This window comes from Hydractinia symbiolongicarpus, chromosome 9 (genome assembly GCF_029227915.1).
Source record: "Hydractinia symbiolongicarpus strain clone_291-10 chromosome 9, HSymV2.1, whole genome shotgun sequence".
Taxonomy (NCBI): domain Eukaryota; kingdom Metazoa; phylum Cnidaria; class Hydrozoa; order Anthoathecata; family Hydractiniidae; genus Hydractinia; species Hydractinia symbiolongicarpus.
Window position 1 is genome coordinate 15515325 of NC_079883.1, and position 288358 is coordinate 15803682.

Sequence of the window (288358 nt, forward strand, 5' to 3'; positions counted from 1 at the left end):
CTTTTTGCTTAGATAGATAGATGTGCATATTTTACATGGCTAGCCTCACAAATATCGCGGGATATACCCTGTCTATTATTTCCAGGAGGGGCCATGGCTTTGATGGGGAGTCCTGTAGTATTTAATGCTCTCTTTGAGCTACGCAAACTTAATTATGGTCAGCGCTCTGCCTTTTTTCAAAGCACAGTGTGGTGGAACTTGCCTCAAAATAGGGTAATTTTTCTTTTGAACGAAATTTTTCTTTTAAAAAAATTGTTTGGAGGAAAAACTGATTCTCCTGGTGGGCAAATGTCATATGTGATAGTTTTAAACCAATACAGCCTACACAGTTTAAGTTGTTCACTTATTTTCGGTATTGAAAAAAGGAAGTAAACAGGGCAATCATTTCGAAAATAGTCATTTCAAATTGTATATTTTATTTAAAACAATCTTTATATGATTTTAAACAATATTTAAAAACATTTATTCTAAAAAAACCATTTCAAAAACAAAAGTTATATATATAGTTATATATATAGTTATATATATATATATATATATTCATAGTTTTTTAACTGTCTTTAACTTTTCTAAATATATATTTTCACGTCAAATTCATTACGTTTTTAATTGCTTTGGGGAAACAATTTGTTTCAGAATTCGTTTTGTAATTCGTTTTAAATTTTGTTTCTAGATTCATTTTAAAATAGTGTTAAAATCGTTTCCCAATCGTTTCCCATTTGATTCCACTTCGTATCATTTTTGAGCTTATCTTACAATTGTTTCCAAATCGTTTCAAATTACTTCACGTTCATTTCGTGAAACGATCTGTACACAATTTTATAAAATGTTTACGATCTTGAAACGATCATGATCGTTTTAATTTTGATAAAATGTGAAACGATGGTAGAGACCGTCCTCAACAAACTGTGACCTTGCTCCCCATAACTCTATTCACTTTTGATTTTGATCCTAAACGCTGTTCTGATAAATATATCCTAATAAAGTGAAAAACAACCCTGGGGACGGGGTTGACAAGCCGTTTCTTGACATTTATTTGCATCCTTCTTTTCAATAGTTAGCAATTTTCCTTAAAAATAACATTTTTGCTGGACGCAATAATAAACAGTTTATTCAACTATTCCAACTTTAGGTCTATTGCTTTTTATACTGTTTTTATTTTAGATTTACTGCTCTATATATAATTGTAAATGGAGTAATTGTTCAGGAATATCTTTAAAATAAACACTTACTGTAAATAAAAGACCATGAGTGAAACATATGGTAAGTTTTTTTTCCTTTTTAATCTTGTGAATGTTAGTAAAACTTTGCATGGATTTTTAGTACTTCAGCATCCCTTTGTGTTACTGCGTACATTTTTCGTGAGACTTATTTCTAATTGTAGAAATGTTCTGTAGGCTGTAACTTTCCTTTACCTTACGTAACAATTCTTTGCTCATGCACAGTTAAGAGATAAATCTTTCTAACAAAATTTTTCTGGTGTTTTAGTGTACATCTCAGTCAAAAATTAAAGTCATACATTTGCATAATAATAACAGATGCAATAAAATACAGTGATTGGTGTTAATTTCTTCCTCTTTTTTTTAATTCAGATTACTTGTTCAAATTTTTAATCATTGGTAGTGCTGGTGTTGGTAAATCATGCATTCTTCATCAATTTATGGAAAACAAATGTAGGATATTTATTTTCTTTCTGCTTATATTCTTGACAAATGCATTAATTACATACTTCCTTATTTGAACTATTTGACATATGTTTCTGCAAAGATATTCTGTATTTCATTTTCTTATTTGACTGCCACAAAAACGAGTGAGTATAAGGTTCTATATTGGAACTGTTTTTTTTGAATTATACTTCATGCTAACTGACTTGTAAAATTATTATTAAATTGTCACCATAACAAAGTTAGAAAGGAATGTTACACCTGATTATACAAAAACAATTTTTTTTTTCAATTCACACAAACAATTATTTGAATTTTTAAATTAATCAACTTTTGTTTTGTTGTGACATAAGAATATTTGTTCCCACAACTCAAAACCTAAAAATTCATACAAAAAAAAATCCTCAAAGATGTTTAGGCAAAATCCTTTGGTCATTTTAATAATGGACTCAGCATCAGCTAATATAGAAATAAAATCTGATCAGTTCAATTTGTCTTCCTTGTTTATCCTTAAGGATATATTTGAGAGAAATAATAATAATCATTGTAATGTAGTTAATTTTTGTATTAGTTTTTTTTTATCTAAATTTCACAGGCAAGGTTGAATGTAACATACCCAAGGTGAAATTAACATTCTTTGGCCGTTTGCGGGTACCATTTCCTCAGAGATCAAGACCCAGTTACAAAATCTTTTTTGCAGTAATTTTATTTAGTGCAATTTTCGTATCATTTCTAAAGCTAGAGTTAGACTACGATCTTTATTTCAGTTTAAGAAGAGAATGCCTAAATTGACAACAAAAAAACTACATTATTTGCGACGTCTCTGGTGTTCACACACCCATTTTTAAGCAATCAAAAACTTACAATGTTCTCCTAATTATATATAACTTTAACAGTAACCATAGTCACAGATTAAATACTAATTGTGTAAATACAATGGAGCAGATCTAATGTTGATATTCAACTGAGGACTATCCTGCATTATGAACAAACTCTTTAAGGTGTGAGTAAGGGAAAAAATAGTTTTTTTTGCAAGTTTTTTTTTAACTTCTACTATAAAAAAGTGAACTTTTTAATGGTGAATCGCTTTTTTTAACGATTGTTTGTTTTATCCGATCAATTAAAAATCACTTTTTTCACTTTGACTTTCATTTATGCTTTTTCGGAAAAAGTTGTTTTACAAGAGAGCAACACTAACAACATCAAGCTATATAAAATATTTAAAAATGTCTATTTATCGTCATAAAGCTTCTGCTCCTTCAAAAAAGAGAAAAAAAATTAGAAGAAAGTGTTTTAACTCTCCAGCCAAGCGAAGATTAAAAATAATAAGCAAATTGAACAAAAGTGTAAGTTGAAAGAAAATAATGGATGTTTTATTCAACGATAGCAAATACGACTTAGACATTTATGTTATCATATCATTTTTTTTTAATCTCTATTCCTTCAGATGTTGTAACATTTGTTTATTTTTACTTTGCACATCTCTTTTCTTGTGAATATGTTTTAAGTGGGAATATGAGCAGACGCACGCGTTGTACAGAAGTTGTTAAAAACATACGTAGCGACTATTTTACTATACGAAAGTGATGATACTTTTAAAAAACTTTAAGGCTCTTTTTCACAATGTTCATTTTTTGTGTTAGTACTGCTAGCCTTTTCATCTTCATTTACAAAACTACAAAAGCTACAAGGTAGAGGGTGAGCGGTTTTTAAAGACAGATGTTATATCTAAAAACGATTTTAAATTTAATTCGTAAATTTGAACAGATCTCGAGTTATGACATATTTTTTAGCGAATTATGGTTTGTAATTCGATAAAAAAATTAATGGAAAATATCTTCAAAACAGAAAATAATCACATTTTCAGATCGTTGTTAGATCAATGTGTTGGGATTTCAAAACAGTGAACATCAATCATGAAAAAATAAAAGTTTTGTAAATGGAGATGCATTAGTAAAGGAGGGGTCATATTTTAGGGTCTTTTAAAGTCTTCAATTTTATTTTGTTTTCAATAATTTTCATATCATCTTTTAGGCAATTTTATACACTTTCAGAAAATATTAAACAACAATATTACAATTTTCACGCAATTTTAATAGAAGCTTTTTTAAAACATCACACTTTTTCCCTTACTCACACCTTAATCTCTAGCAAATACTGGTTGTTACCCCTAGAGAGTATACTAAAATCGTTAAGAGATGATGTGGTGTGACAGACTTTGAAATGATCTTTAATTTCCGTGCAATTAGATGAGGTTGATTTTCCATCCGAAATGTCGCAAATAATTTACTTTTTTGTTGTCAATTTACTAGCGAGAATGCCTAAAGTTTTACAATCCAGATGCAATGCTATACTTATTATGGCTAAACATAAAGTTCAAATTTGTGAATATTTGGATATCTCTTGTTCTAGCATTTAGAATGTATTTTAATTTATTACTAATTTATAATTTTATAAAAAATTTGCTATATCAAGCGATATTGTAGGTGTTTGTTTGTACATATTGTACACATGATCATATTGGATTGTTATCACTGAAAAACGTATCAAAAATTAAATATTTATTAGTCGTGTCAGCTAAAACCCTCCTAAATATTCTTAAAATATTAGTTGCAAAATAAGTGGGAACCCTGTAGAGGCATGTCAGCAATGTAGGTCTTCATGATGGTACAATCACACAAAACAATAGCTACATTATTTTAATGTCATAATTTTTGCATCCAATATTTCTTACAGATGAAATTTAATGGATTTTGCTGTATTTGTTTCCCTGAGTGAATAATCAAGATCATTAAATGTTAATGCAAAGAAAATTTTTAACCTTATGTTGAGTGCTAAAGAAGAGATGATCTGTTTTTTGTGATATTGCACAACATATGGTTGAAATTTTAGTTGTGACGCCTAAAATGTAGGAGGTAAAAAAGTTGCTGTTCCTAAAATCTTGGCTATTTGGCAAGATTGTGAAGGAATTTGTGACTTGATTAATCTACTAGGAGTCGAAGTGAATATTAAGTTGCAACAATAACAATAAACATTGAAAAAATTGAGCCAAGATATCTTATCTTCCAAACTTTTTCACATTGTAGTTAAATAAATTTTAAAGTATTTGATATTTTAATTTGTGATATTATGACTGTGCAAAGGTAAAATTGATTTTAATAAAAGCAGTTTCGGTACTCAAACTTTTTATTCCACAGCAGTCTACTCCTGATTGGCATAACTAAGAAAATCTGTTGGTGATTTTTTGAATTTTCCAGTTTAATTTTTTTTGGAAAAACAAAGTCAAGTTAATGTAAAGGGGAAAAATAAAGACAAAATTTAGCCATGCATCAAAGGTGATAAGTGGAATAAAAACAATAGTATAATTGCAGAACACTGAAGAAAAGTAAAATGCAAAAAGAGAAAAGTTAAATCAAAATCTGCTGCGTAAGGGAGCATTCAAATATTAAGTAATCAAGTAGGGGGGAGGGGGGGTCACCGAAATTGCGTAGGCTTGATTATGGGGGAGTGGGGAGGGGTCAAGTGGTTTGATGACATAAGCAAATCAAAAAAAATTAACAGTATATTTTAAAATATCAACTATCTAAAGTGTTTGTATTCGCCATATTCTATATCTTGCATGTAAAATATAAAAGTAAAATATAAAACTGTAAATATTTAAACTTTTGTAGGGTCTGGTATAATTCTTAAGGGATATTTTTTTTTTTGGGGGGGGGCGTTAAGGAGGGGGGTCAAGCAAATGTTATGACTGATTACATGGGGGAGGGGGAGTAGAAATACGCAAAAAATTGATTAAGTAATATGTGAACGCTTCCTAAGGGTGAAGAATCCTCAAAAACGGTAATCACACATGACATAGTATCTCATCCCAACTTGTAAATTTTTGTCCCATTCTTTTATTTAAAACAAAATATTTTTTCATTCTTTGGAGAGAATATTTATATTGCTAGGCAGCTTTATATATAATATGTTTTTATATTGCACCACATCATAATGTTTTTTTCAGTCAAACAAGATGCCCATCATACTATTGGTGTTGAATTTGGTTCAAAAGTTGTAAATATTGGTGGCAAATCTATAAAGTTACAGATCTGGGACACAGCTGGGCAAGAAAGATTTCGGTAAAATCTTTTATGGTGTTTTATCTTATGAAACCACATTAAGGGTAACAAAAGCATTGTAATCATAGCATGCATGGATATTGTTGTCCCCTCTCTCTTCATTTCTAAGGTTGACCACTGCTTCATTTTCCTCCTAAAAACTCTTGGAAACAGAATATGCTCTGGAAGTAAAATCTCATGAATTTTCGCCTGTTCCGTCGTTCACAAAAGTAATATCTCGCAAAATTTTATTTGCAGAAAAATTTGGGAATAATAAGTCATTGTATTTGCGTAGATTGACCAATTTTTGACCCTGCCACCACTTTGTTTATCTCTATATTAATACAGGGACTGTGTCTGTCTGTAACAGGCAAAGTGGATATGTTCATTTTCCTTTGATGTGGCCGAAAAACTTATGTCTCAAATGTTAAATTTTTTAACGTTTCGGCGCGATGTCAATAAAACTACTTTAACATCAATATCCTATAATAAATTATTGAAGCCATTACAGTGCATCTAAAATTTTGAGGCCAAATAACTTGGAAATGAGACGATGACGTCAATAATTTTTCACCGTGTGGGTAACCAGGGATCATCGTGGACCAATTTGGGTAATTTTTCTAAACCTCGGTACCCAAATCTGTTTCGGAATGGATGGGTTTATGACGTCATCAAAAAACCATTGAACCACAATATCTCTGTAACCGTTTGTCAAATATACATGATCCTATATATTTTCTTGAACAGCGTTTTAAGATCTATACGATAAAGACAACGGGGAAACAAATTTCTTAAATAATTTTTTTTTTTGGATTATGGCAGGTCCTTACTGGCTTCAGCAAAAATTTAAAACCCCTATATCTCCTTATGCCTTTGTCGAAAACATTTGATTCTATACACTATTTTGATCAGCGTTTTAATCTCCATGCATTACAGACAACAGATCAACCAAATTTCGCTAATTTTTTTTTGTATATGCCTGCTGACAGCAGAGCAAGTAAAACAACTTATAGTTTTCCATTGTTCTTCTGCCTAAGTGGATTTCTACACAGGCCTTATCGACTAGTTATCTTAATAATAGAATTTTTCTTGCTTGCATTGCACTAGCTGTAGAGTAATGAGTTGATGACTTTCTAGCCAAGAACCCTTACATTAATGACAGAGATGACAATTCCTCTGATGAATCTAATTCGACATACACTTTGATGTTGATGACACTTGTAATCTCATTATTCAGTATTTGATTCATAACCCTTCTTTTTTTAAATCACATAAGAAACTTTTGGTACTAAAATCATTATTAAGAAAGACTTTTTCTTCTTTTTTTCACTGATTTGTTCTTCTTAGCTCTGTTACTCGAAGTTATTACAGAGGTGCTGCTGGTGCTCTCCTGGTGTATGACATCACAAGGTATTTTTTCTAGGGTTTTGGCTTAAAATAAATTGAAACGTTTCTATTGTCTTTTAAACATCAGACAAGTATAAAAATCTTAAGCAGTTTTTAAGTAATTTGTTGGTATCACATTCAAGTAGATATGATTTCCACAGGTGTTCGAATTTTAATTTTATTAAAAGGAAATCAGTTTTTAACACGATTTTGTTTTTTTCAACGTTATAGTTCTTTGTTTAATTTTAGTCGTGAAACATACAATACCCTCACCACATGGTTGACTGATGCCCGAACCTTAGCGAGTCCTAACATTGTTATCATATTGCTTGGAAACAAAAAAGATTTGGATGCTGATAGGGAGGTGACGTTTTTGGAAGCCAGCAGATTTGCACAAGAAAATGGTAGGTTTATACATGTTAAAAAATTAACATAAGCGAAAACTAGTAAAGACAGTCAGTTTTTATTTGGCAATTTCTTTTTAGAACTTATATTTCTTGAAACAAGCGCAGTGACAGGTGAAAATGTTGAAGAGGCCTTCCTAAAATGTTCTCGAACGATTCTCTCCAAAATCGACGCTGGTAATGCATTCTTTTGTAGCTTTGTTTTTTTGTATCTTTTGCTTCAAATGTAAGCAAATTATTTTAACCCTCAAGGCTTGTTTTCATTTGGATGCAATTTCTGCCCTAGCGCAAAAAGCCTGTGTTTCAAGTATAATGGAAGCTGTTAGATTGAAATTGCTGTTAACATTTGCAAAAATATCTCATGCTCTTCGATCAGCAGCATGAATACTTTTAAGGTATCTAAAATTACAATGGGTTGTTTTGTAAGAATTTGTTGATAAAGCATCAAAACTTGTGATTTTAAATTCATTCATTTTCGCTATCTTGAAATATTTGAACTCCATGTTAATAATATTTTTTTCTGACGTTTGGCGAAATTGCTTAGGTCAATAGATAAAAAGACCCAAATCTCATTGGCTATTTAATGTTAGAGAGGAAGACAGCGTAGCCAAAAGTAGAATGAATTCAACCTTTTCACTCAACTGCTCAGTTGTTCTTAAGCATAAAAAATCCCTTGACCAACGGTAATGTGGTTAAATTATGCATGCGCTAACTAAAAGCTCTTGTGCCCTATAGTGGAAATTGCATCGGAATCTCCACGAACTATAAACTCATGACTAATTAACTTCCAGGTATTAAAACAAAATAAGATTTTTTTCTTTTTTTCTTTTACAGTAGTTTCCGTTTTAAAACAAGCTTTGTTGCTTTAGGGTAACAAAGTGTTCATCATTTTGTTGACATTCTTTCAACTGATTTTAGGATGCGCCATTATGAATTGTATTTTTGAGTAAAACATTTTATTTGCAGTAACTGTGAATCCTGTTTAAATGTATTTAAATATATATTTATTTTTTGACGTCCTGTCTAGGCGAACTCGACCCTGAAAGAATGGGATCTGGTATTCAATACGGAAACTCTGCACTGCGAAAAAATGCACCACAGAAACCAGAAAGCCAAAATTGTGATTGTTAAAGTACTTTTTATAGAAGAGCTTTTATATAAATATATTTGTAAGGTGGGACTGTTTTTTGTTGAATTGACAACTTTCTATTCACACATTTTCAAACGGATTTCTTACTTTCATCCATACTTCTAGAATCAGTTTAGTTTTTTTTGTGCAATATAGCTTGCTATTTGTTGAAAAACCTGAGGTGTAAATTTTCCTCTTATTTTTTTAAAGCAAAATAGATAGCTATGTTCAAAATTTGGTAAAGTTATTAAGATATTTGTTATTGAAACCATACTCGACAGAATTACCATCAATATATCCATATGCATAGAAATCTCTTTTTTTTTTAAGTTTAATCACATTATTTTAAAATATTGTTTCTGTCCGTCCTTTAACGACTTCTCTAAAATCTTTTATAGTTAGTTTTTCTGAATTCTTTTCAAATTTGTTCTTATATTAATACTGTTGTTATTTTTATTTTTTAATGTAAATTTGGAATTTTGTCTGACATAGTAATGGTCCACTTGACCTGGAATGTTTCACTGGTGTTAGAAGTATGTTTATGAATTCATTCATCCATTCGTTCAAATTTACTCATTTTGTTTCATTCTATTCATACAAATTTTTTTTTGGATTTTTTAAATGAAGCCTTAACTAGATTCGCAGATTTGAAGTTTGAACGTTTGGAATCTTGGTTTTTTTGCTTACTCTATAAAAACAAAGAAATCATTTTTCTCGTATGTGTATTTTTTTTTACCTTGTAGAAATTATTAAAGTTTTTGTTTTGTTTATAAATGATTTAGAAATTGCGTCAACTTGTTGCCATTTAAATACATTAACTATTCACATTCTACTGGTTGTCGTATTTCTATCATGGCGGTAAAAATTGAAATGTATATTTAGACATTATATGTCAATACCGTACTGTGTTTTGTGTAATCTCAAAATAAAACCATCTTGTAATTTATATCATGACTACATTTTTTTTGTTTCTGGTAACCCCTTTTTTGTAAAGGGATGTTTTTATGAAGCCTAGTTGTCTGGGCAATATTTTTATTTTGTATAAAGATTTGCGTGGAAAAACTAACGGATTTCGAAATGATTCTTTATGACTTGCTTAAAGATTTAATAGAAAACAAGATCTTACTGAGAAAAGTTTACCTGCCCAATTGAGTTTCTCATACCAACAGCCCTGTCACTGTTTACTGCCACTTTCTTTTTCTTCACGCAAACACGGTACAAAATGTTGTGTTGTTATTGCTTCGAACCAATCAACGTTTAGTGTTACAAAATGAAATTGTAGATAGAGACTGTTATTTTTAATGTCATCTCAACCAGTAATGTAATTTAAATACAATTTTAGTGTGACTTTTGCATTCTTTTTAGAAAAAAAGTAAAAAAACAGTATAAGTTATGACGTAGAAAATAAAATATTTTAGAAGTTGTAATTAATTGCAAAAGAAATAATGCATTTGTACACTAAGGAATCACTGGCTGATTTGCTAACAGACGAAAGTTTTACGTATTCAACTTACACTGACCTGAAAAAGCAGCTTCAAAGCGACTTGGTCCTACGACCGTTACAAGTAGATGATTACTCAAAAGGTTGATATTTTGTTTCTCTTTTAATTTTAATGTAGTAAATACTTTTCAAGACATCAGCAGTGTCGATGCTTTAATAAAGGTTTGAGCAGTATGCAACGTTTGTTACTTATGCAAAGGCCTTAGTAACGCGAATGGTTAGGTGAGGATCAACCCCTACTTCAGTTCTCGTTCTTGCATCCAGAGAAATACTTCGAAAAGATAGTAATTTTGTTTACAGTAATTCCATGAGCAGATAAATTCTTTTTTTGCATGTTGATTATAGGTTACTTTAAACTGATATCCGAAGAAAGCGATGTTGTGATTGGTGAAGACTCTGAAGCCAAATTTAAAGGTAACTGCCCTTCTGATGGTGTTATTAAAGTAAAGGGATTGCATTGCTGGTATCAGGGAATGAAGCACTGCAAATAAACGATGTATGCTGGTAGTAACGTTTTCGTCGTGGTTATTCTTTAACACTTTTTTGTTTAGAATACTTTTCAGTCCTTCAGTCTTGTCCTGGTATGTATTATCCTGTTGTCGTGGAAGAGGTTTCGAAAACAACCGTGGTAGGAGCTGGTACTCTTATCATCGAGCAAAAGTTTATTCACGAAACCGCACTGGTAAAACTTCTCTGTTTGTTGTTGTTTGTTGTTGTTGTTGTGGTTGTTGTTATGGTTGTTGTAATTGTTGTTGTTGTTGTTGTTTGCTGTTGTTGTGGTTGTTGTTATGGTTGTTGTTTATGTTTATGTTGTTGTTATCGTAGTCGTTTTATTAACTCTCTTTCATTCTATTTAAGCGGGGTCGCATCGAAAATTTGGTCGTGTTTCAAAGTTACAGACGGAGAGGTGTTGGATCTTTGTGAGTTGTGTTTGTTTTACTTTTTTGTTACATCAATATAATCATGGCATTTAGGCTGGTTTATCCCTTTTAAAATAACTAAAAATGTTCCTCGAGTTATAGAACTCGGATTAGTCTTCTTTGCTCTGACTTCGAGTGATCTTAACAGGCCTGCTAGTTTTTCGGTTATCTGGTTTGCGTTGTTACATAATTTGAAGAGAGGCCATTAAGTGAGACGAATTAAGGGGAAAAGTTTAAGTTTGGATGCTTAAATTTTCGGATTAGGTTTGTCCGCTTTTTTAGGCATTATCGGGTATATTAAATGTGGTGTTTGTACTTGTCAAAAAGATTTTCACCACTGATTTTACCGGTTGCAATTTTTTCATTGATACTGATGAATATTTACTGATTTCATTACTTTTTTGTGTAATATTTTTTTAGAATGTTGGAAACGCTCACCAAACTCGCACGACAACTTGGTTGCTACAAAACGACGTTAAACTGTTCTCGTGAAATCATGGCGTTTTGTGGAAACTGCGACTACGCTGCAGAAGACCATCAAAACTTTATGTTGAAAACATTCACTGATGACACAACGAATAACAACCAGGAGTCATAGAGAAGGACGTGGAAACTAAATGTCGATGTGTAATGATCCACCGCATATCTTCCTCACTATTCAAATGCATTGGTATAACCGAAATGAAAATTTCTTGCTTTCTTATGGCGCCTTACGTGTAGTCTGGGTATTGGTGCTGTTTTGGTATTTGGAAAGTTTTTACTACGTGTTCAAAATAAATTATATTTTGCGGTTTTATACTGTAGCGAGTAAACAACTTCTAGTTCGATAAATTTTATATGTACACAATCTTAGAACCTTACTTTCAGTTTTCAATCTACTGAAGTGGTTACAACAATATTGAAGATTTGTTTACTCAAGAACTTTCATAAAAGCTTTGAAGCTTACGACATAATCGTGCTTACCATATTAAGGAAGGGAGAAATCTAAAAATCTTTTAAAAATTCTTCAAAAATATTGGAAATTGGAAATTTTTAAACAAACTTTTGTAAAAATGCCAAAATATCTGTTCATTTTTTCTCCGAACGAAGTAAAATTTAACTGCTAGAACATTATTCTTGGTAATTGGCCATCTCAGCTCCATGTAAATATTTAAATGAAATGTATGCTGTATTTTTGTATGGATGGTTTAACATAACAATTAGGAATTAATTTTTAAAACTATTGATCGTGTGTTTTTTTTTGTTTGTTTCGGTTTATTTCTGCTTATTCTGGACTTATTACATGATTTGTCAAGATCTCGCTCCCTTTAAATATTTTTCTTTAAAAATAAATTACGATCACATTGGAAACAGTTAGGCGGACTGGAAAATTCTCACGTGTTTACCGTGGCTAATCAACGCTTTGGACGTCCGACCGAACGTCAAGACGCTCGTCCGAATGTTTTGACGTTCGGCCGCATTCTTGCACGTTCGCAATTCTGAACGTTTCAGGTAATCTAGTCTGCATTTTTGCTTTCCTTTTGCCTTTAAGTTTTCATTTAACAACTTAGGGGTCACAAGACCCTGGGGACAAGGTTGATCCAAAACCTCAATATGAGTGTTAACTTCGTCACCATTGGACTGGTTGGGCTTTTAATATTTAGGCCGTTCAAATATAAAAAGCCTAATAACTCTTTAAGACGATTTATCAATAAGGTGGGGAAGTAGTTAGAATTTGTACAGGTCATGAAAAAGCTTTTTTTACAATGTAAAATTTTGTTCCACTTACTACCCGCTTGTAATTTGTAAAATTCATATTATTCTGATATTATTGTATTGATGTTCTGTGTTAAAAATTTTCTTAACAGTGACCACTACTACTAGAAATTTCTAAAAAGTTATTGCAAATCTGTTACCAAATTATAGAAGCTATTGCTTTCGTTTCTTGTTGAAATTCCTGGATTTTTTTTGTCAAAACCAAGAATTGTAAAATAAGAAACTCATTCAAAAAAAAGGTTTCCAAACTTTGCACAGTGTGGAGCTTGTCTATTTGCTTGCAGAAAACGGGAGATTTATCTTTGTTGTTGTTTGTCTTTTCTATCCACTCGCTTACGATATACTCTTTTAACAGTCAATTGCTGAGAGTGGACAGTGGCACTGCGTTTAATATAAGAGTAAGGAGAAATATTAGAATTGCATTCGGTGGGTGGTTGATGGCTAGAAATCAAGCACGGCTGTCTATAGTACTTACATGTAACAGTTATACAGTATATAGTTAAAAAAGGTCTTTAAAAGTTTAAGGTTTCCTTGTGTATATCAACAATCGAACTGGAAAAGAAGCACGTACCCAAAAAATTAAACATTCGAATCTTTAAGTCCAAGTGGAAAACTGTAAAACACGGGCTTGTCGTGGATTTGTTCGTGCATGTTAAACATTTCATCAATTTCTTTTAGGTGTCTTTCTTTCAAGTCTTCAGAACTTTGCTTTGAAAGAGCTATGCGTTCTCTTTCAGCGCTTTTCATGAAATTTCCTTTGTTAACCCCGGGTGTGGTGTCTTGGGCCAAAGCTGTGCTGAATACAGGTAGCTTTGGTCGCATTTTGTAATGTTTATCGTGTTTTTCTACATGAAGATGTGTGTCTTGATCTTCTCTTAATACGATTTGCTCAACCTGTTCGTCATTTTTATCCGTATTATTTTTTTGGATACTGATTTCAGACATATTTTCAACATCATCAGAATTATCGGGTAATGTGCCCACTTTCGATGTTTTTAAAGAATTTACGTTGAGTATCTTAATTCCATTAAAATAAACCTCGCTGTCATTTAAAGGAGGTTCTTGATTATTCTTATTACCAATGCCCAGTTGAGTTTTCAGCAATCCTTCTGTTTTCCCACCCTTCTCCAGTGTTTTTTTAGCACATGTTTTTGACGAAACAATATTCGCGTCAAGGAATGTTTCTGTTTGTCCATTGTTCTCTGTTGTGACGTCATGCCGTGGGAGTCTCAATACTTGTGTGTCTATAGCTACGATATTCTGTTGATGAGGCCCATTTGTTTGTTGTTCTGTTTCTGTGATTTTATATCGCAGTGGTGTATTAGCTTGAGTACACACTTCTTCGTCTACGCTTTCTTTTTGTGTCTCCTTAGCACAATCCATCGTGACGTCAGCTTGTGATAGTTCTTTTTTATTATCCTCCTCTATACTCCGTATAAGAATACCGGAATCATCAGATGAATTAGAATTCCGGTTTTGCAAACATTCAGTACCATTTTTGGTGGAGTAAGCTTTCGCTCTTTTAAATAGAGAAGGCTTTATTTCTATGACAGGGCTTCGGGGAAAACCACTCTCGTCTGAAGAAACTGTCTTCCTGGAGAGTATAGGCGAATTCGTTATCCTTTTTAGAAATCCTCTTTTCGGATTTGCATCTGTCGGGCTTTCTTCGTCTTCGCTAACAACATAATCATACTTTCGGTACACGTGTTTAAATATGGCAGGCAAGGAACCGTGTCTTAATTTCGGTTTCTGTTGAACTGAATGTTTTTGCTTCGAGTCGTAAAAACACGTAGGGTCAAATAAACCCATGCTAGCAGTGGCACGAAAAGTTTTTGGAAGTTTTGAGCGTAATGCACCTTGTAAAGCATCAAGCATTTCTCTTTCTTGTTTTAACTTCTGTTTTTCTTCTTCTTCACTCTTTTTTATAATAATGCGACTTAACTTTCGTTTAACATTCTGAGTAATAACTTCGGGAGGGTAGTTCAATCCGCTACTGAATGATCGGCTTCTTCGTTTTTCAGTTGTAGGAATCTGAATACCGATACTACCATCCTCTTCTGGTAGATAGTTTAACTCTGGAAGACTAGACGAAATTTCATTGGACAGATTATTCAAGCTGTATTCTACACCTGTGTCTTCATGTGGAAGCGAATTATTTGCGACTGGATCAGCTGTAACAGACCTTTGTCTTGTTAGGAGATTCTTAACAGGACTATATTGAGAATGTTCTGTGCTGGTTTGGTTGGCACAAGCAATCGTTGAACGCCTTTCAAGAGGTATATGATTGTTATTATCGTATTCATCAAAACTGTGACAAGAGCGGAGGCTGGCCTTTTTAACCTGCTCGCAGTTAATATGTTTACTCGGCGCAGGAAAACCTAAGGCTACAATGCCTGCTCGCATTAAAAGCTTTTCTGATAATTTCGGGTTTTCGAACATTCTTACTTTTACTCCCTGGTAACACACCGAGCTGACTTTCTGATTGGTGGCTGGTGTCACATCATCATCTGGATGAATTGACAATCTGGGTTTTGTCAAACCAGGTATAAAGTTCTGTGGCACGTGATTTGCCGCTACATCCTGCTTTTTGCGATATTTATCATTGCGTGGCATGGTGTTTCGCCAACAATGTTAGAGAGCTCCCTAAAACAACAAGATAGATTTTTACGTAGCAACAACTCAGCTGTTGCAGCGGCCGATAAATCTTTAGTAGTGGCCATATGATATGAAGTAAAGTTTTTATACAGTCATAACAAGACAATAGCGTGAGGCAAAATATTTTTTAAGGGTGGGTATGAACGAAACATAAACAAATGGATGATGTTGAAGAATCCAGTTTTACTCAATAAAATTTTCAGTAAAAAGAGTTAAAGAAAGTAGGACCCTGTTTTTATATTTCATTCATCTATCGTTGTTATAATCAGCCTCTATTTATCACGAGTTTTAAAATCGAACGCAAGTTACTCCGAAAATAATAACTGACCATTACTTAACTCCGCGCCAACGTTAGCAACGACTTTTGTCCTTCCAACCAACCTTGTCCCCAGGGCCTTTTTGAAGACACTGCATTTGACATCAAAACAGCGAAAAAGGCCGTGGTAACGAGGTTACCATTTTAATATGACTACATGTAGCCATTACAAAAAAATACACATTTTTTTTAATGAAACATGTTTCAACATATCTTATGTCATTACGGTCGAAATATACTACATAAAAGCTAGTTGTAAAATATATAAAAAACATTACACAACTAATAATTAAAAGTTATACTTACAAATAACGTCATCCCACTAATTACATCGTTTGGTAATAAATAAATGTCACACATACGAATATCTCATATGTAGTATAATTTCACTGTAATGTCGAAATATATTTTACTTAAAAAAATGCGTATTTTTTCTTGAAATAATTTTAAATATACAATAATTCAAAGACAAAAGACTACTCTTAACATTGAGAACCTGTTTAAATAACATATCGTGCTCATGTGAGAAGATGCTTATAAGAGATATGCACGAAAAACCAAAGTATCCGATGTTTATAAAAACTACTCCTTATATAAAGCTCGGTCCCAGTAAGCGTCTTACTGCCGTTAATCAATATCTGTATGTTGGACGCCTCAATTAGACGCTGATCCAAAAATACCTGCTGACGTTTACACTAGAAGCATTTTGGCATCAAAACTTCTTTTTTGTCACTACATTGTGCAGAATATAATGCAGAAATATGTCGGCTTTCTTTGATCTCAGCATAAACGCTGCTAGCTGTCTAATTTAATATGAAACAAAATTAATTTTAAAATTGGCGTCAGTTAGACGCCAATTGGAAATTGAGCAAGAATCCAGGAAGACACAAAAGTACAATTTATATAATTTTTTTTCTTCATTTTACGTTATTTGAAAATGTGAAGGAAACTCCACGTTGCTCACTTAGTTTACGCGTCTGCCAAAGTTAAACATTCTCAAACTGCCGGCTGCAGAGCATTGGTTTGATGATTGGTTAATTCACCTTCGTTCCCAGGAATTGTCGCTTTTTAGAAGAGAGAAAACGGCTAATGACACTTACTCGTTTATTTTTGTTTGTTCGTTTGTTTGAAGGTATTTTTCGTATGCACTATGTAATTAACGGTATCTTACTTTTTGTGTGGCTAAAATAAACTGCTGCGGACAGAAAGACGGCTTTTGCAGTTTTTTAAAGAAATTTTCTTCCTGGAAAAAATGAAATTGGTGTAAGAAAAAGTTAAGCATGGTGCATTTATAAATCGAACAAATTACTTCAATGGCCGTTCACATTCCACTATGTTAGAAAGTGGATGTGAAAATTTTAAAGTTTGTAGCTTATGGGGTTTTCCCCATTATGGTCATAAACATGGTCTTTTAGGGGGTCGGTCTTAAGACCCAAATTTTCGGTAAAAATTTATCATTTTTAAAATTCTCTTAAATATTCTCTAAAACTACATGTTACCAACTTGTAGTTTTTGAGAATAATAGGAACAAATAATAGGAACAAATTTCAGATAAGGGTAATCTTAGGGGCCTGGGACCCAAACGCTCTCAGATTGTAATCTTTATTTCAAAGAAAGAAAACTCAAATTGTATGCCACCAACCTACTTTGAGGGAAAAACCTTTTGTAGAAAATGTGACATAATGTTCCGTAATTAGTTCTTAAACTAAGACCACAAATGACAATTTTTTGGCTAAATGTTATACAGCTAAGATTGACCCCTCCATTGTTTTCTTTCTTAAGTCGTCAATTAATATAAAAACAATTTTATAGAATTTCCATACAAAAAGTACTTGTGCATACACTCACCGTATCTTTGACGCAATAACAAAATTAATTCGCGGTAAATTTCAACCAACCAAAGTATAGTAGACAAAGATAGCAGATATATTCTAGAAGTACCTTTTATTTCTTTTTAAGTCTAGTATCATTAAAAAATGAAAAGTTTTCTCTATATCTTACTGTATTTGATTTTTTTCTCCGCCTACATTTTAAAAATATCAAAATATATCAAACAACAATGGTTTAGAAGAAACAAATGTCGGATTATTGAACAATCTCGACTAAGCATAAAACGTTCGTTAAATAGGTTTGCTTCTATGATTCATAGATTTGACAGGTGCCAGATTAAAAATACTTTGCTGCAAAAATTCCGATTTAGAATTGTTAAGATTTTAATGTTGTGTTGAGTGGGATGGAGATCTGAGTCATCTTGTTCTGGTGATACACACATTCCTTTGACGAAAAGGTTTTAAAAGAAAAGTAGAAATAAAGATAACCTTTAAAAAGTTCGTCAAGAAAGTATTTTTTAATTTTTGTTTGACTAGTTCTAAGGTGACCCTAATTTTTGTCACCTAAAAAACCATGAAGACAAGGTTGATTTTCGGACATATTATTTGCATATATCCCCATATCCCTTCACGTAATTGCCCGGCTTTCAGATATCATTTTAAAGTTCTCGTAGCCAACCATAATCAATTCTTGCTGGTGTCACTGCAGCGCGACTAATTTGAAACATTCAAATTTTACAACATTAAATGTGTAAAAGCAATATTGCACCGTAACCAATTTTGTATTAGATATTAGCCTTTTCCTCATTTATTCAACTGTATTGTAAAGACCATATATTTTTACCAGTTTTGATTAAAAAATTTACCGGCATTTTTAAACTCAAGTTGTACTGCAACCAGAAAAAAACATAAATTGTATTTCAACCAGAAGAAAACTCAAGTTGTATTGTTACTAGAAGAAAACTTAAGTTGTATTCTAACCAGAAGAAAACTCAAGTTGTATTGTAACCAGAAAAAAACTCAAGTTGTATTGTAACCAGAAAAAAACTCAAGTTGTATTGTAACTAGAAGAAAACTCAAGTTGTATTCCAACCAGAAAAAAACTCAAGCTGTATTGCAACTAGAAGAAAACTCAAGTTGTATTGCAACTGGAAAAAATCTCAAGTTGTATTGTAGCTAGAAGAAAACTCAAGTTGTATTGCAACCAGAAGAAAACTCAAGTTGTATTGTAACTAGAAGAAAACTCAAGTTGTATTGTAACTAGAAGAAAACTCAAGTTGTATTCTAACCAGAAGAAAACTCAAGTTGTATTGTAACCAGAAAAAAACTCAAGTTGTATTGTAACTAGAAGAAAACTCAAGTTGTATTGCAACCAGAAGAAAACTCAAGTTGTATTGTAACTAGAAGAAAACTCAAGTTGTATTGTAACCAGAAGAAAAGTGAAGTTGTATTGTAACTAGAAGAAAACTCAAGTTGTATTGTAACCAGAAAAAAACGCAAGTTGTATTGTAACTAGAAGAAAACTCAAGTTGTATTGCAACCAGAAGAAAACTCAAGTTGTATTGTAACTAGAAGAAAACTCAAGTTGTATTGCAACCAGAAGAAAATTCAAGTTGTATTGTAACTAGAAGAAAACTCAAGTTGTATTGTAACTAGAAGAAAACTCAAGTTGTATTGTAACTAGAAGAAAACTCAAGTTGTATTGCAACCAGAAAAAAACTCAAGTTGTATTGTAACTAGAAGAAAACTCAAGTTGTATTCTAACCAGAAGAAAACTCAAGTTGTATTCTAACCAGAAGAAAACTCAAGTTGTATTCTAACCAGAAAAAAACTCAAGTTGTATTGTAACCAGAAAAAAACTCAAGTTGTATTGTAACTAGAAGAAAACTCAAGTTGTATTGCAACCAGAAAAAAACTCAAGCTGTATTACAACTAGAAGAAAACTCAAGTTGTATTGCAACCGGAAAAAATCTCAAGTTGTATTGTAGCTAGAAGAAAACTCAAGTTGTATTGCAACCAGAAGAAAACTCAAGTTGTATTGTAACTAGAAGAAAACTCAAGTTGTATTGTAACTAGAAGAAAACTCAAGTTGTATTCTAACCAGAAGAAAACTCAAGTTGTATTGTAACCAGAAAAAAACTCAAGTTGTATTGTAACTAGAAGAAAACTCAAGTTGTATTGCAACCAGAAGAAAACTCAAGTTGTATTGTAACTAGAAGAAAACTGAAGTTGCATTGTAACCAGAAGAAAACTCAAGTTGTATTGTAACTAGAAGAAAACTCAAGTTGTATTGCAACCGGAAAAAATCTCAAGTTGTATTGTAGCTAGAAGAAAACTCAAGTTGTATTGCAACCAGAAGAAAACTCAAGTTGTATTGTAACTAGAAGAAAACTCAAGTTGTATTCTAACCAGAAAAAAACTCAAGTTGTATTGTAACCAGAAAAAAACTCAAGTTGTATTGTAACTAGAAGAAAACTCAAGTTGTATTGCAACCAGAAAAAAACTCAAGCTGTATTGCAACTAGAAGAAAACTCAAGTTGTATTGCAACTGGAAAAAATCTCAAGTTGTATTGTAACCAGAAGAAAACTCAAGTTGTATTGTAACTAGAAGAAAACTCAAGTTGTATTGTAACTAGAAGAAAAATCAAGTTGTATTGCAACCAGAAAAAAACTCAAGTTGTATTGTAACTAGAAGAAAACTCAAGTTGTATTCTAACCAGAAGAAAACTCAAGTTGTATTCTAACCAGAAAAAAACTCAAGTTGTATTGTAACCAGAAAAAAACTCAAGTTGTATTGTAACTAGAAGAAAACTCAAGTTGTATTGCAACCAGAAAAAAACTCAAGCTGTATTGCAACTAGAAGAAAACTCAAGTTGTATTGCAACTGGAAAAAATCTCAAGTTGTATTGTAACTAGAAGAAAACTCAAGTTGTATTGCAACCAGAAGAAAACTCAAGTTGTATTGTAACTAGAAGAAAACTCAAGTTGTATTGCAACCAGAAAAAAACTCAAGCTGTATTGCAACTAGAAGAAAACTCAAGTTGTATTGCAACTGGAAAAAATCTCAAGTTGTATTGTAACTAGAAGAAAACTCAAGTTGTATTGCAACCAGAAGAAAACTCAAGTTGTATTGCAACCAGAAGAAAACTCAAGTTGTATTGTAACTAGAAGAAAACTCAAGTTGTATTGTAACCAGAAAAAAACTCAAGTTGTATTGTAACCAGAAAAAAACTCAAGTTGTATTGTAACTAGAAGAAAACTCAAGTTGTATTCCAACCAGAAAAAAACTCAAGCTGTATTGCAACTAGAAGAAAACTCAAGTTGTATTGCAACTGGAAAAAATCTCAAGTTGTATTGTAGCTAGAAGAAAACTCAAGTTGTATTGCAACCAGAAGAAAACTCAAGTTGTATTGTAACTAGAAGAAAACTCAAGTTGTATTGTAACTAGAAGAAAACTCAAGTTGTATTCTAACCAGAAGAAAACTCAAGTTGTATTGTAACCAGAAAAAAACTCAAGTTGTATTGTAACTAGAAGAAAACTCAAGTTGTATTGCAACCAGAAGAAAACTCAAGTTGTATTGTAACTAGAAGAAAACTCAAGTTGTATTGTAACCAGAAGAAAAGTGAAGTTGTATTGTAACTAGAAGAAAACTCAAGTTGTATTGTAACCAGAAAAAAACGCAAGTTGTATTGTAACTAGAAGAAAACTCAAGTTGTATTGCAACCAGAAGAAAACTCAAGTTGTATTGTAACTAGAAGAAAACTCAAGTTGTATTGCAACCAGAAGAAAATTCAAGTTGTATTGTAACTAGAAGAAAACTCAAGTTGTATTGTAACTAGAAGAAAACTCAAGTTGTATTGTAACTAGAAGAAAACTCAAGTTGTATTGCAACCAGAAAAAAACTCAAGTTGTATTGTAACTAGAAGAAAACTCAAGTTGTATTCTAACCAGAAGAAAACTCAAGTTGTATTCTAACCAGAAGAAAACTCAAGTTGTATTCTAACCAGAAAAAAACTCAAGTTGTATTGTAACCAGAAAAAAACTCAAGTTGTATTGTAACTAGAAGAAAACTCAAGTTGTATTGCAACCAGAAAAAAACTCAAGCTGTATTACAACTAGAAGAAAACTCAAGTTGTATTGCAACCGGAAAAAATCTCAAGTTGTATTGTAGCTAGAAGAAAACTCAAGTTGTATTGCAACCAGAAGAAAACTCAAGTTGTATTGTAACTAGAAGAAAACTCAAGTTGTATTGTAACTAGAAGAAAACTCAAGTTGTATTCTAACCAGAAGAAAACTCAAGTTGTATTGTAACCAGAAAAAAACTCAAGTTGTATTGTAACTAGAAGAAAACTCAAGTTGTATTGCAACCAGAAGAAAACTCAAGTTGTATTGTAACTAGAAGAAAACTGAAGTTGCATTGTAACCAGAAGAAAACTCAAGTTGTATTGTAACTAGAAGAAAACTCAAGTTGTATTGCAACCGCAAAAAATCTCAAGTTGTATTGTAGCTAGAAGAAAACTCAAGTTGTATTGCAACCAGAAGAAAACTCAAGTTGTATTGTAACTAGAAGAAAACTCAAGTTGTATTCTAACCAGAAAAAAACTCAAGTTGTATTGTAACCAGAAAAAAACTCAAGTTGTATTGTAACTAGAAGAAAACTCAAGTTGTATTGCAACCAGAAAAAAACTCAAGCTGTATTGCAACTAGAAGAAAACTCAAGTTGTATTGCAACTGGAAAAAATCTCAAGTTGTATTGTAACCAGAAGAAAACTCAAGTTGTATTGTAACTAGAAGAAAACTCAAGTTGTATTGTAACTAGAAGAAAAATCAAGTTGTATTGCAACCAGAAAAAAACTCAAGTTGTATTGTAACTAGAAGAAAACTCAAGTTGTATTCTAACCAGAAGAAAACTCAAGTTGTATTCTAACCAGAAAAAAACTCAAGTTGTATTGTAACCAGAAAAAAACTCAAGTTGTATTGTAACTAGAAGAAAACTCAAGTTGTATTGCAACCAGAAAAAAACTCAAGCTGTATTACAACTAGAAGAAAACTCAAGTTGTATTGCAACCGGAAAAAATCTCAAGTTGTATTGTAGCTAGAAGAAAACTCAAGTTGTATTGCAACCAGAAGAAAACTCAAGTTGTATTGTAACTAGAAGAAAACTCAAGTTGTATTGTAACTAGAAGAAAACTCAAGTTGTATTCTAACCAGAAGAAAACTCAAGTTGTATTGTAACCAGAAAAAAACTCAAGTTGTATTGTAACTAGAAGAAAACTCAAGTTGTATTGCAACCAGAAGAAAACTCAAGTTGTATTGTAACTAGAAGAAAACTGAAGTTGCATTGTAACCAGAAGAAAACTCAAGTTGTATTGTAACTAGAAGAAAACTCAAGTTGTATTGCAACCGGAAAAAATCTCAAGTTGTATTGTAGCTAGAAGAAAACTCAAGTTGTATTGCAACCAGAAGAAAACTCAAGTTGTATTGTAACTAGAAGAAAACTCAAGTTGTATTCTAACCAGAAAAAAACTCAAGTTGTATTGTAACCAGAAAAAAACTCAAGTTGTATTGTAACTAGAAGAAAACTCAAGTTGTATTGCAACCAGAAAAAAACTCAAGCTGTATTGCAACTAGAAGAAAACTCAAGTTGTATTGCAACTGGAAAAAATCTCAAGTTGTATTGTAACCAGAAGAAAACTCAAGTTGTATTGTAACTAGAAGAAAACTCAAGTTGTATTGTAACTAGAAGAAAAATCAAGTTGTATTGCAACCAGAAAAAAACTCAAGTTGTATTGTAACTAGAAGAAAACTCAAGTTGTATTCTAACCAGAAGAAAACTCAAGTTGTATTCTAACCAGAAAAAAACTCAAGTTGTATTGTAACCAGAAAAAAACTCAAGTTGTATTGTAACTAGAAGAAAACTCAAGTTGTATTGCAACCAGAAAAAAACTCAAGCTGTATTGCAACTAGAAGAAAACTCAAGTTGTATTGCAACTGGAAAAAATCTCAAGTTGTATTGTAACTAGAAGAAAACTCAAGTTGTATTGCAACCAGAAGAAAACTCAAGTTGTATTGTAACTAGAAGAAAACTCAAGTTGTATTGCAACCAGAAAAAAACTCAAGCTGTATTGCAACTAGAAGAAAACTCAAGTTGTATTGCAACTGGAAAAAATCTCAAGTTGTATTGTAACTAGAAGAAAACTCAAGTTGTATTGCAACCAGAAGAAAACTCAAGTTGTATTGCAACCAGAAGAAAACTCAAGTTGTATTGTAACTAGAAGAAAACTCAAGTTGTATTGTAACCAGAAAAAAACTCAAGTTGTATTGTAACCAGAAAAAAACTCAAGTTGTATTGTAACTAGAAGAAAACTCAAGTTGTATTCCAACCAGAAAAAAACTCAAGCTGTATTGCAACTAGAAGAAAACTCAAGTTGTATTGCAACTGGAAAAAATCTCAAGTTGTATTGTAGCTAGAAGAAAACTCAAGTTGTATTGCAACCAGAAGAAAACTCAAGTTGTATTGTAACTAGAAGAAAACTCAAGTTGTATTGTAACTAGAAGAAAACTCAAGTTGTATTCTAACCAGAAGAAAACTCAAGTTGTATTGTAACCAGAAAAAAACTCAAGTTGTATTGTAACTAGAAGAAAACTCAAGTTGTATTGCAACCAGAAGAAAACTCAAGTTGTATTGTAACTAGAAGAAAACTCAAGTTGTATTGTAACCAGAAGAAAAGTGAAGTTGTATTGTAACTAGAAGAAAACTCAAGTTGTATTGTAACCAGAAAAAAACGCAAGTTGTATTGTAACTAGAAGAAAACTCAAGTTGTATTGCAACCAGAAGAAAACTCAAGTTGTATTGTAACTAGAAGAAAACTCAAGTTGTATTGCAACCAGAAGAAAATTCAAGTTGTATTGTAACTAGAAGAAAACTCAAGTTGTATTGTAACTAGAAGAAAACTCAAGTTGTATTGTAACTAGAAGAAAACTCAAGTTGTATTGCAACCAGAAAAAAACTCAAGTTGTATTGTAACTAGAAGAAAACTCAAGTTGTATTCTAACCAGAAGAAAACTCAAGTTGTATTCTAACCAGAAGAAAACTCAAGTTGTATTCTAACCAGAAAAAAACTCAAGTTGTATTGTAACCAGAAAAAAACTCAAGTTGTATTGTAACTAGAAGAAAACTCAAGTTGTATTGCAACCAGAAAAAAACTCAAGCTGTATTACAACTAGAAGAAAACTCAAGTTGTATTGCAACCGGAAAAAATCTCAAGTTGTATTGTAGCTAGAAGAAAACTCAAGTTGTATTGCAACCAGAAGAAAACTCAAGTTGTATTGTAACTAGAAGAAAACTCAAGTTGTATTGTAACTAGAAGAAAACTCAAGTTGTATTCTAACCAGAAGAAAACTCAAGTTGTATTGTAACCAGAAAAAAACTCAAGTTGTATTGTAACTAGAAGAAAACTCAAGTTGTATTGCAACCAGAAGAAAACTCAAGTTGTATTGTAACTAGAAGAAAACTGAAGTTGCATTGTAACCAGAAGAAAACTCAAGTTGTATTGTAACTAGAAGAAAACTCAAGTTGTATTGCAACCGGAAAAAATCTCAAGTTGTATTGTAGCTAGAAGAAAACTCAAGTTGTATTGCAACCAGAAGAAAACTCAAGTTGTATTGTAACTAGAAGAAAACTCAAGTTGTATTCTAACCAGAAAAAAACTCAAGTTGTATTGTAACCAGAAAAAAACTCAAGTTGTATTGTAACTAGAAGAAAACTCAAGTTGTATTGCAACCAGAAAAAAACTCAAGCTGTATTGCAACTAGAAGAAAACTCAAGTTGTATTGCAACTGGAAAAAATCTCAAGTTGTATTGTAACCAGAAGAAAACTCAAGTTGTATTGTAACTAGAAGAAAACTCAAGTTGTATTGTAACTAGAAGAAAAATCAAGTTGTATTGCAACCAGAAAAAAACTCAAGTTGTATTGTAACTAGAAGAAAACTCAAGTTGTATTCTAACCAGAAGAAAACTCAAGTTGTATTCTAACCAGAAAAAAACTCAAGTTGTATTGTAACCAGAAAAAAACTCAAGTTGTATTGTAACTAGAAGAAAACTCAAGTTGTATTGCAACCAGAAAAAAACTCAAGCTGTATTGCAACTAGAAGAAAACTCAAGTTGTATTGCAACTGGAAAAAATCTCAAGTTGTATTGTAACTAGAAGAAAACTCAAGTTGTATTGCAACCAGAAGAAAACTCAAGTTGTATTGTAACTAGAAGAAAACTCAAGTTGTATTGCAACCAGAAAAAAACTCAAGCTGTATTGCAACTAGAAGAAAACTCAAGTTGTATTGCAACTGGAAAAAATCTCAAGTTGTATTGTAACTAGAAGAAAACTCAAGTTGTATTGCAACCAGAAGAAAACTCAAGTTGTATTGCAACCAGAAGAAAACTCAAGTTGTATTGTAACTAGAAGAAAACTCAAGTTGTATTGTAACCAGAAAAAAACTCAAGTTGTATTGTAACCAGAAAAAAACTCAAGCTGTATTGCAACTAGAAGAAAACTCAAGTTGTATTGCAACTGGAAAAAATCTCAAGTTGTATTGTAGCTAGAAGAAAACTCAAGTTGTATTGTAACTAGAAGAAGTTGTATTGTAACTAGAAGAAAACGTAAGTTGTATTATAACTAGAAAAAAGAATAAAATATGTTTTTTACGAGAAAAATATTTGAAATCCAAAAACATGTAATGACATATGGCTGTGTAAAACATCTGATATATCATTTAAGATCACTTTTCTCATCTTAAAAAGTTATCGGGTAAATAAGTAAGAAGAGAAATAGATGTCACAATTAAAATCTTTGAATTTACATCGCAAAAAAATACTTTTTATCCTCTCCTTTAATTTTATTCTGGATCAAACCTAAGCCCAAACATTTTCCTTCCCGGTGGCGTTTATTTTTTATTTTTCCAGCAGCCTAAGAAGGCTAACAATAACAAAATTCTTAATTATACCGGATATAACATATAATTAAGCACACGTGATAAGTGAGTAGGAATTCGTCAACACAAACATGTTCAAATTACTTTTTAATTTGAGAAGAAAATTTTGCAATACGTACAAAACAAGTAATTATTTTTCAACAGATATTTAATCAAACCACTATAATGTGTTGAAACATGGTGTTTACGTTCTTATGACATTTTTTTTCTACGCACAAGATACTATAGTCTACCTCTAACTTTTTGTTAGTTACCAGAATTTGCTCAACAATACAAAAATTTTAGTAAACTATTTTTAACACAAAAATAGCATAAATATTAAGTGCAACTTGATTTTATGTACAATCGAAGTTAATTTTGTCCGAATTTTAAAATCTTTCAGAAAATGTTTTAGAATCCGCGACAATTAGGTAATAAGAAGACTAGGAATGAGTCACGCCCCGTTTTTTTATCTAACTGAATAAATCTTTCAAATAATAATAGACACGGCGTGCTGTTGCAGCTTTTATAGGCGCACAAAATTCATGTTTCTTAATGTAAGAATTGCAGAATACAAATTAACACAGTCCTGGAATAGAAAACAGAATACTTGTTTTACTCGATGAAACGCAATAGCGTTATTAGGGACAACATTAACAAGAGGAGAAGTTTGTAAGTATGCGGATTTTAGCATGACCCTTTGACTAACCATTAAATTTGATTATTAGCTATTATCTAATGAACTAGAAAAAAATATTTAACACCTTTACTTAATTTACACACTTTACACTCGATTTAATACCTTTAAAATTCAAGAAAAGATGGCCACGAATAAACCTAATTACTTACTTGTCAGAAGTTCAAATCACTTATCTTTCAATGGTTTTTTAAAGTAAAGTTTAAACACAGGTAGCAGAAAAATTATCCTAACTATAAACTATAACACAACTAATAACAACAAGGTTGTACAATTTTTGGTTATAAAATATTCAGTTTTCAAGCATACCTCGCATTACTTTTGAAAATTTAAAAAGACAGTCGAGCTTTGGAAAAAATGATAAAATACTGCCTAGAAGAAACCGGGGAAATTACTCAGGAAAAATGTATTACTGAGGAAAATGCATCACTGTTAAAAAAAAAGAGAAAATGAGGAAAAGTATTGGTGAAGTTGGAAAAAATAAAATCGGGGAAACATTTGATCACTTGAAAAATTAATTTGGTTCACAATTCATATTTCCCCTTTGTTTATGTAACAGATATTGAAGTGAGTTTATGAGAATTAAAACTCAATAGTTTGCTTACCTTGCTAAGTGAATTTTCATAAACATCAACCTCGTTCTTTACGCTATCTCATTGTTTGTTCATGTCCTTCAATTATATGTTCTAATTCCTTCTAACCAACCAACCATAAATTATCCTTGTTGCTAAGGACGCCAAATTAATTCCATTTTTATGTTGGAGGAATTAAATTCTTTCATGATGATTCTTTCATTTTATTTTTAACATTTTTAAAGCATGCATTCTCGAAGAAAGTTAGGAGGAATTTCGAACTTTTTTCCTTTTAAAAATAAATATGTGTGCATAGCAAAATGGTAGCCTCGCTGTGCATTTTTATCTGTCAATGAGTCTTAAGGATATTAAAAGTACTTAATCATAATCGGTAGAATAGAGCAATTTAAAAATATTTCTTTTCATAAATGCAATTACTGAAAACAGATTACGTTAACAAACTTACATATTTTAATAGCGATGAGTACCAATATTTTTCAAACAAGCAAAATATATTCTTATTTTACCCAGCAACAGTAATGGTCAGTCCAGGAAGTTTGAATGGCCAGAGAAAGAAACTATAAAATAAGTGGAAACCTATGCGCAGGTTGCTGTTTGTTTTTTTGCTGTTGTTTTAGTTTAGGGATAGAGAAATGGTTATTAAAGACATTGTTAGAAATCCTAAAGGAAGGCTCCTTTGTGTTCAGTGTTTTTATAAAATAACATTGCTTCGTCCTCCGCAGGGGATAATCAAGCAGCCTAGGCTAAGCCCAATTTAATCAAGCAATGAAATATGCTATTTTTTGTTTTGGTTGAGTGTCCCTACGAATTTTACTGCGAAAGAACAAAAAAATTGACTAAATCACGTGACTACCAGGGAAATTATAACTGGTGGGTGAATTTCTTTTAGCCACATTTGACATGATTGAAGCGACGAACAAAAATATTTGTGTGTAAAATTACGATCCTCTGTACGTGATTGAGACGTGTATACCAACCAGCGCTATAATCACTTGGATTTGTCATATACCGTATCACAACTAATTAAAATGACTGGTGCTTTTTTACTGTAGGGTTTGACGCTTATCGGAGAGCGATAACAAGTGCCAATAACAGGTCTGCGTCAATTACAATAAATTGCAGTAATTTAATAGTAGATTATATCTAAAACCACACAACGTACTAAAACGTGTTCAGATGCGTTCTAACGTGTTTTAACGTGTCAAGATGCGTTTTATCGTGTTTTAACGTGTTTAGATGCGTTGTAACGTACCGTAACAAAAGACCAGTTTGAGCCATCAAGGTCTGCTATACCAAAATTCTAACCGGGGTAATTATTCTTATTTCTCTATTGTTCTTCTATCCTCCTAAATTGTTCTAAACAACAGAAGTTATCGTGTTACTGTATTAACATTTTATAATTTTATATAAAGCTATGAAAACAATGAAAAGAAAAACTGAATTACTGAGTTTCGCATTGTGTCAACATACTTCTTATAATGTCAATAAATAAATGAACACCATATTGTGCCATATTGTCTCATGCAATCAAAAGAAAATCGCTCTGTATAATTTTTCCTAATGCAGTATTTGTTCACGCGTAGTATATATTCTTTCCTGGTTCCAAGAGTGATCAATAACACTATACAAAAGTCTGTAAACATGAACAATGGGCTTTAATAGGGTTAAAAAGCAGACTTATCTGCTGATATATATTATGCACAACCTCGTTCCCTGAAGATAAGGACGCATAACATATCGTTCGCGTACTTTGTTGCACCTCTTTTAATCTTTATTTGTGATGTGTTGGGGGTTAGAATAAACATATTTACATAAATAATCTGGGTAGGTTTTTAAAATTTCTTTAACATTTACTGCGAATTTAGTTCTAAAAGATTTTTGGTAAGAAAATTCGTATTTTGCTGTAATTTGCCTGTCTGTTGTTTGAAAATGTGTTAACCACGTATCCAATTTTAAAGATACGAACAACAAACAACAAATGCAATATAGTTTATCGACTTTGCTACGGCGGGCAAACTCCCGTGGATTTATGCACGGGCCACAAACTATTCTATATTTTAATACTCGCTGTCTTTCTGTCTGTCTGTGTCTGTGTGCCAATTTAAAAACCAAGAGTTTTGTAATCAAAAACGTAGTTAACACCTACAATTATAATAATGATCTCCGTTCAAGAAAATTGCGTTACGTAAACAGGCGGCAAGAATGCACGGATGCACAAAATAGCTTTGGAAGAATTATGTACGGTGGATAATCCATCGTAGAAATTTCCACGGCTAACGACTAGTTTTAAAATATTGTTAGCTAGTCACTACTTTTTTTATTTTCCTCACTGTCCTTCTCTTTTTTATTCACTGTGGGTTTAATAAATTGCCGAGGCTTGAAAGGGATAGAACGAGAGGTTGCTGTAGTCCTAGGAACCCAGATGAATAGAAAAGATTGAATTGGTCTTTTTCAGATGAATGGTCAATAAAAAACAGATGTGGATGTCAGATAATAACTAAGAATTCAATCAACTGTTTATTTAATTTAGGTAGGGCTAAAAGTATGATAAAGTCAACTAGGCCTCTAAGCTAACCATTGATAAGATGTTAAATCAACTTAAACTTAGGAGCTGATGCGCCTAGACTGATTTTGTAAGAAATTTGAGAAAATAAAACAAAGAAAGTAATTTGACTCTAGCTTAAAATGAAGCAGTTCTAACGAGTTTAAGAAATGCTTGGAAAGCATTTCTTAATTTTTACATTGTGCTGTGTCTCAAAACAGCGCAATGGGATCGAAGTTGCTTGTGATAGATTATCTGAGGTGATGATCTGTCTAAACGCTTTAGTATCTACGTGAATGAATTTCACATTCTTAAAGATATATATGAACTGACAGGTATGAGACTATTTTTACCGAGTTGGATCAATCAATCAGATTTAAAGATAAAAAACAAATAGTTATTCCAAAAAAGTTTAATGTTTCAGAACGCGTGCACACATTACTGAGAAAACATGGCGACTAGTACAAGAAACCAAAGAACTTTTACTGAGGAAAATTTGTTAACTTAGCAAATGGTGATTTAAGCAAAGCTCCTGATGCTCAAGTAATGCAAATTACATCTGATTCTTATCTGGTTACAATCAAGACAAAACAAACACCTTTGTGAAACAACAAACATTTGTTGTTAATCTATAAATGAAGTCAATACATGTTCAAATGAAAATTAAGAGAACAATCGGCCACTTAATTTTAACGCCAATAGTACATAAAAATATTGATTAATGAAATATCGTGGATACTACTACTTGGCAGACAAAACTTGTTTTATTTAGCTTTCTAAAATATAAAAACTAAACTATAAATCAATAAAACAAAGGATACTTTATCCGTTTTGCAATAGACGCTTCTCGAATTCCATGGTTGTTTTTAAAGAATTTTAATTTAGCTAAATCAGCATGCGTTTAAATTTAAAACGCACATGAGCTTTGGAAATCCTGTTTTAGTCGCATTATTGTTACGGACGCCCCTTCTTTAATGTTTCTTTGAAACATAATACAAATGTTAACATTCGCAGACAGAAGACCTCTCAAAAACCCGATGAAATATCAGATGTGGTCGATGCTGCGCTAGCTTTTTAATATAACTGGTGATTGTGGTATAATGATGTAGTAAATACTATGTTAAAAATATGTCTTCCATAGGCTAGAGAAAAAAAATACCCCCTTTAAATGCTGTTTTCTTAAAAATCGAAAAAATAAATAAACGCTTCGGGCGGTTAATTATCTCGCGAATGACTGGCATTTTTTTATATTACTTTACAAATTTTTCTTTCTATAAACAACATCTTGCAACACGAGGCTCGAATCCATCAAAAACAAAGCAACTTATAAGCAACTATAAAAAACAGCAACGATATTTCCCGGGACTTCTTGTTTTAACAATCCGACGTCCCATACGATGTCTCATACGACGTCTCATACCACGTCTTATACCACGCCTTATATGACGTCCCATACCACGCCTCATACGACGCCAAACTTGATTAAATAAGTTTGCTTTTGTTTCTTCCACCAGCCTAACTTAGAAAGCAAACACGTATATAAGTAAACATCTCAGTTAATATTGAGTGATTTTTAAGCTGGACGGGGTAACAATGGGTTTTTACTTACACCCGAGTTCAGATATATATGTAGTATTTTTGGAAAAGGGTATTACGCTTATGGCGGATGTGTCACACTGTATACCTGCATAACACTGCATAACACTTATTTCTGAATCTTTACCGGAAATATTTCCCTAAAAATAAAAAAGGTTGCCCGACTGTTTCCTCTATGACGGGGTAACTACGGGCTGTAAGCTGTATTTTTATTTCAGCTAAAGTTGTGGGAAAGTTATTTTTTGAAAAATATATTACACCCTAAACACTCTTTCTTTGTTTGCGCTTCACTTGATTTACAACATACTGTATACCTGAATAAAACACTCCACCTGTCTGTGATACAATTTACAGTTCCCATAATCGCTCCACCGGGCGTTTAGCGCCGGGTAACACAGTTGCTTGTGGCTTAACCCGGCGTTTCGACACCAAGTCTGGGGCTAGCTTGATAATAAACAACAAATCGTTTGATTTATCGGTCGGTGCCGGTATTTTTGATTAGTGTTAGAAATCTAACATGGCGCTACGAGTAGCGTAACAACGCGCGAACAATATGGCTGATAGAAATGATTTGTGAACGTCATCAACGTTAAATCTTTCTGTGGACAAACATATTGCTTTTAATTGGATAGCAAAGTAGGATGATTGTGTTATCGTAACTGAACTTAAACTTAAAGATCCTGCTTACCAGCGTCTTATGCTACGATATACGTTTAACGACGAGACAAAATCTTGAACACAGAGAGAGGTTTAGGAATGTTTTGAATAAACGTCGTCAGGAAACAGAAAAGAATATTTTGTTGACTTTGTTACTAAACAATATTAACCTTATTTATACGTAGACAGACCTAACGGAATAAAAACAAGTTGTTTTAAGAAGAGGAGTCGTCTTAGCTTTGTATAAAAAGTATACAATATCATTATTTTTCTCACAAAACTGTCAAAGCACACTATAAAATTATTACATACTAGTCGATAAGGCCCGTGGAATAATCCACTTAGACAGGATAACAGAGAAAAACAACCGTCATTTAAATTTAGCTGACGTCAGCAGAGACCTGTCAGAACACACAATTTTTTTTTCAGAAATTTGTATGCCTGTGGCCTTCGTGTACTTTTGACAAACGGATGCAGAGATATTAGGGTTTAAAGGTTTTTTGATGACGTCATCAAACCGTCCATTCCGAAACGGATTCGGGGACCCAGGTTTGGGAAAATTACCCAAATTGGTCCTAGGTGGTCCCTAGTTACCCACGCGGTGAAGAATCACCACCTCGTTTCCAAGTTATTTGGCCTCAAAGTTTTAAGTGCACTGTAATGGCTTCATTAATTTAAGATATTGACATTAATAAGATATTGACAAAAAAACTCAAAAAAACTCGTGCATTCGGGTGGTAAAAAATATCGTCCTTGTAAAAGTCACACACAGACAGACAGGCAGAAGCTCCGTATTATTATAAGAGATTCGTTAAAATCTCCGTAACATAATTTTTGCCTGTACAGTGGCATAATAAATTGCACCACCGGACCTTAGACTATGTAGGCCAAACTTTAATTTTCCCAAACCGATACTTACCGGCTCTTCTAGGAGTATTTCTCTCATTTTTGTGCATGATAAGCTCTTTATTTTTCCCAGAGTTTGTCACAGTGACTGCTTTAAAAATAAATTCCTCTGCACTCTTGTCCGTTAACTTTGTAAGTTCTAAGTACACTTTTAGATTTTTTACTGGACATAATTCGTTTCTAGTCTTACTAATAAAAAATCCAATACTCTTCTCTGTAAACGTCAGTTTTGCATATTTTTATATGTAAGGTTCACAAATTGTACAACGTCTAAGACCTGCTATCTCGGGAACAGTAGGTTCAAATTATTATAAAGTTCTTCTTTTACTTGCCAGTCATCGTGATCTATCATACGACTAAAGTGCAATTTCCATCAGAGAAATCTTTCCGCGAGTTCTTCGTTCAGCGACGTTTCCCTCTCGAACGGTGCTCCCGTAACAAATCTGATCAGTCAAAATGGCGGCTGTGAACAGGCTTCTGCTTTTAAGAAAAAAAAAATTGTTTTGTTAATGATTTTCAGAAAAAGAACTTTAAACGTGAACAGAAAAGAAACGGTGCTGGGTTGGGCGCAAAAGTGAAAGTAGCATATATAACAACAGTTCACTTGCGCAAGCAATAGATGAAAATCTTTTGGGATTTTCAGAGGAGGGTCTTTTTCTTGGCTACAATAGTGACATCAAGTTTCCCTATATTTTTGTTGCGGATGAAGGATTCGCAATTAAGGAGAACATGATGAGACCTTATGCAAGGGGAAATATCTTCGATAAAAGTGAATTTGTCTTCAATTATCGACTGTCACGTGCAAGACGTGTCATTGAAAAAAATTTTGGCATTCTAGCAACAAGGTTTCGGATTTTTTGAAGACCAATAATCACCCATGTGGAGACTTTTAAAAGTGTTACCAGAGCCTGTGTCGAATTACACAATTTTTTTGATGAAAGAGGAGTTCACACAATACTTTCCATGTACCAGAGCTGAAATTTAAGAGAACACAAGTGGCATGGTGCCACTTTGCGAACAAGGATCAAATAACGGAACTAAAAATGCAATAAAAATGTTCTTTAGAGCTCTCAACTGCATTGAAACTATTTCTCTCCTCCATTTGTTTTCTAAATCTTTCAACTACATCCAAGCTTGCCACATTGTTTTAAGAAATGTTTCTTCATAATATTTCTTCCTTAATTTTGTTGACCCATTAAAAATTCTCATTTATGATTGGCTGAAATTCCAAGCGTGCCTTGCGCGGAAAAAAGAGTTTAAAATTTTTAACTTTTTTTGTGTGTCTTTTTTCCGCTTCTCCTCCGCGTGGTATGAGATATTTTTAGAATCAACTGACGTCATAGCGTGTTTTTCTACGTCGCGCGTTCAAGATTCTCTGATGGAAATCGTCAGCATATCCTAAATGTTCCCTTGAAACCCAGTTTGCAGTTAGATCAATTCTCTTTTTCCTTCATAGATAAAATATATTTTCAGGAATAATTTGGAGATCTTTTTTTTTGGCTTCCCGCTTCTACAATTTTTGACACTGCAAAATTATCCGCTTTCCGTTTTCCATAGAATTTCTGTTTTATCAAAATGCCTTTTAAAGACTCCAGCGAGTATTCTATAGTTTTTAATTCCCTTCAAGCGGAGTTTTTTCTTGTTCTTCTTTCAGAAACTGTCTAAATGCAATTCTCTGTTGATTTACATGCATCGCATGCGCTGCCATCCCAGTGGAGCTAGCATCGGAATTTACAACAATCGTTTTTGTAAAATTATAGTACAGTTTGCTTTTGTTATATTTTATTTTTTCAAAAGAACCGTTCCTTAATCACATGAGGGTACTTAGCTATATTTTGCGTAGCATTCCAGGAGAATGTTTGCTTAATAACAGAATATAGCCTTTTTGTTTTTAGTTGTATAATTTCCCCCATTACAATTTTCATAGACATAACAAATAGCGCATCTTGTGTTTTGCTTTTTAAATCACACGTGTGATATGTTGGTTTACCCTTTCATCGCGGCGGCGAAGTTCAGGAGATTTTCATCACACTGGATTCGAATCATTGTTATTGCTCACTTCACTGGATTAAAAATTCTCTACTATTTCCTAGCGTAAACGAAAAGCTGATGTTGTTGTGCTTTACTGATATAAAGTTATATAAAGATTTAAAGTAAAGAAAGAAGATCTTCATCTTTTATCGAAGCACGGCCATTAGTTAAGATGAAAAAGTGGTTGTTATTGCTATGCTATCTCTGAGTTTTCGAAATGTTGCAAGCAAAAGTGAAGTAAAGTGAAAAATATTTTTAAAATCAAAAATCAACAATTTTAGGATGACTTGAAAGGACGCTATGTTTTTATGTTACAATACGTAATATTTCTTTCTCTCTGTAGAGTTCCTGTTGGAAAATTTTTAATTTTTCTTTTTAGCGAAACAAACAAACGAACAAGCAAACAAACAAACCAATTTTTATTATGTGTATATTATTATTATTACTATTATTATTATTATTAAACATAAAATTGGGTTCCATATTATACAATGGTTCTTCGCCCTAAAATCAAATAAAGATATAAAAAGAAATAAGTACATACAATGTAGATAAATTATCAATAAATATTAGTTTAAAAATGGATAAAATCAGAAGTGAAGAGTACATAGAAACTGACTTAAACATCGCGTTACGGTAAAATGAAGAGGGTTGGAAAGGCTGATATTGAAACCTGGAATAGAATGGAGCATTGAAAAAGAAATCAAACAAGATTGGCAAGATAAAATAAAAAAAGGAAGAGATTAGAATCAAATTGATAATGCACGAGCCTCTTTGTCTCTATATAATTGCTTTGCTTTTGAATAAAAACTATTTTTCTCTTTTATTTGTCTGACCGCCGAAGGAAGTTCATTAAATATCTTCGCCTGGCTTTGGAAGGTTTTCGGGTCATTAGTGTGATCGATTATTGGACATTGAGCATTAGATTGTAATATTCTCGTGTGGCTAATGATTTTCAGTTTGAGGTAACCTCAACGATACACCAGTTTAACGCCATTAAAATCAATGTTTTCTCGAATTGGCAGTCAATTGAGGGACAATACTTCGCTTGGCGTGACGACCAAGAACGTATCCAGCAGCACAGTTTTGAAGCCGCTGTAACCGTGTTTAAAGGTAGATTGGAGATTAGAATCGATAGGTTGAGAGCTTCTGCTAAGGATTTACGTACCTTATACGGCGAGAATCGTTTGAAGCTTTTAAGTGCTCGAAGGGTACCATGTGCTGACTTGAGAACAGAGTTGAATTGTTCTGTCCAAGCTAGATGCTGATTGAACTTAACACCTAGTAGCTTTGCAGATTGTTCTTGTGGAATAGACCTACCTCTGGATCGAATAAGGTAGCTCTTCTCTTTTGTTTGTTTCATTCCGGACGAGGAGAATATAATTGCTTTTAGTTTATCACTGTTGAATACAAGACTGTTTTCAACTGACCATTGCGAAAGTGATTGGATGTTGGATTCGAGACTTTGTATAGTACGAAAAATATCATCGATTATGCATGATCTGTGAATTGTTATGTTATCAGCGTACTGAATGGACTCAGACTGGATATTTGAAGGTAACTCGGCTACGTAGATATGTTAAAAAGAACAGGACCCAAAATGCTTCCCTGAGGAACGCCAAAGCATGTGGGAAGGTGAGATGATGTTTTGTTTTAACTATATAGCTGGCTATGTAGTTAAGAATCGTAGCTAAAAATCTATTTGCGGATAACTTATTGTGTTTTAACCGGATAATGTTGTATTAACATAAAGTTTTGATTTAATTCTTTCACATGCGCTCTCACAAAAGTTCAACTCATATTCGGTTTTTCTTGCTGCGTATTCTTTTGAAATGTATTTTTGAAAACAGGCACCTGTCCGGAGTGATAAGAATGGTAGGGAGATTTGACTACCCTCGCAAACACCATGTTATAATTATATTTATGAACAATTTGAATTGACTTAAATTATTTAATTTTATTTATCCGCCCCTACTACAGAATTTACATGCACATGCAACTGATGCAACTGGATACAGGTAATTATTTTTGCCATTGATATCCAGATCGGTATCCTAGCTTCACATTCTTCTATTCTTGGCTGGAACTCGTACGATGGAATGTTTTTTGATAGGTGTGATTTCAAACCGATCGCGGTTTCTTGTGTATACTTCTTATTAGTACCAAAACCATCGTCAAAAAAAAATCGCAATTTTAATCATATTTTCGGTAAGTCGTCCACGTATTACTTCCTGCTTATGAAGACGATAACATATTCAAAACCCCTTCTAACTTCAATACTAACGTAAACTTATGGAGATAACGATTTCTCATTCTCCATATGCCCTGATTTAAGCACACACTAGACTCTAAACTACAGTGTAGCATAGAGCCTATTTTCCTGATAGCACACTGTAGTTAGACGCATCAATGTCTGCTGTACAGTGTAGCAGGCCCTTTCTTTCCCTGTAGTAGAGTGTAGTAAAGCGTAATTTTTCGTAGCAATGTGTAGTTCGTTATTTTCTGTAGCAGGCCGTAGTAGAATGTATTTCTCCGTAGTAGCCTGTAGTAGAGTGTAGTAAAGGGTAGTAGCCTGTGTTAGAGTGTAGAACACTGTACTAGGCTATTGTGTGCTGAAAGCGGATCATATGAAGAATGGGAAATCTGTATCTCTACAAGGCTTGGGAAAGTGCATAGGTCTAACGCATGTTGAATATGTTATCTCTTTTATATTCAGAAATTAAGACGTGGACGACTTAAATTTTCTCTCCAATATTTTATAAGAAGTCTCATTGTTTTTGTAAAAATGTACGGGGCCGGAGAAACACTAAATAGTAAGACAAACCAATTTTTTTCCTTTTCTCCTATGACCCATGAAAGCCTATATATATATATATATATATATATATATATATATATATATATATATATATATATATATATATATATATATATATATATATATATATATATATATATATAGTAAATAAATATATATATATATATATATATATATATATATATATATATATATATATATATATGTATATATATATATATATATATAACTTACTGGCAAAAGGTGGACAAGAAGGTAAGTATGAATTTTTTTAAAAAATTCAATCTGTACAGTATGCCGCCGCTACTTAGATTCCCCGCCTACCTATTCGATATGGTCCGGTATAAGTTTTATAGGAAATATATTCCTACAAAACTACATCTGCTTGGATAATCAATCTCGCATCCTAGCACTTCACCAGGATCAGCATCGATCCGTAGGCCACCATCATGTACTATACTTCGTTTAGCGAGATCTTGCAAATATTTTTCAAGATTTCTTTATATGCAATTTTAACACAAGGTTTGCAATAAGGACCGTCTGTTTGCGTTGAAATATCCTTGTACTTAGCTTTGCGGATTGCCATACGTCCTTATTTACTATATAAAACCTTTACAACACAAACAAACAACAACATGCGGTAATTTAGTTTCTTTTCGAAGTACGTTCATTTATCTCATAAAGTTCTTGATCAAATATATAAAACCTTTTAAACACAGTAAAGATCTCGTCGTCATCATCATCCTCAGATTCACTCAAATAATTAGTGCCATACCGTTCAACCTCTTTATATTTGCATTTTTCCAAATAAGTTTGGATGTAATAGTTGCACCCTTGCCTATAAATACCTCCTATTTTTATGATGGCCGTACACTCACAAGATTCCTGCGGTATTTTTTTCTGATAAAAATTGGTTCTAATTGTACCTTCAAATTCCTTTAGTTTAGGGTTGATATAACGATCTTTCTTCACACCTAGGTTGGTGAAGCAAGCCCTACTTTGCCATTCAACCTTTGTTAAGATTTCCTCATATTTTTTTAAAAGTTTAGAATTATCACCAAGATCGAACGACATGGTGAACGTTGAATTCGGACTATATTGAGAGACACCCTGGGAGTAGATTTTTTAGGGGTTTTATCAATAGCGGGGATAGGTTGCCGTCTTAGTTATGATAACCAATCATAAACTGTTCATCTTTCCCTTTGTTTGCCGGAATAGACAATCCCTCGGAAGCAGCTGTTTCTTAATTTGAACCTTCTGCGCTTTACGCTGGCGATAGACATCGAACAATTTAGATTCAAACACGGCCCTTCTACACATATCCGGAATAACAAACCAGTCTGGGATCCACTCCGGATTGAGCAGTCTGGGATCCTCTTCAATGGCTATCGTGCACATGTCTTGACTCATGAGATGATCTGGAACACATGCGATATTAGAGGGATCCTTTTTAACGGCTCTCGTGCACATGCCCTGAGTCATGAGATGCTTTGGAACATGCTCGGCCAAGCAAGGATCCTCTTCAACGGCTCTCGTGCACATGTCCTGAGTCAAGAGACGATCTGGAAGACATGCGATATTAGAGGGATCCTCCTCAATGGCTCTGGCGCACATCTCGTTGGTCTTGAATTGATCTAGAACATAATCGAGTTTATTGGGTTCCTCTTAAACTGCTTTATTACACAGTTCCTGTGTCATGAGATGCTCCGGAACATAGTCGGGCATATAGGGCTCTCCTTCAACGGCCCGGTATAAAGCTACTCTTCAAGTATATTTGAGTATATAGAAGCTACTATTCAATTATATTTGAGTATATAGAGGTTACTATTCAAGTATATTTTAGTTTGGGCAAAATTTTAAATACGTTCAAGTATATTTTCAAGTACTAATATTTTTTATATATATTTGAGTAAAACTGCCATTGCATTAAGTTTATAATGTTGTTAAAGGTAAAATGTCCTGGAAACGGGGTTGGTGCCATCAAACTTGTTGTCATAAATGTAAGTAGTACGCGTAATTTCTTTGTAACTCTCGCAGATCATTCATGTTTACAACGAATTACTTTAACTTTTACTTTTTTACTCAATTTTAACTTTAATTTATTGCGTAACCTTTTATTATTGGCAAAATTAGCAAATAAAACGTCTACAAAGTATAATACACTTTAAACAAAGATTAACCTCTTGCGATGAAATGGTTAAATCATCAGTGGCATAGATGAGCGATTTCTTTCGTTTTTGAATGAGTTTAAAATTGTTATACTTGTCTGAAATCCAATATTGGAGAACGCGCCCGTTATTTCATACTATACAGAATAGCGAACTCTTCATCTGAAATTAAATTATCACTATACGAAATCAATAATGAATCCCTGGCTTTTCGAAATGACACCATATTTGTTTATGTTTTTTTTTGCTGCATCATTTTGCTTTTTCTTAAGGTGTTAACTTAGGACGGTCCTTTAACGACGGAACTTCGCCAACGACATTCATAATGCCGTCGTATATGAATTCCCGTCGACCTTTCTTAAGGTCCGTATTATTAGATTGTCACGTGCAAGTCACATACATACAAGTGTTTTTGCGGAGCTGAGACACCCAGCGAAGCCCATTTGCCATTTAAGCGAGCGAAAATATTTCCGCCTAAAGAACTTTTCTAAAAAGTTAGTCTTATGACCGTTAGTCCAGTTCCGCTTATAACCTCCACATTTAAAAGTATTTGACCTATTAGTGTATTTCAAAGAAGATATTTTTGCGTATTGGGTCTGCAGTAACTTTTCGGCGTGAAATGTGCGAATCAAAATTTGAAATCGATCACGACGTTCAAAATTTCTTCTCTCAAAGAAGAGAAAAAAAAAGAAACGCAAACAATAAAACCGCTGTGGGAAGTTATAAAGTTTGGTCATGTGAGCAGAGGGCAAGAAAAGATAATAAAGTTTATTATATTATTACGTGTTTTATAATGGCTCCTTGAATTAAGTTTATAGAAAAACAGTCTGTGCTTTAAAGAGGGGAAAAGAGGAAATAAATTCAGGTTTGTAAGGATATTACTTTGACTTTCTTAGGTGAAGAACTAATTCTCTTTCAATTTTTTACATAGCTAGCTAACAAATTTTCCAACAAACTTCCGAACCCTGTTTTTTATTTCTCTTTACACTACAACAAAACCATATTTTTTATATTTTATATTACTTAAGTACAAACGATAGCGATAGTATTAAATAGTTTTAGTATAGATATATTCTTTAGTAAAAATTGTGAAGAACTTAAAATATGATTGCCATAAAGAAATGTGTAAAAACTCTTTTTTCTTGTACCCTTTCTATTTTTTTGTAATTTAAGTTAAGGCGGGGGCAAATCAGCCCAACATTTCATCCAACATTTTTTTCCCATGTTGGATGAAGCAATGTTTAAAAAACATTCAAACAAGAAAGAGTTCGTTTATTCCTGAAAAGTAAAATGGCGGACGGGAGGATTTCCGCAGTGCTGCTTATGTTGCCGAACGGAAAAACAAGAGAGTGGATAAAGAGGAGGGAACAAAATGGATATTTTAGTAATATCATTTAAGAATTGCAGATCGAAGACAGATTCGGATTTAGGAAAATGTTTCGGAGGGATGTGGGGATTTCGATTTCCTCCTAAATGAAATATCCCATCTGATAGCACCTGGCCAGATGAGCAACTGTGGTGGCCACTTACTCTTCGTTTTCTTGCGACAGGAGAATCGTTTCAATCACTTCACTTTTACTTCAAAATTTTTTTGAATATCCTATATAATAAAAGGGTGTTGCAAGGCTTTGGTGAATAAATTGGTCCCAAAATTTCTTTAACTACCATCATTCGAGAAAGAGTGGCTTGAAATTTCCAAGAAGCTTACGACTACCTTATTGGTATGAAATTTGGCGCGTATAAATTCGTCATTTTCAAGATTTTCCACCTCAATTTTACGTTTATGAGTGTCTATACTTTTAGCTGATTTAACCACAGGCACTAAGAACAAATGGCGCCGATATTTAGCCAATTTCCTTCCAAATTGTGCCCTCAGGCCACTTATTTTAGTTTTTAGCGATGTTACTCCATGGATATATATCCACGCGGATAGATACTTCATCTTCCGTTCAATTATTGGCTTCTTTCTTCTCTCCTTCTTCCCTTTGGTCTTCTTGTTTTTGGCAGAAGAACTTTCTCCATCGTTATCCTTGTTCTTTTTGTTCTTAGCAGTGGAGATTTCTTCGTTTTCTTCTTTACTCTTCTCTTTCAGAGTCTTCTCTCGTGCTATTTTCTCTTGTTCCTTTGTGTGTTGTTCGAATGCTTTTCCTTTCACAGGGGATAGCTCTTCCTCACTGCTAGACATTTTTAAATCTTGTATAGTAGAGTACTGACCCATCTGCTATGCCTGCCAAAATGAGAATGTTTTTATTGCAGCGCATCAAATTAAAAACATTCCCGGGTTTTTATATGTTGGATGAAAAGTACCACCAAATCTTTAATCTTGCCGAAAATGTTGGATGAAATGTTTGACGGCGATCTAACTTCATCCAACATGATTTTTTCCTCTTTTTTAAAAATTTTGAATTTTTTGAAAATTTTGAAGTGACTCAAACCAGTTTAACATTTCATCCAACATCGCAAAAATTGCATGCTGGATGGAATTTTGGACTGGTTTGCCCTCGCCTTTAGTCTGGCGAACAAAACAATAGAATGTCATTCTTACTGTTATTGATTGATAACTGTCAACAGTCAACACACGCAGGGTAGTTTAATCTTGTTGGCCTTATCTAATGAAAACATAAAAAAGAAATCAAACTCAAAAGGATGTTTATCCGTTATGTTATAACTTTGGAATGTTTATTTTAGCAAATTCGAAGACGCTGCATTGCGGGTCAGTGTGTACTGTGCATTGTTCTTGATGTTGTTGTTGGAAATATGATAAAAAAATATTTTTCGGTGTTTATTGCAAAGAGCTCTGGGTACTAGAATGCTCATTCTGCAAACTTTTTAATAAGCGCTTAGTGGTCAAATAATCGTTCAGTCGAAATGAGTGCACAGAGTAAAGTTCAAAAATTACATACTTCAATTCTTAAACAAAAAACATTGAAAACAGAAAGAAGCAATTATGTGGGAAAAACCTAGGAATTCTCTTTGAAGTGTTTTCTATAAAAAATTTTTGCTAAATGTATTTCGTTTGCATTTTCTAAAAAACGAATACATTTATAATAGATTCACAATTTTTTAATAACTTGTACGGAGCAGAAGCGCTCTGCACCTCGACTTCCCTTTGTAAAAAGAAACCCTGGAGACCAACCATTATCAAAAAGTGAAAAAAGCTCTGTGAACGAGGTTGCCTGGGAACTTGTAGATTGTTATAAAATTTTTTTAATTGCCCCGTCCACTATAATTTTTTGCATGCGAACATGGGGAACCTGTTTCCGCTCCGCAACTTTTTATATATTGATTTATAAGAAACACGATAGCAACTACTAAATCGCCAATTATTTTGCTAAAAGCATTTTTAAGAGGAAAAACAGTAAAAAAACGTGTATTTTCTATTGTTCCTGTGTTCCGGGTAGAGATAGTAAAATGTTCTTTCTGGCACAGTCGCGCATAGCCGTCACAACAAGTCCTGAATATCCAGTACCATGCAGTGTTGAGCCATGGAATTCAAGGGGTTATCCCTATTAATCAATGCCTATCCGTGGTAAGTCCCTAGTAAGTGATGACGTCATCACTACAGCAAATAAGTTAAAATTCTAGCACAGGGGGAATTCCCTAAAAATCAACGCATGCGCAGTAAATAGGGAAATTCCCAACTTGCTCTGTAATCTTCGGACTTTGTTGAAATGTGTATATAATTCCGGATCAGTTCAAGACGCAAGACATGTGCAGTAAGGTTGTTGAAAAAATGCCGTATATGCATGTCCCGAATCAATTCAAGACGCAGGACATGTGGAATAAGGCCGTTAAGGAGGATCCCCATCTACTCAGGTATGTGCCTGATCAATTCAAGACGCAAGACATGTGCAGCAAGGCTGTTGAAAAAATACTTCACATGTTAATTTATGTACCGGATCAATTCAAGACGCAAAACATGTGCAACAAGGCTGTTGAAAAGAATCACCGGCAGCTCAAATATGTCCCGGACAGTTTCAAGACGGAGGCATGTGTAACAGGGCTGTTGAAAAGTATCGCTACCTATTCAAGTATATCCCCAACGGGCTCAGGACGCAAGACATGCACGACAAAATGTGTCCAATATGTAGGTGAAATCTTCGGACCTTGTTGGAATGATATATAAAATGCTACTCTGTTACAGGTGCTCTATAGAACTATGCGACAAAGTCAGGTGCTCCATGAGATACAACCCTCCACAGGTGAGTACAAAACATACAGAGAAATCCGGCTTTTTTCATGTCAAAGAAAATATGGCTGTCCATATGAGCGATGGTGGTGAGTACGTATACGAGGGCTACTTTTGTGGAGATACATGCTGCTTGGCTTATGTGGAAGAGCGGAAGGTGTATGACAGCGCGTATGAAATATCGCTGTGGTTGTTGAAAAGGCGTTATAAGGGAGGGCCTGCCCCAGATTGGAGACGCCTCAAAAGATTTGGGGCTGACTTGACGCAAGAGGAATTTTTGGGGTTGGCTTGAAACATTATCTTACAACCTTGTTGTTAGTTACTTTTATAATAAATGTGCATTAATTGTCATTTAAAATTCAGCATATTTGGAAATGCAGTCATCATGACCTTCATAGCTGGCATAGGGATCTCCCTCCCACTAATGGCCCTAGCATGCGTACGAAAATCAGAGAAGGAGAAGGAGAATGAATGGAGGATTCATGATGCAAGATTACGGAGGATCCAAAATCTAGAGGACCGTCTAGAGTCGTTAGAAGAATCATAATATAAAATGGAACAATGTAAGGACTGTGAATGTATGCTGGATGCGTACGACAGATGTACCTGTGGTCGGAGGTTCGTGGTAAAGGGTAAAATGTTTTGCTGGTATTGTTATCAGGACCATATCACGTACAACGGAGGTGCTTGCGTATTTACAATGGCATGCAATTCTCTGAAGTCGTTTAAACTTTCAATAAAACAAGATGCTACAATTTGGAAATGAGCTAGCCAAACCTAAATTATTCTACTCATTTGCTGCTACTTTTACAGACATCAACGATATCAATGTGGACTACCTGACGGTGTCGGATCCCATTCCTACTAACGGGGGTAAGGATCAACGGTACATTATAGGCTACCATACACGAGACCTTGTGGTAGCCCTCGGGATTAAAACGCCTAAAATCTGGTCACATGGGATCACCCGGTACAACGCCAATGCAGTGCCGGCAATGAGTCTCGATTTTGAAGAGTAGGGTATAAGTATCGTCAAATCTGGTCCAAAATCGAGGAGTTGATTTCTGAGCAATTGACGACAGAGTCTGTGAAAAAAGACCGTTACGTGAACGCTAAACTTAAATAGTACAAGGATGCAATGAAAACTAAATTCTACGGTATGCCAGTACCCTATGATGAGCCATGCCAAGCCAGTGCCATCCTGGCTATTTCATTGGTGTATGTGCAAAGTAAAAACCACTACCCTCAGGTGCATATCACGGAATGTCGGTACAAAGACTTCAAAAAAGAATGGTGGCTAAGTGAGGATTGAAAAACCCATATATTTTATAGGCCTTGTAGACCTATAAAATATACTAAATTAAGGCTTATACTCAGGTGGTGATTCTAGGTACCGCTGACATACTGCGCAGGTCGAACGTTTTTTAAAATCTCATTCTGCATCTCTTGCTTCCCTTCCTCCTTACCTTTCGCAACTAGCTGGGAACGCTCATGTTCATTAATGACATTCACAATACGATTAAAACGCTGTCGCATCTGTTCCTTTAATAGCATATATCTTTCCTTTTCACGGCTAATCAGGCTGTACTCGTGGTCACTAATCACACCGTTTTCCATTGCCTTTGATATGAGATCAACAATAGAGTTCAATTTCGATTCGGCCAATAGCCTTATACCTTCATGTTTCTTGGATTTTACGCCTAGCCTTTTCGAAGCATGCCGGAGACCTGGTTGACCTATCCCGGCCGCAATCGTGAGCCCACCCATGGAAATAGCCAAGGGGACTCCTAGACCGGAGGCTATAGCTCCAATACCGAGTCCCGACGTAATCACACTCACGCTAAGTAGGCCGTGGTCACAGAATCGTACCCACGTGCCATGCATCTTGAATTTCTTTGCAAGCTTATCCCGCTCCTTGATCTTATTTCGCAGATACTTCTCAATATCATCAATTTTCTTGAGTCTGTAGATCAGGCTCTCCTCCTGCATATCGGCGCTTTGCGCAGGTGCACTCGGCAAACTCGGATAAAGTTTGCTGATATCGCAGATCTTTATTCTATAAGAATGCACATGGGTAGGCCTGTGAACGAGACGTTCTTTTCATGGTGATATACGTCTGTTAGCATGAACTCCAGACGGTCCGTAGATCCCTTCAGTGAAAAGTAAACGGGGGTATGAAAACTCCAGGTCAGCATATCCCCAGGCGTCTAATTCTTAGGTGGGAAGCAAGGCCAGAATTTTAGACTTTTTGCCATCAAGCAGGCAGTCGTCTTCATCCAACTGCGGACAAACGAGTCTCAACCTATGGTACACATCGGTCCTGTAATATGCATCGTGGTCACCACTCGTGTAGTACTTTTTTGCGGGGTCGTAGGGTAGGCCCAAGAGCTCTTGCAACAGTCTGTTAATAACCACCGTATATCCATCGCTGACACGGAGCCTGCAAAGTCCATGTTTCAGGACAAACAGTTTAATCTTGTCCTCCGCGTGGCTGTTGACAATAGTCGCGATATCCTCTATCCTGTATAAACCGTTCATAATCTCGATCCGAGTCACCCTCTGATCAGGCCCCACTTTACGAATGGTAAAGTTGTTATTACTATACAGGTTCAACCATGCAGGCCTAATACTTATCAATTTCAAGGCAATTCTCGTATCCTGTCCCAGGTAATCCTCAAATATAGTAGGATTTTCTATATCAGTGATGTAGAGTTGTTTCATCCTTTTCTTTTAAGAAAAGGATGAACATGTATTCGTATAACCCCAAGGCAAAGTACAAAAGTAGCAGGGGAGAATGGAAACTTGGTGTTACAAATTTGGAGCATTAGGGTCTGTACGTGTCTACAGACTCACATATTGAGGTGGCATTCCCTGAATTTGCCAAATATGCTATAAAAATCCCCACCAATCTGCTGAATGATCCAGTCAGAGTTGGTTGGACAGGGCAGGCGTTGGACTACTGGAATATCCAGGCTAATTTTTCTGCCCATTGCGCAAGCACCGCATTAGGCATATCCGCTAAACACCTGACGGGTTCTGTACCCCTTGTCAATTTGATTTTTAAATTCAATGTTTATTACCACATGCGTCGTATATTGGCAAGAATGAAGGTGCCCATGCCCTATGACGATGGGTTTTCTCAGTAAAAAAACCCCTACTCAACCTCCAGGTATGCACAGGTCTGTCGCGAGTATGGTGCGGATTCCAATAGCCTCTACAAATTCAAGGCCGTCATGTCCTCCCTGACAAACGGTAGATGGTGGCCACAAGTTGACGGGGACTGGACCAAATTCATCATACCAACAAGTCAAGGCCTAAAGTCGGAAGGTCTGACCAAGCTTAGTGAAGCCATCCGCGTCTACGTGGTCTTATTGCTGGGATCGCAATCAGGGGCTAAAGCATCCTTACTTGGCTCCGGTGCTGACAACTATACGGCAAGGCAGATTTTATTGCAAAAATTTGAGGCCATGGTACAACATCAAGAAAATGTGGGCCACGACATTACGGAGTTTCAGAAGGTATTGCAGTATGCGCGGACGTCGGTGAATTTTGCCGTCATGCCAAGTGTGTACATGCTGCCTTCCGATATAAACCTGCATATAGTAAAAATTGTAGGATATAACAACAATATCCTTATAGCACCTGCAAACGTTGGCGTGGGGACCCAAGTTGATATGAATAACAGGCCTATTCATACGGAGAGGGCTATCAAAGCACCTCCAAAGCATACCCTATCTCCAAAACATACTGCACCACCTAAGCATACTACGCCTCCTATACATACTACACCTCCTATACCACCTAAGCATACCACACCTCTTATATATACTCCCGATCATACCATACAGGCTATACCATTTATACCTCCCAAACATGCTACACTTCCTATACCCGAGCAACCACCACAAAACCAGTATGAGGATACCAAGGCCGCATTAATCACGATAGGGGTAGGTATCATCATTGCCTATATATGGCTTAAAAAATAGGTCTATTTCCTGATATAGAGCACGACAAACTCGGCAGCAGCCGCGATGGCTATATACAAATGCTTGGCCGCATATTTCACGATAGTTGACGCTACCCTCAGAAAGAAGGAGACTACGATACCGATGACTCCTGGTAATACGATACCTGCTTTCCCTGCCAGGTATTTGAGAAAGTTTTCGAGCCTTTCAAGCTGTTTCTCCACAAACCCTTTTCCAGCCCCATCCGCGGCACTTCCCCCTGCAGCACCTGCCGCTGCACTTCCTCCCGTAACTGAGAGCACAATGGTGGAAACCAATAGGCCAATAGCGAAGACGATACTCGCTATGGTTATACCCTGCTCCCTGAAGAGGATTTTAAGCTTTTCAAGCAAAGGCATGTCATCTCCGGCGATCTTCATCAACTCGGCCTTGATATTTTTCAGATGCTTAAAAATCTCCTTCAGGCCATGTTTGCTAAGTACATCCTTTTCTTCCTCCTTCAATTCTTCAATATTTTCCTCAAGGCCAGCGATTTCTCTATCCCTTTGTCCCCTGGCTTTCTGCTTTTTGAGTTCTTTCACCCTACCCTCTTTTTTCTTGATTTCGCAGGTTTTCCATTTCGAGCTTTATTTTCTTCATATTGATGACTTCGAGGGCATCGTCGTCAATGCCGGCAAATGAAGTATCTACAAAACCATCTACATCGTTTGCAAAATTTTGAACACTGTCTATTGTTTCCATCTGGATCATCTTACCCGTAATCTCCTTCTTACCCTTATTCACAAGAACATCAGCCTTATTTGCGAGGTTCTGGATCGCTTCCATATTGTTGGGTGTTTGATATTCATCAAATCCAATGAACTTCATACGCGTGCTACCCAACAACTTCCGGAGCTGCTTAATAGATGGAAAGTTACCATCTTGCAATGTAAGTACTACTTCCGGTAGGGATCTTTTTCCCGTCACAACCTTTTTAACGATAAGTTGGTTATCTTCCCCCATTCCAAACCTACCGTAATGTATCGCGTCGGACCCCATATCCAGATTAACCATAAGATATGAGTAAAGACTATCAACCTTCGATTGAAGAAGCTTGGAGTAGGCCGACTTCGTATCCAACCCCAGTCGCCTACGCGCACCTCCCTGCTGCTGTCCCGGCGTTGAAGTCCCCGATGTTCCAGGAAGTTGTTGCGTCGATGGGGTATCTTCCTTATCATCCCCATTACCCCTGTCAAGATCATCTTCATGTGTAAATATCGGATTATCAGCCATTTTATTAGAACATTTTCCTCCTATAATAAAATGAATGCATTTGGAACAACCCTGGAGCCGTACGCGGAGACGAAGCAGCTGTTGGGTATCAAAGGCAGAAAACAGAGGGTTCAACTTAATCATATACGTTTGACAATTAATCAAAATCAAGACCTCTACGTGGGTATTCCCAACATGGGGCTGAACGATGTCATTTTTCCTGGTAGTCTCAAGCTCTTATTTGACACGGAATTCGCAGCTCATGCCGATGTCATCAAAGATGCAGGTACTGCAGCCTCAGGGTCTACGGCGGCCAAGGCGGCTAATGCTGCCTATAAAATTACAAATATCAAGCTATAGTTCGATAAGATTAGTCATGAAGGTCTCGCGAGCGCTATGATGTCAAGGTATGCAAGATTGGCCCTACCCTACGAACGGATACACCGTAGCAAAGTAGTCATGATGAAAAAGGCAGATGCCAGTTACAACCTCCAAATTGACACTCCTGCCAAGTCCTTGCTGCTATTCGTAAATCCCGGGAAGGTAAAGCCCCATGCCAGTGTCAATGAAGTATTCTACAACCCGAAAATTGAGAGTATTAGTATCACTGTGGAGGAGGAACCCAATGAGCTCTACTCGCATGCCATGCTTTCCAAGGACCAGCTCGAACAGATCGTCAATATTTTCGGTGCCCACGATAGTAAGCCAAGCTTGATTGGTTCAGTGAACATCGGGAGATGCAGCTAAAAGCCGGTAAAAGCCTGAGAGAATTGGACGATAGTATGTACCAATATTACATTGCTTCGGACAAAAAAGCCCCAAAATTGAGCAGCCACAAGATGGTGAACTCGCGTTCGTCCTTGGCTCCTTATCCCTACTAGGCTTTGTTGCATATAAATACTTATAAGAACGCGTTTTTAACATGTATAATAAACATGTCAGAAGCATCACATATTGTTACAGATAAGAAGGCGGAAAAATTAGGCCAGATTTACTATACCCCGGAACACCTGTGGACCGGGTGCAAGCCTATCAAATTACTCGCGAAGGAGAGCGGTCTCTCCAAGAAGCTGGTCACTCACTGGCTATCCAGGCAACTCTTGTGGTTGAGACACATTCGAGGTCCGAAACGAATAGACTATTCGCATTTTACCATTACAACACCCAACGAAATGCATCACTTTGATCTACTGTACATGCCACTTGACAAGCTATACGGTAGCACCTATAAATACATTCTCACGGAGATTGATGTAGCTTCACGTTACAAAATAGTAAGGCCCCTGCGGATGAAGAAAGCCAGTGAAGTCGCCGACATGGTGAAGGACATCTACAAAGCGGGACCTTTACACTACCCCAAAACCTTTCAGTGTGAACACGGTAGTGAGTTCAAATCTGATATAACGAAACTGCTAGAAGGCAAAGGTGTGGAGATTAAACAGGCCACCACCAAATATCACCATACGTTTACGGCCTTTGTGGAGTCGTACAACAAGGTACTTGCAGAAAGGCTCTTCCAGCCTCAAGATGCGCAGGAATTAGCTTCTGATGAGACTAGCAGCACCTGGGTCAAGCACTTATACACCATCGTCAAGTCTAAACAACAGCAAGACTGCCATGATTGGCATGAAACCTAACAAGTCGACCAAGCTTGAGGAGGTACCGCTTGCAAAAAGCCAGCAATATTCCGAAGAGAAACCTCTACCTGAGGATGGATTGTACTTATACCTCCTACAGTTCGGAGAGGAGCATGAAGATTCGAAAAGACGCGCCACCGATGCTTTCTGGAGTAGGAATATGTATAGGTTGGACCGTATAGTAGCGGGTAGCTGTGTTTTATACTATTTGAAGGATGGTCCTGAAAGGAGCTTTGTTTCGGAAGAACTCATGCTTATTCCTGAAGATGTTCAGATACCCCCGGAACATGTGAAGGAATGGCAATAGTTCCCGGGCTTTACCAAGGGGGCACCGCGGAGATGCCCCCTTGGGCCCTACTATTTCAGACTTGGAACATTGAAGGTATCATGCCAATTTTAGCTTTCATTTGGGGGTTGGTTTGAAACCAATATATGACGCGAGGATAATTTTTACTACCTGCAAGAGTAGTAAAAATTGTGTTTTGGTTGGGTGTACTCAGATCTGAGGCCACCTATTCCGCTAGCTCCAAGAGCCGTTCATGCGTGTAATGCTCACCAAGCCTAAAATGTCTGACCCTCTCCGGGTTGACTTCAATACATCCACGTTCTGGAAGCCAATTTTAATGGACGATAGCTTGGTGTCTCTGCTAGTACCACAATCTCACCCTTGGGGTAGTCAACAAGCTTATTCCGTATTTTTTGAGCTACATACCCCTGTTGACCACAAATGGCAAGGTATTGGAATGGATCGTCGTTGTTCTTCTGGATAATGACCATACTATTATCTTTTCCGGGATCCTCCAGGTGGAACCCGGCACGTTGCTGTAGCCCCTCAATTTCATCTCCCAGCGCCATGAGCTTACTATCCCTATCCTCAATTTCATCATTGAGAAAGGCCTTGGAATTCTCCTTATCCCCGAGGGCTTGACGCTGCTCCTGAGCTCATCCTGTAATTTCTCCACACCTTTTTGAGCTAGCCATTTTGTCAAAGCCACAGCCTTAGGCTTTCTTGACCTGACGGTAATTTCCAACGCCCCGTCCAACGTAACGAAGATGTCATGCCGTTTTTTTCACTCCTTCCGGCATACCTAAACAACTGTACCCGCCGGGTACAGTTCCCTGTATACCCTCTAGTTCTCCCCTTCATATTGTCATATGGCGATCAAGACCATACTTCCTAGCATTCGGAATACACAGGAATCTCTCGAGATCAGCACGTTTGAACAGGGGCTGATTTTGTTTATCGAACAAGGTCTCAATCGATCCTGCGGGTATTGCGTTAAATAAGGCGAGCTGTGAAGACATTTTCTATATACTAATGCTTGGCCGGAGGGTTTAGCTGTGGTCATTCGAGAATTTTATAACTTCGGGGATGCTCCAACCTCACATACAGGCAAGCATGCTTGGAGTTTTTCAGATCGGCCTTGATGTCATCCCAGTCGGAGATCATGTTAGTCTCTTCGTCTATCATCTTCATATTGCTTCTTTCGTAGGGATACCATAAAAACAAGGCTTTTCTCCAGGAGGTTCAGTACACGCTGTGTCTTGCCACAACTTGTGGGCCCTGTGAAAATTGCTATGTGGGGGTCCCCCACAATGTCCAACATTTTATTTCAATAGTTCGACCACTTTCTATCATGAATTTTGGGGTACAGGGCAGCACATGCAGAACAAATCCATACACCGCCATGGTTATTCACCAAAGACCCCCGGCAGGTAGGGCAGAGCCTGGTATTCGAGAGGTAGCGGAGCATATGTTAATTTTCCTTGTAGACATCGCAATACATTGCCGTACCTTTTCACGAGCAGTGCCTTCTCCGGGCCCTCCCCGACGAGTTCGGCGCACCGGGGTATGATGTTGTATGTGAATAGGGTATACAAAAGCAGGTAATTCCCATTCTGCTTAAGCCCTCTAATTTCCCTATCAATGGTAAGAGGGTCTACCTTGTATTCGATAATATGGTCCTTGCATTTGGTACAACGCCTCGCCTTCGCTTTGTCCAGGCAATCCCTACAGCTCTTTGTCGTATTATTGCCCTAATCTTGAACTTGTCTGGGGGAACCAGTTTTTTGCAACCTCTACAATGTTTGCTCTCCATTCAATATTGAGATATACGCCCTATGTAATGCTTTCGCCACCTCGGCAAGCGTCGGAGACCGGTAGGTCTCCTGGTACCTGAATGGTGTTTTGTGGTGGATAGACAATTCAAAGTTTTCCCAAGTATAGCCTTCGGAGAACTGGGCTTTAATAAGGTCCTGAAGTATAATTATGACCTCGTGCAGGAGTTGTATAGGGGTGCGGCGCTTGCCTTTGACAGTTTCTTTTTATCGAGGCATCCCTTGATTTTGAAATTGTCTAGGGTTAAAAAGCGTTTGCATTTTGAACAACTCCTGGTTCCTTCCATAATTCGTGTTTGTCTTTAAGGACAAAAACGAGTTTTACCGGACACTTAGGTATCAGTGTTTTTTTGTACCACCCTTGTTTAATAGCGTATTCGTCGAATAGAATCGCCGCCGTCATATAGCGTGCGAGCTTCAGACTGTCCTCCAGGTTCATTTTCGCCCCAGGTTTAGAAACCCCCAAAGCCTTCTTTGCATCTTAAAACTATCGATATTTGACCGGGTTTTGCCCTGTTTTCTTGCTGGGGCTCAGGTGCCGGGTTTTGAGATTCATTTTTACCCCTGCCAAATTTATACCAGACGCCGACTCCTATTGCCAGTATGGCCAGAGTCCCTACCCCGTACATGTAGACATCCGTTGACTTGCTAGGGGTTGTGGCAGGTTCTTGATCATCTTGTGAAGAACCTTTGCCCACGTTCTTCTGTAAGTCGGCCTTGTTCTTACGGTTCCATTCGGCAGGTCTCTTGCCGGCTGCAACACGACCCTCGTTCTTCGTCTTGGTTATGACTCTCTCCTTTTGTTTTCCTTCTTGTTCACTCATTTTATTATAGCAGTCCCCGCCTCCTCCACCTCCTCCTTTTTCTTTTTACCCATATGTCTCCCATATGTATATTGGGGCTAAACACCTCCCAATCGTACAGTACACGAGGATACCAAGGTCCGTCATACTGTCTCGGATAATAGGGTCCTCCTCAATATCCCTACGCAGTTCATCTACACTGTCAATATCTACAATGTTTCCAATCATGCTAGCATACAGGCTTATAACATGGGTAGACAGTGCCTTAGCTGTTTTCTCGCCCTTCTCTTGCAATTCCCGCTGGATGTAGTCGGTATGTACCTTATCGATGGCCTCATCTGGAGCCTTGTTGACAAAAGCTTCGGTGCAATTCTTTGGGTAAAAGGTGACCCTTGCCCTTACGTAGGGCCTCTTTCAGGACCTGGCGTTTATCAATAGGTTTCTCTACCTGTTCATATTCTGCAGAGGCATCGTCGAATACTCTTGCGATATCTGACATCTTTATTAGTAGTCGTTTATAACGAAAAAAAATATAAGCGATCGTGGCATGCGGTAGGATCATAGCGATTAGTAGGCATATGTCCATTTTATTCCCCTGTAGATGCTAGGCGGTAATGGCCCCTGGCAAGTGTTGTAATTTGATCGGGTTGTACGAGCCGTTTGTCGTGTTTTGCCCTGTTTAATGCTAACTTGTTCACCTCCCGGGTGTAGATTTGATGGCTTTTGTTTTGAATCACCACTTGGCTCTTGTAGACGTCAACGCCGTCTTCCAGGCATCGCCGATAGTCATCAAAGGTGATGGATTTTTTAGTCACACATTTTTTGACGCCCTTCTCTTTGCGATCACCGCCGTCTTTTGCAAGGCCCTTGTAAGCATAGAGCTTGGGCCTTAGGGTATTGAATTCGGTCATGATTTTGCCACCTAATTCATTCTTTATGAGGCCTACGACCGTCTTGTGTTTCCCTACAGGAAGAGGTCTGTTATCTTCCGGATTATACGCACTTATGTCAAAGCGTGTTTCAGCATCCTGCGCGATATTAACATAGAAATCATGTGTCCTTTTATGGTATACAAAGGAGTCTGTGTCCATGTAGCAGAGCCACAGCTTGCTCCCGTATTTGGGCTGCTTAAAATCATAGTGAAACTCTTACATGACTAGCTTCGACATGTCCAGTATTGCCTGGCTAATGTATACGGGCTTATTCATCTTCACCTCAGTTTTACCCATTTCGACGCCTAGGAGGTACTCGCTGAATCGACTTCCACCCTTTAAATTCGGCCTTATCACAAGCTTCATATACTTGTCCTCATTGGTGACCAGTTGGATGTTGCATGGTTTCTAATATTCTCCATCGTCTTGCCAAACACGCTTAAATTCATCAGCTTATAAAAGTCCTTCTCCAACTCGTTTTTGGCATCTGTTCTCAACATCGTGTTGTGATCGATGTACCCCTTCAACCATGCTTTCTGGTTAAACTGGATGACCCTGTGCACTCTCTTCAACTCAAGCCCATGTTTCGCTTGTCCTCCAAATTCGTTACCAATTTCTCGACCTTGTGGACCATAGTGCGCTCGGGTAGGAACGGCAGCTCGTTATGCCTATCGTGTAGCCTCTCCGGGTAATCTAGGATAGACCTATGCCTTTTATATTCAGAGCGTAATTTTCTCTAACTCAATTTTTACAAAAGTGTGCTCTTATTGTTCATAGTGTTGGCAATATAACAATGCCTATTGTCCCCAACGAGCTTTTCGATCCGCTTTTCGGTAAAGGCCTCTACATTCAATACCCATTTGAAGCCATCCGTGGGTAGGTCTTGACGCATCGCCCAGCCGTATAGGTTGTTTGCATCGAGGTAGGATGATTCAACCCCTGGATCGTACTGGTCTCCCTATACTTGTTATTAGCTTTGGCATAGCGATGTACAGCCTGGGTTATACTTTCTTGGATACCCTTCTCGAACATCAATAGCATGTCGGGGTCTGTGAGGAGCTCCAGCTTGATTCCGGTATATTTCAGTGCTGCCTTCCATGCCAGGCCGGGCGCGTTGTAGAAGTGTGTGGGATCAAGCTTGTAATTCGTCAAGCACACGTCTCGAAACGTTTCAAACACGTCGGCTAATAGCAGTACGTCCGTGCTGAGGTACACATCCTGGTAGTCTCCCATGGTGACGTTATCACCCTCTGGGGTAATGACATTCCATACGTTTTTAGCATATTGATAATCTTCATCGCTGATACCCTTCATGTTCAGCTTGCTGTAAAATGCCTCCTTCGGAGGTAGCTCTAACTCTTCGAATCGCTGCCATCCATCCATATACTCATAGGGGTACACGCCTTTTCTGCGCATGAGTTGAAACGTGTCATTCTCATTAAAAAACCAACGGGGATTTTTACACTGTTCATTGTTGAGGTTGCTTGCTAATTTGTCAAGGCTTGATGCCATAAATCGACAGGAATCTATGAACCTTATCTCGATCTTTTTATACGTTTCACCATCCTCATATCCTATGCCCGCAAGTGGTACCTTGATTTTCACGTTAAAACTCATATACTTTTCGGTATTCTTAGCAATACAACCAAATGTCCTGGGTGTCGTACTTTTCACCCAGTTCTCCGATAAACAGGTGCGCATCGTACCCCGAGAGATTGTGGAATATCACATGTATGTGACCCGGTATCTTGTATTTGAGGTTACAGCTGTTATGGGCCGCACCTCTATACAACCCCGTGTAGTGACAATGGTCCCTTACTTTGCGGTTATTCTCACAATCATCGAAGGGTTTTAGGCATATATGGCAGTACGTGGCCTCGTTGTGCTCCCTTTTCAGGACCTCTGTTAGAGGCAGCATGTCCTGCTGAGGGTAGGTATAATATTGTCTCTTAACTTCATCCTCTAGGTGGTTAACGAACCTCGTCACACAGTCCTCACCCCTGCAGACTGTCAGGGCGTCCGGTACATACATGATTTTTCGACAGTTCGTGTTTCTTAAAAATGTCCATCTCAGATGGTGGCAATACCCAGTTATGCCATTCCCTGATTTTACCTTCCATAGCTGGACGGGACTCCGCCATCTCCTGTTTCTCGAAGATATCCATATCCCCTGGTACTATAGGCCTAGCTGGTTGTTTAGGTGGCCTCCAAGCATACTCTGGTACATCCTCCGATGTTGGTTTAACTGGAACCCTTTTAGGTGGTCTCCGGGCGTATTGTGGTACATCCAATAAAGAAATCAATTCAGCCTTACGTAGCTTATAATACCCGGTTAAGGCACGCGTTTTCGCAATATCGCGTAACTATTTCACGGTGTATGTATTCATTTCTTTAATGTATAGAATTTTACTTTTTGAGAGGATTTCATTCTGCTCGACTAACACAGTTACTCCGCTCTTTACTGCGCATGCGTTGATTTTTAGGGAATTCCCCCTGTGCTAGAATTTTAACTCATTTGCTGTATTGATGACGTCATCACTTACTAGGGCCTTACCATGGATAGGCATTGATTAATAGGGATAACCCCTTGAATTCCATGGCTCAACACTGCATGGTCCTGGATATCCAGGACCTGTTGTGACGTCTATGCGCGACTGTGCTAGAAGGAACATTTTACTATCTCTCTCGGGTTGTTCCAGTTTACTTGTTCCAGTGTTCCGGGTTCTTCCGGTGTTCCGTGTTTCGTTCTTCAGCGTTTATAAGCAACCGCTTTCATAGGTTTTCACTTGTGGCATTAGTATAAACGTACAAATTTTCTCTTGCAAACATAAAAGTTTGTGCCGCAAAAAGTGGACGTATTTTCTATACCCATTTTTTAAAATGTTTTGTCATCCGCACCTCATATCTTTTAAAAAATTTAAATGGCACCTCATAGTAGTTATTTCTGACGCGTCCGCATACTTGAGCACGCTTTCAAGATTGTCTTCTTACGGTTAAGCTGACCAGCAATACGAAATTTTCAAACCCTTTCTCCATTCAAGAGATATCTACGCCACAGGGATACAAGGCTTTATCACAACGCCTTTCTCATAATGTTGAAGATGTTAATAACATTAGTACACTGAGACCTTAACCACTCACAATAACTGTTTATTTTTCTTAACAAAACAGCCGTGGTAGTATCTCTTCTTTATATAAGCTATGACCTTGGTTTTGTTTCCATAAACAGCGAATAAACAAATACAAATTTTGTGAAATTTGTTTATCTGTTGCCTCTAGTGTAGCTAGATCATGTGTTGTTCCCATGGTTTTCGCTTGCTCTGTGTAAATTCGAATCGGGAAAAGATATGGCAAACTGAGGAGTAAAATGAAAAAGCACAGTCTCAACAACACTGCGTAAGCTAGCTAGAAAAACACAAAGCAATTAATCTACTATGCTCTATAATGTGCGAAGATATTAATGCTATATGTGAAAGTTAAATGAATTTGATTGGTTCTGCCTGTGCCAAAAGCATGGTTTTCTCAGGTGAATAAGAAAATCATTAAAGGTTAAAAACTTTCACTTTCTTGTTTTTTCTTAAAATTTAGGGGATATAAAATAGCTAAAACATAAATACTTGCATTTCACGAACAAAACTAAACAGTGCATTAATATTAAGGGATCGTCTCCGAGATCGTTTCAAAAAAAATTGTTTCATATCGTTTCGTTTTTTTAATTAGCATAGCATGTGATACGAATTTGAAACGATTTTAAAGTAATGTTTAATTTTTTTAAATCGTTTCAAATCGCATGGAAATCGTTTCACTATTTTGTAAATCGTTTTATTAAAAACTAAAATCGTTTCAAAATCGTTTCAAGATTGTTTTATTATATTTACTTGAAATCGTTTGAGTATATTTATGTTAGATCATTTCAAAATCGTTTCAAGGTGTTTGTTTTACATTCTTTTTCTCTCAATAAAACCTATGTGCTGTAGGTAAATTCCTACATCGTAAAAAATCGCATTTATACATATAGATTTGCTTACTTTTTTTAATTCATCTATTTCATTACTAAAGTTTTTTCATTACGTAGCTCTTTTTTATTTCCTAAACTTATTCAAAACGCACTACAATGTCATCTAGAATGTTTCTTTTTATTAAGTCTAAGTTTTCTTGACATAAAAATGAACAAAATAATTATCACGGCTTGTCTGTAATGACGACGTATGGAATAATATTTCTAACGTTTATAGAATTTTGTTATCTATTTATATTTCAGCAATCACAGTGTGCATGATAAAATGAATTGCAGCAATAAGGAGAAGATGTTTTATCTGTGTCTTGTATTTTTTAATTTTTTTTACATTCTTGTGGCCACCTGTTGTTTAAAAGTAGCAACTATAAAAAAGAAAAGAATATCATTCAAACTTAATTTTAATTTTTTTTACTGATCTTAACAGCATTTATCAATTTAGTCCTGGGCACTAGATTTTGAAATACATGCCAATAACACCTAAAAATGGTACCTGTCATACTGCTCCATTACCAGAAGCAAATCATTTCAATATGCTCAATGTGATTGCAAAGATATAAATAGATTAGAATAACATTCAACACAAAAGAAGAATTGATCTCCAGAATCGTGTTTTAGAGAGAGTAAAAAAAATCGTTATTGAGAGAAAAAAATAAAGCACCTAAGTGAAGTAAGGTCATAAGTATTGAGTTCTTTTTGAATAAATTTTAAATATGTCTTATGTCATTTGTTAAAGGAATGCAGCGAATATCTATATGTTCCGTTTAGTAGCGATTTTTTGATTTTATAATTTAAGCTTTAGCTATATATTTATAATCGTCTTTCGGAGAAATAAGTTAAAAAATAACTAAAACAATATAAGTTAAAGAGAAAAAAAGGGACGTTTTCTCTTCATTTTAGAATGATATACGGCAACTTTAGACTTCGCAGCGACGTTTTTTCGTCACATTAGATCACAATACGGCAACTTTAAAGCTTTTTATACAGCAACTTCTTAACGAAAAGACAAGTTTATATTTCACAAGTGTAATTGGTTTTTAATTAGTTAATTCATTTCAAAATTTGTTTCAATAACGTCATCCACCTTTAGCATCGTATCACATTTGATAATTTGACAATCGTATCAAATTGTTTCAAACCTTTTTTTAAAAATCGTTTTAAAATAGTTTCATTTTTCATAGTAAACTATATAATCGTTTAGTAAAAAAAATATGAAACGTTTAATTCGTTTCATGATACGATTATAGAACGATGTAAAAAAAATAATGAACTGATTCCATACGATGAAAATCGTTTTCAATTCGTATCAAAAATGAAATGATCTCAGAGATGATCCCTAAGAACAAGATATAAAGTGAGAATGCTATAAGTATGTTACTACAACATGTGTGGAAGCATTAATTGCTGCGGAAAATAGTGAATTTGCTAAAAAGTTCTGTTAGTTTAAATTTTACTTTTTAGTAAAACGTGATGTGACTTACAAATCTGCCAGTGTTCTTATAAGCGTGGAAATTGCTATGGCAATTATTTGCCAATGCTTAAAATGCTAAATTGCAATGGCTGGAAAAAGTTTTACCATTCGTTTGGTTTATTGTTTTCACAAATTTATTAAGTCTCTCAATCGAATTTTGTATTTCATAGTGAATCGGTCCAGTAATGCTACCCAATTATATTTTTGAGGGTGGCCTAAAAATCTGCAAATCCACATATAAAAAATATGCTGTTTTTATATGCGCGCACATTATGAAACTTAGTGATTACCTTTCATTTGGTTACCACTACTGTAACTTTAAAATGACCCAGGTAGAAGATGTCAAGTAGTTTTGGTTTGAAAGTTGGCTAACTTACTTTTAAGAAAGATTTCTCCATATACTGTACTTTTGATACTTTTTCCCAACACATGTATAAGCCCACCCACAGATAGATAAGTCCACCTGTGTATAAGCTCACAAGTTTCTATGATTTGACATGAAAGAGCACAGGACTTATCTCTGAAGATATCTTGGTTAGGTAACAAAACTTATATATATTTATTCCAGATATTGATACAAACTTTCATTAGAGTTCTGGTTATGCGAAAAATATGTCAATATGTCAAAATATGTCGAGTTTTGTGAAATGGAAGTCTTAGAGAAATTGTTGTTTGTTTTTCTATTTTTAATCTTAATTCACAATATAATATACCATGAAATACCGGCCAAAAATTTTTTTTTATATGTGGTTGAATTGTTTATATGCTCTTTAAAACTAAATAATAATTGTTTTACCTAATTAATACCTAACTAATTAATTTAGAAAGAAGAAATCAATAAACATGCTAAGGTAAGTTGAATTTTTTTATACTTTATATATTTATATATCTATATAATAATACGCCAGTTCTGTCTGTGACTTTTGCAAAGTGGATAAATTTCTTTGATAAAGTCTATAAAACATCGCCTATAAATTTGGTCTGTAAATTACCAAACTTTAACGTTAAAATAGTATTGCCATCAAAGGAAAGTATATTAAGATTAGAGAAGCCATTGCATTGCACTTTTAAATTTAAGGCTAAATAACTTGGAAACGGATGGAAATAACTGACGTCATCTCCTGCGTGGGTAACTAGGGACTACCTGGGACCAATTTGGGTAAGTTTCCCAAACCTGGGTCCCCGAATCCGTTTCGGAATGGACAGGTTGATGACGTCATCAAAAAACCTTTAAACCTTGATATCTCTGCAACCGTTTGTCAAAAGTACATAATCCTATACATTTTCTTCATCAACGTTTCAAGATCTATACGATAAAGGCAACAGGTATACAAATTTCTAAAAAAAAATTTGGGGGTTTTGACGGGCCATTGCTGACGTCAGCAAAATTTTTAAACCCTTATATTTCATTACTCGCCTCATCAACACCACACGATCATATACATTTTCTTGATCAGCAGTGTAAGCCCTACACAATGGAGGAAACAAGAAAACAAGGTACTATTTTTTTTTTGTAGATGGGTTGCTGACGTTATCAAAATTCATATGACGCTTATTTTTCAATTTCATCCTGCCTCAGTGGATTTTTCCACGGGCTTTATCGACTAGTATATATATATACTAGTCGGCATCCCATGGATTAAATCCGCGGGTTAGCTTGTCCTTTATTAACCAGCATTTCGTGTGTCTTGCTACTGTGATTACCATTTTGCGTGACAGACAGACAGACAGGTATTAAATGGAGATATATCAATTTGCAGTAAACATTGCAATGGTAAAACTGATTGTTTAACCGCATGCAAAGTTTTCTCCAATGAAATAGTTATGTTGTGCTGTAGAATGATCAACTTAAGAATATTGGACTGTTTCTTCTCATATAATTTTCCTAAATTTTCTTTTTGTTTACATTTAAAGTTACCATAAATTTGAGATTGGAATGAATAACAATTGCTAATAACATTTATAGGTTTCAGGCTTCACCATGAAATAAAACGATGCTGTGCAGTCATTTGCACATAAAAATAACTTTTATATTGATTTTTTTTTAAATTATTTTTTTAAACACAAGTAAATTGTTTTACGTTTCAAAATACGTAAATAAAAAAGAAGTTTTGTTCACTACTTGCTGTGAAGCATTGATAAATAAATATCGGCATGAAAGCTCTGGTCTTTTTATGAAGTAAATTTAAGAACAAAAGCCATGCGCACCCAACTTCTGTTTGAATTCCATTAAAAAATAAATTCAACGTTTTGCATATATAACTTTTAAGATTTTATTTTACTACCTGAGTAAAAGATTTTATTTCATTTGAAGACGATACATTTTTAGTTTATATAAAGTTTAATAAAATCTTTTCTAGTTTTTTTTCTTCGATTTATTCTTAGACATTAACATATACCTACTTCCTATATATACTTCACTACTTCATGAGCCTATCTGGAAGTAGGTTTGTGGTATTCTATAATAACACAGTCCTAAAGATTCGTTAAAAAATCAATATGGTAGATGAGACACATGTGTTGGAAAATGTTTTTAATTAATGGATAGACCCAGATTTCTTTTATTTGTTAACAATTAATTAAATTAGTTTTTAAACTGCTAGTTAGAAACACTTATCTGAAATATTATATACTTGATTTATTGAACTCATTTGTAGTTTTTATGGCATTACAATCATTGCATGCCTGAGGTATTTTATGGATGTGTTTGGTGTACAAATTATGGCACCCAAAACAAAATATGGCATACGTTGATGTGTGACACCATTTGTGGTGAGGCCTGAGGTTGTGCAATTACCAAACACTTTGATTATTTTCACTTCTAACTCACACAGGTGTAATAATTCATGAAAAATGATCCTGTTAAAAAAAGTTAAAATGGCGAAGCATGGTGTGGACATTTTATTTTATTTTACTTATTTTATTTTTGCCATTATAAATTGGTTTTATGTTATTCTTAGTGCAGAGGAGTTAATGCATCATGGATCTAAAGAAACAAAACTACAAGAGAATGGAGGAATAAAATATTATGGTCCCGAAGAAAGTGATGAGCAGAAGTCATCCGTTAAAAAAGCGCTTGATCAATACCATCAGATTCTTCATGAAGAAAGAATTTGCAGAAAGTAACTCTATTGTCTTTTAATGTCAGTGTTATGCTATTCTTATCAATGATTTACTTTTGATTTGTATACATTTATGTACAACTGAAATGAAATATTTCCTTTTTACCTCATTTAGCCAGAAAAGCTATCCAATTTTATTTGTCTATAAGAGCATTTATGAAAATTTTTTAGGCAAAGCAACAAGATTTTTGTGACAAAATTTATCAGTGGTGCTCTTTTCTTAATTTTTGTGCGTATCTTTTACCAAAAACCTTATCCACAAACATGGTATTAGAGAAAGGTGTGCATTATTAACTTCTTGAAAAGAAAGATAGCAATACTCCAACAAAAATAGGCGTAAAATTCAATAACATTGTCTTAACAATCTTTTTTGGGGATCACTGCAATTGAGAACAATGGATTTTTTAAAAAATTATTAGAGTGTATAAAAATCATTTTTATCATATTGAAGAAGGACTACTTTGCGCATCATTAACATACTACCTGGTAGCGAGTGTGATTTATTCTGCGGCCCCCCAGAACTGGAAGCCGCAGACGAACCTGCTACACTACGGATAGTGTTTATACATATAGGTGATTATTTATCATGACACATCTGTTTGTAGTATTTCTTCTTCAATATGATTTACACCAACTATCCTTATCCGTCATGATCAGAGATCTGATCAGGATGAAACATTCTCTGTGTATCTTGGTATATGTCAAACAGCTGTCTTTTTCTGCATTTGCCAGCTCATCTTTTTGGGAAGCCTTGTTTGTTCTGTTGTTTTTTAAGCTTAACTCCCATGGAAAAAAAAGTTTACCTAAATCAACTCACAGTGTTGTTCAAGAAAAAAAATTTACCCAAAACAGGGAGTTTTCAATAAAAACAAGCACATCACAGGTTTTTAAGAAGTACAGTTGTATCACATTATTTAGAGAGGTTTTTATTGCATATATATTCCGATACGTTATATACCGAAAGTCAGCGCAATCCAGACCTTCTGCTATTTCCTAAAAAAACTATAGGTCAAAAGCTTTTGTGCATCGGAAGTTACATTTTCATGTAGCCAAAAAACACAGATTTTATAAAAACGTTAAAGTAATGAGTGTAATGTCATTATGCAGCCAATCAGAAATTAGTTTCTTAGCACCAATCAAATGGTTTGTTTTGTGGTTAGTGAGCAATTAAGAAACAGACCAACATTGGTTTAGTCGAGTATAAGGACGCATTTTATAAAACAAAAGTTATAAAAGTTATAAATTCGAACAAATATTGAGTCGATTTAGATAGTCTGTTCTTGTCATACTTGTTAAGATCTCACAAAGCATGTTCAAATAATGGTAAATTGATGCAAACGTAGTGTGGCTTGATATTGGTCATGAGAAAATTTTGATGCGAAAAATGTTTAAAAAAAAATCATTCTGCTGCAAAATGTTTGCAACCAATTTAGCCGCAAAAGTGTAGTTTGCAACATGTTCATTGTTATGGGTCACAAGCAACATGGTGATTGTGACCCTGTAGCTTAAATTCTTAGAATGCACAGAAAATTTTGTTAGTACATTATTCTAATTTATTTAGGTCTAACTTGTCTGTTGCTCATTGGGAACAATCAAACTGTCTTGCTGTTGTTACAGTAAGAAAGGTACGAATTTTGATACAAACTTTTAGTAATATATAATATAGTTTATAGTCATCTTGTAGAATCTTATTGACCTTAGGGAAGCAGTTTTCACAAATTTGGGCATGAAACTAAAGAAGGCTTGTTTTTACATCCTGAAGAAGCGCTGTTCCTGTTGGACCAGGTTTGTTTAAAAAACATTTATTAGTAAATAATGTTGTAAACAGAATTTAAACAATTCTTATTAGAATATAGCACATGTTTTTAGGCTCATTTTCTAATGTCGATAATGTACGGTTTGAATTTACTACTTAATTAAAATTATCTGAAAAACATACATAAATGCAGAGTGATTATAAACCAATCGTACATTTTTATTCTCTTTCTGCTTTTTCATAGGGCTTATTACAGTTAGAGCATGATAATTTCCCACTGTCTCTGGAAGAGGTTAGTAATGATACACAAACATATAAATGAAATTCTTGCTAGCATTTCTCCTTATTTGAGTTTCAGTATTTCTTTTTTTTTCCACAATAATGAAAGAAATTGTACTTGTGCGTTTTTTGAATCAATAAATAACACTTTGTTTAGGCATACATTTTGTTAATTCCAATCCTGTCATCTTTTGAACATTACCAGGTAAGCCAACATGTATGTTGTAATTGTTCTACACAAGAATATAAATAACCTCAAAAGTAAGAATTTTACCTAAATCATAGAAAATTGTTTTAAAATGCCTTACCGTATTTCTTTTTATATGTAGCTTTTCGATAAACACTCAGTTAGAGACAGGTTACTTGATAATAGTCATAAATACATCAGCGACTCCTAATCTTATATATTAATTCCCTTGCGTGAGTAAAACTGTGAGTCCACGACACGGAAATCACGGGTCACTTTCTTATGACGTGGCTGTACGCTAAAATTTAACTAAAAAGATTAGGGATGTACTTCATAGAAATCGCACATAAGGTGTAAATATATAACCCGCTGCTAATAACGATATAAATATATATACCCTTATGCCAAAAAACTCTATGTTAGCATATATATATAGGTATCGCTACATATGAAACGGTATTAGATATTCACAAAGCATACGGACTGTTAAATGAAGTTCCTAGCATAAAACGGAAATTGTGTTTACGAAAAAGATGGCTGTTCTTTTTGAGTATTCTCTACTCTTTCATTCAAAATAAATCTTTAAAAAAACATTTGAAGAAGAGCATGGTTTTATAAATTAATCATAGCAAGGTTCTGTAAGGTTTTTTCATGTTTTTTTTTTCAGTTTTGATTATATTATTGTTGCCAGACATGTTTTATAGCTAGCATCATAAAAAGCCAACCACCACCAACAACTAGCTCGCTAGCTAGGAATATATATATATATATGTAGCCATGTTCTTTATACCTAGCTAAGTCTCCAGTTTATATTTAAGTGACTAGCTATTAGCTGCTGTAGCTTGCTAATGCTAGCTTTAAACTAAAGATTCTAAAGTATATATATTCCCACAAAACCCATCAAACGTTATTAACCCTGAAGATTTTAAACATTTTCCTGGGTTTTTTTGGTTTGCGAAGTTCTTTTCCTCCAAATATTCTGAAAATAAAGTTCAAAAATTATTTATTTTTAAAATGTAAATTTAATTTGTTTCAAATTGTGGTTTTGACATTTTCATGTAAGAATTTGTGGGCAAAAACCTTAATCAGCATGCTAAAAGAACTGACTTTTCTTAATTTAGAATTACTAAACACAACCATTTTCTTACATTTAGTGTAAACTTTTGTGCGTATGGCTTATATTTAATACACCAAAAGAGCTACTTTGTTGATTTCAATTTTATACTCTTTTTTCTTCTTTTTGACATTTTGAATAAACTTATTGTTGTAGAAGGCATATAATATACATGCATATAAAAAAATGGAATTTTGCAAATTACTGTTTTACCACTCAATTTTTACATTTTATAAGTTATTTGGAACAGAATGGTATGAAATAGACCAAAATACCTGATCTTAGTTGTTTTTAATTTACAGGCTGTGTCTGTGAAACTTTAAGGGGAACATTTGGTGGAAGACAATGGCATGACATATACTGATAGGACTGATTTTTGTTGTGTTAGATGTTATATCTGAACCTTTTTGACATTTTATGTTAATTTTGCGAGGAAGGACCATATATATATACACAGAAGAAGAATTCAATTTTACACCTTGCAAGCTTTGTTTTTCTATATTTTGTATAAATTCTTACTGCGGAGGACTCCGTGCAATATATCGAAATGACTAATCCTTCTCGATTTAAATTTGATGTGTTCTAAATCGTATATAGTTTTAGAAATTTTTTGTAAGATTTAATGGGTAAGGGCTAGATGCAATATGTCAAAAAAACTTTTTTTGTTGAATCAGAAGCACTCCCTACAACCATTCTTTTTTTTACAGTTTGTGAAGCTTTTGTGAGGAAAGAGTGTATGCAATATTATCGAAATAACTGATTTTTGTTGCAAACTGTCTTTCTTAGGCATTTTGGATTAAAATATTGTTTTAGAGGGCATATAAGTTTATATAACTGGATAAGTTTAGGCGTCCAGCCTAGCTGCGCTGTCTCTATCTATCTCTCTATCTATCTCCTCAGGCGATATTCAGGTTGGCGTCGAAGCGAGCGGACGTGTTTTTGTTTGTGTACGTGTTTTTATACTTGATATCCATTTTTGCTATCAAGCGACCATGCTTTATTACACCAGCTGGAATGAGTAAAACTTTGCTTGTGGATGATTATGGTGATATGAAAGAAAATCATATATCCTCATGTTTATGGTGTTAAATAAAGGCAGAGCATACATTCGTAAGGTATCAAACATAACATTAATAAATTTTCTTTTGCTTGCATGCGGAGATATAGAATCATGCCCTGGTCCTACGTCATTGACCCGAAATGAATTCACAAACTATCTGAAAACAAGAGGCTTGAAAATCGTTCACCAAAATATGAGAGGTTTATTTTACAACTTTAACGAGTTATATGAATTGATAATTTCGACTAAACTTGACATCATAACACTGTCCGAAACACATCTTAGTGTGGATGAGGCAAATATTTACGAGATCCCAGGTTACATATTTCTTCGAAGGGACAGAGTTGTAGGCAAAGTTGGTGGAGTGGCAAATATATATTCGCGATACTTTAAATTGGAAACGGCGAAGTGATCTGAAAAAGCAGGAATTGGAAAGTATTTGGATTGAAGTTTTATAAAAATTCGCGCAGTGAACTTGTAAGTACTTTTTACAATCCACCAATGGGATCTAAATATCTATTACCGTCGTTTAATATAATCTTTAACGAAGTGTTATTAAAATCATCATCAGAAAATAAAAAGACAATCATCCTTGGAGACCTGAACGTTACTTATCTTTGCACAAACACTGGAAAAGAACTTAAATCTTTATTGACTACTTATGGATTCACTCAATTAGTTAAAAAGGACTCTACATCTACGTTAATCGACATTATAGCGACAAATGTACCGTCAACTATAGTTAGTATCGATGTCGTTGCTACGTCTTTGAGTGATCATGAAATGGTTGTCTGTACGAGGAAGGTTAATCACCAGAAGTTTTTTCCGAAAGTTGTTACTTGTAGAAATTACAATAACTATTGTTCTAAAGCTATGTGTAATGACATTGATAACATTGACTGGAGTCTAGTTTACAACAGCAGTGATTTAAACTCTGCATTATTTTTCTTCAACAACTTGGTGAAGGAGATTTTTGACAAACACGCTCCACAGTTTTACTAAAAAATTGAGAGGAAAACCTTGTCCTTGGATCACTCACGAAAATAAAAAAGTTATGAATCGTAGAAACCAGGTTCTCCGAAAAGCTAGAAAGCACAACAATGCCGAGGATTGGAAATTGTATAAAACTCTACGGAACAAATGCAATAACAACATTGAACGTAGCCGAGAAGAATATAATAAGAACCTAATATTGAATCCAAGCAAAATTTGGAACATCATAAAAAATTTGTTTCCAACGAAGAGTCAAATTTCGCTACAACCACGTGCAACAAGGCAGAAAATATTGCAAAGGCAAATCTTTATTAAATTACCATGTCTGGAAGACTCCGCATTACATCGCTCAACGAACTGTTAAAACGTTCAGAATGGAATATGTATCTAAGCTTTATATTGAAAAAGAGATAAAATCATTTAAACCAAAAAAGCCACTGGATTAGATGAGTTACCAACCAAGCTTCCTAAAGACTGTGCACATATCATCAGCAAACCACTATGCCACATCATCAATTTATCATTGAGAACTGGACCATATATTTGGAAATCAGCTAAAATAACACCCATCTATAAGTCAGGTGATATTACCAAACCAGACAGTTACCAGCCGATTTCTGTTTTACCAGCCCTCTCAAAAGTACTCGAAAAGGCAGTCCATACCCAGCTAAGCGGATATCTCAAAGCCAACCAACTCTTATCGGAGTTTCAATTTGGATATCGATAAAATAGGTCTACATCGACCGCGGCGACATTGTTTGTTGACAACATCAGAAAGGAAGTTGATAATGGAAAGTTAACGGGAGCTGTATTTATTGACTTAACTAAAGCGTTCGACACTATAAGTCATGCTGTTTTATTGCAAAAACTTCAAAGTTACGATGTCAGAGACAATGAACTGTCTTTCAGAGACATCAGTCTGTGTCAATAAAGAACAGCTATCATATTCAATGCCGGTGTTCTATGGTGTTCCACAAGGCTCAATTTTGGGGCCATTGTTATTCGTAATATTTTTCAACGATCTGCCTGACGTATTAGATAATTGTAGAGTGATAAAATACGCACATGACACTGTTGTCTACTTTTCACACTCGAAAAAATCAGTGATCATGTCAATCCTTACAGAAGAACTTTCAAATATATCTTCATACTTAGATTTAAATGAACCTATAATCAATCTAAAAAAGGGTAAAACTGAAGTCATGCTTATTGGAACAGCTAAACGTTTATCGCTAAATACTGACGACTTCACTGTTAATTATAGAGACACTCAAATCAACCATGTTGTCTCTTACAAATATCTGGGAATTTTAATTGACAGTACACTAAACTTCAGCCAGCAGTTTGATAGATCATACAAAAAACCCAGTTCGAGAATTAGACTGCTTGAAAAAATTAAACCTAACATCACTTCAAAATTAGATGGAATCATCTATCGGTTGATGATTCTACCTATTTTTACTTACTGTTCGATAGTTCATTCTGATCCCACCAATGGTCAAATTGACAAACTGCAATCCCTTACAAATCGAGCAAGACGCATTGTCCGTGATCACAAAGTTAAAATTCCGTATTTTTACAGCGAGATGTTGAAACAGTCGTGCATGCTTGTGAGGAAATGTTTGGATGGAAATGTTTGTGCTAACTTCGAAAACTACTTTAAAAAGGTCAATCACCAAGTAAGCACAAGAAGCTCGAATACCTCAGTAAAACTTCCTAAAGTAAAACTTTCAACAGCAAAGAAGTCGTTTTAATATTTTGGAGCAAAATTATATAATGAGCTCCCTGTGCATATAAAACGCGAAGAAAATATTCAAGGATTTAAGAGTTTGTTAAATGATCATGATTTTTGAAGTTTTTTTTGTGTCTGTTAACATTTTACTTTAGCCTACCTCTTTCTGTGCAGTCCACTTTTTTCTTAATCATCTTTGGTGCTTTTGATTCAATTTTTCCGAAATTTCCCTTTTCCTTACTTATTCAACCTTGAATTTTTGTTCTTCGCTGGCGGAAATCAACAAAGAAAAAGTTGCTTCCTGGTGCCATACTAACGTCATCAATAAGAATGGTACAACCACACGTGCACCTTTATCGAAACGTAGAACAAACGGCATAGACATTGAATAATTAAAGATAATTTTTAATTTTAATTTTGGAAATCACTGTAGTTGCATATATATATATGCAACTACAGATAAATAAAAGAGAGCGAAAATACCATTACAAATGGAATTGAATCAGATTTTAAAGCAACCAATTGTTTTTTCGATAACACAAGTTTTTTGGCGTAAGTTTTAAACATTGACGTAAATAACCCAAAACAACATGGAATGAAGTTTATCACAGAATTAACTAAAGGTGTTACCTATTTCTATTCATATGCCAGTATTGTGTATAAAGTAAAATCTTTCCAAACTGAGTCGGTCGTAATGAGAAGGCAAAATGTTTCTACACAAGTTGACCCAATGCTTCTTCCGTTTCTGGACCAGTGGCATTTACAAAAGCCCCTGAAATATATCCCGTGGAAGCGAAGATAGACGATTCCACACATGATCACCTATCGAAGTTTCTGACTACCTATGTGAAAAGGAATTGTGCTTTTTTAAAGTACTTCGGATGTTCTACTGATAAAAATTAAGTGCGAGCATGGATGTCTTCTTGCTAAGAAACTTATCTCTAAATGTTACCTGGAAACAAGTTTGCATGTCATATGAGCTTACATCAATGGTCATAAAGTACGCAAATAGGATTTAATTTAATTTATTTCACTGCCATTTTATTTTCAGGTGATCAGATTTACATTTTACAGACGTTATTAAAATCTTTCCTCCCTCCCTCCCTCCCTCCCTCCCTCCCTCCCTCCCTCCCTCCCTCCCTCCCTCCCTCCCTCCCTCCCTCCCTCCCTCCCTCCCTCCCTCCCTCCCTCCCTCCCTCCCTCCCTCCCTCCCTCCCTCCCTCCCTCCCTCCCTCCCTCCCTCCCTCCCTCCCTCCCTCCCTCCCTCCAGGTTTGCAAACCGGCAAAGTACGCTGGAATTCAAACAAATGTCAATACTTTTTACGCGAATTATTAATCCCAGCTGTCACCAAACACAATAAACTTTCAATTCATAAGGCACGGAATGAATTAAAGGATGACAATGCTGTTCTTGGGTATGGGAGATTCAATTCCCCCAGTATATGTGCCAAAGTGAGTTTACAGGAAAAATTGTCGCGCAGTCTACAATCCAGATTGGAAAAGACAAAGGATCTGCACCGCTTGAACTGAAAACGTTTTCAAAACTGCTTAGAACAGTTAAATTCTAACAACTTTATCGTTACCATTATTTTGACAGATCGCGATAAACAACTGTCAAAATGGTTGCGTGCAGAACAGCCAAAGATAAAGTATTGATATGATGGCCAGTTTTTTTATGGAATATAAAATAGAACTCCGTATAACGGCTAAAAAAAGGATCGTTAAATTTTTGGTGAGTGAACGAAGTCAATCGCCAACCATTCTTTCTGGTGCGCAGAAAATTGCGATGGGGATGGACAGAACCTTGTGCAAATATGGAAATTGATATTGCATCACGTCAGTAATCGCCATAATTTTAAAATATTCCATCCAAAATATCCGAAATGTAGCCACAAACCTTGCAAAACACAAGAATCATGCAAAAAATAAATTTTATTTGAGTCTCCTGCTTATATCGCTTTAAAAAAATAGTTGCGAAAAAAAAATATATCAATGACTGACCCTTATCACACTGGGAAACTTGCAGTGTTTCCATTGCTACTAAATCATTACATACCTAAAAGCAACGAATTTGACTTACATGTCATGGATGCGTGAGTAGAGTTAGTAGCCATTGATTGCAATGAGAATGTGAAAAGGCCGCAAACAGGCGTAAAATCACAACGAAAAGGCTCTGGCAAAGTGGGTTCAAAGTGATAGAAAGTGCAATGCCCCAAAAGTTTCAGAGGATTGGGTAATAAAGGCTGTCAAGGTCCTGAAGCGAACCCAGTTTATTAATGATCTGCTTTTGGAAGTGATAAATATAACAAATTCGAGATGCAAAGCTTGAAAAAAAAATTAAAGACAGACCGGGTGTAGACGAAATTGTTAGGAAGAGAGAGAGAGAGAGAGAGAGCCCTATTATCATTCTGGTACAAAATATAAAATGTTTCTTAAAAACAAAAGGTCTGACATACGCGGAAGTGATTTTGTGAAAACAAAACAAAAAAGTTTCAGGGTGTTTCGTATTTTGAAAGTATACTTTTATTATTAAACAGCATTTTCCTATTTTACATGTTACTAATTTCCTTTGAAAGATTTTTTCTCCAACAATGTAGAACGTACGCGGTTTCTAAGGCAGAAACACACGATCCCTTTAAAGGGAAGGTTTAAACCTATTGTGAAAGAAGGTTTATGTAAATAGCAGAAGGAACTAAATTTTTGACGCACCCCTTTTCCTATCCCTTTTTTTTTTAAAAAAAGCACGTGTTCTAATTTATAGGCTTTTCCGTTAGGTTTTTTTAATTTGTCTCGTTATAAAAGCAAATGTTTCAAAGAAATTTGTGATGTGAATATACAGAATACACAGTTTATAAATGAAAAAACATAAGGAAAAGTTTAGAAAACATGTCAAAAAGTTCAAAAACTCGTTTAAGCACAATGTACAAAATTCTTAGTGTTGTGCTATGCAATCAATGTTAACGGTTAATAAACCAAGCAAGTTTTCAAATTCCTTGCAACATTTGCACTAGAAAAAAGTTAAAAAAAAATACAATTTTTTACATTCGCACCGGTGCAAATTTATTGTTTTACTGGAATTTGGCTCGTCTTTTTCATCGCTTAAATCTTCCGATTTGCGTTGCGTTGGTATTTTATTAATTCCTGCTTTGTATATGGTTGGTGAGTATATATACAATGACTCAAGACTTAATTGGGATGATTGCGATAAATTTAATCACTCTGAGAAGAGAATGTGAGTGAAACTTCATCCATAGTAAGGAGACCCAGCATAGTTTCTCTTACACCGAACAGTTGAGGTAGGAAATATCTCGCTGGGTCGCAAACAAATTTGCGGTCAGTATTCTGACCGCAAGAAATTTTTTTGCGCTTTTGATTGGTTACTTCTATTGTTATTTACCACCTGGTTATTATCGGGAAATAGTTTGTTTTGAGCGCAAATGGTCTCACTCTCCCGAACAATATAATTTATCCTCTTACTACTTAAGAGGGTAAGACGCTGACTTTGTGCTCATTGGTTGATTTTCATTCGGGGTTTGCTCTGGAAAATTTGAATTTTTGGGATTTCCTCTGACATTTGTTTGCGTCTTAGCTTTTGTTTTAAAATATTCATGCCTTGTTGCTTTCGTGATAGTTACAGTATAAATTTGATTTTATTACATAAAAACACATGTAGTTTTTTTGTTAGTTTCCCTTCGATATTTATCATGCAGAGTATCAAACTTGTGCGTCGAAACTATTCAGTTACATCAGTCACAACATTAGCCGGAAGTTCCCCTCAGACAGAGCATTTATAAGGGACTGTGGACGAACATATTTTCTTTCTAAAAAATTGACTTATACGTAAACCTTCCATGCGTTTCAGGTATAGCAAGTTTTCAAAAACTTTAAAATGACAGTAGATCTCTGTGTTTCGTTTTAGGTGTATTCGCATTTATGCAAACTGGGATTTGTGGTAACTAGATTTAAGAAAAGGTCAGTGGTTTTTATATTATGTCACACAGGAAGGTGTCACATATACTGTCAAATGTATACTTTGAAATGTCCAACAACGCCATACAACTTGTTAGCCACTTAGTAATGGTAAACAGATGAGCTAGTGGTATGGTGCACCTGAATATCAAACCTGAGTATCAAAACTGAGTGGGTCCAGTTACTATGGATATATATAATCTCTTCAGCTGTCAAGCTGAATTTATATTTTTCAGAGTAGTAAGCTTTTTGAACCTAAAACTACAGCATTGAAAGAGGAAGATATATTACAGCGTGGGTTGCATAACCTATCTATGCATGGGTTGCATAACCTATCTTGCATGTCAATGTCAATTACACATTATCACTGCAACAATATATCTTCAATATTTTAACGTTGTCATTTCATAAAACCTAAAAATTGATTTACAGCTGTTCCTGGCGTGAGGGTTTTGATGCACGGCTATAATACTTACTGACTTTTTATATTTACCTACACTTGAAATTTTTATGTCCCATACCTCTAAGGGCTTTTGGCCATTACCGCTTAAAAATTCTTATGAAATCCTTATAATGGTGAAATTCATTAAGGTTTTTTCTTAGAACTTGAAAACCACAACACAACTTAACTTACTGCCAGGCATTATGTTTGTGATGCGCAAAATAGTTCTTCAATATGGTTTACACGGATTATATTCGGCTGTCATCATCGAAGATTTGATCGGGGTGATCTGGTGAGAATGATAAATATGGATGTGCTATAAGAAAAGTACACCTACGACAATCTTTCGCGTTATAGAGAATTTGCGACCCGCCGAAGGAGCGCACGTTTAGTGAACTGCAGGTATATCGTGTTTCTCTTTTTATACGGCGGAATTTGACTCCTTTCTGTAAAATAATTTCGATATATCTTTCTTTGTGTCAGGTATAACAAAGACAAAAAATGATAATCGAGTAAATATTTGGTTGACTTTTTTAATTTTTATACTTGTTAAGATTCATCAGTACAAGATATTATTAAACGAGCTTGGCTTTGTTTTTTTTCTCCTTTTCATGTTTACGCTTATTGCCAAAAGCGAAAACGTTCTTCTAAAAGATCTTGATGAAAGGAGATTCGGTTCGGGAAGATAAAGTAGGAACGTCAACAAGTATGTCTTATTTTTAGAACATATTGGTAACAATAAGCACTAGAATGCGCTTTTTTTATAAAAATGATACCTAGCTAGCTCTTAATCTATTACTACCTAGCTAGCCAGCTTAGCTACGAGAATTAGAGACAACTGCAAATTTAGGCTATAATACGGCCTCATTCCCAGCATCTGTTGTTTCCTTTTTTACCAGGAAGGCGAGACAAACATGACCCTGAAGTAAGCCTAATCACGTTACCCTGCAATCCACACTTTTTCTGGGTGTAAAATTTAACAAGGTTTGTCTTACTGAACCAAGGTTTTATATTTCACCTTGCAATGCTAAGCAAGCTCAGCGTTTTATGTTGAAAATGTGTGCAGGAGTTTGTTTTCATTACGTCATATGTATGTTGTGTACTTAAATTTAAGCAATTTAGTTATGTAAATTTCACTAAATTTGGTTGGCTAGTGAGCAGTCATTTCTTCAGGTTTCAAATCTTCAAGCTAGCTAACGAGCTACAACTGGAGATTAGTTATTTCTTTAAGTTGCCTGACTAAAGGTAGCTAAGCAGAAATTTAACTTCATAATAAGGCTTTGATATATACACAATTTGATTCATTGAATTTTTTTATGCTTTATTTATTGATTTTGGCTAAACTTTGGCTAAAATGTGTAAAAAAATTATAATTTAAAATATAAAACTCAGATACGCACATATCCATCGTTCCTGCATCGCAACTTTTACATCAAGCATTCTCATTTTCTGTAAATGCATATTTACGTGTCTGCGTTATAGCTTTTATATGATGAGCAAGGTTTTGCTGTATGAAACCCAAAGTTTCTCCTTTATTTATATTTTTGACAAAGACAATTGTGAAATCACTGCTTGCAGTTATATTTTGCAACTGCTATAAAGTCCAAAACGCTGGAGAAAGCCTTACATATGGATGAAAAAAATGGCACCCATTCACAGATTCTTCCTTCTGATTTTTCATTTCCTGATGACTTTTTAAAACGCCATGCACTTTTTATTATTTATTTTTCATATAAAAACAAGAGTGTTTTGTTTCAAACCTTAATAATCCAAACTTTTATTTAATAACGACTTTGTGATCCAATTTGTGGATTTACTTAATGGAATTATGTATCACCGCAGTTTAAAAGTATTGGTGAACAATTTTACGATCAACAAAGTATTGCTTCAGAGAAGAAATTTTTTAGTTTTTTTAGGGAGTGCTTAATTGGTCAAATATGTTATTACATTGAAACAACACGTGGCTTGAAACAAATTATAGCTGGTTCCCCCAAAAATGCCTATTTATTATTATTTGATTAAAATACATAGTTTTCTTTGTAAAAATTCTATTGCCCTCTTACAGTAGAATGCTTAAATGCGGAAACTCAAGCATAATACAAAGCTTTTTTATGTTAATTCCATCAGACTTGTTTAACAAGAGCACCCTATAAAATAATGTACATAATGTTTTTTGAACTTTGCTTCTAGATACAAGTGGGATAACAATCTGAAAATAATATAGTTTTGGCATGACATTTTTCAAATTTAAGAAACAACAACAATTATCTGTAGCTGCAACTGTAACTTTCTTACAGGGAATAATTTTAGCTTAAGGGTACTTATTACTAAGCATGCTTTTACCTTGGATGATTGTATTGCTCTTATTACTTTTTGTTAAATATATACCATGATAAAAACCAATATTCAGTGTAATATACCACCACCCAACATGCTCAGGATAGCTAAGTCATAATCTTATTTACAGATGTTTTAAAAAAGATATCCAATAACAAAGAATGAAGTGTATATGTCTCCAACTAACTTGTAGTAGCCAATATGCTAGTGTAGCTAAAATATAAAATACAAATTAATCAGCTTTAGCTAGCTGAACACTGGAAAAGAATGTAAACCAGTTTTTTACCAAAAGTTTATAATTTGTCCATTTGACAAGTTAATTTGAGAAATAATAAAGGTAAACAAAATATCACTTCACTAGAAAATTAAAATTTTCTCTAAACTAACCTCGTTTTCATTTTAGTATGTTTATTCCGGCTGTGTTTTTTGCGATATGTGTATTTTTCAGCACTCACTAAGATGTAAACAATACTGGTATTTTTAACAGACTGTTTTATATTTTGGGTCTAGTGTGTTGTCGTGGTGCAAATTTTCAGGTGAAATTTATCGTTTTTATGTGAAAAACATCAAATTTTTTGAACTCTACGAATATTTTTAATATCAAAATAGTCTTAGTCTTTGTTTCAGGACTTTTTTAACCATAGTGGCTGTAACATGTTGATTCATTTATTATGGAGCAGACCAAGCCAGTCGGTCTGGTCTTCAAAATCAACACTGTCATCATGAACTTTTATCCAGCAGCCGTGCCTCTCCCTTAAAGATAGTTTTTTATTTAACACATACTTCTACGTTTGTTGTTGCCATTCTTGTTAGAACATATTCAAAGTGTAAAAATAACCGTAAAGATTAGTTCAGCATTCTAATCTAAGCACAAAACATGTAAGCAAAAATATATTTCTTGCATATAAATATTTCGTTTATCGGCATAATATACTGGACTAATTTTAGGTCGAACCTTTATCTGAGCAATTTCTAACGTTAGAATTGCTCATTTTTGGCTCAATTTCATCAAACCAGTCTAAAACAATATTATATCAAATCTCAAGTCATTATTTTTATTATATTTACTGAAGTTATTGGACCAAAGCAAACAACACGTTTTTTTACACTGAAAAGGACACTACTACCCGGTGTGGATTTATTATATGAATTTTTCACATGTTTACTATTTTTCACACTTTAATTTTGGGAGATTTCCCTGAAATTAAAATCTGTGACAGGTGGTATAACATGTAGAATATTAACACTATACTAGATCCTGGATTTAACCATATGCCAGGTCGAGCGCTCGATCAAAGCGTACAGTTCCATTTGTTTAAAATTTCTTCATAGCATGTCCATAAGCCTAGCAAGAATTATTTCAAAGTTGCTTTCCTTTCTATTTGGTTTTTCCTTGATAGTTTGTTAGTAGGTTTAGCTAGCGATTTTTCCAGTTTTGAAATTTGCGAGCTATTGAAATATTTCCATTTAAGCAGTATCACTTTATGGTGTCTTTTTATACTGTCATTCCTTGTAATGCTTTTATTAAATTTTTCACTTTAAGAAAACTGCAAATTTTCTTGGAAAAAAACCCCACAGTAAACCCGCCCTTTTGGCACAGCTTCAAAAATAATCCCTTCTCCAATAATCGTGCTCTAATGCATAGGGGTTGGAATTTTAATAAAAAGTTGTTAAAAGTTGTGTTTGGTTTTATTTTGCACGAAATAGATGTCCTAAATTTATTTGTGTTTTATGCTATTTACGGCTCATAATACTGTGACTTTTAAAAAAACTTACTGATTTATTTGTTGTTGACAATAATACTAACTAACGCTTCGACAAAGTAAAATAACCTCTCTAATATTTCCGGCTGTTATTTCTAAGATTAAAACGCTAATCCCACAGCAAGAATAGTAGAGTAGCTATTATTTGTGCTGTTTCAGAAGATATGATATTGCGTTTAGTTTGTTTTAATTTGAGAGCGCATTTGCTTTGTTACAACTCCTTTGTTTTACAACTACGGTTACATTTGGAAAAGGCTAAATTTCCTACGAAATATTTTCAACATGGCTGCCCTAACCTATTCAACTGATGTAAAGACTTTTGACGTATAATTTTCAATCCTGCAAACAAAGATGACTTAGAGCGCAAGTAAACTCAAAAAAAAAAGATGACGCGACTAGACTTTGTTTACGAGATAATCGTGAAAAATAACGACCCGCCTGAATAGAGGATTGTTGCCTGAGTAATGAAAAAGCTATTTTCCTAATCTTGATAGCCTAATTTTCAGTTGTCGCTGACTCTACTACCCTTTTTTGTCACAAGGTATCATGCATGTTGCTAGCTATAGCTATGTTTGTGAATATGATTTTGTTTTAAGAGACGTAGTTTGATGTCAGTGTTTGTAAAAATCAGCTAAAGTAGGAAACTATATATGATGCAATCGAGAAATAGAAATATATGGAAAAATGAAAAAATACCTGCACACGAATTATTTGTTTTGTATTTTCATCTTTTTATTTGTGTATATTTATTTATATTTTAATACGTATTAACATTAACATGTAGCTTTGTAACATTTTTTAAAAAAAAAACTAACTTTCCGACAAATTACTATGTAGTTGTATAAAAAAACAAACTCCCTCCTTGCATTCTGGGGGCAGCAGCTCTTGATATACACCCTCTTGTTTCAGCATTTTTATACTGTCAAAACCATTTCTTAAAATTTCGAGGGATGTATCCATTGTGTTTGATAGTGTGTATTTATTGTAGCAGTGGAAACTACCCTTAGGAAAATCGTATTTTCTGTACATTTTTGTAAGTTTTTATCATTTAAATTGGATATTTGTGTAATCCTAACAAATGTAGGACATTGTGTGTTTAGGATGTTAATAATTTCATACACACAAATTTCATAATTCATTGGACAACAGGACGCATTCGTGATATCTATGACTAATTATTTTTGTTCTATTCGTATTTTTTTACCCCCTATAATTAGTTTCATCCCATTGTTAACTGTGTTACTTTTTCTGCATTTTAGCGGCAGCACTTCTCGACCTTTGAATTGTAAGTGGGGAACACTCAGAGAATCTCCAACGAGCAGTAAAGTTAAAGATACGGACGCGTCTTACAGATCTTTAGAACCAATGGGATCTGGTCATGCAAAAGAACTTTGGACAAAAGATCAATATCCTTTGATTAGACCAGAAGAAGCAACAAGCACCAGTATGTATTTATCTGATGTGCGGAAAAAAATAAGTTTAGTTCTGATGACAAACCCGTTGTTTACAAAAAAGTACACAAATAGTAACTCATCAGGAGGCTTGTAGCTTGTTTCATAAGTCGCAAGCATTAAAAGTTAAACAAGTACAAAATATTATTGAATTTGCCATTTTTTTTTAAAGGCGAATCGAATGATAACTATTGTTTTAAAATTGCTCTGTTCTTAAAAGTACTGTTCCGTACTGTTTGCGAACGTTTATTACTGCTTGCTAAACTTTCTTCCGCATAACTTCTTAAAGTGTTCAATTTGACGTCCTAATAAACAAGCAAAATGCTATCTGGTTAGTTTTATTTCCCTTTAAAGGTCGTGATGATATAGCAATAGTATATATATTTTTAGTGCTTGTGTGCGTTTACTATTTATGAAACGTTCTATCTGCACAATAATTAAACTCGGAACGGACAGACCAACATAACAATATCAGTCACGGAGAAATGTTCAATGTTTGTCTTTTCCCGTGTTTGGAGCGAACTGTAAAACCCCTAGTCATGAAAAGGTATCGTCTTCTAACATGCGCATACCTAAACAAGCTGTCCACATCTGGTAGAAGAAGTTACCACGGCACATGTTACTAAGACGCATAGCTTATTTAGACTATCATAGCCAACTCGTACTATCATTATTCTATTACTATTTTTTTTAAAACAATACCACATCCGCAAATTTGTGAAGCGCCTGCAAAATTTTTTCCTCTTTCCCATTTCAATGTTGTCCCGGGTTGCTTGAATGATACTTTTTTGGTTGAAATACTGTACATTGTATGAATTAACATTGACAAGGGTGAAAGATAAAAGCCAGTGTGATATTCAGCAATTTTCGACAAATTATCAATGCTTTTTAGGGCGAGTTATTATATTTCGCCCACGATTGTATACACTAGTTAACACCACGTTCTGCATGTTCGTCTTCACTTTGAATGCACATGACATGCATGAGCATTTAGAAGCTCTATTGACAGTCTTTTGTTTTCAGTTTATGTTCTCGTTGTGTTTTCGGTTTGCTTGAAATTCTACAACCGCTTACTTCATTTTCCTTAAACCATTTTGAACAGGGAGTGAGCAAAGGTATAGTGAGCAAAAGTAAACACAACGGGAACACAACCTGTATTTCCTCGGCCTTTCATGACATTGAAGCTACTTAATCGCTTTTTTCACAACGCTTGTGACCAGCGAATGGACGTTTTAAAATACGATAAACGTTAGCTTGGCGTCAAAATATATGATGTTCTTAATTGTCGTTTTCAAATGTAACCAATGGCAATTTGCCAGGAACTTTTGTAAGAAAGGATCTGTAGTAATCGAGCATTGATACTTTCGTGTTTTAGCCTCTGTTCTGTCAAAATTGCAAGTTAATGAGCTAAAGCATCTTAAAGAAGTTTCGAATGACATGTCTCTATCTGCTTGTGCTACCACATACAACATCGACTTTAATGTTTATGTTGGAAAAGATCTCAAGAAGTCTGATTTGGGTATGCCAAATTTCAGAATCACTGTTTGCAGGTATGTGAGAGGAAAACATTTTTTTGTCAGTTAAGATGGATTCTAACGCTGGTCGCATTTGCTAGAAACAGAAACCAATGCAAAAGAACAGCAACTAAAAACAGTAGATATAGAACTACTAAGATATTTTCCGTCGCACGCATTTTTATGTTATGGATTACAGCAAAATGTATTCGTCCAAAAGACATTTTTAATAAAGATGCTGTCAATACCTTCTTCACACTCGAATAGTTAGGACAATTAAAAGCATTTCAACTATAAAAATGCAATAAAATCTAAGAGCAACGAGCCTCGAAGCCAAATAAGCTTTTTAAGATAGGAACGTATGCAGGCTCTTAGTAATCGAATTGCTAAGGAACTACTCAAGTCAAACTTGAGTAGTTCAAAAAAGTCAAATTTTATCACGGGTTGTATTTATCTCGAGTATTCGATCGTTGAGAAATATATTTCTAATGTTACAGATATTGCGACCCCCCGCCGTCGTTACTCGAAATATCGATTTTATCAAGGATGTCAGGAGGTGCAAATTTGAAACTGGCAGTTGTTGAACAGGGGACAGTTTCTTTCTATGGAATGTTCGGAGTTGATCTTCCGACACTTGTCTTACAAGGATAACAGTTTATCGACTTAGATATCATATTACATCATTATTAACATCATATTATTAAGTTTGGCGAAACAAGATTGATTTACGTGGAATAAGTCAACATTCTATGGGACGAGCAGCATATTTGATGGAGAGATGTTTTGAGACGAATAAATCACGTCAGTTGCTATTAAGTTTGCCGAAACAAGAGTGATGTACTTGGAATAAGTCAGTATTCTGTGGAATAAGCAACATATTCAACGGGAAGATTTTCAAGTCTAGAGAAAAATACTGGGATGTCTTGAAAGTTGCGTAGGTTAAAGTTTAGTGGATTAATTTTTTTCCCTAATACTCGTAGTTAAACTTCGCTTTGATTATCCCTTGAAGTTAGTGTGATTTAATTTTTGCAGCTCTAGCTTATTCGTACAAATTTTGGCGTAGAAAAAATATTGCCGATTTTGTCAAGTCTGCGCCAAGATTTCTTTTCTCTGTCGTCGTTTTTATAGCCTTTTATATCATAATTTTATTTTAAGTTTTTATTGGCTATCACATCTTAAGGTGGGTTCACAGCCATTCGTTGTAGTCGTTCGAATAAGGAGAATACAAAAAATCTATTCGTTGCAAATAAAAGAATGCAGTTCACACTAGCGCAAAAAATAAAACTGCACACAAGAAATAATACATTTATTTTTAGTTCGGTGCCACTAGTTTTGTTACGTCACTCCACTTCAGCACTTTTCTTTATTTATTATACTTAATATTATACTTAATAATAACATACTAGTATATATTTGTAACTATCTGCCGCCCTCAAGAATGTTTAAAACATCCATATAACCGCATGGACATTAATCCAGGTATTATCACTGGTGTTGTGTAATATATTAAATACATGGCTACATGTTTGTGGGCCAGAAGGCAGTCAGAAATGTATGCAAAGTCAGCAATTTTCCCCCCTTTCTAATCGCGAAATAATCCTAACTGTGTGCGAGCAAGCGTTCGCAAGAATGGTAGAGTGAAAATTAATAAGTGGCAGGCATTATAGCCAATTAAAACATTGAGAAATAAGTTCTTTTGTAAATTAACAGAAATTAATATTAGTACAGTTTTCTTTTTAAAATACGATTTAAATATTTTAAATACAAAACGAAAAGATTTGGAGGCATATGCAGATAACAGTTTCAGTTCTCACACAACACATAGCAAAAAATATATATATATATTTATATATATATATATATATATATATATATATATATATATATATATATATATATATATATATATATATATATATATATATATATATATATATATATATATATATATATATATATATATATATATATATATATATATATATATATATATATATATATATATATATATATATATATATATATATATATATATATATATATATATATATATATATATATATATATATATATATATATATATAGGGAAATATAGAAATTTTGATCAGAATTTCTTAAATATTTTATAAAAATCATGGTAAATTAAGAAAAAAGTAGTTAGAAAAGTAGTTGTTAGCCTATCTGGGTTTTTTTTCGATACCGATACCAGTTCCCAATCTTCTTTGTTATTTCTTTCATCTTTTTAACCTTCTTATTTTGCCACTTGCACACATAAAACAGCCAAATGCTTTATGTACAAAATTATATACACGAAATATATGCAAACCACTTCAAATATATATCACCTCTTTATTTATTTTATGTTATTTGTAGTCAGCTACTGTCTGACTTTCAGAAGATTAATTGTGTGGCTTCTAAATGTCAAGAAATTCGTTTATTTTCGTAGGTTTTATATGGGTTTGTTTTTTATCATGTTAGCTTATCAGACTAAGGGCCGCTTCAGTTTATCTGCTTGCATTTGTTAAATGTCATGAAGAATTCAAGTAATTTTTAACTGCAAAAGTCAGCCAATCAAAAAGAACTTGTAGTTATGAATGTCTTTTCAGGACAGATAACACTAACCGTATTAGATTGCTTCGAAGGACACAATATTGATTTTGTTTGCGTTCCTTCAAGTATGACATACCTGGATCCCTGGATCTTACAGTAAATGGTCATGCAAAGAAGTTTACACGTCGCGCCTTTAATGAATAGTATTTCACACAAATAATGAAACAACTTGATAGTGGAAAAGCATTAGAAGACATCGATGTCCCATTGCAGTTAAGCCTACCAAAGCCTCTTCATGCCCAGTGGTTAGTAGACCTGTACAACCACATAAATACAGAAGAGGGCAAGAAAATCATTCACTGTGTCCGGAGAGCCTTTGAAATAACCGAAGCTTTTCAAGCTGGAAAACTACCCTTTACCCGCTGGATCCATTTCATGATACCAATCCTATGGAATCAGAGGAAAATGCTATAGAATTCGACCCGAGAAGTGTTTGTGAACTTTCTAACTCTCAACTATCGATTGGATACTCGTCCAAAAATCCAAAGTTTGATAAATTTTCCAGCAGTGAATCTAAATGAGTACCACAGGACAATCTCGACCAAAATGCTTTCGAAACATTGTTTGAGCCCCCTGACGAACTTTAGATTATATTAAACTATTATATTCAGGCGCGGAATTAGACTAGGTCAACCCTGTCACGTGACCTAGTAAAAAAATGCTTGCACCAAACTGTCAGGGTGAACTGATAATTAACCTGTAACAGAATATATAATTAGCCGATGCAGGATAATTAAACATCTTGTAAAAAATCTGACAATTTTATTAATTCTGCGTTTACCTTTTTTCGTTTCAATTTATCAATTTAAAATTTCAACTTTTTGGATTTGTCAAACAAAACAATGAATAATTATTTTCTTCAAAATGAAAAACTGCAACTAATCGGACTCTCCAAAAAGAAATTCGAATTCGAGAATTTAGATAACAAACGATAAAATTTGTTTAATTCAATATTATCGATTTCGACAAAATACATTCTGTATATATCGTCCACAGGTTTTACAGTCATGTATCGCCTGCTTAGTATGTTACTTGTTTAATAAAGATATCAAAAGCCAGCTTGATCAAATTTATATACATATATTTTATATATAATATAACTTGTGCATCACATGGCATTGATTTGTATTTTTTTAATAAATTCCCTCTTCCAATTAAAAAGTCAAAGAGAGGTTAAAGAGATAATAATTAACAACCTGGTTTTAATGCAGTTTATGGTAAAATTGTGTTCTTGTTTCTTATTTTTAAAACGTACTTTCTTTTTGAGATCAGCTGTTATCAAACCATGCAGCACTTTCAAAAAATTGTTAACAAGAGAGTAAATTTTAAAGGCCTAAAAACTTCAGTATTCAAATGCTAATATGTATTTATGGCTGAATTAATTGAATAATAATTCATTGAAATTGAACTTGTTCAGAAGTTTTATATTCGAATCTCAAGTTTATACATAACAAGATTTGTATTCTGGAATTTCCAGATTTTTACAGTTCAGTATTGAAAATATCCATTTAAAGTTTTTACTATTATTTTAGAATACTATATATATGTAAAAATTATTATTTTTAATTTTTTATTTATTAAGTTGTATTTTAACATTGCAAGTTAGTTACAATAATAATTGAGAATTAGGATACTAATTCATAGGAATGATTTGTTTACCCATTATTCTCCGTATTCAAGGTCTACTTAAAATTTTAGAATCTTCCGGGGTAATGACGGAAATCTTCAAGTCCCAGGGCTTTTTGTTTTCTATAAGTGTTTATGCGAAGCTGCGATGTTTGTAAGAAAGTTTCGTTTCTGTTATCAATGTCTAAAACACCTAAAACGTCTTCATACGAGGTTGTTTTTTGTTCGTGTTTAAGCCTATTTCAGGGTTCGCAAAGCCCGTTTTAGCGAAAGCTTCTGGGGCCCCAGACGCTGCTTGGCGGCCCAAGACCCCTAGCTGTATATTCAAAATTTCTTAGTTGGTCATGATCCGCCCCTGATATTATAATAAACTTTCACCATGTTAAAAAGAAAATATTTTCTATTTAAATTAACTCCAGCTTTTTCTTCTTTTTCTAGTTCTTGTGGAACACACATCTTCTAGTTACGGCTGAAAGCTCTCACAAAATCCTAATCTTCTGGGATTTAAGTGAAGATATGCCTTTCTTGGACGCGACTAGTAAAATTGACATTTAATCTGCCATTTTAAAAGTTGCTCAGGTTTGACAGAGGTCTCTTTTTGATCTTTTTGTCTTGTAAATACTTTGTATGTTTTCTATACTTCTATATGCTCATAAAAATACCATCACATCCATGTAAATCTTAGAAAAACCATTTTCATTATTTTAGCTATAATTCACGTAACACTAAGCCAGCTAACGTACATTAGGAACGAAAATTTTCGGACGAAAAAACTTTTTTTTTTGTCCGATTATTTTTCGAAAATGTTGGTTTTTCTAATTTTTTTAAAAAGGACCAGTGCATAGAAATTATATATAGGGTAATCAGAAAATAAAAAATGCAGTTTTTGAACTTATTATTTTTGTTATTTTCACATTTGACTGAGGCTCTATCTATAAAGTTGGATCATAAAGACACTTTTTAGATCTTGAGTGAATATATGTACACTTTAAATGCTTCTAGCCTTCTTTCTGTGTCACTTCCCGTAAGCATTACTTTTAAAATTTAGTTAAAATTCGTTCAAGAGACTTCCCATACATTTTTTGACTTTATAAATCTTGTTCAAAATTTTTTCCGATGAAATAAAAAATTGTGTCCAAAAGATTTTCCCCCGAAGTTTTTCCGCCAAAAATTTAAGTTCTTAATGTAGTCAGTGTCAGTAGATAGCAATAGACAGAGAGCTAGCTAGCTATGTTGTGTTTTACTTTCAAGTTTACTATTTAGTTTGGTAAGTGCATTTTGTGCTAGTCATCGTTATTACTTCTATTATCTTTTACCAACATGAAGCAAGCCACAAAGCAGTAACAAGGCATATATAGATCTGGTAATAATAATCCTGCAAATGTTAGCTTGGATACTCTGCTTACCAAAGTATCTTTCCATACATCATAATTTATTGTGTTTGCTTCACAGCAACAGAATAAAATATTTTATCCTATTGGTATAAACGAGTTTCAATGTTTACATTTTGACGGGATTTGAACGCTTGTGTATAAAATCTGAAAAATCGACAGATTATAAAATGGGCCAGACTATGTTGAAAAAGAAAGTTAACAGTTATGGAGAACTGATAATTAGCCTGTAACAGGATAGTTGTCGACGCTTATACGGCTTTAATACGGTAGAGATCTTTTTTTTGCTTAAATTTCCACAATTTTCTTTAATATCGACTGTAGTGTATGCCTTTCCCGTGTTTTTCACGCCTGACCATGTCTTTTCAATGTTTTACCATTTCAAGAGCATACATGAATTGAATCAGTTAATCATATATACACTACATATACGGCTAATTATACAGTAACAGCCGCCATATTTGTTATGATGAAGCTGAGGCCATGTAGTGCAGCAAAGTCGGTATTTATACGGTTAATTAGCCGGTATCAGTTTGAAAATGAATATCTTTCATGCGCAGTCGTTTCTTGTCCTTTTTTTTATTTTAGGAACTAGGTAGATGGCTATCGGAAGATCGATATCGAAGAAAAGTGTGGAAATTTAAGCAAATCTTGTTAACTCACTGAGCAGCAAGCTCCTTTTATTCAAACTGGTATGGCAATTCGGTTACAATTTTGAATAAAATACGCATATTATTATTGAGTTTGCTGATCAGTGACTAAACAGGAGGGGTTTTCCAACTTTGCCAGCCTGTTTAATTTTTCCTGAAACAAGCATCAAAAGCTCATTTTTTTATTAGTTTTATGCTATGAATAAAGTATTTACAGTGCAAGCTTAAATAGAGTCTGTTTTTTGTGATACGGCATATATATTTAATCTTGTGCGCTTAACCGAGAGAAGTAATTAAATGCCATGGTGTACGACAGACTGTAGCCTGTTTATTATTTTATTTGATCAAAGTTAGGGTGTTATTTTTTTAAAATAGCATTTTCAAAAGGACTACCCATTGGATGTAGCTCAGACGTACGTGAATCCTGTGTACGTGGTTTATTGTATTGACCGCTTGGCAAATCATTGTTTAACATTAGCTTTGCAACCTTTATAGGGAAACACATTAGGAAAAAAACAAAATATGTCGTCTGACAGTTTTTGCTATAACGGACCTCTGTAAACGGACCTCGAAATAGCAATGGTCACCTTTTGTTGCTTCAATGAATTTCATATCTTCCATGCTTTAAAGTGTTTTCTCGATGCATACAACTTTTATTAGAAATTTTGACTTAAATTTATTTACTCAAAAACTGATGTAACTTTTTATTTCACTATATTTCAGTCTTGCGTTAGTTAAAAGTAATAAAAAAACGATTTTTAGCAATTAGTCTAGCATTACATGTTGCAAATGTTAGGCAAGCGAGGCTTGCGTTTGTATTGACTTGCGATGCACCGATGATTAGAAATAGGCTTCGTGTATCCTAGAGTAACCAAAAAAAAAACAAGTTTCGTTATAACATTCATAGCTGTACAGATATCTTGTTATATTTACCGCCAACCGCGAAGCCTAACACCCGCGAAAGTTCATGCATATAAATTAGGGTCAAGTGATTCGCCGACGCTTTTAATAATTTATGATAATTTATGCTAATGACGTAAGAGCGTGCTGAGGGGGTAGCTGCGGAGGGAGTCTGAAGTGGGGATTTGACCGGTGTGATCAAAAAATGTGTATAGAGTGACTCCACTAAACAACTGTTGGTGTTGTCACGCAAGTATGTCTTGTATGTGTCTATACATTTTCATGACGTTGCACCATTCTTTTACTACACCTGGTATACCACACTTCTTTGTATAGCTATCACGCAGTAACCACACCATACTTACTATGCGACCCTCCGCATATCATACACCGTGTATCACACTAGCACAACACAATCCGTTTAACACATCTTGTCACACCCCGTAGAGCATACTTCGTACACCACACTCGGCATCATGCTCCATATACCAAACTTTGTTACACCCCATAAAGCACACTTCGTACAACACACTTCGAATACTTTATCAGTAACAAAACGTTGGCAAAAATAAAAAGTCGGCAAAAATATTAGTCACTTGGACAAAATTTAGTCACTTTTCGCCGACTAAATTTTTGAATTTAGTTACTTTTTGCCGACCATTTTTTAGACAAAATTGATTAAGAAAGTTTAGATTTTAAAGTTTTTATTTTGAATAAAACAACAACAACAAAATGGTTACGGGTATATAAAAATGTAGTCAATTTCAACGTTTTAAAAGCAGCTGGCACCACATAAAAAATTTAAGTTGCGTGAGTGTATTTAACAGGCAAGTCATAAAGGGTTAAAAATGTTTTTTGGCTGTTCAGTTTGGCTCTTTGAACATTTCACATCAATATCAATATATTTCTTTTTCTTTTCTTTCTTACCACCGACGGTTACGGCACTTTGGCATATTTTTTTAAAAATGTTCCTTTTATGATTATTATTTTTTATGTTAATATTGGTTTAGTCCCTTTTTTGAAGATTTGTTTGACGTTTTGCACCTAACCTTACACTTTTTATACGTGTTCTCTTTACTGGAAATTTTGATATAATACTATCAGAATAATTTTTTATTTATTTTTATTATTTATTTATTATTAACTGTCTTTCAGGCACTTCCATATTTTACAATGGCTATTCGTCCTATTAAAATAATAATAATATTTAAATAAAGAAATAAGTTATTCTATAAAAAAAACACTGTAAACTGTAGACAAGATTAGCAGAGTTCAAAGTGGTGAAGGATTGAAAGACATCGATATAATAGATTCTGACGGAGAATTAAGACCAGAAAATATGAAAATGAAAATTATACACCAAAATATATAATATAAAAATATACATATATACATATATATATATATATATATATATATATATATATATATATATATATATATATATATATATATATATATATATATATATATATATATATATATATATATATATATATATATATATATATATATATATATATATATATATATATATATATATATATATATATATATATATATATATATATATATATATATATATATATATATATATATATATATATATATATATATATATATATATTCTCCGTCAGAATCTATTATATCGATGTCTTTCAATCCTTCAATGACATCTAATTGTCATTCTTAAGGGCCTAACAGAGTACTAATTAAGGTACTGTATGCATATTTTTACGCAGCGCAATTATTAAAAAATAGGCATATTGGATTTGGGGTATATATCTCTCTTTTGTAATTTTCGTACATTAGGTGGACACGATATATATCTTGCAATTCTGAAGCAGCGGGAGGCTATATCTCGGTCGTTTTGATGACGTGGTCTGTAACACAAAGGAGGCTCCTAATTATATTGTTTTTATGCAAAATTATGTCGGTATAAAAGATATATTGCAATTTTATTGGTTTGGCCTGCAAAAATACCGCGAAAATTTTCAGCACATATTCTCACCAGCCGGCATGCCGTACATCCATAATGGCACCTTTGTTTATCATGTGGATTGTCCTGTGGGAACGATAAAGTGTTAATTATTTTGTTTTTATGGAATTTCTCTGCCTTGTTTATGTGAATAAAGTAGATGAGGTAAACCCTATGTTATATTTCACCTCAATGTGCAGAAACAAGTAATATAATTTATCTGATTGCCAAGTTTCGCTCAGCTACTTTGCTAACTAGCCAGAAAAGAGTGGTTAGCTAGCTAATGTACGTTTCTATTTATGTAGTCAAACAAGTAGCCACCAATGTTAGTTATCGAAAAATCAAAAAAATATATAAGTGGCTAAGCTTTAGCTAAGTATCTGGCTACCTTTAGATGGATATATATTGCTATATTTCCTATGTTTTAGGGTTGTGTGAGCACTGAGAGTGGATTTAAGCTATCCATTTTGTTAAAAAAATGGCCAAGGTAGCTCAAGTTCAATACAATACTGTAAGTAGGAATTTAAATTTTGTTGTTGGACTATGTGTTCAGCATTTCTAATTCTTGCCACTTAGTGAAAGCTCTTTAGGAAACTGCTGTGTGTCACCTGAACATTTTAATTCTGTGATTTCATTTTTCTTGGTAACTTTCTCTTTCACCAGGCAACACAGAATAGCTATATATGACATGATATCCGGAGCTTTACATCTAGGATACAAAACTTTTTGGTGGCCACTAATCAACAGGATTGAATTTTCAGTTTTGCATGACTTAATTGAAAACATGTTAGTAGTGTTTTATTCTACGAGGGTGCCGATAAGCCGCATACGCCGTAAAAAGTGCGGGCGTTTTCCGGCTAGTTCGGCGTTTTGTAAGAAATTCGGTATTCGCCCGAAAAAACCCGCATAGGCCCGAACAATGCCCGAAAAACAAAAGGAAACAGACACTGATATGATTCATAAAAACTATAAAAATTAAAATAAACTTACTATGTGGTAGCGAAGTTCTTAAAAGAACTGTTTTTGATGGTTCTTATCGGCACCCTCTTTTTATTCTACAGACCAAGTAATTATATACCCTTCTTTGCCTCTGATTTTTTTAACATGAACTCAGGTATATATATATATATATATATACTTTAAATTTAATCAGAAATTAAATGCTTATATATTATTCATGCTTAGTAAGTGAGTGCGAGTGAGTGCAAACCATCCCGTAAGATTCACATTCAAATGAGGCTATTATATAGCTATTAGATTCAAATGTACGACTTTCTAATCTTGTGCAAAGTGATAAACATGTCACAACTATACATTCAAAACGAAAAGTAAATTTATTTTTTTCTTAATTGGGTGTAAAATTATTTCTGTTAAGTGAAATAAGTACTTTTATATGCCAGTATATTTACAAATGTACATGCTTCGAATATGAAAACTTGCTACCCATGTTGTTGTTTTCCAATTATCTCATGCTTTATGTTGAGCATTGACACCTTTGTGCTGTGGGGTGATGGTAGCAGTTTTAAAAATGGGTGGAATTTTGCTTGTTTCAAGGCACATTTTCCAGATTGTTGTGTGTGAAGTTGTAATTGTTGACTCGCATTTGGGATGAAAATTTCAACATATTAGTTTTAAGTATTTAAGGATATGTAAAGGAAATCTCTATATATGTGTCCACCTTGATTTTTAATATTTATATTTTTGATATGTCCACTTTAGGATGATATTTTCAATACATAAGTTTTAAGTATTCAAGAACATATAAACGAAATATTTATGCATATATATGTTCACTTTGAGTTTTACAATGATAATTTCGACATAACAGTTCTAAAATTTTTAGGGATATGTAAGAGAAATGTCTGCGTGTCCACTGACTCAACTTTTACAATGTGTGCACTTTATGATGTTTATCATTACTTATGTTACTTATGTTAACTTTTGAAGTTGTGGACGACGGACGTCAGTCACTTTTTTCTTTGTTGTTTTGTTTGCTCCATTCGTAGACTAAGTTTAGGTCTGCTTGCACATTTTCAATGTCACTTTCAGAGCTAACCTTCATTGTAAGTCTTGTATCATCTGCAAAGCTTGAGAGAGATGCGTCCTTTACAGAAAGATCAGGAAGATGAGCGGTCCAAGCGCACTTCCTTGTGGTACGCCAGAGATGACTTTTGTGGTGTGTGAGTGGTGACCGTTTACTGAGACGTACCCTTATTTTGACTTTCCCAAATTGAACTAGTTGAATGCTTTTATTTATGTATTTTATTGAAGACATTTTTAATAAAAAAAAGATTTATTTTGTTACTTTTAGGATAAAACTTTATTAGGATGTATATTTGACTAAAAGAAAGAAACTTGATTGTATTTTTTTGAAACTGTGGTGATTTGGTAACTGTAAGTGGTCTAAAAAATTGCATCTTGACACGTGGAGGACGGGGATTTTCTTAAAACTTTCCTAAGATTTTAAGGTTGTTGAGGCTCATTTTCTTATCAAAAAAGACATGTAATATCAAAAGAGATGCCTATGTATATGGTCATTTTAAGTTTTACGAGTTATGACTTTGACATATCTACTTTAATATATAGTTTTGGCATATAAATTTAACTTTCTTTAAGAATATCTAAAAAGAAATATGAATGTCCACTTTGAGTTTTAAAATTTATGTTTTTGATATGTCCATGTTAGGATGATAATTGGGACATATTAGTTCAAGAATATGTATAAAGGAAACGTTTATGTATATGTCCACTTTGAGTTTTAAAACTTATGTTTTTGATATGTCCACTTTAGGATGAAAATGTCGACATATTAGTTTTAACTATTTCAAATATGTAAAAAGAAAATGTATATGTCCACCTTAAGTTTTAAAATTTATGTTTTTGATATGTCCACTTTAGCATGATAATTTCGAGATAAAATTATTTTAAATATTCAAGAATATGTAAAGGAATTTCTATGTATGTGTCCACTTTAAGTTTAAAAATTTATGTATTTGGTATGTCCACTTTAGGATGATAATTTTGAGATAAAATTATTTTAAATATTCAAGAATATGTAAAGGAAATGTCTATGTATATGTCCACTTTAAGTTTTAAAATTTATTTTTTTGACATGTCCACTTTAGGATGATAATTTCGACATATTAGTTTCAACTATTCAAAAATATTTAAAAAGGAAATGTCTATGTATATGTCCACTTTGAGTTTTAAAATTTATGTTTTTGATATGTCCACTTTGGATGATAATTTCGACATATTAGTTTTAACTATTCAAAAATATGTAAAAAGGAAATGTTTATGTATATGTCCACTTTGAGTTTTAAAATTTATTTTTTTGACATGTCCACTTTAGGATGATAATTTCGACTAGTTTTAACTATTCGAAAATATTTAAAAAAGAAATGTGTATGTATATGTCCACTTTGAGTTTTAAAATTTATGTTTTCGATATGTCCACTTTAGCATGATAATTTTGAGATAAAATTATTTTAACTATTCAAAAATATGTAAAAAGGAAATGTCTATGTATATGTCCACTTTGAGTTTTAAAATTTATGTTTTTGATATGTCCACTTTAGGATGATAATTTCGACATATTAGTTTTAACTATTCAAAAATATGTAAAAAGGAAATGTTTATGTATATGTCCACTTTGAGTTTTAAAATTTATGTTTTTGATATGTCCACTTTGGATGATAATTTCGACATATTAGTTTTAACTATTCAAAAATATGTAAAAAGGAAATGTTTATGTATATGTCCACTTTGAGTTTTAAAATTTATTTTTTTGACATGTCCACTTTAGGATGATAATTTCGACTAGTTTTAACTATTCGAAAATATTTAAAAAAGAAATGTCTATGTATATGTCCACTTTGAGTTTTAAAATTTATGTTTTTGATATGTCCACTTTGGATGATAATTTCGACATATTAGTTTCAACTATTCAAAAATATGTAAAAAGGAAATGTCTATGTATATGTCCACTTTGAGTTTTAAAATTTATGTTTTTGATATGTCCACTTTAGGATGATAATTTCGACATATTAGTTTCAACTATTCAAAAATATGTAAAAAGGAAATGTCTATGTATATTTCCACTTTGAGTTTTAAAATTTATGTTTTTGACATGTCCACTTTAGGATGATAATTTCGACATATTAGTTTCAACTATTCAAAAATATGTAAAAAGGAAATGTCTATGTATATGTCCACTTTGTGTTTTAAAATTTATGTTTTTGATATGTCCACTTTAGGATGATAATTTCGACATATTAGTTTTAACTATTCAAAAATATGTAAAAAGGAAATGTTTATGTATATGTCCACTTTGAGTTTTAAAATTTATGTTTTTGATATGTCCACTTTGGATGATAATTTCGACATATTAGTTTTAACTATTCAAAAATATGTAAAAAGGAAATGTCTATGTATATGTCCACTTTGAGTTTTAAAATTTATGTTTTTGATATGTCCACTTTGGATGATAATTTCGACATATTAGTTTTAACTATTCAAAAATATGTAAAAAGGAAATGTTTATGTATATGTCCACTTTGAGTTTTAAAATTTATGTTTTTGATATGTCCACTTTAGGATGACAATTTCGACATATTAGTTTCAACTATTCAAAAATATGTAAAAAGGAAATGTTTATGTATATGTCCACTTTGAGTTTTAAAATTTATGTTTTTGATATGTCCACTTTAGGATGATAATTTCGACATATTAGTTTTAACTATTCAAAAATATGTAAAAAGGAAATGTCTATGTATATGTCCACTTTGAGTTTTAAAATTTATGTTTTCGATATGTCCACTTTAGCATGATAATTTCGAGATAAAATTATTTTAAATATTCAAGAATATGTAAAGAAAAATTTCGACTAGTTTTAACTATTCAAAAATATTTAAAAAAGAAATGTGTATGTATATTTCCACTTTGAGTTTTAAAATTTATGTTTTTGATATGTCCACTTTAGGATGATAATTTCGACATATTAGTTTTAACTATTCAAAAATATGTAAAAAGGAAATGTTTATGTATATGTCCACTTTGAGTTTTAAAATTTATGTTTTTGACATGTCCACTTTAGGATGATAATTTCGACATATTAGTTTTAACTATTTAAAATATGTAAAAAGAAAATGTATATGTCCACTTTAAGTTTTAAAATTTATGTTTTCGATATGTCCACTTTAGCATGATAATTTCGAGATAAAATTATTTTTAATATTCAAGAATATGTAAAGAAAAATTTCGACTAGTTTTAACTATTCAAAAATATTTAAAAAAGAAATGTGTATGTATATTTCCACTTTGAGTTTTAAAATTTATGTTTTTGTTATGTCCACTTTAGGATGATAATTTCGACATATTAGTTTCAACTATTCAAAAATATTTAAAAAGGAAATGTCTATGTATATGTCCACTTTGAGTTTTAAAATTTATGTTTTTGTTATGTCCACTTTAGGATGATAATTTCGACATATTAGTTTTAACTATTCAAAAATATGTAAAAAGGAAATGTTTATGTATATGTCCACTTTGAGTTTTAAAATTTATGTTTTTGATATGTCCACTGTAGGATGATAATTTTGACATATTAGTTTTAACTATTCAAAAATATGTAAAAAGGAAATGTTTATGTATATCTCCACTTTGAGTTTTAAAATTTATGTTTTTGACATGTCCACTTTAGCATGATAATTTTGAGATAAAATTATTTTAACTATTCAAAAATATTTAAAAAAGAAATGTGTATGTATATTTCCACTTTGAGTTTTAAAATTTATGTTTTTGTTATGTCCACTTTAGGATGATAATTTCGACATATTAGTTTGAACTATTCAAAAATATTTAAAAAGGAAATGTTTATGTATATGTCCACTTTGAGTTTTAAAATTTATGTTTTTGATATGTCCACTTTAGGATGACAATTTCGACATATTAGTTTCAACTATTCAAAAATATGTATAAAGGAAATATCCATGTATATGTCCACTTTAAGTTTTAAAATTTATGTTTTTGATATGTCCAATTTCAAATGATAATTTCGGCATTATTTTACTGACTCACTTGTATTACTTAATTCTCTTTAGAGAACGAAAAGAAGTAGAGCTAATGATGTTAAATCGCCAAGACAAACTGCACTATATTATTGTAAAAGGGGAACTGATCCAAAATCATTTGTAAAGAAATGGATTAATGATCACATTGGTAAATTTGTTATTTTTTTGAATAACTGTTATAACTTAACTTCTTAATGATTACAGAATAGATGTGTGGTAAACATATATTTGTAGGATATGGTGTGTTTACAACATTGCCCCTGAAACATCACCAGTTTGTCCTGCAATATCCTGGAAAAGTTCTCACAAGAAAGGAAGGAGAGAGATTAGAGCTAGAGTATCCAACTTCCTGTGGATCATTTATTTTCTTTATGGACAAAAAGTGGTATGTCGAATTGAGAATGCCTTTTGTTTTCAGTTTCATTTGGGGAGGCACTTGAAGTTGGATCACATTCACCTAATAGCTAAGGTGAAAATAGAAGGTCTTATTTAGGAATTGGAGTGTAGATGTGTTTTATGTAAGCTTGACGTACCAAAGTAGCACCAGGAAGTTAAGACTACTTAGCTTTTACATCAAATTACATATAGACATAAACAATTTCTGTTTTGGATTTTTTGCAATTTGATTTAAAACATCTTATGGTAAAGATAAAAACGAAACTACAAACAGTTCCCTTCTATAGTTCTCTATGTCTTAATATATTTTTTAAATTTTTAGTGTTGATGCTACAAATGAGACCAGGCTGGGAAAATATGTGAACCATTCAAGTCATCGGAAATATTTGAATTGTTATCCAAAATTGATCGAGGAGGGTGGAAATGCATTCATATGTTTGTTTGCTTCCTATGACATTCCTTTAGGAACTGAACTGCGATACAATTATGGAATTTCAGGGCTAGAATGGCAAAAGGTAGCACACAATTAACAAAATTTATATTTTCCTCTTTTGAGTATGCCTAAGCTTGTTGTCTGCAAGTATGTTGTATGTCAAACAGCTTTTATTTTGAACACAGCTTTCGGACATGTTTTAAAAAAAACTTCTAGGATAAAAGATATATACATATATGAAAGAACAGTCAAATAAAACTGTTTGTTTCTTGTAGGATCCAACACATAATATACCATTCAATTTAGAAGACCTAGTTTCAGATAGGCTAGTAAGTTTTTATATTACATGTAATAAATAGTAAGTGTGCATATAATAAGGTCGTCCATTAGCAATATGTTTTATCCATTTTCTAGTTTCTTGGGATCTTCCTTTTCTATGATATTTGTTGTTTCAGGTGTTGAGTAAGAACTTGACCTTGGTCCAAGGCAAGAATAACTTGACCTCTGATGTCATTGCAAAAAAGGTAAACGTGATAAAAAATAAGACACAGTTGATATAGCAAAACGAATGTTGTTTTTTGAAATGTGAACACTGATAATATCTTCTTAGAAGGAGGATAATGACGAAAATGTGGGTATCATTACAGATATTCTCAAAAAATTGCTTGATGATGTGGTGGCAACTCAGGTGATAAACTTGTTATATTTTCTAATTTTATAAAAAATTCAATGTAAATTGAAGTATGTAAAGTGGTAAAGCTACTACATTTTGCTGTTTAAGGAAAAGCATCACCTTATTATTTTTTAAAGGCCAGGTACAAAATCCCAGTTGAGCCATGGGCTGCCAAGTAAAAATGATTTTTTTTATTAGAGAATTGAATCTTTACATACCTGGTTCTTTTAAAATTGTTATTTTTGATTCAAAGCTTCTAAGACTCGTTTTCAGAGTGGCTGCTAAGAAATACAAGCTTTATGAAACATAGCACACAATCTGTTCTAGCATAGGAATAAGACAAACTTTTTTAAAAAATGTTGTAAATTGAGTGTGCCAAATCTTAAACTAGTTCTTGTTAAATTTAACATTCTTTATTTTTAAGATGGAAAATATGGTGCCAGATTTTTCAGACAGTGAAGATGAGGGACTAAAATCAAGTGGCAACATGTATAATTTTTGTTTCTTTTTTCTTAATGTCACAGTGCTGGCAATGGAGAGTCTTGGTGTTATAAAGTTTAATATTATTTAAATTCTTTACGTCTTTATTTACTAGGTTAATAAATTTACTTCCCTTTATGGTAAGCCTATTTGAGTTTGGTGCACTATTCATGGACTTTTTAGTTTTGCTTTATTATTGTTGTGGTCATATATATTTCTATGATTACATTGACGGTTTACATAACAGAAATTACGGCACTAATGTTAAATTAATTTAAATCATAATTTGTTTGTGTTAGCATAATTGCTGATAACAATAAAAATGTTTGTTCTCCTTTTAGTCCATGGTTGAAGATTCTGAAGAGGCAGAAGATATTTCAGAGTTGGATACTTTGAATCATATTTCGTCTGTAAGTAATTTATAATTTTGCGTATTCAAGAAATTAAACCTAAACCTTTGTCCATATGAGGAAATCGGACTGGTATAGGCTTTTGTAATACATACTTTGTTGAATGTCATGCTTCCTAGACATAATTGCATTTAAAATTACTATCAATTATATAAATTTAAATGCTCTTAGGTCACAGTTTCAACTCCGATACAGACTAGAAAACTATCAGTTCAGTATAAGGTATGATAGGAACTTCAAAACAACTTCCACAATTTTAATTCATTAAAATTGTGAAAATGAACGCTGTAAAATTTTCATGGTGTAACATTTTTCATTATAAATCATAACGCCATAAATAGATTGAGTGATTTGTTTATTGCCGTCAAAGATACCAAACAACTGCTATTTTATAATTCAGTGGTCAATTCTCTAAGTTTATAATCTCGCGTGTTCGTTTTTAAATTGAAAGTCTCTAGACGCTTGTTTGCCATAATCTAGGAAGTATAAAGATAGCATAAATATTAATTGTATGCCATGAAAAAATTCTGCTAACTAAATTTATTCTCTTCCCTTCTTTAATTTAATTTAACTTAAAAGTAAAAGTCACATTTGTCTTGTTCATAGGCTTCAGGTGTGCAAACAAGTATTGATAAAGGTAAAGCTGCCATCTACATTAAATTAATTTTCTATTAAGCTCCAATGTGACTGATTCTTTTTGCATTTAGTGCAATGATTTTAAGTTGTTATTCGAATTCTGGGCCTTCAAAAAATCCTTCTGAATAAAGCATGTTCTCATATGATATATAACTGGATTTCCAAAAAGGACTCTGTTGTTGTAACTTAGAACTCATAACCTGCTCGCTTTTATTCGTAAATACTAACCCGCTCACCTTTATCAAGTCCCATTTTATAAACTGTTTTTATCTGTTTTAAAAAAGCCATACTGTGTCTGTTTTAAGTATTTATTTTAATTGGTCCATTGGCTAAAAAGTGTCCTTTGTTATTTTGGTTTCAAATAGGTTTAATTTTTTTAGACAATCTTGAGGTTGATTTTACTACGGACAGTCCATCCATATGTGAGGTAACTTGATAGCAGCTTAGTGTATGATATTCCGAAATTCCATACAATACTTTGTTATGCAAACGAGGAAAGTGTAAATGGATACGTAAAAATCAAAAGGTTTTTATCTTAATTGATCATAAGTATTTAAAGAAGATTTATGGTAAATAACACGTTATGCTATAAAATTACCCTACTAAAATAAATTGTTTAATGCCGATTCTTTCAGATTTCTGTGAAAAATGATTCCGGATTAAATGTTGAAGACGATATGGAAATCATTGATACAGACGAGGAAGGAAAAGTGGAGAACAGTATTGCTATAGAGGTAATGTTCCGTGGTCCTATAAGGAGAATGTTCGGTTTGCATAACTACAATCTTTGACGTTATCATTTTTTTACGCATAGTGTCATTTCTCTTTCTTAATCCCTGACTTTTTTTACGCAATCTTTAAAATCCAAAGTTAAAGTTAGGTTCCTTCTAATTATAGGGTTTATTGGTATTTTATGTCGAAAGTATTAATCATATTTTTAAGTATGTACCTCTTTAGCCTTCTAAAATACCCGATGTTGTGTAACTATTAGTTTGTTCTAGTTATAAAAAGCGACTCTATTTTATATATTATAATAAGGCCTAGAATTTACATCAAACGAACTAAAGGCGGCGTTTCATTTGACATTGGAAGGATATGACATGCCGTAGCAATCGAATCAAATAAGAATTGAACATAATGTATGTACATAATGTTGCGATTGACATCTTTCCTATAGCCTGATTTGTATCTTTATTAGAAGAAAGAAACATCTGTAAAGAAAAGCGCCAACGAGGTAGTGTTTATTTTTTGTTTATTTTAAAAGATCTTGACAAGATAATCCATAACTTCACTGGATGCTAAAAATGTATTCTTATGTTTTGCACTTGATATATTAACTTTTATAACCTTTTGCTTTTTTTACTAGAAAGTGGGAAAATCTGAGGAAAAAGAAGCCAAACAGGTAATTTTATTTTTTGTGTGTTTCGTTGACGCCGTTAAGTCACTGCATTTAAAAGTTGAATCCAGACTCTTTGCTGAAACAAGAATAACTGATGCTCAAGAGCTTCTTTTTGTAATATTGGCTTCTTTCCTAAATTGCTTATTTGAACCCCTTTGTCTCCGACAAATCTGATAAATCTGATGCTAAACATTTTGTAAGAATAAACGGTTAAGTAGCTTAGGCGTGATGTTTATTCGTAGATAAACTCAAGACCATTGAGACCCTGTTTTGTTTGCGATAAAAAGATCAAGCATTCGAAATTAAATAGACACATCACTTTATGTCATAAGCATCATCCAGATGTAAAGGATGCTTTGAACATGCCTCGAAAAGAAAGACTGAGAGCCTTCGCTAACTTTCGAAAAATTGGCATATATAATCATAATGTTAAAGAAATTGAGGAGGGCGGTAGAAATTTGTTGCGTGAAAAGCAAAACGATTCAGATGACCCACTTGTTATGTGCACCACCTGCAAAGGATTTTATGCCAAAACCTTTAAAGCTAGGCACAAGGCAGACTGCTCAAAGAACTCCTGTCAATTTCCTGTTACAATTGCTCTGGATTGTACTAGTGATGAGTCATGGAAGCTATCGGATGATCAATTTAAGCAGAGAATTTTGAACATCATCAGAGACGATGCCGTTGGTACTCTTGCCAAATCGGATCCCGTTATTTTGATGGTTGGTCATCGCCTCTATGGCAAAATAAAAAGAAGACTAAACAAAAAGATGGAAGTTGAACGGTCTGTTCGAAGCGACATGCGTCGTCTGGCACATGTTTATTCCAGATTTAAAGATAGGGTGTTGGAAGTACCAAGAGATTGTTGTAATGACAAAAACAATGCTGGTGACATGTTTCTGAGGGAAAATTTTGAGGTGCTGAAATATTCTATTGAATCCTACACTCATTCTGATTTGGAAGTTCAAAAGTCAGGACTTAAGGCAGCCTTGTACTACGTGTTGAAAGACGCCGCCGAAAAACTAATTGGTTATTACCTTGGTAAAAATAATGATGTTGATGCAGAAAAAATTAAAAACTTTTTGGTATTGCTGAAATTACGCAAAGATGAAATATTCGCTGACGCAACGTATGATTTAAACATGAGAAGGAATGTAAAAACTAAAAAACCTGCACAACTTCCAAACGAAGGCGATGTCCAACTAATTCGAGATTATGTGATTGAAAGGATACGCCACTTATCATCAGATCCATTTATCATCATGGACAGACATACGTTTGTTGAACTACGTGATTGTGCTTGCACTCGTCTTGTGCTGTATAATGGCCGAAGAGGTGGAGAACCATCGCGTCTAACCGTTACGCAGTGGATTGAAGCTGAAAAGGATGAATGGTTAGACAAACAGCGGATACAGGATATTGCAAAAGAAACTAACTTAAGCAGTGGGACAAAGATCACATTTCAATCGGGAAAAGGAGTCAACCATTTAGTTCCTGTTTTTATTCCTAAAGATACTGTTGCTGCAATGAAGTTGTTGGCTAACGAGCAAGTAAGGAAAGATGCTGGTGTCCTTGAAGAAAACTCATACATATTTCCCAGTACCCAAGGTTCTGATAATCATTGCTCTGGATGGCATAGCTTAGATAATGTTTGTGCAAAACTTCCAATTGCCAACAGAGAAAGAATTAGTGGTACAAGTAACCGACATCGCCTTAGTACCTTAATTGCTGGTTTAGGTCTATCAGAGTCCGATATGAGTTTGGCCTATGATCATTTTGGGCACAGTGAGAGAATTAACAAAACGATATACCAAGCACCAGCTGCTCATCGACAACTATTGTCAACTGGGAAACATCTATCTGTCCTTGATAATGGTGAGCTGTTTTTCTGTAGTCTATTCTTGTGTATCAATTTTTTAAAAGTGAAACAAACGCATATCTTCTTATAGCGCAAAGTATAAAGAATGACAATAACTTCGAGAAAAAGGGTCCTAACTTAGTTGAAGAAAATGAAAAAAAATTTAGAGGTAAAACTTAGAATTATGGCTGTTCATATTGGCATACTTCTTTTCCTTGTGAGCAGTCAAACAAGAAATTTAATTTTGAAATTCTTCCAAAGTAAGTTCTTTTGACTCTTCATTCTATTCAGGTCTAACTTGTTCGTAATTACCTACATACAGGCTTGAATTACGTTGTAAATGTATTTTGTAGATGAAAATGCTGAAAAAGACACAAGTAAAGCGAACACTGTAAAATTACCGAATAAAAAGAAAATGAAGAAAAGTGTACAAGTGGGAGAAAAAAGACAAACTCATCGAAACGATACATTTAAAAAAGAGAAAACTTGCGGTTAGTTCATTGCGTAACAATAAGATTTTATTCACAAAATATTATGTATTATTGGAAACATTTTCGTTTTTGAATCATTAGAGCCTTACGTTGCAAATAAAATGTTTGTTTTCAGAACAGGGCTTCGAATAAAAGCCCCTATGTAAACAAAATTTACGTGAAAAACCAACCTATTCGACTTAGATGGTCAATAGCGAAAACACGATCTCAGATTTATAGTGACGTCATAAAACATCACACATAATATTTGTTACTAGGGAAGGACAGTATAAATAGTCAATTTTTTTAGTATTTCTGTTGTGTAAGTTAACTTTGTTACAATACCTGATTGCAAAATGACTGAAAGCCGTTTTCCTTTTAGCACCCACGAGAAAGTATGCACTTAGAAAAGAAAAGAACGTTTCTCAAAGTATGTCTTGATTTCCATGATTTTGTGTTTTCAAAATGATATCCTGTGTTGTTTGTTTTTTGTCAGCATTTAACTTCTTTATAAACAAGTTACTGGTTGTTTGCAAAGTGATGCTTTATATTCTGATTTTCCCTAATTTTTTCCTGATTTTTCAATAAAGTTACAATGTTTTTAACGGTTTAGAAACATCTGAAGAATCCAAACATTTTACAAATGTGAACGATGATGAACCTTCTGAATGGTCTGAATCAAGTGAAGATAGCGAACTCGAGAATTCTGTAAAATGCACTGGTGAGGTTTTGTTAATCAACAATACTGTATAACTCCTTACTAAGAAAAATCAAAAAGTACCATATTTTTTAATTTCTTGGTCTGTCTATATATAGTATATGAAATTGCAAAAATTAGTTGATTGTACTTACCGGTGATAAACAACAGCTAAAAAGAATAATATCTTAAAAATTGCTGCGTAATTGCCGAAAATGAAAATATTGCTAAAGTGGAATATTTTGCGTCAAATAAATGAAATTATTGTACTTGAACACGAAAGTTTATTTGATACAACTCGCAGACAGCTTAGATCCGAAATCATCGTATCCGTTTTCACAATATTTATTTCCATATTCTTGAAATTGGAGTCCGAAAATATACAGAAACTAATAAAAAGAAATAGATTATCTTAATCCCTATAATACTTAATAATTATTAATTCGCTATTCGTCGTTAGCCCGTGGAAAATCCACGGGTTCGCCCGTCCTTTTTATACCGCATTGCGTGCTTCTCGCTATTGCGCAGCTAAGCTACCATTTTGCGTGACAGACAGACAGACAGACGTAAACGGGTATTATAATATAGATAATTAACCTTTTTAAAATATGGAAAAAAATTCATTAAAGAAATACTGAAATAAAGAAATGAAAATGATAATAAAGATGGCGGAATTAATGTTTGCGAATTTGTTTTCACAAACCAAAATTCCACAAATTACCAGACAAGGGCGGACATCCGCAAAGTTGAGATTCCAACAATCTGATTAAAGATTTTCAATTGCAACTAAATGAGACTATTCGTAACTTTTTTATTTCGCATATTTCATACAATTTTTGAAAGCATCCATCCGCAAAAATTGCTTCCGCGACAATTTCTTCTCTTCTATTGGAGGACGAAATAAGAATGAAATCATTGAAATTTGTATGCCCTTTTCGTGTATAAATTAATCTTGTAATGTTTTCTTTTACAGGTCAACAAGAAAGAAAATACATTCAATGGTCGTCAGAGCAAGAGGATAAACTATACAAAAAATTTGCAAGACATATAAAAAATAAAAAAAATGGATGGCCTTGTATGTATGACATGTATGTTTTGCACTAATTATGAAAACATGTTTTTGAATATCTAATATTTGTGTATGTGTAGGCTCTGATGATCTGAAAAAATTCGCCAACGAGGAAGGAATTACTGTTGGAACTGTTCGAAATAAAATTAACAATGAAAGAGGAAAAATAGCACGACAAGCGGAAGCGAAAAAAAAGAAAATGAACATTGTTTAATTGTGATAGAGCTTTGGTTTCTTTTATTTTTATTATTTTTACGTTACCATAAAAGTACATGTTTATAATTATTTATTATGTTTACAAAAGTACATTTATAAAAACATGTACACTATACATGTTTTTATAAATAATGTGACAGCTTTTATCATCATCAAATTTTCTTGAGTATACTCTAAAAAATTCAAGTCTAAACAACACATCACTCCGTCACCCCTTAGACGGGGAGAAAGGCAAGAAAAAGTGTTAAAGTCACGAGGATAATTTCTATACAGGTTTCAATCATGTTTTAACAATCAAAATGTATGATCAACGATAATTTAATTCAACTCTCCCCCCTCTCCCATGAAAAATATTTTGAACTGTGTGGTTTTCATAACTGTATGTGATAAGAAAACTGGCTCTCATAAGTGAAGTATATCTTTTAAGGGGATTAATTTTCGCGGGTATTAAGTTTCGCGGTTTTTTCGGAGTTTTTCCAAAAACGCGAAAATACGTCGCCGCGAAAAGTTTAAATATCCCTGATCTGGGAAATTTCCAAATCGGCCTGATACAAAAGACAATGATGTATAACTTTCTCTGGGACATTTTCCTTTCTCTTCTGTATGTTGTTTCGAAATAACTCACCGGAATAGTTGTTTTTCCAAATTTGCATAATTCGCAAAAATAAGTTACCGCGAAATTTTCTTCAACACTAAATTTGTGAAAATAAATTCCCTTTTTTCCCGCCAAATTCTAGTAAAAAAAAATTCTGCGAAAATAAGTCCCCGCGAAAATTAATTCCCTGAAGGTATCTTGTTTACACAGTTATTTCTCGTTTATTCGTGATATAGTTCGTACAAGGTGATACATTTAGGAAGGTTTAAGGCGTTAAACAGATTATCATTTAGCGTACGTTTCTTGATTTCTCAGTCCTTCCTTACGCAGCCCCATTATATAACTAGTGTCAAATGAGAAAAAGGAAAAGGAAGTTAATTTCTGTGGAATTAGTAAGATATAACTGCTTGGTTATCCAGGTTCGTTTATTTAAATTCGAAGAAGCAGCAAATGATTAATCGTTTTTTGTTTTTTTGTTTGCATATAAAAATGTATGAAAATACTGAATTTTATGTGTTTACCCTTTTTTTTCATTTTTACCCTTGTTCTGTTGTTTTTAATAACGCATATTATAGATTTAGGTGTTCTTCTTTCTTTTTTGATTTTTGTTATGTTCAAAGGAGTCTATTACTACGCATGTCATGTGTTTGGAAGTTTCAGGAATACACTTTTATTTTGACACTCTTAGTTTTGTATCTTTTTAAACAAACCCAGCAGCCTTAAAAACCTCAAAATCTTAAAAAAATTTAAGGAAAATTTATAACCCGTAGTTACTACATCATAGCAAAAACAGTATAAGTTGTGTTCGTTTGCAAACTACAAAATGTCTTGAAAGGGTTTTTTTTACTGATTGTATGCTGGGAAATCATGGCCTTTCCACTCAGTGACTCAGGGCAAAGAATATAGAATTCAATGAAAAGTCAGGGAAAAATTTGGTTTAAAAGCTGTATGTGAACCCTGTAAAAAACGTATCGGATCGAATACATGCAAAAGCAACAGTTTTAATGCCCTTAATGTTGCTTAAGATCCTCTTTACAAAGCGCAATTGTTGCATTCGTTGTTTGTTGGTTTTGTACCCACATAAACCACTTCCACGCATTTTGCTGCTTCATTAAGCTAGTTCTTAAATTGTAACCAAACTTTTGGTACAAATTCACATACTCTTAAATACATGTTAAGGATGCTATAATTTGTGTTTTTTCCTTTATATTTTTTCTCCGAACTGGACAGCTGCTAACGTGTGCTTCTTTTTTGTTTTCATACAGATTATAAAAAATATCACTTACAACAATGAGACAAATGTCTTTAAAAAGACAATATTGCAGTTCAATATTAATAATTATCAGATGATCGGGTTTAACGCTCATGTATATAAAATATATATCTGTCTACATTTAGTCGATCTAATGTAAAAATTTTCTTAAAGTAGACACAAATCATATGGAATCGTTATGTAGACACAAAAATTTCAAATTTTTTTTAAGAGGCAAAAAGGCATACAGGGCGCATACGCAGACAAAAAGAATACTCCTTATACAAAAATAAAGGTTATAGGGGGTAAGGGTTTGCGAAAAAACATGGTTTTTATATGTCCACTTTTAGTTCGAATTTTCAGAGTGTCCACCTAAGGTTGATATAGCGTTATATATATATATATATATATATATATATATATATATATATATATATATATATATATATATATATATATATACATATATACATTAAATATATTATTAAGATATAAACAAAAACAATCGAGCAAATAAACATAAATTGAGATGTTAAGTTAGGATATTGAGAAATCGTCGATTTAAAAAAAAAAAAAAAAAAAAATCGCAAGACTATGGTCTAATAAATATTTTTTCAAAAAAGTACGAAATGTTTTGTGATCATGTTCTTCCCTGATAGCTTTGGGAAGATCATTTAGAAGGCGACTTGCCTTGCCAAGAAACAATTTTTCCGACACATTAATTTCATACTTAGAAATAACTTCGTCAACATTACGAGTTCCACGTCCAGCAATTCTCAACTTGAAACCTTTCAAATACGATGGAAACTCATCCTGGTGAATCGATTTATGGGCAAGTTTTAAAATTTCAAAGTGTATTTGTTGCTGGTTCGGTAGCCAACCAAGTTGTATTATATCCTCGAGCGTGGAATATCTCAGCGTTACAAAAGACGCAATTCTGCATAATAGTTTATCAAGTTTATTTCAGCTGGAATAGTGGCAGGTCAAAAACAATGAACAGCAATAGAGCATTTTCGAAATTAGAAGGGCTTCTGCCAGTTGCTTCCGCAAACGAAATGTTGCTGTGCAAAGAAGATAGCGAAGAATGTATAGTTTCGCATAAACTGATTGAGAGAGTTTATTGATATGAGTTTCCCAGGTCAGATTTTGATCGAACTGGATGCCAAGAAGTCTGTAAACGGTAACGCGTTCGATCAGTTGGTCCGAGTGGTGGACATGGCATGTTGAATGGTTGGGGTTCATGAGGTCGTAAAGTTTTGCCATTCTCGGGGTTGACAAAAGCATGAATTTCGTTTTTCTATTATTGCACGCAAGATTATTTGTGGTCGACCATTGCTTTAGCTGGTCTAATCGTTGGGTCAAGTTGTTGATTGTAGGTTGTATGTTTATAATCTCACAATGTTCATAGATACTTGTATTGTCTGCATATTGGTTGGTGGTCCCACCCTCAACGTTGTCTTGTAGGTCGACCGTATAAAGGTTAAATAGTACAGGACCAAGAATTAATCCTTGAGGTACCCCAAATAACACTGTTCCGTAGTCAGATTGTTTGTCGTCTATCTGAACAAATTGGCGGCGGTCACTGGGGTACGATAACATCAGCATAGCAGCATTGTTGGAAAAGCCTATCCTTCATAATTAACAGGGTTTTGTAATCGACAGTGTTAAAGGCTTTTGAATAGTCCAGAAATGCTGCTAACGTGACCTCGCCTTTGTTCATCGCGCCAACGATGTCGTCTCCAATCTTCATTAAGACTGTTTCGGTCGAGTGACGCTTGCGGAAACCGGACATCGTTTGGTGGTATATATGGTTCTGTTCGATATAATCAACGATCTGTCTTGCCATTAAACGTTCGAAAAGATTTATTAAGATCGGTAAAACAGTGGCAAGTCTAATTTGGTCTGGAGTAATGGACTGTTCTATTTTTGGAATTGGTGTTACTTTGCCGATTTTTCACAGCTGATGAAAGGTGTTTTCAGCTATCCCTGTGTTGATGATGTGAGTAAGTGGGGAAGCGATGTGGTCAGCAATAGATTTGATGAGTGCTACTGGGAGGTTGTCGTAGCCAGTGGAACAGTCGCTTCGAAGATTTTTAGTTTCTCTGAGCACTTGATCGTATGTGACAGGACGAAATTGGAATTCTTGGTCAGCTTCAGTAACGAGGTCTTGAAGAAGGAGTTGAATTTCTTCTTTAGATGTCGGTTGCGATCCAAGGATTCTGGGTGCTGTAGATATGTAGTGTGCGTTTAGTTCGGAGGGTTGGATGTTTATAACGTTTTTATTTGGATGGAGAAATCAGTGGATTAGTTTCTTTAGGCTTTTTTGATGAAAGAAGTCTGCGGTAGAAAGTCTTTTTGGTGTATTTTATCTGTCTTTTTAGAGCGTTTCGAGCATTTTGAAATTCATTCCAGTCAGCATTCAACTGAGTCTGGTGGGCTAAAGTACGCTTTTCGTGACAAGTTTGCTGTAGGTTGGTGATTTTTAAGTCTTTCATCCAGGGTGCCGGAGGACGGGTGACCTTGATATTCTCTTTAACAGTGCGTGACGTTCGATGCACTCAAAGAGCAGATGGTTGAGTGTGCTTAGGCTGTCATCGGTACAATCAGTTGCATAAACGACATTAAAAGGGATGGTTGCGGTGTCAGCAACATACGCCGACAGGTCAAAATTTCTCATGTCACGAATGATCTTGTACCGTGGTTCAAATCTGGCTACACGAGTATTGATGCAAGCGAATACAGCATCGTGGTCGCTGATTTCTGGTGTTAGAAGAACTTCACAGAATTTCACTTTGCAGGAGGAGTTGTTTGAGATGTGATCGATTAGGGATAATCCTTTTCGTGATGGAGAGTTGATATGCTGAGTGAGGTCGAACGATCGAAGGGTTTCAAGGTAAGAGTCTTTAATTTAAGAGTTCTGCGAAAGATCAATATTGAAGTCAACTGTTATCGCCACATTTCCTGACCAGTCGAGAGTAGCGTTTCCAATAATGCGGTCGAAGTTGTCGAGCCATTCCGCTTTTTCTTGGTGCGTGAAGTTCAGCTGGTAGGCGACACAAAGGAGTAGCTTTGAGTGTGTTTTTCCCATCGATTTCAACCCATAAATGTTCGAGAGCTGGATTGATATTGACGATATCCTTGCGCAATTTATGCTTTATATTATCCTTGATATAAACACCTACACCACCACCACGCTTGTTATCTCGATTATGGTAGTACATTTTATAACCTTCGATCTTTACGTACTTGAGTAGGAAAGGGTTGTCTTTTAGCCAGGTTTCGGTGAGGGTTATCGCATCAAAATCGTACTTGTGTACAAAAAGCACAAATTCGTCGAATGTAGACACCATTGACTGAGTGTTGAGATGAGCGATACTAAACAAGTTTCTATAAAATTGTTTTCTTCGCCATAGTAGGATTATTATATAAAAGAACATATAAAACTTACAATTTACAAATTTACATTTTATTTACGAAAAGCTTCGTGTATTTAATTGTAAATTTTATATGTTCTTTTATATAATAAAACAAGTTTCTGTTTTGGTTAAGTTGTTCGAGTTGAATGTCTCGGAGCTGTTGTTGAGCTATTTTATTGCTCGATTTGGGATAGGTCTCGGACGTTGCAAAATGGTAGGATGAAAGGCAAGCAGTGTGGACAAATCTAGTCGGTTATTGTAGATTTTCTTCTAGAATCGACACAACGGAGATGAGTCTTCTGTTGGCATCGACAGCAGCTGACGAGTTTGCTGTTTTTGCGAACCGTTTTCGGACACAGGGAACACGAGGACGGTCCAGGATTCGATACGACATCGCCGGACAAAAGAATATCAGTACCTGAGATGTTAAGCTGAAATGTAGCACAGTGGTTTGCGTACAGACGGATTCGCGAGCAGAATCTTCGCTTGTAGTTGTTTTTCGTAGGAGCAAATCTCGATCTGTCGGTCGACTTTTCCAATCTGCACGACAAAAAATACACCAGAAGAAGCAGCGTGACAATCTTCTTCTTTTGAAACTTTTGAAACACTTTTTTACTTTTTGAACGTCAGTTGCAAAAAAACGTCAGTTCGTTAGAGAAGCCGTTGAATAATTGCATAAAATTGACAAAAATAAGCAACAAGGAAGAAAGAACGGCAAAAAGGTGGTCAGCAAAAAATTTGCGTCTGTTAAAAATCAGCAAAAAGTGGTGTTTGACAAAAAAAAAAATCAGCAAAAAAATTTAGTCGGAAAAATAAGTCGGCAGCAAAGTTTGGTCGGTGATAAAAAAGTCAACTAAAATTTTAGTCGGTAAAAAATATTAGTCACCTCCTAGCCAAAATTTAGTCACTTTTTGCTGACTTTTTTTTACCGACAAGGTACCACGTTCCCTATATCACACCTCGTCACACCCAGTAAGGCACATTTCGTAGACTACACTTCGTATAGCACACTCTGCATAGCACACTCCGTAGGGAACACTCTGCATGTTATAATTCTCATCATCCATTCTCTGCTGAACACGGCATTCGTGTCGCATCATCTGTATGCAACATTTCGTTTCCTTTAATTAAAATGTTGATTTGTTTCGGGTAAAGATACTGCTATTGCATTGTAATCACACTTCATATAGCAACAATATAATCTGTGTTTACGCTGGATAAAAATGTAGGAAATGAAAAGCTACCTGGTTTCCTAAAAATGCAGGTATATTAAATGAAACTCCAATTTTTTCAAGTTTCTTGCTTTCGGTTTCTTGCCATCTCTCCTGACTGCTAATCGTCATCACAAAATATATATTTTTCTTTTACAAGACAAAAAATATGCTTAAAACTACAGGCAAAATTTCGTTACGACAAACTTGCAATTCTTCAGATAAATAAAAATTACAAGATCATTTACAACACAAAAACACCTCACTCAGAATCTGAATTTCCAATGTTTACAAAGTTTACTAAGTACCTCGTTTTCATGCAGATGATTTAATGGATGATAAAATTCGGGAAAGGCGTTTTCACTCTAAATGTGTTTGGTTAGAGGGGAAGTTTTTTCACTTTCACCAGTAATACATTTGTTTTCCTTATTCTCATTTCAGTCATTTTAGTCTTTCACTTCCTGTTAATCATATTATATTCTGCTAAGAACTAAAATCTGTCCAGGTCGACGGGTAAAGTATTAGGATAATATTGCCAATATATTGCTTAGAGGTCTCTAAAAAATCAACTTTTAGAGGGAAATTAAGGAGTTTTAGGCCTTTTGGAATTGACGAGTATTGAGGATGCTTTGCAACCTTGTTTTAGCATCCGCAAAGATTAGTTGGGCTAATTTTAGGTATAGTCGGCCACAAAATTAGAATCGAAAAAAACAAAGCACTTCGGGGACATTTCGGATATTTTTTTTTAAACAATGTTAAATGTGCAACGAATTTTAGGCCATTGACAATTATATGTGCTGCTATAATTCTTCTCTTGGTAGCCCAATTGTAGGGGGTAGGTTACATTTTACCCAAAATTATATTGTCAGAAACAATCAAACTTTTAACAAAGGTGGTTGTTGCTGTGTTGTTAAAGGGGTTGTGTTAGGTTTGGTGTTGATCTTCTGAATAGGGTTCAAAATAAAAACATTATTTTTGAGATTGAAGCGTAAACAGAAAAATAAGAAATTATTCCATAATTATTTTACCAACGCGAAGGTTAAAAATAATTGGTTGAAAAAGATCGTTGATAAAAAGACAGACGAGCCATACAACGAGTGACAACAATTGACAACGCGTGATACCAAATGACAACAGGTCTCAGCGACTCACTGACAACGAGTCATATTGAGACATAAAATAGCGAGACATCACACAGACTAAAAGAATTGGTAAGATCAATAAGGTTATTCGAGTTATAAAAAAAGCTTTTTACCATTAAAAAAATACTAGTCGGTAAGGCCCGTGGAAAAATCCACTCAGGCAGGATAAAAATTTTGATGACGTCAGCAACCCAGCCACTAAAATAAATTTAAAATTTTGTTTTCACGTTGCCTCTACTGTGGAGAGCTTAAAGAGCTGATCAAGAAAATGTATATGATCATGTGTTTTTGATGAGCGGTTAATGAGATATAAGGGTTTAAAAATTTTGCTGACGTCAACAATGGCCCTGTCCAATTTTTTTTTTTTTTAGAAATTTGTATACCTGTTGCCTTCATCGTATATATCTTGAAACGCTGATCAAGAAAATGTATAGGATTATGTACTTTTTACAAACGGTTACGGAGATATTAAGGTTTGAAGGTTTTTAGTTGACGTCATCAACCTGTCCAATACGAAACGTATTTGGTGACCCAGGTGTGGGAAACTTACCCAAATTGGTCCTAGGTGGTCCCTAGTTACCCACGCGGTGAAAAATCATTGCCGTCACCACCTCGTTTTCAAGTTATTTAGCCTCGAAGTTTTAGGTGCGCTGTAATGGCTTCAGTAATTTAGTATAGGATATTAACGTTAAAGTAGTGTTATTGACGTCGCGCCATAACGTCAGAAAATTTAATATATTAGACATAAGTTTTTCGGCGACATCAAAGGAAAATGACGATATCCACTTTGCCTGTTACAAACAGACACAGTCTCTGTATTATTAGAAGAGATCTTAAGTAAACATCAAATAAATATTGTTGCTCGTTGTCTGTCGTTGTCACTCGATGCCACTTGTTGTCACTCGTTGTATGGACCATGGCCTTGTTCAGGCCGTCCAAATATAAAAAACCTAACAAGTCCTGGGGACGAGTTTGAATTCTAACACACTTTCTCTAAAGCATCGGCAAAGATTCCAGACATTGCTTTCTACAAATCGTCGGTGCAGATGGATGTGTAATCCTATCCAAAAATAGACAGCGCACATTGCCATTTGAGTTATGCGCATTTAATCTGTATTGCTTGAATTTATTGCTGAAAATGACAAATCTGGTACCTGTCCAACTCTTACCTACTATACGAGGCCCTGCGAGCCATAAACACGGAACTTCTTATCCTGGGAGATAAAACTCAGCGTACTTGTAGAAAATTTTAATACAAACAGATTCCAGGTAAAAAAATAATTCGATGTCGACATGGGGAACAGAGATGACGATACATATGCCCAAAATGAGCCATTTTCCCAATTTTGCAATAAAATTGAATTTTCCAAGCATTATTGACGGCATGGACTGAATTCTGTATAGATGGAAACAAATTGATTTTACATATATAAATAAAAAAATTTTAATGGAGTAATTAGGTTCAAAAAGACGTCATAATTGTACGAAGGTTTTTAACGGTAAAAGTAAAAGATCAGTTTCTGCGAAAATATTGATGTTCACGTCATTAAACATGTTTAGAAAATGGTATTTATAGATGTTAGTAACCACGTTACACCAACACCTTAGTAACGACCTCGCAACGAACATACATGTAATAAATAATTTTATAACCAATAGAACATCTTACAATACATACATTCATGTCAGCAATTTTTTAAATTCACAAAAAATACAATACCCTATGCAAAGTATAAAAAATCTCAGCACTCAAATGGGTTAAATTTGGTTATAAAAAGAAATTCGAAAAAAACGAATCGCGGACTTGTCCATTCGCATCGAATTTTTTTCGTTTCGCTCAGTAAAATGTAGTTGGTAGTGAAATTGCCCTAATTGCAGTGTCCAAACCCACAAAATGAGAAGTAAAATAGATTTTAAAAAATTAACTCTATAACAATAAAAACAGGGCCACAAGAATGAAAAAAAGAAATATTCATAACATTCGAGATTCAGTAAAAAGTAAGAAAAAAATACTTGTCCTACAAAGTTGTTAAACAACTTGATTAAAAATTTGACGAAGCTATATATTCAGGTATACTTTCTAACTCGGTTTGCTCCACACTCATGCTGACGCCTTCTGGAATGTTTCTTTGAACATATTCTAAATATATCTCTGCCGTATCGCCGGTCAATTCACACATCTAAAACGTATTAAAAGCCATTACAAAAATGAAAGCACTCGCCAAAAAAGGACGACAAAAGTTTTTTTTTAGTATTGTTAAAAAAAATACTATATACAACAGAAACACTTTTGTAAAGAACATGATGTGGTAAAGATCAGTGTTTATTCTATAAGCACAGTAAAATACCACATGGTCAAAAGCGACACTTCTTACTAATTTATTTCTAGCATTTTAGCAAATGTTTAAAGGGGTGTCAATATTCCTGACTTGCTGCTGACCTGATTATATCGCCTACTTTTAAGAAACAAATATTCGCACAACTAATTTTTACAGTCAATTGGCCAAATTTTTTTTCATTTTTTGCAAAGTTTGATTTTGCAACAACAATTGCAATATTAAACTTTGCAGGACTTATTGTGGTGGATTTGTGCGAAATATACTAAAATAAGTTTAGCAAAAATAGTTTTGAAAAAATTTAAGTGGTAAGGCTGGAGAAGTCAAACTTGTTTATCAAAACACAACAAATAAATAAATAAATACATATTTTCACCTGGAGCATTCTAGCATGAGTACGCAATTCATATTGCACTCTATGCTTCTTATAAATATGAGGAGACTTCAGCAATGTTCTTTTTTCAGTGTGACAAGGTAAGATGATCCTAATATAAAAATAAAAAGACAAGATGAAAAAAATGTTTGCTTTTCCATTTTAAACTTGCAAAAGACTAGATTTCCGAAAGCATTAATATTCGCGGTTTTACGAATAAAAATGAGCTGTTAGATTTCTCGAGAATTAAAATTCGTGACTACCTAGGTTTTGCAAAAAATTATTTCTACGCTTGTTGAAATTAGTGTCCTATTTATGGGCAAAATAAATAAAGGAGGCTTTAGTTTCAGGCAAGTATACATTTATTAAAATATTTGACTGAAACCGAAGAAATATAAAAAATTATTTAGATCCTTTAATATTCAAAATCAAAGAAACATTTAAAAATTTCAATTCTAAACTAAATAGCATTCAAAGAATATATATATTTATATAACGACCTCACTTAACATGTTTGCTTTCTCCTATTCAACTTAAAAATTGTTCCTCCAAAAAAAAACTGAAAGGGTTCTGGAATACTGCCCAAAAAGAAAAAAAAATATCAAATGTTATTCAAAAAATGCTTGTTATGTCAAACTTTTATCCAAGAAGACGATGAAAAAAATTTTTGTGATCTCAAAACAATTTTTTTTATTCTATGTACTTTCACAAACTGAAAAATTCCACAGATATTATTTTATGTGAATAAACTAACGATTCTGTAGGATTCTTTTCAAGATTTTATACAGTGTATAAAAGGGAGAAAGCCAAATAGATATAACATATACCAAATTATGCGCACTTAAAATCTACAATATTTTACCTTTTGTCACAACAACTGACTTTATAACTGTGTTAATTACGTTTTTATTAAACTGCCAGTTAAAAGCTGCAAAAGTCAACATTTCGTTGATACATTCTTTAAACTTGCATTTAAACAACTAGTATCCCGAAATGTGCAAATAAATAATCTCTATTCTGCATTTTTGCAAGCGTATTTCGTGGAACAAAACCGGACATGGAAATAAGTCTTTTGGTTCTTATAGATAATATGCAATTTTATATAAGGGCAAAGCAAAAAATGACTTAGCTGTTCTTTCTAGGAAATGTTCTCCACTTTTTTAATTAAACAATGTGGAATTCCCCTTAAGAAAAAAAAAACATAGGTGAGTTAACCACAAGGCAGGCTATCTCTGTAATGAATGAACATGAAAACTCACCTCAGCATGCGAAGACCTGTATGCTATGTATCACCATCGCATATTATCTTTAAGAAAACATGGAGATGTTTAGCCTTCGTAAGAAATTTATTAATCGCTTCTTAATAGAAGCGTCGACTCATATTGCACCACGCATGTGCAGTTAATAGAAATTGCAGCTGACTCAATCCGACTTTTTGCGCCTAGAGCACCCGCCCTTTAGCTGTTTAGCCAATCAAAATTAAAAACAAAATAAGTTTGTACAATGTTTGTTTACATATGCATGACAGCGAAGTAAAATGATATCACCAACTTACCCAACAACAACATTTTAACCAATCCTTCAACATTATTTAGTTACTGAAGCAATTTTTTTTTAAAATAATAAAACTTTAATTTAAATTCAGAGTTAAAAAATTGAATTTTGAGTTCGAAAATTAAATTTAGATTCCAATAAACATTCTGCCTATTCTTTAAAGCAACAATGAAGTCTATTGTTACAAAAATATGAGCAAACTAAAAACTCAAACTACACCCCTCTTTTAACATGGTTAAACAGAATTTCATTAAAACAGTTGGTGAAAAATAATGAGGATGCAAAAGGGTGAAGCTTTCAAAATCACTTTTATTTGATTTAAGGTTCATATTTTCAAAAAAATATTGTAAAAAAATAATAATTAAAACAAATAATAATTATATAACTAACTTGAATGATTGAAGAAAACAAATAACTAAATTACTAAATAGAAATTTCAAAAGCTTACATCCTTTATTTCCAGTTGGACTAATCATCTGAGCTTTCAGCTCTATTTTCGAAAAACAGATTTTCAATGCCTTTTTAATTACTGTGAAACTTGCGAACGAATTCGGTTGTTTCAACAAAGACTGCAATAAGTTTAGCAAGAGTGAAAAAACAGGGAAATTATGTCAAATCTGTTTACACTTCACTCTAAATGGTTCAGTGTTAAAAAACCTGAGCAAAATTCAAGTTTAAAAAGACTAGAATGTAGCTGCTTCTTACCTTTTTGATACGTCTAGGCCAAGGACACCTGCTGCTCCTTGTAAAAATTGGGTGTAACTATCCAGTACTGCTTCATCAAAGCTTCTTACTTTCAATGTAATTTGCGAAATGAATCTCTCTCCTGGCTGGAAGAAAAAGGAATGACATTTTACTTAATCCCTTGATATTCCCGACGTTTAGCATCACCTCAGCTATAATGAACCCTGTATATGCTTTCAGATGATATATATATTTTAAAAAAAAATATTTTTAATACATGTATGCCAAAATGGTTAAAAATAAATTAAAAATGCTATTTAGTTTAAAATTGAAATTTTTAAATGTTTCTAAAGAAGGGTAAACATCACAAATTTAAAATCTTAAGATGTAAATATTCTGAAAACAGAAAAGAGAATTTCTAAAATTTAAAAAAAGACTAAAACGAGGTTAATGACTATAACAAGTAATAATGAAAGATTTACCTTCTCAGTCGCATTAGGTGAAGAAAACAATTTTGATGTGGATAACCGATTAATTTTCTTAAAATGAAGCTAGAATAAAAGTTTGTATATATATCATTTATTCTTGGACTGCTAAGACAATGCAGTTTCTCTTCAATTTGCAAATGTAGAGGAAAGGGTCAAATTGTCAATATTGGCAGCTCACGCAGGCCCTAAATATTGATAAGTGAACTATACAAGTTTAAAATGTGTGAATCTAAAATAGAAATAAACCCACATAATTAATTGTGAGGAAAGACTTCAAAATTTACAATTTTGTCTCATATAATCTGATCAAATCTGTAGCTGCCAAATCAATCCTGCTCACGAAAAGACTTGCCCAATTCTGACAAATGAGAAACTAGCTGAGCTATTAATTGCTCCCCTAATTCCACAAAAATTTTGTCTGGCAGAGCAATATCAATTCATCTCACATGGAAATCGATGTTATCTTTTGTATTATTTGCAGTAAAAAATAACCAAAATAAATAAATCAAAGGACAATTTAAAGTTTTGTAAGTTTTTATATTATTACTGATGTGTAAAAATTTAAGTTTACTACTCTTTAAATTTTGTGCTATTGTCAGTAAAATGAAAGTTTTATTGCTAATTTTCAGGTAAAAACTTCAAAAAATATTTTTAGGTTCGTCAAATTGAATCTATACTAAATTCAAAGATTTTTTTTCTGCACTAAATTTATGCCCCATCATTTGTCAGATCACCAAATCAAAATGGCATAAAATTTGCAGGAATAAACAATAATTACCCCAGTAATGACAATATAATGAACTACATATAGAAGAGTAACAAGCTGTTGTTTGAAAAATATATAAAAATTGCAGGTTACAATAAAAAACAAATATTGTTTTACTAATATTATGGCTTCACAACATGTTATTTATATTTATTTTTTTTTGCAATTCAGAAAAAAGTTCAAGGAACTGGCTGGAAAAGCACACACTTTCAAAAGATATTTGCAGCGTTCCATTTAAGAATTACGAAGTAATTACCAAAAAAAAATTCAACTTAAGTGAATTCTAGGATGAACATTCTTATAAGCTATTATCAGGGAATTCCATAGGTCATGTGCATGTGCAAAAGCTGTTCAGGCATGTGATTTATCAGGCGTTCTAAACATGCTTTTCGCATACGTAAAAACAAAGAAAAAATATATAAATAATTCCTTTCCCTGCATTATAACTAAGTTGTCACATACAGCAATGCATGAAGCATATGCTTTAGGTGAAAATGGTACGCACACACCCTCACACACACTTCCTTCTTTTATGATTTCATTTTGAGTTTTTTTATCTGTTAGTGTATACCAACTTGGCAACTTGTCTCAGATGTAGCTCCAGTTGCTTCAAATATTGCCATCTACCTTTTTTTAATGCTCAAAACAGATTCGATGTTAGGAAAACTTGGTGACACAAATTACTAAAGAGAATCTTTGGAGGAAAGCACACAGGGTGACAAAAATGTTTCTTAAAAACATATCTAGTCTGTCTAGTTTCATAATAATATAGGTTTGTTTGGTACTTGATCAATGATTTCAAAGATAACAATAGATTTGAGTCGCAATTTAATATAGCCTAGTAAATTTTACCATAGCCCCAGGTTAGCCTATGTGGGAGAAATTAGTGAGATTGCACACTTTTTCGCCGCTTTCGGATGTTGCAGGGAGTTGTCTAGTAGAACGTAGCTTCAAATGAGCATTAAATGCTCTAGGACTTCCTATCTAAGCCATGACCCCTTCTGGAAATAATAGAAAGGGTATATATCTCCTTCAATTTTATAGAGGTAGCCATATAAAATATGCACATTCACTTATTTATCTATCTTACCCCCACCGCGCAAAAAATTCCCATCTGCGATCTACCCCAGCAATGTTTCATTACAGGTAAAGATGGTAGTATGGTACATCCTAGATGTACGGCTCAGGACATCATGTCATAGCCATCCAGTGTTGCCAGTGAAAAAAGAAAGTGACGGAGAAAAATGAAATCACAGAATTAAAACATTAACGTAATATGGACGGTATACACTATTTATCTGCTTGGTCTTACTTTTTTTTTCCTTCTGATTAGCACAAAGGCTTAGGCACTAAATATGTCACATACAGGAATTTGTCTAGTGGCTTTATAGCCATATCTGTTCCTATGAGTCAGCTATTTCACTGATGAGCAGAGTAATGACAACATTACTCATATTTTCCACTTCATGCAAGAGTTTTCATTTAGCATGGTGATTTTATTTGCATGCAGTAGCTTGTTTAACCTTGTTTGTTTTATCTTAGTACTCTCTTATAAATGTAAATCAGGCAAAATATATAGCTAAATACTGATGTTATATGGCTAGAATTAGCATGTTAAGTTGTTTTAACGCAAAGCTCCAATAAATCAGATTTGCAATCCTATACCGACCTTTCCAACACAAAATGCAAAATTAAACAAACCTGGTGGGTATTAGTTAAAATTGTTTTATTTTGAATACTACACAAACATTTCCTTGCTCCTCGCCTGATAAAACCAGTAGTCGCCATATTACCCAAAGGGTGGTTTGCACGGTGACGAATTAGCTGTAAAATATTTTTTTCGAAGCAATTGAGCTTCGCGAGCGAAGCGAAATTGTGGAGCACGTTTGCTACACACGCGAGGTATATACCAAGAGAATTACTGAGATTCTCAAAATTTCGATAGAAAAAAAGTCATATAAAATCAGCGTAAAGAAATAGGACTGATATTTTTGCACATAAAGCTAGGGTATTTTTTTTTCTAATAAAACAAGTAAGTTTGGACCGAGGGGTTAAAGTATAAGTTTAGTAAAAAAGTACAGCTCGTACCCCACCTTTTTTTTTTTTGAATTTTTTTGAATTTTTTGGTAGTCCTGTTTCTAAACGACTTTACTTGTGTATTTTAAGCTTTTTTGTTGCTGGGCTTTTTCAAGTAATACACCTTTACGATAATTCAATTGTAAATGCGTTCCTACGGCTCTCCATCGTTTTACAATATCGAAAAAAAGGAGGAAAAATCGTGTTTTTATGAGAGTTTGTTACAGACGAAAGCGTGTTTTCTCCAATTTTTTAACTTCCATCGAATCAATTTCTTTCAACTTTTCAGGAAACGTTAATAATAATAAGATACAACTTATGTGTACTTTTCATTAAAACAAAACGCGGCAAGAAAAGTTATCACGAAAAAACGTGTTTTCTCCTTAATAACCTCCTATAAAAGTGTGATGTTTACCCCCTCTGATCGCAAAATAAGCTGCGATGGAGTGTTAGTTTTCCCGAATTATCGTAAAGGTGTATTTGTACAATTATAACGCGCCTAGCTGTGTTTTATTTTGTTGTTTCCAAGAAGATGTAAGAATACAATATTATCATTTTTAATTTATCCAAAGCAAGGTAAGGCTTAAGCATACAAAAGGTAGCTAGCTAGCTAGCTAGCTAGCTCTGTTTTGTATAAAAGAATTGAAAGTAATTTGTAGAATACATATGGAGAAGCTGTATTACTACCTGACTGATAGCCAGCTATAGGAAAACCTGTAGTTTGGGCGCAGGCAAAACAAATATCTCTGGGTGTTAGAGTAAGCTGACCAACCGTTTTTCATCACAATTTCTTATTTATTAAAAGACGGGTGTGCTGATAAGCCGCATACGCCTAAAAAAATGTGGGTGTTTTCGAGCGAGTGCAGCGTTTTGAAAAAAATTAAAGTATAGCTATATTTCCCGTAAAAACCTGCATAGACTTGAACAATGCCCTTTTTCCAACTATCTTCCGCATGGTTATGTTACAAGGAATTGCATTTCGGGAATGCTCCGGGCGAGTTCAGGAATGTGCAGGCGGTTTCGGAGGACAACCACCAATTTAATTCGAAAAGTTGCCCAAACTCCCCCTTATATAGGCGGGTATTTGCGACTTATTGGCACCCTCTTTTATTAAGTAACCTGTCACAATAATTAAAAAAATATCCACTTTTGCTATCAAACCAACAACAATGTAATTGTCAATAGAAATTATTTGTCCGTAGGCCCTCCAATAGAACAAGGTTTATAACGACATTAAAACTGTCATTTAAACACAAATCCAAGGATGCCCAAGCCGCACATGCCTCTAAAATGCAAGGCATTTTCGAAACTGCTTGTAATTTTAAAATATTCTCAGGAATAATAGACTAAGGGAAGCTACATCACAGTTTCTTGTCCACCGCCCACCGCTAATTTTATTGGAAAAGTCGCCCGAACTCGCCTTTATATATGTGGGCTTGTGCCCCCCCCCTTTTGTTTTAGAATATTCTCAGGAATAACCAAGGGAAATTACATCACAGTTTCTTGTCCACCACCACCACGTGTGTTTGAGAACAACCTACATCAAAAAGTTCATTATTTTTAAAATTATTTGTGTAAAATTTACCATTTTATTTACGATAAACCATTTCTCAGTCATTTTATCCTAACCATGGTACTATTCTATAGATCTATAGTGATGATGAAAAACAGCACTTTCAATTCCATTGACTTGGCCATCCCTTAAAGGCGCTGGAAACTTCACTATATCAAAATGTTTTCTTTTCCTTTTAGATTGTGTACAATGGGAGTGAGTGATGTAATCTTTCAATGCGTGTGATGAAAAGAAAGCGAAACCGTTATTGTTTTTCTGCCAAAAATTTATTTAATAAATCTTGATAAAGTTAAAAAACTGTTTTGATTTGTTTGTTTTTGTTTTTAAACTCACACATAAAAACTCATCATTGTAGAGTACAGTTCTATTGCTGCAGATAGGAAAAAAGTTACAAAACTTATATAGTAATGGCTGAAAATATATACAAGCATGAAATGAAAGTAGAACACATAATATAAGCAACAAAAAAAACAAGGAAATAACACATCTCTATATAATATTAATAAGCGCGAACAAAATATATATATACATAGCATAGCTCACAACGTAAAATATGTCAAAACATAGAGTCCAAATCCAAAGTAGTAGTAGAAAATAAAATAAAATAAAATATGTCATGCAAGGTGTGATGCCATAAGTCGTTGGGCAGACAGCCGATGAGCAAGGGGCATGTGAAGGTAAAGAAACATACTACCAGATTTCCAGTCCCCCAATAAGGATATGACATCCAGGGGAATACCTGCCCCTAAAGCAAAGGTAGCACCTCCACGGCGAAACGAGTGGGTACCATATTGGGAGGTAGAACACTCTAACTCTGTCAACACTTTTTTCATAACGGACATGAAAGTCCGATATGTCAATATAGTGTTGGGTAGCATCGAGGATTTGCGCCAACAAAAGGCTTGAGCATCAGGCAGAACACCTGGAGTGAGAGAAAAAGCATGCAAAATAGCCCAAACTGGACAAAGAGAAGAAGAAGGAATAGCCACCAGTGGAACAGTAATTGTGCGCTTTCCCAGTTGGATGGTCTTACTCCATCTAACTAGAACGAGAATATGGTCATCATGAAAAGTAAAATCAGACCGAACTAGTTGTCTGAGCGGATTAAGTATCGTAGAAGATGCTGGCAATAAATGTGACTTACGAAACAGACCAAAAAATGAAACTAAACAAACAGCCCAAAGTGAAGCATGAAAGCTACAGTTTAGGTTAAGGCGAGAGCGAATACCAAAAAGAAGAGCAGTAGTAATAGGAAGACGTGGCTTGGGCGGAACGCCAAGCATACGCTTCATACCTTTTAAAACTTTTGATAGTGTCCAATTGTTGGTTAGAGTATTAGCATATCCCATCTCTAGCTCTTTTTTTGTATTCTCAGGAGAATACAAAAATTAGCTACCACAGATGATATACTTACCAATGAGAAAATAATAAGAATAGGCAGACATATGATTGATGGCAACCAAATCACAGACTGAAGTCAGTGAGTTGAGCTGCAAAAAGTGCAAAAATGATAATAAGTGTTGTCTTGAATGAAGACGTGATATGTCGTCAGCAAGGACATTTTGAGCACCAGCTACATGGAAAGCCTTTAAACGAAAATTGAAGGTGGCCGATAACCAAAAAAACTGACGTAAATAGTCCATCATAACAGGGTGATGGGTAGTTCCTTTATTAAGCATAGCAACAGCAGCAGTATTATCGCAGAAGACATGAATAGTTTTGTTCTTCCAAGTGGGAGCCCAGCGAATAGCAGAAAGAACTTCACACAGGGCTTCCTTAAAATTAATATGCAAAGAGGCAAGAGGGGAATGGTCTACCCATAGATGAGAATAGAACCAATCACCTTCAAAAAAGGCACCAACGGCGTCAGAGCAAGCATCAGTTTGCAGACTGGTAATAGGTTTTTGGTCATAGAAATTGCATTGTCCATTAAACACACCCAAGAACTGATCCCACCAAGCTATATCCCTGTGAAATTCGAGCGTCAAGCGACACTTCGAGGCAGGGGAAGACAAGGTGTTCATCAGATCCAGGACACGTCTCAAGAACGTTCTACCATCATACACGACTTTACAAGCCCAATTTAGGCGACCAGCAAGGCGTTGCAACTCTTTCTTAGAGGCTCTTTGCTTGGTTAAAAAATGTGACACTACTTCTCTCAATGCATCCAGTTTAGCAGGTGGAAGAGAAAGGGTAAGTGACACAGTGTCAAGCAGAATTCCAAGAAAAGTTGCTGGCATGGAGGAACTAACTTAGCAGGGCTAAGCTGAAACCCTAGTGCAACAAGTAATTTGCAGAGTGTGTTATAGGCCTCATAACATTCAGTCTGTGTTCAGCCAATAACAAGGAAATCATCTAGGTAGACAATAACGAGAGGAAAACCTCGTCTTAGCATCATACGACGAACAGAATGTGTAAGGCAATGAAATATTCCAGGAGCACTTCAACCTCCAAAAGGAAGTCGAGTATCGACAAGATATGAGTATCGAGTACTTCCAGAAATCCGCCATTTTAGACCAAGCACAGCATAGTTTGATGGATGAACAGGTACTGACCGATATGCATGGCGTAGATCAACCTTGGCCATAAAATATCCCTGTTTGATCATAGCACAGGCATCATCGATAGTTTGAAATTTTTGTTTTTCAATATCAATATACGTATTGACACCCTTTCCAACTGGCATGGAACAGTCATGTATAAGGCGTAACTCGTCAGAGTCAGGTTTGGGGACAGCCCAAAGAGCACTGACAATGGTAGGTTTACATTGAGTAAGAATATAGTTACCAGTTTTAAGTTCATCCAGCAGAGTAGCTTCTACTTTCATATGAGCTGTAGGACTGGTAACAGAAAAGTAGTTATTCATTTCGGCAGGCAATAAATCAGAGTCCTTAAGAAGAAGCTGAAAACCACAGTGAATTTCACTAAGGAGAAAGTCACGATCTGGGTCTTCAGCCAGTTCATTGGTCCATAAGTCAACATTAAGAAGAGTGCGAAATTCTGAGGGTAGTCAATTGTCAGAATTGTGGTTTTGTCCAGAATGAGGTTTGCCTGATTACCAATTTTGCGGTTGCAGACGTGGGTGAATTTACATTCTGTTTTCTGGCAACCTTTTTGGCGGTTAAAATTACGACATATTTCTGCACCGGAAGAAGTATGTGTAGGAAACCCTAAAGACGATCCTGAGACAGGTGAACCAGAATTTTCCCTTACTTAAGGTACTGGAAGGGTTAGAGATAGGAGGGGAGGCCCAACGAGGTATAAGCATCACTTCATGCAAATGGCTATTGTCAAAGCTCCATGGATAGCCATAAGTGTGCTAAAGAATTCGATATTCATCGTCATACTTTAGCACAGACTCCCAGGTGTACTTTCTAGCCAACTCTAAGATCTTAATGGAATAAGACAAATAGTCACGTAAATCGGACGAGGTTGGCAATCTGGCAGAAGACAATAATTCTTTGTTATCATGTCAACCCGGTATACTGATGCTTAGATGTCAGATTTGATAGATTCATTCATTATTCCATTGGCCGGTTTTGACAATTGGCTCAATTTGACCCATTTCATGTTAGATTCAATTTGTCCATGGTTTTCTATATTACGTGATGTGCAAGAAAGAAGAAAGAAGAAAAAAGATTTTTATGGGTTATTAATGTAACCCTTCAAGTTTTCAAAAAACATTATTTTGGAATACCAGCTGCTATGAAAAAGTAGTTAGATTTCTGTTTTTTTTTCAATGTATTCTTATGAAATAGGTGTCTGGTAATTATACATTAAAAAAAATGATAATTGGGGCATTTGCGACAAAAAATATTTGGCTTCACGAAAAATTTTGACTAAAGACTTTTTAAACCTGTATCCGCCCCTGATACAAGCCAGAGTACTTTAGGAAGAAGATCTATATATGTGTGCATTTAAACACTCATAAATATATATTTATGAGTCACTAATTGTTTCCCGCGAGTTTTCGAAATTCCTTTCTAGCGGTTTCTGTGGCTTTTAGTGCCGGTATTTTTATGTGAAAAGATATGTTTTTGTGGGTTTTCTGTTAAGGTCATCTCTGAAATTGTTAACTTTAAGACCAACTTCTGCCGATTGTGCAACTCAATGTACTGCATATCTTTTAGAATAGTAGTCTTTAGTTTTATTATTCTGTGGGAAAAGGTGGTTATTTTGAATACTACACAAACATTTCCTTGCTCCTCGCCTGATAAAACCAGTAGTCGCCATATTACCCAAAGGGGAGTTTGCACGGTGGCGAATTAGCTGTAAAATATTTTTTCCGAAGCAATTGAGCTTCGCGAGCGAAGCGAAATTGTCGAGCACGTTTGCTACACGCGAGGTATATACCAAGAGAATTATTGAGATTCTCAAAATTTCGATAGAAAAAAAGTCATATAAAATCAGCGTAAAGAAATAGGACTGATATTTTTGCACATAAAGCTAGGGTATCTTTTTTTCTAATAAAACAAGTAAGTTTGGACCGAGGGGTTAAAGTATAAGTTTAGTAAAAAAGGCAATAAGTACGCCCCCCACCCCCGGATTTTGACCCCCTCCTCCGTGTTTTGGTCTCGATTATACGTCCGCCGAACTTGAACACGCAGAGAGGAATATGCTGTGAACAGGAAACGGTAGTCGGTATATTAGATACGTATTGTTGAGACAATAAACGAAACGAAAATATGGGAAATAAGTTTGTTTTTCAGAGTATTTCTTTCTACATACGGGACAAAACCAATTCGACGCTTTTGGTAATTTTTTCAAAGTTGTGTGTTAAAACTCATTTTTTTGTTCTTTGCTATTTTGCGAATTTCTTATTCTTATACGTTCTTCTCCCATTTCTTTCGAAAGCATCAACTTCATCGCCACTCGAAGTGGAAATATTTTGTCTATCCATTTTACGTTGAAAATAAGACAAATGAAGGTATTAAAATAGTATATAAGTAAAAACTCTAAAACTCCAATTTAATTTTTCTACACTAGCGAGCTGCGTTAACAACAACCTCGTCGAAACTACGTTTACAGTGTTGCACAGTTTCACATTACGTTAACGTCGTTGTATATTCAATTGAAACATCGAACGATCAATGGAACGATCAAACCGTTTATGAATGATGCAAATTTCGCAATCGAAACAAACTTTATCTTCTTAAGTATATGGGAAATCCATTTCCAGCACTATAGATATAAAATATCAAACTGTCAGACATGTAATATATGGAATATCAGTCACAGGCATGAGAGATATGGAAATTTTAACTGCCGGTCATTTATGTTTGGTAAATCAAAGGCCGGCATAACATAGTACAAATATCATCGGCCGGCTGCCTGCCATACAGACACGGCGAATTTAAAATACTGAATGTAAGCACTCAATGTTAAACAAGAGAGCTCTTTTGAATTCTTTCCAGTAACGAGTTTTCCTGAGAATAAACAATGAATATTGCATTCTGTTTGGTTAAAAGTTTACAGCGAAATATGCAATTATTCGCAACGATTGTGATGAATACAAGTCTGCTAAATTACGTGATTGACGTGCTTACGTGCTCACGTGCTTTACGTGCTCACGTGCTTTACGTGCTCGCGTGTTTTACATGCTCACGTGCTTTACGTGCTTACGTGTTTGAGGTACTCTACCACCTGAAACCCAGGGCTATATGGGTTTTGCTGTGGAAAGCAAAAACCTGAAAAGCGATGAGGACAAGTGTGAATCAGAATCTACGGTGTAAAACAGAGTGTGAAACAGAATCTACATCTCGCATTTTATCCATACTATACCCTCTGTTTCCTCGACCACAATGTGCGACTAATAGAGGAATCACACAGAAGTGCAAAATGCCATGGTCGATCATGCAAGGCCGTAATAACAATTCTTTGACAGTACCATTTAACAGAAATGAGGTTGTTATGTAGGCATTGCGGACAATGACAAAGATGATGTTGCTAACGATCTTGGTGTTTTAGTTGCTTGAAGTTTAAGAAGCCATAACATTTGTTTTATAAAAATTTACATTGTATTCATGTCAATTTTGGGTTTGGACGTATTGCTTATCTTTGCATTGTTTGTTTTGTTTTTGCATGAATAGTGAGAGTAGAGTCAAATTTTGAAAACGTTTCTTCAAACAAAACATGTAGTGACTTCTGTTTATTTTTAATTATATTCTTACGCATATAAAACTATAGTACAAACTATGTCATAAAGAATAGTGATTCTCATTATTTACGTCAGTTTCAATGGTTTTGAAAAGCACGTAAAACACGGTGAGCACGCAAAGCAAGTGAGCACGTAAACACGTCGAGTACGTAATTTAGCAAACTCGATGAAGACCCTTGTTTTAAATATATTGTTATTTTATACAATCAAAACTAAAAGCTGAAAAAATTTGGAATTGTGATAAAGTAAATAAAGACTATCAGTAAGTTTAGGGATATATATTTATTCCTTCTGGCGCAACCTGTGTTCACAGCATCCTGCGAGGGTCTCCAATGCATATTCCCCGCCTCCTGATGCTGAAGGTTGTTTTAGTCCGTGAACGAGCGTGAACGACATCCATCAAGGGTTAGCATTGGTGACTCCCTGCGTCCATCATACTCATTTGATGATTGTTTTAGTGTTGTGAACAGCTGCGCCAAATAAATTAATCAAATTGTTCAACTCGTGAAAATCGGACAGTGATATTCGATAGAATATGACGATATTCTGGCGCAGTTGTTAATTTCTGTCTGAGTTGAAAATGTATTGATGAAAATTTTTTGTATAAATAATTATGGGTGCGAGGAGGAGTATCTCGATGGTAGTCTCCATAATCTATTTGCTGATAATGACCTCACTCCTCGAGAACATCAACATGCACTCCACAAGACATTTTGAAGTTTTCGAATACCCGGTGTTGAAAAGGCTGATGTTGATAGTTATCTAGCACTAGTTAGGCATCATGTGGAGAAATTGATTATTGAACAAGTGGAAGATATGGGATCCGCCAAAGTACAGCTATCAACGTGGATCATATGGAAAAAAAAGATCATGCTTGCTCTTCAACCTGATGCAGAAGATGGAATAGCCGATGTACAGCATGCAAACATTGATCAATACGCAAGGGTTGAAAAAGTGTTTAATAGCAGATTATTGCAGGTATTTCAAGATAGTGATGTAAATGAATTACTGGATAACATGTTTGCTCAAATAAGGGTTTATGTTGAAAATCCAGCGTTACCACAGAGCGGGTTTACAATCGATCGAATAATACACATGGATACCGATTTTCATAAATTGCAGCTCACGAGAGATTCCTCATATATAAAATTACCTAAATGGATCAGTGCAAAAAAGGCTATCATCAACCAAAAAAATGATGATGAGGAGTGCTTCAAATGGAGTGTTATTGCGGCACTGCATCATGAAAAAATTGGGATAGATGTACAAAGAATATCTAAATTACAACAATATGCAGATCAATACAATTGGGAAGGGCTAGAATTTCCACTAGACATTAAAAAAATAATAAAATTTGAAAATAACAACCCCAAGATTGCAGTCAACGTTTTATACACCTCGAAGACTAGCAGCATCAATATTTTGCAGAGATCTGACTATAACGCACCGCGCGAAAATCAGGTAAACCTGCTGCTCATCACAGATGATGAAAAGATGCACTATACCTGTATCAAAAATCTTTCAAGGATATTGGGCAGAGGAAACTCCAAGGACCACAAAGCAATGCATTTCTTCCTAAATTGCCTGGAGGCGTTTAATTATGTAGAATCTAGGGACAAGCATTATAAATATTCCACAAATCACGAAGCGGTTAAAAATATAATGCCAAAAGAAAATGAAAAATTGTTGAAATATGCTGATGGTCATATGCAATTCAAGGTCCCGTTTGCAATCTATGCTGATTTTGAATCACTGTTGATCCCAGTGGAAGATCGTAAGGAAAGTAAGACAATTAAGTTAAACAAACATGTACCATCAGGCTGGTGCACATATGGCACATTTCCCTACGGATCTGTACCAGATCCACTGACAACATACCGTGGTAAGGATTGCGTGGAAAAATTTATAGGGCACTTGAAAAATGAGGTGAAGAGGCTATATAACACGTTTCCAGAGAAAACTATGGTAATCACACCAGAAGAAGAAAATGAACATAATAACGCATCAGAATGTCATATTTGCATGAAGCCATTTAACGATCCTGAGAACAATCGCAAGGTTCGGGATCACTGTCATTATACAGGTCTCTGCCGAGGTGCAGCCCATAACAATTGCAGCCTAGCGTATAAAATTCCTGGCCACATCCCCATCATATTTCACAATCTGAGCGTTTACGATGCGCATCCGTCATCAGGGAGCTTGGAAAAAAAATATAACGCGCAAGATATTGGTTGTATTGCGGAAAATAAGGAAAAATAGTTTCAGCGTCAAGTTCCCTGTGCCTTACGCGGGAGTGACTAACTCGAACGGGGAACAGGTGATCAAAAAAATAGAGCATCGATTCATCGATAGTTTTCGATTTATGGCATCAAGCTTTGATAAATTATCAAGTAATCTGCCCGATGGTCAGTGTAAAAACTTTCGTCAGTTTTATCAGGAGGATGATATATTTAAACTCATGCGACGTAAGGGCGTGTACCCATATGAGTATATAGAGCGTTTTGAAGAGTCGGAGTTACCCCCCAAAGGAAGCATTTCATAGTCAACTTAATATGGACCGCATATCTGACATCGAGTATAAATATGTGAAAAAAGTATGGAATTGTATCACACCAGAGGGTAATCAAGTGACGCTTGGTATCTATCATGATGTATACCTCGCCACGGATGTTTTGCTGCTGGCTGATGTTTTTGAAACATTTCGTGATACATTTATGAAGCATTTTAAGCTGGATCCAGCACATTTTTATAGTGCTCCGGGATTAGCATGGAAGGCTTCATTAAAATTCACTGAAATTGAATTAGAGTTACTCACAGATCCGGATATGCACCTCATGTTTGAAAAAGGTATTCGAGGCGGTATTGTACAGGCTGTTCATTGCTATACCAAGGCAAACAACAAATACATGGGACATTAATATAATCATATTGAAGAATCGTCGTACTTACAATAACTCGATGCCAATAATTTTTACGGGTGGGCTATGCGGGAGGATTTACCAACCCACGATTATAAATGGGTTAGCAATGTCGATATGTTTACACCCCAAAGGATCGCAAAACTAGAGAAGAAAAATAAGCACAGCTACATATTGGAAGTTGATATGGATTATCCCATGGAGCTGCATAAAAAACATAATGAGCTGCCATTTTTGCCGGAGTGGATGACGATTGCCAAGGTTGAAAAATTGGTGCCCAAACTGCGAAACAAGCGTAAGTATGTCGTGCATACAAGAGCATTAAACGAACAATCAGAGTCCATGGTTTAAGCCTTATATTGATATGAACACCAAATTGAGAACTGGTGCTAAGAACGATTTTTAAAAGGAATTTTTTAAAATAATGAACCTGTCTGTGTTTGAAAAAACAATGGAAAATATCCGGAATCATCGTGATATATAACTTGCAACAAGCGCGAAAGCATATCAAAAATATGTGATGAAGCCCAATTTAAGGATGCTTATGCATTTAGCAAAAATTTAATGGGTGTTGAAATGAGTAAAACTGAGATCAAAATGAATAAACCGGTATATCTTGGACAAGCTATATTAGATAGGAGCAAACTGATCATTTATGAGTTTCATTATGATTACATGCAACCAAAATATGGGAGTAAAATCCAACTTATGGACCCGGATAGTTTCGTCTACTACATTAAAACTGAAAATTTTTATAGCGATATCGCATGTGATGTTGAAGCCAGATTTGACACGATTGAATATACAGGGGAGGATGCTAGACCACTTTCAATAGGTAAGAATAAAAAGGTTGTGGGATTGATGAAAGATGAATTGGGTGGAAAAATTATAACAGAATTTATTGTACTGAAGTCAAAATAATATGGCTATAAAACATTGGAAAAGGAAGACAAACGATGTAAGGGCGTTAAAAAATGTGTTATTAAAAAATCAATCACATTTGATGATTATAAAAAATGTTTATGCGAGGGTATAAATATTTATAAAAGTCAAGTCCTCATCCAGAATAAAAATCATCAGCTGTACACTGTAAAAAGTACTAAAATTGCCCTTAATCGTGATGATGATAAAAGGATTGTGCAAAAGATAAAATCTCAACACTAGCCTGTGGGTACAATGTGTAAATAAAATATGGATGGGATGTTGATGTTGATGTTATGTATCACAATAATTCTACCATATATAATAGTACTACTATTTTTTCTAAAATTTCGATATATAATAAATAAAATGACCGAGCTTGTTAATATATTTGATGTTGTTGATAATCCTGCAGAAGCAACGACAAATAAGGAGAAACCAATCGACAAACGTCAAGCTTTGAAGGATGCTATACGCAAAGGCAAAGGGCATCTTTTCTTTTACCAAAAAAATGTACTGAGGGCTACGCGGCTGCTCTGATGCTTTTTTATCAGGCTGCTGCTGCTGTACTCCGTGTTGTTTAAAAAATTTATAAGACCGATCAATATCATCCTGAAAAAAATGTAGCTTTTACAGGAATCATAATGCAGTTGCTCATAGAATAAATAAAAGAGTATGGATAATAGTATGAAAATATATCCTACATTAACACCAAGTGCACCAGAGGATGAAAGTCAGGTCTATAGATTAAAAAAGATTGATGAGATTGAAAAGTTTCTACGATCAGAAGTGAGCTATAGGGACAATCTTACCAAGCGATGCTAGCGTCGTGCGGCTGCAACTACAATCAGTGACACTTCGGTAGTTACAGTAATCACTGTCCTTAAAGTTGCTTCAGTCGTAACCCTCACTACGGGGGTTAGAATTCCAGTAAGTATTGCTCTGGCGTCAGCTGGAATCATCCTTGGACTCTCTTCAGGTATCGTGCATAAAATGCAAAAAATATTTGATTCCAAATCCAAAAAACATGACAAGATCAAGACTCTGGCTGAAGCCAAGTTGGACTCCATCTCGAGCCTTATCTCAAAAGCAGTAGAAGATTCTCGTATGTCGCATGAATAATATCATTTCATCCTTAAAGAAGTCGAACATTATCGTAATTTGAAAGAGCAGATTAGACTAAAATTAAAACGTGTTGTAGAGACTATCACTGCCGAGCAACGTGCCGAGCAATCTCGCATTCTAGCACTTCACCAGGATCAGTATCGATCGGTCAGCCACCATCATGTACTATACTTCGCTTAGTGAGATCTTGCAAATATTTTTAAGATTTTTTTCATATGCAATTTCAACACAAGGTTTGCAATAAGGACCGTCTGTTTGCGTTGAAATATCCTTGTACTTTGCTTTGCGGATTGCCTTAACAAGATCGTCCTTATTTAGTGTAGAATAATAAAGAACATGCGGTAATTTAGCTTCTTTTCGAAGTACGTCCATTTATTCGTATAGTTTTTATCAAATATATAAAACCTTTTAAACACAGTAAAGATCTCGTCGTCATCATCATCCTCAGATTCATTCAATTATTTAGCGCCATACCTATCAACCTCTTTATATTTACACTCTTCCAAATAAGTTTGGATGTAATAGTTGCACTCTTGCCTATAAATACTTCCTATTTTTATGATGGCCGTACACTCACAAGATTCCTGCGGTATCTTTTTCTGATGAAAATTGGTTCTTATTTTACCTTCAAATTCCTTGAGTTTGGGGTTGATATAACGATCTTTCTTCACACCTAGGTTAGTGAAGCAAGCCCCGCTTTCCCATTCCACTTTTATTAAGATTTCCTCATATTTTTCAACAAATTCAGGATAATCACCAAGATCGAACGACATGGTGAGCGCTGAATTCGGACTATATTGAGAGACCCTGGGAGTAGATTTTTTTAGGGTTTTTTATCAATAACGACCGACCGTCTTTGTCATAGCCAATCACAAACCGTTTATCTTTACCTTTGTTTGCCGGAATAGACTCACTCACCACTAGGTTTTCAAGGTTCACATCTTCGATATTGTACGGTGTGACATTACTGTAAAATTCTTTTGATTTAATCATTGGGTCTCCAAATTTAAACATATCTTTTTAATTATATGAAAAATTTTGATCAATTCAATTTTTTTTTTTTTGGTCAAACATTTACAAAAACCACCGTTATATAACGTATATTCATGATGCCAACATAATATTTTACCTTTCACCACAACTCTTTCTCCCACATTTGCATCTATCATATTCATCAAGTACACATTCACAATCATCGTACTGTTCTTTATCATCGTTTTATTTTATGTTTCTAACGATACATAAAATCCTGCTTTATTCTAAATCACGAACACGACCCTCCAAATCTTTAACTGATCTATCGTTCTCCTTCTCCTTCGACGATTCTTACACTAGGGCCACAGCTATAAGTGGTAGAGAGATACCAACGCCAGCCATAGATATCATGACTACTACATATTCGAACATTTTAAATTTTGATTTACGGTTGATACACATTTATTATATTTTTTTTCTGGAATCGATCCGGAACATACTCAAGCATATGAGGATCCCTTTCAATTATTTTATTACACATTTCCTGCGTCTTGAATCGATCTGGAATATACTAATATACGCATATAGGAGCCAAATTTAACAGTTTCTGTGTTTTTAGATCATCTGGAACATTTTTAAACCGACTCATATTTATTTATACAAAAAATTTATACATCAATACATTTTCCACTCGGACGGAAATTGAGACTTGTGCCAGAATATCGTCATATTCTATCGAATATCAGTGAAGGTTTTGCGCATAGGCTGATGTCGAATACTGTCCGATTTTCACGAGTTGAACAACTTGATGAATTTATTTGGCGCAGCTGTTCACAACACTAAAACAATCATCAAAGGAGTATGATGGACGTAGGGTGTTACCAATGCTAACCCTCGGAAGATGTCGTTCACGCTCGTTCACGGACTAAAAGAACCCTCAAATCAGCATCAAAAGGCGGGGAATTTGCATTGGAGAACCTCGGAGGATTTTGTGAACACAGGTTGCGCCAGATGGAATAAATATATATCTCTAGTTTTATATATTGTTTGCTATTTAAATCACATGTACCACTGGATTTAAATCATTGTAATTGCTCATTTCACTTGATTAAAAATTCTCCACTATTTTCACGCAAAACAGAAAGCTGTTGTTGCTCTATCCGAATATCCATAGACTTCAGAGAGAAGACCATCTTTTAGCAGTTTTTATTGAAGTGTGGCGCTTAGTAAGGATAGAGAAAGAAGCTATTGTTGCTGTACTATCTTTTTATTTTAAAAAAATTTCAAGAGAAGATAAAATTAACTGGAAGTATTTTAAAAATCAACGATTTTAAGATGACTTGAAAGGACGCATGTTATAATGTTTTTGATGTGTACCAAGAAAGTTATTGAGGTTCTTAAACTTTTGATGGAAACAAAACATTTAAAAATCAGCGTAAAGAAATGTGACTGATATTTTTGCTTATAAAGCTAGGGTAATTTTTACCCTTTATTTGTTTGAAAATTATAAATCACAAAATCGCAAAAGTTTATTCTGCCTTATGATTTTCAGATTTTTGCTGCTGATATCAGCATATTATAGCCCTCGAGTGCCACCCTCCGTATATATATATCTTTAACTATTTCTGGTACAAATAATTGATCAATTATTGTGTAACTTTGGTTTTAATATTATTTTTATTGATTTTAGGTGGAAATAATGGTATAATACTGTTTTTGTCTTGTAATAAATCAAAAATTAAAAAAAGGTTTGCGAAGCATTTTGCAAGTTGCAAGCAATATTAAACTATCTAATACTCTAATACTCATCGAACAGTTCTTTATGGATAACCAACGTTCATCATCATCAGTTCGTCAAAGAGAACGTTTTGATATCGAAATTGCCCCTGTTACTTCACTCACAGAGAAAGAACTGGAAGAAAACGACAACGAAAGAGATGATGAAAATCAAAATGGCGGCTTATTGCTTGAATAAATAGCTGCGTCTCCTAAGGAAAAGTCTCAAAGGAGAAGCAAACTTTTTTCTAAGAAGAAAAGGCAATAAACACCATGTTCATCTTCCTCATCTGAACACTCTCAGAGCTCAGATAAGAACAACGAAAAGAGATCGTCAAAAATGCCTGCGAAGAAAATCGTTTCAAAAGCAGAGGAAGTTCAGTGGCACCTACCATCGGAGATAGCTGAGCATGCCAATAAAATTTTTCTGGTCATGAACGCCTCGTTAGAACGAATTCAATTTAAGGTCACCGACATTATGGGTCGCTTTTCCAAATTATGGAAAAGCCTGGATCTTGTGGTGCACGGATCATCAAAAGTAACTGTTGAGGTTCCCGCCGACCAGTTGCTGGAATTAGAAGAACAATACCTTTTGTTAATTGGCCAAGCCTCGAATGGGCTGACTTACCTACAAAGGTTTAATGTACTACAATCTCCAATGAAAGAGCCTAAACGTGTAAAAGCCATCTTGAAAGAAAAATCTTCTTTGCTACAGAAACATGATGAGAATCTTTTCGGAAAAAAGTTTCAAATTCACATCATCGAGACCGAAATATCTAAGAAGAGAACTCTGGAGGTTTTTACTACCAAACGCTCAGGGCCTGCCGAAAAGAAACCCTTTTGCCAAGGCCCTTCACCATATCAACAAAACAAGTCAGGTGGAAGGTGATTCTTTTACAAACGAGGAGGACAACAACAACGTAGCCAAATTGGTAGATAAGGTGGCCATTACATTTGGATAAATGCTGAGATGTCTCCGACTTAAAATTGTCAGGACCCCTCAAATCAGTTTAAGTAAAACCAGTTTAATTTAAACCAATTTTGTTTTGTGTAAATGGGTTATTAATTTCGAAGACAAATAGATTATGCCGAAGTGCGTTACTTATTTTTTTTATTGCAAAACAAACAAGAAGCCCTGCGGCTTTAGGATTTCCGTCATTAGCCCGAAAGATTTTGAAATTTGAAGTAGATCTTGGAAACGGAGAATTATGGGGTAAACAAATTACGAGTATCACAATTCACAACTATTTTTGTAACTAACCTGCAATGTTAAAATACAACTCAATAAGTAAAGAATAAAAATTTTACATAGCTATATGAAGTATTCGAAAATAACAGTTAAAACATTAACTGGATTTTTTTAAAAGTGATCAGGAATATTTTGGAAATTCCAGAATACAAATCTTGCTACGTAGAAACTTGACGATTCGAATATAATAACTTCTGAACGAGCTCAATTTGAATGATGAAGTAGTTCGTTGTTTATTAATTCAGCAATAATACATATTAGGATTTAAATATTTCAGTATTTAGGCATTTAAAATTTACCCTCTTGTTGAAAATTTTTTGAAAAAGAAAGCACGTTTTAAAAATAAGAAACAAGAATACAATTTTACCTGCATTAAAAGCAGGTTGTTTAACTGTCTCTTTAACCTCTCTTTGCCTCTTTGATTTAAAAAGGGAATTTAATACAAAGATACAAATCCATGCAATGTGATGCACAGGTATATTATATTTATAAATATGTATATAAGTTTAATCAGGCTGGCTTTTGATATCTTTGTTAAACATGTAACATATTAAGCAGGCGATGCATGATTAATATCTTACTAGAAATCTTAGAAAAATATTTTGTGATACTTTGGGTGAGTTCAAGAAAGATTTTTAAGCAAATTTGGCACAAGGAGAACTGAGAATTAGCAAGTAACAGAAAAGTTAGCCGGTTTCAATGCCGCCATAGCGTTGGTGGTTATAACTCTGAATTCCCCTATATATATATATATATATATTATATATATATATACTTTTATATATTATATATTATATATATATATACTTTTATATATATATATAAAAGTAATTATTATAATTAATTCTTCTTTTCTTAAGGATTAGCCGCGCAATGCATAATGCCTGTTTCTGGGATTGGGCTGGCGTCTGTTTGACGACACGAGGCAATTTTGCTTCTATTACCCTAAAATTTTATTGTGTCGCCACATCTGTGCAAATGCAACATTTTTATTAAAACAAAACGAAAACATTGTTTATTTCCATGGCAACGGTTTGCAAGAGGAAAATGCAAAACTATTTCTGAAAACATAAAAATACAAATACAAGTATTATTGACAGCTATTTCACTTCTTCTTGAAAATGACGATGTGGAATATACAAAAGGCAAGAAACTAAGGGAAAATAAACGCAAATGGATTAGACCGTGGATGGAGCATACCATAAAATTTCCGAAGGAACTAATGCGGAAGATTCTAAAGGTTTTCGAGATTACATAAAATTGATAAAGTTCAGTATGATGCATTTAAGACCCCGTTTAACAAAAGAAGACACGATAATGCGTGAATGCATTAAACGTCAGAAAGACGTACATTGGTTTGATTCTTCTGATTTTCAGTACTAATGTCTCGTCTTTCCTCCGCCATTTTTGTTTTTGACTTTTGATTATTCAACGAAAAACATTCAGCAAAATTGCTGCATTGTGATTGGTCGCGCATAAAAGTGTTGCATCAAAATTGTTGCAGCAACTGGTAACGCTTTTTTGATATATACAACATTTTTTGTTGCGGGTGTCACCGGAATAATGACTCCCCAGTCATAATAAACTAGTTTATAATGACCCCCCAGTTAAGATAAATTAGTTAATAATAACTCCCTAGTCATAATAAACTAGTGAATTGTTTTTTTTTTGTTTTTTTTTCTATGCAAGGATGAATACAATTTTACACACACTACAAATAAAAAATAAAATAAAGTAGTACACACGAAAACAGACCGATACACCAACCCACTTTTGAAAGATGCAAAAAATGGGTCGGCTGCAGAATTAAATAAAAATAATATATTAAAAAAATAAAAATAAAAATTTAAGATGAATCCAACGTTTGTTTGTAAATGTGACTATAAGGGTATTATAATCAAAAAAAATCGCCGTCAAAACGTTCAGAGTCAATTAGAAATGTAATAGAGGAATTGATAATTTGACTGTTTTAAACAAAATTAAAAAGATAACTATTGCCGTATAACAAAATACAATATAAACGAGTTTTAGACAGACAGTGATAGAAGGACAATACTAGAAAGTGATTCAAAGAGACTTTTTCGTGATGTTGCAAATATTTGGCAGCGCAGTAAAAAGTGTTCTGTTGATTCTGGTTCAGTACCACAAGAACAAAGTGGGTTAATAGAATCCTGAAAATTGTGTTTAAAATTATGTTCCAGTAAGTGACTCAGACCTAATCGTAGCCGTATTAAGTATAATCCCTATCGGGTGAAATGTACCAAAAATAGAGTAAGGTGATGGTCTTATGTACTTCAGCAAACTGCTCTTAAAAACATTGAGCGACGAAGCTGAGCGTAAAACGCTGTCCAGTCTGTTCCACTCTCTTATACAATAAGGAAAAAACTATGTTTGAAGAAATCAGTTCTAGCAAAAATCTGTTTGATTTCGCCGGTCACACGAGTAGGATAACATCTGTTTTCCAAAGGAAGGATATTAAACAAAAAAACCACAGAGTTTACGACGCTCAGAAAGGTATTCTAATCCCAATTCCTGGTAGAGCTTTTGCATAGATGTTCCTCTTATGGCACTTGTTATCGATAAAGCAGCATTATTTTGGATAGACTCAAGCTCTCTCTTGAACAGTTTAATATGTGGTTGGTCAAAAATAATGTCACCATAATCAAGGTGTGGTCTAACAAACATTTTATAGATTTGTAAAAGCATGGATGTACGAAAAGAGAAGGATACACAACGTCAACAGATCTATTGTACTATGCGCGTATACTCTATTCAATTCAATTTCAAAGGAATTGAATAAATTAGCTTAGATAAATTAGCTTAGGATATTTTTTATAACAATAAACCCGATTGTTCATAATTGGCATATTTAATTGCATAACCCAATGGGAGCGTAGCTATATCACGCGCCTAAGTAATAATTATTTTTCACGACAATTCAGTTTGTTACGAAAGGAAAACAATATAATTTTGCTTTCTACTTTTATAAAAGCTGTAAAAGAATTCACATATAATCTAAGACTACGAGACTATCAACATACTATTTTTTAGTGTAAAACCGTTATAAAAATACACAAGTATACAAAAGCAAAAAAGTTATTTTTTTATTCTTCTTCCGTCTTGGTAGTCTCGTGTCATGTACGTCAATTGTTGGCCGAGTGTCTGGTTTTTCAGAGGTGTCGTCACAGGTCTCCAATTAAATTCGATTGGATTCCACAAATTCTAAGCAAAGATTCCAACTTTTTCACATGAATGTCATTTCATTATTCAAGAAGTACCTACAAATAATGAAATAAAATTGTAGATATATTCGTCGGAAAGTTTAAGTGAGGTTATTCCAAGAATACATAACCTCAAGGGACCCAGGAGAGAAAGACAAAACAACAGTTTTATACGAACAAAAGTTTTATTTTGAAAATGTTTATGGATAAATAATGTTACTAATGACAATACCTCTATCTTTGATTCTTTAGTAGTAAATAACAATCCGTCACACAAGTTCTTAAAATTCCTTCTTAATATCCATCCATGGTAAAAGCGACCTTCGAGGGACATGATGGAAAAGCCTCTTAATCACTCCTATTCCTTTATTAGCCTTCGATATTTTTTCCTTTAAGTGATCATTAAAATTCAATCTTTCATCTAGGATTAGTCCTAAATGCTTGTGAGAACGAGAAGGTATAATAGCAGTGTTATTAAAGTGTAGGACAGGATGTACTAACTTCAACTGCATGCTTAGAAGGATCAGGATTAAATGACATTTTCCATTGATTAGCCCATTTTTCGATAGCAGTTAAATCTTGACTTAGCTTATCATGAGAAACAGAGGGTTCATTTTCTACTGGGAAGATCGAAGTATCATCTGCAAATATCTTTACTGTTCAAAGTTACTCACAACCTCGTCCCCAGGACTATTTGCTTCTCAACGGCGCTGCGCTTTCTGATAGTTCTAGCGACGCCACGGTAAAAGGTGCTGGGGTCGAGCTTGAGTTACTCATTGACAGAACCTTGGGGCACCCCAGCTTTAATATATTTCCAGCATGAATACTGACCATTTAAAACTACTCTCTGCTGTCTATTTGTTTAAAAACTTTCCAAAAGTGAATTAAAATTCCCTTTGTGCCACATCAACGCAGTTTAAATATGAGAGCCTCGTGCCAAACATTGTCAAACGCCTTTGAAAGAAAGTCAAGAAATACACCACGGGCGTCGGAGGGAGGATGACAGTTAAAAGCACTAAAAATATTATGTGTAATTGAAAGTAACTAATAGACACACGATTCGCCTGGTCTAAAACCTGATTGATAAGATACAAGTAGGTTATTACTGTGCAAATGGTAATATAAAGCATCAAAAAAAAGTTTTTCAAAAACTTTTCTAAAGATAGGTAGTAATGAAACTAGCCTATAATTTTTGAAAATAGAATTAAAATAGATAGATAGATAGATAGATAGATAGATAGATAGATAGATAGATAGATAGATAGATAGATAGATAGATAGATAGATAGATAGATAGATAGATAGATAGATAGATAGATAGATAGATAGATAGATAGATAGATAGATAGATAGATAGATAGATAGATAGATAGATAGATAGATAGATAGATAGATAGATAGATAGATAGATAGATAGATAGATAGATAGATAGATAGATAGATAGATAGATAGATAGATAGATAGATAGATAGATAGATAGATAGATAGATAGATAGATAGATAGATAGATAGATAGATAGATAGATAGATAGATAGATAGATAGATAGATAGATAGATAGATAGATAGATAGATAGATAGATAGATAGATAGATAGATAGATAGATAGATAGATAGATAGATAGATAGATAGATAGATAGATAGATAGATAGATAGATCAGCGCTTTAAGCTCTACACAATAGAGGCAACGTAAAAACCAGGTTCTAACTTTTTTTGCAGATGGGTTGCTGATGTCATCAATATTTAAATGACACTTCCTTTTTATTTTTATCTTGCCTCAGTGGATTTTTCCACGGGCCTTATCGACTAGTTTCTTATAATAATACAGAGACTGTGTCTGTCTGTGACAGGCAAAGTTGATATGCTTATTTTCCTTTGATGTAGCCGAAAAATGCATGTCTAATATGTTAAAATTTCTGACGTTACGGCGCGACGTCAATAACACTACTATAACGTCAATATCCTATATTAAATTAATGAAGCCATTACAGTGCACCTAAAACTTTGAGGCCAAATAACTTGGAAACGAGGTGGGTGACGTCAATGATTTTTCACCGCGTGAGTAACTAAGGACCCACAAGGACCAATTTGGGTAATTTTCCCAAACCTGGGTCCCCAAATCCGTTTAGGAAGTCAGAAGGAATTTACCAATTTTCAAAGTTAATAGGCGGGAAGTAACAAAACTTGCTGTAAAGAACACATGACTACAGAATATGAAGTACAGTAGATAAGAATTTTTTTCTTGAAATCCTAGCAAAGTTACAAATTAATAAAAATAAGACAGAAAAAGACACTGTACCCGTAAGGTAAAGATAAGGTGTCTTTTATTTATAAATCTTAAAAAACGTCAAAAATTGATAGAAATAGTAGAAAACGTAACAAAGGTTTTTTATAATGAGGCTAAGATCAAAATGAAATATCGAACACTACTTCCATTGGTGAATTAATATCAAAGATTGCTGTTGCGAAAGCGATAGCGAAGACTCCACAATTAAATCCATCCTGTTGCTTGTGCACGGATAGAAAAATTGGGGCAACATTTTCAAATTCGTCAACTACATACTTATACAATGAATAGATGGATTTCTTAGAAACACGATTCAAAGTCAATTTCAAACTATCGCAATCTGAATCCGACCACTTAAGCAAAAGCTCAAAAAACCAATGCAAATCTCCGTCGTGAACAGTTGAATGTGGTCTTGGTATCCAGGATCAAAAAAGATGGCGGCATTCAAAACAGATTAATAGTTATCTTCTTCGCCAAGCATATCAATTTCTGCGCGGCATTCATGATACGGTCATTCAACCAAGCACTTTTCGAGTTCAGGATTTCCCTACCTTCAATTTTAAAAAAATATTTATCATTTTTTATCCAAAACTTTTCATGGCTCTCCTCCTCGATATCTGACGACTCAATTGGTTCATTATCTTTGATTAGGATAGGGTTAGCTATTTTTTTTCCAGCAGATCTTCCGAACCTAAAACATAAAGTTACTTTTTGGCTCTAGTAAAAGCTAAGATTAATTCCATTTCTGACTGTTCAATATGTATTCAATTTTCTTTAATACCCCAGAATGCTCTTCGAATAATTTTGTAAACTTTCGGGTGCTTATTTTGACTTTTCAATTATAATTATTTTCAATTATCCGTTCCCACAAATCAGTCTTAGAAATGCTCTCCAATGAATATGGCCCCAACCGTTTGAATGTAAACCTTTACTATCAAGTCCCTTCTGATTTTGAAGCCAAATCTTATCTTTGATTTTTAATGTTGTTGGTAACAAATGGCGACGGTTGTAGTCACGTTGTTGTTTCTTTTGTGCTGCTGTGATATTTTTGGTTGCTTCGTCGTTGGTACGCTGTCTTAATTTCAACGTTGATGACAGGATAGTTTCGAACCCTTCCAAGTCAAACGGAACATCTGAATTGTGTAAGTCTGAATCTAAATCTTAGTTTAAATCGCTGGGTAGAATTGGATGCCTATTACACATTAAAAAGAACAGAGTGAATTTGGTTGAATAGAGTTTACTCTTTCTGTGTGCAAACAAAACATCTTCAATTACATAAGGCCTTTCATCTTCCCGTTCGTTTTTTCGCCCGCCATCTCTAAACTTAGGGCGAGCGCCAAATTTGCATCTCATTATCCTTGGAATTTCAAAAATGCCCAGTATATCTGGGCATTTTTGTATCACGTGACCAGCCTGTTCCAGGGTCATTGTTGGCCACTCCGTAAAACGGCACAGGGGGCAACAAGACCTTTGGGACGAGGTTGGTAGTAAAGGGTATTATTATAGCTATGCGACATGCGATATTATTATTGGTTATGGCTTATCTACAGGACGGAAATATGCTTGTGTTGTGAGGATGTCGGATAATGAGGATTCATGTGTTGGGTCCATTTGGTTGGGGTAATTCAGTGAATGTGTGTCGGAATTTTTATGTCGGTATATCAAGCGATGTTACTTTATGTTGTACGTCGTGTGTCGGGTCCACTTAGCCCGGTGCTAAATGGAATCGTTGCCCGTCATTCTGGTGTTCCAGCAAAGATGGCGATTACACGACGTGCTAAAGCTGCTCAAAATTCTGTTGCTCAAAGAACACGTTCTTCTTCACGAGATGATGGTAACGAAGAAACTGTTGAAACAGATGTTACTCCAGAAAGTATGATATTTAAATCATAATATAAACAAAATAGCGGTCGACTAGTTTATAAGAGGGTGACTCGAGTAGAAATTAGACTATATATCACATCAAAGAATAGTAGCCTAGTTAGAAGATTTTCTAGATAGATAGATAGATAGATGTGCATATTTTACATGGCTAACCTCACAAATATCGAGGGATATACCCTGTCTATTATTTCCAGGAGGGGCCATGGCGTAGATGGAGAGTCCTAGAGTATTTAATGCTCATTTTGAGCTACGCAGACCCAATTAGAGCCCGCGCTCTACTAGACAACTCCCGGCAACATCCAACGGCCCACACAGTGTGCCATCTTCCCCATTTCCCTCACATGGCTTGGGTTAACCCGGGGCTATGGTAACATTCACTCGCCCATGTTGAATCGCCGTCAAGAGGAATCGAACCCCGGTCTCCCGCACAGAGTACGAGAGCTATAACCACTAATCTACGGCGCCAAACCACTAATCTACGGCGCCGAAATATAGGCTAATTAGGAGAGAATCTCCTATTTAGTGATTACGTTAAACAAAAGATGAAAGGACTTTTGACTTGCAAGAAAAAGTGTTGTTTTCAGCGATTTGGTTCAGCTTTGTTGCTGTGTAGTGATGATTGACATTTTGCTTAATTGGTCAAGTAGCATAGACCATTTCGGAGATTATGCGCCATTATGGATTTTCGAAGCCCGGTGGTGCAAGTTGAACTCTCTTAAAACACACAAAAAGAAACAAGTTTTGTATGCACTTTTAGCGTGTTTAGGTCTTCGTAATGTTTTTGCCTAAGTAACAGGGGATAACACCAGACAACATTTATTTAAGCGTATTGCTTTGATCTATTAATGAATTATAAATAGCAATTAAATACACATGTAGGACAAAGGGATACTGAGTGTGTTTTATTATTTTTGACTTAATACATTTAAAATTTAACGCTGAAGTGGATATTTAATCAACTTTAAAAATATTTTTACGATCGAATTATGCCTCTTACAACGTATGAGGATTTTTTAGAACTTAGTGTGAGGCAGCTGACTGACTTCTTGTCAGCTCTTACAACGTACGAGGATTGTTTAGAACTTAGTGTGAGGCAGCTGACTCACTTATTGTGGACTGAGTTAATCGCCAGAGCTTTTTCTGCAATGGAAATTATGCCAATAATTTAAACAAGCTTTACAGAGTAATTTATTTATTTATCATAAATATTTACACTTTAGTAATAAATTACTGCCATAATTGCATGTCCTGATAAAGAAACCGATAAAGACATACGTATATATAACAAAACATCATGTAAAATATACATTGTGACTGAAACAAATAACATAGAAAAACAAAAAATCGAATACCACTTTAGTATAGTAAACTGAACTCATCATTTTTCCCTTTTTGATATTTTTCAATAAAGGAAGCGTACAAAAAAATTATAGGGCAATAATGAAAGCAGGGAAGAAAGACAGGTATTCTTTCTAATACCACTCTTGAAAGACTCAAAGATAGGAGTGTTTAAGTAGACGGATCAAGGGACAAACATACACCAAAAAACAAAATTAAAAAAATATCAAAATAATAAAAATTATTTGCAATTAAAATGACTAATGACTCTATTCCTAAAATCTGCGACTGAACCTGTTACCGTATCTCTATGGGTAGTGTATTGAAAATTTTTAAATCCATTATAGAGAAGAAGCCAGATTATTTTGCGAGCTTAAGTTTCACTTTAGGAATAAATAACATTTTAGAGTTTTGACAAGTATTTTGACAATGGATTATAACTCTCTAGATCTTTACAAGTATTACAACCTAAACATTTCTTTACAAATCCAAAAACAAAGTTCAAGTCCAAATCCAGTAAGGTATTTCCAAAATCAAAAATTTCTCTCTAAAGTAAAGTATAATCCAAGTTTAAAATGAAATTCCCTTTAACCAAGCATTAATTACTAATTACAGCCTTATAGCTAGCTACAGTACAGTGTCCTAAAAGCATTTTTGGAAGACCTCTAGCTAGCTAAGGTTTTTAGGATATATTAAGTTGCCTTTATTGTACAAAAAGAAATTAAATGTACAAATAAGTGCCTAATAAAGTATTTTTCAAAATATATATCATAAAATTAGATATCAAAAATCAAAACTATCCTGCCGCCAGCAGTTCCCTAAGGCAAATGACTGAATAAAACGTGAAGTCCAAAGTTCAACTTGTTCCACCATGAGTTCCACAAATTCATAATGGCGCATAATCTCCGAAATGGTCTATTTGTGCGACATCAACCATTTTTTAAATTTCGCAGGGTGAAAACAAATTAGCTAACGAAAGGTAATCACAATAAAAATCTGTCTGGAAATGATGCTTGGCTATCTAGCTATAGGTTTTGCTCCAAAAATTATCTTTGCTTAAACTTTCTAACATTGTTCTTAAAACTCCAAAATGTGTCTAGCTCTGCACTGTCTTCACCTAAAATATGGAAACTTTCATCTCCAAAAAAATTGTTATGACGTCAAACCGAATCGCCAAATTAGCTAATAAAACACTTTTTCCTGAAATGTACAGGGCACATTGTACTGTAATGTAGGTTGAAATCTTTATAAAACTATTTTCAAAAGCATGACAATATAAGTATGGACGTTGATTCTCAAACGATTTGTTATCAGCTTTCACAAATTACTCAGCAACAATGTGTAGTTGTTGCATCTTTTTCTTTGAGTTTAGCTGCTCGATAAGTCGTCTTTGTTCAAGCATGCACCAGAAATTTTATATACACCAAAGGTATAATTAGGCTATGCGCAGCCATATTGAAAATTTCCTGTGAGAAATTCATATTTTTTTCAGATGCAACTGTGACCTGTGTAAAACAAACATAGCGTATGTGTTTTTCCGAAAGCTCTCTAATTTACACAAATTTTGCTTGAAAGGGAAAACAACACTTTAAATTTGTTGACCTTCCCACAAAAACGACAACCACCAAAGTAAACAGACTTTGCTACCTCATGAACTATATATTTATGACTTTTTCAGTGAATTTGATAACAAACTATAATTATCAATAACTATTTAGCTATAATTAGATGAAAAAACAAAAAAAAAAATATTGCTAAATAGAAATAGATAGTGGTAAGGCTATAATAGTGATAAACAATGCTAAGCTATACTTAACTCTTTAAATATATTTATCTAGTATCCATAGATAGTTGACCAAGAAATGAGAGAACTATGATATATAATCCTTTTCTTTTCAACAGTGTCAGTACTAGGTTTAGAAAGATGTTAGATATTCAAATTGAATAGGGTTAAAACAATTGTCGATAAATATTTTCCTGATATTTTTAAAAAAAAAAAAATATATTTATTGTTAAGAGAGAAACTTTATTTTTTAGTGTTTTCAATAGTGTGCTCAAAGTTCAAAATTCCTTAAATATATTTAATCTGTAACAAATATTGAGAAAAATAACAACATTATTTTCTTCACATATTCCATTGGGCTTTCGGCTCTTCTAGAGCCATGATGACAATATTACAAAAGTTTAAAACAAGTTTTTAAGTTATTGACAATTCCCTTGCCGATAAATTAATTAAATAATCTGTATGATAATTAAAGAGAGTTATGCAGAAAGAATAAAAAATTGCATCTCTACATATAACATAGGAAACGGTCACTGTTTAGTAATCTGTACAAATTTATTATTAGTTATTATCTATGCCTTTTTAATTTATTTATTTATTTTTTTTCGTTTTTATCCTCTTATGTTATGTTATCCTGTTGTCTGTTTAACAATAACAAGACCCAAAGTTTGGCGAAAACACTTTACCTTTAATTTTTATTAAAATATTCATGAGTTATTAATTATTCATAACGTTTAACAGCCCTTAAAATTAGCGTCAGCATTCGGCACTGCCAACGTGATTGCCGACTTAAAATAAGAAAATACCGTAGTTGCGTCGGCAAAAAAATTGCCGACATAATTTTGTTGTGAAATTTTTAAAAACAGCAACTCATTTTCAACATCAACGAAGAAAAAAATTAACAAAGAATTAATTTTTATTTTGGCGGACTTTTAAGAACATGTGCTCATGTATATTTCTATCGTACCTGTTCACGTATTATAACCTGGTTTCTACTACCTTTTTTTTGAAAAACAAACTCTTCAACTGATCGCATGTTATTCTTTGTAATATTAAAGCCTTTGTGGGAAATTTTTATATCACATTTTCTCTGGCGTAATATGAAAACTGGCATACATTTTTCTCGAGTTCCTTATCCTAAAAGAAACCAGGTCTCCACATGGGAATGCACACGGGAATGCACACAGTATTCGGCGGGTGTTTTTTTTTCATTCGAAACTGACGGATGGTATAATTTCCTGAATTCACGAAAATAAAATAAAAAAGTAAACATATGGTGTCAAAGAAAACAGTTCTTTTGTGGAATTTTCCTGAGTTAGGGTTTGAATCAGAAAATGATTCTAATGAAATTGCTAAAGTGTTTTGCCATGTCATTATCAAAACAACAAAAATAATGAAAATTTGAAAGGAACTGTGGCAAGCAAAATCAAATAATGTTAATTGTGGTATTGTTTGCGCTTCATCCACTCATCGCGACTGAAGAATAATTACACTCGATTTAAGTTAGGTCATTATCATCAAAATTATTCACGTTACAGAAATACTGTGGTGCCATTCGATTCGTAATATTAATAATCGAAAAATTGTATATCGTATTAAAAAGAAGTCCGGAAGTTCTCTCTCCCACACGACACAGCAGGCAATAAGTCAGCCCTGCCCTCGGTTTTGTGAGGAGAGATGTTCTGCGAAGACTCTATAAATTGAGCCCCCTGTACAGTTTTGCTTCATGGTGAACTGTGTCGGGACAAGCATTTTCAAAACATGTCACCGGCGACTTCTGCGATATACAACTCATTGAATGCCCTGACATTTAGTTCGTAAATAGCACGTGCACAACGTACTTTCTAATGAGTTCGTCTCGAAACATATAGAAAGTCAGTTGGCAGTGAACTATTAACTTAACGAAGTACACCATCGGGAAGGTAGGTCAATGGGACTCGTACTCCGTTTCCATTTGTCATCGTCTTTGGAGATCAATACATCGAATTTATGCGAGGTCTAGCCCCAATACAAGGTGAATGACGAAAATTTTACTACAAAAAAAATGCCGATGCAATGCCGACGCAAATCAGTTGAAATGCATCTCACGTCGGCAGTTTTATTGCCGACGTAAAAAAAATGTAATTTTAAGGGCTGTTTAAGTGGGTGTAACCTTCCTTTATCATGATTTTTGCAGGTAAAAGCAAAGATCTTTGATTTGCTTTTTCTCGAAATAAATTTTTTAGTCGTAACAGTATATATTTTCCTCGAACACTCCCTCCATCTTGTCGAAATTTACGAAAACAAGTTTGTTGCGGTAATTATATCTTTGGCTACGGAACTTTGCTTTTTTAATGCAGAAAGTGAGGAAATATCGAGTTATTGATCTATCATGCTTAAAAATAGATAAATCAGTCATAAAACAGCTATTGTAACACAAAAGATGCTATATTTTCGGAACCTTGTGTTGTTTTGAGTACAAAAAGCAAAGTTTTGTAGAGCTGAATAAGAGCTTCGCAACCATATGTTTTACAAGGAACAAAAATTTTTCTGAGGGAAGTGTATGACAAAATAAACTGGAAGGGTGAATTTTTATATATAATTTTTTTTCTCCTCTCTGGATTTTTTTTATGGAAGTATTTTATCTTCAGTCTAGAGATAATTTATTTGGCTTTCAGAATATATATATATTTGTTAGGGTTAATAAAGCAAGCAGAGGAGATATTTTAAATATACTAAGTATATATTTGTCTCAGGGTGTTACCGTATCCTTAACTAATTCTTCATGAAAAAGTGATCAACTTGAACAAATACAATAACAGCGATTGACCAAAGTATAAATCATACTAAGCATATACGTTGAGACAATCCAAAGTAGGAGCTAATGGAGATCCCATGGCTACACCATCTACCTGTTGGCGAAGTTTTGTGTAAGAAAATGGAGTTTTGTGTAAAAATAAAATGAGACTCATCAGTAGCTAACTTATGAGTTTCTTAAAATCAGTGTTATTTAGACTTATTTAGACTACTTTTTCTACACCTTTAGAAAAAAAATTATGTGCAGATTTCACCAGTCTTTTCTAGAGGTATGTTTGTGAAAAGGTAATCCATGTCAAGACTACCCATATAGTATTCCCCATTTTGTTCAATTATTTTTGCAAAAAAATAAACTTTAACTGTAAATTTGTTACTAATCTTATGTTTGTTGCTTAACCCTTGTAGTGCGGATCCTATCTATAGACAGGATATACGGATTCAGTAAAAAAAGAAGATAAAGTTTTTTTCCAGGGGCTGTTACAAGAGGCATGAGTTAAGTTTTGTTCTAATTATTATTATTTTTTTAAAGTAAAAACAACATTTTTTAATTTGCAGAACATGTTTCGATTGTAATACATCAATCATTTTCAACTGAATAAAATGTACAATTTTTCATGGATGATATATATATAAAAGTCAGCAATCAAATAAAAGGCTTTATTAATAATACAATAAAAGTAGTATAAAATGCTATACACATGTGTATAATAAAAGTGTATGAAGGTGTTAAAATCTGTTACAATAGAATTCCTATGTGATGAAATATTACGATAGAAAGAAAGCAATAAAATGAAGAGAATAGTAATAAAATAATCATAACTAAATAGATAGAGTACAACTTAGGTGCCAGGCCTGCTTATTAAGAAGGGGTTGTTGCCAACCTATATACAAACCTTCCTTCACATTTAATTGATATTTGGTTGGTGCATAGTCTATAATAGAAAAATAAGATTCATTACAACTGTTTTTGCACTCCAAATTATTATTAAGATGTTTGTAGACATGGGAACTCTTGTCACTCTTTAAATCCTCCTTAACTCTAGTAGCAAAATGTCTGGTCGTTTGACCAATGTAGCTAGTATTACAGCTAGCACAATTTATAAACTACATTAGATTTAAGGGAACAAGGAATAGAATCTTTTACATTGAAACAAGATCCAATTTTGAAAGATTGAAATATTAAACGGATGTCTACATCTGGTTTACAATATCTTGTAACTAATTTACCTAATTTGTCTCTAGTAAAAATTGAGTGCTTGCCTATGTAAGGTAATTTAAAATATCTTTGCTTACCATTATCACACTTGTTATTGTCGGTGGCAAGATTGTTTTTTTTATTTAAATAACTTCTAGTAACTTTATTAATGAAATGTTCAGGATAAGAATTTTTCTTTAGAATAGTAAAAATATTTTTCAAGTCAAAATCAAAACCTATCCAAGTATTGTTTATTTTGTAAGCTCTGTCAATGAGACATTTCACCAAACCAAGCTTATATGACATGGAAGTAAAACTTAAGTAGCTACACTCCTGAAAAAGTCCTTTTTTGAAAGATACTAGTTTTAAGTTTGTTGTAGGAGTTGTCAATTAAAACATCTAAGAAAGAAAGTATGTGATCACACTCCTTTTCTAAAGTAAATTTTATATTGGGATGCTTAGGGTTGATGTAAGTTAAAAAAATTTCTGCCTCTAATTCATTGTTAAACAAAGCAATAATGTCATCAACATATCTTTTGTAGAAAATAGGTGGTTCACCATTGTATTCAGATAACCATTTACCTTTGTAATGCCCAAGGAAAAGATTGGCTAGAATGGGTTCTAAGGGTGATCCCATGGCAACACCATCTACTTGGTCATAAAAAAAACCGTTTAACAAAAAATGAGTTTCTGATGTTGCGAACAAAAATAGCCTTTTCAAGTCAGATCTTTTTATTTTTATTTCATGAGTATAGATATATTTGATCTAGGACAATTTCAATGGTTTCTTCTGATGGTATGTTGGGAAAGAGACTCACAACATCATAGGATACAAAATATTTATCAACAGTACTAACCTTGTTAATTTCTTCAACATGATGTGAAGGTATCTTTGGCACAGTAATCAGAGCATATATGTGGAGAAAAAAGATCGCTAAGAAACTTGGCTAAATTATAATTATAAGAACCAATTGAAGATACTATAGGTCTAAAGGGTGGCACATCATACTCATTTTTGCATTTGTGTACTTTCGGTAAACCATACATCCTAGCTGGTCTAGAACCAGATGGATAAATCTTATCATATATGTTACTACAAATACAGTTATTTGTTTTAAGTTTTCGTAGAAGTCTTTGTAATTGTCTCTCTCTTCAAGGTTAAATCAGTATCCAGTTTTTTGAATTTTCTAGTGTCACTAACAATTTTAAGCATACTTTCATCATAGAACGATCGATCCAGAATGACCACTCCATTTCCTTTGTGTGGTTTCAATATTACGATATTCTTTCTGCTTCTTAACTTTTTAAAATGCCATGCTTTTTTGGGGAACTTTTGTTGGGTTGATATTATTCCTTTTGTTGGGTTAATGTTATTCCTAGACGCCTTGGTCTAGGAATAATAAAAATTTCCGATTTTTTTTGGTGAAATAATTCTACAAGATTAAGCATTAATTCAAACCCATTGACTTCCTAATGACAATTGAATCAATTAAAACATTCTCAAAAGTGCTTCGTCTGATCTACTACATTAATCAAAACCGGTTCACACCATAAGGGTTAAAGAGCTTGCAAAATAGCAAAAAAGGTTTCCTTCATGTTTTTCATAAATGATTGTATTTGCAATAGACTCTCGCTTGTTCGAACCTGCACTCATTATTTATTTTTTTGGTCAGTTGAAACGATGTTCATTCCCCATGGATTTTCTAACCCGATTCAGCCAAATCTCTCAATTATTTATACTTTAGTTATTCAAATTTTCAGTTATTCGAGGGGATTTCTAAAATTGCCTCAGATTTTACTTATAAAACAAGCATTTTAGAAAGCAAAAACACCTTTTTAAAAAAATAAACTATGAACAAAGTAATTTTTCTAAAAGTAGAACCATTTCTCTATTTCCATATTGTTATTATTTGTTTTTAAAGTGACAATGAAATGTGTTTATTATATTGCTATCAATTTGTTGTGTTAAAAATAATTGAGTAAACTCTTGATTTCCCATCTGTTTAATGAAATACCTCCAAAACCTACCAAAAGGAAAATCAATTAAAATAAGATAATTTTCACTTATTCAAAATCTCAGTTATATATTTCAGTTATATATTTCAGGTGTTTTTTTTGCAAATTATTTTTTTAACTCTTTATATAAAAAAAGTGAATTTTTTAATGGTGAAATTATTTTTTTATAAAATAGCATAGAAATGTGACTTTTTTTTCAACAAAACACATTCCTCATTATTAGTCTTCCAGCTGAACGTGCTAAAAGGATGAAATATAGCTGTGAATGTTTTTGTTTATCACCTTGGGAATAAACTGTGTATGAGTATATTTTGTAACAATAATGTAATCACAACAAAGTATGTCATATTGATATAACATTTCTTGCGCAAGAACAATTTAGGGCAGGTCTGGAAACATCGTTACTTTATACACATCATCCCATATTTCCTCTATGATGTCACCTGGTGCCACTTCTTGTAAAAATTTCAGTACACTCTGTGGATGTTTAAATTGCGGCCTATCCTTGTATAAGCATTTTGCCCACAAGCAGTAATGGATTAATGGATTTGTTTGTTTCTCTTTCCTCTTTTTTCTTAAGTGAACTGATTCTAAAAAATCATTGGCAAAGAATACACTGTCAAAGCTAAAAACCTTACCGCATTAAAAAAACACTAAAAATTTTTTTTACTGAACCAACCTTGTCCCCAAGGTGTTTTTAGTTTTTTATATAAAAAAAACTAACAAGCCCTGGGGACGAAGCTGTGACTGAAAAATAATACAAAAATGTGCTTACCCACAATCAGACATTTTTGTTTTTATATCATTTTTTTTAAAGGGATCCCGAAGTGCTTTTACAAGTTGGACTCACCTAAAGATTTGCATGAGAAATGCTTAATAATATATTCACTTTTTGTTAAAATTTCATGTAACTGTAGATATCGCCTTTTAAATATTTATTTTTCTTCTCGCTTGGCTGCCATCTTGATTATCTTCAACCTTCTTTGGTAAAAATTTTCATTCTACCTCCAGTCTTTTTTAGTGGGACGTGACCCTGTTACGTAATATTTAAGTAACTCTTTAAACATTACTGACTGTTATAGCAAAAACTGATGCTTTTTCTTTGCAAAGTGAAACGAAAGTTCTCTACGAATGTTTATTTTTTTCAAAAAAAATTAAAATAATTCTGCATAAAGTTCTTTACGAAAGATTATTTTTTTGTAAAAAATAGTAATTCTGCATATATTCTCACATAGCTAAGCAATTAAACGGAAAATAAAATGTGCATGATTTTTATTTCAAAGGACTTTTATTTGAGACACAGGTTGTGAAATTTACTGATTATTTAACATGCCACACATTTTTGTATGGTTTTTATTTCAAAAGGATATATTTGGGACGGCAAATAAAAGTAACAAAATATCAAGGTGTATATAAGCCCATAAAAAGTTATGGAAAAAGTTGAAATGGGAAGGGAGAGGGGGCTGCATCACCCTCCCTTCCACCACGAATAGTACCTTCATGCTGCAATTATTTGACATAGTGAAATGCACATAAAAAGTCCCTAGGCATTGTGCGATCAGACGTGTAATAAAAAAGCCGAAGATATAACAATGGAAAAAAGTATTTGTTTTTTCCAGAGCTTAGTTCAGTTGACTGCTACTGCAATGCAATAACAACAAACTGTTAGCAAAAAATTAGTTCACATATTTTTTGCGCTTCTACTGCAGCATTCAAAACAGTTTGTCACCAATGTAGTTTGAATAAATCATTGCAGAAAACGCTAAAACATATTTAATAAAATGCCTTTTTTTCTGCATTGAACTATAATATTTACGCAATTAACTATTATTGTTTTATTTTTTAATTGTCTTTGCTTTTTTCCGGTAAAAATAATATTTTTCATCTGGGAGGTAGCTAAAACGTTTTGTTAAGTTTAAAAATTTAGAAGCTGTCACAGTACTCTAATAAGTGCGAAAATTGCGCCAGCAGTTATTTGTCAACGCTCAAAATGCTAAATTATGAGGGTTTCGTGGGACATTAATGTACAATGTATGCTTTTAAAAGGTCTAATCATGGAGGTGCAGAGTAGTTCAGAACCAAAACGCTCGGTGGCAAGGTTAGCATACTCTAAATTTGAAACTGGTTTCCCCACATTTTTGTATCTAACCAGCAGCGTTGATGTTTGCGCTACATATTGGAAAAATATCATAAGAAAATAAACTTTAATTAGACTAATTTCTGTCTCTTCCTGTATTATGGGATGAATTAGAGTAGTATTTTTTTTCTATTGATTTTTTAATATTTTTCAATAAAATATATATCAATCTACTGAGTAACTTAGGCAACCTGGCCCCCAAGGATTGTTAAGAACAAGGTTGGCAATACTCATTGAGCACCATACCCAATCCCGCCTAGGTCGACAGGTTATAGATCAGTAATTTTTACAACCTGTTTGTTGAAATAAATTCTTTCAAATTTGAAATGAAAGAAATCATGCACACACCTGCTGCTAATATATTATTTTTCGTTTCGTTGAATTATTTTTTTTGAATAAAAAAGTAAATCATTTGTACAGAGGTCGATGTGGAAAGTACATTGAATTTTTTCAATATTGTTGCGTCAGTATATTAATTGTTTTTGGCTATTAAAGTCATTAATAATAGCAAGTGAAAGTCATTAATATGTGAGCGCTACTTAAATATTACGTAACAGGGTCACGTGACACTAAAAAGGACTGGAGCTAGTCTGAAATTTTAAACAGACAAGAAGACTCAAGCGGCCATCAAGGTTGCAAGAAAAACAAGTTTTAAAAAGGACATCTGGGGTTACATGAAGTGAATATGTCATAGGGAATTTCAGATAAGTCCAACTTGTGAAAGTACCTTGGGATACCTTTAATCTCTATTCCATCAGTTTTTGTAACTTTTTTTTCCTTTTCCTTTTTTTTAATTTTTACTTTGCTCATCTCTCTCCCTGTAAATATAATATTTTAAGTGCGAATATGAGCAGATGCACGTATTATACAGAAGTTGTTAAAAACACCCGTAGCCGAAAGTAATGATATTTCTAAAAATCTTTAAAGCTTTTTTCCACAATGTTCATTTTTTGTGTTAGTACTGCTAGCCTTTTTCATCTTCATTTACAAAACTATAAAAGCTACAAGGTGAAGGGTGGGCAGCTTTAAAAGACAGATGTTATCTCTAAAAATGATTTTAAATTTAATTCGTAAGTGTGAACAGATCCTAAGTTATGACGGTTTTTTTTGCGAATTATGGTTTGTAATTCGATAAAAAAAAGTTCATGGAAAATATCTTCAAAACGGAAAATAATTACACTATAATTTTTAGATCAATGTGTTGTGGTTACAAAACATAAAACATTTACTAATGCATCAAAAGGAGATGCATTAATAAAGGAGGGGTTGTTTTTGTATTACAAGTTTCATGTAATTTTAATAGAAGCTATTTTAAAACATCACACTTTTCCTTTACTCACACCTTAAAGTAAATCTATATCCCCCATGGAGCTGCGACCCATTTTATTTTGTATTCTTCTTTTAGAGGGATAAGCTAAACTGGGACAAAACCTTATGGCACTATTTTATGAGAAGTAGGAAACAAATTTGTTTTTGTACTGCAAAAATTTGTTTGTGAGAAAAAAGGTCCACACCAATAAAAAATCTACAGTGTTTTTAAAACTAGAACAAGTCTGCTAGATTTGAGGGAAGCTAGATAGCTAGTTAGCTGTTGCTTTGGAATTTTAGTTGTGATAATTTAATTAAGATAGATTTGCCAACTTTTTAGTCAGGTAATAGGCATATTAGGATGAATTAGTTAATTTGGATGTAGCTACAACTTAGCCACAAAATATGGCTGAATGTAATTGTAAACAGCCAAATTTAGGAGTGTTTTTGTTATTGCGCCACACAAAATACAGTAACAGTGAAATTCTGAAAGATTTATGAAACTGAAGTAGGCTTTCTGTTTTAATTGCATGCATGAAATCAAATATTGCTCATTCAAATTTAATTTTTTATGCAATTTATAACAAAAATAAACTTCCTCAATTGAAGCTAAATAGTGAGAGTATTTATTGCTAAAATAGTATAATACAGAAAAACACAGAAGCTTTCATGGTATCAAAACAACTGCAAAAGAATTTTTCGCAATGGAATAAACTTTTACAATTGAGCAACTTTTGAGCGTGTTTTGAAGAAACATTCTTGAAAAATGAGTTTACCGCTGAAGTTTCTTTTTTTAAATGTGCTTCTGGTCGATGATTGTTGAACTGACTGATAGTATTAAGGCTGGTTGACATGCATGCTTTCTAAAGCTCTTACCGTGAAAGTTTAGCGCAGTTGAGAAGCAAAAAGCCTGGGGATGAGGTTGGCATACTCTAATTGAAACTGATTACCTCACATTTTTGTATCTTAACATTGACACAACAAAACTTAATGCATTGATCTTTGTGCTACATACTGGAAAAATATCTTCAAAAAGATACTTTAATCAGGCAGTAATTCCTGTCTCTTAATGTATCTTAGGATGCATAGATGCTTCAAGAGTGCTTCAGCAGTCAATTTAAATTGATTTTCTTCTTTGTATATTCTGAGCAAAACAGAAATAAGTCAATATCTCCATCAATCTCATTTCCAGGGTTTGTTATGCATAGAAAACCTAGAATTCCTGGGAGACAAGGTCTCTTAAGTTACTCATTGATAAAAATGTAGCTGATATATACATTCCCATATATGCTTTATAAGAAATTTTTTTTAACTTGAAAAATTCATTTTAGCAACAATAAAAAGCAGTATTAGCTTATTGGTCACTTTAAGTTTTCATTTTTACAAAAACGTAAAAAATTGCACACATTTTTTAACCTTTGACTTTAATTTGGCTTTGTTTCCTAAAAAATTTTCTTGATTTTGCTTTGGTTCCTCATAAAAATATTTTTAACGTTTGTTGTCTTTGCTTAGAATTTTTTTTCCCTTTTTTTTGTTTCCTTAAAAAATTGTTTTTTAAATTTTGCTTTCTTTCCTGACCTGTACAATTAATTTTGTTTGTAATGTTCTTGGTGAATATGGAATTCTAAAAACAAAATTTTAAAAAACCCCTAAAAATTTTCAGCTAACACTTTCTTTCCTTTTCAAGGTCCCATTGCACCAACATATGTTGCCAACTAGAGAAAAGAAATGTTTGAAAACAATGAAAAGGATGGAACTAAAATGAATGCATCTTTAACATTTACAATTCATATTATTATATAAAAAAATACAACAGCAAACAACTAAAGACTTTGTCCACAAGGATAATGTTTTAAAAAATTAAGAGCATGTCAGACATTGTATAAACTGTCATTTGTTGTTATGGTGGAAATGGCATTGAAACTCCGGGTTAGGGTGATGATGCACGATCCAATTAATCAAATTCGATTTATTGAAATTGTATTAAGCATTAAAATAAAATCGAAACTTGACAGGTGATACACGAGAACAGATTTTTGATATTTTTCTTCCGATAAAATGTCTTCAGAGAGCGAAGACAGAGTTGAACTCACTGCTGGTTGCAGTTATTATTTCAGCAACTACAAATTTAAGAAAACGTTAGAAACGTATGTGGAGGAAAAGACCTGGCTGCAGAAAAGACTTAATTTTGGAGTGTGTGATATGTTATTAAACAAATTTTGGTTAGAGCAAGAAGATTATTTTAATTTTTTTCGGATGGCTTGTGTTAATAAGCTCCAGAGTGCTTTTTCCAACATTCATTTTACATTGAACAAAGCCAAAATGTTTAAATGATAACAGAAACCCTTTGTGAAATTTCCATAGTCATATGATCATTAGATTTTTTCCTTTTTAAAGACTTTGCTATGACAGTTTTGAGCAATGTCTAATAACTTGTGAGGTCAGATGTAATCAAAAAGTTTGGAAAAGATGCCAGTTATAAAAATATTAATAGTTACATTTCATAATTAAGGACCTCCTCAATTCAGATATTAATTTTTAAATTTGCTACCACAATGCCCTTCTTCCCATACTAAATATGGTTAGCCTTGTATGAGAATGACTATTTAGTGTTAAAGACTAATAGAACAAATTATGAGGGATTAATATGTTATTATTTTTTGCTTCTAGATTCTCAGGAAGAGTTGTTAACAGAAAACATCTCTTCAGAACAGAATGTTGAGGAAAATACAATAGCAACTATACAAGAAGTTGTAAAAGAACCTCCTTTTATGGAGCCTATACATGAACCTACAGAAAAGGCTGCTTTTGAGTTTGTAAAACAGTCCACAAACGAAGTTGCTGGAGAGCCTATACAAGAGACTGCTCAACAAAATGGTGAAGTTTTGCCAGATAAATACTTACAAATAGGTAAAGACCAAGAGCTTGCCAAGGAGGAGCTTAAAAAAGGTCCTCAAGTTAACATAACTCCTGTTACTTCGGAAAAAATTGTTGACATGATTATAGAGAAAACTGATGATACATTTCTTAATGAATATGAACCAAGTGGGATAATTGTTAATCAAGTAAGGTCATCTTGTTGTTCAAGTCTTAAGATTTGTGATAAAAAATGTTTCTATTTTTGTGCATGCAGAGATTTTATCGTTGCATGTCATGTTCAAAGTTGTTGTTTTTTTTAGTCTGCAGCTAAGAAAAGTAAAAAGAAAAAGAAGAAAAGAAGAAAACCAGCTAAAGCTGAACAAAAAGTGATATTGGTATAAATGATATTTTGTTATTTATTTAAACAGCTTCAGGAAAAGTATTTAGGAAAGAGAAGAAATCTCTATTTTGCCTAATTTAGAGAAAGCTTTTGATAGAGTGCCACATAAATTTATTTGGTGGGTTATAAACATAATTAAGTGGTTAGTTAAGATTGTACATTCTATGTACAGCAATGGTACAAGTCTTAGTGTAAATGTTGGTGTACATCAGGGTTCTGTCCTTTTTTGTTTGTTTTACTCTTAGAAGCGCTATTGATGGAGAACAGTTTGTCCATGAATGTTATTGTACGCAGATAATTTCGTTCTCATAGTGTGGTCAATGGCAGAATTAGTTGAAAATTTGAGAAGTACTATAAGTGAAAGGCTTGAGTGAATGCGGCATCTAAAGTCTATAGGCATAATTAGTAGCATTGAAGCCAAGTGAAAATGGTAATTCAATTATTTTGTCAGTCATGTAAGCATTGGGTAAAAGAAGTGCAGTGGTATTGGAGGAAGGTTAAGAGCTAAATGTATTTTGTAAGCAAGTGTTGCAAAGATGAGATTATAGACAATGAAGTATTTCCAGCTTTAATGAAGCACAGCAGTGGCTTGTTAGAGATAGTTGAGTAACTTATGTTACTTTGGTGTTATGTTGGGTAGTAAAGGGGGTGTTGGAAGAATTGTTACTTGCAGGATAGGTTCTGCTTGGAAAAAGTTACGAGAGATACTTCCTTTGTTGACTAGAAAAGTCTTGTCAATTGAGGTAAAAGGTAGGCTGTATGAGGCCTGTGTAAAAAGTGTTTATGTACAGTAGTGAGACATGGGCAGTGAAGCAGGAAGATATTGACAGTTTAAAAAGGAATAATATGAGAATGGTTATGGTAATGTGTAGCGCCAGTCTAAGAGACAGAAAAAGTTCATATGAGCTAAGATGTTATTTAGATAAGAAGATTGAGTTGGTTGAAACACTTTGAAAGAGTGGAGGAGGATAATTAGGTATGAAAGTGTAGAGACTTGATAGTTCCTGGGGCAAAGCCCAAAGGTAGACTGAGAAAGACTTAGCAGGAGGTTTTAAGGACATACTTGATGCAGAGGAATTTGAGTTTAGATTAACACAGTCTAGATCAGATTGACAGACAGGTGTTATTATACCCGATCATCATATATCACAAATAATTTGGGATTTCAGTAGTAACCTAGTCCACTCTCAAAGTAATCCGAGAATCCAGTCTCTTTGTGTTGGTGATCTTATTTGATATTGATGATAGCAGCAGCCCTCTAAATTAACAAAACCGTGTCAGCAAAATTTTGCCTTCATCAAAGCTTACCTCCAATAAAAAAAACACATTAATTTGATATAAAAGGGTTTGAAAAGGTGTCTATGAGTTTGCAAAATTTTTGATTTGTTTTTAGGATTTTGGACTTGAAGTTCCACATATTATGCAAGACATTTAGAGTTCGTATTTTTTTGTAATTTAGGTTGGCGCTTCAAACACTTTTGGACACCAGTACAGTCCAAATGTCAGCTTTTGCATAGGTGCAATGTGCACAAAAAATCACTTTCATAATAGACCATTGTTTTTAAGAGAAACCTACTATGTTGCAAACAATGAAAAGATCAGGGAAACTTATTGTTCAAATAACAAAAACCTACTTGTTACGATGTTCATAATACTTTTAGCACAGACTTTATAGAATTTGTAAACAACAACAATTAAAAATAGAGAAATAAACTTTACTATACTCTGCTACTAAAAAAAGGTTAATTCTTTATCTTGAAGGATATGTTTTTCTTGAATAAAAAAAAATTTAATGAGGAAATCTCAATGACATGTGAAATGGAGACCTTGTAATTTAGCATTTTAAGTGTTGACATATAAATTCCGTTGCAATTGCTGCACTTATTAAAAAACTGCGGAAGTTTTGTAACTCACATCCGCAAAATTTTGCTAATTTTTTGACTTGTAACTCACATCTGCAAAATTTTGCTAATTTTTTGACTTAACAAAACACATTGGCCAACTCTCTACCTTCATCAGCAATTTATGCTTTCACACATTTAGCAATCTATTTATAGTGTTCTCTCTTTACATAAATCCTTGTTCTTGGTGTACCTTTTTAATTTTAGCGTAATGTTTCCTTTTATGCGTGAAATGCAAGTTTTTATGTTTTACTACCCCCTAAATTAACAATTTTTTTACTAGAGTGAAGTATTATATCTATATAAATAATATACATTAAAAAAAACATTGTTAAATACATAAATAAGTATTAAAGTTCAATGCAGAAAAAACATTTAATTAAATAAATTTTAGCATTTTTTTTGCCATGATTTAACCACAAGTGGTGGCAAACTGTTTTTATTCAGAAACATAGTATCTGAATTTGCCAGCATGTCTTCCTGCTTGAGACAATTTTCTAAACCATTTTAAATTTTCTTTTGCTTAAACATGCGCAGTTGTTCGGGTTTAAAGGTCAGGCGACATGTGTTTTAGAGATGAAATAAATGGCTGCATAACATTCTAATTTTTCTTTTTTTTTACATTCTCGTCATCGTCGTTATTTTGCCTTAATTTCTTCTGTATGTTATATTTTTATTATCCTTTCCTTTTTCAGTACTTTTATAAAAATCTATGAATTATCTTCTGTAGTGTTTGCAAATTTAAAATTCATGTTCTGATTCTGCAAGTGAGTGTATGCTCTTCAGCTCTTTACCACTGCTTGAAGAGTTTCACAGTTATTTTTAACATTTTTTAACATTTTGTTTACAAACGGTTCAGCAAAGCGTTTCCAAACGGAATTATGTTTACATCACGGATGGAACAGTTCCACATTTCTTTAGTCACACAGATTTCTTGTTAATGATGTAGTTGAGCTTTTAATGTTCATGCATTACCGTAGAAGGCACCTGAACTATACTCTAGAAAACAATTACTTTTTTCTTTGCTATATCTTCAGCTTCTTTTTTGCGCATGTGCTTGCACTAGTCCTAGTTTCTTGTATTCAAAAGACCTCATTAATTGCAATTATTACTGCAAAGTTTAAAACCATTTCACTGGCGACCCACAGCAAATAATTGCTGAAACGTTTAACATTTCAATTTTAAACATTTCAGTTTTATAAATCGTCGGCAAATGCTGAGGGCTCTCTTGAGCTCTTTTTACGGGCTTATAGCAACACCTTGATAATTTGTTACTTTTGCTAACTTTTATATGCCTTCTAAAATAAATCTTTTTAAAATAAAATGTTGCACGTTGAACGATCAGTAAGTTTTACATCCTGCGTCTCAAATAAAAGTCCCTTTAAATTAAAAACTATGCACATGTATTTAATTATCAGTTTGATTGCTTTGTGAACATATGCAGAATTATTTTTATTTTTTTTAAAAAAATATTTTTTTGTAGGGAACTTTTGTTTCACTTTGCTGCGAAAAAGCATCTGTTCTGGCTATAACAGTCAGTAAATATTGGAGCGGGCCTTAAGAAATACGTAATGGTTCACGTGCCACAAAAAAAGACTGAAGCTAGTTTGAAAATTTTTAATGAAGAATAAGGTGAAAGAAGTTTTAGAGCAAGAAGAAATTAAATATTTAAAAGTTATATCTCTTTCAGGTAATTTCAAGTTGTAAAATTACCTCAGGATCCTTTTATGCTTACAGAAAACGATATAAATACATTGTTTATTTTCTATATACATAGCTTAAAAACAATCTATTTTTGTATGACTGTAACTTGCGTAATTAATCATGATGCCAATCTAAAATGACTTATATCAGGATGTTAAAATTAAGATACACATTTGTTATGCTAGAAATGGAACCTTGTTAGCAAAAAACTAGTTAGTTTGACAGCAACGAGAACAGACACCAGTGTCAGTTGTTTGAAAATTATTTTTCACAGGGTTATCAATCCCCTATAACATACCCAGCTGTTGAAGTGAATAGGGATTTTTTTTCCTAGCTGAAAGTACTTTCAACAACAAAGACCTGTTATTAGAGTTATGCTGCAAAAGTTTTCCTCAAAGCTTTGCTAAAAAATATACAAATAAAAATGTTCAGAAGGATGTTTTTTTAAAAACACTTTTTAAAAAAGTATTTGAAACAAAAGAATATGGGCTTAAAACATTTTTTAGCAACAATAGTTTTGTGTGAAATTTTTATAATCTTTTATGTAATGTTTTCTGGAAAAAAAAGTATAGAATAAGATTTTGAAAAAGATCATATTTGTTTTAAAATGTGCTAAATCTTAGAAATATAAAAAACTTACCTGAAAAACGTTTTTAATAACAGTAGTTTTGTGCTCCATTTATTGTATTCTTTCGCGTAATTAACAAGCTGTTTAATTGTATTTCTTCGCACCAATACATAACGGGATTTTGTAAAAGTTGCAGTTATGAGAAAATAAATACTGAATTGTTTTATCACTCTCAACTTAGCTTTTGCAAAAATCATTAAAGTAATTACGCTAAGCAAAAGATAAAGTGATTTCGATTGCAGGAAAAGGTTTGTATTGTGTGTATGCAGAAGCTTACATTTGTACTGTATTGTAGTTGATGATGTCACAACTTCACATAATTAGTGAAACTTTTAAGACATCTCAATAAAACCGATCTTAAAAATTATTTGTTTGCTGTTCTCTGACAAACGTTGCAATTTCTTGCTGACCATAAAATGTTTGTGTCAGGATTTTTCAACATTTTTTTATTTCTTTAGTGTTTCACTGATCCCTAACTCAAATAGTCTTTAACTACTAACCCAAATTATTTTCTATGAAGCATAATTAAAGCTAAAAAAATGATGTAAACAAACAGATAAATAATCAAAACAACAGAGTACGTCACAACTTGTTTGTTGCAACTAGGCATATAAAAAAAAGATGAATCAATGCACCTCAAACTTTGATAATTTTGTTTACGTGAGCAATCCTAAAAAAATAGATGTTACGAAAGAAATTTGAAAAAGTAAACAAAATTCCTTTGCTTTTGTACGAGACACATGGGCTGATCCACGATCATACCAGCGCTTATAATAACGTTTTCAAACCTGACAATTGTAAGATTTTTACTTTCAAAATCCTGGCAACCATACTTTCCACATCCCTGGGGTTAATCTCAGGCCTTTTGTGGAGAAATCAATCAACAAAAACTGTACATGCTAGCTAATCAACAGACTCTTGATACAGATTAAGAATTATGTGGACAAAAGATATCATCAACAGAAGATATCATCGTCAAAATTGTTAACCCCCTAGTTACAGCTTATACCAAACGATGCAATCTTTTACTGGTGTGGAAGTGAAAGCTAGTAAGGCACAGACAAAAAGTCTGCATAATTTCACTTAGAAGTGTAACAGGCATATAGTGTTGGCATTATTCCATTTAAAATTATTTCTTAATTTAGACAGTGAAATATTTTTAAAGTTGTTCCTAGGTCAAATGTTATTTTTTTAGTATCATGCTTTTTTATTGTATTCTTAGTTATTGTAGCTATTGTATTAGTTATTGACACGATCTATAAGCCTCTGTAGGTATAAATAGCAATCCTATAAAGTCTTATTAAATTGTTCTTTCTGTCTTTTTTTTGACCCATTATCTACTTCTTGATTGGCTGTGGACAAAGCATTGGTGTTCGTAAACTAAGAGGTCTAGTATAGTTATATAAACTTGATAAATTAAAAGCCATAGTTTAATTACTCAACTTAAATAAAGGTGGCATGCAAGAAATAGGCTAAAGATTTTCACTAGAGATTCATATAGTGTCGCATCAAACGAAGGTTAAAGTGTGCTTTTGATTAGTAAAGTATGTTCTGTTTTAATCCTAATAAAAAAGAATTATTAGAAAAACAGATTCATAGTTCAAAGTCTAGAAATCTATATCACTCAGCTGGCCAACTTTCTGTGGAACTGGGGAAGCAATTAATGGCTCAGCTATTATCTCATTACTCAGAATTGGGTGATCGCTTGCCATTTACTGATAGGCCTGCAGGCCTATAAATAAGAAAAGAACACCAGAGCAATAATTTCTCCCCCAAGGTTACAATAATTTAAACTGGGCGAGCAATCCGAATAATTAGAATAAGATTATAAACGCACATTTTATCACAAAGTCTTTTTTATTTATTTATTTTATTTATCTTTTTTTATATATTTTTGTTTTTGTTCTAAAGTTAGATGAAGAACAGACTTTCCAAGATTGCAAAAAAGGATCTAATATTTTGAACCCAGTGGCAAACAGTAAAGCAAGGGTTGGTTGGTTGCAAGATCAGAGATGACAATGAAATTATATATTTAAATTAAAAAACCATTCAGCAAAACTCAGTATAGCACAATCAATAAAGTTTTCAAAATAAAAAGATTGCTAGATAACTGTCAAAAATCAATTTGTTTTTCACTAGAAGTGAACCTTAAGGATGTATTTTCTTTGAAAAGATATAGAAAATGGTGAAAAATGTCCAGAGTGTCAAGGGTTCAAATTATCTCTTTTGTATATTTTGTAAGAAATAGACATCATAAACCGAACATTTAGAATTGGGAATCTGTTTTACACTTGTAAAAGTGATAGAACTTTTGCAAACATGTTAATTTGTAAAACCCTAACACGAGAGACTGTCCAAGAAAAGCCTTATGCACTCAAGGCCAAATCCGGCAATTGCATGATACCATTTTTATTTATCCTGTGATTGTGTTGTTTGTTGTTTGCAGAATATATACTTAATATAGCAGAAATAAAAAATTTTTTTGAACAAATCCACTATGCATATTATTATAAAAGATATAGCTCTACAGTGGTGAATAAAGTACAAATTTGGTTGTAAGAAACTAAGTTATAAGTCCATGCACCTACCCTTATTCTCACATTCTAGCAAACTAAAAAATTCTACAAAACATAGTAACCACTGTGGTAACATAACTAATGTATTTCTTTTTCATCAAAGCAAGCAGATGAAAATGAAGATAAAGATGATGTAGAAATTGAATATGTATCAGAGAACGTTGATTTACCAAAGTGGGATCCAAACTATGCAGCTTTTAGTAAAATATTTGAGGCATTCAAGGTACAGTTTCATTCTATTTTTTATTAACCTCTAATTTAAAGCAGTTTCTTGACAAATCTTACCAAGCCCCTAATAAAAGCCAATTGAGCTAAGATTCTAAGTTTGCTGCATATATATGCAAAGAAATATTGTTTGAATCTAGAAAAAAATAAAAGTAAATACAATTTTACAACACTTACAAAACACAAGGAAAAAGGAAAGAGAAACAATAGTTTATTTTTTAATTTTTAGATATACATCATTGTCACACAAAAAAAATGTTTTTATGACAAAATAATATATATTTTATTTTGACTAACGTTTAAATAAAGTAACGTACATTATTACTAATGTAGTGGATACTGTTGTTGGACTGATTTGTCATTTGCTAACATCGAATAATGATGTCTATATTGTCACACCTTATCAAAATATCATTTTACTGCCAGCTAAATAAACACAAATGATATTTCCAGCAGAGGTTGAGAAATGACTGTACATACAAAAATCCATCCAATTTATACCCTCCGTAAACAAAAAATTATCTTGAGAACATCTGTACATCGTTTTTTTTTTAAAAAATATACATCATAGAATAATATGTACATTGCTTCTTTTTAATTTTTACTGCTATTATACATTTCACGCATTTTGTTTTTTAATTTTTTTCTGTTTCGTAGTGTGAGAAGCTGTTGCTGCTTATTCTATTTCAAAAAAGCCTTTCTCCATAAAGTCAAAATAATAATAATAATAAAAATATTCAGTTAATTTCTAATGGTTGATTGATTAAAATATATGAAAAAGTTCTTTAAGTAAAAATAATCTTGAACATTATACGTCTTTTTTTAAAAATTCTCAACCAAACCTTGCATCTCACACAGCAAAAGATAAATAATATCACGAAACAGTATTATAAGACCCACAAGAAAATTTTATATTTATTATTTTATCATTAACAAATGTAACTTAAATAGAAAATAGTGCAAAATAAATACATTCATGAAAAAACCTCGTTAACACCTGTACAGCACACCTAATGTATGTCTGCATTTTTTTTAATTATGACAAACAAGCACATTATAAAAACATGGAAAATAAAAATTTTAAAGTCAAGAACCCAATTTTGAATAGAGTGTATAGGACAAAATTATCATTGGAAGAAAATCAGAAAACACCAAATAAATTCACATTCACCATTAACATGATTGTAGTTACACCTTACTGATCAACAGTATCACGCAGTTAAATAAATGTTTACTACAACATGTGAACTATGCTACACAAAATAAACAATCAAAAGCCTATCCAATAAGCAACAGCTTTAAATGCTTCTTTTAAAGCTTCTTTTTAATATTCTGTCACAGAATAAACCAAATTTCAAACATTTGACTGGAGAGTTGTAGAAAGATCAGTTTGTTAAAAAAATTAGATGGTGATAACAATACTACAATACAACGCAGATGATGCATGAAATAATCCCATAATGTCAAACAAAGCAGCAAGAATACAGTGCGTGTGGAACTATGCTCATCATTAAATCGTGTTACGGTGTTTAGCTTTACTTCTATTTACATAGGTGGGATATTTGCCGAAGCACAATAAAAAAAATTCACGAAAAACTTTGTCAATATCAGTTGGACATTTTTTCTACAGATAGATTTGGTGAAGTCTATAAGGGACTTAGCTACCAAGCTAAATTTATTGTATTTATAAAACAGAAATTATAGAACATTGTAACACACAGATTTTTCCCCACACAGATGAGCAAAAATAATTTTATCTTTATCACTTAATATGCTCATTTGGCTCAACTTTGTTAAGCCTTGGAAAAGCTGGCCTTAATGATTTTCCTATCAGTCCTGCTTAAATATTTTTAGTTTTATGTTAAAAATTTATTAATTAATAATACAGTTAAAATTGCTTTGGTAATAGATTTATAATTAATTTGGTTAATAACAGTAGTGTGTTTATTAACCTTGTCATTTGACATCTTTGGAATTTGATTTGCTTACCTTAAGAATCATTTATGTTCCATGAAAAAAACACTGCTCGGCAAATCGAAATCTTTAGGTCTCAAGCAATAACACTGCCCTTAAAATACACATTGCTGTTATAATTTAGATTGAAGAAAGACAAATGAAAATAGAGAAGGAAGAAATAAAAGAAGAAGCCCCACAAGCAATAGAAAGCATAGATAATCCACTTGCAGATGATGACGATGATGAAACAGAAAAGGTAAGTGTTCTTAATATATATAAAATTACTAGTTGTTAGCCCACTGAAGATCCATGGGAATTCGCCTGTCATACATATTTCTCGCATGGCTATTTCCTGCATCCTTGTCCGCCTGCTAGATTTAGAAGAAATAATAATTGCTGAACCAATAGATAAAGTTTATAATTATATAATTTTAATACCTCCGTTAGTGTTAACTTATGATTTTGGCATGATCATTCAATCTTTCATTTACACATTTTAAAAACTTCACTGCAAAGAATCATCAAAAGTCACCTCGGATTTGTTCATATATGAAAAACATATGCAGGGAAAACAAATTATTAAGCCATTAAAAGATAAATAAACTTGTGAGTCAAAAAAGTAGTAACAAAGCAGAAACGGTGAACTAATAAAAAAAAGCGTTGCAACATTTTTCTATAACGAAATGTTACTTAAAAATATAACTGCTTGTGAATCATTCATTATCAATACTAGCTGTTTCCATGGAAGAATCCACTGTTAATTCACGTAACAGATATACGTCCATCAAAAAAAAAAACAAAACAATACAGCAGTTTGAAACTTACAATCTGCATTATTATGTAAATGTGCAAAAAATCAAAGGTGTCTAACAACTGTTACGTAAAGGCGAAATACACTAAAACTGTATACTTGCTTTTTCAGTCCAGAAGTACACCAGCTACAATTGTCTGATACATTTCCAATAAGTTTTCTTTGTGACATTATATCATCATATGTTTTTCTTCTTTATAAAAAATATTTCTGACAACAACATAAACTTTTTATACTTGCTCGACAACAAAAGTCACTCTACAACAACAGTTTTGTTTTTTACATTTCAGATTCAAATTACATTCGAATTCGATAGTTTTTTTAAAAAATAGAAAGCAACCTAGGTCCCAGAACACAAAAATGGAAAATATAAAAAAAATAAAGCTTTAATCTAACCTCATGATGAGTAAACAATGTTTGAAATAACTTTTTTTAGGATTAATTTGAAAAAGAGCCAACCTTCTTCGCTTCGGTTTTCCGTTTTCAGTTGATAAACAACTTGTTTCAGTGAAAAACGGCTCACATATGGTAAACCAGGGGTGAAATAGAATTATTCTGTCCATAACGACCCTATACGGCTTTTAAAATAAACAACAAATAAACTCCTGCGCTTTATTCAAAAATATAGATACATAAATCATTTTTTTACTGTGGACCTGTGTGGCAATTTTTTTTAACTAAATTTTAGCGTAACGCCACACTTAAGGGACAAAATGCTTGAGAAATAAGAAAGAAACCCGTGATTTTTTGTCCTCGGTCACACCGTGCGCACACACAAAGCGTATTAATATATAGATTCACAGTTTGTATGTCCATCAGCAGATGTAAGGCATTGGAATTTGCGAATATTTTGTGAAAATGCAATAACTTGAGTGCAAAAACAATTTTTGCCTTAAAAGTTATGAGACACTTTTAGACAAATGCAATGAAATTGGTTGAAAATATTTTTGCATTAGCTTTACTTTTGAGTTTTAGAATTTAAGCATTTTAAAGAAGGTCAAATTATACTTTTGAAAAAAAATAACAGATTTTGATCAAAATAAAAATATGGGTGCGATTCCTTTTAATAAAAATAATGTGATTAAAGGCTGCACACATGGTAAAAATTCTAAGAGCAACTAAGCTTGTCATTATGTTTTTGGACGAATTGTTAGTTATGCTCTACCAGACAGACTTTGAAATCCCAAAACTGAATTTAAATAGACTAGAATTTTAAGATATTGCTTTCCTAGGATGGAAAAACAGTGGGAAATTACCTGCTTTATCATAATAAATAGGCTATTTCTTGAATTTTTTTTAAAAAATTTAATATCTTTAAGTTTAGTTGATTCTTTACATTTTTTTTACACGGTATGTACAGGACCCTTTCAAATGCATCCGATCAAAAGATAAGCCGAATGTAATAAATTATCCATTCAAAAGCTACTCTTCTCACTATGCACATACAAGTTTTCCTTGTAAAGTTTTAACCTGAGACTTATAAATAGTAGGATTTATTCTTGATGGTAATTAAATATTAAAATAGAGCAGTGTAGTGACTTTAAAACTCCTCAAATCTCCCCTAAAATTAGGTTTTTTAACAACTTCTCAAATCTTCTCATTTTTAGTTTTAAACCTGTTGCATGTTTTTATTTTCAAAATGCATGGAAATTCTACATTTATACAGCAATAATTTATTTACTTGTGGCATCACTCTCCTCATATGCCCAGAAGTTTTTCTGAAAAAAAATGAAAATGTCCTTCAACTCGTTACTCTTTTTTATGAAAATACCCTCATCTGCTCAAAAAAGGTTGAAAATTCTTTTTAAAAGTCCTCAAATCTCCTGTAAAAAGAGTGACAACCCTAAAAAATCTCTTTAATTTTTTTTACTCTGCAAAAATGTTTTTTTATATTAAACCTTCGAAAATCTTTTTCATAAATCTTAAATATCTCTATAGTTCATCTTCTATTTCCTATTTTTTTTTATTAACTCTTTTTCCTAAGCTGCATGGTTAAGATACTTACTAAGTTTTAATATTTATCTATTAGGCATCAGAATGCTTAATATTTAGGTCCCATACCCCTCAGAGCTTTAGATATTAGCCATTACTGGAAATTACCCCTAAAAATCTCTATGAATCTTAATAATCAGAAAATTTAAAAACTTTTGTTGGGCTTATCTTGGGACTTAAAACTAATACAAGACAACTATATTTAGCCGAGGGGAATTATTGATTATTTTTTCGGATTTTACTCAGAAATCAGGGAAAAACGAATTGTCAGGCAATTTTTGGCCTTTATTCATGCGAACTATGTAAAAAACGGAAAATCTGTTGAATAAATTTTGTTCGGCTGTTAGAAACTTTAAACAGATGTAAAAAGTAAGGTGTTAGGGCATTTGTAGGATTAGATTAGTAGTTTATTCAGATCTTGTTATGAGAATAATTGACCCTAAAATTGACGAAGTCAGTTTTTCGAGATCTTTTTTTCTGTTTTAATAAGGTGGATTCATAGACAAAATGAGTTTAGTTTGTTTTTGATGTTTTGCACAAAGATGGGGAATAAAAGCCCCATGAATGTGACAAAGTTAATTTAAAAACAAAAAAATTATTTCAGCCCAATAATGGGGAATTTGTGGGCAAAATGAGTCAGAACAGTTAAAGAATGTATTTTAAAACTTAGAATTGTGATTTAAATTATTTTAATTTACAAATTTTATTATAATAACTAGCAATGACTCTTCATTATTTATACTGTCCTTTTTTCGAAAACTTATTTACATGAGTTAATTAATAAATTCAGATAGGTCCATTGAAGTTTCGCTTGTTTCTCACTTACCTGGTATGTTTTTTTGTTTACATTGTTTACATTGTGTCATTTTTAATTTTTTCTCTCTCCCTAACAAACCATTGGCTACAACTTTTGTTACTATAATATATTAATGTTCATTATTCTTAATATTACTAAAGCCAAGACATTACATTGTAAAATTATCTAAACAACACCTTCCCAACAAATAAGAAGAACTCTCACATGTAATCAAAGTCAAACTGAGACCACAATGTGGTCAAATATCCAGGAACTTTTAGATATGTCGCTTTTTAAACTCAGATATATCGCTTAAAGTTCTCCTACATTTTTTAACATTATTTTAATCTCTAACCAGAAAAAACAAGTACAAAAAAATTCTAAAAAAATTCTTTGCACTTCACTAAAGTACATTTTTGTAGCAGTTCTGATAAAGAGGATTTTCCGTGGGGCTTACAGCTAGTAATAAATTTAGGTAGGAATTTGTAGAATTTTCATTTTAAAAGAATGTGTTTTATGAAAAATTTCTGGACTATAAGTTAATTTAAGTTATTCAACTTGATATGGTAATTACCTCTATAAGATGGCAACCCATTTTAATACTTTTTGGTCATTACCTACTCCAAGGGTAGTATTTGTCTATGCAACTAAAACTTTTCAGCATCTTTGCAATTATAATTTCAGAAAGAAGGTAATTCAGAGAAACTGTCAAAAAAGAAAATGAAGAGACAAAGTCGAATGGAAATCGCTCAACTTAAACAGGTTTGTTTTTATATTTCATTTAGGGTTAATGGTGTTTTTTTTGGTTGGTAGAGAGACATGGAGTTAAGGATATTCGGAATGGTATTAAAATTATTTGTATAATGACTTATAAAATAAAAAAATTATCAACTTTTCACAAGATCCTACATGAATCGAGTAGGTGCTAACTACAAAACTGAAGAGAGTTCCCTGTGAAGTCCGTAAGCCACATGTGGCTTAAAATGCTAGAGAAATAATAGCCTAAGATTGTTGAAGCTATCTATTATCGGAAAGGAAATCATTGTCCAAAAGCAAGCAGCCAGGACAAGGCAGAGTTGTTATTAATGCCAGATATTATTGTAAAATTGATTATTAAGTCATTGGTTCCAGTTAAAAAAATTTTTAGTGTGTGTCAAACAGATCAGCCCATGACTCCCTTTCTTGTAGAAACAATGCATGACCTTCTCAGATTTTTATGGAAAAAATTATCCTTAAAACCATGATGGATAAAGCTCGTTCTTCTGTCTTCTTGCTAAAATAGATGTAAATGATGCAACAAAGCTGAAACCATCATTCTTAAGTCATAAGATAAAGTAACAAGAAAGATACTGACAGCCAGTTTTTCAAGTTTGAAAAAAAGGCTGTTGAATTTTTGGCTAAATTGTGCATTTACTTGATGGAGAAAAGTCTATTTGTCTAAAATTGCTAGATATATTTCAAATCTCTAGTATTCATTGCAAAGTGTCCAGGATCCTAAAGAATTCTTTTTAAAAGATTGTTTCCAAACTGAGGTACTGCTCAAATGTTCTTTTGGAACATAATGCCTGACAGATGAATAGCCAGGGTGTGTAGTCCACAAGGAAAGCCTAGAGGTTTTTTAACTACAAAATTTTAGAGAGTGTAAATGTTCAACTAAAACAAATGGCATTATTGTTAGACAATAAAACCAAAAATGTATCTTTTTAACTTAAAAAAATACCGCTTTTTTCAATGAAGCAAAGACATTTAGTCGAATTCTTTGTACTTCAAATTCAACAAGTTTAATTGTATTTAAATAATGACCTCGAGGATTAAACTCATTATCACAAAGTTAGTTAAATGAGATGCATTTTTTCTTTTTTCGACTGCTGCAAACTACAATATCATTGGTATTCCTGTTTCACTATCAACAGTTTTTTTAAGAGGGAAATATATTGTCATTAACAAAAATGCTTATCAGTGGTTTAATCAGTTTTACTAAAACATTTAAATCATTTAATGTTTAAGAGAAAAGAGCACCTGCTAAGGGTTTTTTTACATTTTGACATAAATGTTTGACATGAGACAAAAACATTTTTATAATGTATGTACAATAAATGTGTCCTTAATTTTCTGAAAAAAAGGTTTTGGCTACAGCACAGACATAAATCGTTGGAAAGGTGGGCGGAATTTTACAGTTTATGAACACAATCTTCCTTTTTTAGATGGTCAGCCGACCAGATGTTGTTGAAATGCATGATGTAAATTCTCGGGACCCACAACTTCTTGTTTATCTCAAGGTAATTGTATTTTATATTATGGTAAACATTTCCAGATGTTGGTAAAATGCATAATGTAAATTCCAGGGACCCACAACTTCTTGTTTATCTTAAGGTAATTTTCTTTGTATTCTGTTGAGAACATGTGACTTGTTTTGCAATTTGGAGTACTTTTTTTATAAATATGCCATATTATCTGGGAAAGAGGGCAATAATTAGTTAGAACTTATGTCATAGCAGGTAATTATTATTCGGTATTGCCTGTTACTGTAGCAACTGTGTGTAAAAAACAAGAAGTGCTTTCTATATGCTAGGTTGTTTTATTTTCTTTTTTTCCCCCATCGTGGTGAAGCACTAACATTCGTACAACCTTTAGGGTGTAATGTTCATTTCCATTCTTGTTTCAAGGGTCTCAATTTGTTTTACAATGTCACTATATCACATTACTTTAAAGGACACTACTTTTAAGTAATTTGTGAGTCAAAAAATTTGGAATCTAGAAAAATAAGTTTTGTTAATGATCTTTTCAATAATTTTTGTAAGAATTAAGTTTTGCGATAGGCACAATTATTAATAATTATTTGTTCAAGAAGGCCTTGAAAAAGTGAGAAAGTTACCATAAAATGTCATTAACAACAAAACTCTATATTATTTTTAATCGATTCAAAGAGTTGGTTAACAATTACTACACAGAAGCTTAGCCAATAACGTCAACAAATAAAATGTGACCAAAAAAATTTGTGTTTCAGAGCAAAAGGCTGACTTTAGTAAGTCCAATTATTAGTTCTAAGTGCTCTAAATGCTCTAAGTGAAATGCTCTTTAAGTAGTTTATCCATATTTGATTCTGACTGCCCCACATTACCATATGGAGCACTTAAATCATCTAGACTAGAATCTCGTGTGTAAAAGAAATAGCCCCTTAACGACACTTTAAAGTTAGATAAAACAGAAGTTTTCGGCCTTCTTGAAAGTGGATTTATGAAAAAATTTTCCAGTGCAATCACGGCCGGACCATGTCACTAAAGCATGACCAACCAATTCCTATTACAGTGTCGACAACCCTGTAATTGCCATTTCCTGCTTCATATAGGTATTTTTATTGTGTATAATTGTGCTACATCCTTTTATAATATACTGCAGTATGTGGTGTATTTATGCCTTGTGTTTAGTAGAAATCTCCAGGAATACCTTAAGTTGCAAAACATATAAAAAAGACTAAGTCGAAATATGTACACAATGGCATTAAAATGATGGTTTATTTACACTGTTTTTATTTAGGCTTATAAGAATACTGTTCCGGTTCCAAGACATTGGTGTTTCAAAAGAAAATACTTGGCAGTAAGTCTTTAAAAACAGTAGCATATGCCAGTGTGTAATATAAACATAGTTGATCTAATTAGGCTGTTGCCGTGCCCTTATGGGTTTTTGTTGATATAACAACTACTAGTAATTTAAAAACATAAATGTGCTTATAATTAACTCGAATGTCAGAAGCTTCAATTTTGGTAGAACACAATGATGATTTGCTATTGCTTTGGCTAATTATGATTGCCCCAGGATGTTATCCAGAAATAAGTTATGGTTCTTAGCCTTATTGAGGGACTGTGTAAAGAATTTATTGGTAAACATTTGTGTACAATTTTCATCTTGAGTAATGTTATGCAACTTGCATTGATTCATACAAGCATTTTTTAGGGAAAACGGGGATTTGTTAAACCTCCTTTTGAGCTTCCAGAATTTATAAAGGTATGTTATTCTTGTGAAATTGCATTACATGTTAAAATGGTATGATAATGTAAAAATGTGACACTAGATATTTCATCGTTTCCAAATGTTTTAAGTATTTGTCTAACTTCTAATCCAGCTTTTAATTCATCCATAATTTTTAGCAAACTGGTATTATGGAAATGAGGGCAGCTATGCAGGAGAAAGAAGATGCAAAAACATTGAAATCAAAACAAAGAGGAAAGGTTTGTGGTTACTTAGTGAATTTGAAGGGTCCCAAGTGCTACAACAAGTAAAGCTTATAGTTGAAAATATATATAAAAAATAAAAAGTGTTACCTTTGCAATGTCCTGTTTTAAGATTAGTGTCCAGTCGTCTTTTGCCGTTAAACAACCTGTGACAAGAATTTGTGTAACAAAAAAACAAAAAAACATCTTTCTTGTGCCTCCCATCTTTTTAAAATTTAATTTCTGTTACACAAAGGCTTAGACCCAAAGGAATGTTTCAACCACAAACTTCAAAATCGTATCTACCAATAAAAACAAGCCAATTTCTGAGAGCAAAACTAAAATTCAACTTGGCCAGTGAACACCAACCCAGTATGACAACATCCTAACCTCTTAAATAGTTTGCTTAAACATAGAAAAACAAAAGGGATTCTCGATAATGATTATGTGAGCAAAGAATAAGAAAGGTAATAAATCATAAAGCAGGATTGGTGAAGTAAAGTAGTGCTTAATTATTATACTTATGCTTAAATAATATTTTTAAGATATCCTTATTTTCTTAATTCATTATACGCAAATATATATATTATATAACTGAAAATACACATAAAATTTCTAAATCTCTATGTTTTGCAGGTAATATCATAGAAAGAAAAAAATACTTTTTTATAGAATATATCATTATTCTGCATATCGTGGGTTAGTCTTGTTTCCAGCGCCTGTTATGCTACTTATTTATGGAGGAGTGTATTAATTTTGTCTTTTTGCGTGTATTGTATTCCATGGAACAAAAACTTGAATTTTACCACTGTTTTAAAAAAACCAATATGGCAATTTTAGGCAATACAATATTATTCTTATGCAAAAATGGATGCAAAGCTTTAAAATGTTTTTGTAAAAAGGTCTTCTAGGCTATACGTTTTTATAGGTTAAAATTTTGACCTTTAAGTCTTAAGTTGAAGTTAAATTTAACTTAACAGTTTGTTTATATGTTTTTGAAGGCATTCTTCTACTCAAAAAGTTAATTAAGTTAATCTGCAAGTGAGTCACTTTTTGCTTTTTGTGTATATACCACCAGAACTGTTTTACAATAATGCTTTTAATCGGTAGTAGGTGATACTTGGATTGGAAAAGAAACTATTTTGAGAACTTAGTGAAATCTTAAACATGGAAATGGGAAAAATTAAAAGAAAGGAAAAATTCTTTCTAGCTTTACTTCTTTGATAATAAATTATGATGAAGGTTAAATAAATTTGCTCCTACAATATTTGGATTTTATTTTAAATGTCCTCTATTCCTGGAAACAGCGTATGATTAAGATATCCAGATTTTATTCCAGAGGAGAGTCACACCTGTGGTGGTTTTATTGATTTCTTTTCTATATGAGGATGGTGAGCATGGTGTTTTTAACCGGTTTATGCAATAAATCCACAGCATTTATTGGCTAAAAAACCTTCACAGAAGGCTTTATATAGCATGGTATAACTTTTAACCTCATAGCAACCAAAATGTTAGCTATAAATGTAAACAAATAACATTGCCAGAGAATCTTTAAAACATAGCTAGCTACATATACAGACTTAAAAAACAAGTTACAATAAATCCAAAGTCTAGAATCACCCCGCAGAAAAACAGCAAGAAATGTGGATAATTTTAAATCCACTGCCCTTTTTATATAAATTATTCATTAGCACAATGAGGGACAAGCAAAACAGCATTGCATATGTGTAATAGACTCTTCTTGTGATGAAGAATAATCCAAAAACGTTTAAAAATATTCTGTTTGTGGTTATTCAAATAAACTGAACTGAATCAATGAAATGCAAATCGAACTTTTTGTATTTTTATAAAAAGCCTAGTGTTTACAAACCTGTCACAATTAAATCTTTAGAAAATTATTCTTCTGTTTTACAAACCCAAACAAAATAGCTATCAGTTAATGAATACAAAACTGTTTTATCTATTTCTTCCGAGAAATGTTACCCTCTGCAAGCATATGGACCTCGCAAACTTGGTCTATACTTTTGATCTCATGTAATATTTCTCGCTACAAATAGGCAAAACAGTTTATATTGTATTGGGGTGGCTGGAGAGAGGACGAGCTAAACCTCCTCAGTTTTTTGCTACTGTAAGCTATATAGAGGTTTTTATCATTCACAACCAACCCAATAGTAAGACTAACTGAAGATGTAGTCCTACTATTCGCTTAAGGTTGCCAACATTGAAAAGAGATTGGTAAACAAGTTTTCCTCTTTACAGGAACAGCAATTCATCATCTTTGCGTTTATAACATACTGTTAATGTTAAAATAACCATTCCTGTCAAAGTAATTTTTTACTGCTGTTTTAATAATTTAAGCGTTAAAAATCAGTTTAAAGTTGGTGTACTTTAAATTTTTAACATTTGTTTGCATTTAGTTCAAGGGTCATGTGAGGCAAATGATCTTGCACCCCAGGGTTATGGAAATTTTCAAGAAGCGACCATTGTTATTTACGTTAAGCATGAACTCCACAGAAGTTTTGATATATAAAATTTTAAAACAGACATATGTTCTTTCTGAGTTAGTATTGTGGTTTGTTTAAAAATAGTAAATTCATCCATTCTAGATGGGAAAACATGAAAAAATTGAACTTGAATTATAAGCAAAAGTGAAATCAAAGAAATTAATATACATCTAATCACCATTTTTTTAAAACTACACAATTGCAACGACATACTTTTGAAAACAACAGTTGGCAGGCTAGCAGGCTATGAATATGAGTTTCTTACATTTTAAAAAAGTAGTCGTTAGTCCTTGGAAAATCCATGGGTTTGCCCGTCCTTTTTATACCGCATTTCGTGCTTCTCGTTATTTCGCAGCTAAGCTACTATTTTGCGTGACAGACAGACAGACAGACGTATATGGGCATTATAATATAGATGATATGGATGGGAAGCAATTGTGGCCACAACGGGAATGAGTTATGTTTTATGCATTATTGTGGTATTTGTAAAAACATTTCTGCATATCCCTGAATTATTTTTGCTTTTTTTTTAACGCAGTGTTTTTACTTTGGGTTCGCTGTAATATCTGTGCAGTTACTATTATATTTACACCCCCACCCCCCCCCCCCCCCCCCACACACAAAAAAATATTGAGACAAGGGCACTTTTTGGCCATTTTACAAAGTTGGCAAACAGCCTCAACTCTTGTATTATCTGCAGCCGCTGGGCTGCAGAAGTACTATTTTTTTTCACATATGTGGGTTAGGTAAGTAACGTTTAAAATTCACTACTCACACTCTAGCCCGTTAGCTTTACCAAATAATCCAAGGCAGGGACCACAAAGGTCCTGGAATTTAAGAAAAATGGCCTTGCTGATGTTAGCAACAATTAGCACATTGTAAGAGTTGGAATATAAAGGCTGAAACACACAATCTTTTTAAAGGGATGGTTTTAACTTGTTATGAGAGGTCATAGGTTTAAATTCAATGAAAGGGATAAATTTTTTATTTTCTTTCCTATAATCATGTAGAGCAACAAGAAATTGTTGCAGCGGCTGCATTAACAATGTAATACTGTAGCTGTAATTCTAAAATAACAAAAAAGTTAGAAAGAGTTAAAGAAACACCTGAGATACTTGGAGTAACAAGTGTTAATGAGAGAATTCGAAAATTCATATGCATGCTACCTGCAGTTTTTTTTGAGCTTCTGCAAAAAAATGGAGCTTTCATTTATTGCCTTTTTTCTCATCTCTTTCTCTCCGGGTGTTTTTCAAACTTTAAAGTTTTCGACATGCTTATCAAACTTCTCTCAAAAACATGTATCTCTGTTTTTATAATAATACTTTCAGCATCTTTGTGTCATTATGTTGAAACAAAAGAAAACAAAAGAAAAAAACAATTAAAAAACTTATGACATAGAACATGTTCTTTTTTTAAAAAAAGGATGTAAAGAAAGGATAGGTCAATATTTATGATGCTCTCTAAAAAGATTGACCACTTCTCTTTTCGTATTAAAAAATGCGAAATACGGAAATAATGTATTAAAAAATAAGGATTTCGCATTTTTAAAAATACAAAAATCTATTTTTAAAAATAGAATTTCATATTTTTAAAACTATTACGTGTATCAAGTGAGTGGTTGATTAAACTGAATAGAAAATTTTCTGACTTTTACAACTTTGTTTTTAATAGGTTTTAAATTAGCTCAATGATTTCACAGGGACAATTTCTCGTCATTTTATAATGATATACAGCAACTTTAAAGCTTCACAGGAAAAATTTCTCGTCGTTTTAGAATGAAATACGGCCACTTAAAAGGTTTAGCAGGGATGTTTTCTCGTCATTTTAGAATAATATACAGCAGCTTTAAAGCTTCGCAGGAAAGTTTTCTCGTCATTTTATAATGAAATACAGCAACTTTAAAGCTTCGCAGGGACGCTTTTTTGGTATTTTAGAGTGAAATACGGCAACTTTCAATTCATTTAAAAAATGAAACAATTTCAGAGACGACCCCTAGCCAGAAATTACTTTTTTATGTCTTCGTATTTTAAATCTACAGGGTATTTTTAGAAATGCGAATTTTTAGAAATATGTATTTTTAAACATACGCGTATTTTTTAATACGAATTCTGTATATTTTAAAAATAGGAAATATGGTTTTTAAAAAAATACGCATATTTTTTTATACACAATTTCTATTTTTAAAAATATGAAATACGAAATTTTATTGTTTTAAAAATGTGAATTAAAAATAGAAGTGGTTGATTTTCCTAGAGAGCATCACATATTATCTGTTTTTGCTCTTTACAGGATCCCTTTTTTTGCAATACGTTTAAATCTTTCCTTAAAAGGGATCTTGTGTTTCAGGCTTAACCAAATAACCTAAGATTCAAAGTAAGCTGTAAACATTGACAATTTTAAATTGCGTAAATGAAGTAAAGAAATCACCTATTTAACTACTTGTGGGAATGAAATTTTACATCTTCTCTCAATATATTTTGTCAGGGATTGTGGCTATGAGGTGATGGTACAGCTTTGGTTTAACAAACAATTGTGTAGTAATTATATTAATGTTATGAATTTAGATCCGACCTAAACTTGGAAAAATCGATATAGACTATCAAAAACTTCATGATGCTTTTTTTAAGTAAGTTATATTTGACAATAATAGTGCTGTACCATTTAAGTTTTTTTAGTGATTTCTGTGGGGTATTCTTTGTATATTTATACCTTGTTTTAATTTTTTTAGATTTCAAACAAAACCAAAAATGACAATACATGGTGATTTGTATTATGAGGTTTGAATCATCATTTTTATGCGTCTTTATGTGTATGTAAACAATATTATTCTAAGCATATAGTCTGCATTTTAGGGAAAAGAATTTGAAATCCGTCTAAAAGAAAAGAAACCAGGAGATTTGTCTGATGATCTAAGAACAGCACTTGGAATGCCAGTTGGGCCGGTAAAAATAATAATTCATGTAACCTAAAATTACCATCAATTTGACCGATTGTTTTTGTTTGTCTGATTTGCTAAAATTTTATAAACTATAAAACTCCACTATTCATTAATTCTAGGGAAAAAACCTTATTCCCCCTCCATGGTTAATTGCAATGCAACGTTATGGGCCACCACCTTCATATCCAAACTTGAGAATTCCAGGACTAAATGCACCAATTCCAGATGTAAGTGTCATTGATTTTCTCTTTATTCCATTTGCATTCTGAGATTGGTGTTTGCATCTTTGCTGTTACAGGAGTTTAACCAGTCACAGTTGAAACTTCCCAAACACATTTAGTTACAAGTCCAGTTTCATAAAATAAATATAAAACAGTTAAATAAAAGTCTATGCAGCTGTTTTTGTTCACACTGGATTTACTTAATTTTTCTAAAACCAAGTTCTGACCAGCTGGTGTTTTGATCCCCGAAATCTTATATAAAAAAAAACATTCAACTTTGATAACACTGAACAATTAAAATCTTGGATAGCAATATTCCTCTTTTTTATATTATTACTACTCTATAGGGTGCCTCTTTTGGTTATCATGCTGGTGGATGGGGAAAGCCTCCAGTTGATGAAATGGGTAAACCTTTGTATGGAGATGTTTTTGGAACATTAACAGATGACCAATCTGGTTTACATGACGATGAAAATATTGAAAAAACTCCTTGGGGTGAATTGGAATCAGAATCTGAGTCAGAAGAAGAATCTGAAGATTCTGCAGTTGAGGATGAAGACCAAACTGGACTTGTAACACCTGGAGATGCGTATGCAATATGCTTTTTTATTAACAGTTTATTAATTTCTTACTTTCTGTAAGAGTGTGAGTAGCGATGAGTGAATCCTCCCAGATTTTTCCTGCGCTTAGAACCGTTTTTAGTATTTGCATAGTGCAAAAGTAAAACTAGATGATTGTTGATTTATTACTAACTGTGCCACAATTAGGAAGTAGAATATATGTATTATTAAGAAGAATGAAGTTTTTGTAAAGCTGTTTTATGCTGTCCTACAGGTTTTTACTAAGAAATTGTGTGTAAAAAGAGATTTTCCTTTTTTTCATTTAGTGGATTGATTACACCGAGTGGTTTATCTTCTGTTGGTGCTGGTATGGAAACTCCAGACATGATTGAATTACGTAAGAGAAAGGAAATAGAAGATGCAATGGAGACTGGTGGTGATACTCCAGCGTTATATACTGTTTTGGCAGAAAAAAAGACTTCAGTAGGTGCAGCCATGATGGGCTCTGCTCATACGTATGATATGGTAACAACAACAAAAAAAGCAGGCGAGGGTGTAGAAATTACGTTAGATCCCAGTGAATTAGAACTTGAACCGTCTACTATGGCAGCTAAATATGATGATACAATAAAGGAAAGGGAAGCTGCTTTAAACCGTGAAGATTTAAGTGATATGGTTGCTGAACATGCAGCTAAAAAGGTGTGAATGCACAACCAATGCCTATGAATAATAAAACTGTTGTACCTTTTAGTTTAAATGACCATTTTTGTTTTTTTTTAGAAACGCAAAAAACCAACAGATAATGGAAAGGCTGCCAAAAAATACAAAGATTTCAAGTTTTAGTAGTTTTACAACGTTGAATTATAATGAGAATGAGAACTTTAGAAGATCTATGAAAGTTTTTTTACAAACAAGACTTTATAAAGAGCTACTAATTATGGTATTATTTTACAGAAATGACCCGGTCTCTTATTTTATGTTTTGGTTGTTTACTTAGCTTTACCTTTTTTGGTTTAAATTTGAAAAGCGAGGGAAATAAGGAACTTTAGTGCTGGACAGCATGGTTATATCATGCATTAGGTGCGCATGGTCTATCTTCCTGGAAAAAAATACAGCAGAACAGAATAGAAAAAACATCAATACAATGAAGCAGCTTCCCGTTGGATAAGATGGATAGAAGCAAACGGTGTTGGGACTACGATCCTTTGCCATATATTTTAACACAAGACAAGTAATTATGTTGGACATTTCTATATTAGATTCATGCATTTTCAACTTGTCAATGTTTACAGTGGATTTAGGTGTTTGTTTAGATTTAAACTATTAAAATGTGTTAATTGTTGCTGGCGGACTTTCTCAACATTTCAGGTCTTCAGTGGTGCTATTTACCAACTTTAAAAAGTAGCTGAAAAATTGACTTTGTGCCAATATTTTTAGGGATTATAGCCATGTCCAAAGATCATAATCAAGATAATTTCTGATTAGTATTGGTTAATTTGCTTTTAATTTTCAGTTTTCGAATGAAAGTTATTTGAAAATGAATTGTTGATTATTTTCCAAGTACGCTTACCAATGTATGGACAGTGGAAGAAAAAAACAGACCTCAAAATTTATGCATGTACCAGCACAATATTTTACATGTGCCATTGGTTTGTGTCGATAAAGCAAATTGTGAAATGCAAAATGGATGTTATGCTGCACCCTTTTGTGCATTTTGTTTTTAAGCGTACTTCATTAATACCATCTTAAACCGTTTTTTTCTTTTTTATAATTATGTAATTTTATACTTTGGTGGACCTTTGTCAAGTTTATTGGCTGTATACAAATCTTAAATATATTTATTTTAAGGTTTCAAGCTAAATCGATAATAAAAAAATTGGCACAACTGCAGTTTTGGGGGCTTTTTTCAAAGTTAGCAAAAACCATCAACTTATCAATACTAAAATGCAGCTTCCGTATACACTTATATATGCTAAGCACTGTTGCGTTCACTGTAATGTGCTAGAATTATGGACTAATCCATGTCAGGTCCCACAAAGTTTTAAAATATCATGAATAAGGGTTATGTTGGCGTCAGCAATATTTAGCTTAGCTTAGCAGTTTGGATTTAACCAAATAACCTAATATCCTAAGTCCATTGTAAACATTGAAAAGTGATGAAGTGAACTATGACAGATTGTGTAAATCTGATATAAAAACAGCCAAGATTATTACTACTTGTTGATTCAAACTTAAAAATGTCATGTGCCAACATTTCTTTTTACTGACTGTAGCTATATCTTGCATAAGGAATCCAAAGTTGCTTTTGCACACACCTGCCTAGCACAATTTATTACAGTTTGTTGTCTATGTTTCTTTTAGCTACCTGCTATGCCATTATAATTAGTTTCAATATGGACCTTTAAATGGTTTTAACAATTGTAGGGTTTTGTGAAAACATAACCAGCTCTACAATATAAACTCTTTTGCAAGCCTTCGATGATTGATTGTTGAGTTATGGTTTGTGTTCCACAAGCGCACTTTGCAGAAATCTCATTACTCTGATATTTTGAGGCTCTATATATTCCACCTGTGTTAACAACCAACATAGGGAACAATTCTAGAAAAATATGTCATTAATAATTACAAGTTAGCAATTATTTGACTAAAACTATATCGGTATTATTATTATTATTATTATTATTATTATTATTATTATTATTATTATTATTATTATTATTATTATTATTATTATTATTATTATTATTATTATTATTATTATTATTATTATTATTATTATTATTATTATTATTATTATTAAAAAAATTGCTAAATAACTAATGGTGCAATATATATACTGAATTCACTCTTTTAAACCCCTCTTTCCCGTAACACTTTAAAATGCAGTTTTAAAAAAATGTAGTTAAAGAAAATATAGTGCATCTTTGCATGTAAAAACTGAACACAGACTACCGTAATGCTTCGAATAAACGCCCCCTTCTATTAAACGCCCCCTCTCGAATAGAAGCCCCTCCTTTTCAGTCATTTTTTAAATAAACACCTTCCTCGAATAGACGCCCCTCCCTCATAAGGGGAGTTTATGCGAGGCGATAGTAAAAGTATACTTACTTACTTTTTTCCTAAATCTTAGGTTTAAGGTTGAAAATTTAGCTTTTAGCTTTTGAAGTTCATTAAAATATGTGAATATCTTTTATTTTCTGTTGTGAAGATATATATTATAGGTATCCTTAAAAACTGCAAAAGAGTCGAGGTGTAAAAAATTTAATAAACACCCTTTTAAACGCCCCCCTCGAATGTCAAAAAATTTAATAAACGCTCCACGCGTTTATTCGAAGCATTAAGGTAAATATTTGATTCAGGTTAAGTAGATCCAAATTTTAAGACAATTGAAAAAAAATTTTTGTGTGCTCATTTCAAGCACATTTTGACTCTTCTCTGGTATTAAGGTGGCAAAATAAAGTCAAAAGGTTGGATTAAGTGTCTCCTGATGGAACCAAAGAGAAAAGATATAGGGCAGTGTATAATAGAGCATTTTACAGTTCCTTTCTGTGTTATTTTCTTGCTGCAAAAGTAGTATGAGTAAGTTTGAATATTTTCAAACAAAATTTCTCACTGGTGTAAACAATTGTGTGTGACTTAGATACTTCTATGAGCAAAGTTTCTGTCTTAAAACATAACATCTGCTATTTTCAATAAAATAGATTTGGACAATGTGTTTCATAGTAGTGCTGAAAAAAAGGAGTTAATTAAAAATTGTGAAATTGCATGTGTTTATTTTAGAATTCTTTAATCTTTCATTAATTAATGTTCAATCAGAAAAAAAGTTTTATACAACATATCTTCTGGTTGGTATATACCAAACCTATTGTTTTAAAACAATCTCAGAGTTCTGCAAACATAACGTTTTCCTTTTCTACATTATTTTTATATACACCAATCTGCTAAGATAAACATAAAAATAAGAAACAAACAATTTCAACAATTAGAAATGTTTTTAGATTTTTTAAAGTGATACCAACACCAAAGTACGAAATTCTATGAGGAATAAATCATTTCCAAGCATTCATTTTAATAAATAGTACTTGGAACAAGGCATCCTGATATATTTTGGACATGAGAAAAGAGAAAGGAGGATATTCTTCTAAACGATCAAAAAAATATTTTTAATTGAATTTCATTGATTGATATCCAACTAGTGTTAGTATGATATTTTGCAAATCAGTACCACTTGATGGAGCTTTAAGAAATGTCTAAATTAGACTTTCAATTAGACTACTGTTTTTGTTTATTTTTTTAGAAATGGAAAAGTGATAACATAGCAGAAGAAAGGTAGCCTTAAAAACGCCGTTAAAAACTTTTTGTAGAAAAAAACTTTCTAGTTTTTACTAGTCTGATCAGACTTGCACGCTTTCACACACATTTGAGACAGAATTGGGCATGCTGTTTTCAGGTCGTAATTGCATGGCTAAAAGCAATATCACATGTCCAGAAGTTTATTATTTGTAAACAAACTAACAGAGGAATTAAAAACAATTTTGTGTGTGCAATTTGTGGCATTCCTTTTCTTCATTGACAAGACTGTTAGTGTGCAAATGTTTAATCTTTACACCTTTAAATACTTCAATACACTTACAGCAATACTGACTGGCAATTTATGTTGCTGTTGATTTTGTCTTTGCGCTTTCATAAGCTTTCTATGGTAACTAGGTGATATTACTGCCAGAGATATGTATAGCATTGCTAATGTAAAATGTTAGAACTTGCTCTATGTGTGTTCCAATGTCTATACAGTATGCTCTGTTTTATATAATTTCTTTTCATTAGGGTTGTTTTATGTATCACATAGATGCTTTTTTTTCTTTTTGGCAGGCTTTTTTTTATATTGCATATTTTTGACCACATGTAAGCATAGTGTGCATCCATCAAAACATTGAGAATGACTTTTCCAGTGTAACTTGTAAAAAGAAAGATGTGTTAAAGTTTTGTTATCTTCTTTTACAAATGTTCTTAATCAAAAAAATGGGAAGCCTTATTTATTCAGAAATTGTCTTCAATTTTATTCCAATGACTAAAAACATTTCTTACTAAAGGAAACAAGGCTCAAAGCACTTAAACTTTGTAACGCTTTTGCATAACATGCTAAAAACTGAGAGACATTGCTCTTAAAGGGAACCCGATACTTATATTATAGAGCTTAAAAAGTTAGCTAACAAGACTTTTTAAATTTTTTAAAAAGCTCTTTTCGTTCTCAAGATATTCACATTTAATTATGCTTTTTTTTAGATATTCAGATTTAATTATGCTACATGAATTATGATGTCATATTTCAGTAATAGCAAATTTAGACATTTTCTTTCATCAGTAATTTTAGACCTGTTAAGGGGTGTGCATTCAAACATTATTAATGCATAGATATTATAAAGGTTAATTGATTACCATAATTTTTTTTGCCAAAATGACACTTGTTTGCTCGTCCCGGGCCTCTTAATTTTTGCTGACGAACTCATAACTCGGGATCTGCAACTTGGTTTGCAATCAAATTTTGTGGGTAAGCTTGTACAAACCCTATATGTTTACTCACAAAATTTGATTACAAACTGACATGCTGATCCCAAATTAAGAGGCCTGGGACGAGCAAACAAGTGTCATTTTGGCAAAAAAATTATAAGGGTAAGCTTGTATAATCCCTATATATTTACTCACAAAATTAGAAAGAAATTGTCTAAATTTGCTATTACTAAAATATGACATCATAATTCATGCAGCATAATTAAATCTGAAATTCTTTAAATGTGATTATCTTGAGAACGAAAAGAGCTTTTTAAAAAATTTAAAAGGACTTGTTAGCTAACTTTTTAAGCTCTATAATATAAGTCCATCATCATTTTATACCTCGGGTTCCCCTTAATATGCAAATTTTCGAATGAAAGCAGACGGGTGTACTTTGTTCTCCTTTGTTTTATTTTTTTTTATTTTAGAAATAAAAGTATACATATTTTTAGAAAAGGACCATTTTCACCCAAAAATGAACAAATTTAGTTCACCAAGAAATCTTTGCTTCAAGGAAGATGAATTTATTGATTTAAACTTTAGCGTAGACAATTTTGTTGCAACATGTAAAGATCGTGTTTCAATGGCTGTACTACGTGAAGACTTGGAAGCACATTATAAAAATATACAACTTGCTTTAATTGAACTGATTAATCGAGACTATGCTGATTTTGTTAGTTTATCTTCGAATTTGGTAAGTTAATAAATATAGAAAGGGTTGTGGAGCAAGGGACTGGGTCCCGAAGGTTCGCAAGCATTGTATTCTATAAATGGAAGTGATGATTAAATGCACCTCTCCCCTCTGCAACTCAAAGGTTACCTATTTTCCCTAATATAGTTATATATACTATAATACCCATGCTTACCTGATTATTATAGGTGCAAGGCAATTAAGTTTTTCCTAGCCCTGTCTAGGATTTGAGCCTGGATCTCTAATTTGCACAATTGCAATAGCCATTAGGCCAACGAGGCATAAATATATATATATATAAAACTTTACAGATGCATATTATATTCACTTAGGAATTTACAGCACATATAACCTAGTTAACTAAACTTTTGAGGATATCAAAATTTAATTTTTTATTATAATAATGCCTCAAAACAACCCCCAAATTTAAATCTAAATTTGGTGTTTGTTATTTGTGGTTTGTTTTTGTTAGGGTTTTTAGTTCAAACTGAAGCAGAAAGCTAGTAGTGCGACATCTATCCTTCTTAAATAGCCCTGGGATTTATTATGTTTTGTGTGGGAGCCATTCACTCAAAACACCATAAAATAAATCGATTTCCCACCATTGACTGCATGACCAAAGAACAAAATGAAATCTGCAAGATGTGTCCAAGTTTGTGCTCTGTTCACATAAAGTACCAAATCTAAATGAGTCATTATATACAATACATTCCTTATCAGCAATTATATAATAATGTTTAGTAGTCAATGGCCCATGGAAAAATCCACAGGCTTGCCCATCCTTTTTTACCACATTACGTGGAGCTACTTGTGGTACCATTTTACGTGACAGACAGATGTATACAGGTATTATAATATAGATATATGCCTCAATATTTTGCACTCCTTTTCTATCAAGTTGTGAGCCGTAGCTTTAGAACTACTTGGATGTATTTCGTTGTTAAATACTATTTTGTGGAATGTGGTTATATTCTATAGCTGATACAATCTGAACAATACATTGTTTAAGATCGTTTGCGATGGAGTCTTAGTGGAAAAAAATCTTTATCACAGCTCATTATTAGAAAGGAACTTGTTAGTAAGGGACTGCTATTCTAGATCTAATAATGGTGCCACGATATACTTCAAACTACCTACCTGTGCATAGCTAGATATCATGCATATATTTTTATTACAAAAAAGCAAGAACAGCTCATAGAATTATAATGAAGCCCTGTGTTCAATGTTATTATATATAGCTGGCTAGCTAGCTAGCTAAATATCGAAATATTTGATAACGGGAAATAAAATATACCATAACTATGAATGCAACTTATAAACTATATACCGATACAATACCAAAGTTAAAATAATCCTAAAGTAAATATTTAACGAAGAATTGAATTTGTTTACTATTATAATATATCCCAATTCATGAGAAGATACTATGCGATGTTTACTACTCAATGTTCTGTACGGGTGTTTATTGCTATTAAAATAATGATTTTATGCTAATGGCAAATATTTTTAATATATATATATATATTTTACTATTAGATTGGTACTGAGAAAAGTATCGATCATATAAACACGCCTCTGGGACAACTAAAAGAAAAGATTTTGGTAAGTGCTTAGTTAGTTAACTTGTTAAAAAAGCACCTCAGTTTGTTATACATTTTCCTCTGAGATATGAGCTAACTGGAGTGTGTAAAAGTTCGCACCAAGTGTTATTGTTTTTTCAAAAGAACCATACACTTATCCTAAATTTTCTTATTTTTGCATATTAATAAGATATTTCTTGTGTTTACAACTGGCTTAATTATTTTCTTGATGTTTGGTACTTCCTGCTTTCTCCAGTTACTGGTGCAAGAACATGTTTTAAATTTTAATGAGTAATCAGTTAAATCAGTTAAACAACATTGCTGTCACATGGTTACATTTGCCAGGATTTAAAGAAGGACAACCACAAGTTGCTGCAGTCTGTACGCAAACGTTTCTTAAATGCAAAGCTACAGATAAAATTCGTTTTTTTATTTTTTTCTGCTAACTTGCTAAGTTGCTTTGACGAAAAATTTAGTTTTAATTTCATCAGCTTTGACAAAATATTATCAGTATACAAATATTTTTCTTTTTTGAATTGTTTCTACATTTTATGGTTTTTATAATTATACTACCGCTTTCCCCACTTTTTTAGTGTTTTCCAATATCTTTGGGTTGACACTGGCATTTCAGAAAGGTCTTTTTGGCATTCAGTAAAAGTGATGTTTCTTATCTGTCTAAAATTCTTTGTTTAATTTCCTGTTCTATGTGAATTCTGTATAACCGATACAATTGCTTGACTTTTTGTACTCTGTCAGTTGTTTTTCTTGCTAAAAAAGCTAAAATTTCAATCCCCCCCAAGTGGTTTCAACATTTTGGACATCACCCTTTTGCCACAACCTCTCTAGGGTCTAAAAAGTCAAACCAGGAATTAAAACCTTTCTTTATTTAATCTAGTTTTTGATTAAAATAACTTTCTATCTGTTTTTTAGCAATATCTTTTTGTAGACTTTCAACTGTATTTTTAAAGCAAGCATTTTATGTTTTAATTTTAAATTATTCACTTATTTCATCTCTTTTTAGTGTATTTTTTTCTTCCTTAAGTTCAACTACGGAATAGGTATTAATACTAGCCCTGAATGGACAAGCAACATCGCATTCTTTTAGATGTGATCTTTATGTATTTTTAATTTTTTCCATGAGTAAATAAAAAAGAACCCAAAATATTTTATGTATTTACTTCCAAAATTAAAATGGAATTTGTAAAAATAAAATTGTCATCGCACGTCTCGCTTATGTTTCTGGCGTGCAATTTTTTACTTTTAGGAGAGCTGCAGCGTGCAGTTAAAAAAAAACATTGCTTTTTTCTCTTTTTTTCCCTCTTTGTTTGTTGTTTTATTTATTTCAACAACAAAATGTTTACCGGCTATGTTGAAAACAAGCTGCTGTATTGAATAAAGCAACTGTATAGCCAACTTTAATTCAAACCCTAAATAACCACATAGTATAATTATAATTTCGGCCCCTGGTTTTTTGCGGACGGGAGACCGGTTAAAAAAATAATAGAAAAATAGAAAAGTACATAAAGTCAATAAAATTGTAAGTATGCACACACTCCCTGAATAAATTTGAGCTTGAAGAAGAAAGTATTAATTCATTGATGAGTAAAATGTTGTGAAATTCTTGTTACTTTTATATCACCATTTTTTTGGTTGTTGCCTTGACATTTTTGTAGAAATTATTAATGTTAGATGGACGTGCTCTACACTATTGAAATACTTTAGCTTCATCAAAGCTAGATGCCAATAGAGGATCCCGGAAGTAAGCAATCAACCATTTTTAAATTATTCAAAATGTTTTCTTCAAAGGAAGAAATTCTCTCCCAGATCAAGGAAATACAAATTTCAGCACCTTGGCTCCTTGTTTCCATTGCAGCTTCAATATACCAATGATTTAAGTTTGTCATGTTGTCCAGCAAGATATCTATATACTTGCAATTTTGAACCATTTTTAACTTGTGGCCAGCTGTTGGTTAGGTAGATGCGAAAGTAACTAATTTGTCCTCATTAACAATCCTGAATTTTCTTAGGTTTGAATCAATAATATCATCAACCTCCTTCTGAACCATTTCTTCAAAATTATTAATAATTTGGTTTACAGCTGGAATTACATCATATGGCATATGTTTTTTTTTATGAAGACCAAAGGCAAAGGAAAAAGTTGTTCCAAAAAATAAGCAGCCACTATACACAGAAATTCATAATTAAGCAACTTCCGCATGGTGACCACGGTCCTGGAAATTACTTACATACCAGCGTTTTTTTGGTTGTTGCCTTGATATTTTTGTAGAAATTATTATTGTATCTAACATTAATTATTAAAAATTTGACGTTGTTGCTTCAAGGTAGCAAAAAAACTACTAGACAGAATCTATTCACATGTGGCCCGTTTTGTATCCAATATCACTGATTATTTCAGTGTATTTTTATGAAAATGTTATCCTCGAATGGTCAAATGATCTTTTATCTTCTCTCTCTATCATTAGATTCTAGCGTGAATTTATTCTCTCAAATTCTTCTTCGGAAATATTTAGGCAAACTTCAAGACCTGAGGTTAAAGGGTTAATTAAAAACCAGGTTTGTAAAATGCTGCAATATATTTGGCTTCTAGTGGTGACACAAATATTTCTAGATTGCATTGCATGCATCTTAAAGAATTGCTTGTTTCCTCAAAGGTTTTATTAGGCTTGTGATTTTTAAGGTTTGCATTTCTCCCAGAATTGTCCCGGAATATCAAACAATTTCGTCCTGGAATTTCCTGGAATGTCTTCAAATTAACATTTAAATTTTCTGGGGTCACCATGTAACAACTTGGCAGCCTCAACCCAAGTTGCAGCTTAGTAGAAATCAGATTGGTGAAAATAACACACACAAAAAAACAATGTCTAAACAGCACATTGGCTAATTGTATGAATTCTTCAAATGTGGTACAACAAACAACTCTACAAAACAACTCTAGTTCTGTGATCAGCAACAAACCCTTGGTCATGTCATTGGTGGATTTGATTAGTATAACATACATACAATTGGCAACATGATTCAAAATTGCGTAACATCTATAAAATAGTTAAATCTTGAGGTATAGATGTTTTTGTAGATATTGATGTTTAACCGAATCTGACAATTATTATGGGTAAAGATCAAAGAAACGGACTTTGCCATTAGGAATGGAGAAAATTTATTATTACTAGAACTTATTATCGGTTTTCAAACAAACATGAAAAGTTTTAAATGTAAAGCAAAGCAATGCAGCTACTTGTTGACCTATCAAACAATACAAAGTCTGTTTGTCAAGTTGAGCTTTGGTGCAATAGGCATAATAGGCAAAGATAACAGCTAAATTCAAATCCCTTGAATTTACCGACAAGGCATTAAACTTCAATATAAAAAGAACAATAGATGTATGTATAAAATCAAAATATTACTTTTTCTGTAGGATAAGCAAAAAGTGAGAGAAACCAGATCTTTTGGAATTCCTGTTAAAATACAAAATATCATATCCCTTCATAACTGACAGAAAAGTTCAAACCTCCCCAGTTCTTTTCATTTCTAGCATCTTTGAAGTTTCGAATAATCATTTTTTTAATATATTAGTTTTGGTCTGTAAAATCCTGCCTCAATCTGAAAAATATATGTTTTGATCACACGGCATGTCTGAAATTAGTATAATGTCCATAGTATTTTTTGTGTTGTATCAATTTTTTGTATCTGTATCAATTTCATATCTTTTAAAATTTTACGTGAACAGTTATAAACAAAGCTTTTCCTAGTTTTCAGAATATGTTTGTTTTGGTGTCAATATTTTTCATAATTACCAGCAATAGATTTTTGGATGTAGCTTTTTTTTATAACCTCAGAGGTCAATTTTGTATCGACTTGGACTCAAACGTTGGTTGACCTATCACCTTTCTTCACTTTTCTTTTGCTAGTCTTCCTCTACCCAACACAACCTTTATTTTATTCTATTCCTTCCTTTGAAATTATTACCTGCATTGAGTTTTTTTTGATTGCAATATCTGTACTTGCTCATAGTAAAAAGTTTTGGGTGTTTTATGCTTAGAGTGTCAAAGACGATTTATCTGGTGCTTTAGCTGTCCTAAAGAAAAAACTGGAACAGCGAAAAAAAATAAAAGATAAAAAGGTACTTTTTCATTTTCTTAAGAAATTTTAGATGTGAAGCTTGACCTTTATTTAGATTTATCTTTCTATTTTTTTACCCTGGTAGTTTATTATAAAAGGGTTAAGTTTTTTTGTCTTTTGATATTGAGGTAGCTTAACTTATGTCAGACTATAGTAGATTTTTTTAGTAATTATTAACAAGTCTATCATTTTTATTTAGTCTCGTTTGCATCACTTGATTATGGTTGTACATTCAGCTGAGAAAATAGAAAAAATAATTACTGCAGATCCAAAGTCGCATGATATGGAGATTTTTATGAGTGAAGACAGGTATTGTGTTTGAAAAATATAGACCACTTTTGATTTTGGATTGTGAAATGAGAATATATATGTCCGAATTTTATCTGCTGTTAGACCTTGTAGTTATGTGACTTTAATACTATATATAAATTGTTTTGTCTATTTATGCCAAGAAATTTTACCCAAGGTCGATGGATATTTTTTAAAGATTTACTTGTGACAAGGTATAAAAACAAATCACATGGTTGCTGCTCATTGTGCTGATGAATGTTTATATTAAAAACGCTGTGGATTTAAAATTATCAACATTTCTTTCTGTTTTTCTGGCAGAGTGGTTCAAGATTTTGGATTTACTGTAACTTGATTTTTAAGTATGTAGCAATGTTTAACGATTCTCCAGCAATGTTATTTGTTTGCATTTATAACTGCCATTTTGTTTGATATGAGGTTAAAAATTGTACCATGCTGTATAAAGCCTGTCGTAAAGGCTTTTTGACAATCAGCACTGCGAATTTCCTGTATAAAATGGTTGAAAATAGGTATCTGTTAATAATCTGCAGTATAGCATAAAGGCAATTTATTTACACTTTTGCCAAATAATCTCCTGGAATTGTATAGGAGTTAAATTTTGAAACATGAATTAAACTTTGCAACTCAAATTCTCTTTACAAAAACTATTTCATCAAAAAAAATGATTCCTTTATATGTGGCACTTATTATTATTATTTCAAAATTTATAAAGGATATAGCCACGTCAGTGTTGGAAACACTGTTATCAACGTTATCCCGTGATCTAAATGTATACATAAGGTATACACCAGCATTGCCTACCGAATTTTCCTCATATGGAATTGGTTGACCCATAGCTGAAGACACTCACTAAACATGCCTGCGCTGTAGACCAAACCATGGACCTTGTGGTTACAAAGCGTACTCCATAACCACAAGGTCACACACCACAAAAAATGAGAAAAATGTCCTTGAATCTACTAGAGTTGAGATTTTAATGTTCTGTGATCACCATGTGTATTAGTAACACACTGTACTAATGTTGGGACATCATACATAAAGCCCTGTGAATCAGGTTGCCTGTCCAATGTAACTTTTTATTAATAAAATTCTCCTGTGTTGCTACGACCAACTTTTCAGATTATTTTTTGTTTTAAAATAGGTGTATTCCCCATCAGGGTGTCCACAGAAATAACTAAAAAATAATGCAATGAAACTGTATAAAATGGTCAATTTCGGAAAATAATAACATTTTCATTTTTGTTTATGTTAATATTTGTGATGCTCTCTAGGAAAATGGATCACTTCTATTTTGAAATCATATCAATTCGTATTTAACAATTAAATTTTGTATAACATATTTCCAAAAAGACGAATTATGTTTTTTTATAAATATGACTTTCGTTTTTTTAGAAATGTTAAATTACTGTGTAACTAAAAATAATTAAATAAAAAAACAGTGATATGTTTAAGCTTTGTAATTATCCTGTTTTGGTGATTTTAAAACACGATACCTTTAATGTTTACAGGTACTTGTTCTCGTTTTTTAAACAAAGAAATGTGTAACTTCTGTACTTCGTACAGATATTTTAAATATGGTGATTTTTAAGTTTAAGTCTAAGCTTCATACAGTTGTGTTTTCGCATGTAGAACGACATACGGCAAGTTTACGACTGTACATTTGTCATCTAACAATATAATTCAAAGATTTTAAGGTTTCATATGGCTGTGGTTCAATCATTTGAGAACAAGAAGCCACCATTTCTAAGCTAAGTCCTTTTAGCATCATTATTTTAGAACGAATTACAGCGGTTTCCAAGCTTAATAAAGCCGTTTCCAAGTGTCACATACCCATTCATCATTTTAAAACGAAATACAACCTTTTCTACGCTTTGTACAACCATGTTTTCCATATTTTAGAACAAACTATGTTGATTTTTAAGCTTTATAGAGCCATGTGTTGATTATTTGAGATCGACACTGATTATTAAGCATTGCACAACCATTTTACCTCATTTAGCAACAAAATACTATGATTTGTATGTTTCGCATGGCTGTGTTTTTGCATCATTTTAAAACAAAACAAAAAATATCTCAATAAAATTATGATATTCTTCGAACCTTTTTGTTTTATCTTTTTGGGCAATTTATTTTCCTTTTGAGAGTGTTTTATACAATTTAACTAGCAGATAAAGATGATTCAACAAACTAAAACGAATCTTAAGATCAGCATATTTTAAAAAATCTATATACACAATTATAAATAAAATAACCAGAAGCTTAATCATTGTGAAAATCAGAGGGATGTAAAACGATTTTCTTTAAAAACTAGTTAAGAAAATAGTTTTACATACACAACCTACCTTGAGAAAACTTGCCTAATTAAATTGTTTGACTGTGTTGAATGCCTGCTTGGAAGGAGATTATAAAGTAGATTTAAACACATAAAGCTCAACTGACTCCAACATTATTTTTACAGTGTGAAGAAAATAGTAAGTCAACTCGTCATTATTGTTAAAACTGGGTATAATTGCAATAGTGTAGCTACAAATAAGTAACAACTAACCATTACTAGTCATGGGGAAATTATACAGAATATTACCTAAAGAGGGTCTCTCGACATGAAGCTATTTCTTTATAAACAGTTTCTGCTTCTATGCCAATATGGACATCACAATTATAAATTTGCAACTGTTTTGGCAACCAGTCAAAGGCTAAATTATTTGTGCAGGAGTTTACAAATTTTGTCTCCTTCAATCAAAATTTTATCTAAGTCGAAATTCTTCCATGTGGACACCTTTTTAATAACGGCCCAGCAAACTGAAAATAATGCATTCATGCACAATCTTGACCAACTGTTTTTCCAAAAATTTGAGCATTATCTTGATGAAAAAACCCCTTAATCGATTTGTTAATTTTTTAACTAGGAGTAGATAATGCCATTTTAAGGTACACTGATTGCTTTTGTTTTTTTATGTGTATGCATTGCAGAATGAATAAATGAATTAAATATCACTACTGAATAATCGCTAGTTTTAGGAAAATCGAATATAACCAGTGTTGGCAAAATAAAAATTGCTAGTGATAGCAAGGAAAATAGTAAATACAATAAAAGAGATAAAACTTTTTTTCTTACCAAATGATACACAGCAAAATAAAAACACAACAACCACAGCAAACTGTTTCAAAAAAAAAAGATCTTTTTGCTCCCTTTCGAAATTTGGAGGACGCAGTCGCAGATACATGGCACTGACTTGGGTGATAAAAGTATTTCTTGACTGAATATAACTGAATTGATTTTGGATATTTTTTTATCTCTACAATATTGCAAGCAATTCCTAAATGATGCTAGACTGGACATATGCTAACTACTAAAAAGAAATAGAGACAGCGTACAAAGCCCATTCTAAAGTTCTGCTGGATAAAGCCGCAGAACAATAAGATGATTTACAAGCTGCTTCATTTGACTTCATTTGCATCATTTACAATTAAAATACGGTAAAACTACTTTCAAAATCTAACGCATTTTTTTAAATTTGAAAAACCTTGTAAAACGTTAGAACCTGATGGTGACAAATATAATTGTTGAAACATGTTGATCAAATTAAAAGAATGTGTTTTATATTTAAAAGTAGTTTTACAATTCGTGCTGCTTAAATTATTTCAAAATGCCGTAATTTTTTAAGCCTAGCACGGTCACCATTTCTTCCTTTTCAAACGACATTTAGCAATTTCTATTTTTTTTATACATTCGAGTTTTTCTCATTTTAGAACAAATTACAGCGATGTTTTAGGTTCATACAGCTTTCTGTTGGTCGCTTTAGTGGTCATATTTCGTATATTCAAAAATAGAATTTAGCATTTGTAGAACAAATATCTCTTATAATAATACGGAACTTCTGTCTGTCTGTGTGTGATTTTTACAAAGAAGATATTTTTTGCCACCCAAATGCACCAGTTTTTTGAGGTTTTTTGTTTTGTTTCCATTTGTCTCGCAATCGTTAGAAGCCGCGTAATAGAAAATAGACAGTATGATTCGCTCAAATACATACTTTCGAACAATGCGGCATTCAAATAGCAAGTTCCCTTGGCGTAAAAACAAACAAACATAAAAATTTCTTCGCAAAGTTCTAGACAAAATACAAGAAGTGGATAAAAAATGTCTCATTTTTGACGATCTCTTCGTCATAAAAAAGTGCAGATATTAAAAGGAAGAAAAGTCAAAGTGGAGAAGCAGAGTGGATTAAAAAAAACATAATTTGGATCAGGGTTACCACACACAAAAAACAACAAAAGAACGGTCCCTTCATCTTGAAAAAAATGTAAAAAGTTAAAGTGTTTCAAAAAAGAATATATGAAAAAGAGAAAAAGTCCAAGTGAAGAAGTAGAAGTAGAAAAGTGAAGGTGGAAGTCACAATAAGTTACTTTGGAAAGTGAATTGGAATTTAGAAAAAGTAAGACCTTTGATATTTTTACACGTTCCGTTTTTATATGTAGCACACTTAAAATTGTCAAGGAGAATCTATTAGACCTTTAAATTCTAAAAGTTTTATATTTTACCGTGTTTTTTATAAAAAAGTTACATAATTTGCTTACATTTTTTGCATAATAAATGTATCCCCTTGTGCGTAAATAATGTTTTGTCCTAACATTTAAAAGGCTAAATAAAGCTGTTAGCTGGCTACCCTACCAAACAAATGTGCTAACTAAACAGAAAATTTTGGTTTGTTGAACTTACTACAAATGCCATAATTTTCATATTGCTATTGTTTCTCTTTATAATGTGTTTTACTAAGGATAAATAGCTAGCTAGCTATATGTGTCTTCCCAGTTTAACTATATTTAACTGGGTATCTGTCTTAGCTAATGTTACCTTCAAGCTCCATGATTAATGTTGTTATTCCTCTTTTTAGCTATTTATATCTACCTTACTACTAGTCAAACTTACGGATCTTATTTGAGCACAAATTATTATGTAACAAGCCACAAAATCTTTCAAAGACTTTTGAACTTTTAGGATAGTGTAAGGATTAATTTTCTCACGTTTTCTGTAAACTTTACTTTAAGAGGAACGATTTTGTAAAACTTAAAGTGTGTGTGGAGTAAGTTTTGTTTTGTTTTTGACATCCTGTTAACATTTTGTGAGCCAGCATGTAAATTACCAGGTTATATATTTTTACAAGGGTGGTGGTTTACGTGGGTTTTTTACATTTGTAGTTAAAATATCTTAGAAGAGGATAGTATGGTTGTCCATTTATATTCTTTGTGTTTCAAACTGCTGTTTTTTAAAATGCTGTGTAAACTTTTGTGGAAAGAGACCACATGCAATATACTGACACCTTATATTATATTTTGCGTTATAACCTTTTTTTAAACTTTAAACTAACTGATGTGATGTCAGTTTTGCTGGAAGAAAATTCCACGGTTTCACATTTTTGTATTTGTTAAGAATTTCACAAAATTTTGCGGGAATAAATGTTTTGTGATGATAAAAAATTACTGAATGTTCAGACTGAAACTGTCTTTGTTTTTTTGACATTTTTGTCTAACTTTTGTGAGGGAGGACCATATATGCAAGTGTAGATACTAAAATAAATAATTTGATATTTTACACTTTCCAAGTTGAATTTTTGTATGCACTGAAATGACTGCTTTTTCTGTAGTTTAATTTGATGTGTTGCATATCCCTTTTGTGGAAGATTTTATGGGTGAAGACAATATAGAACATGCCAATTGAACTGATTTTTGTTGATTTTGATTTTCTCCTCAGAAACTTTGTGTTGTACATTTAGTGTGAACTTTAGTGATGAAGGACCATAAATACAATGTTTTCAAAATAATGATTTTTTTTATTTGAAATTTGCTCTTTGCTCATTGCATTTTTTTAGTTAAAAATGTTTGGTAAAGGGCAGTACGAATCATTAGACAAAAAAATTGTTATGTTAACCAGTTAATTCTTACATTTTGTGCGTATTTTTGCAGGAGATAATGGTATGCAACCAAATAAATGATTTTTTAAAATTTAAATTTAAAGTTTTCCAAACTATGACATTTTGATATTGTCGATAAGCAATGTTTAAAATGCACAAAGAACTTATTTTCGTAGATCTGTGCTTACTCTTGCAATCCTTTCTTTTCGAAGATTAAAATATGGAAGGTTTTCGACATAATCACATAACATGTATTTACATATTTGAGGTGTGTTATTTCTGACATTGTTATTATAGTTGTTGGTGTTGTTATTGTCAGTGTTGTAAATTTCTGCCAACTAGATTTTACACCTTGTAAGCCATTGTTTTTTATATTTTGTCTGAAGTTTTGTTTGGAGGGTTTCATGCGATTTGACATTTGACATTTTGTGAAAGATTTTAAGAGCTTTTTTTTTAAATTAGGACTTACTCCTTGCAAACATTATTTTTTCTGTATTTTCAGATATTTTTTTTTGGTAAAAGGCAGTATTCAATATACTGAAATATTTACTGATGTCATCAAAATTCAAATGACAGAACTTTTCAATTGTTTTTCTGCCTGTATGGAGTTTTCCACGGGCCTTATCGACTAGTTTTATATAATATGAAATTAAAAATACAAAATTTGTATTTTGAAAATGTATGTAACAAAGTGGTCGGTTTTCCCAAAGAGCATCACATTTTGCCATTTTTCTCATATTAATTTGTTCACACTTGGCAGAATCCCATCCAGGGTCGAAATCATTTCAATTTCCAGAGTGTATTGTATTGTGTGGATACTATAGTGACCCCAAACAGTAATTGTTCCAGAACACTATCAGAATATAAATTGTGATCAAAAATTGCCTTAAAATCAATTAATTATTAGTTTGCTCTACCAAACTAACTACTAAATTAAACTTAGAATAGTCCAAGCTTGATTTTGAAGCCAAACCTAACTCCATTCCCATACACAGGCATTTTTTTAACTTTCTTCAACCTAATTCTCTCAAGGTACCCTTTCCATCCAAATACATGGGTAATGTTTTTTACCTTTTAGAAATCATCCGGGTCACTTTTTAGAGCGTATTGCCGGAGAGTTTAACCAACTACAATTCCATGTCAATCAAAGTAAAGGACATCCAATCATTGAAACAATTCGTCCTGTAAGTGGTTAAAAGTTATTACATCTTTATTACTGTTTGTTTTTACTATACATGATAGCCTCAATATATCATATGCTCCCCTCTTCTGATCACTGAAGGACGCTGTGGAAATTTGGTTGAATCTACTGAGTTTTGTGCTAATATTGGCATATTTCCATTGTCTCTCTACAATCAATTGTTTCTTTTAATATACACCAAAATAAAATACAGTTATATTAAAATCCAATGTAAACCACAATGCAAAGGTAACTATATTTTTAAGGTATATTTAAAACACACAATAGGTACAATATGAAAATAAGATAATGTTTGCCTATGTGATCTACGTTTTGTAGTTCTGTTGCTCAAATTACGTAAGTATAGGTATGTAAAAAATTTTATTTTAGGTAAAACATAAGGCTTCGACAGACTAAAATATGTGCAGACAATCGAGACACTTTATTTTTAATAATGTTAAAAGATTAACCGAAGATTAATAAAGAGACACAAAAGTCGAGCGTAGGGCGGGTGAAGGTTTATGAGCAATTAGAATTAAAAAAACTTCTTTAATTATCTTAACTACCATTTTGCAGCCCAAATATAACTTTTAATAACAGGAAAGTACCTTAAAAATATTCAATATCGATAATTTATTCTACATAAGCACTTACTTTTAAATCCTTTTCTGGTGAAAACTTTTTTGACCTAGTTAGCTGGCTATTTTTTTCTAAATTTTTTCTAAACTGCACATAAGTTACAAAAATATTGCATATAAAGTTTTTTTAAGCAACAACAATAATGATTTTAAAATCTTTCTAGAGGTTTTAATTACCTTCTTAAGGCTATTTAGTATAGAATTTTAAACAAATACAGTCCCTTCCTACTGTTTATATTTTGCAGACTGCATGTTATTTTACCACCAAAGAATACCATACCAATACCAAATTACCATTAAAAAATTAGAAATTCCTAAAGTAATTATTCATTAACAGGTAGTCTATATTTTTGCAATCCAAACCTTCTATTAGTTCGAACTGATAATTCAAGACATCAGAAAGAATCTTTGTTGTTGTTGTTGTCAAAAAAAATTGATAGTAAGAAAAAGTTCTTTGTTCTTTTATGCTCTTGCTAATTCCATTTGTCTGCTTTGTCTGCACATCATAGCCGCATGTGACTAGAAATACACGGTATTATTTAAAACTTTCAGAATTTTCAAAAACAGTGAGTTTAAATGAATTTGGGCCCGAATTACATTTTTTAAATGTTTTTTAAAAAAGTACTATTACATTTTTTTATAAATGGACTAAAATGTAAGAGCAGATCATCATCTGCATATATTTTTTGGTCACACATGTGGCAAAACTCTGGTTTAAAAATCAGCTAAAAATATTGTTTTCACATTTTCTTAAAATTTATGTTTATTTTAAATAGATAAACTATAACCTGAGAACAAATGATTTTTACAAATTTTAGTTGATTTTATGTTTGAGGAAAATTATGTTAGACAACAGAATTTAACTACCTACAGACTTTAACTACAAATTAACAGTAAATAATGTTTTGTTTGTCTTTATTGTTTATTCTCATGTTTGATAATTGTGTGTATCCATTATGATGTAAACTTGTTTTTTCAGAGGGTTGCTTTGATCACATCTAAACTGCAGGAAAACTTAGAAGTCACTTTTGAGCAAGGAATTCTCAACAAACAACCTGAGCTTACACTGCGTTGTTTACGGACGTATGCACTCATTGATAAAACATCATACGCTGAAACATTATTTAGACATTTAGTTGTTGAACCTTTTGTTACAGAAGTCGTTAGTGATACTTACTTGAAAGAACACGGTATTGAGAACCTTTGTAAAGCGATCATACATTTTATTGATGAAGAATGTAGTATTGTGTTAGCATTAACGTCAGAGACAAGACGCAAAGCAAATCTTATGCACGACAGCAAGGACCAAATTGTGAAGGGATTTAATTTTCTTTTGAACAGTGTTTGGGTTGAGTTGGTTCATGCCTTTGAGGAAAAACTACCATTGATTTTCTCACCGGGCAATCCAGATGTTTTTTTACGCGTAAGTATATGTGTGACAACCTTTTGCTTGTATTTGTATTCTTAATCATGTTGGTTCATCTTACACTGTCACTAATGGTGCCAACTTTTGCCATATGGCTTAAAAGGGACATTGTTTTTGCATACAATAATCTGAATGTGAACAACTTAAGTCATTCCTTTTATTAAGGTGGCAGAAACCTTTTTGTATCTGTTTGAAGAGCTGCGTTATTTACTCAATGCTCTATATCTATACTAAATTTACTTTTTTAACATATGAACCCATAAAAATGATTTTGAGTTATTATCTAATTTGCTCAGTTAGCAGAATTTTTCAGTTAAAAAATTGAAAAAACAAGACAGAACGGCTGATACAAGCTTTAACTTTTTACTAACTTGGCTTCTGTTTGTAAATAAACTTTGAGTTAAACATGTTGGAAGAGTGTGAGTTTTTTGTTCAATCTTATTGTTTTAATAATAGGCTTTTGTTGTTTTGGAAAGATTTATAGGTGCAATGCCCTGGCACATAGACTGCTCTTTTATGATATTTGGAATTAAAATATTTCTGTACACGATATGGCAATGTGTCTTTGTTGTTATGGAGTTGTCTTCGCAATTATGATGTCTGTTGTTCAGCATTTTTCAAAATTGTTTTTACCAGAGCTACAGGTGGTAGATTTTCCTAAATGATGTCTTGGGTCCAAAAAAGATTGTTAAAACTAATTTTTAGTAAAATACAATTGTAATATAGATATATGAATACGTAGCTTAAAAAAACCTTTTATTAACTTCAGTAACTTCAGCAACTATGTAAAAATAACAATTGCTTTTCAAAAGGATTATTGCCACCTGAAAACACATACGGTATGAACGATTTGAAATTAGCTTTTTGTTTTAAGATATGTTAAGCAGCATGTTTTACACAAATTGGACACAAGTTGTCGAAGCATTTTTTTTTCCATTTACACACATCATGCATGTTGTTCACTTGGGTCATCCTTTGAAATTCTAAAAATATTTTTAGGATTTCAGTTTAGCTAGGATTTCTGACAGCTGTTTTTCTTTTCTGAACAGCGTTACAAGATCATGATGAAGTTTTTAGATGAGTTTGAAGATAGATGCGTTTCAGCTGATTCCTTTAAAAATCTTCGAATTCATCCAACTTTCAATTCGTTCATGATAAAGTGGAGTTTACCTGTCTACTTTCAAATCAGGTAGGAAGGTTTTATTAAAATAAACAGAACTCTTATATTGGACCTGGGAATTTCTAAAAACCTGGAAAATAACTGGGTTATTTTTTTGATACTGGCTACCTTTCACAACAAAATTTGATTTATTTTTATTTAAACATTTTGAATGCTAAATTTCCTGAAAGCAATTAATTTCTACTTATGACTAACAAGAGTTTTTCTTTTTTAACCACAGAATTCAATTATTTGATTCTTAGAGTTTCTAAAAAATGTGATCCTCTGTAGGAAAATCGACCACTTCATTATTCGTATATTTAAAATACGAAATACAGAAATACGCATATTTTTAAAAAAACAAAATATGAATTACGTCAAAATACCCATATTTTAAAAAATAAAATATTAAAACAAATGTTTTGTATCTCGCGTTTTTAAAAATAGAAATTTGAATTTTGTAATTGTTTGTAATTCAAAAATTTTATTTTTATGGCCTTGTTGGGGCATGAAGCAATTATGAAGAGAACAATTTGTTTCACAAAAAGTTTTATAGATAGCATAACTTATTCTTAAGTGACAAACATAAGATTTTATCAAGTGAAAACATCGCCGCATTTTGATTTACATGTCGCCATATTTCGTTTTACAATGATAAGAAAATGACTCTATGAAGCTTAAAATCAACGTATTTAGATGTAAAATATCGAAGAAAATGTCCCTTTAAAGCTTAAAAATCATTGTATTTCGTTTCAAAATTGACGAGAAAATGACCCTTAAAGCTTAAAACCGCCGTATTTTGTTCTAAATAAAGAGAAAATAACCCTGGGAAGTTTACTGTTCTAAAATAATGAGAGAAAGATCCTGCGAAACTTAAAATCTCGGTATTTCGTTCTAAAACGAGAAGAAAATGACTCTGGGAAGCTAGAAAATCACCGTATTCTTTTTTTAAAATGACGAGAAGTGACCCTGAGAAGCCTAAAAATCCCGGATTACTGTTCTAGAATGACGAAAAATGACCCTGTGAAGCTTAAAATTGCCGTATTTCATTGTAAAATAACGAAGAAATTGTCCCCTTAAAGCTTAAACATCTCCATATTTCGTTTTAAAATGACAAGAAGATGACCCTGGGAAGCTTTAAAAAAAACACAGTATTCTGTTCTAAAATGACAAGAAAATGACCCTGGGAAGCTTAAAAATTACTGTATTTTGTTCTAAAACGATGAAGAAGACGCTCCTTTAAAGCTTAAAAATCTTCAAATTTGGAAAAAACTGCAACAAACTTGCCTAAACGGTAAACATTGATGTATTGTGTTAAATCATGAAAACGAGATATACAAAGCTAAAAAAGACTGTACGTTCAACATTGTTATGTTATTTTTAGAAATACGCGTATTTTTAGAAAGATACGAAATTCGTTTTTGTATTTTTAAGAATACAAAATTTTTATTTCTAAAAAATACGAAAATTCGTATTTTTAAATTCGTATACGTATACAAAATACGCTATTCTATTGTTTTAAAAATACCCTTTAAAATATTTTATCAACTGAGTCTAAAAAATATTTTACTGGGGGAGTGGAGCAGATAAAATGGCTATCATATGACTTCGTCTGGATAAACATACACAGCATTTTCAAGTTTGAGTAAAGGCCTAAAAAAGTAAAAAAAGGGCTGAAGTAATTATTTTGGTACTAAAAATATTTAAGTTTTAGTATTTAGGAAATTTTATAAGAGCAATTGTATTTAAATATTTAACAAAACTACCCTGAACGTACTAATATTATTGGATGGTAATTTTTGAACTCAAATTCAAACAGCTGAAGACGTGTTTCCAGTCTAGATAGTCTGAGGCCAGACACTCTCTTGTGGGACCACGCATCACCTGGGACTAAAATTGGTCGAATTTCCTAACACTGAGTCAACCAACCTCTTTCGGAAAGGGTGGATTTACGACATCATCAAAAAAACCTGTAAACCCCTATTCAAATATTTGTCAAAAACTCACAATCCTGTACATATCCGTGATCACCCTTTCAAGCTCTACACAATAGAGACAAATGGTTTCCGAATTTCCGAAGAGGATAAATTTGTGTATTGATGCGTCATTGCTGACAAACAAATTCAAATGATGGATCTTTTCTATTATTCTTCTGCTCAAATTGATTCTTCACAGGCATGTCAGCTATGCTATTATAATACAGCAATTGCTGAACTATTAAGAACTAGTCGATGAGGCCCGTTGAAAAATCCACTGAGGCGGGATAAAAATGAAAAAGAAGCGTCATTTGAATTTTGATAACTCAGCAACCCATCCACAAAAAACAAATTGGAACCTTGTTTTTACGTTGCCTTTATTCTGTGGAGCTTAAACTACTGATCAAGAAAATGTATATGACATGTGCTTTTGATGAGCAGCTAAGGAGATATAAGAGTTTAAAAATTTTGCTGACGTCAGCAAAGTCCCTAATAAAAGTACAAAAAAATTTTCTTCCGAAATTTGCATACCTATAGATCTTGAAAAGCTGACCAAGAAAGTGTATAGGATCATGTACTTTTGACAAACGGTTGCAGAGATATTAGGGTTTGAAAGTTTTTGGATGACATCATTAACCCATCCATTCCTAAACGGATTTGGGGATCCAGGTTTGGGAAAATTACCCAAATTGATCCTAGCTGGTCCGTAGTTACCTACACGGTGAAAAATCATTGACCTCACCACCTCGTTTCCAGTTATTTGTCCTCAAAGTTTTATGTGCACTGTAATGGCGTCAATAATTTAATGTACGTTCCTTTGACGTTAATATTATTTTAACATTGAAGTTTCGTAAATTACAGAACAATTTATGGGCGATGTTTTAAAGACTTTATCAAAGAAAATACTGAAGAATATAATTCACTTTGCAAAATTCACAGACAGACGGACGAACGGACGGACGGACGGACGGACGTAACTGGCGTATTATTATAGAGATGTCCAAGCTCAATTATTTGTTCATTATACAGGGAGAAAATTAACTAAAACAAGTCAGATAGCGAAAATTGACTGCCGGAGATGTAAATATTTTTGGCATTTAGGATTTGATTTAAATGCGACCTATCTTCCCTATCTTTTGCAATCTAAATGCCATACTAACCGTTATCTAATTACTGTACTTTGCTGTTTTTGCATAAATGCAGCTTTGTCAGACGAAAGGGCACTACTCTTTATTGTAATATATACCCCGGCAGTCACTATACAACGTAATTTCAGATGCTTACAGGATAACTATCACCTTTAAATTTCTAAGACCTGCTGTAGTCAAGCCTAAAAAAAATCAACCTCATGTTTCCGTTTTTTCTAAAAGTTCACTACACTCTGAAGTGCTATTGCTCGATTGGCGTTCACCAATTGGAACCATGCCACAAGTTCCCTACTATCAAGGAAGTTTGCTACTATCCATCATAATTTCTGATTACTACGAGTAGAATGCACGCCCAAAACATTAGTGGTTAAATCTAAGAAAAAGTTAATTAAAATCTAGCAAATTAATCCTCATTCTCCTCTTCTAATGATTCCAAGTCCGATAAGGTTACGATCCCTTTTCTTTAGTTCTTAAAAAACTTTAAAATATCTTAAAAACACATGGCATGATGAGGAGAAGAACGAATGAAAGAAAAATCTCTGTACTTCAAAAGTTTCCACTTTAGAAAAGAACATGTGAAACTAATTAAAACTCTGTTGAAGTACCAATAGAAATTGCAACGAATGGATTATAGTGCGCATTTAAAAACAGGGTTTTTCTCTGTGACAAAACTGGCGCCAAATTTTTTAAAAACATTTTGGTGGTGGGTAAAAAACCGTGTTTTCTGATACTTGTTTTTTTAGAACTTTAAATTATCCTTAAAATAAATATTGCTAAGGTTAAAATGCAAGATTTTTAGATCACGCATTTGTGTATTTTATTCAATTTGATATCGCGAGTTTGCGATAATAGATTGTGGTTTGCGATCCCTTAATTTTCCATAGTTAAAAAATGAAAAATTTATAGGATGCACAAACTTTGATTAAACGTTTCCTTTCTTATTGCATATCAAGTTAACTGAACTTCTTTATCCGTCCGAACTTGTTATGGTAAATTATAGCAAGCTTTACTTTATTAAGGCATTATATATTGTCAGGCCCTAATCATGCTAAGAATATAATAAGAATAACAAGGATAATATTTGTCAAAAAGTTAAGAAAATGATGACTTGTGTTACTCTGACCTGTGACTTTATCACATTGCTAAGCTTACCTTGTTTGGGCTGTTTTCTTGATACAATGATTACTTGTGATGATCTGACCAGATACTGTTCACATTGCTAAGCTTACCTTTATCTATGTGTTGTATAAAACTATTTAAAAGATTTACTGTACTATCGTACAAAATCATTGCAACGTTGTCAACGTTTTTTTACATCTGGAAATGTGTGCGTATACCCACTAATTCAATAAGTCTTGCGGAATGTTTTTTTAACTTTACACAGTAGGTTTCTGAAAATAAAATTGTGTATGAAAGGTCTGGGGACATCATCAAAAATTCTTTCAATCAAAATATTTCTTCAACACGTCATGGAAAGCAAATGACTCTCTGCTTTATTTTACAGCGCTGCAAGTTGAACACAATGAAAGAAACAGCGTGACAATCTTCTGAAAAAAATTGTAACAGGTTATTGACATCAAAATCTGTAATTATCTGTAATTATTTGTCTTCTTGTCTAATTAAATAGATTTTCCCTGGGATAACCATTATTTTATATTTTGTGTAAACGTCCGTGGAAGAGGACGGTATGCAATAGACAGAAATGATTAATTTTATTTGACTTACACATTTATGTGTGCAAATTGTGTGATTTAAATTTTGTGTAGAATGTAAAAAAAAGTAAAAAAATCCACTTTTACTTTTGGTGATTAATTTCTGTTAGGGAAGACAATAATATGCAATATTACCGAAAAAACTCTTTATACTAATAAAACTCTTTTTTACTTGGGATCACACGCGCAAGCCTCTACACTCACGCAAACTGAATTGCATGTCAATGAATTGCAGGCGCAAGTTAGATGTATTGAAAACGTTTTAAGTCTTGCGAAAAATTCAAAACCCTTTCCTTTCCTTTGTTGTGTGAAAGAGATGTAGACGTAGGTGCAAAGATAAATTAATGCTGTCTCCTTAATAACATGCGGTGCACTTGTTTTTTATGGTGCCTGAATTATACCTTGATTATCAAGATGTGCCTCGCGTATTTTGTCTAATATGATGTTTTTAGTGTCATACATCATGAGTTATTTTTCTTTTTTTCAACATACCAAGTTAAAGTCACAACCTTTGAAGAACCTCTTTTATTATGTTCCAAAAACAAGAGCTAAATATACCCCGTAAAGCAACAAGGCCTGGTGTTCAGTATGAGGGGTATATGGTATAATTTCTACGATTTTTCTTTCTGATATTCTTAAATTGAAATTATTATTTAACTTATAGCCTTGTAAATTTAAGAATATCGAATTTAGAACACAGCCTAGTTTTAATTGAAAAGAAGTAAAAAATAATGAAACAAAACCACGCTAACAAAGCAAAAGTCTTATATTTCGCATATACAAACCAGGCATATGCTTCAAAAATAGTTCAACAAAGATTCGAAACTATCTCATCATCAATTCCATAGCTGTAACTATATTGGTTTCAAAAACATGACTGAGTCAAGTAAAATAAATGGAAGTGAAGATGAACTTTCCATGTTTAATAACTGAGGAAAAAAAGATGTGATCAAGCACAAAACAGTAGAAGAAAATGGGGAAAAAATGGTTAATTTTATTTTATGCAAAATTTGTTAAGCAAAGTTAAAAAGAAAAGCAAAGGCTTTTGCTCTATTTTATGTTCGCGTTTTTCTTTATCAAACTTCATTTTGAATTACTGTAAGGCATTTTTGTACCACTTAACATAGGCGTCATTTGGAAAAAAAGGAGGAGCTGGCGATATAGCTTTGAAATTGGAAAAGGGTAAAGGTGAAAAAAAGAAACTGAACGATGCTATTCTCGCAAGTAAAAATGTGTCTAGGCAAATTAACTTGACAACCTAACTTGGTCAAGCACTCAACAGGCTTACGTAATCTCTTTCAACCAATTCAAAACTCTTATCAAGATTCAAAAACAAAATGGTGTTAGGTTATTTAAAGGTAATGCTCACAAATTTGTGTTAACATGTTCCATATTCTTATCCAACTTAGTCCCCAGAGATTACTTTTAACAAAATAGAAAGAAAGCTCAGGGACAAAGCTCTGTATTTCAAATGCTTCGTTTAGGATAAGTTAATGGGAAAAGCGCTTGTAAATTTATCAATTACATTGCTGATGTTATAACTGAATTGTGGCAGTGGTTATGGCCAATCACCACTTCTTTTCCACTTTAACTGACGGTTTACAAGTCAAAAAAACTGGCAGACAAGGGATCAGTTCCAAAAATAGTGTGAAATTTTTTTTTTCTTAAATTGAAAATGTGCATAAAATTGACTTCTTGGTTATTTTAGCCTAAAAATTTTTATCACTGGTAGAAATAGCGTATTTAAATTGGTGTATGGCTTGAAAATTGAGATAGAGGTGCTATTTTTTGACTTACTACAGAAAATGACTAGGTATGGTTAAAGTAAGTCAAAAATATTTAAATTAAGTTATTCTTTAAATTATTCCTGGGAACCTAAACCTAAGACATAGTTTAAGAAACAAAGTAATATAATAAAGTGCCTTTATTTGACTTACTTTTGGTCAGTTTCTATGAACCACTAAGCCTAAAATTCAATTCCCCCCCCCAAAAAAAAAAAAAAAAAAAAGATATATTTGTTGTCAAATTATCTTACGAAGTACTATCGGTATCTGGGTTCATTAATGAAATTAGCTTTTAGGCAACACTAAACGTGCTTTCTTTTAACTTACTACAGAATATATACAATATGCTCAAAAACTAATTAAAACTATAAATCCTTGTGAAATAAAACAAAGATTCATTAGAAAAAAAGATAAGGATGAGATATATTTGAAAACACAAACGTTTTTCTGCAGTAAACAAGTGATTTTGAATTTTGCATTTATTTGAAACAAAATCATTTTAATAGTAACTGTATGAAAAACTTCCAAAGGAAACAAATTACTTCTCTAAAAATACAGAACAAATTAAGTCTACAAACCTGAGTAAACTAGAATCCTAAACTTTAATAAAGAACAAATTAACTATCTCATATATTAAATGTAGGAAAGTCCATTGCCTTCAATAAAATTCAAGATTTCGACATACTTTTTGATTGGCAAAAAAAGTCCTTTCTTTGTAGGCTGAAATTAAACAAAAGGGTAAACAACAGACTCGCGAAAAAAGAATGTTTTCCGCTTTTGCAACTTGTATACAAATCCTTTATTTGAGGTAATGGTCTTTTCCAAAAAGTTACCTTTAATGTAATTCTGTCCTCTAGCAACTTTCACGCCATAGTCTTCAGTAATTTCATTTTCAGCCTGCACAGACTTGTTGATTTTAATGAACCATACTGTTTCATTTGATGCTATGTCAGCAGCAACAGCACAGTATGAGTCTGGCAGGATCATCATCTAACCGTTTTTCCATGTTGGTGTTTGATAATGGTACTTCTACTTCAGACCTAAGGTGGTTCTTCTTTAAATCTGCTGTTCGGAGTTGATGTGTTGTGAAAAGAGAGCACGACCCATACATTTGTTTGCACAAATCACACATGCACAATTGAGTAGCTGCTTTGAATGATGTTGTGTAAACACAATTACTTGAAATTTATCAAAGCCTTCGACAGTAGGAAATCTCTTCAATCTTGCTTGAGCTCTTCCTTCTTCCAACTGCTCCTTTTTAATCTCCTTGACAATGACGTTTGGGTTTGTTTTGTCAGCAATTTATTTTGAAGAAAGTCTACAATCTTCTTAAAGCACATTTTGCCATTTCACCAACATGATCTACTTCCCCTTTACCATGTCCAGCCACACTAAAAAGTCGTATTACAGGAATATTTAGTTGGTTGGCGATGCATTGTATATCATTGAAGTGTTGGGCTGATTTATCCTGAGAACTGCAGTTGTCACTCTCAATTACACACATTTCTGGAATGGACTCAACTGTTTGTAGCATTTTTTCTAGGACTGTTTTTACAAACTTTTGGTCATGTTTTTTGTCGTCAGAGATGTATGGGTGATAGCTTTTGTTCCCATGAATCTTTATGATACCATAATGTACAGTGATGCTTTCATGATGCCAGTGCATAGACTGTGGCTCAAACTTCACTGGAATATTGAGGTTTTCAGAGAAATCAATATCTACGAAAAGAACATCAAAATGCTCTCGAAAGATATTAACATCATTCCTGAAGTGTCTCAAATGGTTCCGGTGGTTTACAATTTTGGTTAAATTCGCATCAAGAAACATAACAATGTTGCTTAACGAAGAATCCTTGGTTTTTGCTTTTAAATGCTTGGCTGGTTTCCCTCTCTTGTTAAGATATTCAACCTTTTCAAGTGTTGTGAAAAGAATGTGGATGTTCTCGTTTGATGATACTTTTAATTTTGTAGAAAGGTTAAACCATATCTTTTAAATGTGTTAACAAAGACCCTTTTTATTAGGAGTGCAAGCCCAAGGAATGTATGTTGTTTCTGAATCTCCACAATCCGTAGCCAAGAGTTGGAAGAATAAATTGTAATCAGAAAATGTGAGATCTAAACCTTGCTTTCCTGCACACACAATGATCCCTTCGATTGCCCACCTTGCATGCAAGTGCAACTTGCAGCAACACATTTCAATGTCCTTTTCTGTCTCAGTCCTTATGTAAAAGGGTTTGAGGGCAAAGAAGGTGCCATGGGAGACTTTGTGATCAGGGTAAGACCTGTTAAACTTGATGAATAGCTCTTGGTATGTTAAATGCAACATCATCCAGTTGTTTTCATAAAACTGTTTACATCGTTTTGAAATGATAGTTGTTGTGCTTACAAAGTCCAAGCCAATGTGAATGCTATTTCCCTTAGATACTTTTAGTTTAGCAGGACGCGAAGTAATTGTGGAAGGTGTAGCCTGTTGATGGTAAAAGTCCTATATAACTTTCCTAGTGGCATAAGAAGTCAATTTTCGGCCACGTGTCTTAGAAAAAGTGTTTGTTCCCAACTTTCTTTCAAATTCATCAGAGAGTCCAACTTGCTTTAATGATAAGAGAACGACATCAACAATATGTCCTTTTTCTCCAAGACAAGTTCAGAGAGTTCTTCAGCTAACCTGGACTTTCTTTTTCTTGTGTTAGGTGTCATAGCTTTAGCTGAGATCACATCCTTTCTAGGGGTCTCTAACAATGATGACATGTCTGTTTGCTGCATTTCAGTGGGTTAATAAAAAAACGTTTCATTTCTAGCTTCAATTTTTTTATTGCACACATTCACACATTCCAAATTAAAAGCCAATTCTACTATAATTTACTAAAACTCCTGAACTTAGTTCTCATTCTAAATAAAACTTTTGACAAACACATCCCTAAAACAAGTAAGTATTCATCCCTAAAACAAGTGGTATTCAGAGCTGTTTCTGGAACAGTATCCCCAGTGAATGCCATACTTGGAACAAACATGTCCTCTTCACAGTTCCATTTGTAACGTTACTCAGACTCCATTGAACCATCTCTTTAAAATCTTTTTCCACTGCAATTTGCTCACTAAAGTTATTTTCATCCCTGCTCCGTCTCGTGTTACATCTGTGGACTTTAAAATAGGCTTTCCTTGTAAACTTTGTGGCAGGAATTGCAATTCAGATTTTCCTTTTTGCCAGAATGTATACTTGCAATGTGACGCTTTAAATGCCACAATTTTGGAAATCTTTTGCCACACTGGATACAATCTGGCAACTTTTTTTCTTTGCAACGGTGCTGTTTTAAATACCATGCTCTTGAAAATGATTTCAAACAAATTGAGCATTTAATTTTGCCACTTACACCACAAACTGACTTGTGATTTTGAAGACTTTGTTTGTGCTTAAATTGTCTTTTACAGCCTGGACTTTTGCACAACCAGATATTTGTTTTTAACTTCATTTTTACTAAACTTTTTACTAAAAACAATAAACTAAAGTTAGCATCAACGCAGACTTGGAAAAACTTTTAGAACTATAACTTCTCACAAACTAACATTCTTCTACAAATTTTCTAGCAGCTTTTGTATCAAACAACCTAAACATTCTATTTATAAGATGTTAGAATACAGAACATTCTATTTCTAGCAATGCAATGACTTCAAATTTCAAGTAAGTCAACTTTTAACAAAAAAACTGTCATCAGAACATTACTGTGTGATAGTCTGCTTGGTTAAACAAAATTGAGTAGATCCATTTCAAAGTTCACTTATAGTATGATATATGAAACAGTAAGTCATATCATGGTCACTTATCATAAATAAACAAAGAGTAAGTCAATAGATGACACATGCATTTTGTCATTAAAAATTATTTTTATAACTAATAATTAAAGGTTCTATCACTAAAAATGTTTAAAATTATCAAAAATGTTCCACAAAAATAATAACAGTAAGTCAAATAAAGTCACTTGTATCTTTAAAACATTGTATGGTGGCCTTAATAGTAGACAAAGTAAGAAGTGTGCAAGAAAAAATATAACCAACCTATCAAGTATTTTGTCTGCTATGGAAAATAGAAAGTAAGTCATATTTTGGCACATCTAACCTTAAAAGTAAGTCAAAAATGATCACTCACTATTCACTTTAACCCGTCCACGATAAAATGACAGAACTTTTCCTTAAAAAAGTAACATCTTATAATTGCCCATCCTAGTACAGCTATGTGGTAAGTCAAATCCAAAAGTAAGTCAAAAAAAGTCACTTGCATTACCTATGCATAAAATGAAGTAGAGTAAGTCAATTTTTATTGTTCCTTCACAGCCTTATAGCTAAAGGACGTGTCCTAAGTTTAACACCAACCAAAGTTTGGTAAGTCAAAAATTGTCACTTCCAGCCTACTTTAAAGTCAGAATTTGAAAATGTCACAAAGCCTTTTTTATTTTTGGAAGTGATCAAGGAGATATGATTAACTAGAACTAAGAGGAATGATGAGTTTTAGCACCTTCAACAAGTGCGACAAACTGCATGCAAGTGTTATGCAGGTCTTATGTTTAAATTATATCAGAGATCAGTTTATTTTATTCTTTTAGGCATACTAATGTATTTTGCTTAGATACTGCTTCCCTAAAAAACGAAAAAAGAAGTTTTTCTTGACCCAAATAAATATACAAACAAATTTATAGGTTGTTTTGTTGTATAGGACAAGTGTGAATTTTGGAGTTAGGACAGGATTCATGACAAGACTAGCCACAAACCACCCGAGGTTGATAAAAATTCATTGAAAAATTAAAAGTGAGATCAAGGCAGCATGCAAAGTGCTGGGCATTCAGCATTACTCATTAGCAAAAAGACTGAAATCAAAATTGTTAGTCACCGCCGAACCTTGTTTGAGTTGCTTGTGTTATGGACGGCAATAATTACGACCTTTAAAGATGTTGTTGCTGACAATAAAACCAACTCTGAGAGACAAGCCGAAATTACTGTTATTTAATAAAGTTCAAGTTCTATAAACTTCTCTGCTTAGTCTGCTGCTACCTCGACATTTTGGAGTTGATTACCCCAGCATTAAAAGTGTTTGAGTCAAGTGTTCGATATGCAATCAATTGTTAAAGAATCAATGGCAAACTTGGATGACATAATCCTTTGGGATAACGATGAGCAAATACTTTTTAGTCATTTTACTTCATTTAAGATTGCCTGATTTTATCAAGGCTGGGGACACGCATAAAAACAACAGAGAAATTGTCTTATTTCATTTGAAAATATGACATATATTGTACTTAAAAAAAACGTGTGTCAAGAATTAAAACACTAACTTGACGTTTGGTTTTGATGAGAGGAATGCTCCCATTGTATGGAGAGGTTAGTGAAACTTTGTTAAGGCTACCTATCGCGGAGTGGAATTGTCCGTTCTACAGGCAAAAGTTCTTCAATATAAAAGGAAAGAATACAAAAACATGTGCCTTTTTGCAGAGCTAGTTATTTGCCTTTTTGAATCCAACTCCACAGTTGCACAGGCATTTAGTCTTCTGACGCTTTTACTAAGTGATCAAAGGTTAAGAATAAAGCACTTAACCATCAGGGCCAACAATAAGATCTAGAGCTTGAATGGAAGACATTGTTGCTTCTGTCATAAAATACTTGAAAAACGTTGTTTAAAACGAATCAGCAAACCTCTAAGGAAGATTCCTCTGCTAGGGAGTGCACAAAAAGCCTATTGCGAAGGGGAGAGAACTGAAGAAAGCTCCGATAATGAAAACGACAATATTTTTCTTTTTGATTTGCTTAACGACATACTTTTTTGGTCTATATTACTAAGAGAAGTTGCTTCAACTATTTACAACTTTTTAGTTCTTAATCCAAGATAGTAAAGTCTTTCTCGTCTCTCTATTTGATTCCAGGATTTAGCACCAAGAGAGATACAGTGACACTTATATTATTATATGTATCCATTGCATAGTTAATGGTGAGTGCCCAAAAGTAAAATATGCAAATAAATTATAAAAGATCACAACTAACAAAAGAGTCGATTTGGCGTGCATTGGATGGTAGCGAGATTAATTGTTAATTTTGTTCTGTAATTTTAAAATGGTAACCATTAATGTGGTGTGCGACTTTTAAAGTGTTTAATGTCGTGCATGTGTAGCTATGTGCTTATAAATGAACAAAAAGAACTCAGTGGTTGGATACACTCTTGTTTTTTAGGCTAGGGTTTTAGGATTGCATGCCATCGCACACCTCGTCTAGCTTATGCAAGCGATTAGTCACACGCTAAACAAGACATTCCTAAAAAGCCTGCATATATGTTTTTTGTAATAAAAATATTCTAACATATCAGGAAAACAACATGACATAAAATATTTAAAGGTTCCAGCAATGAATTTAAATCACTCACTAAATTTCTGTTGAAAAAATCGTTGAAAAGAATTATTTCCTAACATTTAACAACATGCAAAAGTAGGTAAAGAAATAAACCTTTGAGACCGTTTTTGTTTTGCTTTCTCAAAATCACTTTCAGTACACTTTATTGCGCATAATCATTTTATGTGTTTTCAAAAGTAGCATATTAAATGAAGGACCTGCTGTCTTTCAAGATGTTTTGTTACAAAAATAACACAAGAAAAATTTCATAATAAATTCAAATACATGTAATACTTTTTTTTAAGTGATAATTTATGTCCAAAACCATATTTGTAACAGTGAAACATTTTATTGTGCGAAAAATATTTATTTAAACATAATAAATAAAATTACTATCAGACAATCACAGGAGACACAGTTTATCTGCTTAGCATTCTCTTGCTTCGTTCATTTAGAATGACTAACGTCACAGAAGTTGGTAATTTTCTTATTGACAGTGTCATGGTGGCGACCGTAGTACTACTTTGACCTTAATTATCTCGAGAACCAAACCTCACAAATATAAAAAAAAGTAACACAGTTTATATTCACACTATAAGAAACATTTTAAGCACAACTTGTTATCAATTGTTAGTTCTACTTTAAGATTTGTGGTATTAATTTTTAATTGACTACCTAAACGACATGCACCTTATTTTCTGATAGTGCACAGAGAGAACAGATCATTATATTTATAAGTGGATGGTCTTAATATCCTCCCGTTTTGTAACAATGCACAAAAGGTAAAACAATTACAACCGTTTTATTATCTTGTTTTTTATTAACCATTGGAAATTGCATAAAAAACGTTTCTTGGGGTGTAGTTTATGCAGTTATGGCATGTAAACAATGTTTTTGAAAATAAAACGATCACTTTGGTGCAATAGATTTAAGTTGAGATATAAAAAGTACTCAATAAAAAGAGCAATTTATACACACAGTGAAGAAACAAAGACAATTTTGTGATTCAATATTATAGTTTCATGCCTTTGCAATTGTCAGTTGAATAAAATGATTTGTAAACCATATACACAATCAAAATACAATGTAATGGCAATCTGTGACGTCAAACTCGTTGTCCTTAGTGTCCTTTTAAAAAAGTATATACTTATCTGTATGCCAACATTTTATTAGAAAGTATAGTTTTCATCTTTTCTATGCCACACTTCTTTTGACAGTTCTGTCCCTCTTTTGTACTTTGTTGACTTATTTTTTGTGGTTGACATATATCTTAGTTTAAAAGTTGTTGCCTCTAGACCAATTTAAAACCTGGGCCCATAGTTGGAGATATTGGAATTTATGGTTGCTTTATAAACAATGTTTTTTGATAAGCCTTTATTTTCTACTGGAAGTTTGTCTGTGTTAATGCAATTACAACTTTCATTCATTGCTGTATTCTGGTTGTTGATCACTTTGTTCTAGATGTTTATAATATGCTTCCTTGTTCTTTGTGAAGCTGTAGGAAACCATTATGGCGTTCGGCTTGAATATTATATTGAGCTTATGTTATTTTGGGAAGTGTTTGTCTATGGGGCTGCGTACACTGCATACACGTGAGTCTATTACCTTATGTGATAAAAAAATAGGTGATAGAATTCGCCTCAAAGAAGCTTGTAGAAAAAACACATGAGAACAAGTGCTGCTGAACAATTACAACAGTTGCAGATTCAAGCAGGGCTATGTTACAGAGGGTTTGAGCTGTTAAAAGGTGTTCCCGAGTGAAGAATTTTGGAAGCTATACAATATAAAATGGACATAAAAAATGAAAAGCTGCAGCAGGCCAAGGCAAGATATATATTCGACCCATCCAGCGATTGTTATCTGTGATACCATTAAAAAAAATCTACTAATGAAACTTGTTTAAAGGAACGATGTTTGCACTGTTTCCAAGAATAAACCCTTAAAGAGTTGAGACAACACTCTGATGTTTGTCAAACTGCGAAGTCTTGCAGTTCTGTGACACCTAGCCACAAAAGTATATACGAGTCATACTTTTGATATATGTTCTAATGCCACATTCACGGGGCAACTTAATTGACTTGACACCCACAATCTTATTGGAGATGTTCTTATAGTGCACACTCAGGGTGTTGATCATGCGTCTCTACTTACTAAGCTTTTCATTTACAAGTGGTTTAAAAACGTAATGTAATGTAATGCTGCTATTTTAATATCATTAAAAGGATCCAGTATGCAATTCTCTTCCATATGTGAATAATTCACGATCCAAAGCTAAAACCATGTTAAAAACGTCATGCCATACCATTCCTACTTTTTTGTTTGTGTGTTATCATGCTTCCTCTACCTATATCACGTGTCCTAGTCATGAAATCGGCAACTAAAACGTTTTCCCTGCTTTGATCTGACCCACTCCAAACTTTGTTTCACCTTCCATAAAACTTGACAAGATAGTTTTAGCTTTGTTGTCATCTATGCAATTTAAAATAACTGAAAACCTACTGAAGCCATCTATAGCACAACAAATGTTGAAATTTTAACAAATCAGTTGTGATTACTGTCTATGTGCCGCAGGTGATTGGGTCCTTGTATATTGTATACTTTCTGTCTCAAATCTCCACCAATTTACCCACTCAGTGGATACTGTCCCTTAATCGAAACCGTTGCACATAAATTACTATAATTTTAAGTAGTTCCCTAACATAACCTCGCCACAAAAAGGGAAATCTTTACAAATGATTGAACATGTAAATCAAGTTCAGAATCTGTTAATTTAGTGAAGTCCCTTATACTAAATTCCTATTCACAGAAACACCTGTTTATTGTCCTTTCTAATTTGCATAATATTGCTGCTATTATGTCCTTGATCAATCAAATTTCCTAGGAAAACTTTTGGAATTTGGAACTTTGCATCTGACTTCTGAAGTTTAGAAGTTCCAAATTTAATACACTCTATACGTAAACCCATAATAACATTTCTTTCACTAATCCCAAGGCTTCAAAAATTGTTTACATAATCAAACAACTGTATCGCATAATGGAATAGCCTCTTTGCATAATCGCATGGATTAACGAGTATGATTTCACAAAAGGCAGTATTGACGTTTCATACGTAAACATGAAACTCTTTTATTTTATCAAATCTCCTTGTAGTGTGCACTTCTTTTTAGCTGTCATTTTCTAGTCTCGCAGTTTTTTAATATATGACTATTTCAAGAGAAAGTTTTTTTGCCACTTAAAGTATATCTACAAATTAAAAATTATCATATCACAAATATCACCATATCACAAATGCACATGGTGGGACAAATGTGAGCATCGTCAGACCATTACTCAGTTATGACATCACAAGGTAGATAACACTAGGTTGAAGATGGCTGGTATAAATGTTGGTTCACTGAGAGGTAGAGCAGGTGTGGTAGTTGAAATAATGTAGATCTGTTCGTATGTGTTGTGTTTCAGGTAGTCGGGGAGGAGGAACCTCTGTTAGATACAGGGAAGGTAGGAGGTGAATGTATAAGCTTTTCTAGACTGGTAATGGTTTTGGATATGGAGGAGTTTGCATATTTGTGGGTAAACAAAGTAATATTTGTTATGCTTGTTAACAGTCATATTATAGTGATAAATTTTCAATAGGTAAGAGAATCGTCGCTTTTGTGTCAGTGTGGACTTAGTAACGAAAACAAAGTTTTATGAGTTCATAGCAGTAACATCAAAGGTTGGAGACATGCTTGTCATGGTAGGTGGGGACTTCTCATGTTGGGAAGTCATCTGAAGGCTATAGAGATATGCATGGAGGCTATGGATTTAGAAGCATTGTGGTTTGTGATACAACATTCAGTAAGAGAGAGTGCTCATAACATATGTGAGGTGGTTGTCAGACACAAATAGATTACTTCCTGGTTAGAAAGTCAGACAAGAAGATAGTGAAGGATGTGAAAGATATGTCAGGGGAAGAGTGTGTTTCTAAGCATAGATTGCTGGTTTGTTAGATTGTCCTAAAGAATGTTCAGGACGCCAAGGGAAAGTATAGGCTTCATCAGAAAGTCTTACAGCTGAAGGAAGCTTGTAGCAAGACAATTTAGTGCAAAAGGTTAGCATTTGGCCCACAATGGTCAATGTGATAGTGAAAATGTTGAAAGGACTTAAACTGGTTTAAAGAATTATCTTCCAGAACATTAATCAGGTTGACAAGTGTATGAAGGGAAGAGTGAAAAGTGTGAAAAATAGGCGGTAGAAAAAATATCTACTTAGTAGTCAAGCGCTGTGCTCGTTCAACAGTGTATAGGGCAAAGTTAGAAGCAAAGAAACAGATTTGTTGTAAAAGAAGGACTGGCATAATAAGGCGTTCGAGATAGCAGTGCAAATAAAGAAGACCAATCAAGATGTTATAGTTGAAAAGTGTATGTGTAACGATAAAGGTGTCTTGGCTAGAGTTAAAATCGGAGGTTGCTTAACACTGAGTTTGATTGGGATAAAGATAATTTGCCTGACATTGATGCAGTAAAGGGGCCATCTATGCAGATAAAGTAGGAATGGATATTGATAGCTATTAGGAAAATAGAAATGGCAAGACTGCAGGAATGCCAGATGCTGTTGCAGAGATCGTAAAAGCTTCTGGATTTGAACTTATGTGTGATGCCTTAGAGTTATTTAAAGAGGGTTAAAGTTGGTTGATTAAGTAATGAAAGTTATTAGGAGTGATTGTTAAGTTATTTAAAGAAAAAGTTGATATTGGTTTTGTCCCAGAACGTGCACTACAAATGCTAAATTTTTACTCAGACAGCTTTAGAAAAAGTATTAGTAAAGAGAATGAATCTCTATTTCCCTTCGTAGATTTAAAAAAAGCTTTTGATAGAGTGTAACGTTTTGACCCAGTCCACAACATTATGGTACGCATCTATCACTTACTCTAGTTGCTACCACATGGGGTTGGAGTGGTACCTTGTGAGTTTTCAATTATTATTAGGAAGGTTCTGCAGCTTAAAAAAGATTCTCAAGCTTGGTTTTAGATTTCCATGTTCACCAAAACATAACAATCTCAAGCTTTAATTGTAGGCATCAGAAAACAAAGCAAAATTAAGAATAACTTTATGAGGAAACAAAGCAAATTTAAAGAATAAATTTATGTGGAAACATATCCTTTTCTATCCGACATTTTGTGTGGTATAGAAGGTGACACAGTTTCTTTCTTTGGAACGAAAACTACATGAAAACACGCACCCTATTAAACTCCCTGTTTTACTGATATTATTAAACTTTGTTTTGGAAACAGTTTTATTCTTCCAGTAACAACTACATTACAGTATCATAAAGTCTTTTGCAAGCAATAAGCCATTTTTACAGTGCTCAGAATTATTATTTAAAAAACGAAAAACTGAGGCTTATTTTCCTTCATTTTATAGTTAAAACATCCATATGCAGCACAACTAAGGGCATCTTGTTTTAATTAAAGGCATTTTTTGCTCTTTATATTTTTCAGCTGTATCTAACAAATAAGAATGTATTATTTTCCTTTGCAAAACAAAATCCCTGAAAATATTTCAAAAGAAAGCAAACTTCTCATAGATATTTTTTATGTGTTTGCTCTTATACATTTTTTATTTTTTTTATTTCGACATTTTTGCTGTCGCTATGTTCACCGAATACCGCAATGATAACGGCATTACCAAATGCCACTGTTGATTTCCCGCGTTTGGCTACTTTCAATTTTTAGCTGGAGGTAGCTATAGCGGGTCAAAACCTAAGTTGCAGCTTACTAAAAATCAGATTGGTGAAGATAACACAGAAAGAAAGAATAATTTTAGCTAGGATAAAAAGCACTCACGTCGAACTGAGTTACAACCGTAACAAAAAAGAATTAAATTGCTCCCTTAAAATATACGTTTTAAGACATAATTTTAATGTAGGTTTGTGGTGGATTTTGACGTGGCTAAAATGTATGAAAGTATTAGTGTTTATATGTAAATATATATGAAAAATATTTCCACAATGCAAGCTGTTGAGGAGAAAGAAGAGTCAAAGGGCAACCTTTAAGATGACTACCGCTACACACATCATCTTTTCAACATCTTGCAATTGACCAGAACTTAATAGTGGACTCACAAACGGAATCACCGTTTAATGTAACAGGGATTCTTTTCTTTGATTTAATAACCCCATTGTTTATAAAAAAAATTCACAAAACATCAAAGAAATAAAAACTACCATTTTTAACTGGTAATATGGGTATTATTATAGAGCTTATTGTTGTTGCAGCTGTTTTTGCTTTCTTTTTTTTCATTTTTTCCTATATATTAGATCTTTCACAAAATAAGATTTTCTATCTTTGAAATAAAGGGTAAGGTATTATACATAAAACAACAAAATAGTTTTAGCATTAATAATTATATATTTGAACTTATTTTAGATTTCAAGAAATTGGTGGTAAAATCGAAGTTGCAGTACATGATCCTTTTGGCAAGTCTCCTAAAGGTATTTAAAAACTTGCCTTCTTTTTTTTGTTCTATCATTGACTTCAATCATTTTAATTTCTTTTTATACTTTTCTTTTTGATGAATCTCAACCACACTTGCCTACAAAACTTATCGCCATCTTCAACTTGTAACTAAACCGATTGTTACGGGTTTATAACTGACAGAAAATCACCAAAAACTTGTCCCATCTCACACCAAAGCTATCCCCTTGTTTTAACCGCACAGCACTGTCATGGTTTGAAACCTTCCTTGATATTCTTTCTAATTTTTTAAATAGCAAGGATTTTGTATAGGCTTGATATAAAGCAGTGCACAGCCCTTTTGAACAGGAAAAGCACAGCTATTATTATAAAGACAACAAATAAAAAATATTAAATAATACCAAGTAAATAACTATATCTGACGCGATATGCTACTTACTAAGTTATCAAGCCATATATAACTTTTATGACATAAATGGAACTTGTCTATTTTCACGATAATCGGGATATAGTGTTTAGATGCAGCAGCTAAGAACATTGTCTTAAAGTTTTAGTTATAAACTGAGTGAGTAGTCTTTAATACATTTTAACTATGTATCTATTCATTGTCTTTAAATCCTTATGGTGTATAAGTTGTAGTGGCTTGTAGATGGCAATGTCACTGCAAGTTGCCACAGATAAACAAATTTTAAATTTACACAACATTTTTTGTCATCTGTTATTCTAACGACTTTTTAAAAGATCGAAAGATACCTTAACGTTTTTCTGACAAGAGCATAGTTTACGAGGACATCAAGACTAAAATTTGGTGTATCTGTAAAAAAGAAATGAAAAGTGTTACATTTCGTACCATTGTCGAAATAGACTTATTCTCTGATGCAAAAAAATAAACATTTTTTGTAGCTTTTCTGAGTGGGCTTACTACACTTTTTTTTATCAAAACACTAAACTTCACAAACAAACGTTCTTAGTTTTTGTTCTTGGTTTTTTTGTTAATCTCCTTAGATAAGTAATTGAACTCTGAGAACGTTGCATAAAATATATTGTTACTTATTGTGGAAATCAAATCACCAGAGAAAAGCAAAAAATTCACACCACACATTGCACCATCTAAAAATGAAATGGAACACCAACCATACCAAAAAAACGTAAACACAATATTTTCAAAACAGAAAAATGCAGAAGAAGTATTCACAAAAGGGTAAACACAATATCTAAAGCACAAAGGCTTCTTTATAGGCTTTATTGGGAAATTTTTTAGCATCTCAGTTCAAATTTTCAACATAAAGCAGCTTTCTAAACAGCCGGCAAGTTGATTATACCTGCCTGGATATACAACTGTAGCAACGGACTATGGATTGTGTTTTATTTCAATCTGAAGTGACAATTGTCTTTTGAAAAAATGCCTAAATTGGGCGATACACAGCGTAAAAGGGTGCTCCACTGAATGTGTGGTAACCATGCCCTAGAGCTCCAAACCTTTTGGCAATGGAACACATAATTTTCCACATAATGTCTACATCATTATCATCATTGTTTTTTAAAGTTATACAAAATCTTAAGAAATTTTCTAACTCAACATTTGCGTTAAATTGCCATGAAACTTAACATTCACATTTTTTGAAATCCCAAGATCATCAATCGAATAAATACAATGATTAATTTAAAACAGATAAATCAATGTTCAAGTATGGGGGGGGGCAGTTAGTTTGTAACTATTTGCTAACATGGAAGTAGAAATAGAGAATAAGATTGAACTCATTTCAGTGTGCATTAAAATTCTATTCAAATTGCTATTGTTTCGGCATCCCTTTGATATTCATGCGTGATGTGCATTTCACTGGATTTTAACAAAAAACATTACGTAATCCTTCAGCACGCCGTTTGTTTATATGTAAAAAAACCGTGATTTTTAGACAAAGCAGAGATGTTGCGTTGTTTTTTTTCGCTAAGGAAAAGAGTGAGTTTTCATAACAACATTTAATTATCTTCGGTTCCTTTAAAAAAAAGCTATTTTAACCAGTTTTCTAACTTCTGTATGAAGCGGAATATGCTTAAAGATTTATTAAAATTTAGCATGACCAAGCTATGAGTCGAGAGTGAGTTATAAATGGAAAATTTAGAAGAGTTTTTTTTCTTTTTAAATGGTGTCATTTCAATAATAACTTCGAAAGATAATAAAATTTTCGTTTGACTTTGAGTTTGAAATGAACTATTGTTTGACTGGCTAATCAATTACGTAATGTTGTAACTTATTAACATTTTGATTGTTTTCTGATGAAATGTACTAAAACTGACACACGCTAGAATTTAAAAAGACAATGAATAGATTTGCAACTGATCGATCACAGATGATTCCAATAGAAACAAAGGTGTTCAATCTCTTTATTTCCACCTCCATGATGCAGTTATTTCATAATTTCAGGCTCCTAATTTTTACATACTCACCTGTTTCAGAAAAGGCTAAAGGTACAACAGTACGCCTTTAATTTTCACATATTTCCTCTTCCCAAAAATTAACGGAATTGAGACAAACGGGTATTTTGAACAACAAAATACTATTTAATTTTGTTGGTTGTTGTTTGCGTCTTCAAAATGGTGGCTGGAATGCTACTTTGTGCTAGAAATGCATGAAATTTAAAATACTTGAAATATGAACGATGGCATTATTTTAGGGGCTTAAATATGTATGTGCGATTTTATGTATTAAAAATGTTTGTTTGCAGCTTTCTTTCAGACAACATATTTATTAGTTTATGCTAACAGGCTAATAATGCAGGCACATTCTCGAAATGTCCTGAAATTTAGCTCTAAATTTCTTGTGGTCAAAATACCCATGGATTTTTTCATATGCTAACGAGTAGTTATTAGTATCAATGTTTGAAATGAAATCTTTAAATCAAACCAACTTAAATTTCGTTACTTTGTGCATTCTCTTCAATAGCATTTTTATGCTTTTTTGTAGGCAAGATTTACTTTTTAACACGTACAGTTTCTTATTAAAGGCTGTTATTTTATGACTCTTTCTTAGCTGTGTAACAGGTTATTTAGTTGTAGGTGAGATAATGTGCCATGTTTGTCTTTAGAATTGTTTATGACCAACATTGTTGGTAGTTGTTGGCTTGGTATTGTGCAATGCTGGAAAGGTGATGTTTACATACCTGCGTTAAAAGGACGTTTTTGGAAGCTGTGTTTACAGGTTACATATTTCTTCAATTCAATTTTTAATTTGCTTGCTTGTAACCTGCCTCTGTACTTTTGTCGTATTTGATTTTTTTCATTTACAATTTTGCATTGCATCAGAGGGCTCTGAATCCCATTTAATAAATCTTGAAAATGCTACAAGCGCTTAACCCTACTCCTTCTGGTGGGATAGGCTGATGCAGCTACCCTGATGCACTTTTCTTGATAATTTATGTGCTTAGTTAAACTTGGAAAGATTTTGTCACTTTCATTTTATTTATTTTATTTCAAAACTTATATGCTAAAGTCTTGTTAGACTTTTATTTTCTCTTTGTTAGACTTTTATTTTCTCTTTGTTAGACTTTTAAAGTTATGGTAAATATTTTTTCGTGTTTATCTTTTTGTATATTGGTATTTTATTTTTATTTTTTTTTATCATCTGTAAGGGTTAGGAAACTTCGTAGTATAAATTGTTACATTTTTCCACATTAGTCTTACTAAATACTAAGCAATTATACCAAAATTCTACGAATATCAAATTTAGGCTAATTATTACCCATCTCTGCAAATTTGATTTTGTTATTCGTACAAGTGCTGATACTACAGTTTTTTGGAAAAGTTGTTACTAAAAGCCTAGGGAACTCGGGTAAGTTTCATGTCAATTTACAACAACTTTAGAATTACAGAAGCGGGACACGTCATCTCCAGCATCGAGAAGCCCCCTATATGGGGGCTTCTCAATGCTGGGGATTGTGCAGTCCGGTCCCAGCAGAAATAGGATTAAGGTTTCTTTTTTTTATAATAAACTCCTTTGGGTTTTTATGTACAGACTAGAGCTTTTTTGCCTGTATTACCGAGATTTAAGAGCTAAATCTTATGTAAATTAATTTGTCTTTATAAACTACAGTGACGAAATATGCTAGTTTTTCCTAAAGTCTGAAATTTAAATTAAGTTTTGTTTCAATTTATAGATGTGTACAATTTTTTCTAGGTGATTAATAGATTATCGATATTTTTCAAATCAACTTCAGAACACACGGTGGGTAAATAATTGCCTTTAGAACATATATTTTGTTTTTTTTGAAAACCTTGTGCCACATAATGTTTTTACAGATACAGTAACCTCCTGAGACACATACTTGGTAGATTTGAAATATCTCCTTTGCTGGTGATATTAATCCCATCAAATATATATATTCTGATAGTCAAATAAATTATCTATAGCATAATTATAATATTATATCCTTAAAAAATTGGAGGAAAAAAGTTATACACATAAATTCACCCTTTCAGCTTATTTTTATCGAACACTCCCTTCATTGAAATTTTTGTTTTTCAAAATTTAGTTCTGGAAAACTTAAACAACACGTTGTTCCAATTTTGTGGCAAATTAATTTTTTTGAAATAACTCAGTTTTTTCCTCACTTTCTATGTTAAAAAAACTGTTATAGCCCAAGATATAACTGTTCCAACTAATTTGTCTTCGCACCTTTTTGTGATAAGATGAGGGGTTGGGGTGTGACAAAAAAGAATAGTGGAGGAATGTTACACCCCTTAGCTATCAATAATTAATAAGTCAAATATTTTATTAAAAATTAAAGAAGAAAAAGGTTTTTTTCCCAAAAAAACCGCCGATCTAGTTTATCAACTAAAAATCATGCCTTATGGCGTTCTGTTAACTCTCTTCTATTTTCACACAGAGTAAAAAAATTAAGGACACTATTGAACAAAGTGAAAAATAAAAAAGATATTTCATCATTTTCTTCCTCCTGTGTTGAACAGACAGACTGATAATTTTTAAACCTCTTCAACACTCCGTCAAAAGCACATGCAAAATAGGCGCAAAGGGTAAACAAAATATGTAAAAAAAATTTGATCATTAACGGAAAGAAGTATGTGTCAAATATCGATCGACAAATCAATCGTCAAAAACTGTAATAAGTAACGTAATAGCTTAATTTAAAAAAAGAAAGTCATTACAATGCATTAATAACATTAAGGCCAACAGTTGAAATAGTAAACAACATGAATGGTAGATATTTGTACATAACCTGAGGAAGTAACAAAGTAATAAATTATTGACCTCTTACTGTATTTTTTGCTATTTAAGTATAATTCATGGTGTCCACTCTGTCAGGAATTTTGAGAATATATGCAGAATGTCAGGAAATTTGGTCTTTTTAAAAAATGTCAGGGAAAGGGTAGGAATTTTGGATTTAGATGGCCAATTAGAACTATTTTCATTTTCCAAAATATTAGCAAGGATTAAATTTAATTTTAATATTTTAAGAAGTATTTACTTCAACCTTTCAAGTTGCAAGTATGGTATTTAAGGTTTCAAACTTGGCGTAATTATCTAGTATTTTTTAGTAAGACAAAGGTTGCATGTATTCCACCATCTTTGCAAGGGCTTTTTTTAAAAAAATTTTAAAAATCGTTAGTTTGAATAAAAACAGCGTGCAGTGGCAAAATTAATTCTGGTTTAAAAAGAAACCACCAGTATCACAGGTTAATCGGGACTGTTGTCTCATTTAATCAATGAACTTTAGACTTTTGCCAATATCTATATTGCAGTAAAAAGTGCAACTTTTAAGGTTTCGGCATGTTAATTAAATCCTTTTAGAAACAATTATAGCACTTTTTTACCATTTATAGATAATACTGTTTTTAAATTTTAGTGTACATCTCGTCATTTTTCAGTCTGAAACTTCAGTCCTGTACTTTTAGTTTTCGTTAAATATATTGACTACTTTAGCCATATCTGTAATCAGTCATTTGTTATGGTAATTTTTATTTATTAAATCTTTGTAAGATTAGTTGTAACCTAAGAAAATCCAAAATAGGATAATAACAATGGTAAAACAATATTAAACCATTATCTAAAGCATGTGTAAAGACTAAAGATAGAACCAGCAAAGGGGCTGTGTCAATATGACCAGCCATGATAAGGTTAATAATGCAAAATTCAGAGAAAGTAAAAAAATTACCAATTTTCTAAACTTTCTGATTTAGGCTGTATATAAAGATATCACAGTGGAGAATCTATCACACCTACTTGGTGACGGTCTCTATTTCTTAAAGAAGGTGTGTAACAAAAAATCCATGAAATATGTTTTTTGTTAACTAAGTAATTCAATTTGATAGTTAAATTTTTTTGTTAAGGTGGAAGAATATTACAAAGAGGTAATCGATATATATATAAAAGAAATAGGACCAAGTGATACAAACCTTTATAAAGGTATTTTTGGTATAATCATAATGACCCGTATAGTTTTTCCCGTTTGTTGGTTTCTTCTTCCTCTTATAAGTGTATAGATCATGTAGTAGGTTTTATATTAACCTGCAGTGGTGATTAATGGCAAGTCTATTTAGGTGCCTCAAATTGTTATAGTGCTGTCTTGTATGTATGATAAATGTTGTATGTGACTAAAATGAGACCCTGTCATAGACCCTTTAATGTGGACCCGAGTCTAATATGTAAGCTTTTGATTACCAACTGCATTTACCAATGCGCCATGTCATTATGACTTTTAGTTGATTTAAGCTTTTCTTCGTCATAGATGCACTTAATGAAGCATGTAATGGATTAAAAGAGCAGCTACATGTTCTTGATGAACATCTCGTCAAGCGAGTAGCAGAAGAAGGAAGCACGTTTTTAGACAACGTAAAAAATGTTCCGAGGCTATATCGAAGAACAAACAAGGAGGTACCATGATTCTGTTTCCATTCCAAAATTAACTGTGTAACTTAACCAATGGACAAGTTTAAATTTATAAGCCAGTTTAAATAAACACGGCATTAATTGCAGGTAAAAAAGAAACCCCAAGTATCACAGGCTAATCGAAGCCGTTGTCTCTTTAGACTTTTGCCAACGTTTACAGTAGAAGGTGTAGCTACCTAACTGCATTTAGTAAAAGAAAGATAATTTAAAAATTTTGTTGCAGCCAAATGTATTTGCCTACTTTCACTTTTTAGCCAGAGGAAACAAATAGCTAGATAGCCACAGCCCACAGTTGCGGCTTAGTAAAAATCGTAAAAGAAAAACAGAAAAAGAAATAATGTTAGCAAGGATTAAAATCTGTTATACCAAACTGAATAATAAGGCCTGCTAGCTAGCTGATTGGCGATGCTTCATCAGAATCTACGTTTGTAGCTATAATCTTAGCATTGGTTTGTTTAAAATTTATAAACTGCTAAAAACGTGTTAAAATATTAATCCTAAAATTCAAAATGCCTTTTTTAAAAAATGCCTTCAAAATGCAGTTTTTATGACCCCTGCTTTTTTAATTTTTTTTTTTGAAAAGTTACAATTTTGGCTCACACACAGATAGTCAAGTATTTAAAATGGTTTAATTGTCTTTTACATGGAGACTAACTACAGGGCCAGAACCCACAACCAGGATAAATATAAATTCATAGTTACCAACAGTGGGTCTCTTTAATAATAGCCGTATTCCGTCTGTCTGTTTATGCGCGAGAAAAAGTATGTTACTGAAACAAGAAATACGTTATACAAAGGACGGACGAACCTGCGGATTTATCCACGGGCTACCGACTAGTCTCTTTAATAATAGCCGTATTCCGTCTGTCTGTCACGCAAAATAGTACCGCAAGTAGCGAGACGCACGCAACAGGGTTATAAAAAAGACGAGCGAACCTGTGGATTTTTCTACAGGTCACCGACTAGTGTGTAAAAAAACATCCAGAAATGAAAGTCATATACAGAATGTTCAATTACTAAAGGAGCAAGGTGAAGTATAGTCAACAAATTTTACAGACGGAAAAACAACTAAATTTCAGAGAGCATATAATATGACTAAAAGCATACTTTAATGGGATAAATTTTAGCATTTCGCGGGAACTTATTTTTGCGGAAAAGGGATGTTTTGTTTTTTCGCGGAGACTTTTCGCAGATGAGGTCATAATAGCAATTTTTAAAGAAAGCAAAATAAGTTGTCAAAAGGGTTCGGGGCTGAAAAGTACTGTCTCATCGACCCTCGTTACATCTGTCATTTCTACACCGACCGAGACAAAATGTAGTTTTGCATTTTAGTTCAAAGCTTTTTCAACACAACTATAACGTCAGGTAAAATAAATACAATTATATAAAAACGAAACGAAATTCTAATTGAATTCCAAAAAATCTGATTCTTTATCCGTTACATCCACTACTACTATTTAATTCTGTGGGTGTAAGGAACTTTCAATTGTTCCTACGTAAGGCTGGAAAGAGAACTCATATGCGGTTGATCATCTGCATTAGAAGCTGGGAGCAAAGGATCAACTGATTCGAGACCTTTGTCAGTTTTCCCTTATATTTTCATCTTCAGTACTGGGCTGAATAATTAGGCCTACAAAAAAATGTGTGATCATCTGTAGTAAAATGTGTGATCGTCTGTACTAAAATGTGTGATTGTCTGTAGTAAAATGTGTGATCGTCTGTAGTAAAATGCGTGATCATCTGTACTAAAATGTGTGATCGTCTGTACTAAAATGTGTGATTGTCTGTACTAAAATGTGTGATCGTCTGTAGTAAAATGTGTGATCGTCTGTACTAAAATGTGTGATCGTCTGTACTAAAATGTGTGATCGTCTGTACTAAAATGTGTGATTGTCTGTAGTAAAATGTGTGATCGTCTGTAGTAAAATGTGTGATCGTCTGTACTAAAATGTGTGATCGTCTGTACTAAAATGTGTGATTGTCTGTTAGTAAAAATCGTAAAAGAAAAACAGAAAAAGAAATAATGTTAGCAAGGATTAAAATCTGTTATACCAAACTGAATAATAAGGCCTGCTAGCTAGCTGATTGGCGATGCTTCATCAGAATCTACGTTTGTAGCTATAATCTTAGCATTGGTTTGTTTAAAATTTATAAACTGCTAAAAACGTGTTAAAATATTAATCCTAAAATTCAAAATGCCTTTTTTAAAAAATGCCTTCAAAATGCAGTTTTTATGACCCCTGCTTTTTTAATTTTTTTTTTTGAAAAGTTACAATTTTGGCTCACACACAGATAGTCAAGTATTTAAAATGGTTTAATTGTCTTTTACATGGAGACTAACTACAGGGCCAGAACCCACAACCAGGATAAATATAAATTCATAGTTACCAACAGTGGGTCTCTTTAATAATAGCCGTATTCCGTCTGTCTGTTTATGCGCGAGAAAAAGTATGTTACTGAAACAAGAAATACGTTATACAAAGGACGGACGAACCTGCGGATTTATCCACGGGCTACCGACTAGTCTCTTTAATAATAGCCGTATTCCGTCTGTCTGTCACGCAAAATAGTACCGCAAGTAGCGAGACGCACGCAACAGGGTTATAAAAAAGACGAGCGAACCTGTGGATTTTTCTACAGGTCACCGACTAGTGTGTAAAAAAACATCCAGAAATGAAAGTCATATACAGAATGTTCAATTACTAAAGGAGCAAGGTGAAGTATAGTCAACAAATTTTACAGACGGAAAAACAACTAAATTTCAGAGAGCATATAATATGACTAAAAGCATACTTTAATGGGATAAATTTTAGCATTTCGCGGGAACTTATTTTTGCGGAAAAGGGATGTTTTGTTTTTTCGCGGAGACTTTTCGCAGATGAGGTCATAATAGCAATTTTTAAAGAAAGCAAAATAAGTTGTCAAAAGGGTTCGGGGCTGAAAAGTACTGTCTCATCGACCCTCGTTACATCTGTCATTTCTACACCGACCGAGACAAAATGTAGTTTTGCATTTTAGTTCAAAGCTTTTTCAACACAACTATAACGTCAGGTAAAATAAATACAATTATATAAAAACGAAACGAAATTCTAATTGAATTCCAAAAAATCTGATTCTTTATCCGTTACATCCACTACTACTATTTAATTCTGTGGGTGTAAGGAACTTTCAATTGTTCCTACGTAAGGCTGGAAAGAGAACTCATATGCGGTTGATCATCTGCATTAGAAGCTGGGAGCAAAGGATCAACTGATTCGAGACCTTTGTCAGTTTTCCCTTATATTTTCATCTTCAGTACTGGGCTGAATAATTAGGCCTACAAAAAAGGAAGCCTCAGACTTTGAAAACAAAGAAAAACAAAAAATTAGAATTTCGCGCATCGAGCATATTTTTCAAAACTTTTTGCGGGAACAAATTTTCGCGGATGGCCTCTTTCAAAATTTTTGAAGGGACATATTTTCGCGGATAGTACCCAAATCCGCGAATCGCGCGAAGTTTAATCCCCGCGAAGATTTATCCCATTAAAGTAATTTACAAAAGGATGAATATATATGATGTTGTAGTAGCTATCACTGTAATGTAATGTTCGAGCGGTAAACGTATCAAAATTTAAAAAAATTATAACATTCTAACCAGAACGAACGAAGTGAAAATTAGCTACAGCTTTATGCCTAACATGTCATCACCGCCTACAACAAGAACATTATGCAGAAGAAGAACACCACCATGGAAAACCTGTGACTGTATGAACACAGAAGAATGAATAACCAGTGTTTATCAAACAATTTTTTCACGAAGCAACTTTAACCACATTAAATATATGTTGTTTTACCCTTTTTTAAATAGTTTTAATCAGTTTTTAAGTGAAATTAGTATATTATATCGGTCAAATATACTAATTCTACTTAAAAAATGAAAATTTTGTAGGCCCTGTAAGTTACAGAATTACAGGTCTACATATTTATAGGGAGTTTTTTAGGTTTCTAATTAGTGTTTAAAGATGGTAGCAAGGTTGTTATACGCAATAATGGTATTAGTACAAAAAACACCTGTGATTTGCTTCTTATTAAGTTATAACTGTAGGTTAGTGGTTAATTGGGTCTGCGTAGCTCAGAGTGAGCATTAAACACTTTAGCTGAAAATAATAGACAGGGTATATCCCTCGATCCATGCAGAATATGCACATCTCTCTCTATAGATTCATGTAAGAAACGAGGAAAATCAGACCTGAATTTGTGCAACAAAATATCTTATTAGAAAAGTGGTTTAATGGCACCCTCCTGTGCCTTTGCTTTTGATATTTTTTAGTTTATTCTTCAATTTAATTTTTAGCCACCACAGCAACCTTCTTCATATGTGTCTGCTGCTTTTACACCTCTGACAAACTTCAAGAAAACTTCTAGTACATTAGATGAACGTAGAAAAGAGGATGTTGTGAAGTCAGCTGTTATAGCAATGACGTCATCGTAAGGAAAACTTTGTTATTTTTTGGAAACATATTGAACTGTTATATGTGTATTTATATGTATTTACTCCACCTTTAAATCCTATTCAGTAGTCAAAAGCATGCATTTTTATCATTTTTAAGCATGCACAAAAATTATTTTTTTACTTCTAAAAAATTCATTCAAATTCTTAGGAAATGTGCAACTAAAATACGATAACAAATGTTTGGGAACTTTTTTCAAGCAACCTGTTTGTTGCAGCATTGTCATCGATCTTAAGAAACCTGGAAAAGCATTTAATTTCCGACTAAACTAAGAATATGAGCCTGGAAAAATTCATTATGGCATAAGTGATCTTTTCTTCAAAATATTGTATTGATTACAATAGCCACTATCATTTAATGCTGTGTATATTACTAAAATGTGTGATCGTCTGTACTAAAATGTGTGATCGTCTGTACTAAAATGTGTGATTGTCTGTAGTAAAATGTGTGATCGTCTGTAGTAAAATGTGTGATCATCTGTACTAAAATGTGTGATCGTCTGTACTAAAATGTGTGATTGTCTGTACTAAAATGTGTGATCGTCTGTAGTAAAATGTGTGATCGTCTGTACTAAAATGTGTGATCGTCTGTACTAAAATGTGTGATCGTCTGTACTAAAATGTGTGATTGTCTGTAGTAAAATGTGTGATCGTCTGTAGTAAAATGTGTGATCGTCTGTACTAAAATGTGTGATCGTCTGTACTAAAATGTGTGATTGTCTGTAGTAAAATGTGTGATCGTCTGTATTAAAATGTGTGATCGTCTGTACTAAAATGTGTGATCGTCTGTACTAAAATGTGTGATTGTCTGTAGTAAAATGTGTGATCGTCTGTACTAAAATGTGTGATCATCTGTAGTAAAATGTGTGATCATCTGTAGTAAAATGTGTGATCGTCTGTACTAAAATGTGTGATTGTCTGTAGTAAAATGTGTGATCGTCTGTAGTAAAATGCGTGATCATCTGTACTAAAATGTGTGATCGTCTGTACTAAAATGTGTGATTGTCTGTACTAAAATGTGTGATCGTCTGTAGTAAAATGTGTGATCGTCTGTACTAAAATGTGTGATCGTCTGTACTAAAATGTGTGATCGTCTGTACTAAAATGTGTGATTGTCTGTAGTAAAATGTGTGATCGTCTGTAGTAAAATGTGTGATCGTCTGTACTAAAATGTGTGATCGTCTGTACTAAAATGTGTGATTGTCTGTAGTAAAATGTGTGATCGTCTGTAGTAAAATGTGTGATCGTCTGTACTAAAATGTGTGATCGTCTGTACTAAAATGTGTGATTGTCTGTAGTAAAATGTGTGATCGTCTGTACTAAAATGTGTGATCATCTGTAGTAAAATGTGTGATCATCTGTAGTAAAATGTGTTAGTGATAAAATCTGTGTAGTGCTGGGATTGTGCGTCAACTCACTGGCTAAATTTTGAAGAGAGGATAAATCATAGTTTTTACAGAGTTGTAGTCTTTAAATGCTGATGTCAGTAATTCTGTAAGAGTTTTTATAAAAAAATAATGGAATCTATTGAAAGAGAAAAGTTAATTTAAAAAATGGTATAAAATAATACCAAATTTAATAAAAGAATAACACGCCATTTTTAAAGTAAAATATCAAGCATAGACTGTAAAAAACGTAAATTTTTCCACTTGGGAGTACTTAAAAGTACGATTAATTACGTAAATTTAAGTAATCCCATTGCGAAAATGTGACAATGATTGGTCATCTACCTGATCATTTAATTCCGGTTTGCGTAGAGTAATAAAGGCAGCCTCGAAAATTTTTCTTTTACGGAAGTGGGAGGGCGCAAAGGACAAAATTTTTCAGGTACACTTGACTACCAAATTCCTTCAAATGTTTAGAAGGTTCGGATTTTCCTTTCTTATCCTCGTCTTCCAATCAATCATCGAGTAGTACAGTTTCTCTCAGTTTCACCAATGTAGGTTTTACCGCAGGAACACACTCCTTCATAATTGACACATGATTTGTGAGCAATTTCGTCCTTGAGTGTAAATAAAGATCTAATATTGCGTGTTGACCAAATTACAACAAAGCGACATTTCCCATTCGTAAAAATTTCAATTCTTTCAATGAACTTTTTTACATCGGATTCGTTACTAGGACATTAAGGTAGTTTTGAAAACAATTTTGAAACAACCAATTTTGAAACAAACAACTAGGAATCAAAGGCTCATTGTCCGATTTATTTTGGTAATCTCGAATAACAGAATTTATGAATCCTAACGGAAAAGCAACTTCTTGAAAACGTTGTTTGATTGTATGAATTTCGGCCAAAGTCTGATGAAATCTTCTCAGCACGGTGTAGTTCGCCATTAATTGCATTCCGCTGGTAGCGTTTAGGTACTTGGGAACACCAGAATGTAGGTAACTCACCAGGTTTTCGATACACTTTCGTACTAACTGATCCGTCATGGTTTACTTGCAATGCAGTATCTAAAAATTTTGTTAGATTTACTAAATAAATTTGAACTACATGTTTATTTTAAAAGCTCTGCTTTGCAGTCTCTTAAAGAACTCTTGTAAGTTACCTCTTCGATTATCCAGGTTTAAGCCCTGTGATACCTGGGATTTTTTGGCGTGTGTAACCCTAGGCAGGTGCTGCGGTTAATAAATCCTGATGCTATAAATGCTATAAATTTGTTATAATTAAAAGCAACTCGGAATTAGTAATGAAAATACTAGTCCTGACAATTTGAAATTGGTTTGCATTATATACACTTACTCGTATGAATCCCTAGTAACAATATTTATTAAGGAACTGAATTAAAAAAACTGCACCCATTGATAAAATAGCAAAAAAAATGGCATTGCACTTATAACTTTAGGGATTGGAGACCAGTAAAAATAACTGATGTCATCTCTTACGTGAGAACTAGGTACCAGGTTGGACCAGCTGGGATAAGTTGCCCAAAACAGCTATACACAATGCGTTTTGGAATAGACGGATTGATAGTGTCATCATAAAATCTTTAAATTTTAGTAAATCTCCTTAACTGTTTGTTAAGTGGTCTATATAATAGAAGGATTGGCTAAACAAATTTCTAAAAATAATTTTGTTATGTAAGTAGACAGGCTGTTCATAATTTGTTGGGAAATAGCAGCTTTTTAGCCATCTTTCAGTGAAAAAACAGATCGCCTGACGATCGCTCCGCACCTGAAAGGCTGCGAGAGTTCCGTTTTGACAAATGGGTAGTGCGAGCGCGGAAGGTCGAAAATGCGCTAGTTGCAATTTCTGCGATGTCCGCATTATGGAACAAATAACGCAGCCCGCACCGCTTCAGGAAATCGAAAAAAATAAGCTATGCTGACGTCAGCATGAATCATCACAGTTTGAGGTTTCGAATCTGACAAAATAACTTTAAGAAAAAAATAATTGCAGCATCGCCTGACTCAAATTCATTAAATTCATTTAAAAATATTTGATTGTATTTATTTATATATTTTATGCTTTTGTGTGTATTTAAAGTAGTTTACAAGTGCTACCAACTTTTGTCCGTTCAATATACGCTGATCTTTCCTAATCATAATACCAATGTTTTTTTTGCAACTATTTCTTTCATAAACTAAATTATTTAATGTTTGATATTCGTTTTTGTGTTTTATGATTTTTTACTTTGCGCTATTTTATACATTTACTTACGCAAGATAATAATTATTTGTAATCTATGGATATGCTTGAAAAAAAAATGGATTATTACTATTGCATTTGATCAAGGAGACAATGGCTTACGGGGATATATCAATGTATGCACGGAAACACCTTTTCAAGAATTTATTAACTTGCTTCTTTACTGATAAAGCATAAAATGCTGATCAAAATAATATTTAAGATCCACCACTTTTGTTAATATAATGCCCATAGCTTTTAATTTAAATTAGTGAAGCCGTTGAAATGCACTTATTTATTTATTTTTTCATTTTATTTATTTGTCCAATATTTATACAGGGTTGCCAATTCAGATTTTATACAAGTAAATACATGTACAATTCTATTATCAATATGGGTCCTGTTAATAATAAAATTGTCAAAAATTAAAAATTGATGTTTGAGAAGTAAAAAGACTTTAAAACCACAATAGAAGGATTAAAAGGGGGAAAAGAAAGAAAAAAAAACAAAGTAGGAGAGCAACTACCACTAAGAGATACGAGGTAAAAAGTTTCTAAGCTGATACGGCATAGGCGCACAAAGAGTAAATAACAGAACAAATGTATATGTATGATGTTAGATAAACAACAATAACAACAAAAAATAAGAACAATTGAAATGACTTCTAATTAAGATTTTATTCATATTAATTTTTTTTTGATTTCGGATATTTACAGGAAGTTTGTTATAAATAATATCATCAGTGTAATAAAATGACGTTCTTTCGAATTCGAGACGTGCTTTCGGCAGTTTCAACGAGATCTTGTTGTTTCTTCTTTGCTTGGTATGATTCATTGAATTAAAATAGTTCACGTAGTTCTCCTATACGTTTCCGTTGATCGATTTTCGTACAAAAATACAGGCTTTAGTAAGAAGTAATGCCGTGATTAATAATCCTACAAGCTGTAAGGTGATGTTGTGACAGTTTTAAGCGTTTAGTTTCACAGACGGTCAGTTTTACAAAACCACAGTATGTAACCATAGGCTGTATCATACTTTTGTAGATAGCTGTAGCTAAGACTTTGGTCGAATTTTTCGTAAGAGGCGTACTTTATTTGTGGCTTTCTTGAAGGTATTGTCAAAATTTTTGTTCAGGTTCAGGTGTGGGTCCAGAGTGATACCAAGATATTTGTATGACATGGTAAAATGTATGTTGCTGGATCCATATGTTCAACGTTGTTGGCTGCAGTTTAAGATTTTTTGCAGTATTGAAAAACATACATTCCGTTCTTCCAGGTTTTAGATTGAGTCACATTTCGTTCTCACCGCACCAATCGTATATTCTTTTCATGGCCGATGATAAACGGGACTCAATTATATGTGTATCCTTCCCTGCAACAAAGAGGACTGTGTCATCAGCATACATGATGGCATCAGAGTGATTAAGAATTTCGAATAGATCGTAAAAAAAATGAACAGTACGGGTCCCAAAATTGACCCATGTGGTACTCTCGAGGTACTAGATGGTAATCGGAAAGTGCATTATCATATGTGACATATTGAGTCATATTGAACGGACAGTCTGTGAACCAATTCAGTTCACGTTCTTTAATACCATAATAGGATAGTTTGGATAGTAACTTTAAGTGACTTAACATATCAAACGCTTTTGTGAGATTTAAAAACACCAACTACTTTTTTCTCGTCTGCCTTTCGCCGAATGGAGTCAGTAGAAAAAGCTGCCGCAAGCTCAGTGGAACTTTTTTATCTAAAACCAAATTAATTATTAAGAAGATTGTTTGTTTCAATGTGGGAAACTAACTCTTATGTACTAATCGTTCGATAATATTTGAAATAGCTGGTATGACAGATATTGGTCGATAGTTGCCGACGTCCGCTGATGCACCTGATTTATAGAGTGCGGTAACTTTGGTGCGTTTCCTATCGGGTGGGTACGTTGACGATGATAGGGGTGTATTGATAAGGTGTGTCAAATGCTTGGCGATCACATCCTTACAGTCTTTTAGTAGCCACCCTGGTATGTCATCCAAGCCAACTGATTTTTTACGCTTCATATTTCCAAGAAGTTGTTTTACTTCAGCGACAGAAGAAGCATTGAATTCGAACCGTTTGTTTGCTATATTCTTTGCGGGTTGATAGTACTTGCAGGTTGAATCAACAAATAGTCCGACGACTCTGGAAAAGAAGCGGCAAAAACCCTCTGCGATCTCTTTAGCATGGGTAGTAGTTTTTTTGTCAATTGTGAAAGAACTTATAAGTTTGAGACCAAATTACTTGGAAAGGGGTGTTAATAACTGACGCCATTTCCTGCGTTGACAACTAGGGACCACCTTGGACCAAATTTGGATCAATTTTCTAGAGCTGGGTAAACTCAACCTTTCGGAACAGATGGGTGGATGGCGTTATCATCTGAATATGTTATGCTCTTTAGGAAAACGGACCACTGTGTAATTCGTATCTTGTAAACTACGACATGGAAATTTCACGTTTTTAAAAATACTAGTGGTTGGTAAGTGGAAAGTCGTATAAATTATATTGAACTCGTTATTTGTAGGTTAAAAATTTCTTGCGTGAATAAACCGCTCTTGGCCAACAGACAAAGTGCGAAATAAGTATTTCTGAAAAAAAAATTTTCTAGTTGGAACATTTGTGTGGGTTCAGAGTCAAAATTTCGCCTTGAAAAGGCTCTTGAAAACAGTTTAAATTGAGAAATGATATTGCTTGTTACACACTTCTACACACTGAATTAGCCTTATAGAACTAGATATCTCCCTGTGTGAATCCCGAGCGACTTCTTGTTGCAATTCTCGAAAATTGCACGAGTTTTGAATTTTATAAAAAAGCTTTATTTGAATTACAAATTGATTTTTTGACTTGATAAAAAAATGTTGGTATGTTGGCATAACGCTTAAGAATTCTGAAATCCTAACTTTAATTATCATATATAACCAACGTATGACTTTTATCCGTCGTAATTACACGCTATAATTTAAGTTTTTATTTCTAAATTTGACGTCTATTGTGCTAAGTACTATATTATTAATAAACATTTTAGTTATTACTGTTCTGTGAACGAACTTCTAACTGCCATAAAGAAGACTGAAGACAGTCTACAAAGATTGAAACAACAACGAAAAGCTGTTACCGGTCAGTGTGATGCAAGTACAGGTACGAAGACAAATGAGATATCTGATGAGAATAAGATACGCAAACAAATCTATCTTGATGCAGAAGAATTTGGAAAACAAGTAGGTACATTACTATTATAATTACTAGTCGATAACGCCCGTGGAAAAATCCACTTAGGCAATAGGACATTGAAAAAGTTGGTTTGCTGACGTCAGCATTGCAAATCCAAAAACAAATTGGCGAAATTTAGTTTATTCGTTGCCTGTAACGTGTAGAGGTTGAAACGTTGATCAAAATATATAGGATCATATCTTTTCAGCGAACGAAAAAGGACATAAAAGGGTTTAAAAATTTTGCTGACGGCAGCAAAGGCCCGTTAAAACGCAAAAAAAAATTTTCAGAAATTTATATCCCTGTTACCTTCATCGTATAGACCTTGAAACGATGATCAAGAATAGGATCATGTACTTTCGACAAACGGTTGCAGAGATATTGGGGTTTAAAGGTTTTTTGATGACGTCATCAACCCGTCCATTCCGAAACGGATTGGGGAACCAGGTTTTGGAAAATTACCCAAATTGGTCCTAGGTACTCCCTAGTTTTACCTACGCGGTGAAAAATCATTGACGTCACCACCTAGTTTCCAAGTTATTTGGCCTCTAAGTTTTAGGTGCACTGTAATGGCTTCATTAATTTAATATAGGACATTGACGTTAAAGTAGTGTTATTGACGTTGCGCCGTAACGTCAGAAAATTTAACATATTAGACATAAGTTTTTCGGCGACATCAAAGGAAAATGACGATATCCACTTTGCCTGTTACAAGCAGACACAGTCTCTGTATTATTATAAGAGACTAGTCGATAAGGCCCGTGGAGTAATCCACTTAGGCAGAGGGACAATGGAAAATAGGTTTTTTTAGATTTTTTGCTGACGTCAGCAGTGCAGGTACAAAAAAAATTGGCGAAGTTTAGTTTATTCGTTGCCTGTAATGTGTAGAGGTTAAAAACGCTGATCAAAATAATGTATAGGATGATATGTTTTCGACAAACGCCTAAGGAGATATAAGGTTTTAAAAATTTTGCTGACGTCAGCAATGAACCGTCAAAACCCAAAAATTTTTTTAAGAAATTCGTATACCTGTTGCCTTCATCGTATAGATCTTGAAGCACTGATTAAGAAAATGTATAGGATCATGTACTTTTGGTAAACGGTTGCAGAGATATTAGGGTTTGAAGATTTTTGATGACGTAATTAACCCGTCCATTCCGAAATGGATTCGGGGACCCAGGTTTGGGAAAATTACCCAAATTGGTCCTAGGTGGTCCCTAGTTACCCACGCGGTGAAAAATCATTGACGTCACCACCTCCTTTCCAAGTTATTTGCCCTCAAAGTTTTAGATGCACTGTAATGGCTTCATTATTTTAATATAGGATATTGACGTTAAAGTAGTATTATTGACGTCGCGCTGTAACGTCAGAAAATTTGACGTAATAGACATGTATTTTTCGGCATCATCAAAGAAAAATGAACACATCCACTTTGCCTGTCACAGACACACGGAACTGGCGTATTATTATATAGACTAGTCGATAATGCCCGTGGAAAAATCCACTTAGGCAGAAGGACAATGGAAAAATAGGTTAAGTTAGATTTTTTGCTGACGTCAGCAGTGCAATTACAAAAATTTTTGGCGAAATTTAATTTATTCGTTGCCTGTAGTGTGCAGAGGTTTAAACGCTGACCAAGAAAATGTATATGATCATGTCTTTTTGATAAGCGTTTAATGAGATATAAGGGTTTTAAAATTTTGCTGACGTCAGCAATGGCCAGTCAACCGCCCAAAAAATTTTTTTTAGATATTTGTATACCTGCTGCCTTCATTGTATAGGTCTTGAAACGCTGATCAAGATAATGTATAGGATCGCGTGTTTTTGACAAACGGTTGCAGAGATATTAGGGTTGAAGGTTTTTTGGTGACGTCATCAACCCGTCTATTCCGAAACGGATTCGGGGACCCAGGTTTGGGAAACTTACCCAAATTGGTCCCAGGTGGTCTCTAGTTACCTACACAGGAGATGACGTCAGTTATTTCCACCCGTTTCCAAGTTATTTAGCCTCAAATTTAAAAGTGCAATGCAATGGCTTCACTAATTTTAATATACTTTCGTTTGACGTCAATATTACTTTAACGTCAAAGTTTGGTAATTTACAGAACAAATTTATAGACGATGTTTTATAGACTTTATCAAAGAAGGTTTATCCACTTTGCAAAAGTCACAGACAGACAGAACTGGCGTATTATTATATAGACTAGTCGATTAGGCCCGTGGAAAAATGCACTTAGGCAGAAAAACAATTGAAAAGTTCTGTCATTTGAATTTTGATGACATCAGCAAATATTTCAGTATATTGAATATGCCTTTTACTAAAAAAAATAATCTGAAAATGCATAAAAAGAAAGTATCTATATAATAATACGCCAGTTCCGTGTCTCTGTGACAGGCAAAGTGGATGTCTTCATTTTCCTTTGATATTGCCGAAAAATGCATGTCTAATATGGTAAATATTCAGACATTACGGCGCGACGTCAATAACACCACTTTAACGTCAATATCCTATATTAAATTAATGAAGCCATTACAGTGCACCTAAAACTTTGAGGCCAAATAACTTGGAAACGAGGTGGTAACGTCAATGATTTTTCACCGCGTGGGTAACTAGGGACCACCTTGGACCAATTTGGGTAAGTTTCCCAAACCTGGGTCCCCGAATCCGTTTTGGAATGGACGGGTTGATGACGTCATCGAAAAACCTTCAAATCCTAATATCTCTGCAACCGTTTGTCAAAGATATATGATCCTATACATTTTCTTGATCATCGTTTCAAGACCTATACAATGAAGGCAGCAGGTATACAAATTTCTAAAAAAAAAATTTGGGGGGTTTGACTGGCCATTGCTGACATCAGCAAAATGTTAAAACCCTTATGTCTCATTAACTGCTTATCAAAAAGATATGATCATATACATTTTCTTGGTCAGCGTTTTAACATCTGCATAGTACAGGCAACAAATAAACTAAATTTCGCCAAATATTTTTGTAATTGCACTGCTGACGTCAGCAAAAAATCTAAAACAACCTACTTTTCCATTGTCCTTCTGCCTAAGTGGATTTTTCCACGGACCTTATCGACTAGTCTCTTATAATAATACGGAGCTTTTGTCTGTGACTTTTGCAAAGTGTATAAAATTTCTTTGATAAAGTCTATAAAACATCGCCTATAAATTTGTTCTGTAAATTAGCAAACTTTGACGTTAGAGCAATATTGACGTCAAAGGAAAGTATATTAAGATTAGTGAAGCCATTGCATTGTACTTTTAAATTTAAGGCTAAATAACTTGGAAACGGATGGAAATAACTGACGTCATCTCCTGCGTGGGTAACTAGGGACTACCTGGGACCAATTTGGGTAAGTTTCCCAAACCTGGATCCCCAAATCTGTTTCGGGAATGGTCGGGTTGATGACGTCACCAAAAAACTTGCAAACCCTAATATCTCTGCAACCATTTGTCAAAAATACGCGATCCTATACATTTTCTTGATCAGCGTTTCAAGAAGACCTATACAATGAAGGCAGCAGGTATACAAATTTCTAAAAAAAATTTTTGGGGGGTTGACTGGCCATTGTTGACGTCAGCAAAATTTTAAAACCCTTATATCTCATTAACCGCTTATCAAAAAGACATGATCGTATACATTTTCTTGGTCAGCGTGTTAACCTCTGCACAGTACAGGCAACGAATAAACTAAATTTCGCCAAAAATTTTTGTAATTGCACTGCTGACGTCAGCAAAAAATCTAAAACAACCTATTGTTCCATTGTCCTTCTGCCTAAGTGGATTTTTCCACGGGCCTTATCGACTAGTATAAGTCATAATTTAGCAAAAAAGTTCTTAAAATCTAACACAAAATATCAAATGTCAAATCGCATGAAATCCTCCCAACAAAACTTCAGACAAAATATGAAAAACAACGGCGTGCAAGGTGTAAAATCTAGTTAGTAGAAAGTTACAACATTGACAGTCACAACCCAGACAGTTACGACAACAATAATAATAATGTCAGAAATAACACATATCTCAAATATGTATACATCTTATTATGTGATTATGTTGAAAACCTTCAATATTTTAATCTGAAATGTCGAAAAGAAAGGCTTGCAACAGTAAGCACAGATCTATGAAATAAGTTCTTTAAGCATTTTAAACATTGTCTTTTCCCTAAATGCTTATACAACAATACAACCTGAACAATATCCAAAAGCCAAACTTAAACAAACACAAAACACCTAAAAACAAAAAGTTAAACTTTGAAAAATCATTTATTCGGTTGCATACCATCCTCTCCCGCAAAAATATGCACAAAATGTAAAAATTAACCGGTTAACAAAACAATTTTTTGTCTAATGATCCGTACTGACTTTACCAAACATTTTTACCTGAAATGTCGAAAAAGCAATGAGCAAGGAGTAAATTTCAAATCAACAAAAATCATTATTTTGAAAACATTGTATATATATATGGTCCTTCCTCACAAAAGTTTACAATAAATGTAGAACACAAAGGTTTATGAGGAGCAAATCAAAATATGAACAAAAATCAGTTCAATTGGCATGTTCTATATTGTCTTCAGCCATAAAATCTTCCACAAAATTGATATGAAACCCATCAAATTCAACTCAGAAAAAGCAGTCATTTAAGTGCATACAAAAATACAACTTGTAGAATATCAAATTATTATTTTTAGTATATATATAATTGCATATGGTCCTCCCTCACAACAGTTAAATTTTTGCACTAAATTTGCAACACAAAATACAAATTCTAAATAATTCCTATGGTTTTCCTTTTCCTTTCCTTTCCTTTTCCTTTTAAGTTTAATCAAAATATAAAAGATGAGAGGTGAACGACAAAATCAAAGTTTGCAGAATTTAATTATTTTGGTATATATATGTCTATTGATATATGCCCTTTATAACAATATTTCAATCCAAAATGTGAAAAAGAAAAACAGTTTGCAAAAAAATCAGTTATTCTGATGATATTGCATACACTTTTTCTCCACAAAAGTGTAAAAAAAGAATGGTTGTAGGAAATACTTCTGATTCAACAAAAATCAGTATTTGCATCTTGTACTCATTAAATATTACCCAAAATTTCAAAAAACTGTGATTTGGAACGCATCAAATTTATAAATAGAGAGGGATCAGTCATTTCGGTATGTTGTACAGAGTCCTTCCCGGTAAGAATTTATACAAAATATAAAAAAAAACAGGTTTTTTCGGTGTTGTACTCCCTCAAAAAAGTTGAAACTTTTCTTAATTGAGACAAAATGCCATAAACAAAAACATTTTAGTCAGAACATCTAGAACAACAAAAATCACTACACTTAAGGTACCAGAATTACTACATGTTAAATAAAAATCGTTTCGTCATATTGCATGTAACCGATGTATATAAGTTTAGTTACACAAAATGTGAAAAATACATTATTTGCATACACAAATTGTGAAAAATACATTATTTGCTTAAAAACAGTCCTTAAACTCTTCTTAAATAATATGTAATACTTTTTTAAAAGTTGTTGTGGCTTGTTAATTTAAGCTTAAAATGTCAATTAAAATAAGTTACAGTCACATTCTTAGCAAAGACCACTAAGATTAGCTTACATGTAAAAAGCAACATAAAACTGAAGCTAACATAAGGTAGCTACAGCAGCTAATAGCTGGTCACTTAAATATAAACTGGAGACTTAGCTAGGTATAAAAAACATGGCTACATATTTATAAATTCCTAGCTAACTAGCTAGTTGTTGTTGGTGTGGTTGATGCTAGCTAACAAACATGTCTCGCATCAATAATATCATCAAAACTTTAAAAAACATAAACAAACCTTTCTATACTTCATTTATATACCATGCCCCTTTTTAAATGCTTTTGTAAAGATTTATTTTGAAGGCAAGAGAAGACAAATGCTTAAAAAGGACAGCCATCTTTTTTGCAAACACAATTTCCGTTACTTTGTGCTAGAACTTCATTTAACAAACCACACAAAACTCGCGGCTTTTCACGACAAAGAAGACATATTTTTTTCGGCAACATCAAAGATTTTTTTCGGCAACATCAAAGGAAAATGACGATATCAACTTTGCCTGTCACAGACAGACGGACACACTCTCCGTATTATTATAAGAGATCATCTGAATCAGGCGCAGTTCATGATGTCAGTGCATTTAGAAGTTTACTCCCGTAAAGGGAAAACTGAAGATTTAGTCTGAATAAACAAGAATTCTTGTTGTTTTTTTGCTCAAAATGCATTCACGGATTATGCTGTCCCTTTATTAACTATAAAAGATATTGTATAAAGTGGTTTTTATCTGTTGTGTACGTAGCTTGTTTGTTTTTTCTGCAATTTTTTCTTTTTTATCTTTGATTGACACTTGTTATTTTATCCAACGATCTTCATTTTTTTGTTTACCATTATAATTTTTTTTAAATATGCCGAAACTACCTGCACAACTGACTAAAAATTTTACTAAGAGAAACTTGATACAGCAATTTTAGAAAATCGGACAAATTAAAACAAAAAAATTTGCCAAAATATATTGAATAATAAACACCTGTTAAAAGTTTCACCATACGCCGTGCGTTGGATAGAGCGATGAGTGAACAAACAATTTTACGTTATTATTGTTGTTCAGTCCCAGCCTATCGGTACAAAATGCGTCCCGCCAAACAAGAATTTTTTTTTTATAAACCAACATTTTTGGACACTTCAGCAAGTCTATATGCACCAATTTCATTCGCTTAACCTAATCGTGTATTGTTGGCGATTCCAGATATTCGTGGGGAAAATAATGCATTCAGAAAATAAGGAATTAAAGAAACTAGTTACGCAGTCACGAAACAAACTTCAGTAAATTCTGAATATCAATAATGTCCAATGCTGACCAATCCAACCTATCGCTATTTATGAAGTTTTTCCGGCAGCTTCTGAAAACTGTGTTTGTTATCATCCCATTATAATTGCCTTCCGTTAGCATCTAAATCACCAGCAATGTATGATGAAGTCAGGCATGATAAAAAAACAGGCACTGGTTTTGGAATTTACCCAGTCGTCGACGGTTACGCGATTAGAAAATTATATTCGCCTGAAGCATGATTTTAACAAGCACATAATCCAAGAATTACAACGTAAAGTTAATGATCTAGAAAGATTTGTTGTGCTTCTTTTTGATGAAATGAAAATGCAACAAAATGTGGAATGGGATAAGCACACCCGAGAACGGACTGGTTATATCGACTTGGGTGATTTTACTTCAAAAAGTTGATAATTTGACCAGTCATGTTTTTTTGTTCCTGGAACGTAGTATTGTCAATAAAGGTCAGGGCACTTCCAAATACTCCTTAAAAACTTGTATTGGTACCTCAGTTTGGTACATCAATTGGTACATCGTCTGCATTTCAGGGAGTACCATGCGGGAAATTTTCATTATTTATTATTTTAAAGCCGTCACAATCCCTTCATTGCGCATGCCGAAAAGCCGCCATTTTTCCGTTTACATTGTCTCGCTCGGCCAAAATAAATAAGTAAAAGGCCCACAGCTCTGGAACTAATGCTTATAAGACATGTGTGGCAAGAACGAGTTTACAATTGGTCAGTATTTTATCAAAATAGAGCAGAAAAACGAAAAATGTTGGTTGTCGTCGGTATGTGTGAAGCATGTCAGAAGGCTTTTTGAGATATTTTTTTGGTAATTTACCTCATACTTTTCCTCTTTGGAAGGGAAAGTAAAGCCAATAATGAAATGTTTTGAAATAAGGAACTTGTTCATGGCGGTGCGGTGGTAAATGGCTGCCTGACAGTAAACTGAGGTACGACTTTCTTCGACCTTAGTGCCACTTAATCTCGTCCCAAGGGCTTTTCTACGCATATTATTAACATATCGTAGGCGTTTAGAGGTTCTGCCAGACGAGTTTGAGTTTGGGTGCCGCTGAAAAAATTGTTAAAAGTCGACCATGGATATCTTATCGGTTATTCCAGACTGTCATGGCATGCAGGATGCTAGGTATAGCTTGCCTACATATCTAAACACATAAAATTTTGAAACCAAAACTTTGGTATGCTTAACAAACTTTTATTTTCAGGCAAGCTTAGCTTCAAACAGCGTGCAGGTTTTTGCTACCCTTTTTTACACAACAACGAAATTCCCTCACCTTTGAAGTGTCAAGCAGTCATTTGAAGTATAAACGAATATAAACTATTTCCAGTATAGTATATTAAAGCACAAAACTATGTCTAGTCTAGCTAGTGTAAAGTGAAGTAAGTAATACTTTGGTTTAGAGCGAGCAAGCAACAACTGCGTACGGTCAACAACAGTCAAAATGGCCAACAATATGGCCAACGTGACTTGTACAGGAACCAACATTTTCAGGACCAAGGATTTAAAGCAAATTGGGCTACATAGATTAAATTTTTCTGAAAAAGATTTTGGAGAATTAATACAATTAGACAAAAAGTAATAAATCTAGTTAGAAAACAAAATAATTTCACGAAAAATAAGAAATAGAACAGTACGATCGTAAGTCTGTGGTTTATCGAGATTTGCAAAAAGTGCCGGGAATAGGGAAACCAAACAATTTCCTCGCAGAGCGCGGAAATTGAATAACGTTCTCTGTGAAATTGTCCTTTCTCTTCTGTACGTTATTTCAAAATAAATCTGGAATGTGTTTACTCTTTGACGGTGGTTTACTTTATTGTAATAAATAGATATTGCGATAGAATAGATTATATTTCATAATTTTAACTCGTTTTTTTTTTCTTATGGGTAAACAGGAAGGTGGCAAAGAAAGTAAGATAAAGGATGAACGCTTGTTGAAGAGATTTCGACCATAAAAATGTTTTGGAAATTTCGCGGATAAGACAATTATTCAAAAATTTTACGGGGACAAATTTTCGCGGATGTCTACTTTCCAAATTTTCGTGGGGATTTAATTTCGCGGATTAGGCCAAAATCCGCGAAATTTAATCTTTCACTGTCATTGTGATTTTCTGTAGTGTGTTACAGTAAGTTTCGCGGAAACCGTCGCACCTCTATCGAGTAAAAACTTTGATGCACGGAAAATTTCCCTTGGCAAGTGCCCCACAATTCTTTTCTCATTTCCAATTTTGTATGTTTTGATGTTGAGCAGATTATACTTGTTGCCAGGTTCATGAAGGCAATTCAATATTTTATTCTGTATTGGTTCTTCAAAACACCTGGAATCCGCGAACGGCAGCAGAAAATTGGAAGGATCTATTTGTGTTTATAGTCGTATTCTTTCTTTCGACTGTCTAACATGTTTAGATACTTCACCAAAATCAAAAATTACATTCGAATCCTCTTTCGAATATTAAGCCTTCGAATTTCGAATTTGAAAAGAATTAATGAATTGTTTTGTGTGTCTCATTATTTGAAGACGGCATCTAGGCATGATAATTCTCTAGGGGAGCTTAACTTTCAAACGCTAGTTAGGGAGGTGTCTTGAGCCAAAAGAGCAGAGTAGACAAAGTATTCTGATGTTAATCGATTCAATATTGGGAAATACACTCAATAAAAGTACCGTTAGATCTTTTCGTCAAAAAAAAGATGAAGTAAAGAAGTTATGTTTCAGAAGTTATAACAAAGGAGAAAAGAGAAAGACCAATAATATTAGGGGATGTTCTCGATAAAAAAGTTCAAAATTATCTTAAGGTAAATTAAAACTTAGGTAGCAAGGTACCTTGAACTTTCTTATATTTCAACAAAATAGCATGTTTTTAATTGTATTTAGTGCTGAAGGAACTACCTAGCTCAGCTCAGGCTCAAAGATCCCATGGTGGAGCTATTTCAAATACTGTAGCTATTGCAACAACCTAGGCTTTGATTAAACGATTAAACTCAACCTAAAGCATTCAAATTTCGAAGATTCATCATGGTCAAAAAGTCTTTTCAGTTTCAGAGAAGGAAATTGAATAATCATACTCGTACTCCATTGTTAAAAAGATCAAAAACAACGAAATTCCACTATCTCTCGTTATCAATTTGGACTAACACCATCAAAATTTGTTCCCGGTTGTAACAAACTTGTTAAATTTGTTCCGACCTCTCGACGTTCTAGGAGGACCAAATGTGTGTTAAGAAAATGCTGATTAAATTAATCAAGCCTTTGAGGAAGGAGAAAATCTGGAAAACATCGAAGTTAGTCTGAAACTATCCACAGTGAAACCATCGCACGGTAAATGGATTATGGAAGTTTACGACCACATGACATCAGCCGCTGGAAGATCGGTACGTTAAAGGCACAGGATGGTACAGGTATCACCGGCGCTGTCATAAAAGGTAAAGGAATGGCGCAAATCGATCCTTTTTACGATATCGATACCTTAGACGGCATGGAAAGCAATTCTGAGGATTCTTTGTATTATGAAAGAGGGATATACATCCACGATGCTCAGGATCTCGAAAGTGAATTAAATTACGAAGATGACGATGGATATACATTTAGTATTTTGGAAGATGATATGGAAGAAATATTAGCTAATGTACCTACAACTTACATACAATACAAAAAAACATACTCACCGGAATAGTTTTCTTTTTTTTTTCTTTTATTCTTAATTTATATTTATCTAAAAATTGCGAGCCGCGAAAATAAATTCTTGCGAAATTTCAAAATTTGTCTCATCCGTTTCTCTTTTTCCCCGCGATATTCCATTGGAAAAAGATCCGCGAAAATAATTTCCTTAAGGTACTTGCCAATTTAATATTAATCTCCCTTTTTGGTCTAGTTACTTAGAACCTTTCCTCTTCACACTTCTACTCACTCATAGTTTCGTTACAAATATTTTTTTATAAAAGTACGATCAACATTCTATTTTTTAAAGATCAATTTCTAATTTCGAACAACACTTAAGTTTAGTTCACACTAGCAAGAAAAACTCGTACTTATTTTGAGCTTAGCTTACACGAGGTAATTAAGAATATAGAAAGCAATTATTATGTTATTATTATCACTTGTTGTCTCTCGTTGTGTGGCTTGTTATCACTCGTCACTCGTATGGCTTGTTGTCTCTCGTTGTATGGCTTGTTGTCACTCGTTGTATGTCGCTCGTTTTTCTTTTTATCAACAATCATGTTGGACAGCCCTTTCCGGATGTACTTTGTTTCACTTAACTTTTGCAGCTCTACACCATTCACCACACCAGTTATTACACCATTCTTTCATTTGTATCAAATCCTCAACAATTTCAAGTTTCCTTATATTACGGTTAAATTCTTCTTTGATATTGCCTACACCTCTCCTATACGTATGTTCTTTTTGATTTCCAATTTTTGTCTTTCATGTATTTTTTTAAATACTCGTTTCTCAGGAATTTGTTTGCATCGTTTGAGTACTTGTTTCTTTTTGGTAGGTCTCCTTTGAAAACAATATTTTCTTCGAGTATTCGAGTGTTACCATGTGCTAAAGTGTTACGTGTTATTATCGGAAACTTAACATCATCTTCCATGTAGGAAAACTGTCGATTATTTAAGTCTGCTCAAATTAAACTGCCAAGATTACGGTTTTCACTTTCACATAGCCGCTGAACTGTTCTGAATTTATAATGTTTTTTATCCGTTTTGATGCGGCTGGTAGATCTTTGCATTGTCTGAATATTCCTTGTGCAATCTTCCACTCCTTGCAACAAATCTTTTAAAGCAGGTGGTAAATTCTTTTCACTTTTAACTGCTAACAAATTCTAAATGTACGGCTTGGCTAAGACTGCAACTAATCAAAAAAATATACACTGACTTTATTTTGTAGTAAGTTAGAATGCAAAATCTAAACTTGAAAAACGCGATAACCGTTTGTTCTGTCGGATGGTAACGGTCCAGGAAACGGTTCATGACATTTGTAAATTCGTTGGCTCATCTTTTGAAAATTGAGTGTTTCTGCCTTTTTAAGGTCCGAAAAGTTCTCGAATTCGATTTAGTAGGTTTGTGCAACCTTTGTCCTTCGTTCAACTTCTTTAGTAGTAAGAGGACTATGATTTCTCTCGCTTGTTTTGACTCTGCAAATTGTAACAAATCTTTTCACTTATGCTAAGTGTTCGATTGACCTTCTAAGTTAAACTTCGTTAAGAGTTGATGTTTGGTAAGTTATCTTCATGGCAGCCTCTGCTTCCGACATCAGTTCCATTCGATGTAAGGCTTGAAATTGATTTTTTGGATTGGAGTTTAATTCGTCTCAGTGCGCATTAAAATTCTATTCAAATTTGTATTTTTTCGGCATCCCTTTGATATCCATGCGTGATGTGATTTCACTGGATTTTTAGAAAAAAAACAGTACGTAATTCTTCAGTTAAAAAACCTGATTTTTACGTACAAAGCACGAAAATTTTGGATTTGTTTTCTCTCTCAGGGAAAGTGAGTTGTCATAACAATATTTAATCAGCTTTTTTAACCTTTTGTACAAAGCAAAATATGCTTAAAAATTTACTAAAATTTAGCATGATAAACCTCGAATCAATAGTCAGAAGTGCAAAAAAGTAGGAAAATTATTGTCATTTTTTTTAAATAGTGTAATTTCATTAATAGATCCGAAAGTTATTAAAAATTTTCCGTTCCAGTATTTTTTACTTGTTGACACACAAACAAAAGAGTTCAATCTCCTTCTTTATTTCTACCTCCATTTTTCCAGCACACCGGCGCTATTAGATCATAAGATACTTTTGTAATAGAATTTCCGCCATATGTGCAGCGACTAACTCTTACTAGGGTATGGTATCATTCTTTGATACACGCCTTTTTTGATTAAAGTAGTCCTTACTTTTACAGGGGTGCTTGATTGACGACAATATAACAGAAACTGTTGCATGACATATAAATCTTTCCTTAGTAACATCGCGGGATAAATTAAACCAATCGGATCGTAAATGGATGGTGAAAATTTCAGCATGCCTGCGTAAAGTGGGATTGTTTCCAATATAATCTTCCTTATTTCAAGGTACATTTAAGATTTTGATTTCTGATCCATTTGTTCCAAGTTCTTGCCTTGTATATGATAAATCGAAATGAATTTCCTCTGTCGGATCTTAAAGTTCTTTTATGTTTGAATGTCATTTGTATAGCAAAATATCTCATGCCTATCATGCCGACATAGAACAATAAAACAATGCTATTGGGAAATTCCCATGTGTCGATATTGTGTTCATCTGGATTGCTGACTCATTCGGTTGTAACATTTAAGGAATAATATTTACTTATTCTTCAATTCTACAGTGCAAAAAGTTTCTTTCATTGGCTGAAATACCGTGCAAAAAGCTTTTTTCTTGATTGGTTGAGTAAAGTTCTTGTTTCCTTAAAAAAAGAAAACTTGTCGGGAAATTTTTTACAAAATTTTATTCTCAAATAAAACTTAATTTTTATAAAACTAATCTAAATATTGAGAGTTTAGTTAGCTCTTCACTGCTGAGAATGTTCAGTTTATCTGTGGCTTAAGAAAAATTTATAACAGATTTAAAGTGGTTTGCGTTTATTTAATTTCTTTAAATTCGAACTCCTATAATTCGAAAACTCATTTAAGTCGGATAGATTCTTCTGTCCTTTCAGAATTTGCACGTAAACCCGTATAAGAAAACTAATTTAATTTGAACTCCCCGAAATCAAATAATCATGTAAACCGAACAGATTCTTTGGTCTAGTCGAATTTGTGCTCATGTAACTCGAATTTTGCGTTAATTCAAACTTCTAAAATTTGAACGTTTTATCCTTTCGAATTTTAGGAGATGAATTTTAGCAATTTTTAAATTTAAAGTCGGTAGTTCACATCATACAAACGTATTAAACGGCAACCAAAATGAATCATTGAAAGTAAGGTACAATTTTCTAAAGGGGAAACGAAATAAATAATTAAGATGTGGCAAGTCAATTCAAAATTCTGGGTAGTACCCTTGCTTTTTGGAAGAAGAAAAAAAGAAGAAAAAGATATTTAGCAATTGTCTGTTGCGAAAAGAGTGAGTGAATATCAAACGGTTGAAACTGTTGATCTCCATATTATCAGCAGCGATGAGGATGACTTTTCTGACGATGATTCTCTATCACCACCATCACAAAATAAAATCAACGACGCTATTGAAATTCGGAACAAGTTAACCTTGTTCACAGCTGATTCGGCGCTTGATCCGTTGTTGTTGAAATTGTCGAACAAAATTAGTAAAAGAAGATTGGAACGAATAAAAAAAAGCCCAATTACTGATTTTTTTGTTAAAAAATAATTGTAAAAGTTTTTGTTAAAAAGATATGTATAAATGATTCTACAAACATCTTGTATCTTTACTTAGCCTCTAAGTCTGTGTAAGATCTTGCGCCGCATAATACAAACACCCCTTAACAATATTTTTTCAAAAGTTACCCAATAAATCAAACTTCTATAATTCAAAAACTCGTGTAATTCGAACAAATTTTAAACCCTCCTGAATATTCGAATTACATGAGATAACTGTAAGTAAATTTATTATGAAATAAATCGCACAGTCACATATTATCTTGCAATCACGTTATTCGCTGTTGAAAAAAAATCATCTGCCGAGCATTACAAATACAATAGTTTATGCTCAGTTTATATGGTAAAGTAGTTATCCCACTATCTCTCGTATATTTTACTTGGCTTAAATCTCGTAAAATATTTAAAGGAGAACTTGAACAACTTAAAAAATATTTTCGCTATTTTTCTTGTTACTGTGCAACAACTACTGCCAACCTTCTCCCTACTACTTATTAACATTCGGATTTTATCTGCAGATATCGCATCTTGGATTATCCAGTCAAGATATAGTGGAATGCGCACAATTAACAGAAGTAACGAAAAAGGCCATGGAAGTTACAATGGATTAGAATTCTAACACTTAAAATTTTTTTCAAAATATCTTTTTTGAGGATAATTTAAATTATACTTGGTATATGATACGGTTATATTCGTGATATGTTTAAAGCATTGGACAAGACTTACACGTAACGATATTTATGACAAATATTGCTTTTTACGATTACGATTATTTTTCAACATTTAATTCGTAAGAATATTGACGAAAGAATAATGTTATGTTAATTTTTAAATATTCTTCCTGGTAACACAAGAAAGAATAAAATACATTGAACGTTATGCTCAATCTTTCAACACACTTTCGAACTTAGTTGAAGCAATGTAATTGCGTGAAATCATCGTTGAATATTAAATATTCTTGCTGGGTGAATTAATTTTAAAAAGAATTAATTCATCTCGATAAGAATGTTCAGGCAATAAGTACATTTTATTTATTAAACACTATTTTATTTTTGTGGTGGATTAGAAAATGTAACTTACTTAAGGAAAGAAATGATGGGCGATGTAAATTTTGTCTGTAGTTCGTTATTGGATCATCCTTTAAAAAAGGAGTCTAATAGCCTGGGTTCCTTATTCATTATTTCAAGGTTTAAAGGTTCCCTTTCCCTCAAAAAAACTTTTTCTTTATCGTGTATAATGTTTACCTATTACAGAATTCACTAATTATTTTGTAAAATTCGTTAATATAACTTGAAGTATTGCATTACTTTATGGGCTATTTTTTAATTGGTCAACACCTAGACAAAAAATTAGAAATACGAAATAAGAGTTTTGATTGCCTTTTTAGCACTCTTTAATCATATGTACAACAGAAAAAATCAAATTCAAAACATTAATTTCGAAAAAAGGAGTAAAATTTGCATTATTTCACCTCAAAGTATACTTTCTAATCTGTTGGACGCACGTGAACAATTTGTTAAATACCCTTTTGTTTCTCTCGCTAAACAGATATTTTTTTATTTATGTGCCAATGCGATGGATACCTTTCAAGCAATAACAAAATTTTGAGACTAGAGATATTTTCCACTATTTTGGGGGCATTAGGGTAATAAATTGTGCGTCCAGCAGATTATACTGGTCCTTAAAAGTAGATCCATGTTTTTGCAAATGAAAACGCCTTGCTATAACTTATTTAACCTATCAATCCTAGTCGTAGTTAATTCAGAAAACTAAACTTTGAATGGTTCTTTTAATTCATTTAGGTTCCAGTCAAATAAAACTCAAGTGTCCGTCCGACAGATTTTTACCGGTTTTTATGTGGTTGATGAAGCTTATTTCTCTGCAACTGTGCATTTTTTCTTTATGAAAATCAAGGTCCTTTAATTTAGAAAATGTTGGTCCTGGTCTTAAAGGATAGTTTTAAACTAAGTCAATATTTTGCCTTGAAATAGAAACAAAGCCTTATTTATTCAAATCGAATGAGACGTTCGATTAAGAAAATCGAATATTAAAAAAAACAATGATAGAATGATCGATGAACGAGATTGTTTTTGGAATGCATTATTTATACGTGGTCGGGTCGCATAAAAAGCATAATTAAAGGTATGTTTTATATTCTTTTGTTTTTGTTGGATATTTTAGTTATGAGATTTTTTTTATAATTATTTTATAATTTATGACATTTTAAAGTCACGTAACATTTTGTGATGTCTAGACATGACTCGGCCAAATAAGACATCCGCTTCAAAAAATAAGGATTACTGTAAACGCTACCGTGAAAGAAATGTAGAAAAAATTAAAGAAAACGGCCGTTTACGAAAAAAACATTCTCGCGCTTTAAAGAAAATGGAAGGTGGTATTGCATACCTAGAAGCGAAGCGAAAAAATCGGGAGAGGATGAGAAATGCAAGAAAACAGAAAAAAGAAAATGAAGCCTCAGTACTAATTACTTCGCCCGTCCCTTTACCCCAAGTGCCATCGTCATCGTTTTCATCAAAACAAAGAAGAGCGCGATCAATTAAACGAGCGGAAGAAGGCTTACCAGGAAGTCCGCGTAAACGCCTTGAAATCATTGGCAGTCTTGCGCAAAAATATAAAGTTCTACTCGCTCGCCCCTCTAATAGAGGAAGACAATTTCGTGCGTTGGACGAAGACCAAACTGCTTGGCTTATGGACTTTCTAGATCGTCCAGATATTACCTGACAAATCCGGGGACAAAGGAAAGTGTGTACATTGGCAAGATTAACGGTTGGATTAGATTAACGGTTAATTGGGATGAGAAGAAAATCATTGACAGAGAATCCAGCTAGGAACAACGGCTAGGAAGATTAAAGAAACCATCAACAGTGTAGCACGTAACAAACACATAAACAGCATCTCGTATCAACTTCCTGAGATTTGGTTACCAGCCCTACAGAAGAAGTAGTTACCTACATCTAGGTCCGAAAATGTTAATTACCGTAATTAACTGTAATTATCAGCTCGTCTCTAATTGGTTAATTTCTATGAATTTCGATCCTCTGCAATTATATAAATACATGCTCAACATCAATTTTACTTTGCCCGATGATGGGAGAAGGATCTCCCGAAACGTCGCCTGCTAAACTATCATGTTCAAGAAATGATAAACTTTCCACAGTAATATGAATACTGAACAGACAAGCCGAAATAATATCTTCAATAAGATTAACGGTGTCTCGCAATTCTTGTAAAAGCAACACCTTCTTTGGACTTTGAAAGACCTTCTTGATATTATCAATGGCAGCGATGTATCTGGTATTGGTGTAAATGATAATTCCTTCGCTGAAAAGTTCGACGAAAAGCTTTCTTTTTCCCAACTGTATTCGTTTTTAAAGGCAAAAAACAGTTTTTTTGGAACAAGAATATTCCGGAAGTATCGTGTTTGTGCGAAGTTTGTGAGAATGCCTGCTTGTTCGCAAGACGAAAGCTTTCGACGAAAAGCTTTCTTTTTCCCAACTGTATTCGTTTTTAAAGGCAAAAAACAGTTTTTTTGGAACAAGAATATTCCGGAAGTATCGTGTTTGTGCGAAGTTTGTGAGAATGCCTGCTTGTTCGCAAGAGGAATAAATAAACAACTTAAGCTGAGTTTGCCAACGAATCCACATAGTTTGGTTGAAGAGAATTCTTGTAGTTCGTGTGAATCGTGTATGACTGGAGGCTGTGACGAATACCAATTGCCCCCTTGTTGGAATAACTTTCAAGAAGAAGGATCTTCGTCAAATGATGACTCTTTAAGTAATGATTCTTCCTCTGATGAGACCAAGGCTACCATCTCATTGAGGCGAGATAAAGCTTGGGAGACGTGGTGTGATACCATAAAGGAATTAAAATGTCACATATACCGCAAAAGAAGGCAAGTTGAGTACTACAATCATTTGAAAGCGTCGATGACAAAACATGAATGCTTAATTCATGTGGACTATAGTGAATCGTACTCAAACAAACAGCAAGGAGAGATTCAAAGCGCATACTTTGGCCATTCTAATTTTTCAATATTTATAGCTTGCGGGTACTTCCGAACAGATGAAGGTAACGATCTCACAGAAATACCAATCACTATCGTTAGCGAAGCCAATGACCAGTCACGAATCGCTGCCAATACATGTATTTCTAAAGCTATCGAGTCTGTCGAAGGACCAAATGCCTATCGCAAATAAGTGAAAGCGAGTTATTATTTGGAGCGACGGCTGTGCAGCTCAATTTCGGTCGCGTTTTACTTTTAGCCTCGTCGATTCGTGCCCTCCTAAATCTATTGAATAGAATTCCAACGAAGCCCACCATGCCAAAGGGTGGACGGAATTGGGGGTACGATAAAAAACCAAGTGCACCAAAACGTCAAGTCAGGTAAAATTATTCTTTATTCTCAAAAGAATTCTGTGATGCTGCTCGGTCAATTGTGCCTTCAATAACAACAATTTATTTACTTGAAGCAGAAATACCTGAAGAGCGTCAACGTGAATCACCGCCCATCCCTGGTACGCTCCAAGTGCATCAGGTAATTAGGAGAAAAAATGATCAAGGGGTTGTATATCTAGAATTTTTTAAACTGTCCCTTGATGAAAAACCGTTTTATCTATATAATAATACGCCAGTTCCGTGTCTCTGTGATAGGCAAAGTGGATGTCTTCATTTTCTTTTGATATTGCCGAAAAATGCATGTCTAATATGGTAAATATTCAGACATAACGGCGCGACGTCAATAACACCACTTTAACGTCAATATCCTATATTAAATTAATGAAGCCATTACAGTGCACCTAAAACTTTGAGGCTAAATAACTTGGAAACGAGTTGGTGACGTCAATGATAGTGGTAAATTAATGTATATTCCACTACCCCTCGAATATAAGACCAAAAATACTAAACTTTGCCCTGCCTGCCGGAGGTCTTTGGTGAACAATCGTGGCGGTGTATTGATTTGCTCCGCATGTGCCGCGCTATACCCCGAGATTCACGATCGAAAGTGGAGCAACTATTAGTAAATGGACCGGTAAAATTTGTGTTGGTCATTAAGGGCAAATATGGATGCATGGAGGGTACCGAGAAATGTTCGAGATGTAAGGACTGCAGAGGTGGAAGCATCTGCGACGAGCATGGTAGGCGAAGATCAGAGTGCAAAGACTATGGGGAAGAGGTATTTGCGAACATGGTAGGCGAAGATCCACCTGTTCAATTCACGATCCTGCCGGACATCTCGCCCATGTTGTACGCAGCAGAACACACAAAGCTCTGAAGGGAAACAAGAAGCTCAGTTCTCAGGACTATATTGGGTGCGACATTGCTATGCTGCGGACCCATATTGAAGCTCAGTTTGTTAGTTTGTTAAGGGTATGACCTGGGATAATTATGGAGAGTGGCACATTGATCACAAAATCCCGCTACGGTATCGAGGAAATGATGGTGCCCCATCACTTGGCGAGATTGGTAGGAGATTGCACTACATCAATACCCAACCTATGTGGGCAAGTGAGAAAATAGCCAAGGGTAATCGATATATTACAGAATAGGCGTGGCCTGATAATGAAATCTCTCGGCAAGAATAAAATGTTAAACATTGTGGGGGACCCCCACCCAGCAATTTTCATGGGACCCACAAGTTGTGGAAAAACGCAACGTGTCCTGGACCTGCTCGAGAATGAGTATAAGCACAAAATTGTGATACTATGCCCTACCCTGAAATGGAATAAGACATACCTTGAGAAGGCCTCACTTTGGAAAGACCCCTATGCATTTCTGATAGACCCTGGAAATGAGCTGTTCTAAGGGATATCGAAACTGTCCTCATTGTTGGCAGGAGAGGACACGTTGTTTGTGATTGACGACGCCATAGCCTATAAATTTCTCAATAAGCGTCGACAAAGACTACTTGAACTTGCTATTTCAGGTAGGCATCGGAAGCACAGTTTGTGGCTATTAACCCAATTGTATACTGCCCTCCCAAAGAATCTGAGGAGACAGAAAAAATCCCTATTTTTGTGGTACTCTAATGAACGCAGTGACATGAAGATGATAGACGAGGAAACCAACTTGATGTCCGATTAAGATGATATCAAAGCTGAGCCTAAAAGATCCAAGCATGCATAGTTATATGTGAGATTGGAACATCCTAGGACTTGGAGGGTTCTCGAATGACCACATTGAAATCTTCCGGCCTGCGTCGATATATTAGAAAGATGTCGTTGCAAGTTAAGTTCAACGAAGAGGCCATCGAAACCCTGTCCGGCAATCAAAATCAACCTATGTTCAAACGTGCCGATATTGGAAGTTTTTTAGGTATTGCCCACATAGCGCGCAGTTTTCAATATTTAGCCGGGGAAACTATAACAAGGCAAGAAATTGTGGGTCTGAAGGTCCAGGGTGCCACCGTGATCCGTGAAGAGGGAAAAATCCACATGATGTATTTGTCACATTGGATCAATCATTGGAAATCATCCGTCGTTCCCGAAAACCAAAGGCTGTGGGGCTAATCAAATGCCTAGCCCGGGCAGGTGTGAAAAAACTACCAGACAAACTTGGGAAGCAGCGTCAAGCCCTTGAGGAGATGGATAATGCCCTGGCCTTTCTCAATGATGAAATTGAGGATAGGGATAGCCAGGTGTTGGGGGATGAAATTGAGGAGCTACAGCAACGTGCCGTGCCCCACCTCAAAGATCCTGGAAAGGATAATAGTATGGTGATTATCCAGAAGAATAACGACGATCCTTTCCAATACCTTGCCATTTGCGGTCAACAGGGGTATATAGCTCAAAAAATACGGAATAAGCTTGGTGACTACCTCAAGGGTGAGATTGTGGTACTAGCAGAGACACCAAATGCTATCGTCCATTACAATTGGCTTCGGGAACGTGGATGTATAGAGGTAAACACGGAGAGGGTCAGATATTTTAGGCTCGGTGAACACTATACGCACGAACGCCTCTTGAAGCTTGCGGAATGACTTGAACGGGCACTAATTTTTACTTCTCTTGTGGGTAGTAAAAACTATCCTCACGTCATATATTGGTTTCAAACCAACCCCCAAATGAAGGCTAAAATTGGCATGATACCTTCAATGTTCCAGGTCCGGGGGCATCCCGGGGACGCCCCCACGATCAGCCAACTGTAGCGGGTCTACCACTCTTTAACATGTTCCGAAAGTACCCGAACATCCTCCAGGATCAGCATGAGTTCTTCCAAAACGAATCTCCTTTCAGGACCATCCTTCAAATAGTGTATAACACGGCCACCCGCTACTATACGGTACAGCCTATACATTTTACTACTCCATAAAGCATCAGTGGCGCGTCTTTTCGAGTCCCCATGCTCCTCTCCGGGCTGCAGGAGGTATAAGTACAACACATCCTCAGGTAGGGATTTCTCTTCGGGATATTGCTGACGTTTTGCGAGCGGTACTTCCTCAAGCTTTATCGCCTTATTAGGCTTCGTATCGATCATGGCAGTCTTGGTATTGTTGAGATTTTTGACAATAGCATATAGATTTTTCACCCATATACTGCTGGTCTCGCCAGAGACTAGCTCTTGTGCATCCTGAGGCTTAAAGAGCCTTTCTGCAAGTACCTTGTTGTAGGACTCTACAACGCCTTTTTGGTTCGCAACTACCTAGCTACTTTGTAACGTTAAACCACGTCAATACCTGTCAGGATATACTTGTACGTATTGCCACACAACCGATCATGGGGCATGTACAGTAGATCAAACTGATGCATTTCATTGGACCTCGTAACGGTAAAATGGGGGTAGTCAATACGCTTCGAACATCGAATATGCCGTAGCCAGAGCAGCTACCTGGATAGCCAATGAGTGGCCTTCTTTTGGATAGGCCAGCTTAGCTAGAGTAGTACACCCTTATAAACAGGTTTTCGGTTTTCGACGGTCAAACCCTCATTAAAAAACGCTGCTTTTAGACCCCCTAAAAAATCTGTGACGTCACAGATTTCATCATTCCTCAAATGAGTAAACAAGTCACGTGACATCATGACGGCACTCGACAAAACTGCTGACATCAACAAACGCGCAAATCTGTTTGATTAGAAAGGGAAATTCCCTACTCAAATTGCGACCGCTGTTAGTTGAAGTCAAAAATCTGTATATAATAAAGAGAAATGAGTTGGTTCAAGAATGCAATTAGTAAATTATATACCGCTGTCTCAGCGCCAGTAGCAGCAACTCGCGATGCTCTTGCGGATCGACTACAGAGCGTGCGAGACACTGTCAGGCACTATTATAACAAGGCGAGGGAGCAAATTGCTGGAAGGACGACGCTGCACGATGAAATCGAAGCCGAGGCGCAAGAGGACTTTTACGATGCTGGAGACATACAAAACGAATACAGTGGAGTCGAAGACATCAAGCACATGTTCTCACAAGAGAAAAACCGATCCGAAGGCGTCGAAGACATTCAGCATATTTTTAATGAAAATGACACACAGATGTTGGAAGACGGAAATCGCGTCAAGACATGGCGGTTCAACAAGAACCTTAATCAGCCACTGGCGGAGGCCATCATGCAAAAAATTACACCCTACATAGACATGAGAGTCAAGGTAGTCTACAGTTTTGCTTGCACCATCTACGAAGCAGGAGGTGGCACGGCTCCGTATCACAAAACCAAGGAAAGCGAAGGATCGCTTACGAGCCTAGCTGACATCGAAGCCTTTATCGAAAAATGTGAAATGCAGCGATTAGATCTTGAAGATAACGAATTTTGGGGGAAGGCGTACTTGCCACCAGAAAGAACAATCGAGACCCCAGGATCGTACGAAGGGAAAATAGTCTTCAAGCATGTGCAGATCAAGATCATCTCCACAAGGGAGCCCCTGTTAGGCTGTGGACCTTTTCCAGACTGGTTGCGAAAAAAGAGCTGCATCTACGCTGTGGATGGTAAAGAAGAGCGAACGGACAACCTATGTGTCTGGCGATGCCTAGCCGGGGTAGAACGTGGAACAGAGTACCTTACAAGGCCAGCCCTCAAACTAGCACGCGAGTACTACGAGAAACCCAAACTGAAGCGTGAGGACGTGCGTCCTACAAAGCTCGTTGACTTCGAGGGCATAGCGAAGCGTTTCAAGATCAATATCAGAGTCTTTGAACCCAAGAACAACTCTGAGAAAGCGCCATGGAGACTCGTGTACGGTCAGAATCAATACAAAAAAGATTTAGACACAATCAATCTTGGTATGCTGGATGGACACTGTTTCTACATCAAGGATTTAGACGTACTGGCATGACAGAAATGGGAATGCAAAGCCTGCAAGCAAATGTTTACAAGCAGCGGAGATCTTACGAGACATAAGAAGATATGTGAAGGAAAAAAGCCGACTATCATCTGCAAAGGCAAGAAGGTCAAGCGCATGCCTAGCAAGTCAGAGAAGGTCTTTTACGATGAGGGCTTCAGCTATGACGCTTGTAAATGGCTCGAGCACATGTCGCTAAAATCGGGAAGACACATCCATCACGCGCTGTATGGGCATGGAGGAGAACGAGTCATACGCTATGGCAAAAAGGAAAACCAAGTCTACCTTGTAGACGGCTATGAACCTCAGACCAAGAGAGTCTATGAGTACCACGGTTGCAAGTGGCACGGATGCCCCTGCCAAGGAACAAACACGAATAAATATCGATATACGGCCACCAAGTCAAAGGAGGAAGGCATCCGAAAACTTGGCTACAACCTCGTGACAGTGTGGGAGTGTGAGAGCCCACCTAAATCCAAAATGTACTTCAAGAAAGAATTTCGACCCTACCCTCACTACATCGTGTTTGATTTCGAGGCCCTCCTAGCACCTTTACACCAGCGGCAAACATCCGATCTAACATACATCTCAGAGCATGTGCCGGTCAGCGTCGCAATTCACGATAGTCTGAACGGAGATCCAACGTTCCTGGAGCACGATGATCCCAAGATCTTGGTTGAACGATTTGTGGAGCAGCTCGAAAAGAGACACGCCCTCATCGTGAAAGAAGTGGAGAGAATGTACCCAAGGCCTGATGATTTTGACATGCTTCCAGACAAGACTCAGAAGGCATGGAACGAGTGGGTAAACCAAGTGGCCGTGATTGGCTTCAACAGTGGCAAGTATGACCTGAACATGATCAAGCGGTACCTTGTCGATCAAATTACCAAAGACGATAGCGAAAAGATCAACGTTGCGAAGAAAGACAACGACTACATGTTCTTCACGACCTCGAGGTTCAAATTTCTCGATCAAAAATTTTCTCGCTCTTGTTATGAGCTACGACCTATGGTGCAAGTCTCTGGATTGCAAGCTCAAAAAGCTGGTGTTCCCATACGAGTGGCTGACAAGCTATGACAAGCTAACCCACGTCGGACCCGTGGCGTACGAACACTTCTATAGAAGTCTTAGTGGGAAAAACACCCTCTCTCCTGAAGAGTACGAAACATTCCGTGCAGAGTTTTACAAGCGAGGCTGTGTCACCATGATGGACTGGTTGCGCGAGTACAATCTAGCCGACGTGGAACCTTTCATCGAAGCTGTGGACAAGACAAAGTTGCAGTACTACGACGACGAGATAGACATTTTGAAAGACGCAGTAAGCATTCCAGGCGTATCGATGCGCTACGTCTTGAACAAGTCTCTACGACTGAATCCAAAGCTAGAGCTATACGCTCCAGGAGAGCCTTGTAAGCATAAGTGTAATGAAGACTGCTTCAACAAGAAGTGCAAGGCGTGCAAAAAGGTGCAAAAAACTTGCACTGAGTGCACAAAGAATGTGGCCTACGAGCTCTTGCAGACGGGCATGGTGGGAGGGCCTGCCATCGTGTTCTGTAGGCACCACGAGAGAGACGTGACGGGTATCAGATCCCACATCTACCAGGAGCCACGCGAACATGCTGTACCCGTATACGTTGATGCAAGACTTTCCTTGTGGGAAGGAGAAGCTGATCAAGGTGCCTACACCGACAGGGAAACACAATCTCGAGCTACTAACACAAGGGGTGCAGAGCGGCAGCTTATTCGGTTTTGCGCAGGTCGACATCGAGGTCCCTTTGGAACTGTATGACAAATTCAGCGAGATGGCTCCGCTATTTGTGGTCAAGGAGATACCCGACGATCAAATCCCCGAGCACATGCAAGAGTACCTAAAAGCAACAGGGCGAAAGCGTGTTCCAGGTACGCGTAAGCTCCTAGGGTTGATGAAAGCTGAAAAGATCCTGCTCTATACACCTCTGTTGAAATGGTACCTCGACCATGGCCTGAAAGTGATGGCTTTTTACCAGTTCCTCAAGTACAAACGAGGTAAACCGTTTGCCTGGTTTCCGGAAGAAATTGCCGATTTAAAACGACAAGCCGATAAAGACCCCGACAAGCGCATCGCGGAAGATACGGCCAAGTTGAAGGGGAACTCGTTCTATGGAAAAATGATCGAAGATCTCGCGAGGCACGCGAACACCACCTTTACGAGAGATGAAAAGAAGGTGGATGCAGCGATGAGATCGCCATACCTTGAAGATCTTGAAGAGATAGGTGATGCTTACGAGATCCGAGAAGGAAAGAAAAAGGTGCATATCGACAGAGCGTACCAGTACGGCATTGCGGTGTACCAGCTGGCCAAATTGCGCATGCTTGAGTTCTATTACGATTTTTTAGATAAGTACGTGGATTGAAGTTTATGGGGTTTAGGATGATTACCACGACAGCCAAGTGTTGCTTTGTGGAAGGGAAAGGGGGCACAAAGTTCTCCTGTAAGGGTATGTCAAAGAAGCGGAAAGCTATGACATGGGAGAGGTATAAGAACGCGTTGAATGGCTCTATTGACACTGCGAAAAACGTAGGTTTCCGGGTGCGCAACCAGGGGATGGTTACGTACGAACAAAACAAGCTGGGGCTCTTGGCGTTTTATGATAAGCGGAAGGTACTCGAGGATGGCATCCACACAGTACCGCTAGAGTTGTAGGTCGCGTTGAAAAATATTTGTGTTTTTAAATTTTCAGGCAACTTCGAGTCACTCCTCTTCAGTATAAAGCGGTAGCAACAAGATAAAACTCATTTGCCTCATCCATTCAAAAATGATAAACACATTTCTGAATAATCAAGAGGTTTTCTGTATGATGCGCAAACGAGCTAGTCAGTGATGCGTAAATTTTCACACAGGTAGTACTCAAGGTGATACTGAATAGTTTTATACGAAGCTCGAATTATAGTAAAATTGTGGGAGCAGACTTAGATCCTAGCTGGAAGCGGCCGTCTCACCCCGGTTTCTCCCACACTGTGCCACGACGGGAAAAATTGTGCCAGTCGGGAAAAATTGTGCCAAATGCCGGTTAAATGTCAGTGCTAGGAACGGCCTCTGAAAGTGCTCACTTAAAAAAGGTGGGTTTCGTTAATGCGTAGTACAAGCACGACATTATGTATAGAGTATAAAGAGCAAGTACGCTAAGCCTGCAAAGCAGGACAGCACGGAAAAACACTTTGGATATGGTGAACCAAGGCTCTGAGTGGTATACTCACAGAATCAAAAACCCTCTGGGTTCAAACAACAACAACAAAAACAACAAAAACCTAGAGGGTTCCCTTGCAAGGGTTTTGTTTTGAAAAATAAAAATGATGAACGACATAGGCCTCACTGTAGCAATAATTCTTCCGTACGTCTTGATCGTGCTCTGCTTTTTGCGTTATAGAAGGCTTCTAATAAAGATGAGTGAGATTACAGCTATATTTTATGACACACCTGCGGAAGCCTTTCAACCCAAAGAAAAACCTATCGACAAACGTCAAGCCTTGAAGGATGCTATACGCAAAGGCAAATAGCATCTCTTACCGAACAAATGTACAGAAGGATTTGTCGACAAAGCTCCAGATGAGGTGATCGAAAAAGCGTACGCCGACTTTACACGCGAGGCACGCGAACACCACCTTTACGAGAGATGAAAAGAAGGTGGATGCAGCGATGAGATCGCCATACCTTGAAGATCTTGAAGAGATAGGTGATGCTTACGAGATCCGAGAAGGAAAGAAAAAGGTGCATATCGACAGAGCGTACCAGTACGGCATTGCGGTGTACCAGCTGGCCAAATTGCGCATGCTTGAGTTCTATTACGATTTTTTAGATAAGTACGTGGATTGAAGTTTATGGGGTTTAGGATGATTACCACGACAGCCAAGTGTTGCTTTGTGGAAGGGAAAGGGGGCACAAAGTTCTCCTGTAAGGGTATGTCAAAGAAGCGGAAAGCTATGACATGGGAGAGGTATAAGAACGCGTTGAATGGCTCTATTGACACTGCGAAAAACGTAGGTTTCCGGGTGCGCAACCAGGGGATGGTTACGTACGAACAAAACAAGCTGGGGCTCTTGGCGTTTTATGATAAGCGGAAGGTACTCGAGGATGGCATCCACACAGTACCGCTAGAGTTGTAGGTCGCGTTGAAAAATATTTGTGTTTTTAAATTTTCAGGCAACTTCGAGTCACTCCTCTTCAGTATAAAGCGGTAGCAACAAGATAAAACTCATTTGCCTCATCCATTCAAAAATGATAAACACATTTCTGAATAATCAAGAGGTTTTCTGTATGATGCGCAAACGAGCTAGTCAGTGATGCGTAAATTTTCACACAGGTAGTACTCAAGGTGATACTGAATAGTTTTATACGAAGCTCGAATTATAGTAAAATTGTGGGAGCAGACTTAGATCCTAGCTGGAAGCGGCCGTCTCACCCCGGTTTCTCCCACACTGTGCCACGACGGGAAAAATTGTGCCAGTCGGGAAAAATTGTGCCAAATGCCGGTTAAATGTCAGTGCTAGGAACGGCCTCTGAAAGTGCTCACTTAAAAAAGGTGGGTTTCGTTAATGCGTAGTACAAGCACGACATTATGTATAGAGTATAAAGAGCAAGTACGCTAAGCCTGCAAAGCAGGACAGCACGGAAAAACACTTTGGATATGGTGAACCAAGGCTCTGAGTGGTATACTCACAGAATCAAAAACCCTCTGGGTTCAAACAACAACAACAAAAACAACAAAAACCTAGAGGGTTCCCTTGCAAGGGTTTTGTTTTGAAAAATAAAAATGATGAACGACATAGGCCTCACTGTAGCAATAATTCTTCCGTACGTCTTGATCGTGCTCTGCTTTTTGCGTTATAGAAGGCTTCTAATAAAGATGAGTGAGATTACAGCTATATTTTATGACACACCTGCGGAAGCCTTTCAACCCAAAGAAAAACCTATCGACAAACGTCAAGCCTTGAAGGATGCTATACGCAAAGGCAAATAGCATCTCTTACCGAACAAATGTACAGAAGGATTTGTCGACAAAGCTCCAGATGAGGTGATCGAAAAAGCGTACGCCGACTATGTTCAATGAGAGCTCCACGATAAGGGAGAAAAAACCGCCAAGGCACTATCTTCACATGCGATTAGCATGTATGCGAAGGCCATAGATAATGTTGTTCAACTCGATAGTGCGGAGGGTCTGAAAAAAGACATCGAGGAAGATCCGATTATCAAGGGGTCCATGGCAGATTTCGGGATCCTTGTGTACTCTGCCTTTGGAAAATTTCCAGCGCCACTCTTGGTTGCTGCTCATACCATTAATCACACTTTAGCTCATGTGTCCAAGACAGATGAAAAGCGAGATGACGAACAGCAGGAAAAAGATGGGGAGCAGTCTTTCGAAGTTTCATATGAGCAATTGTGAAAATATTATAAGTATAAGCAAGGGGAAAATGGGCAGAATAAAAGCACGGTACACAGATTGGTGCAGCATTTACGGTGACTCCCACTCACGCGGTTGGGTAATCCTGACACCAGAAGCTGATCGCTTTCCACCACAGGCGTGTAATTTAGTGAGGACTTCGTAAAAGAACGCGATAAGATACGCTGGCAGAAACGGTTTGAAGGCCTCCAGATGTATGATCAAGATCTAGCCGTCTTGATGTAAAAAAAAAGAAATGGGGAGCAGTCAGATATTTAACAAAATGGAAAAATTAAAAAGGCAGCATTGGATGGCAGACGAAGACGAGTACCAGAATGTTATAAATAAAACTGCGACGCTAGCCGAACTCTCGCAAAAGCGGAAAAACCACGCATGCATAGAGGAATTTCTAAAAGGGTGGGAAGCCCTGTTTGCGTACGGAACCTACCCATCGGAAGGAGAGGTAGACTCCAACTTTTCAGCATCTGAGACTTGGAACCTGATGCAAGATCCTGAAGACGCACATCTTGACGGCAAGACGAAAAGTTTCAAAAGGCAGATGATAAACTTTATGCGCGCTCTAAAATAGATGCAGTGCTGCGGACGTCTCACGCCTGACAAAGTCCAAACTATCCATGAGATCATGATGCGCGGGGAAAAACACGAATTTGCCCCTGTTTCTGCAATCCCAAGGTTAGTGACATACGCCCTGGATCGATACTACTCTACAGAGACTGACGATCCGATATGGAACGCGGTGAGGTTGTTCATAGACTTGATTAACATCCATACATTCGAAGATGGGAACGGGAGGTTGTGTAGGCTCGTTATTTCCCACGTACTTGTGGAGAGTGGAATGAGCCTCCTTCCAGTTTTGCTTAGCTCGTTGCACAAACGCGGCAGGTGTCATTACATTCAGGCTGTTAAAAGGTTTAAAGAGAGACCATCGTTACTCTACACGATGGTCTGTAGGTCTTTGGTGAAGGTATGGGAGAATTTTGAGCAAAACTTAGCTCTACTAGAAAAGTCGAAATTTCACTGATTCGTCGGGGCCACTACGAGGAAATTTTGTAAAGCTCAAAACTTTACAAAACTAGTACTTTTAACCCAAACGTGCCTTCGGTCGTTTAAAACTACTATTTTTCCAACCGATGTGGGTAAGTCTCCAACTAAATAAATGAGTGAAGAACAATCTAACCAAGTCATAACCAAGAAGAATGAGGGTCGTGTTGCTGCTGGCAAGAGACTTGCTGAATGGAATCGCAAAAACAAGGCTGACTTACAGAAGAACTTGGGCAAAAGTACTTCGCGAGAGGGTCAGGAACCTGTCGCAGGTCCTCACAGGTTCCCGGACAGTGCATATCTCTATGTCGCTGGAGGTCTCGCTGCCGTACTTGCCGCTTGCGCGGCAGTCTATTACATACGTAAGAAGCCTGCTGAAATCCCAGAGCCTAGCGTCTCCACAGGAGTACGTGCGCCCGTGTCAGCGGAAGGGCGAAGCCCGTCTCAACCCACGCAACGCGAAGAGCGTCATATCGACATTTTCAAGATGAAATAGGATATAATAAATGAGCTCTAACGTGACACCCCAGGAGAAAGAAATTATCGACATGATCTATGAAACAGTCGTGGACCTAGGCTTTACATTCACTTACGCCATAACCGGGAAGAAATTTCTGGGAATCTCTACCCCCAGCACCAAGATGGATACCAGCGACGTGCTGAAGATGTTTGCTTACTTTTCAGCGGGTCGAGGCTCCCGGGAATTTGTGGTAGCAAAGGGGTGGATTCCGGCATCTATCGTACCAAAGCCTAAGTAAGTCTACAAGGTTTATGTCTGCCCAAGGCAAACACAAAGCGCTGCAATACCCTCAGAATAAAATGACTCTAGACATTGTCAAAGACCCGCATACAGCAATCTTTACTGGACCGACAAGCTGTGGCAAGACGCAGCGTGTCCTGGATTTGGTTGAGAACGAGTATAGGCAGCATTGTGACAACATTGTCATTCTCTGCCCTACAATCCGCTGGAACAAGACCTATCTCGAGAGGTCCTCGCTGTGGAAAGATGACTACGTGTTTCTGGTGGACCCCAAGGAGCAGCTGTTCGAGTGGATCCAAAAACTATCGTCATTGCTGGCGGGCGAAGAGACGTTGTTTATCGTTGACGATATGATAGCCGACGAGAGTCTCGACAAAAAGCGACAGCCCTTGCTTGAGCTTGCAATCAGTGGTAGACATCGCAAACACAGCCTCTGGCTACTCACTCAAAGCTACACGGCCATCCCGAAGAACCTCAGACGACAGAAGAAGCAGCTATTCATGTGGTACCCCTCGGAAAGGAGCGATATGAAAATGGTAGACGAAGAGACCAATATGATCAACGACTGGGAGACTATCAAGGCTGAGCTGAAAAAGTCCAAGCACGCTTGCCTTTGGATCAGACTTGAGCACCCCAGGACTTGGAAATTTTTTGAGTGATGAGTTCTGTCCCAAGCAACCTGGTTGGAATTATTCCAAAACTACAAGATGAAAAATATTGAGACTAAGATAAATCGTCTTTTCAGATCCCTTCCATCCCGTTTTAAACAAACCCGCAAGCAGCTCAGGAATAACAACGGCAATCCCCACGATCTCTTCATCTCTCTCGAGGGACTCAAGTGGATGGAAAGCAATACAAGAGACCTCGATGTTCGAGGTAGACTGCGAGCACTTATAGATGCATATAGCACGACGGCTTCGTCCCATTAGATGGTGCCCTGGGGACGAGGTAAGTATTAATGTGAGCCACAGGTTCACATTAACTACCCACAGCACATGTTGTTTCAAAATCACGAGCACCGTCCATGCAACATGATCCCCGGAATTCCAAAAAAACTCACAAGCAAAATGTCTCTTGTAACGGTTGATGATTACTTTGAAGGAAAGCAAGTCCGATCATTTTTTGTTCAGGATAAAGGTCAATGCATCGTAGCCTCCGATGTTTGGAGAGCTGCGGGCTATAAGCGGGAGGCGGGAGTAAAAGCCCTTCAGAGACTTGTTCCCAACAAGTACAAAATACGGCTTGGCGACGCTATTACTAAACTCCAAGGTGTGGACAGATCTGTCCACACCCAGCCAAACACAGTTTTGCTGACAGAGCCAGGCCTTTATTGCTTCCTTTTGAGGTGTGGCAGACCTAAGGCAGAACCATTTTTGGATTGGGTTGTTGGAGAGGTTTTACCTCGAGAGGTCCGCAAGCTTGCTGGAATTGTAGAAGAAAATCAAGCGGCGCTGGCTCTGCTCAACGACGACTTGGAGGACAAAGATCGTCAAATTCTTACCCTAGAGGAAGATGTTGACGACTTAGATCGAACGATAGCCGTACAAGAGTAAGAAATTGAAGAACTACATAAGCGAGCCGTTCCTCACCTTGAAGACCCTAGAAAGGATAATGGGATGGTTATAATCCAAAAGAATAACGACGATGAATATCCGTATGTCGCTATATGTGGGCAACAAGGCTATGTAGCGCAAACGATTCGCAACAAGTTAACAGATCATCCCAACGGTCAACTCGTCGTTCTTGCAGAAACTCCAAATGCCATTGTACATTACAACTGGCTCCGAGAGCGTGGATGCATCAAAGTAAATCCCGAACGTCCAAGGCACTTTCGATTAGGTCGTAATTATACACATCAGAGATTGATGGAGCTTGCCGAGATCTAGGCTTTTTTTGTAACCCGTGTCAGCGGAAGGGCGAAGCCCGTCTTGATAGATTACAAAAACTACGCGAAGTTTACCACTCCTTAACATGCTCGGGAGGTACTTGAACATCTTCCGGAATTTCCATGAGTTCTTCTGAAACAAAGCTCCGCTCTAGCCCGTCTTGCAAGTAATATAGCACACGGTTGTTTGGTTGCTGCTCGATGCGGTCGAGTCTATACGTCTGTTTGCTCCACCAGGCGTCAGTAGCACGTCTTCTCGCATCACCATGCTCTTCTCCCAGTTGTAGCAGGTACAAGTAAAGACCGTCCTCAGGTAGAGGCTTTTCCTGCTCCTGCGGAGCCGCCAGGCGATGTTGGTACTCCTAGTGCTCTTGCTGAGCCGCCAGGCGATCTTTCGTAAGCGGTACCTCAACCATCTTGATCGCTTTTGAAGGTTTCATACCGATCATGACAGTTTTGGTATTGTTCATGCTTTTCACGATGGTGTACAAGTGCTTGACCCATGTGGTACTAGTCTCTTCAGTGACCAACTCTTGTGCATCCTGGGACTTGAACAGTCTCTCCGCAAGCACCTTGTTGTATCTCTCGACAAAGGCTGTGAAAGTATGGTGGTACTTGGTAGTTGTGCGCTTGAGTTCGACGCCCTTGCCCTCTAGCAGCTTCGTCACATCTGACTTGAACTCACTACCGTTGTCGCACTGGAAGATCTTTGGATAGCGTAAAGGTCCTGCTTTGTAAATGTCCTTGATCATATCAGCGACTTCGCTGGCTTTCTTCGTTCTCAATGGTCTAGCTACCTTATATCTCGAGGCTACATCGATCCCTGTGAGGATATATTTGTAAACGTTACTATAGACTTTGTCATGAGGCATGTAGAGCAAGTCAAATTGGTGCATTTCATTAGGTTTTTTAATGGTAAAATGCGGGTAATCAATCCTTTTAGGTCCTCGAATATGTCTAAGCCATAAGAGTTGCCTAGACAGCCAGTGTACGACTTTCTTATTAGGTAGTCCACTCTGCTCAGCGAGCAATTTAACAGCCTTCCGACCAGTCCAGAGATTTTCAGGGGTATAGTAAATACTGCTCAATTTTTCTACCTCCTTCTCTGTGGGAATATGTGTTACTCCTTTCGACATGTTTATTACATGTCGAAAACATTTTACATATAACCGCTGACACGGCCGCTAGGCGAACTTGTACGCTGCAAAACCAAGGAGGGCTAAGGATCCAACAATGAACGTCAGCTCGCCGTCTTGTTGTTGCTTGGAAGGTGTGTAAAAATCGGATAGTTTTGAAGCTTTTTCGATCGTTGCGATATAGTACTCCCTCATGCCTTCATCGAGGTCCTTCAAGCTCTCTCCAGCTTGCCTTTTCAGCTCTCGTTGATGGTTATACCAACCTGCCGATCTCTTACCCACTGTTGCTAAGCTGCTTGAAGTTGTTCAATTGCTTTATCATGCCTTTTACGCTCGGCCTCACCGTGGCCTGACAGCTTACTGAACAGGAAATTTGATCCGCTAAAGGCTAATGCATTAATCGCAGCACCAGCCACAAGAACACCGATAGTTGCCATTTACTGTTTAACCTTCTTGCATTCTTTGCACCTGTATTTCCTTTTTTGATGTTCACAAATGCCTCCGCCTCCACATTCCTTGCAATAGGATCTTATTCTTTCATGAGGGCAGATTTGACTGCCCTTGCACTCCTTGCAATAGGATCTTATTCTTTCATGAGGGCAGATTTCACTGCCCTTGCACTCCTTACATTGAGATCTTCGCCTTTCTTGAGGGCAGATTTGACTGCCCTTGCACTCCTGACATTGAGATCTTCGCCTTTCATGTGCACAGATTTGACTGCCCTTGCACTCCTTGCACCTGGATTTCCTTTTTTATGAGCGCAGATTTGACTGCCCTTGCACTCCTTACACTGAGATCTTATTCTTTCATGTGCGCAGATTTGACTGCCCTTGCACTCCTTACATTGAGATCTTCGCCTTTCATGTGCACAGATTTGACTGCCCTTGCACTCCTTGCACCTGGATTTCCTTTTTTTATGAGCGCAGATTTGACTGCCCTTGCACTCCTTACACTGAGATCTTATTCTTTCTTGTGCGCAGATTTGACTGCCCTTGCACTCCTTTCACCGAGATCTTATTCTTTCGTAAGGGCAGATTTGAGTGCCCTTGCACTCCTTACACCGAGATCTTATTCTTTCGTGAGGGCAGATTTGACTGCCCTTGCACTCCTTACACCGAGATCCTATTCTTTCGTGAGGGCAGATTTGACTGCCCTTGCACTACTTGCACTGGGCCCTCTGCCTTTCGTGAGGGCAGATTTGACTGCCCTTGCACTCCTTACACTTGGACCTCTGCTTTTCGTAAGGGCAGATTTGACTGCCCTTGCACTCCTTACACTGAGATCTTATTCTTTCGTGAGGGCAGATTTCACTGCCCTTGCACTCCTTGCACCTGGATTTCCTTTTTTCATGTACGCAGATTTGACTGCCTTTGCACTCCTTGTACTTGGACCTCTGCTTTTTATGCGGGCACTTTGTACGTTCCCGTGACGCCTTGTTAACATCGAGGCATTTGATGCATGTTTTTGTCGTTTGACAATTTTTTGTCACCTTGAATGCATCTAGTAAAAGGCTCCTTTTACACTTTGAACAGCTCTTGTTTTCCATATTATTTTGTATTTACCCTATTGGGTAAATACAAAATTGTGGTCACTACCATTTATTTTCAGTATTCCACAGAGTGAAATCTACAATCTAAGATGTTCAGCTGAGCATCCTGAAGTAGGAAAACGTAGCATTTAATATTTCCGGTTGTTCCGTCTGCCTTCTTTGTCATATGCAATGTTATACCGTCTGACAATCTCTGTAATTGCCTTCCGGAACTGTGGAGATTATGATCAGGTGATGCTCGGAAATCAACAAACAGGGCGTATCTCTCTGTGAAGAACTGCCCAATCGTCACCTCCGAATCGTGGCTACCGAATAAGTTTACGATCTGCTCGAGGTGATCTTTCGGGAGCATCGCGTGCGTGTAGAGCTCATTAGGCTCAGCCTCGACAGTGATCGAGATTTTTTCGATCTTTGGGTTATAAAACACCTCGTTAGTGCCCGAGTAAGCCTTCACTTTTCCAGGGTCTACAAAGAGCAGTAAAACGCCTTTCAAACTTTTTGCAGGCGTATCAATTTGCAAATTGTAGCTTGTGTCAGCCTTTTTCATCGTGACAACCTTGCTACGGAGTACCCTTTCATAGGGTAGCGCAAAACGACTATACCGTGACATCATAGCGCTCGCGAGACCCTCGTTTACAACCTTGTCAAACTCTAGTGTGATATTAGAAATCTTATACGCGGCATCCGGTGGTTTAGCTGCGGTATTTCCAATAGCTGCCGTACCGCCATCTTTGATAACGTCACCATATGATGCAAAATGTATAACGAATTGCAGCCTGTCGTATAATCTTGCCTGGTAGAACGGCAAGTCTCGTGTCAATTCAAACATTTTTTCCAAGGGCACGCAAAAGGTGTTGCCATAGGCTGCGACGATCGATTTTTCCTCATCCGTGCCTACATGATCAGTCGCTTTTACCTGTAGGGCGCGGATTGTACCGTCGTTGGGATTGATCCCCTCTAGGATCAAGTTGTTTCCCCGATCAAACTTGGGCAACCATAGGTCCTTGTAGGTAGCGAGCACCCTGTAGTCGCTAATATTTTGCACCTCGTTGCCTTTCAAAGTTTGCATCAAGGATTTACCTATATTGCTGACGATAGTGCGCTTCGTATTTGTTCCCGTAAGTTCAAAATCGAAAAGTAGTTTGATACTGCCTAGAAAAATTACATCGTTCTGCCTCATGTTTGGGATGTCAACATACAAGTCTTCGTTCTGATTAATCGTACTAGGCACATGACTTACTTTTACACGCTGCTTCTTCCCTTTCATAGCCATCATTGTTTTAATCTCCGCGTAGGGATCGAGCTTAGTTCCGAATATGTTACTCATGCTTTATTATTAGCTGATTTTCGTTTCAAATAAATGCCGGTTAATCCAATATACGAAGGAGACGACTTTACGCCAGAGGAAAACATTCCAGACGAGGATGGATCTTTGCCTGATGCCAGCTCCACGCTAACGCCAGATCGCCTGGCGGCTCTGCAGGAGCAGCAAGAGCAGGGTTAATCGCCTAGCGTCTCAGCACGAGACACCACGACAAGGCAGAGGGAAGAGCTACTAAAATCAAAGGTCGACGATCTTTACGAACACCTTGGTGAGGAGCTGGGGCAGCCAATCGCGAGATATTACAACGAGTTTGAGGCACGAGGAAACCAGCTTCTTTTCGATGGCATAGAGATCACGAAAAGGCATGGTGAATTAAGGAGCGTTGCCGAGATACGGAGGAGGTTAGGTACAAATCGCTTGCGAGCCATGGGGTTTACCGACTATACTACACCAAACAAAGGCAGTAAAGCAATGGCTCAGAAACTCCTTAACGAGATTGTTCACGTTGAAGAGAAGGCCAATGATATCGAAATGATGCCGCTGCTCGAGAACGTCCTTGATGAAACGGAGAGCCTGATCGAAGAGACTCCCTTTGGCGCCAGCGAAGCCTTCACAGAGCGTGAAAGAAGAGGGCTCAACCTCGAGCTTCAAACACTAAGGGGTAACCTAAAGCACTTGAAAAATAAGATGATCTTCTATGACAGCGAGATCGCCAAAGCAGAAGCCAAGGTGAAAAGGCTTGAGACGAAGAAAGCTACACCTGGACTGCTAGCGCAGTCTGCAACTTTATCAGAGGAACAGCAAACTATATGGAACGAAGATATTGCAAGGGCTAGGGAAGATCTAGAACGACTCCAAGATCAAAAGGAAGCAGTACGAGAAGCACACGGTTTACTATCATCTGACACTCAGAGCCAACTGAAAGCAATTAAGGAAACGCTGATGAAAATCGCAGAAGGCGATAAGTCTCTGACTGAAAAGCTTAGAATCTTGTTCAAGGAGCAAGGGATTACTATAGCAAGCATCGTCTCGGCTGTTGGTCTACTGATTTCCACCATCGTACTCGCAGTTACAGGTGGTGGAGGAGCGGGTGCTGCAGCGGCAGGAAGCGCTGGGGAAAAGGGTTTTATACAAAAACAGCTGGAAAGACTTGGAAATTTTTTAAAATACTTAGCAGGTAAGGCAGGTGCGGCGCTACCAGGGATCATTGGCACGGTTGTCTCGTTCTTTTTTTCAGAGTGGCTTCAAAAGTTGTTGAATACGCAGCCAAACACCTCTACATGACAATCGCTGCCTCTGCTGCTTTTGTTGTGGCCTACGTTGGGAAGAGTGGCAAGAAGTCGTAGATGATCTAGTATGTTGACAAAAAAAAAACATATTAGACCTTTATTTAACCCATAGGTATGCTAAGATGAGACCTACTCCCGCAGTAACCAAGGTGGCCTTGGTGTTCTCGTGAGGGTTTCCATCTTCTAGACCTGACTGAGGTATCGGTGGCATCGACATCTTTTCAGACCCCGGGGTTAGGGTGGCACCACCCCTCGATATTTCTTGTCCAGGTGGTGACCTGACTCGTTTTAAACCTCAAGGCTGTGTGGTAATGGGTTTGTTGTTTAGGTCTAGCCTTATGCCAATCATTGCACTTGCCGGCGCAATCAAGATGTTGTTGTTATACCCCACAATTTTACCAATACGCAGGTTCATATCGGATGGTAGCATGTACACGTGGTGCATCACGGCAAAATTCACTGGGGTCCTGGCATATTGAAGCACCTTTTGAAACTCGGTGATATCGTGGCCTACGTTCTCCTCACGTTGTACCATGGCTTCGAATTTCTGTAGTAGTATCTGTCTCGCTGTGAAATTGTCAGCATCCGAAACTATAAGGGATGCCTTGGCATCAGCTTGGGACCCTAGTAGTAAAATCACGTAAACACGAATACTCTCGCTAAGCTTCGTCAGACCTTCCGATGTCAGGCCTTGGCTCGTAGGCATGATAAACTGGGCCCAATCACCATCTACTTGCGGCCACCATCTACCATTTGTGAGCGAGGACATGGGAGCTTTAAACTTGTATTGGGCATTGGGGTCGGCACCATATTCACGACAAATCTGGGCATATCCAGATGTAGAGTAGGGGTTCTCGTATTGGGAAAAGCCGTCATCGTATGGCATGGGTACCTTCATTCTCGGATTCTAGGATACGCCGCATGTGGTAATAGACGTGGAATTTAAAGATACTGGTGATGAGAGGCACGGAGCCATTTAAGTGTTTGGCGGATATACCCAAGGCGGTGCTAGCGCAATGACAAGCGAAATTAACTTGTATATTCCAGTAGCCAAGGGCTTGAGCGGTCCAATTTACACTTACGGGGTCGTTCAATAGGTAAATGGGGACTTTTATGGGGTATTTCGTGAACATCGAGAAGGTCACGGGAATGTGCGATTCTGTAGAAACGTAGAGGTCTTGATGCTCTAGATTAATTACACCGAGAGGCCATTCGCCTCTATTGGACTTGTATTTTGCCTTGTGGTTATAGCTATAAATGTTCATGTTTCTTTAAAGAAACATGAGACAGCTGTATGTCACGGATATAGAGAAGCCTACTATTTTTGACGATTACCTAGGGCAGGCTACAAGGATCGCTCTAAAGTCGATAAGTATCAGGCCCGTATGACTGAACCTTTACAGCGACAATGATTTTGTCATTCGTAGGACAGGGCCTGATCAGACAGAGACTAGAATTGAAATTATGAACGGTCTATACAGGATAGAGGATTTGGCAACCATCGTCAATAGCCAGGCAGGGGACAAGATTAAGCTGTTTGTCCTGAAAAATGGACTCTGTAGGCTTAGGGTTAGTGACGGGTATACTGTGGTAATCCATCGAAAACTACAGGAGCTTATGGGGCTACCCTACGACCCTGCAAAAAAGTACTTTACCAAAGGCGACTATGACAGCTTCTACAAAACTGACGTGTACCAAAGATTGAGACTCGTTTGCCCCCAGCTGGATGAAGACGATTGCCTACTGGATGGGAAGAAATCAAAAATTCTTGCTTTGCTTCCCACCAAAGAGTTAAACGCATGGGGAGACATGCTTACATGGAATTTTGACACTCCAATCTACCTTCCTTTGAAAGGCTCAACAGACAGACTGGAGTTCATGCTGACGGACGAGCATCATCATGAAAAAAATGTTTCGTTCGTCGGAATTACGATGCACTTACTCATAGAATAAATGGCTGATACAATGAAGCTTTACCCAACTTTGCCGTCAAGTGCGCCTGAGCATGAGCCTGAAGAAAGTCAGGTATACAGACTCAAGAAGATCGAGGAGGTGGAACAGTACTTGCGTGGTGAGATCAAAGAGCGTGACAAACTCGCCAAAAAGTTCAAGATGCATGGTACGTGGGTTAGATTCACTGATCATGGATTGCTAGCTGTAAGTATTATAACTTCAGGTGTTGGGATTGGTAGTATGCTGTCCGGAATAGGTGTACCACTAGCTGTGGCGATGGGTGGTATCACGATCGCTGTAGGACTAGGGCAGGCAGGCTTACGGAATGCGGGGAAGAGGCTAGACGTTAAGCCAAAGAAGCATGAGGGCATCAGACTCTTAGCAGAGACTAAGTTGAACTCCGTTGTCGACCTCATCTCAAAGGCTGTGGAGAACGGTGTGATTAGTGATTATGAGTTCAGCCTAATCATGCAGGAGAAGCAACGCTACATGTTGCTGAAGGAGCAGGTCCGACAACGAACGAGAAAGATCGTAGATTCCATCAATGATCGGGAGCGACAGCAGCTTGTCGCAAAGGGGCGTGAGGAGGCCAAAGAGGAGCTTATGAAAAAACTTCAATCTGCGCAGTATGTCAGCGATACTTAGAGTCTCCACCTGCTTATTCGTAGATCTAGTGTATTATTCAAAACACTAGATCACCTACACAATCTCGATCACTTCTCCCGTATCTTGAACTATGAGCAAGTCGACATCATGTACGACACGTCGCTGTTTTTTAGCGAGATCCCTCAAATATTGTTCAAGATTTTTCTCCCATGCAATTTTAGCACAAGGCTCGCAGTACGGTCCATCCGTTTGTGTCGACGCATCCTCATACTTGACTTTGCGTATGGCTTCGACAAGGTCTATTCGCTTCAACGTAGAGTACCCTTTGAGACCCAAGGCTTTAGCTTCTTGTCGCAGTTTGTCCATTTGTTTATATGAACACCGCCAGGCTACATTCTACATGGAGATATGACGGCTGCCTTTTATTGTAGGTGGTATGCGATCTACAGTCCACCCCCAAAAGACCCAGAACAGTTCATCGTAAAAGTCCTCTCGCGCTTCAGTTTCGATTTCGTCGTGCAGCGTTGCGATTTATTTTGTATATTTTTGGGTCTAACCTGCTTTGCCTCATGGACAAAAAAGTCTCACAAGCGCAGTGGCCACCATTGTAAGTGACGTAGTCTTGGTAGCAATACCAACAAAGCACCTTCTCTCCCATACGCAGACGTCTTTGACATCTACCACACCTATCGTAGGCATCTAGAGTTCTTTGACAGTCATCGCGGATTTCTCGCATTTATTTTATGATCCACCAAAGATTATTCAGTTTTTGCGATCAAAATACTGTTTCTTCTAGTTCTTTAATTCTCTCTACTAGAGCGTTGATATCCCTCTCACACTCTTCTTATTTCGCACTTTTCATCACAAGTGCGGTAGAGGTGATGGCTAGGGCAGCTATCACAAGTGCGGTAGAGGTGAGGGCTAGGACAGCTCCCACACCTCCAAAAAACGTTACAAGTATAAAAACGGCGTACCAATCTAGCGCTGTCTTTTTATCGTTGCTTGACATTTATTATACGTACATTCAGACTTCAACTAACAACGGTCGCAATTTGAGTAGGGAATTTCCCTTTCTAATCAAACAGATTTGCGCGTTTGTTGATGTCAGCAGTTTTGTCAAATGCCGTCATGATGTCACGTGACTTGTTTACTCATTTGAGGTATGATGAAATCTGTGACGTCACAGATTTTTTAGGGGGTCTAGAAGCAGCGTTTTTTAATGAGGGTTTGACCGTCGAAAATCGAAAACCTGTTTATAAGGGTGTACTACTCTAGCTAGCTTCTGCAGCGAGTAATTTCATAGCCTTTCGCCCGGTCCAGAGATGTTCCGGCATGTAGTAAATTTGGCCTAGCTTCCCAGCCTCCTCCTCGGTAGTGATATGTGATGATTTTTCTGACATATTTATTATATGTCGGAAAAACGTTCTTATAGATACTTATATGCCGCGAAGCCTAGCAGAGACAACGAGCCAAGGACAAACGTTAACTCGCCATCTTGTTGTTGCTTTGAAGCAATGTAATATTGGTACATACTATCGTCCAATTCTCTCAGGCTTTTACCGGTTTTTAGCTGCATCTCCCGCTGTTCACTGAACCAATCAAGCTTGGCTTGCCTTTTACGTATCCACTCTGCCTGAGCTTTGTTAATCTTTTCAACGGCCCGGTACTGACGCCTGCGCTCCACCTCACCGTGTCCCGAGAGCTTACTGAGTAGAAAATTTGTTCCACTGGATGCAAGGGCGTTTATAGCCGCCCCGGCCACTATCACAGCTATTGTCGCCATGTCTCTTTATTCAATATTCCACACCATCGAGCCTACCCCCCAGTATGTTCATTTGAGCGTCTTTCAGGAGGTATACATAGATGCGGTCTTGGTATCCTCATGCTGGTTTTGTGGTGGTTGCTCGGGTATAGGAGGTGTAGCATGTTTGGGAGGTATAGATGGTATAGCCTGTATGGTATGATCGGAAGTATGTATGGGAGGTGTAATAGGTGTGGTATGCTTCGGAGGTATAGGAGGTGTAGTAT

At 34.2% G+C, this 288358-nt stretch overlaps 14 protein-coding genes and 1 pseudogene across 24 annotated transcripts in view; 10 read left to right on the forward strand and 5 right to left on the reverse strand.

The window, feature by feature from the left end:
* Positions 1–1136: 1136 nt before the first annotated feature.
* On the forward strand, positions 1137–9629 carry LOC130656485 (ras-related protein Rab-4B-like). Its single transcript, XM_057459348.1, has 7 exons — positions 1137–1263; positions 1593–1673; positions 5671–5785; positions 7112–7174; positions 7400–7554; positions 7636–7731; positions 8582–9629. Exons 1-7 carry the CDS (start codon positions 1248–1250, stop codon positions 8683–8685), a joined length of 630 nt encoding a protein of 209 aa, XP_057315331.1. The 5' UTR covers positions 1137–1247; the 3' UTR covers positions 8686–9629.
* A 396-nt stretch (positions 9630–10025) lies between these two features.
* Positions 10026–12328, forward strand: LOC130656486 (glucosamine 6-phosphate N-acetyltransferase-like). Its single transcript, XM_057459349.1, has 5 exons — positions 10026–10267; positions 10530–10598; positions 10736–10866; positions 11043–11104; positions 11525–12328. The coding sequence occupies exons 1-5, from the start codon at positions 10129–10131 to the stop codon at positions 11700–11702; spliced, it is 579 nt and encodes a 192-aa protein (XP_057315332.1). The 5' UTR covers positions 10026–10128; the 3' UTR covers positions 11703–12328.
* A 984-nt stretch (positions 12329–13312) lies between these two features.
* Positions 13313–28176, reverse strand: LOC130656484 (uncharacterized). The gene is made up of 2 exons (XM_057459347.1): positions 27930–28176; positions 13313–15502 (listed from the first exon to the last, which is right to left on the reverse strand). Exon 2 carries the CDS (start codon positions 15470–15472, stop codon positions 13439–13441), a length of 2034 nt encoding a protein of 677 aa, XP_057315330.1. The 5' UTR covers positions 15473–15502; positions 27930–28176; the 3' UTR covers positions 13313–13438.
* Positions 28177–50978: 22802 nt separating this feature from the next.
* Positions 50979–51987, forward strand: LOC130657782 (uncharacterized). Its single transcript, XM_057460783.1, has 2 exons — positions 50979–51529; positions 51639–51987. Exons 1-2 carry the CDS (start codon positions 50979–50981, stop codon positions 51985–51987), a joined length of 900 nt encoding a protein of 299 aa, XP_057316766.1.
* A 9193-nt stretch (positions 51988–61180) lies between these two features.
* On the forward strand, positions 61181–84558 carry LOC130657629 (tRNA-splicing endonuclease subunit Sen54-like). Its single transcript, XM_057460627.1, has 10 exons — positions 61181–61870; positions 63980–64141; positions 65703–65766; positions 65843–65926; positions 66142–66189; positions 66334–66381; positions 75182–75234; positions 81033–81217; positions 82600–82774; positions 83236–84558. The coding sequence occupies exons 1-10, from the start codon at positions 61863–61865 to the stop codon at positions 83387–83389; spliced, it is 981 nt and encodes a 326-aa protein (XP_057316610.1). The 5' UTR covers positions 61181–61862; the 3' UTR covers positions 83390–84558.
* Positions 84559–91589: 7031 nt separating this feature from the next.
* Positions 91590–107975, forward strand: LOC130657627 (uncharacterized). 7 transcript variants are annotated; one of them, XM_057460620.1, is made up of 24 exons: positions 91590–92058; positions 92322–92404; positions 97995–98112; positions 98199–98349; positions 98683–98875; positions 99069–99122; positions 99249–99317; positions 99404–99481; positions 99891–99955; positions 100062–100086; positions 100288–100356; positions 100528–100578; positions 100963–100993; positions 101373–101419; positions 101628–101726; positions 102191–102226; positions 102359–102394; positions 102634–104266; positions 104341–104418; positions 104603–104740; positions 105102–105149; positions 105333–105440; positions 106390–106491; positions 106566–107975. In XM_057460620.1, exons 2-24 carry the CDS (start codon positions 92372–92374, stop codon positions 106697–106699), a joined length of 3396 nt encoding a protein of 1131 aa, XP_057316603.1. In that variant the 5' UTR covers positions 91590–92058; positions 92322–92371; the 3' UTR covers positions 106700–107975. The 7 variants fall into 7 exon arrangements, with proteins under 7 accessions (XP_057316603.1, XP_057316604.1, XP_057316606.1 ...); XM_057460621.1 differs by having other exon boundaries at positions 91590–92404; XM_057460623.1 differs by lacking the exon at positions 104341–104418.
* Positions 107976–115636: 7661 nt separating this feature from the next.
* Positions 115637–123549, reverse strand: LOC130657783 (28S ribosomal protein S10, mitochondrial-like). The gene is made up of 6 exons (XM_057460784.1): positions 123505–123549; positions 122220–122447; positions 119747–119815; positions 119286–119410; positions 117030–117138; positions 115637–116497 (listed from the first exon to the last, which is right to left on the reverse strand). The coding sequence occupies exons 1-6, from the start codon at positions 123547–123549 to the stop codon at positions 116360–116362; spliced, it is 714 nt and encodes a 237-aa protein (XP_057316767.1). The 3' UTR covers positions 115637–116359.
* A 414-nt stretch (positions 123550–123963) lies between these two features.
* On the reverse strand, positions 123964–125516 carry LOC130657144 (uncharacterized). The gene has a single exon (XM_057460109.1). The coding sequence runs from the start codon at positions 125514–125516 to the stop codon at positions 124782–124784; it is 735 nt and encodes a 244-aa protein (XP_057316092.1). The 3' UTR covers positions 123964–124781.
* A 39-nt stretch (positions 125517–125555) lies between these two features.
* On the reverse strand, positions 125556–126407 carry LOC130657784 (uncharacterized). Its single transcript, XM_057460785.1, has one exon. It carries the CDS (start codon positions 126405–126407, stop codon positions 125556–125558), a length of 852 nt encoding a protein of 283 aa, XP_057316768.1.
* A 4530-nt stretch (positions 126408–130937) lies between these two features.
* LOC130657785 (uncharacterized) lies at positions 130938–132866 on the forward strand. The gene is made up of 3 exons (XM_057460786.1): positions 130938–130964; positions 131069–132554; positions 132658–132866. Exons 1-3 carry the CDS (start codon positions 130938–130940, stop codon positions 132864–132866), a joined length of 1722 nt encoding a protein of 573 aa, XP_057316769.1.
* A 13567-nt stretch (positions 132867–146433) lies between these two features.
* On the forward strand, positions 146434–186514 carry LOC130658004 (splicing factor 3B subunit 2-like). Its single transcript, XM_057461025.1, has 17 exons — positions 146434–146671; positions 161926–162320; positions 162435–162509; positions 169427–169546; positions 171647–171760; positions 175788–175865; positions 177308–177382; positions 178641–178700; positions 179058–179108; positions 179252–179332; positions 184383–184444; positions 184547–184595; positions 184671–184760; positions 184876–184983; positions 185325–185566; positions 185864–186236; positions 186318–186514. The coding sequence occupies exons 1-17, from the start codon at positions 146449–146451 to the stop codon at positions 186378–186380; spliced, it is 2259 nt and encodes a 752-aa protein (XP_057317008.1). The 5' UTR covers positions 146434–146448; the 3' UTR covers positions 186381–186514.
* A 4833-nt stretch (positions 186515–191347) lies between these two features.
* Positions 191348–262982, forward strand: LOC130656756 (conserved oligomeric Golgi complex subunit 2-like). Of its 5 annotated transcripts, XR_008984994.1 has the most exons (17): positions 191355–191781; positions 193315–193380; positions 197416–197496; positions 197695–197804; positions 204792–204897; positions 206511–206954; positions 208007–208146; positions 227512–227576; positions 230646–230758; positions 231734–231781; positions 233755–233826; positions 233905–233980; positions 234303–234448; positions 238796–238929; positions 245635–245827; positions 261859–262198; positions 262311–262982. XR_008984994.1 is itself a non-coding variant. In XM_057459674.1 (16 exons), exons 1-15 carry the CDS (start codon positions 191461–191463, stop codon positions 245042–245044), a joined length of 1956 nt encoding a protein of 651 aa, XP_057315657.1. In that variant the 5' UTR covers positions 191348–191460; the 3' UTR covers positions 245045–245088; positions 245635–245775. The 5 variants fall into 5 exon arrangements, 4 of the variants coding, with proteins under 4 accessions (XP_057315657.1, XP_057315654.1, XP_057315656.1 ...); XM_057459674.1 differs by lacking the exons at positions 261859–262198; positions 262311–262982 and adding an exon at positions 245011–245088 and having other exon boundaries at positions 191348–191781; positions 245635–245775; XM_057459671.1 differs by lacking the exons at positions 261859–262198; positions 262311–262982 and adding an exon at positions 260575–261168 and having other exon boundaries at positions 191353–191781; positions 245635–245831.
* A 4960-nt stretch (positions 262983–267942) lies between these two features.
* Positions 267943–288358, forward strand: part of LOC130656758 (uncharacterized) — a 26126-nt gene continuing 5710 nt past the window's right edge. Inside the window, exons 1-2 of the mRNA XM_057459675.1 lie at positions 267943–267971; positions 287555–288358. The exon at positions 287555–288358 is cut by the window's right edge and continues 5710 nt beyond it. The gene's annotated coding sequence lies outside the window, so the exon portion shown is untranslated. The remainder of the gene's footprint in view (positions 267972–287554) is intronic.
* Positions 275356–275808, forward strand: LOC130657787 (uncharacterized). The gene has a single exon (XM_057460787.1). The coding sequence runs from the start codon at positions 275356–275358 to the stop codon at positions 275806–275808; it is 453 nt and encodes a 150-aa protein (XP_057316770.1).
* LOC130657788 (zinc finger protein 345-like) lies at positions 280047–281207 on the reverse strand (annotated as a pseudogene).

What these genes read in the sequence shown, in the direction of transcription:
- LOC130656484 (XM_057459347.1), bottom strand. Translation starts at nt 15,472, where the DNA reads ATGCCACGCAATGATAAATATCGCAAAAAGCAGGATGTAGCGGCAAAT.
- LOC130657629 (XM_057460627.1), top strand. An exon ending in GAAGAAAGAATTTGCAGAAA is followed by an intron (nt 64,142 to 65,702) that starts GTAACTCTATTG and finishes TAATTTATTTAG; the next exon opens with GTCTAACTTGTCTGTTGCTC. An exon ending in CATCTTTTGAACATTACCAG is followed by an intron (nt 66,382 to 75,181) that starts GTAAGCCAACAT and finishes GTTTCGTTTTAG; the next exon opens with GTGTATTCGCATTTATGCAA.
- LOC130658004 (XM_057461025.1), top strand. Translation starts at nt 146,449, where the DNA reads ATGTCGGTATATCAAGCGATGTTACTTTATGTTGTACGTCGTGTGTCG. An exon ending in AAATCGCTCAACTTAAACAG is followed by an intron (nt 175,866 to 177,307) that starts GTTTGTTTTTAT and finishes TTCCTTTTTTAG; the next exon opens with ATGGTCAGCCGACCAGATGT. An exon ending in TCAAAAGAAAATACTTGGCA is followed by an intron (nt 178,701 to 179,057) that starts GTAAGTCTTTAA and finishes AGCATTTTTTAG; the next exon opens with GGAAAACGGGGATTTGTTAA.
- LOC130657784 (XM_057460785.1), bottom strand. Translation starts at nt 126,407, where the DNA reads ATGCCAGCAACTTTTCTTGGAATTCTGCTTGACACTGTGTCACTTACC.
- LOC130657627 (XM_057460621.1), top strand. Translation starts at nt 92,372, where the DNA reads ATGGCCAAGGTAGCTCAAGTTCAATACAATACT. An exon ending in ATGGATTAATGATCACATTG is followed by an intron (nt 98,113 to 98,198) that starts GTAAATTTGTTA and finishes ATATATTTGTAG; the next exon opens with GATATGGTGTGTTTACAACA. An exon ending in AGGAAAAAGAAGCCAAACAG is followed by an intron (nt 102,395 to 102,633) that starts GTAATTTTATTT and finishes GTTTATTCGTAG; the next exon opens with ATAAACTCAAGACCATTGAG.
- LOC130656756 (XM_057459671.1), top strand. Translation starts at nt 191,461, where the DNA reads ATGAAAGCAGACGGGTGTACTTTGTTCTCCTTTGTTTTATTTTTTTTT. An exon ending in ATCCAGATGTTTTTTTACGC is followed by an intron (nt 206,955 to 208,006) that starts GTAAGTATATGT and finishes TTTTCTGAACAG; the next exon opens with CGTTACAAGATCATGATGAA. An exon ending in CCTGTCTACTTTCAAATCAG is followed by an intron (nt 208,147 to 227,511) that starts GTAGGAAGGTTT and finishes AACTTATTTTAG; the next exon opens with ATTTCAAGAAATTGGTGGTA.
- LOC130656485 (XM_057459348.1), top strand. An exon ending in CTGGTGTATGACATCACAAG is followed by an intron (nt 7,175 to 7,399) that starts GTATTTTTTCTA and finishes GTTTAATTTTAG; the next exon opens with TCGTGAAACATACAATACCC. An exon ending in TCTCTCCAAAATCGACGCTG is followed by an intron (nt 7,732 to 8,581) that starts GTAATGCATTCT and finishes CGTCCTGTCTAG; the next exon opens with GCGAACTCGACCCTGAAAGA.
- LOC130657785 (XM_057460786.1), top strand. Translation starts at nt 130,938, where the DNA reads ATGGGTGCGAGGAGGAGTATCTCGATG. An exon ending in CGAGGAGGAGTATCTCGATG is followed by an intron (nt 130,965 to 131,068) that starts GTAGTCTCCATA and finishes GGTGTTGAAAAG; the next exon opens with GCTGATGTTGATAGTTATCT. An exon ending in ATATAACGCGCAAGATATTG is followed by an intron (nt 132,555 to 132,657) that starts GTTGTATTGCGG and finishes TCAAAAAAATAG; the next exon opens with AGCATCGATTCATCGATAGT.
- LOC130657787 (XM_057460787.1), top strand. Translation starts at nt 275,356, where the DNA reads ATGCAGTGCTGCGGACGTCTCACGCCTGACAAAGTCCAAACTATCCAT.
- LOC130656486 (XM_057459349.1), top strand. Translation starts at nt 10,129, where the DNA reads ATGCATTTGTACACTAAGGAATCACTGGCTGATTTGCTAACAGACGAA. An exon ending in CTCTGAAGCCAAATTTAAAG is followed by an intron (nt 10,599 to 10,735) that starts GTAACTGCCCTT and finishes TTTTTTGTTTAG; the next exon opens with AATACTTTTCAGTCCTTCAG. An exon ending in TTATTCACGAAACCGCACTG is followed by an intron (nt 10,867 to 11,042) that starts GTAAAACTTCTC and finishes ATTCTATTTAAG; the next exon opens with CGGGGTCGCATCGAAAATTT.
- LOC130657144 (XM_057460109.1), bottom strand. Translation starts at nt 125,516, where the DNA reads ATGGGATATGCTAATACTCTAACCAACAATTGGACACTATCAAAAGTT.
- LOC130657782 (XM_057460783.1), top strand. Translation starts at nt 50,979, where the DNA reads ATGTCAGAAGCATCACATATTGTTACAGATAAGAAGGCGGAAAAATTA. An exon ending in TTTACGGCCTTTGTGGAGTC is followed by an intron (nt 51,530 to 51,638) that starts GTACAACAAGGT and finishes ACCATCGTCAAG; the next exon opens with TCTAAACAACAGCAAGACTG.
- LOC130657783 (XM_057460784.1), bottom strand. Translation starts at nt 123,549, where the DNA reads ATGCGGAAGATAGTTGGAAAAAGGGCATTGTTCAAGTCTATGCAG. An exon ending in GGCCTAGACGTATCAAAAAG is followed by an intron (nt 117,139 to 119,285) that starts GTAAGAAGCAGC and finishes TTTTTATATTAG; the next exon opens with GATCATCTTACCTTGTCACA. An exon ending in CTCATGCTAGAATGCTCCAG is followed by an intron (nt 116,498 to 117,029) that starts GTGAAAATATGT and finishes AATACGTTTTAG; the next exon opens with ATGTGTGAATTGACCGGCGA.